This window comes from Cervus elaphus, chromosome 21 (assembly GCF_910594005.1).
Source record: "Cervus elaphus chromosome 21, mCerEla1.1, whole genome shotgun sequence".
NCBI lineage: Eukaryota > Metazoa > Chordata > Mammalia > Artiodactyla > Cervidae > Cervus > Cervus elaphus.
This window is the reverse complement of record NC_057835.1, coordinates 15,014,896-15,303,253: the sequence shown is the minus strand read 5'-3', so window position 1 is coordinate 15,303,253 and position 288,358 is coordinate 15,014,896. Positions and strand designations below refer to the sequence as shown.

At 44.9% G+C, this 288,358-nt stretch overlaps 2 protein-coding genes across 8 annotated transcripts; one reads left to right on the top strand and one right to left on the bottom strand.

Moving 5' to 3' along the window:
- The first annotated feature begins 100,084 nt into the window (after nt 1–100,084).
- Nucleotides 100,085–118,559, top strand: GSDMC (gasdermin C). Its single transcript, XM_043880121.1, has 14 exons — nt 100,085–100,173; nt 101,048–101,167; nt 101,242–101,411; nt 103,304–103,524; nt 104,580–104,763; nt 108,416–108,584; nt 110,418–110,529; nt 113,593–113,688; nt 114,028–114,057; nt 114,378–114,437; nt 115,996–116,135; nt 116,455–116,569; nt 117,232–117,305; nt 117,961–118,559. Exons 4-14 carry the CDS (start codon nt 103,308–103,310, stop codon nt 118,198–118,200), a joined length of 1,437 nt encoding a protein of 478 aa, XP_043736056.1. The 5' UTR covers nt 100,085–100,173; nt 101,048–101,167; nt 101,242–101,411; nt 103,304–103,307; the 3' UTR covers nt 118,201–118,559.
- Nucleotides 118,560–139,820: 21,261 nt separating this feature from the next.
- Nucleotides 139,821–282,912, bottom strand: CYRIB (CYFIP related Rac1 interactor B). Of its 7 annotated transcripts, none has more exons than XM_043880548.1 (13): nt 282,710–282,729; nt 244,807–244,859; nt 187,669–187,708; nt 168,781–168,863; nt 162,104–162,225; nt 157,706–157,811; nt 151,203–151,339; nt 150,035–150,112; nt 147,924–148,040; nt 146,852–146,931; nt 145,493–145,619; nt 143,938–144,008; nt 139,821–140,564 (listed from the first exon to the last, which is right to left on the bottom strand). In XM_043880548.1, exons 4-13 carry the CDS (start codon nt 168,851–168,853, stop codon nt 140,501–140,503), a joined length of 975 nt encoding a protein of 324 aa, XP_043736483.1. In that variant the 5' UTR covers nt 168,854–168,863; nt 187,669–187,708; nt 244,807–244,859; nt 282,710–282,729; the 3' UTR covers nt 139,821–140,500. The 7 variants fall into 7 exon arrangements, with proteins under 7 accessions (XP_043736483.1, XP_043736482.1, XP_043736485.1 ...); XM_043880547.1 differs by lacking the exon at nt 282,710–282,729 and adding an exon at nt 282,475–282,497; XM_043880550.1 differs by lacking the exon at nt 282,710–282,729 and adding an exon at nt 187,438–187,456.
- Between the last annotated feature and the right edge of the window lie 5,446 nt (nt 282,913–288,358).

The following is a 288,358-nucleotide window of genomic DNA, read 5'->3' as shown; positions in this document are numbered from 1 at the left end:
GGGGAAGCCTGTATAAGGTAAATGTCAACATTAAAAACATGCTGGTGGGGGGATGAATTGGGAGATTGGGATTGACATATACACATTACTATAAAAAAAATAGATAACTGATGAGCATATACTGTATCGCTCAGGGAACTCTACCCAGTGTTCCATGGTGACTCGAATGGTAAGGAAATCCAAAAAAGAGAGGACACACACACACACACACATGCCTGATTCACTTAGCTGGACAGCAGAGGCTAACACAGTTTTCATTCCAATCTAAAAGAAAGGCAATGCCAAAGAATGTTCAAACTACCACACAACTGTATTCATTCCACATGCTAGCAAAGGAAATCTCAAAATTCTCCAAGCTAGTCTTCAACAGGACGTGAATCAAGAACCTCCAGATGTGCAAGCTGGATTTTTAAAAGGCAGATGAACCAGAGAGCAAATTGCCAACATCTGTTCGATCATAGAAAAAGCAAGAGAATTCCAGAAGAACATCTTCTTCTGCTTTATTGACTATGCTAAAGCCTTTGACTGTGTGGATTACAACAATCTGTGGGAAAATTCTTCAAGAGATGGGAAGACCAGAATGCAGGTCAAGAAGCAACAGTTAGAATCAGACATGGAACAACAGACTGGTTCCAAGTCAGGAAAGGAGTACATCAAGGCTACATATTGTCACTCTGCTTATTTAACTTATATGCAGAATACATCACGGAAAATGCAGAGCTCGATGAAGCATAAGCTGGAATCAAGATTGCCAGGAGAAATACCAATAACCTCAGATATGCACATGACACCACCCTTATGGCAGAAAGTGAAGAGGAACTAAAGAGCCTCTTGATGAAAGTGAAAGAGGGGAGTGAAAAAACTGGCTTAAAACTCAACATTCAAAAAACTAAGGTCATGGCTTCTGGTCCCATCATTTCATGGCAAATAGATGGGGACACAATGGAAACAGTGACAGACTTCATTTTCTTGGGCTCCAAAATTACTGCAGATGGTGACAGCAGCCATGAAACTAAAAGGCACTTGTTCCTTGGAAGAAAAGCTATAACCAAACTAGGAAGCATATTAAAAAGCAGAGACATTACTTTGCCAACAAAGGTCCATCTAGTCAGCTATGGTTTTTCCAGTAGCCATGTATGGATGTGAGAGTTGGACTATAAAGAAAGCTGAGTGCCAAAGAAGCAATGCTTTTGAACTGAGGTATTGGAGAAGACTCTTGAGAGTCCCTTGGACTGCAAGGAGATCCAACCAGTCCGTCCTAAAGGAAATCAGTCCTGAATATTCATTGGAAGGACTGATGCTGAAGCTGAAGCTCCAATAGTTTAGCCACCTGATGCAAAGAACTGACTCGTTGGAAAAGTCCCAGATGCTGGGAAATATTGAAGGCGGGAGGAAAAGGGGACAACAGAGGATGAGATAGTTGGATGGCATCACCAACTCAATGGACATGGGTTTGAGTAAGCTCCAGGAGTTGGTGACGGACAGGGAAGCCTGGCATGCTGCAGTCCACGGGGTCGCAAAGAGACGGACATGACTGAATGACTAAACTGATATATGGATGTGAGAGTTCAGCCATAAAGAAGGCTGAGCGCAGAAGAATTGATTCTTTTGAACTGTGGTGTTGGAAAAGGCTCTTGAGAATCCCTTGGACTGCAAGGAGATCAAAGCAATCAAATCCTAAAGGAAATCAGTCCTGAATATTCATTGGAAGGACTGATGCTGAAGCTCCAATCCTTTGGCCACATGATTTGAAGAGCTGACTCATTAGAAAAGACCCTGATGCTGGGAAAGATTTAAGAAAGGAGGAGAAGGGAACAACAGAGGATGAGATAGTTGGATGGCATCACCAACTCAATGGACCTGAGTTTGAGCAAGCTCCTCAAAGAGTTGGTGAATGACAGGAAAGCCTGGCATGCTGCAGTCCATGGGGTCACAAAGAGTGGGACACGACTGAGCAACTGAACAACAGGAAACTAACACAACATTCTAAGACAACTATACTCCAACTAGTTTTTTTTTTAATGCTAAAAGTGCCCCCCGCAAAGCTTCCTCAGACCCATGACCCCCACGATCCTTTCTTATACAGACCGTAGACTGTTTTGGTCAAAAGAAAGAAAGAAATAGGAACAGAGCAATGAAGAGAGGAAGTAAACTACTACCAAGCTGACTACACCGTAAGTGCTGTGCTAAGCACTCCCCATACATCTGATGAGAAACTCCCCACTTTCTGTGCAGGAGGAATTGTGGTCCCATTTGACAGAACAAGAATCTTCAGCTCAAGGAGATTCAGAGTCCAGGTAGCAGTGCTAGTGAGCTAACAAATTTAGGTGTCTTTGCCTCCCTTTCCCCTGCACTGGTGTTCCTGTGTGACTCTTAAAACCCATAGAGCACAGAGAAAACATATCTTCTTGAGAAAGCAAGCAAAGAGCTTACCTTTAAAAACCTAAATTTGGATTAAAGAAAAGTATAGCTGTCACCTTCCTAGCAATAGTAGAATCAAAAACTCCTTGTTTAAGAAGTCTTTGCCACAGTGAAGTTGATAACTAACTGTATAGAAAGGATCAGAGTTCTTCTGGTCATCCACCATGTGTGTGCTATGGCAACCCCAGGTACACATGCAACTAGCTAGTTCTTTTTTATTTTTTTACTAATATTGTGGAGTCATAGGAGCAGAGTGTAAGTTGACCTTCACAAGTAAAAGAAACACAGGTTTAAATAGTGTGAGGAACAGCGACAAGTTGAGGACATTTATACAGGGAAAGTAGGTAGGAAATAGAAATTGACTCACAAGACACCAAGAAAGCACAATGATTTGGAGTTTAGGTAAATCAGTTCAGTTCAGTTGCTCAGTTGTGTCCAAATCTTTGCAACAGCTTCCCTATCCATTGCCAACTCCCGGAGCTTGCTCAAACTCATGTCCATTGAGTCAGTGATGACATCCAACCATCTCATCTTCTGTCATCCCCTTCTCCTCCTGCCTTCAATCTTTCCCAGCATCAGGGTCTTTTCTAATTAGTCAGTTCTTCACATCAGATGGCCAAATTTTTTCCCAATTTAGGTAAATAGTTGTTTTTAAATACTTCCTTGTCATTTTATAAATATTTTTATATATAAAATATATATATATATATTTTATGGCTGTTAATTGTTTACATGCCTATCTCTCTTACTTCATTTTGAACTCCTTGAGTTTAGCATGGTACTTATCCTTGTATCTTAGTACCCTACACAGTAACTGGCATATGGAGGATATTTAATATGTTTTTTGATGAGATGGATAGATAAATCAAAGAATAAAGATATACTAGAATAAATGAATGAATGGAGTGCATTTATGGATGCATTTGCATTGATAATATTTCTCTGAATGATAAGTGCTTATAAAAAAAAATGCTATGGTTTTTTCCAGTAGTCATATATGAATGTGAGAATTGGACCTTAAAGAAAGTTGAGCACCGAAGAACTGATGCTTTTGAACTGTGGTGTCAGATAAGACCCTTGAGAGCCCCTTTGACTGCAAGGAGATCAAATGAGTCAATCCTAAAAGAAATCAGTCCTGAAAATTCATTGGAAGGACTGATGCTGAAGCTAAGGCTTCAATACTTCCGCCAATTGATGTGAAGAACTGACTCATTGGAAAAGACCCTGATGCTGGGAAAGACTAAGGCAGGAGGAGAAGGGGACCACAGAGGAGGAGGTAGTTGGATGGCATCACTGACTCAATGGACATGAGTTTGAGCAGACTCTGGGAGTTGGTGCTACAGTCCATGGGGTCTCAAAGAGTTGGACATGACTGAGCGACTGAACTGAAGTGCTTTAAAGTTAAGATAGTTATCAAAATTCTATCACCATTTCTGCTCTGTTAAAAAGAATTAGGGCCAGATTTCTTTGGCCAGTGGCCATGCAGACAGTGGTAGTGAATGGGTTTCATAGAGTCAGAAATTTGGGAAAGGAGCCCCTCAAATAGAAAGGAAGAAAGTAGGTCAATCTATTATTTTAACAGATTGCTTGTATTCAAATACCAAGAAGACCAAGCATAAATCTCCTAATTGACATCAGTTGAATATCTCTTTGCTGTCCACTTCCCTAATGGTCAGACTTCCATCAGCTCTCTCAGGGCAGAGTTCATAACTTAGGCCAGGTCAGTCAGCTCATTCCAAGCCATAGCCAGAAAATTGACTCAGGGAAGTCCTGTAACCTTAGTCAGTTCAGAATGAATCTCAAGACTTATGCTGAGGGACTTCCCTGGTGGTCCAGTGGCTAAGACTCCATGCTCCCAGTGCAAGGGGCCCAGGTTCAATTCCTGGTCAGGGAACTAGATCCCATATGCTGCAACTGAGTTCAAATGCCTCAACTAAAGATCCCGCATGCTGCAATGAAGATCATATATCATGTGTGCCACAACTAAGACCTGGCCCAGCCAAATAAATAAATTTTAAAAAGACTTATGCTGAGAAATTTCAGGGAAAATAGTTTTCACACCTGCTAGATGAGATAAGATGACAGGTTACTCTAGGAGCCATCGGTATGCATCTTAATAAGCAGACTTAGTGTGAAGCTATCAGAAACAAAGATGGAAGGAAAAAAAACCAAATCTTTGGTGATTGCATTAGTGGAGGCTGAAACTTTGTCTCTGAACTTAAAAGTTGTTTGTTTTCTTGTTGTTTTAACCCTTGGACAGCAAGGAGAACAAACCAGTCAATTCTAAAGGAAATCAACCCTGGATATCCTTTAGAAGGACTGATGCTAAAGTTAAAGCTCCAATATTTTGGCCATCTGATGCAAAAAGCCAACTCATTGAAAAAGAAAGATGGAGGGCAGGAGGAGAAGGGGGCAACAGAGGATGAGATGGTTGGATGGCATCACCAATTCAATGGACATGAGTCTGAGCAAAGTTCGGGAAATGAAGGACAGGGAAACCTGGCTTGCTGTAGTCCATGGTGTTGCAAAGAGTCAGACACCACTGAGTGACTGAGCCACAATAGTGTAAGGCATCCTAACTGGTACCATCATCACGTATCAAGCAAAATCCCATCTGGAGCAATAGGTGGAAGAGGGTCTGAGGGGTTTCCCCAATTTCAGCTATTGCTCACACTTGTCTTTATGGGCCAGAAGATGTATGATGCACAATAGTGTCCAACAATTTAAAAGGATCACGATGGAAGGGAAGATGCAAGTGTGAGCAAGCTATAAGGACTCTCTATTCTCACTGGTTTGTGCTTGTGCACCTTTGGGGAATCTGGATGGATCAAACACAGTCCATCGCTACAGTCAGACTTTGGAGTCTGTTGGAGAAGCTAAGTCACCTCTCATCAAGATGCAGATCTGGCTCTTTTCTTTAAAAGACCCTATTCTAAAACAAGCCATGCAATCAGGTATTCCTCTCCCTAACCACAGCTGCACCAAAAGTAATTATGACAGAAAAGACCGAAAATGTGGAACTGGGGAAATGAACAGCGTTCTTAAGTGGTTATCTTTTTTTTTTAATCCCAGAGCATATCAGGGGCTGGCGGTAGGAGAACACTGAGCAACAGCTGTCAGCTGGAAATCTAACACAGGGTAATGTAATCAGGTTGGATTTGCAAAGCCCATGTGGTTTACAGTGTGGGAGAGAGCTTTCTGAGCCCACATCACCCGAGTTTAGGAATCTTTTGTCTTCTGGATAGGAACTGAGGTTTTCAGCCGCCACCACTTCATCCAGTGAGCTTTGCCATGGATCTGATTATTCGGGGAGATTCTCTGGTGGACCAGTACAGGCTGTGCACCCTCCAAACTGAATGCTAAGCCTGCCTGCTAGCCCATACCATGTAATCAAGCGAGAAAAGTACAGGGTGATGCAATGAATTCCAACAGGATGGGGTAGGAACAAGAAAGAAAAACACTCCAAAACCCCCAAATCTTTTCTAAGTCAGTACAGCAACTGGCGGAATTAAGATGAAATTCCTATCCGTGGGCTGATGGCCAAGCCAGGAGACAGCATAATTACAGGAGATAAGACTTGGAAGGGGATAAATTAGAAACATAGACCCAACGTTACAGAGTTGACAGGAAATAAAGATAACACACACAGTGAAATTTCTGTGATCAAGAGACAACCTCAGGATTAAAGCATGTATATTTTTAAGGAACTATATTCACATAAATTTAAATTTATATAAGTAAGAATGTATGTTCAGTAGTTTTATTTAATTTAACAAACACATATAGCGAGCCTCCTATGCACCAGGCACTAAGCTAGGCCTTGGGAATAGAGTAGAGTCTTTCAGCCTCAGCACTATTAACATCTGGGACTGGATAACTCTTTCTCGGAGGGTAGGTGGAGTAGAGACCATCTTCTGCATTGTGAGGATTTTTAGCAGCATCTCTGGCCTCTACCCACTAAATACTGGTAGCAACCTCCACTCCAGCTGAAACAACAAGACCATCTAAGGAAACTGCTGCATGTCTCCCCTGGGTGGGGGGCACAAAATTGTTTCTATCTAAGAACCACAAGAATAGAGAAATACTAAACAGAGAATCATCCCAGGGTCAATGCCTCATGCATCAGGGCTCTGGGATTCAACTCTCTGTTGTTAGAGCTAAATCTGCCACTTACTGGCTGTGCAACCTTGGGGAAGTTTTTTTAATATATTTCTAACTTCAGGATCCTCATCCATAAAATGGAAATGACTCTGTGGAAATGTTGTGAGGATTAATGAGAAGATATATGTAAAATATTTGACATAGTACCTCATCCAGATTAAGAATGCAAGTCTTTCCCCAAGGTACTCATGGCATAATGCAGAACAATTACAGCAAGTAAATAATTAAGTTTCATAGATTCCCCTTGAGCACCATTCAATATTTCTCCCATATTGCTGGAATTCCAACTCCATTTCTGATATGTGAATATATTTGATCAAGTCCCATATCCAACAGATATGGGACTTAGTCAAATATATTCATATTTGATTCATATTCATATCTGATTCATATTTATCCATGAATCAGACTAGACTTTGCACTAACCTTCTAGTTTCTATTATCCTTCTCCAATGTATCTTCCATCTTGCTGCCAAAGTTCATTTACTGAAAGATCAACTCTAAAAATCATGTTATGCGGCCAACTGAGAAATGGAATATTTCCTACCATGTTGATAAACAAGGATGTCAGAGTCATCAGCAATTGCAGCCCTCCAATGTGAGCTAGTATGCCCTAAGGACCTTTAGGAAGGAGAAAAATACTTGTGATCTAGCAGCCATCAGACTGCAGCTGCTCCCTACGGTGAGCCTCAAGGAAGCTCAGAATGTAAAAATCACAATACCAGCCCAGATAGGTGAGACGCATATCAGAGGATTGATTTCAGTGTGCCCAGACTCTTACATCTTTCTGTACATAGAAAAGCACTAAATTTCTTAACTTGGGATATCTGGTCTTCTTTAATTAACAATAATCTTTTGATGTTCAGACCACCTGCACTTTGTTGCAAAACTTTTATTTAACCTGTCTCCCTCCCTCGCCTCCTTGGAGCAGTTCTCTCAGGATTACTTGAGATGCTGTCTCCCAGACTTGAAGTCCTAAAAATTTCTACCAAGTAAAATATAACTCTCAACTTTTAGGTAGTGAATATTTTCTAAGTTGACACAACATTGGCTCCATATGGCTTTGTCTGGCATTCAAAGTCATAGACAATTTGGTTTCACCATAGTTTTCCAGCCCACCTGTCTTTCAAGAGTTTAACTCCAAACTCCTTCAAAAAGTTTTCTCAGATCCTCCCAGGTAGAAGTCCTTTCTTCCCCTGCCACAAGCTCCCTTGTTTCACACATCTGTAAATTCATAATACTCTCCATTTAAGAATTCTTCATGCGTGTCTGTCTCCTTCATTCATGTGAGAACCACAAGGGAACTGAAACTAATCTTTCCATCATTTCTGTATCCTCGAGACCCAAAATGCAATGGTACCCTACAGGCAAAGGAAACAGAACGTGTACAACACAAGAAAAAATAGACTCCAGAAAAGAACCGGACAGAATAGACACAATTTGGTCAGCCAGTGGTTCTTGGCCTATTAGAATCACTAATTAATCAGAATCTCTAGGAGAGGACCCCAAGTATCAGTATATTTTTAATTCTGCAGGTGATTTCAGTTGCAGAAAACTAGTTGTACAGTTATTTATAATGCCTGAGAATGGTTTCCTCACCTGACCTGACCATTTTTTAGACCAAGTCTAATTAATTGAAGGCGGCTGCCTGAGCACTGCCTTGAGGAGGATTTTGAGGATCCCGTGTCTCTGCAGAAGAGACAATGATGATTGGTTTGTCATGTCTGCCAAGGGCAACTAATCAGGGAGCTGCAACAATCATGCTGCTAATTGACGGCTGTGACTGATGCATTAATGAGGAGAAACTGGATAGACTTGATAGCTATAATTTGTATATGTATACGCCCATATGTAACACTATCATTTATATATAAGCATACATAGAGACATGTTTGTTATATATATTTGTTATATTCAATATATTTGTTATATATATAGTAATAGCTACCATCTTTAGCTATGGGCTAAGCACTGTGTTAAACACTGGACGTATTACTGAGCACCACTAATGTGGGCTCTGGCCTCAGAGTATGGACCATTAAGGGCAAGGCAAGTATTTATAAAATAATCACACAAATAGATAACTAAAAAGTAGGAAAGAAAATTAAAGGATGACCTAAGAAATGTCCAAAGCGGGGGTACTGAACTAGTTTGGAGGGCAGCAAAGCCACCCTAAACAGGTGGCACTTGAGCTGAGATGTGAGTTATGAGAAAGATTTAGCAAGAGAAGTGTGGAAGAGTTTTCCAGACTGGAGGCCAACACATGAAGAGAGGATTAGAACCCAGACTCCCACACATAGAGCTCTGTGTTCTTAGCAAGTTATTTCAACTCTGTTGAACTCATCTGTAAATGGGAAACTAATGAATCATAGCACATTGAATCATTTCAAGGGCACAACCAGCTATTCTGTGTTACGTATGTGGCACTGTATTTAGCACCAGACAGCAGTGGGGAACTGCTCCTCAGCAAAAAGTATGAACACTGGAGCCAGAGAGACTTGGGATCAGGTGTTGGCTCCACCATTTCCTAGCTGTGTGGCTTGGTCAAGTAATTTCACCCTGTTGAGCCTCAGTTCTCACACCTGTAATTTTAAGGTAGTAATGAGTTAAACTGAGAAGCCTGCAATGGTGAAAAGTCTGCTCTGCAGTCTGACTGCCCCTATTTAAACTCTGGCTCCACTTCTTTGTAGCTATGTAGCTTGAGCACATTAGCTTCCCTGTGCTTCAGTGGCCTTATCCATAAAATGGGATGTAATTGGGTCATTTGTGAAAAATCAATAAAGCACTGTAAGCAAAGAGTTTAACACATAACCTCTCAGGACTTCTCTAGTGGTCCAGTGGCTAAGACTCCACGCTCCCAACACAGGGGGCCCAGGTTCCATTTCTGGTCAGAGAAGCAGATCCCAAGTGCAGGAACTAAGACCCAGAACAGTCAAATAAATAAATATTTTTTAAAAATACACAAAACCTCTCGCCAAGAATGTAATTGGCAAAACTGACTCTGCTGGTAATTCCTTACCTGGTGGGATTTTGCTCTGCATTATGATTCAGAGCATTAAATTACTCACGGGAGATAATTCTGATTACGCCAAAATGAAAGCTACCAAAAGTCTTGAGCTTTCAAGAACTTTCAAGCTAAGAGACCCACAGCAGAGGTGCCCCTCAATATGTTTCTGTTTGTGACCAAGGAGACCTGTCATTGGATGATGCTGCGGGTTCACCTGGCTCCTTGCTTCTGTGGTCCCAGCTACATCTCTAGAAGTTTTGAGTTTCACTCTCCACAAAGCCAGGGGTCTGCTCAGAGCCTACACGCTTTATGAGAGACAGCAAGCCTGACTTCCCATGGCCAGCACAAAGTCAAGGGAGGCCTTGGAATCACTTGTCATTGTTTTTGAAAGCACGGTTATGAGGAAAAGAGTTACAAGAGGTATATTTTGAGCTTTTCCAAGTATTGAAGGCCAAAGCCCAGCTCACAGCAGCAAGAAAAACAAGAAACTCAGGCTATTTCCAACCAGCACAATTTGTATATTTCGGCACTCAATAAATATGTACCGAGTTTCTGAATAAATGACTGAATGAATGAAAGGACAGGGTGAAGAAACAAAAATAGAATCATACTGTGTTGACCCTTTATGTGGATTCTCTTACTGGATCCTCAAAACAGCATTCTAGATAGTGACTAATCACCTCATTTTACAAATGAGAAAGCTTAAATTTGCCAGGTAAGAAGCAGAGACTGTCTGACTTCAGGGCTTTGCTTTAAAAACACAAAATCAGCATCTCTCACCACATGCTTCATGGATATTAATAGATGTTAGTCAACAAAGGGCTGCAGAATTAAATCCCAACCTTGTAAAATGCCTGCTCGGATAACTTTAGACAAGTTTCTCTCCTGCAGTACTTCTCAGAGTCTTTAACATAAAAGTGCATACTACAAATTTGCAATGAGGCATTTATATCCTATAGGACCTCAGAGCCCATGCATCACAGAATACCTTTCAGGACTAGTATTTAGCAGAACACATGCTGGGAAATTTCACAGTATGTTAGACTACCTTTCTGATTGATAAGTAAATATAATGAAAGGACAAGTAAAGGAATGAATGAAAATTCTAGCAGTAAACTCCAGGTATCAGCTCTGGAATATAAAGCATGATCTGTACATTAATGAATAGTTTACTAGGGCTTGACAAGGTACCTCTGAGCATGGTTTCTTCATCTGAAAAATACACATCATAAAAAGACCTCTCTCTTCAAAGCTTCACAAGTATTCCAAGAGATCATGCAAGAGCTGGCCATTGCCAATTTTATGAGTGGTTCTATTAATGTATATATTAATTAATGGCTGTATTAATAATCATTGTACTGAAGAAAAGTCTCTGATGTCCTCAGACTGAGCAAAGTATCTGACTCATTACAAAGAATGTCAGAACCCCTGCCCCAAATCAAACCAGCCAAGAATTCAATTAAAGAAACCATATCGAATTCATTTCTAATCGCAACAGAGATCCTTAAAAAAAAAAAAAAAAAGGAGATCCTTAACTTTGGTGGCCCGAGGCTCCACGAACAGACAGCTCCTTCCTAGCTATCATTCAAGTTTTCTTCCCATTCCTTTTTTTTTCCCTCAGAAAAAGAACTAGTCTCTAACCATGCTCCATGCTCAAGCAGTAACAATTACCCAGCATGTCAGCTCTTGGGTTAAAAACTTATGGTTTTTCATTTCTGCTCCAAAGAAGACACCATCCAGAAATATGATCACAATATTCCAAAGGGAATGTATAATCATTTTTTGTCTCTCTCAGATGCCTGTGACACTATATCCCAATTTGTGCATGTCACAAACCCAGCTTTCAACATAAAGATGGACTTTGATTACAGACCTCCTCCAATACCACTTTGATTTTATTGAGTAAAGTGTTGTCATCTTAGCTTTGCTATTAATTTGCAGTGCAACCTTCACCGTGTCGCTTCCCCTTGCTGGAACTCACTTTTCTTCATTCAGGAAATGAGGGATTAGGCACTTCCTTGGTGGTCCAGTGGCTAAGACTCCACACTTCCAATGCAGGGGGCCCAGGTTTGATCCCTGGTCAGGAAACTAAATCCCACATGCTGCAACTAAAGATCCCACCTGCTGCAGGGAAAACTCGGCATAGCCAACTTAATAAATGAAGACTAATTGTTTACTTGGATTCATTCTAGTAGCACCATTGGCAATTTTTAGCTCAAATTCTCACTACAAACTCAGGTTTGTAGCCTCAGTAAGATGACATCTGGGTTTGAAGCCCAGAGTGACGGTATACTGCTCCTTCAGACATTATGATATGACCTCAAAAGTCTGCTCTTTTCTATTTTATCATGTTTTAATTTTTCTAAGTAAGTCACTGACCCCTTCTTGGTCTGGATTATGATCTCGAGCCATGTGACAGGCTGCAGAATTTAAGTGTCACTTCCAATAGCTTCCTGCAAAGGAAGAGCCCAGGGTGAAAGAGTGGGGGTGTCCTAAAGGGATGCAGAGTGGAAAACTCCCGGAACACTGAGGCCTCTCTAGGCAACCATCTTCTTGATGGGCAGCAGTCATCCAGCTGACTCCTTGCCCCACCTACTCACTAGAAGCAACCCAAGCCCCTCTGAGAACTAAGGTGAGGAGGGCAGCCCCTTCCCCGAGCCCACTTCCCTTCATCAGCTTCACAAAGACTCTAACACAGGTCATTCCAAGGGATTAAGCCTCAGAGCTCAGGGGGCCCCGAGGCGGGGTCACCTCCAGCAAAGCCTTCCTTTACGTCCTTTCCCAAGTGCAGTGGGCTAGCGCCTTCTCCCCTCCTGGCCTGAATGCCTGCCACAAAGAGTGCGATGGAAGGAAGGGGAAGAGAGAGGTGATGCCCATTCTCAAGTCAGACAAAGATGAAATGAAATGATTCAAAGGAAAGTCCCTCCAAGTTGTTGAGGGGGTCTCAGTGCAATTAATGTACTTCCCTAGGCCTTCGGAGAAAGCCGCTGCCTCTCTAAATCCATATGCATGAGAATGTCAGCCCAGGAACCTGGTTTGAGATTGGCTTAATGTCGGGAAGAGAAAGAGTTTCAGGACGGGATCCAAGGTCTTTGTCTTTCTCAAGTCATCTCTGGGACTTCCGTTGGAACACAGGTACTCAGCAAAGACACTGATTTCACCATTCTTAACACTCTTCAGAATGCAAGCAATAATCTGGGAATCTGGATTCTAGCTTTGTGAGTTCTCTCAAAAACAAAAACACCACTACTTGGCCACTGTGTGACATTCAGCAAGTTGCTTAACCTCTCTGATCTCAGGTTCTTCAACAGTATCTCTCTTACCCAGTTGTTGGAAGGAATAAGCATGAGACAAGATATGGATGAGATAAGGTATCCATTTCTTCTAAGCTTAGAAGAAATGGAGTAGTCCTCATCGTCAACAAAAGAGTCCGAAATGGACTACTTGTGTGCAATCTCAAAAGTGACAGAATGATCTCTGTTCATTTCCAAGGCAAAACATTCAATATCACAGTAATCCAAGTCTATGCCCCAACCAGTAATGCCAAAGAAGCTGAAGTTGAACAGTTCTGTGAAGACCTACAAGACCTTCTGGAACTAACACACACACAAAAAAGATGTCCTTTTCATCATAGGGGCTGGAATGCAAAAGTAGAAAGTCAAGAGAGACAATAACAAGCAAGTTTGGCCTTGAAGTACAAAATGAAGTAGGGCAAAGGCTAAGAGAGTTTTGCCAAGAGAACCCACTGGTCATAGCAAACACCCTCTTCCAGCAAAACAAGAGACAACTCTACACATGGACATCACCTGGTGGTCAATACCGAAATCAGATTCATTATTTTCTTTGCAGCTGAAGACGGAGAAGCTCTACACAGTCCACAAAAACAAGATTGGGAGCTAACTGTGGCTCAGATCATAAACTCCTTATTGCAAAATTCAGGCTTGAATTGAAGAAACAGGGGAAAACACTAGATCATTCAGGTATGACCTAAATCAAATCCCTTACAGTGGAAGTGACAAATAGTCAGTTCAGTTCAGTTCAGTCACACAGTCATGTCCGACTCTTGATGTCACCATGGACTGCAGCACAACAGGCTTCCCTGTCCATCACCAACTCCCAGAGCTTACTCAAACTCATGTCCATTGAGTCAGTGATGCCATCCAACCATCTCATCCTCTGTCATCGCCTTCTCCGCCCGCCTTCAATCTTTCCCAGCATCGGGATCTTTTCAATTGAGTCGGTTCTTTGCATCAGGTGGCCAAAGTATTGGAGTTTCAGCTTCAGCATCAGTCCTTCCAATGAATATTCAGGACTGATTTCCTTTAGGATGGACTGGTTGGACCTCCTTGCAGTCCCAGGGGAGCTCAGTCCAAGTCTCAAGAGTCTTCTCCAACACCACACTTCAAAAGCATCAATTCTTCAGTGCTCAGCTTTCTTTATAGTCTAACTCTCACATCCACACATGACTACTGGAAAAACCATAGCCTTGACTAGATGGACCTTTGTTGGCAAAGTATTCTCTCTGCTTTTTAATATGCTGTCTAGGGTGGTTATAACTTTTCTTCCAAGTAACAAGTGTCTTTTATTTTCATGGCTGCAATCACCATCTGCAGTGATTTTGGAGCCCCAAAAAATAAAGTCTCTCACTGCTTCCATTGTTTCCCCATCTATTTGCCATGAAGTGATGGGACTGGATACCATGATCTTAGTTTTCTGAATGTTGAGTTTTAAGCCAACTTTTCCACTCTTCTCTTCCACTTTCATTAAGAGGCTCTTTAGTTCCTCTTCATTTTCTGTCATAATGATGGTGTCATCTGCATATCTGAGGTTATTGATATTTCTCCCGGCAATCCTGATTCTGGCTTGTGATTCATCCAGTTCGGCATTTCACATGATGTACTCTGCATATAAGTTAAATAAGCAGGGTGACAATATACAGCCTTGATGTATCCTTTCCCGATTTGAAACAGTGAAAGTGACAAATAGATTTAAGGGATTAGATGCAATAGAGTGCCTGAAGAACTATGGACAGAGGTTCACAACATTGTACAGGAGGCAGTGATCAAGACCATCCCCAAGAAAAAGAAAGGTAAAAAGGCAAAATGGTTGTCTGAGGAGGCCTTACAAATAGCTGAGAAACAAAGAGAAGCTAAAGGCAAAGGAGAAAAGGAAAGATATACTCATCTGAATGCAGAGTTCCAAAGAATAGCACGGAGAGATAAGAAAGCCTTCCTCAGTGATCAAAGCAAAGAAATAGAGGGAAACAATGGAATGGGAAAGACGAGAAATCTCTTCAAGAAAATTAGAGATATCAAGGGGGCACTTCATGATAAAATGGGCACAGTAAGAACAGAAACAGTACAGACCTAACAGAAGCAGAAGATATTAAGAAGAGGTGGCAAGAATATACAGAAGAAATAGACAAAAAGATGTTCATGACCCAGATAACCATGATGGTGTGATCACTCACCTAGAGCCAGACATCCTGGAATGCAAAGTCAAGTGGGCCTTAGAAAATATCACTATGAACAAAGCTAGTGGAGGTGATGGAATTCCAGTTGAGCTATTTCAAATCCTAGAAGATGATGCTGTGAATGTGCTGCATTCAATATGCCAGAAAATTTGGAAAATTCAGCAGTGATCACAGGACTGGAAAAGATCTGTTTTCATTCCAATCCCAAAGAAAGGCAATGCCAAAGAACGTTCAAACAACCGCACGATTGCACTCATCTCACACGCTAGCAAAGTAATGCTTAAAATTCTCCAAGTGAGGTTTCAACAGTATGTGAACCGTGAACTTCCAGATGTTCAAACTGGATTTAGAAAAGACAAAGGATCCAGAGATCCAATTGCTAACATCTGTTGGATCATCGAAAAAGCAAGAGAATTCCAGAAAAACATCTACTTCTTCTTCATTGACTATGCTAAACCTTTGACGGTGTGGATCACAACAAACTGTGGGAAATTCTTCAAGAGATGGGAATACCAGACCACCTTACCTGCCTCCTGAGAAATGTGTTAAAAAAACAACAGTTAGAACCAGACATGGAACAACAGACTGGTTCCAAATTGGGAAAGGAGTACATCAAAGCTATATATTGTCACCCTGCTTATTTAACTTATATGCAGAGTACATCATAAGAAACACTGGGCTGGATGAAGCACAAGCTGGAATCAAGACTGCCAGGAGAAATATCAATAATCTTAGATACTCAGATGACACCACCCTTATGGCAGAAAGTGAAGAGGAACTAAAGAGTCTCTTGAAGAAAGTGAAAGAGAATGAAAAAGTTGGCTTAAAATTCAACATTCAAAAAAACGAAGATCATGGCATCTGGTCCCATCACTTCATGGCAAATAAATGGGGACACAATGAAAACAGTGGCAGACTTTATTTTCTTGGGCTTCAAAATCACCACAGATGGTGACTATAGCCATGAAATTAAAAGACACTTGTTCCCTGAAAGAAAAAATATGACCAACCTAGACAGCATATTAAAAAGCAGAGACATTATTTTGCCAACAAAGGTCCATCTAGTCAAAGCTATGGTTTTTCCATAGTCATGTGTGGATGTGAGAGTTGGACTATAAAGAAACCTGAGCACTGAAGAATCTGTTTTTGAACTGTGGTGTTGGAGAAGACTCTTGAGATCTCCTTGGACTGCAAGGAGATCCAACCAGTCCATCCTAAAGGAGATCAGTCCTGGGTGTTCATTGGAAGGACTGATGCTGAAGCTGAAACTCCAACACTTTGGCCACCTGATGTGAAGAACTGACTCATTGGAAAAGACCCTGATGCTGGGAAAGATTGAAGGTGGGAGAAGGGGATAACAGAGGATGAGATGGTTGGATGGCATCACTGACTCAATGGACATGAGTTTGAGTAAGCTCCGAGAGTTGATGATGGACAGGGAGGCCTGGCGTGCTGCAGTCCATGGGGTCGCAAAGAGTCAGACACAACTGATCGACTGAACTGAACAGAAGATATGGAAAGCAAATAACTGGTCACTAGGGTGCTGTTTCCTCCCTTCCTCCCTTCCTTTCTTCTTTCTTTCAACTGAACACAAATTTCAGTACTCTCACAGCTTGGGAGAGTGATTTTTCAAAGAGCCAAGGTTACCAAGGTAAGGGTTACACCACATCTGCCTTATTGTCCAATGAGGAGACAATTTCAATTGTGTGATAAGAGTGACAGAAATTATTCCCTGAATAGAATGTAAAAATATTAAGTCCCTTCATCCTAAGAGTTTTAGGTGATGTTTCTCAGGCTCCCCTAAGCAGTTGCTAAGTCTGTAATTCACCGAGTGATTACTCATATGACTCCCACATGCTACCAAGGTGCAGTCAGGACCAGGACTCACATCTGGAAACTGCTGGTCCAAGTTTTTTTGATGTAAGCCCAATGACAATAAATTTAAAAGGCCATAAGCCATGATTTTAAAATCTACCATTGAATTCATGGTCAAACAGGAACTGTACTCCTTTTTGTTTCTATTCTTCTGTCTCAAAAGAATAAAAGATATATTGATTATTTTAAAAGTAAGATCCCTTTGGTGATAACAGAAGTCTATACACAATGTAGCTTTGAAAAACAGCTCATGGAAATGTAGATCCAGAGGAAAAAGATCATTGGCAGAAGAAAATATCACACTTACCCCACCCTTTCTGAAACCAAACCACATAGCACCTTCAGTGGGTAGCTCAAATTCTGACATCACAGACTGAGAGAGGTGCTTAAAAAAACAAAACAAAAATTCGTACACACAGCTGGCCTTTGTAATGGTGGTGACTGTATCTAGAAGGGCAGTGTGGGAAGGGCGATATGCATGATGTCATCAGGGACCTCTTTAACTGCTAGCTGGGGGACCTGGGCTAGCCTTCATCTCACATCTGTGATGTTCATTTCCTCACGTGTAAGATACTGAGACACGCACACGCACAAAGTATTGAGAGGATCCATGTCAGCAGGTAAGAAAGTACTTCAAAAACATACAACTGTGTCGTCCAACACGGTGGCCACTAGCCACATACACCTCTTCAGTTCAGTTCAGTTCAGTTGCTCAGTCGTGTCCGACTCTTTGCCACCCCATGAACTGCAGCACTCCAGGCCTCCCTGTCCATCACCACCTCCCAGAGTTTACCCAAACTCATGCCCATCGAGTCAGTGATGCCATCCAACCGTCTCATCCTCTGTCGTCCCCTTCTCCTCCTGCCCCCAATCCCTCCCAGCATCAGGGTCTTTTCCAATGAGTCAGCTCTTCGCATCAGGCGGCCAAAGTACTGGAGTTTCAACTTTAACATCAGTCCTTCCAATGCATGCACCTACTAAACCTTAAATTCAGATGAAATAAAATTTTAAATTCAGTTCTTCAATCACACCAGCCACATCTCAAATGTCCATTATTTAACACATGCCTCACTCTTACTGCATAAAACAGTGCTGAAATGGAACACCCCTTCATTGCAGAAAGTTCTATTGACTTCTATGACCTGAAAGGATGTACTATACCACCCTGTTAATAGCTGCTACCCCTGAGAAGAGGATGGGAGCTGAGGGAAATTTTACATGGTCACTTGGTAAATATCCATATTGTTTATCTTGCCGTGAGCAGGCATTTTATTTATAACTTTAAAAATAAAGGGCCACAAGGATGTGATTAACATTAAAGACAGAATAGTTACCTCCAGGGAAAGAAGAGATGATAATCTGGAAGGGATTCAGGGTAGACTTCTAGGATGCTGGCAGTAGAATATGTGGACACAAACAGCACAAGAAATTGATTTTCCCATTCCTAATAACCATTGGTATGGATAAAGTTTTAAATATATAATACATTTGTGTGTATATGTGTGTATATATATACGTCCACTTTTAAATTTTTTATAGTATCTTTGTTTTGTGCATCTTTTTCTATGTGTTTTATTTTGCAACATATTTTAATAAGATTTTTAAAATTATACATAACTGGTGGGGCTGTCATTCTTGATTAGGAGGTACCACCTTGAGCCTTAATTAAAGATCTCAGGCTTGGTAAATGAGGAACAGGGGTCAGCATCCCCTTCAGCTCGTCTCTTTCAAGCTGCCCTTAAGAAGGGCAGTCCAACACACATCTGCTCCCCACAGTCTCCCTACCTGGCCCCCATCAAGCATGCTCAGGAGAAATCAGCAGCACGAAGCAGGTAATGGTGACAGAACTTTTCTAGGGGGCATTTTGACAATATATAGCCCTGAATTTTAAAACATGCATATGCTTTGATACATCTATTTTAATTAGATGGGTTTTTTTTAATTTATTTTTATTAGTTGGAGGCTAATTACTTTACAATATTGTAGTGGTTTTTGCCATACATTGACATGAATCAGCCATGGATTTACATGTGTTCCCCATCCCCATCCCCATCTCGCCTCCCTCTCCATCCCATCCCTCTGGGTCTTCCCAGTGCACCAGCCCTGAGCACTTGTCTCATGCATCCAACCTGGGCTGGCAATCTGTTTCACCCTTGATAGTATACTTGTTTCAATGCTAGTTTCTCAGAACATCCCACCCTTGCCTTCTCCCACAGAGTCCAAAAGTTTACCTAGAAAAACATAACCATACAAAGATTTAGCTAGAAGAATGTTGATAGCAGTGATTTTCATAATATCCAGGAAAAATAACGACACACTTTAAAATGGCCAACCTAACAAATGGATTAAATTCTGCTATATGCAGACAACTTGATACTGAACTATTGAAAGTCATGCTATGGAGGACTATTCAACGTGAAAAATCCTTTCAGGCTATATTACTAAGAGGAAAATGGCAGATTGCAGAAAATCATACACACAAAAAATCATGTGTATGATTCCTTTTTGGTGAAGAAAAATTTGCACTAGAAACTACCTTTGCTAATATATTAATATGTAGGTCATCCCCACTTTAGGAGGTGGGGCTTACTTGTTCTTTCTTTGAGCTTGGGCTGGGCTTAGGGGCTCACTTCCAAATAGTATATGGACAGAGAGAGAGCAACTTACAGTGAAGAAATTTTTGATCAAGATTAAGTCATGTCACTTGTCATCTTGTAAAGGATTAACAAAGTAGACCCTAAAGAACAAATGGAGATGGGGAGAAACTAGAAAAGTAAAACAAGCTGATAGTGATCAACAGTGGACATGCCTTCAGCGAACTCAGCAACAAAGTCTCTGAAGGTAGGAATGGGTGGATGGAATCCAAAGGACCGATACTTCTTCCATTATGACAGAAAGAAAAGGGTAGATGAGAAAGTCAAGTCTGAAGGCTGGTAGCCAGAAAATGGTGAGTTATCTGGCTAAGACAATAAAAGTCTTTTATCTTCAAAAAAACAAAAAGAATAAGTCTTGTTGATTGCATATAACCCTGAAATGACATAATGACAAGGGCACTTCACCTCTGTGGCATTCTTTCCCAAAACCTATAACCCCAACTAATCATGAGAAGAAAACATCAGACAAACCCACGCCAAGGGACAGTCTACGAAATACTTGATTCATACTCCTCAAATCTGTTATGGTCATGAAAAACAAGGAAAAACTAAGAAGCTGTCATAGATAGAGAGAGACTAAGATGTGATGACTATAGACAATGTAGTATCCTGGGTTAGAATCTGAGGCAGAAAAAGTGCACTCATGGAAAAAAAATGTTGAAATTCAGAAAAATATCTTGAGTTAATAGTATTGAACTATTTTAACTTCTTAGTGTAACAAGTGCACCATGATTATATAAGACACTAACATTAGAGTAAGTCAGGTGAAGGGTCTAAAAAAATTCATTTTACTTTTACAATTTGTTTATAAATCTGAAATTAGTCCAAAATAAAAAGTGTTTTTTTTTTTTTTTTAAAAACTACCTTTGTGGTTGTTTCTGGATAGCATACATCTTTGTATTGGGTTGGCCAAAAAGCTTGGATTTTTTTAAGGAAAAATCTGAATGATCTTTTTGGCCAACCAATACTGTGTATCTGGAGGAGGAAATGGCAACCGACTCCAGTATTCTGCCCTGGATAACCCCATGGACAGAGGAGCCTGGCAGGCTACAGTCCAGGGGGTCAAGACTGAGGAACAGAGCACGCACAAACTTTTGAAATTCCATTTTCTAATTTGTCTAGAGTGAACATGCATTGTTTTTTTAATCAGATAAGCAATTCATTACATTGGGAACCTCTCCTCTTCCGCATTTGAATGTGACATATGAGTTGAACAGGAGTCTACAGGTTAATTTTTAAAAGCAGGTCAATTGACTCATCTTCTGAAATGGATAGTTGGCTGCAGTTGACCTAAGCTGGGCCAGTCAGAGCATTTTCCTGGGATTTGACAACTAGAAAACCAGGAGACAGAGCCTCGGCGGCTCTACAGTGATGGAAAGCGGGACTTTGGTGCCCAGTTCCTTTACCAGGAGGAAGAGCCAGGCTGGAGCAAGAGATGATGAACTCATCGAGACAGAGAGATAAAACATGGACAGCAAAGCCTAGTGACATTTCATTTCTCTTTGGCCTTAATACACACGGTCCTGTTACATGTGCCATCCTGAAACTAACTTTCCAGCCCAAAATTGTTAGAGTTGGGTTTCTATCTCTTGCAACCCAAAGTGTTTGGTCTTGGCTTTTACACAGAGAAAAGAAAACTCCTCCTCCTGATTCAAGCCCCTGGAAAGCCCCCAAAGGCACATTTGTCCAGCCTTTAACGAGACCAAAGTGGATCAGATTATGCTATCAAGAAAAAATGAAGGGACTTCCCTGGCAGTTCAATGGTTAAGACCTCACCTTCCAGTGCAGGGGCTTTGGGTTCCATCCCTGGGCAGGGAGCTAAGATCCCACATGCCTTGCTGCCCCCAAAAAAACAAAACATATCGGGATGGGGAATACATGTAAATCCATGGCTAATTCATGTCAATGTATTAAAAAAACCACTACAATATTGTAAAGTAATTAGTCTTCAACTAATAAAAATAAATGAAAAAAAAAAATATCAAACATTTGCAAAAAAAAAAAAAAAACAAACAGCAGCAATATTGTAACAAACTCAATAAAGACTTTTAAAATGGTCTACATCGGAAAACGTCTTAAAAATTAAAACAAGTAAAATTAATTCAGAGGAACATGGAAATTATCTAAAGAAAAAAGACCAACAGTCGTGCAGGCCTCTCTGTCAGAATCTAAAAATAAACCTGATGTGGCCCTAGCCCCTTCTGTAACCTTCTTTGGTGTTTGTGTATCTCCTGTAGTTCTAAGAACCTTCCACTGCTAAGGTGTGGTAGGGGACCTCCTCTGATCTCTTCTACAAGGTTAGAAGGCCTGCAAGGGTGAGACCGTGCCATGTTGGTCTCTGCATTCCCCAGCATGTAGCTCTTGGCCTTGTGCATGCTAGGCACCCATGAATTTGAGGGCTGTTACGCTTCCCTGGTGGCTCAGATGATAAAGAATCTGCCTGCAATGCAGGAGACTTGGGTTCAATCCCTGTGTCGGGAAGATCCCCTGGCAAAGGGCAAGGCACCCACCTCCAGTATTCTTGCCTGGAGAATCCCATGGACAGAGGAGCCTGGCGGGCTACAGTCCATGGGGTCACACAGAGTCGGACATGAGTAAGTGACTAACGCACACACACAAGCTCTTCTTGAAGAGTGTCTACATTCCCAAAACACAGCACAGTGCCTGGAAGGCAGGAGGCACTTAATCAGCATCCACTGGGTCCACTGAGAAGGGAACTGAACTGCCACAATGTCACTGTTGTGCTTTGACTCCCCACTACTGAAATTCTTTCAAACACCTTCAAGAAAGCTAAGCACAGTCTGCTACGAACTCCACAGACTTGGCTGTGCATCTAAAGCCAGCCAGTGTTATCTCTAAACTGCTCACTAGAACCAGAAAAGGTAGGCATCCCTTTCTCCTCTTCCATGATGAAGAGACTGGAGCATAAGGAGTTGAATACTTCTTCTGAAGTCATGCAGAAACTAAACGACAGAACCAGGTTTGGGATGATGATCTGTGCGAATGCAAAAGCTCCCTCGTGTCCATTTTGCCTCCCAGACACTCAGATATGTTTGTGTGTGCGTGTGTTCAGTCACTAAGTCATGTCTGACTCTTGTGACCCCATGGACTGCAGCCCGCCAGGCTCCTCTGTCCATGGGCTTTCCCAAGCACGAATACGGTAGTGGGTTGCCATTTCCTCCTCCAGAGGATCCTCCCGACCCAGGGATCAAACCCACATCTCCTGTGTCTCCCGTATTGACACGCGGGTTCTTTACCACCGAGCCACCTGGGAAGCCATGCGTGTGCACCTGTGTGCACACAGAAGTGGTTCTAGTTTGCCTGAAAGATGTATGGATTCAACAGACACACACACTCAGAGTCAAAACCAGTCACAACCACCTGTATTCCCTCACTGATTAAATTCATTTGATGAATATTTACTGAGCACCACCATATACTTGGAACATCCCAGGAATCAGCAGTGAACAAGGCAGGTAGGGGGAAAGAGCAGGGGTCCACAAATGCTTTCTGTGGAGGGCCGGAAAGTAAATACTTTAGTCTTTGGGGCCAACAAGTTTGTCACAACTCCAGCTCTGCACTTACAGAGCCAAAGCAGCCACTAGAAATATGTAAACAAATGGGCATGGCTGCATTCCAATAAAACTTAATTTACAAAAAATGGGCAGGATTGATTTGAGCCACAGTACTTTGCCAGCCCTTGAGAAAGACAATAAACATGGAAATACATGGAGAGGAACAAAAAGTCTGGAGATAAAGGTAGATTCTCTGAATGGACTAAAACAGTAAAATTAATAAGAGAGACAGAGTGTGCTGTAGATTATGTAGCATGGGAGAAGACATTTGCGGGAAGGCCAGCATGCTGATGAACCAGCCATGCCAGGATCCTGAGGAGTTTTCCAAGCAGTAAAGCTTGAACAAAGAGCCTGAGACAAAGTGTATCTGGGGAACAGAAAGTCCGATATGTCTAGAACAAGGTGGCAGCAGATAATGTCAAAGGGTGAACAGGATCAGGCCTCAGGCACATTAAGGGTATGTGGAGGAGGTGGGATCTTCTAACTGGGATGGAAAGGTTTTGGAGGAATCTTTGCAGCATTAAGGGGCTTCTTGGTAACTCAAATGGTAAAGAATCTACCTGCAATGCAGGAGGCCCAGGTTCAATCCCTGGGCTGGGAAGATCCACTGGAAAAGGAAATGGCAACCCACTCCAGTATTCTTGCCTGGAGAATCCCATGGACAAGAGGAACCTGGCAGGCTACAGTCCATGGGGTTGCAAAGAGTCAGACACGACTTAGCGACTAACAGTTTCACTTTAGCAGCATTATGGCATGCTTTAATTTCCAAGTTTGAAAATATTAACTCCAGCTGCTGCTTGGTAAATCAACACTAGAGACACAAATGTGAAAGCAGGAAAACCAGGGAGGTGGCTGGCAGATGGAGGCAGCAGGGAAGGGTGGAAGATAGGGTTGGATTCCACAGAGATGGTAAAGATGGTGGAGCCACTGAAAGTTGCTGGAGGCTTGCACAAAGGGGAAAGACATTGAAGGATTCCAGCCTGGGTTCTTCTGGCTTGGTGTATCCACACAGAACAACTGCGGGGCAATGAACAGAGTCTGCATAGGTCAAAAGTTTAGTTCAGTCGCTCAGTCACTCAATCGTGTCCAACTCTCTGCAACCCCACGGACTGCAGCACGCCAGGTCTCCCCGTCCATCACCAACTCCCGGAGTGTACTCAAATTCAAGTCCATTGAGTCGGTGATGCCATCCAACCATCTCATCCTCTGTCGTCCCCTTCTCCTCCCACCTCAATCTCTCCCAGCATCAGGGTCTTTTCCAATGAGTCAGTTCTTTGCCTCAGGTGGCCAGAGTATTGGAGCTTCAGCTTCAGCATAGGTCAAAAGGGAGCCGTGCCAACACAAGGCACGATAGGCTGAGTGCCCTGAAGATTGACCCTAACTGACTTCAAGGTGGCTCAACTCAGAGCCATCGGCTAAGAGGCCACAGCAGAGCTCCCAAGTACACCCTCTTGTATCACACGGCATTATGAAACACGCAGACCAGATGAGTAGGAACTATTTGAAGACTGTTCCTATTTCTTATCATCAAAACACCAAACTGAGGAAACAACTCTCCATGGCCCAGTTGAGCCAGGGCCAATTTGACCCAGGGAAAAAACTCAAACATTCAAGTGTATTCTCCACTAGAAGTCCCTTTTTGGGTTTCTACAGGACCACATGTTTAGAAGATCTTAAGAGTGATTGTAAGGAATGTGAATATAACACATTTCCTGGGGAGGGGGGGTGCAGAAACATGGGGCCAGGGAGACAGCCTGAGGAAATCAGTGGCTTCTCTAACGCTCTAAACGGCTCAAGACCAGACTAATTCCATTTCAAGGAGCTTGAAAGCCTTTCCCTCGGAGAGAGGCATACTTTCTGTTCTCTCATTATCAGAAACACTGTCAGGCACAGAGTAAGAGTTATGTAATAGGAAGCAATACTTTCCGGCCTTTCTCCATCCTCCTGTTATATAATAGTCATGCCAAGATGAAGTGCCCAACGTCTAACCACAGAGATGCAACCCTGTCAATTAAATTTATAGTTTACACTTCCTTTTCTCTTTTTTAGCAAGAGCTCCCTCCCCTTCCCTTCACCCTCCCTCACGCCTTGCCAACAGGCCAGGTTCCAAGCTGATTTTTTTTCTCATTAGGTGGACCTGCTCCATTCATGAAAAAAAGAAGGGAAAGTTACTTTCATTCATTCATTCATTCATTTACTCATTCTGCCAATCAACCAACAATCATTTAATAGCCTATCAAGTAAGAGATTCTGCAACAAGGAGGAAAGAGAACAAGCGTCAAATTATGGATCTGTGCCCACCAGCTACGTGACCTGGGATCTCTTAAATGGGCAAAGAAGGGCAAGCTAGTAGGGTTTGGGGGGAATTAGAAGTAATAGAGGCAACACACTTCTTCATAGCTATTATTCCTCTCCATATTATCATGATTTTGCATCAAAATGAGAAAGATAAAGTATCAGCTCTTAGAAAATTTAAATCTAGTGAAGGAAGATACTAAGATAGGACAGGAAAGGAACCACTGCAATCTGTTATAAAATTTACAGGCTAAAAAATAATAGGGTGCTGTGGGGATGATGAGAAAACTGAGTTAACTCAACCTGGTCTCTTTCGTATCAAGTGGTATCATTTCAGATCATGTGTGCAATTTTAGGATATAAAAAAAAAAAAAAGTCTTATAACTTAAAAAGGGGGTCAAGACCATGGTAGGAATTTAAAACAGGAGGTACCAATCAGCCAATCCTAAGAATTCTAAGCTCCTTTAAGATTCAAAATTAACCAGTGCAATTCACCATATCAATAAAGGGCAAAAATAAAAAGAAAAGCATAGCCAACTCAATCCATACAGGAAAAAAACATCTGACAAAAGTCAAAACTCATTTGTAATAAGAAAAAAAGAAACTCAACAAACTAAGATTAGAAGGAAATTCCTCAAGCAAAGAGCACCTATGAAAAACCTACTTTAACATCATCCGTAATAATAATGATTGAATGTTTCTCTCTACATTTGAGAACAAGGCGAAAATATCTACTCTCAACATTTTCAACCAAAATTTACTAGAGGCCACAGCAGTGTTATAAGGCTAAGAAACAAAAGGCAAAAATATTGGGAAGGGAGAAGTAAATGTCTTTAGTTATAGGTGGCTGGTCATACATAAGAAAAAAGTAAGCCAGAAAGAAAAACACCAATACAGTATACTAATGCGTATATACGGAATTTAGAAAGATGGGAACGGTAGCCCTGTATGCGAGACAGCAAGAGAGACACAGATGTACTGAACAGTCTTTTGGACTCTGTGGGAGAGCGCGAGGGTGGGATGATATGGGAGAATGGCATTGAAACATGTAAATTATCACATGTGAAACGGATCGCCAGTCCAGGTTCGATGTATGAGACAGGGTGCTCGGGGCTGGTGCACTGGGGTGACCCAGAGGGATGGGATGGGGAGGGAGGTGGGAGGGGGTTCAGGATGGGGAGCACGTGTACACCCACGGCGGATTCAAGTCAATGTATGACAAAACCAGTACAATGTTGTAAAGTAAAATAAATAAATAATTTAAAAATTTTTTTTAAATATAAAAAAGAAAAAGAAAAATCTTGAAAGTTGGAGTCTAGCACTATCTAAGTTCAATAATTATTAAAAACTTATATTAATCAAAACCCATATGAAACTGGCATTAGGACAGACTTAAAAATAAAAGGAGAAGAAAAGGGAATTAATAAATGAATACTTGAGCTGGTTAATTAGTGTTTGACCAAGAAGCCAAGGTTATTCAATGGCAAGACTGTAAGTAGCCTTCACAACAAATGGTGTTAGAAAAACTGAATATTCAACTGCAGGAAAAATTACCCTCAACATTTACCATACATCATTCACAAAAATTAATTTGAAATAGATTATAGGTCTAAACATAACACTAAAATTACAAAACTTTCACAAGAACACACAAGAGAAAATCTTTGTAGTACTGAGTTACGCAAAGATTTCTTAGGGGAAAAAAATAAGATATAAGGAAAACAGTTGATAAATTAAACTCCATCAAAATTTAAGACTGCTGATTTTTAAAGACACCATTGGAAAAAAATGAAAAGGCAATCCTAGAAAATAAAATTGATAACACATTTATCTGACAATCGATTTGTACTCAGAAATACATAAAGAACTTTGCAACTCAATAATAAGCAAAACAGGGACTTCCCTTGTGGTCCTGTGGCTAAAACTCTACGCTCCCAGTGCAGGGGTCCCAGGTTCAATCCCTGGTCAGGGAAACAGATCCCACAAACCAGAACTAGAGTTCGCATGCCGCAGCCAAATAAAGAAGGTAAATTTTTTAAAACTAAGCAAAACAGTCAAACTTGGAAGGAAAAGGCAAAGCATTTGAACAGATGTGCATCACGAAAGATATCAAAATGACCAATAAGTACATGAAAACAATGCTCAAAATTATGACTTATCATGCAAGTGCAAATTAAGATCACCATGGACACACTATTACACACTCATGAGAATGTCTAAAAATCAACAAAACAGACAACGCTAAGTGCAGAGAAGGAAGTAACCGCTATTCTCCATGACTTCACCTCTCTTAAAATCTGCAACCTCTTCTTCCACTAGGCTTCCCGGAACCTACATGAAACCGTAACTCAACATTCAAGGCGGCTTATACCTAATAGAGCCTTTCTTTCCCTTTCTTGCACTCACTGCCTTCTCAGGCTCTCTAGACTCTCGACACACAGTTGAGTTCCAGTTGGCCCCTTGATATTAGCTGCCTTTTGAGATAGCAGTCCTCCTTTAACCTAGTTTTATCAAGAGAGAGGAATTTCAAATAAGTAGCTTTTCCAAATTATATAATCTTTTAAATTTTTTAAATATGAATTCAATATCTTAGCTATATTGAAAGGAAAAGTGTCTCACCTCTCTTGGCTTTGTAAATTGGGGGTATTAAACGTAATTTTAGTCCTGTTCAGTGACCAAGGGTTATTACTCATTGCACTGCAACAGCCAAGGGAATTTACTGACTAAGAGCTCACTGCTCGCACTAGTAAGGAACCCACCTCACAATGAGGGAGACATAAGAGATGCGGGTTCGATCCCTGGGTCAGGAAGATCTCCTGGAAGAGGGCATGGCAACCCACTCCAGTATTCTTGCCTGGAGATTCCCATGGACAGAGAAGCCTGGCAGGCTACAGTCCACAAGGTCGCACAGAGTCAGACATGATTGAAGAGACTTAAGCACGCATAGCTCACTGTTGTCTTTGCAGGAAATGCCAGAAGATGGCCACTCACTGAGTTTTCTCTGCTGTTTCCTGGTTGGTCAAGGTCAAGGTCTCTGGATTTTATGCAGCTTGCTTGAGCTGAATCTTACAGACCTCTCCTCTTCACACTTTTATTTTTCTGTATCTAATCAGCTATGTCTTGGGAAACCAGGTTGCCACGTTAGAACTGTTCCTTAAGAAAAAAAGTTCTGCACCAAAATCAGAAAGTGCTTTACTCCGTGGCCTTTATAATGCTGTTTGCTTTGACATCACCAAGTCTTTTTTTTTTTTTTTTTTTGCCCGTTTCCTGGTTCTCAGATGTTTGTCCCATACTCAATGTGGCCAGATAAGTGACCTCTGAATGAGATAGTTTTCATTCACAGCCTAATAAATTAGTAAGTGGCTCCCCTAGCCTTGGCTCATGAAACTGTTCAGGCTAATATTCACATCAGTTCCCTCATTTCAGCGGCATTTTCCAGAAAGTTTCTGTCTCCCCTTCTGTCCCCTTTGCAAAACTGAATTATTACAGGAAACAAATATGCTACAGAAAGAGCAACCCTGCCATCCTGCAAGAAGGGCATTCTTAATTGTCCCAGTTTCTGAGATTTACCTGGGTTTACGCTCATGGACCAAGCCAAAAAAGGCCTCCACTAGTCTGTCTTTACTCTCAGGCCAGCACATTAATGTGATGAGTAGGAAAGTGTCCTTCCTGGAAACAGCATAACTGGATCTTCAGCAAAAATTATACAGGGAGTGCTTGGCACTAATAACGAAGAGCAAAAAAGTTTTTAATTTTTCAGCATCTTTCAAGATTCAGCTGAAACTTCACTGAATCTCTTCCTGAATCTTCTCTTCTCTCATCTGCAATTAATAGCAAGGGCAAATAGGAGGAAAAATTATCTGTAAGCCCAACAAAACAACCATGATTCTTTATTGAACGGGTGTATTTACCACAATACTTTGGCCACCTGATGCGAAAAGCCAACTCATTAGAAAAGACCCTGACGCTGGGAAAGATGGAGGGCAGGAGGAGAAGGGGGTGACAGAGGATGGGATGGTTGGATGGCATCACCGACTCCATGGACGTGAGTTTGAGCAAACACGGGGAGATGGTGAATGATAGGAAGCCTGGTATGCTGTAGTCCATGGGGTAGCAAAGAGTCAGATATGTCTTAGTGACTGAACCACAACAACAGTTTACCACAAGGCAGGCACTCAAAAAAATATATACCTTTGGAATTAATGAATGAATAATGAATGTAACTTGGGCTTCAGCTGTTGCGGTCACTCACTGTCTTTATGCTCTTCCTCTCTCATGTTTTTAAGAAAACTTCTCTTTGAGAGGATTTTCATTGACTACTCCACTTCAGTGAACACATAAGAGATTCTCGAAACTTTAGAGAGCTAGGAAATAAGAAAGTCTTCCCTGGTGGCTCCGCGGTGAAGAATCCACCTGCAACATGTGTGACGTGGAGACACAGATTTGACCCCTGGGTCAGGAAGATCCCCTGGAGGAGGAAATGGCAATGCACTCCAGTACTCTTGCCTGGAAAACCCCATGGACAGAGGAGCCTGGCAGACTACAGTCCACGGGGTCGCAAAAGAGTCAGACACAACTGAGCAACTAAACAAGAAGCTGAATTTTTATTCCATCTTTGCTGTTTACTAGCTTTGTGACCTCAGACAAATGACTTGAAGTCTCAAAATCTTGGGGGGCGGGGAGGTGTCTGTAAAATGAGATAATTGTATCTTCCCTGACCTTACAGAATTGAGAGAATCATATGAGCTAAAAAGTGTTAAAGCCCTGGGGGATATCTAAAATTCTGCAAAGCTACTAGAGGCTATCACTTTATAAATCATGGAGGAAACTAAAAAGAATCAACCATTTACCCAAGAATGTGGCAAAATGAGACTCTCGTTCCAAGTCCTTCTCTCTGTCCATAGAACGTACTCTCAGCTGGAGCTCTCTGTCGGTGGGGAAAGAGGGGGAAGGCGTTGCCCAGAGACAGGTTCCGAATCTCCCTGCCTGGTCTGATACCTGTCCTCCTGTGTTCTCATCTCCAGCTGACCTCTCAGGAAGCCATGCAGCCAAGGGGTCACAAAACTCCTCACAAGTGCCATTTCCTCCTCCAGCATAATAGTCACCAGGACCCCGTACATGGAGAACAGCCAGACGAGGCTCGGGAGACCAGAGCCAACACAGGTTTGCATGTCCATTCACCCTTCATGATGATTAACTCTTCCATCACAGGCCAAGACGTGAGCATTTATCTTCGGGGGTTCTTCAGCTATTAGTGCTCAGGCCTCTTCCCAGGCCATACATCATGGCCCTGGAAGCAGGAGGTGCAGACAAAAGTCATCCCTCGTGCTGACGTGGTGTGAAGAGGGTGATTAATGACAGTCACACACGGCCACCCGGCTTCTGACTCACTCAAGCTACTCAGACGCCAACTTCGCTGACTTTGCTATTTTCCATGGGCCATCTTTCGCACCTCTTCCCCACTGCTGCTTTCAGCGATAGCTTCAGATTTGGGGGTCTTATTTCAAAAGGGATGGAGGGAAAACATGTGCTGTCATCACCGCAATCACACATCTCTGACAAGATGGCATGCTCGACTTGGGGTTCTCGCTGCTCTTACAGAATTTGAAATTCAATCACACGTTCAATAAACATGGTTGAGCATCTCCACTAGGTGCTGGGGACACATCAGGAAGGAAAAACAGACTAACAATTCTTGCCCTGGTGAAGCTTCCATTCAGGACATGAAGATAGGTATTTATAAGTAAACTGTGAAGGATGCTAGAAAGTGGCAAGTGTCATAGGAACCAAATAGCAGAGAATGGGAGGTAAGTACTGGGGTGTGGGATGGGAAGCAGTTTTGATTAGAGAGTCAAAGTAAACCTCATAGATAAGATGATGTTTGAGCAAAACCTGAAACAGACAAAGGGGTGAGCCAAACAGATAACTGAGGGAAGAGGGTTCCAAGGAATAGCAACAGCCACTGCAAAAGCCCAAAGGTGGAACTGTGTCTGAATTTCTTGAGCAGCAGTGAAGCTAGCCTGGCCTGGGGAACACATGTGAGGAATGGATGGAGTGAGGATGCTGTCGATATGAAAGAGGGGTAGGATGTTGTGGGGACACTAGTTTGATTTCCCTTCACAAGACAACAAGTCATCAGAAGATTTTAAATTTGTGTTTTAAAGGAATCAAACTAAGCCTTCAATTAGAACAGACAATGGATTGCCAAGTGAGACAGAAGGGGACCACTCCAGAAGCTGCAACAGTCATCCAGGTGAGACATGATGGTGACCCTGACCTGAGCAGTAACAGCAGAGAGCTGAGAAATGGCCAAATCCTTGCTACACCACATCTCATGAAATTTAAGATGCCAGTTCCTGGGGCACCTTCCCAATCTGGAGATATTAAAAGGTGACATAATCTGAAACTTGATATCAAGGAAATGAGATGTTTTAAAACTGAACTAAAGGGTTTCTGGCAGATTAGAGGTGGGGATGAGAGAGAAAGAGGAGCAAAGGATGTCTCCAAGGCTCGTGGTCTAAGCAACAGGAAGGATGGGGCTACCCACAGGTGAGATGGGGAAGGCCACAAGAGACCCAGGTTGGGTGGGGTGGGTAAGGGGTGGGATCAGGAGTGCAGTTCAGGGCATGTTGCCTTTAGATGTCTATTAAAAATACAAGTAAAGAAGGCTAAGAGACAAAGAACTGATGCTTTCAAATTGTGGTGCTAGAAAAGACTCTTGAGCGTCCCTTGGACTGCAAGGAGATCAAACCAGTCAATTCTACAGGAAATCAACCCTGAATATTCATTGGAAGGACTGATGCTGAAGCTCCAATACTTTGGCCACCAGATGGGAACAGCCAACACACTGGAAAAGATTCTGATGCTGGGAAAGATTGAAGGTAGGAAGAGAAGGGGGCGACAGAAGATGAGATGGCTGGATGGCATCATCGACTCAATGGACATGAGTTTGAGCAAACTCCAGGAGATAGTGAAGGACAGGGAAGCCTGGCGTGCTGCAGTTCATGGTATTGCAAAGAGTCAGACACGACTTAGCAACTGAACAACAATAACAAATATAAGTGAGAATGCCCTGCAGGCAGTTGAATATATGAGTTCCGGAAAGAGGCTTGGACCAGAAATACAAATGTGAACATCATGGGACATAAATAATAATTGAAGCCAAAAGACTTAATGAGATCACCAAGAGAAGGAGTGCAGATAGAGAAAAGATATCCCAAGCAGGGTCTTTCTAATTTAAGACGGGTGGGCAGAAAAAAGAAACCAGCAATGGAGACTTAGAAGTAACCAGTGAGATCAGAGGAAATAACAGAAATAATTGAAAATGGCCATTCTCTGGACTGGTTGGGTCAGGGGGTTGGGGGGGGGGGGGGGGGGGAAAAATCTGCTTAGAGGCTGCTAAAATAGGTACCATAAAAATGGCTCATGTCTGTGCTTAGATGATGCCAAGAAGAATGGGGTTACGGTGGGAATGGCCATAGCAGGGGGCGAAAACAACTAGAGCAGGGGATAAAAGTAAAGTGAAAGGATTACACTTCTTATTTAATATATATCTTCACAAGCCAACTTGTTCTAGAAAGATGTAAGGTGTTTGTGAGGGATCAGCTTGTTAGTTGCACTGATTACTTTTAGCCTCACAAAGCCATTTTACGTCCCATTTCTAAGGTCCTCCCCATCTCTTACTGTCACTCACTGATTCACTCACTGATTCACTCATGCCACAAATACTTATTGACAACACTGCGGGCCAGTGTTCCCAGGGCTGGGTCTGGATGGCTGACTGGAAGATGCACGGTTCCAACCTCCTTTTCAACTTAAAACCAGTCTAGATGCAAGACTAAGCACTGAACAAACCAATTTCTCAGACATTCACAAAATCCTGTCTTTAAATCCACAAAATGCACAGAAGAAACCCAAAACACACAAGCCACGGGTCGCCAGGCCAGTAGACCCCAAAACCTCCCAGGCCTGGAGAGTCCACACTGCACTGAACTCAGGTGTCCTCCCCAAGGAGCGAGGAGGGGGAGAAGTCGGGAGTCAGCAGCAATAACAACAGCCAATATACACAGTGCCTTTCAAGTTCAAGCTCAATTTCATATCCTGCATTGAAGTTCAACTGTATGACCATGTCTGGAGATGAGGACAGTTGCCATCCTGTCTTGAATGAGAGAGCAAAGGCTCCAGGGATCCGGGGGGTCCCAGGCAGAAGGGGGCGCAGCTGGAACTCAAGTCCAAGTCTTCAGCTGGTTTGTAAGCAGCGGCGGGGGAAGCTCCAAACAGATGAACCCTGGAGGGGCAGACCCAAAACAAGAGCAAGCGGGCCACAGAAACAGCTGCGGGGGGACAAGGCCCGGGGCAGTAGAGGAGCCGGCTCTTGGGACAGATAAGGAAGAAGAGCACGTCCTGAAGGGGCTGTCAAGGGAGAGCCCAAACCACGCGCCACTGGCGGTCAAGGGGGAGCCAAGGACACGTCTTGGCACCGACGTGGCCCAGCAGACAGAACCCGACAGGCAGCCAGGACCCAGGCAGTCACTGGGACGAGGGGCCTTTAGCCCTTTGTTTTTTAACTGGAGCATGATTGCCTTACAATGCTGTGTTATGTCATTTCTGCTGCACAACAGAGAATCGGCCATAAGTATATACATTATATATATGTATATACCCCCTCCCTCTCACCCCCATCCCCCATCCCCGGCTTTTTATCTTAAAACCAGGCAAGTCTTGCAACTTCGCTGGCGGTCCAGTAGTTAAGACTCCAAGGACTCAATGCAGAGGACCGGGGTTCAATCTCTGGTCAGGGAACTAAATCCCACAGGCCGCAGCTAAGACCTAGTACAGCCAAATTTTTTAAAAAATTGTTTTAATTCTTTTGAGTGGGAAAGTCCTGAGCAATCTGGGCTGAGCTGGGCACCCTGGTTAGAAGTCCAGCCCGGCTGCTCTCCGGCCGTGGAAACCAAGGCAAATGCCTTCCCCATCTCCCTGTCCTCCTCTCCACTAACGCAGGTATAAAACAGGACCCTGCAGGCTTGCCATGAGATTTCAGGGCAATAAGTGAAAACTCCCTAACATACCGTCTGGCACTTGGAAGGCATTCAATTAATGGTGGCTATGATTATAACCACGATGCTACGAACATGAGATTTTCAACTTACTTTCTCGCCGTTCTGGGAGCTGACACGCAGTCTCCGGAGCCCTCCCGGGAATGGTGCTTCTGGGGGCCCAGCTTGGAACCAGCTGTTTTGGATCTTCATTAAAACCGTAAATGTGGAGAAGCTGAGGCAGCATTCTACAAGGAGCCAGGGAAAACCCAGCCGGCTGCTCTTTGGAAGTTTCTGTAACTTCCAAGATAAAGCGTATCCTAGATAAACTTGACCGCTGGAAAAAGTTTATCACACCAGATTGACCCTAGGGATTACGGAGAAGCCAACCAAGGGGCCTCGTGAAAGCTTAAATACCAGGCACTCAGGGTTCTTTTTTTTTTTCTTTCATTTATTTATTTGTTTTGCCTGGGCTGGGTCTTCGTTGCTACACGGGCTTTTCTCTAGTTGTGATGTGCAGGCTTCTCACTGCAGTGGCTTCTCTTGCTGGGAGCACAGGCTCTGGGGCTCCCGGGATCTAGAACAGAGGCTCAGTAGTTGTGGCGCATGGGCTTAGCTGTTCTGTGGCATGTGGGATCTTCCTGAACCAGAGTTTGAACTCGTGTCTCCTGTATTAGCAGGCAGATTCTTTACCCCAGAGCCACCAGGAAAGCCCACTCAGGGCTGTTAATCTGAGTCTGTTTATCCCAGACTTTCCCCCCCTCCTCTGGCCCTCCCAGCACACTCCCCCAAAGACTGAAAGGGGTCTTTGGTTCATCTGATAACATCCTAGTAACCACCCCTAGCACACACGTTTCTAAGTACCGCCTCTATGAATATCACTTTCATTTCCAGGAGCATTAGCTGCAATACTCCACAGCTCTTGTTATTAACAGAAAACTCAGGTCCTGTACAAAAACAATCCTTTCTCTCAGTAAAAGTCCTTGCTTTTAAATCTGTATTACATTGTAGGTCATTTGTTCTTTGGGCCTCAAACACCGTGTTTCTTGCATTGCAATGAAATACTCTACCTTGGCGCCAGCAGAATTCTTGGAATGTACAAGATATCTCCATGCTTCATTCATTCATGGAGCTGGACTGCAGTTCATCCACATTCATGTCCCTCCCAGAAATGGGTTTTCCTTTTTAAAAATGGCCCAGGTTTTTCTCTGAACCCAGAAGTTCTATTAAGCACACCCAGGATCCCGCACTGATTCGTCACTGCAGGAACATCTACCAAGCATCAGACTCAGGTGAGGTCTTACCCCGGTAAGAGAGGGAAGATGGAACTGGGCTCCAAGCACCAAATTGGTTCCAGTGTGCTGTGCCCTCCTGGGGCTGGGAACTGCAAAGAAATGCTTTTCCTTTACATGTTGCCCCTTTGTGGCTCATAAACGAGTAAGTTCAGACAGCAGCTGTCAAGCCCAGCAACAGAAAAGCCTGCCAGGGCAGCATTCCCAGGACTGCCAGTGGGGGAGATGAATCAGGTGAACCAAGAGCCCTAAAAGCCCATTTCAAAGGTCTCTAGCGCCACCTACTGACCCACTGTGTATTCTGTTGGCAAAAAGCCCAGAAACCACTGTTGGGTGGGAGGTGGGGTGTGGAGCATGGAAAACTGTAGCAATTCTTCCCAGGCATAATTGAAGGGAATTTATAAACCACTGGGTCCACCCCTCGTCTTCCTGATACAGTGTGTTCAGTCGCTCAGTCGTGCCCAACTATGTGACCCTCTGGACTGTAGCCCACCAGGCTCCTCTGTCCATGGGATTCTCCAGGCAAGAAGACTGGAGTGGGTTGCCATTGCCTTCTCCAGGGGATCTTCCTGTCCCAGGGATCCAACCCGGGTCTCCTGCATCGCAGGCGGACTCTTTACCATCTGACCCACCAGGGAAGCCCCTGATAGATAAACTGAGGCCCAAAGTGATAAAGTGGCTTCTCTGAGGTCACAACTCTAGCCCACGGGAGCCTATACGTCTGAGACCCAGCTCTTATTGAGCTCTGCCCCAGACCACACTGTTCTGTCTGAAAACATGAGCTTGCAGCAACGAAGCTGGCTTAGAGAGAGGAGTTTCTGGGAGGCACGGGCCTCCTCTCCATATTCTGTTTCTCCTTCTTCCCTTTGTACCAACAGCCCCAGACAGGCCTGACATTCCCCTCGGCTTCTAGAACTCTGATGTCTTCTACTGTCCCGCAGTCCCTTTCAGGGAGAAAGTGTTGAACTATTCACTTGAAGGTGTTTGCTTGTGTCTTTAAGAATGTGAAGGGCAGGGCAGAGACCCTGCTTAGTAGACACCCAATACCCCCATGAGATAAAGAAGGAAACAAAGGCTCTGGGAGATCAAAGAATTCGCTTGGGGCAGTGGTTCCCAACACACCTGACATTAGGATCACCTGGGGCTCTTTTACAAACTCCAACACACTGGCTGTGCCTTAGGTCTGCTCCATCAGAATCTCTGAAGATGAAAAAACATACAGCTGGAGTTTCTGAAGCCCGCCCATCCTCCAGGTGACTCCAATGTTCAGCCAACCTTGGGAGCCACTGACTTATGCACACGCAGTTAGTAGGTAAGACAGGAAAGCCCCTGTCTTTCAACTCCCAGCCCAGGAGGAATGGTGTTGCCTACCTTTCAGTGGTTTGTTTGCATCACTTTAAAGATTTTTGCCAATGACACATTCTAACTACATTATTAATAACATTACAAATGATCCTATTTAACTTACATCAATGTACTCTTAAAAGAATACTGTTACTAGAGAAAGGCAAATATCCTATGGTATCGCTTATATGCGGAATCTTTTATAAACATGATATAAATGAATGTGTTTATGAAACAGAAGTAGACTAACAGACCTAGAGAACAAACTTACCATTACCAGTGGAGAAGGGTGAAGGGGAGGGACAGAGCAGGTGTTTGGGATTGACATGTACACAAATGTTATATTTAAAATAGATAACCAACAAGGACGTACTGTATAGCACAGTGAACTCTACTCAATACTCTGTAATAACCTAAATGGGAAAAGAATTTGAAAGAGAACAGATACATGGACAGGTATAACTGAGCCACCTTGCTGTCCGCCTGAAACTGACCTACAATATTGTTATTCAATTCCACTTCAGTAGAAAATATAATAAAGAATACTATTGCTTTAAGAAATGGAAAAACAATCTCACTCGCCATGAAACAAAATGCAACCAGAAAAAGAAAGACACTTAAATACAAAAAAAATTTTTAATCACATTTGGTGCATATATATATATATATATGCATAACTGAATCAATTTGCTGTGCAGTAGAAACTAACACAACATTGCAAATCAACTACAGTTTTTTTAATTACCTTCCAATAGGCAATTAAGTGACTTCAGTTTCCAGTTTTGGAGCCATTGCTTCCTAAGAGCAAAGGAAGGTAGCCCCTCTGCTCCTGAAAAGACTGAAAACGATGGGACAGAAATACACCGCAGCAGTGAATCTGTGTGTTCTGTTGACGCCTTTAGGTGTGCAACTGACGCCTCCACTTGTGTGCATGCCCTGGTTTCATTCTGTCTCCCTCCAATTCTACTAGCGAGCTGAGGGGAAACACCCCTTCAGGATCCTCTGTGTTGCAAGTCCTGAGCCCAGGGACTGTGGGTTCTCAGCCAAATTGCAACGACATCCTGACCACGGTCTTATCCAACAGCTGAGGCACTCTGGCTTGCTACTCAGAGCAACAGACATGCTTTTCCCATGGCTCTAGACCTTGCTTAATTGGCCGGCCCACCTGTTGGAGGGGGACCGTCTGCTCTTTGTCCCCTAGCCTGCAGACCAAGCTCACCACCCACATTTCCTGCAGGTGAGTGTTATCCTGCTGCTGGCTCCGAGCACAGCTGTTTGGCAAAGGCGAGCGGCAGATGCAGCCCCCGAGCCCCCATGCGCTTGGCAGCAGCATCCCACTGACCCAGGGGCAGCTGAAAGCGGCTGTCTTCGCTGAACAAAAAGAGGGTTAATCAGCGATTACTGGGGATGAGATACAATCTGTGTCTGTTTGGAAAAATTGGGGGACTCAGTCTCATTCAAGCACCACCTAGAAGCGAACTGGTTATCCAATTTTTCCCCCCAATCAGAGTCCTCACCTGCACACCTTTAAAACAAAAGTTTCTTAAAAAATAAATTACCACATAACATATAGTCAGCTTACACATTTAAGGAAAATTGGGGGCTTCCCAGATGGCAGGAGTGGTGAAGAACCCGCCTGCCAGTGCAAGAGACACAGGAGATGCGGGTTTGATCCCTGGGTTGGGAAGATCCCCGGAGGAAGGCATGGCAACCCACTCCAGTATTCTAGCCTGGAGAATTCCATGAACAGAGGAGCCTGGCAGGCTACAGTCCATAGCATCACAAAGAGTCAAACATGACTGAAGTGACCTAGCATGCAGAAAGAAAAGCAACAAAGAAGTGAAAAGCACTGGTTGTACCAGGAACACCCCAAACCACAACTAGCCTGTGGTGATCCTTCTTTCTTCCTTGTATACCTTTCTTTACATTTTTATACAGAAAGAGTTCCTACAAAACATGCTACTTTGTACCGTTTGTTTCCCATAGCAACATACCACAACCACCTTTCCAGCACTCCAAGCACCGACATGGCATCATTTGTAATGAATGCTGAATATTCCATTTACAAACAATTCAGACAAAATGAAGAAAGCAAGAGAACTCATGTACAAGTATCCTCAGATATGGTATCAAATATCAGATATGATATCACCCATTTTAAAGATGGAAAAATGAAGGTAAAGGAGCAGTGTTAATGGTGGACTGAGCGAGTGGGCAGGCACGTACTGAAGGCCAAGCGCAGTGGGAATCTGTCTCTGGCAGAGACCAGCCACGGTTAGCTACGGCTTCTTGCTCTGTCAACACTTTAAGTGGCAAGACTGGAAGAACTCTGGTAGATATCTGAACTAGATATCATGAGATCTGGGGTTTTGTCTCACCTTGTCTGTCCACCAGCCAGAATGTTCTGGCTTTGACACTCAGCTGACCTGAGCCCCGGCTCCCTAATCTGTATGCTGGAGGAACACACAGCCCTCCTGCCACGCTCTGAAGCGTCTCAACAACAAACGAGAATAGGAAGAACTCTACAGACATCGGAGATCCTGACAAATTCTGTGATGGATCTATCAGTGGTGATGTATTTTAGTTAGTTCATCTAACACTTGAAAATACATCAGAGAATTTTAAATAGCGAAGAAAACTCTGAAGCCAACTAATTTTAGAAATAGGGAAGCTGACTTCCTGAGAAGTAAGGAGGTTTACTTACTGTTTCAGAGTGAGTAAGAGACCCAGCTAGTGCTAGAAGCTGGGGTTAGGATTCACAGGGCAATATGCCGCTTACGAGGCCAGCTTTAGAGTGACGAATATTCCAAACATGCTTACAAAAATGTGCTGAAGGCAATTCAGTTTATTTTCATTGATTTGAGTTCCCAAAATATAAACATGGGCCACTTACCGAAAGGTCATTGAGTTGTACTTCTGATTCTTTTTTTTAACTGAATGCCTTTTGACGTTAAGGGTTGTATATTCCTTCCCTAAAAAGAGCTGCCTGAAAAGAATATGGACATTCATAAAGCAACTCAGGGCTTGAGTTTTTCACATGCTCTCACACTAGATTCCAGAGACAGCTTTCTCCTGAAGCTGACCTGAAGTTGTTTGGTCACTTGATCATGTCCAGGAATTTGGAAAATCTCCACGACGGGGAGAATTAGTTACAGTGTCACAGGGCAGAGCAGACCCATCACGTGAGAGTCCCTTTCAGCGTGGAACGGACCACAAATTTCTGCCTCCCAAGGGGTGTTTCGGATGACTGGGAGCTGGCTTGTTGGTGGGCCATTCCCAAAGCAGCAGAAGGAAATCCAGGGGAGCCAGGCTCCTTTGACACCCCAGGCCCGAGACCTACCATCACAGAAAACAATGACCTTCTAATGCTCCACCCAGCCGAGCCTTGACTTCAAGTTTTTTATGAACAAAAATATCAAACTTCAATCTGCTTTCATCCTGAAACACAGAAAGCATTTGCTTTTCAGCCACATCAGGACTCTCCTACCAAAACCTGGAGCTTTTCCATACTCTCCGTGCCGCATACACAAGGATCACAGGCTTTCCCATCTGTGTGTCAGAACCTCTAAATGCTTCCTGGGTGCCAAGCACTGTGAAAGTGTTAGCATTAGTCACTCAGTCGTGTCTGACTCTGCAACCCCATGAACTGCAGCCTGCCAGGCTCCTCTGTCCATGGGATTCTCAAGGCAAGAATACTGGAGTGGGTTGCCATTTCCTTCTACGGGATCTTCCTGACCCAGGGATCGAACCCAGGTCTCCTGCACTGCAGGCAGATTCTTTACCATCTGTGCCACCAGGGAACCAGGCAGAAAGACCGCCAAATCCACTGGTGACTGTTGAGGATCCAGCCTCCATCTTGTTGGTTCTGGGGCCGTTTCGGGTTCCCAAGTCAATCACTGCAAAGTTTTACAGGCGTAACTTTCGAAAAGCCTTCCTGATGTCAAAAGATGTCATCACCCTTCATTCCCGTCCCAGGCACCCCCACCCCCATCCTCCTGGTTCCCAAACTACCCTCCTGAGAAGTTGGTCTCAGGCACCTTTCCCATGAAACAGAACCCCTGACATCACAAAGGAACTGTTGTCTAGCTTCCATCCTTCCAACTGAAGTGTAAGCAGTGCTCTTCACTCTAACCTAAGGAAAAGAGCATGCCTCCCCCTATTTCACATTGCCCTTGCAGTTACAATATGTGTTACATCTGGTGCTGTAAAACATGATTACATTTTTCCTAAAACCTTAGGCTTGAACGGGCTTCAAATTTTTATCTTTTCCTTCCTCCTGGCTTCAATAGGACCCCCTAAATCAACAAAACCTAGAAACACTCTGAGATCTGCAGGAAGAGCATCATTAACCTCACTTCACATCCTTGGGACGCTCAGCAGCGTGACTGATCTGAAGTCCGTTAAGAAGGAAAGAAGGAGGCAGGAAGAGACTGAGGAAGCCTTCCCAAAAAGCCCTTTTCCATGGCATCGGTGCACTGCTGCTAATGACAAGCTGTGGACACCAGAAAGACAGGTGGGCATATGGATACAGTATCTTCTTATAGGCATGAAATTTCACTTGTCTGACATTTTTTGCACTGTGCTCCAGATATAGAGGAAGGTAGGTCAGTTAGGTAGTGCAGAGGTCAAGAATCCACCTGCCAATGCAGGAGACCCAGATTCGATCCCTGGGTCAGGAAGATCCCCTGGAGAAGGAAATGGCAACCCACTCCAGTATTCTTGCCTAGAGAATCCCATGGGCAGAGGAGCCTAGCGGGCTCCAGTCCATGGGGTCGCAAAGAGTCGGACACGACTGAGCAACTGAACTGAACTGAACTGAACTGATCATGTTTATAGTAGTCATGGACCATAAAAAAGGCTGAGTTCCAAAAAGTGATGCTTTCAAACTGTGGTGCTGGAGAAGACATTTGAAAGTCCCTTGGACTGCAAGAAGATCAAACCAGTCAATCCTAAAGGAAATCAACCCTGAATAGTCTTTGGAAGGACTGATGCTGAAGCTGAAGCTCCAATAGTTTGGCCATCTGATGTGAAGAGCTGACTCACTAGAAAAGACCCTGATGCTGGGAAAGATTGAAGGCAGGAGCAGAAGGGGGTGACAGAGGATGAGATAGGTAGATGGCATCACTGACTCAATAGACACGCATTTGAGCACACTCCGGGAGATAGGGAAGGACAGGGAAGCCTGGTATGGTACAGTCCATGGAGTTGTAAAGACTCAGACACTACTGACTGCCTGAATGACAACAACAGTATATACAATGGAATAATAGCCCAAAAAAATAATGAAATAATGCCATTTGCTGCAACATGGCTGGACCTAGAGATTGGCATATTGGCATACTACACGAAGTCATAAAGAAAGAGACAAACACCATATGATATCACTTACGTGTGGAATCTGAAATATGACACAAATGAACATATCTGTAAAATAGAAACAGACTCACAGACATAAAGAGCAGACTTGTGGTTGCCAAGTGGAAGGGAGGGTGGGGAAGAGAAGGACTGGGAGTTCGGGGCTAGCAGATGCAAACTATTATATCTAGGACAGATAAACCGCAAGGCCCTACTGTATAGCACAGGGAACTGTATTCAACATCAATATCCTATGATATACCGTAATGAAAAAGCATATGTGAAAGAGTATATGTCTAACTGAGTCATTTTGCTATAGAGCAGAAATTAACACAACACTGTAAACATCAACGATATTTAATAAAAAAATTTTTAAGTAAAAAAAAAAAAAACAATTTAAAATATCCATAATAGCCCCCCAAATTTTTATTCAAAGGAATCTGAATGAGACTCAAAGAATGTATTTTGAAAACACCTCCCATATGATTCTAACACAAAAAAACATGACTGACATCCAACCAGTTAACTAACCAGCATCCTTTCTATTCAGTTTGTGACTGGGTCATAATGGGTAAATTTTTTGACCCTTGTCCCTGTACAGAATCCTGCTCCGCCATCTCTGTTGACAGGGAGCATCACTGAAGCGGCCTGGGAGACCCAGAAGAGACAGCTGAGAGTATCTAGCCCGTGGAGTTTCCATCTTGTCTGGGGAAGCCAGTTTTATACACATGCGCCTTGGGTACATGCCACACAGTAGCTCTGAAGGGCAGGAAAGAGCTTCTCTTTTTATCTGACTTATAAACTTGGAATATGTATACAATTTCTTTTTGTTAAAAAAAAAAAAAAAACCTTTAAAGCATTCTGATTTTTTTTTTTTTTTGGAAGATGTTTAAACACGGACATGACACATTTTTTTAGGCAGGAAAGTGAGATGCAGAGAGTTTGAGTGATGCAACCTGGATCATACTTTGTCCAGGGCCCCTCTGCACCAGCCGTCACAGCCCCAGCCACCCAGCTCCACGGCTGAGGCCCTGGAGAGCTGTCATCACGGGCCCTGGTGCTTCCGTTTTGGGTGCAAGAGCCCCCACACCCCTCCAGAGGCACGTGCCTGGGATGGCAAAGGAGCCAGCAGCCCCTCCTCTGGGGCCAGCCTGGTCTTCATGTGCCCCCGGGCAGACCAGGCTCCCGCCCATCACAGGCTCCCAGCCATTGTTGCCAGAGGCGGTTGTTTCCCTGCCTGAAGAATCTTCCCACTGATGAGACGTTTTCTGTTGTAGCTTTTCCTTCCTTAGAGCCCACCCCCAGGCCTTATCTCAGGTGAGGCCACGTCCAGGGCTCAGGGCCGTTGCAATGTTTCCTGGAACACAGTTGCAAGGCTCCTGTTTTCACAGAGGAGAAAAAGAGAAGGAGGCATCCAACGATCAGTGAGCTGGTTCTGAGAACAAGCCCTTATCTGCTCTGGCCCAGCTCTGGACCCAGAGCCAGGCATCAGCCTCACCGCTGGTGACTGGGGCAGCCAGGAGAGTCCACAGCCAGGGAGGGAGCGTGCCCTGTGCCAAGCTAGAGATGCAACAAAACCCAACTCGTGAGAGAACGGGGACCGTGGAGCTCTAGCTGTGCCAGGGCAAGGTACCGCCATGGAAAGGCAAGGAGGTGCTGGAAAATCCAAGCCCCGCACGAGGCTCCTGGAACAGAGAAGGCTCTGGATTGCTCGGCAAACTGTAGTCAAGTGGAGGGTCTCCCCCAAGGACGCCCCACTGCAGTGAGGAGGTTACTTAGTGTTTAATCGCCTAAGTCGTGTCTGACTCTTTGTGACACCATGGACTGTAGCCCACGAGGCTCCTCTGTCCATGGGATTTTCCAGGCGAGAACACTGGAATGGGTTGCAATCTCCTTCTCCAGGGGATCTTCCCAACCCAGGGATCAAACCCACATCTCCTACGTGGCAGGCAGATTCTTTACCACTGAGCTAAGAAAAGGAGGATGCTAGGTGTGTTCAAAAAGCTAAGGGTCCATAAGATTCCAATAGTAGTTCCAAGCAAGTAGTGAGGAAAGGTGATACAAATTACTACATGGTCTACATGTGGTCAACAACTAACCAGATAAACATTAAAATCAATAATTACTAGAGTCCAGGGGGAAGTTCAGGCAGGAAGGACTGGCAAGATTTGGCTTAAGAATATCTATCATTTATTAAGCACTGAATACCTGCCGGACTTTGAGGATTTCACTTTTAAGAACTCTACCAGGTCTGTATAAATACCTCCACTTCCCTGTCTTGGCTATTGTAAATAGTGCTGCTATGAACACTGGGTTGCCCATCAACAGATGACTCATTTTATATATATGTATATACACACATATATATGTATAGTAATATATACAGTGGAATATTACTCAGCCATGAAAAAGAATGAAATCTTGCCATTTGCAGCAACATTGATGAACTTGAGTATCACCCTAAGTGAAATAAGTCAGACAGAAAAAGACATATAATATCACTCATATGGGAGATGTAAAACATCATACATATGAATCTATACATAAAACAGAACCAACTCATAGACATAGAAAACAAATGTATGGTTACCAAAGAGGTAAGCAGGGAGGGATAAGTTATAAGTATGGGATTAACAGATACAAACTATTATACACAAAATAGATAAGCAGCAAGGGTTTACTGCATAGCACAGGAAACTATATTCAACATTTTATAATAACATAATGGAAAATAATCTGGAAAAAATGTATATACATATAACTGAGTCACTTTCCTGTACACCTAAAACTAACACAATATTGTAAATCAATTATATATATGATGTATGTATGTATTCACTTCAGAGAACAGGGAACTAAAACCCAGAGGCCAAGCGATGTCCTGAGAAACTCAGCTGCGGAACCAGAGTGGCAGAGAGGGTCTATCTGGGTCAAAGCCTTTGCCCGAGTTTCCTCGGCTTCAAACAATAAGGAGGATTTGGATATGGGCAAAAAGAAGTCATTCCAGGCTGGTGAAAGGAGCTTTTGAAAACAGAAGTAGTAAAGTTGAAAAACACACACACAAGGCCATTAACAGAGATAGATTTAGGTGGGATGGAGATTTCTGGAATGAGTAATATTGATGGAGTACTCGTTATACCAAGTGAAGTTCTAAGAGTTTCATCATCAATGAAATGTATCATCTCATTTAACCCTCACAACAACCCTGGGAGGAATGAAGTATAATGATTCCCAGTGTATGGACGATGCTATAGAGGCACAGAGAGGTTAAGTAACTCACCCAAGATCACACAGCTGGTAAGTGGGAGAGGTAGAATTTGAACACCATCTAGATTGAAAGTCCACACTCTCCATCACCTTGTTATATTGAAAGAGTTCCATCCTGACATCCCCAGAGTGCCCAGCACCAAGGATGGCACCTGAAAACACGAAGCATGTATTGCTGGCTTGTTGCATGAACTGACTGCTATAAATCATCTCTTTGGTGCAAACATTTCACTTTTTCAATCCAGCCTTCATGCTGCCTCTAGAGGTGTAATGCTAAAGTATTTGTTTTCTTCAAAAATGCAATCTTCTTCCTTCTTTGAGGCAGGTCTGTTCTCCCTGCTCTGCCCTCCACCCTGGCTCAGAGGCAGAGGTGCTTATTTGACCCCTCCTCCTGATACATCTGTATGAAGCTCAAAAGCCATCTTGCCCATGGGTGCTTTGGCATCCTTACTGTGACAATCCCCTCCTACGCTGTTTGGCTGGTCCCACTGCCCTGCGCTCCTGGATGTCTACTCTTCGAAGAGCTGTAATGGCCTTCCTTGTGTCCTTAATAAATGGTGGTGTGTGTACACATAAAAGAATGCATGAATCAATAGATGGGTTGATCTATGAATGAATAAATGTGCACAGAGACAACAGAAGGGAAGGATGAAGGATTGGGATGCAGGGCTTATGTGGTACCCTGCACAGAGTGGAAAAAGCGGTGGATTCTATGTCAGAGGTTCTGAAGGCTACACAGAGCTCTATCTGACTTGCCGGGTAATCTAAGAAAAGTCGCGTCCCCTCTCTTAGGCACTTTTTCCTTGTGCTTAAGAAAAAAATGTCTCAAAAGTCTAGAACTGGTGCAACTCCGCATTCTCCAGTTCTGTGAATGAAAAGTTCACTCTCGGACAAACTCATTAATGGATGTTTTGCGCCTCCACTCATGAAAAACAGCCACTCTGCTCCACCAGCGTCTTATCTGAAGCCACCCTTCCCCACCTCATCTCCACCAGGAGCGTTGCTATCTCACCCGGGACCTCCTCTGGGTGTTTGTGAACGAAAGCCAGGGTCTTATCTGGCCACTGTCTTGTGCACCATCCTTGGAAAATGTGAATGGATGCGCAGGGGCCTCTCAGAGTCTTTCCATCCCAGGAAAGGCGAGTAAGGCAGCCTTGGCTTTCTCAGAAAGATTGTGCAATTTCTTGCCGCTATCGGGGCTGACACGGAGGTAACTCAGAGCCCCGGACCCTCTGGCTAAGTTCAGCTTCAGGTCAAGTCAGGGGCCCCCAGCAGCTCAGGGGCACAGGATCCACAAGGAAGACATTCCAGGATGTGGCCAGAAGCAACAACAGTTCCCAGCTGTTCCCAGCCGCCTCCTGCCAGCTAAGGAGTTTGGGGTCGGGGTCTTCACACAGATGCGGCAGAAGGAGCGGTCAAATGAGCGGCTGTGCCTCTGGGCCAGGGTGGAGGGCAGGCCAGGGAGAACAGATCTGGCTTTGTTATTGGCGGCTCCCGCACATCACCCCGAGGCCCTCTGCGGAGCCCTCCCTCTCTCTGGTCCCCGGGGGAACCCTGACATCAGTTGTTCTGATGTGCTGTCCTTGGGCAATGACTTCAAAACCTTCACTTCCAGCTTGCCTGAGCCTGGGAGCCTGACTCCACAATGCATTTTGGAGCCCATGCTTTGAAACTCTCTTAATAAAAAATAGTTCTAGAGCCCTCCCTCGAGTGGAATTGAACCAACACCTACCTTAGAGTGAGTTCTGCTTGTAACCCTCACCCACCCCACCTTCTCAATCTTTGGCCAGCTCCTTCTCAGCCTCCAGGTCTCACCTGTGACATCCCCAACCTCAGAGACACCTGTCTTGGGACTTCCCTCGTGGCCCAGTGGCTAAGACTCCACACTCTCAATGCAGGGGCCCAATGCCTCTCAATACAGAGGTTCAACCCCTGGTCAGGGAACTGGATCCTGACTGCCATAACTAAGACCCAGTGCTGTTAAACAAATAAGTAAACAAATATTTTAGAGAAGGATGTCTGTCTTGCCCACTCCCCCAACACCTACTCATGCCCCTCCTCCTTTCCAACACATTCATCCATTTTTCCTGTGGTTTTTTATTTTTTTCCTTCTTGGAACTCAAATTGCACTTGTGCACGTGTGTCTGTGTAGTGATTATACCCCATGAGTACTTCCATCTCAGAATAGGGAAGGATATGTTGGCTTTTTCATCCTCATCTACCAAAAAACCTACACGTTGCCTAGTACACAGTAAGTGATTGATAAATCATTGACCAAATGAATAGAATCATGAATTCATTAACATAGAAGAGTATTATAATCAAAGTCCTAAAAGAAAACTTTTGTAAGAGCTATAAAGCCTTTAATATCTATATCTTAACTGTTTGCTTTTATGTAAAAGGATTATGGAGATGAAGAAGGCAGTTGTATGTCTTCATGGAGTTCACAGGTGACTGGGGGACCAGACATGTGATTTGTAGATTTCAACCGTGAGTCTCAATAAAAAATCCTCATGAGTGGCCGTAAGCGTTAAGATCCACATTTAACCAGAGGGGCTCTGAGGCTCAGAGACACCAAGTTCTTGGCTCAAACCACAGAGCGCCTGAGTTATCAGAGTTGGAACCCAGATCTCCTGAATCTCGGCACAGAAGGTTTTCTGCTTCCGGTCCTCTTGCCCTCAACTTGGATGGTTTGTTAATTCTTGCACTTGAGAGCAGATGGGGCCAGTGTTCTCAGAACCCACATCATTTGCCAAGAGTGCTTCTGATAAGACCGGGATATGGTCTTGCTTCTGGACCTGTTCCTCTGCTCCCTCCTGCAAGCCGGGGACTGGATCAGCCTGAGCAGGAGGCTTGGGGGAGTGCGGTCATCCCTCAGATATGCAGCTGATACCCCTTTAATGGCAGAAAATGAAGAGGAACTAAAAAGCCTCTTGATGAGGGTGAAAGAGGAGAGTGAAAAAGCTGGCTTAAAACTCAATATTCAAAAAAATAAGGTCATGGCATCCTGTCCCATCACTTCATGGCAAATAGCAGGGGCAAAAGAGGAAGCAGTGACAGATTTTACTTTCCTGGGCTCCAAAATCACTGCAGATGGTGACTGCAGCCAGTAAATAAAAAGATGCTTGCTCCTTGAAAGGAAAGCTTTGACAAACCTAGACAGAGTATTAAAAAGCAGAGACATCGTTTTGTCAGCAAAGGTCCATATAATCAAAGCTTTGGTTTTTCACAGCCTTCCCAGATCTAGGAATTTTTACCAGGATTGTGCTCAAGAGACTTCCTTTGGGTGCCAGCAATCATGGAGATGCAAACCATTAGCAAATGACTGCTTGGTCTGCTCTGCTTGATTCTCTGGATGTCAGGAAGGAAAGATATGCTCTGACTTAGAAAGTGCTCCCTCCACACCAAGGAACCAGAATTGAAAGAGACACATGTACTCCAATGTTCATCGCAGCACTGTTTATAATAGCCAGGACATGGAAGCAACCTAGATGTCCATCGGCAGACAAATGGATAAGAAAGCTGTGGTACATATACACAATGGAATATTACTCAGCCATTAAAAAGAATGCATTTGAATCAGTTCTAATGAGGTGGATGAAACTGGAGTCTATTATACAGAGTGAAGTAAGTCAGAAAGAAAAACACCAATACAGTATATTAACACATATATATGGAATTTAGAAAGACGGTAACGATGACCCTATATGCGAGACAGCAAAAGAGACACAGATATAAGGAACAGACTTTTGGACTCTGTGGGAGAAGGCGAGGGTGGGATTATTTGAGAGAATAGCATTGAAACATGTATATTATCATATGTGAAATAGATCGCCAGTCCAGGTTTGATGCATGAGACGGGGTGCTCGGGGCTGGTGCACTGGGATGACCCAGAGGGATTGGGATGGGGAGGGAGGTGGGAGGGGGGTTCAGGAGGGGGGACACATGCACACCCATGACTGATTCATGTCAATGTATGGCAAAAACCACTACAATATTGTAAAGTAATTAGCCTCCAATTAAAATAAATAAATACATTTTTTAAAAAAAGAAAGTGCTCCCTCCAGAGGTAAGTCAAGGAGCACAATTCCTTCACGGGGAAGTGCAAGGTTTCAGACTCACCCCAAAGTGACTACCTGGTGGTCCAGTGGCTAAGACTTCATGCTCCCAATGCAGAGGGCCCCAGGTTTGATTCCCGGTCAGGGAACTAGATCCCACACGCCAGAACTAAGACCTGGTGCAGCCAGATAAATAAGTAAATATATATTTAAAGAAAAAAAAAGTGACTCTGACACCAACTATGTCACTTGGGGCAAGTTACTACAATTTTTTGAACTTCATCTTTCTAATATGAAACATAGATCCTCGTGGTTATTGTGAAGACTACCTAAGACAAATCATACAAATCTGTGGGCACTTAAGTGCTCATTCTGTAATGGTGCTCACTGCCTTCCCCCTGGTTTCTAAACCTTTATTTCCTTCCCTACTCCCTAGTCCATGTCTCGTTTGGTCTTGATCTCCTTTTGCTATTTTCTGACTATTCCTCGTACAATCAAGGTCCTTTGGGTTCTGACCACCTCTTCTGGGGAGGAAGTTCCACTGCTCAATGGTCAGCATGCAGAAGACCCCAAAAGAAGGAGTTCTGCTTTCCTGAGAGCCAAGAAAATGGCACAGAGGAGGTGATTACAACCTAATCATTGAGTATATAAGGTTACCAGGTGGAGGAATGTGCAAGGGCTCTCGGAGCCTGGCGTGGCTGGCACATCCCAGTGCCTATCATGAAGCTGAAGCTCGGAGCTGGGCCAGGGCGGCAGAGGAAGCAGAGAGTGACCAGGTCTTGTGGAGCCCTTGTGAAAGCCCGAGATGTCACCCTAAACCTTTGAAGACCATCCTGAGGCTCTGGGTGGGTTTTGAATATGGGAGAGACATGATCACATCTGTTTTTAGCTCCAGCCCACACTAGAAATGGGGAGAGTAGACAGGAGAGAAGGGAAACTAAAGAGTTAGAGACCAGTTAGGAGGTTTTCCAGGCTTCGCTGGTGGCTCAGACAGTAAGGAGCCACAATACAGGAGACACAGGTTCAATCCCTGGGTCGGGAAGATCCCCCGCAGAGGGAAATGGCAACCCACTCCAGTATTCTTGCCTGGAGAATCCCATGGACAAAGGAGCTTGGCAGGCTACAGTCCATAGGGGTCTCAAAGATCAGACACAACTAAGCAACTAATACTTTGACTTCTTAGGAGGTTTTCTAGGTGAACACAGGCAAGACACAAAAGGAGCCCCAGTTAGAGTAAACAGGGATGAAGACAAGAGAGTGGATCAAGGGACACGCCTAAAATACAACTCGTGGGGTCCGGTCATTGCTTGACTGGGGAAGCAATGGAAAGACAGCATAGACACGAGGTTCTAGCCTGCGAGCCAGGTTTCCGGTGTCAGCATTAACAGAGATTTGGGGGCAAGAGAGGCACACCCCAGACAGGGAGAGAGATGAGATTGGTTTGTGACACGCAATATTGGATTTCGCTCTGGGACATACAGCTGAGTCCCAAAGAGATTCAAGCAAACGGATCTGGAGTGAAACCAAGACGTCTGGACTGGGTTATAGTCCAGGGGCCACTTGTCATAAAGATGATTGATAGCATTCAGGGGACTAGATGGGGCTTCCCTGAGAGCTCAGTTGGTAAAGAATCTGCCTGCAATGCAGGAGATCTGGGTTTGATCCCTGGGTTGGGAAGATCTCCTGGAGAAGGGAAAGGCTACCTACTCCAGTATTCTGGCCTGGAGAATTCCATGGATGGTATAGATGAGTTCACCATGGATAGAGATCCTGTTTAAAAAACAAAAAAAAATGCTGAAATACCAGCATTTCAGAGGCATTTAGAGAAGGAGAAACAAGCTAGGGAAAGCATGAAGGAATGGACAGAAAGGGAGGAGGAGGAAAGGCTGAGAGGGGCTGGTGAGGGTGAATGGAGGAGAGAAAGCAGCCATACAGAGGTTACACAAATGCACACACAGGCTACAACTCACAGAACTGTGCACCAACATATGTCAATTTTGCTCTAGAATGATTGAAAAACTAAAATCAGTGAAATACAAATACTGAAAAAAACAAAATAAAAAAAAATACACAAGTGTCTTCTAACCACAAAGGAAACCCATCTTAACATTTTGGCATATTTCTTTCTTTTTTTTTTTCTCATGCATTTCTTTGACATCGAATTCCCAGGTGGCACAGTGGTAAAGAATCCGCTTACAATTCTGGAGATGTGGGTCTGACCCCTGGGTCGGGAAGATCCCCTGGAGAAGGGAATGGAAACCCACTCCAGTATTCTTGCCTGGAGAATCCCATGGACAGAGGAGCCTGGCGGGCTAGTCCATAGAGTTGCAGAGTCAGACACAACTGAGTGCATGCACATACATTCTGTTTGTGCAATTAACGAGTCCAAGTTTAACCTTTCCTAATTTACATTACATTGCTTAAAAACTTACATGTGTTAAATAAATAACGCGCTGCTGACACAGGGAGGAAGGACGGAAGGACTAAGGAAGGGAAGAGAACGGGACCGTTGATACTGTTGAATCCAACCAAAGGGAAACACAGAAGAAGCCTGAGAAGAGGATATGATTTCTTTCAAATTCATTTTAAATCCTACCTAAAGCTTAGACGTATACATCCTTTTAGAAAGCTCCCTCCCCAATTTTCAAAGAAGGGGGAAAAAAGGCTTGCTTATTTTTTTTCTGAAAAGGAAGGAGGCGGCAGTTTCAAGCCACGGGTTTCATCTCCCTGGCGTGCAGTACCATCGCCATCTGCTGGACGTGGATGACATCACCACAGGGCATAAGTTGGGGAGCCGAGACCCTCTGCCTAACCCAGGAGTCCGTGCCTCCCACCCACTCCCCCGTTAAACACTCTAGCAACCCCATGGTCACAAAGAGGTAAGCATCCAGCAGTACCAGGGAGTAACCGGGAGAATCCCACTGCGTGCAAGAGGCGCTGGATGTGACTTAAGACATCTTATGGCCAAAAGGCAAGTGGATAGCTTGGTTTGGAAATTGAGACTCCCACGTCCCAAGTCCGGTATGCTGCTGGCATGGTGAGATTCCAGAACTCCGAACCAGATCACAGCTTTGCCACCAATGGAGACGCGCTTGCGGCTCACATCACAGCAGCACTCTCAGTTGTGCGGGGTTAGCCAAAATTTCATTTGAGATTTTTTGCAACAGCGTATTAAAAAAAAAAAAAAACCTGAACCTTTTGTCCAACCCAATAATTGACTGTTATGCCTCCAGTCGCCAGCTCCTTTTCTCCATTTCTTAGTAAGTTCTAGACTCAGAGTTATGAAAGAGGTATGATTAAATAGCCTCCTCTAACTTCATCAGTTCACAGAGAACATCTTTGCAATAAAGGATGCTTGGCCAGGCAAAGCCTGTCGTGGAAGACAAAGGGGTCCTCAAGAGCCCATTGGGAGAAGTGATTTGAGGTGAGGGACCTCTCCTTACCCCCTCTGTGACCCTCACATATGAGACCACCTGTCTGCTCACACACAATGAAGCCCTGTGCCATCACCACACGTGAGCCTCTGACTGTAGCTCAGAGACAGGACATGTCCTAGTCTCTCTTCAGGTAGATGACCCACCGAGAGCCCCGATACATGAGGCTGGGAGGTTCTCAAACAAACAAAAAAAATGAGCTTAGAGCGCAGCTCCTGGGGTTGGACTTACATGAGCACCGAGATTAAAACGCTTCTTGGGCTCAGACTGCAGCCAAGAAGACAGACGTGGGCCTGACCGCTGTGTCCAGCACGGGAGGAGGGCAGCGGGAAGCAAGCAGCTGGCAAAGGCAGGGATGAGGAAGAGAAGAGACCGGGGGACCCGGGGTGCCCACCAAGTCTTCAGTGCAGACCCACAAGGCCTGACCACGACCTCATCCTCCGGGGAGCTTCATACTAGGCTCTCTATTCACTGCAATGCTTAGATGATAGAAACTCCTGGCAAAAGCGAAAAGGCTGCACTTCCTGCTTACTGGCAAGGTAAGCGAAAACACAGTTAATTTAATTCTCAGAATGGACACTCAGTCTCTCTACCACGTCTGATTCCTCTTCTCTTGCTTAAGGACACCATGCAGAGAGGCAATCAAGTCATGGGGGTTTGGATGTGTTACGCTTTCGTTCACAGAGCATGTTTATTTAGTGCCAAACTTGGCCAGGCACCATACGGACACACATGGGGGATACGACATTCAGTACGACAGACTCAGGCAGCATCCTCCTGGAGCTCACAGCCACGGGAGACTCTGGGACGAGACTCCGCTCCAGCATGCTGAGATCCCGCTCGAGGGCTCTGGGACGAGATGGCAGGACTCCAGCCCATGACTTCCTACCTGTGTGATCTGGGGCGGGTTGCTAAACCTCTCTGTGTCATAACTGTCCTCATCTGGAAAATGCAGACCATAATACCATAATAGTACTGGCCTCCTAAGGCTGGTGAGCATTAAGTGAGGCTGCAGCTAAGAGTTTAAAGCTGGGCCAGAGAACACAGGAAGCATCTAATGCAAGTGCTAGTCACTCAGTCATGCTTGACTCTTTGCGACCCCGTGGACTATAGCCCGCCAGGCTCCTCCATCCCTGGACTTCTCCAGGCTAGAATACTGGAGTAGGTGGCCACTCCCTTCTCCAGGGGATCTTCCCAACCCAGGGGTCAAACCCAGGTCTCCTGCATTACAGGCAGATTCTTTACCATCTGCGCCACCAGGGAAGCCCAAGCAATCAATAAAAATAGGCAATTATTATCACATAACAAGTCCTAAGGGTTTTCATTCTAATGTAATAACTGTACTGAACCGTGCAGATGTCAGGGTTTGAAAGGGAAGCAATTACCAAGAGATCGTACTGACTTAAAATCTTACTCAGATATCATGGTAAGCAGAATGATGGTCCCAAAGATGCCCATGACCTCAGCCCTGGAGCTTGTAACTTTATGTGGCAAAAGAGACTCTGAAGATGCGACTCAGTTAAGGATCCTGAGGAGAGGAGATCACCCTGGATTATTCAGGCAGGTCCACTATCGTCACACAGGTCCTTATAAAAGGAAGGCAGGTGGGTTGGATGCAGAAATAGAAAAAGGTGGGCTTCCCTGATGGCTCAGTGGTAAAGAATCCGCCTGCCAATGCAGGAGACACTGGTTCGATCCCTGATCCAGGAAGATCCTACATGCCACGGAGCCACTAAGTCCATGTACCACAGCCACCAAGCCTGTGCTCTGGAGGCAAGGAGCAAAACTGCTAAAGACCAGGTGTGCCCTGGAGCCCCTGCGCCGCAACAAGAGAAGCCACCGCAATGAGAAGCCTGCACATCGCAACTGGAGAGGAGCCCACGCACGAGCAAAGATCCAGCACAGCCAAAAACAAACACATAAAATCATTTTTTTTTTAAGAGAGAAATAGAAGAAGGCGGTATGATCATGGGAACACGAGGGAGAAACGGGGATGGGATGAGATTCCTTGGCCACAAGTCAAGGAGTGCGGAAAGCCGCTAGAAGCTGGAAAAAGCAAGGAAGTCTTCAGAAGGAAGAGAAGTGTGCTGACACTTGACTTCAGCCACTTAAGATTCATTTCCGACTTCTGACCTCCAGAACAATAAGAGAACAAATTTACGATCTTACTCGCCACTAAGTGTGTGGCAATTTTTCACAGCAAGAATAGAAAACTGACACATATTTGAATAAGAACACCGGTTTATTTCCTTACCACGTGTACTTGAAACACAGCGCCACAGAGCAGACAAAGCCCCGGACTCTGGTTGGAACCCTGCCTCCAAACATTACTGTATGTTTTCAGATAAGTTTCCTAACCTCTCTGAGCCTCATTGTTCCATCACTAAAATAAACACAACTAGTTCCAGGTCAGGTTGCAAACATACATAGGAGGGCAGTCAACAGTTGCATCAGTCTTTCCATTAAAAATACAGAGCCCTCTCCCCTTCCCCCCAAAAGCTGGTAATTTAAAGGCTTCCACTTTAGCTCAACCCAGTGTTCTGTGACAAGCTAGAGGGGTGGGATGGGGTGGAAGGGAGGTTCAGAGGGCAGGGACATATGTACACTCAGGGCTAATTCGAGTTGTTATATGGCAGAAGCCAGCACAACATTCGTGTAAAGCAATTATCCTCCAGTTAAAAATAAATTTTAAAAAAAAAAAAGCTCTAGCTTTTCTGCACTTTAATCAAGGATATTCATTTGAACACAAGCCACTGTCCATTTCTGAGTACTCAACTTCTCGGTGCTCCTAGAGGTTGAGACTGACAACCTAGATAACGTGTGTTTGCCAGAGATAGTATTTTGGTTTCTGTTACCCTGGCCTGCAGATAACCTGAGCCCCACCCAGCCCCACTCCCACCCCTACTGGTGACAGTCAGACCCCCTGGCTGACAGTCTGTTCTCTGCTCTGACAAGCAGCACGTTGTCATCAGCACACCAGCTCACCACCTCATTTTGGAGTGGCCAGAGAAACATCACGGAGAAGGCAATGGCACCCCACTCCAGTACTCTTGTCTGGAAAATCCCATGGACGGAGGAGCCTGGTAGGCTCCAGTCCACGGGGTTGCTAAAAGTCGGACACGACTGAGCAACGTCACTTTCACTTTTCACTGTCATGCACTGGAGAAGGAAATGGCAACCCACTCCAGTGTTCTTGCCTGGAGAATCCCAGGGACGGGGGAGCCTGGTGGGCTGCTGCCTACCGGGTCGCACAGAGTCGGACATGACTGAAGCGACTTAGCAGCGGCAGCAGAGAAACATCATCAGAATCTTCACAGGCCCATTGGAAATACCAGTGCTACTATTACTGCTACCAACAATAACGACGGCCAGCACCGGTTACTGCCAGGGCACTGGAGACTTTGTATAACACCCCGAGGGGGTTGGTTTCATCTATCCCAATTTTGGGAGGTTTTGGTAAGAAGGAAACGTAGCTTTGATTAACAGAAGAGCATGCTGGCATAATGCAACAAAGGTAGTCCAGATTGGCAAACAAGAAACTCGGTCTTGTAGACGTTTCACTCCAAGAGAAAGTCTCCACCCACTTCCCCACCCCACCCCAGCCCCCACCTCCAGCTACAAAAGGAGTTAAGGCGTTCCTTCCACCCTAAATACAGTCAAAGAAGAACAAGAGGGTACCGGTGGAACCAGAGCGTGAATTCTTGGTGGGGACTGAGATGAAGGCAGTGACTGCCAGCCTGTGGGGACCCTGAAGAGAAGGATGGGGCTGTCGGGGAGGAGGGATGCACAGAAGGAAAGATCCCTCTTGCCCTTTGCCCCCGATTCTCTCACTGAAGGGTCATCCAATCGCGTGGTTCTCAGCCTGCTAGTAACCTGAACCTCTCCATCTTTCCCCAGGTGGCAGGCAGAGCTAGGAAACTCCCTCATGGACCTCATTTCATTGAATCCTCATGATAACCTGTTAGACGGGTGATATCGTCCCCAGAGGGTAGGTGAAGGGGCAATGCCCAAGGGAACGTCTCATCGCAGCCTGGATCCAATGCCCCACACCCAGGGCCCGCACTCTCCCCAGGCCTGGCCCTGCCACCGCCACCAGCCTTCACATCCTCTCCCCAGGACGGCCCCCGGAGCCAAGAACATTTCCAGGGCCTCTTCCAGGGAGGCCCAAAGGCCTGGGTGGTCTAGAAACCTTGAAGCAAGCTCCATGCTTTATCCCGGAACAAATGAGAAATGGGAAGGGAAGGTCCGTCCCGGGCTGCAAACAGCTGGGCCCAGCTGAGGGGCGGGATAAAATCACCTCTCGGCTCCGCACCATCCTGCAAACGGAGGCCCATCGCCCGGGGGGGCTTGGAGGGAGGCCAGGGGTGTTTGCAGAGAACGGCACGGCCGGGCCGGGCCGCAGAGCCTGAGGAAGGGGTGGCCAGGGATGTGGGCCAGCTGCTGGGATGCGGGGCCCTGAGCCCGGAAGAAACGCCCCCTGCAGCTCTGGGCACAGCTGGAATCAGGCTACACCGCCAGGGTCCCCCTGCCCATCGGGAGGCCCACACTTTCCCGGAGCACCCACTGTGCATGGCAGGCACTGCGCCGTGTGCTTTCAGGGATGCGATCAGAGACAGAGAACTTCTCAGGGTCAAAAACCCTCCACTGCCAGTCTGTAGAGGGCTCTCCTCCATTTACCGCTCAGCCTGAAGTCAAGTTCAACCCTGTACGCCGCGCTAAGTCACTTCAGTCGTGTCCGCTCTATGCGGCCCCACGGACTGTAGCCCACCGGGCTCCTCTGTCCATGGGATTCTCCAGGCAAGAGTACTGGAGTGGGTTGCCGTGCCCTCCCCCAGGGGATCTTCCTGATGCGGGGTTCGAACCCACGTCTCTGACGTCTCCCGCATTCACAGGCAGGTTCTTCACCACTAGCGCCACCTGGCAAACCCATGTTCAACCAACGCTATGCGGGGCCTCTTTCTTTGAACTGAACTGGCACACACAGTCCTGCTCCTCCTAGCTTCACGGCTGGTTCTGAATCTTCCGTGTAGGTAATAATCACTGGTTTCGGGGGTCTAGTTAGGAGCCCGGGAACTTATATGTTTAACAAGCCTCTCCAGGTGACTTTTTCTTTTTCCTCCTGCCATAACACAAGGTTTGTGGGGTCTCAGTTCCCCAACCAGGAGTCAAACCTGGACCACGGCAGTGGAAACCTGGAATCCTAACCTCTAGGCCACCAGGGAACTCCCCTCCAGGTGACCTTTTTTTTTTAAGATTTTTTTATGTGGACCATTTTTAATGTCTTTATTGAATTTGTTACAATATTACCTCTGTTTTATGTTCTGGACTTTTGGCTGTGAAGCATGTTGGATCTTAGCTCCCCAACCAAGGATTGAACTTGCACCCCGCTGCAGGAGAAGGCAAAGTCTTAACCACTGGACCACCAGGAAACTCCTCTCCAAATGACAAGGTTTCTAGGTAGACTGGCCCCAGACTGCAGTTGGAAGACACTGCTCTTTCTCTAGACCGTGGCCTCCAAGCCCTCCTTTTTCAGACCCCACACTAGCATGTGGTACAACATCCCCGCTCTCAGAAGGCCTGGCTTCTTCCTGGACACCCAGGCCAGCTTCCTGCATCTTCAGCACCTCAATGGTACAGCCAGCCCTTCCTGGATTGAGCTTTGAACCGCCCCAGGCAGCTGACTGAGACAGTCGGCCCTGGGTCACACCAGTGGAGCTGGGCCCACAGCTTGGGTCTGCCTGCAGGAGGACGTGCCTTGAAACATGTCTTGCCTGGTGGGTTCCTCTCTTTGGTTTGTGGGACCCCCCAGCCTCCCTCCCTTGACTCAAGAATGTCTTCCCCAGGGTCAGTGCCTTTTTCCAAGCCCACCCCGGCCCCCTCCCAATCCAGCCTTGGCCCTACAATCTTCACCAACAGAGACTGCCCTTTGCCCACCAAGGCTCCACGGCAGGGGAGAGGATTCCAGTTCTGAGGATTCCAGAACTCATGGGCGTCATGAAAATATGCGATCTAACAGGAAAGAAAGCAAAGAAGTGCTTCTCAGAGTTCATAAAGGAGGGAGGCCAAATGGCAGGAGAGGAGGAATAGGTCATTGCAGAAGCCTGACACGGGAGCCCAAGTGCGCCCCCTGGGAGAGGGACACGTCTTTGAAGTTTCTGGTCTCAGCTTAAAGTTTTAAATGCCTGTGCATTCAGCCCCAGCACAGAGCTGTGTTGGTTTGAAGGTACGATTAATGTTTGAAATCAATTGTGACTGAGAGGGGTGCAGGGGATGAAGAAATCTGCCTCACACCGCATGACATGAGAGAAGAGCATTGAAACATACACATTACCATGTGCAGAACAGAGAGCTGGTGGGATGGGAGTGTGATGTGTGATGCAGGGAACACAAAGTCAGTGTGCTCTGGGACAACCTACAGGGGTGGGATGGGGAAGGAGGTGGGAGGGGAATTCAGGAGGGAGGGGACGTATGTATACCTAATGCCAATTCAAGTCAATGTATGGCTAAAACCATCCCAGTATTGTAATTATTCTCTAATTTTAAAAAATTATATATATATATATGTATAAATAAATCGTTCTCATGGTTAATCCCTGTCTTTGTCTACTGTATAACAGGATTTTAGAAGTTAGGTTTTAACACTCCAAGGCGGTAGAAAGAGTCTGATTCATTTCTGAGTGGTGCCCAGAACAGGTGAGGAAAATACACATGATGCAGGAAGAAAGAACTGGAGCATGAAATGAGCCAGGTCTCAAGGCTGCGTGACAGGCTCAGGATTTAAAGTGGAGGGCAGTTAGGACTTCCCTGGAGGTCCAGTGGTTAGGACTCTGTGCTTCCAACGCAGGGGGCGGAGGTTCAATCCCTGATCAGGGAACTAAGATTGGCAGGCTGCAAAGAGCAGCTAAAAAAACGGGGGGAGGAAAATTAAAGAGAGCAAGGAAGGTGGCACAGACCAGGGGTCCCCAGTCTCTTGGATCGAATGCCTGAAGATTTGAGGTGGAGCCGATGTAGTAACAGTAGAAATAAAGTACACAATAAATACCGTGTGCTCGAATCATCCTGAAACCATCCCCCCACCAAGCCCAAGTCCATGGGAGGATTGTCTTCCACGAAACCTGTCCCTGATCCCAAAAAAAGGCTAGGGACCTCTGGTGTAGACAACGTGACCTGCATCATTGGTCCTGCTAAGAGACACGGATGCAGAAGAATATGAGAATATTGTTCCCGGTGATGAGCACAGAAAGAACTGACCTTCCCACCACCAGAACAAAGAAAACCTTCTTGCTCAGCCCCCTCATTTTACAGATAGGAAACTAAGGCCCAGAGAGAAGCAATTTAGCCAAGGACCTCATGGCTCATCTCATAAAGAATCGCCTGCAGTACGGGAGACCTGGGTTCAATCCCTGGGTTGGGAAGATCCCCTGGAGAAGGGAAGGGCTACCCACTCCAGTATTCTGGCCTGGAGGATTCCATGGGCTGTATAGTCCATGGGGTCGCAAAGAGTCGGACACACCCAAGCAAGGTTCACTCCACTTCACTTCAGCTGGGGGTCTCGATGAGCTCAGACCGGGCTGTGCCCCAGACCTGGGCTCCGTCCCCCGCGGCATTCTGCTCCCAGCCCGAGCATCCCCCCTTCCGGTACCCTGTTCTCATTCATCACCAGGCTTCAAGGGCCTCTGTGATGGGCACCGCCGTGCGGTGCTCTGACCTGAAATAAATCACCGCAGCTAATGGGCTTCTTGCTCCCCATGACCGACGGCAGACAGCCCTGCTCTCACTCACTGGTGCAATAAAACAGCTGAGGCCACGGCGCGCCTTGAGGGGAGTGTGGGAACCAGGGGATGGGGGAGGCCCCCGGCGGGATCTCATCCCCCTCCCCCATGCCTCCTCCCTCCCTCTCTCCTCCCCTGCCTTCCCTCTTTCTTCCCTCCTCCTGGCGTCACACACATAGGGCTCTATAAGCTAACAATTTCTCTGTGAAGACCCCACCACCTCAGTCATTGGGAAGACCCCCCTAACACAATAGGGTCACTTTATGATTAGGAGGGTCTTACTCCATGTGGAAGCTGGTGGAGGGCAGCCGTAGTGATGACCACCCACCCACACAGGAGGCTGCAAAGATGCCTGGACCCCTGCCCCCAAGTGCTCCAGACTGGGCAGCTCTCTGCTGCTTCTGCGCCAAGCTCCAGCCTCAAGAATCCCTGACCCGCTGCCTCGGGTGGCAGCTCGTCAGACGACCGGCTCCCTCTCCCTCACTTGGATCTTGGATCTCCAGGCCTCCCTGCAGTGCTACACGGGCCAGCACCGCTCTGAAGCCCAAAGAGTCCTCTCTGCTTCCCCAACCTGGGAGAATCTCCTCCAGGCCCTGGGGGCTCAGCCAAAGACTTGCCCTGCCCAGAAGTGTCCATTCTTGAGATGCTGCTTTTCCAAAGGACACAGGCCTAAGCCATTTACCTTCATGGGTCTCAGTTTCCTCTGCTAGAGCAGTACCTTCTCAAAGGATTCTGAGAGATTCCATGAGCTGGTACTATCATAGAAGAGGAGGCTGAGATGTAATGTATTTAGAACTCTGGCCGCCATACAGTAATAGCATATGAGCAATTACTAGGTTATCACTGGTGTACAACAGCTGCCCCCTCTCAAGAAAATGAATGGTTCCTATGATGTATTAATGAGACTATAATAAGCAGATTGGTGGAGGTGATAGTACTTATGCCAAATCCAAATATCAGACCAACACGGAGTGTATCTCAATTTCAGGGGGAATATTTTAAGAGAAACTTAGATAAACAGAAGGACATTCAGAGGAGATGGATCCAAATGGTATAGAAACTTAAGAAAAGTGTTAGTCACTCAGTTGTGTCCAACTCTTTGCCACTCCATGGACTGTAGCCCACCAGGCTGCTCTGTCCATGGAATTCTCCAGGCAAGAGTACTGGAGAGGGTTGCCCTTCCCTTCTCCAGGGGATCTTCCCGACCCGAGGATGGAACCCAGGTCTCCTGCACTGCAGGCAGATTGTTTAGTGTCTGAGCCACCAGGGAAGCACCCTCCCCCCGCAGAAACGTAAGACTTTCTCCTTTGGAAAGGGTCTGAAAACTAGAGATGGTTAATCAGAAGTAGAGATAGTTAGAGGAATAAAGTGATGGAGTACAGGGCGGTGCATGTTTCATCCTCAAATATATGGAAGGGCTATTTTGCCATCTTCATCTTTGTGTCCCCAGCTCCTGGCAGGAGGCATGGCATTTTGGTCATGTTTAATCAATGTTAGCTACCAGCTGAGAAGGCAACCAGGTAATCCACCCGCCAATGAATACTCTTATGGACAACACATGAACAGCCCTCATAGGCAGAGACTGATATGAGAAGTGACAGGAAACTAAAGCAGACATAAAGAAATTCACAAAAAGACATTGCAAAAATAATTTGCACAAAGAGTCAGGGAGTCTCTCTGCCCTTGGAGGAATCTCTATCAGTGTTCTTTTCAGGATGACGTGCAGGATGGTGATGCTGCAGAATGAGGCACACCGACACCTCCCAGATTTTGTAGGTGTGGTCCTAGTTCCCTAACCAGGAATTGAACCTGCACCCTCATCAGTGAAAGTGTGGAGCCCTAACCACTGAATCACCAGGGAATCCCTCAGATTTTATATTCCACGGACCAGAAAAAGTTTTCCCCACCCAAACGTCAGAGGACTGACAGAGGGTTGCCCACATTTTGCCAACAATGAATACGAAAACAAATTCAACTATCATCTGCTACTGTAGTCATTCTGCTTTAAAAAAAAAAAAAAAGGCATATTTACATTTTAATGATTGCAGAGTAAAGGAAATCCTTTAAATTCACAAATTTAGCTCTCTGGAGGCTCGTCTCACCGTTCCTCTGCCCTCACCGTGACCCAGTGAAACCATCACTCAGCAGGACCGGATTGAGGGTCCCCGTTTGGGAACACGTGTGTGCAGTGAATCCTAGGTCTTTTCTTTATCTGGGTGTTTATGGTTCTGACCCATACCTGGAGCCAGTACCCTGATAGATGCTCAAAGTATATTTGTGGGAGAAAAGACCAAATTTTGTTCAGTCATTTGAAATCAGGTGGCACCCCTCACCCCAAGATAGAAATCTCATCTGGATGGACACAGAAGCAAGACACCTGTCCATCACCCCAAAAGTGCGCGCTGTGTTAGCCACTTGGTCATGTCTGACTCTTTGCAACCCCATGGGCTGTAGCCCACCAGGCTTCTCTGTCCATGGAATTTTTCAGGCGAGAATACTGCAGTGGGTTGCCAATTCCTTCTCCGGGGGATCTTCTCCACCCAGGGACTGAACCCAGGTCTCCGGCACTGTGGGCAGATTCTTTACATCCGAGCCACCAGCGGAGACAAAGATCTCCTGAGCCAGGGATCAAACCAGCGTCTCCTGCATTGGCAGGTGGATCCTCTACACTGAGCTACCAAAGCGCATGGAGGAAACCAAATGGACCAAAATTCATGAGGGCAGGGAGAAGAACATCTTGCTCTGCTCTGGCTGAACCCTGGAAAGCTATATTCTCTGCAGTATCTATATTTCCCCTGCCACTAGGGATAACCCTCCTATTTCCACAGTGTTAGGCAGTTAACAAGACACTTTCATGTTCATTACATCACATATTCATTCATCAAACATATATGGAGCCCTCACCATGTACCAGGCACTGTGCTAGGTTCTGGGAAACAGTGGGGTAGGTGAGCCTCACCAGACATGGCCTTCCCCACCTCCCCAACACAGGGGTGCCCCTGCCCTCGGCTCCCCTCACTGGACTGGAAACTCCTGACAGGGCAGGCGGTGCACCCTTTGTATCTGTGGATGGCCAGCACCTGGACAGATGACATGACCAGAGAATGAAGGAACCAAGGCAAACTCAGCTGTCTCTCAGCTAAGTACTGTAGCTGTCCAGGTCAGGCATATCAAAAATATTTGATGGGATAAGCCCTGAATGCAGGGAGAGCCACATCATTTTCGAGGCCTAGAGCAAAATAAAAAATATAGGACCCCTTGTCCAAGAGGAAAGACATAAAAGCCCTCAGAGGAGCCGAACTTTCTCCTCTTTCATGGTCTCATGTTCAACTAGGGATGGTGTGTTTGTATGTGCTATTTAACATGACTGTAAGGAATGAATCATCAGCGTGAATTGTAGTGTTCATCTTTATATTCCTCTGAGGCTGGGTTCAGGAACCTCTTTGAGCCTAGAAAGGGAGAAAGGACCAAGACAACATTCCCAAGCTCAGCAGGACTCAAATTCCCAGAGAATTCCAGTCCCAGTTCCACAAGAAGCGTGTCGTGCATACCCACTGATGACAGAGGTCATCGGCTCCGAAACAGGAGGGCACGGGGGGTCGCGGGGACCAGCCCTGGCCACTGGCAGTGCAGCCAGCTGGGCTCCCTTTCAGGACACGGCCCACCCGCAGCCCCGACTCGAGCGCCGCCACATGGACACCTGGGCCTCCACCCTCCACTTGTGTGCCTCAGGCAAACCCGACTCTGTGACCCCTTGGGCTGCAAGCCCGCCAGGCTCCTCTGTCCCTGGGATCCTCCAGGCAAGAATACCGGAGTGGGTTGCCTTTCCTCCTGCAGGGGATCTTCCCAACCCAGGGATCAAACACACATCTGCTGCATCTCCTGCCCCGGCAGGCGGATTCTTTACCCCTGAGCCACCCGGGGAAAGCCCACCCTTCACCTATGACAGACAAAATGACTGAAATCTCTCTTCAAACACGGAGTAGAACCATTTCTTATGTTCTTCCCTCTGCCCCCATGTTCAGCATAACCATCTCTTCCTCTTAATAGAGATCTCATTAATTTTGATGTTCTTTGATCACCAGGTCTAAGGAGGTCTCCCAAGGCTCCCGGATGAATGTATCTGCTGCTTCTCTCTGGGTACCAGCATCTGACATAGTGCATGACACACAGTGAGCTTGTGAGTGTTAAATGAATGTGAAGTGAAGTAAATATTTTTTTCTTCTGCCCTATGCATGTAATTCTTTTCTGGGTGTTTTGCAAATGCAAATCGTATCTCCCATGAGGATGCAGGCAAGGTAAGCATTATAGATTTCTTTTGTCTGCAGTACAGTATAGCACTTGTATACAACACTCAAGAAATGTTTGATGAATGAATGGCTGGATCACTGAATAAACAAGCAGCCGGGCACTTGCCCAAAACTCACTGGACTGAATCAAGCAGACCTGCGTGTGCAACGAGGTGCCCAGCCTCACGACAGCCAACATGTGTTCTGCATTTGTCAGCCGGGCTTTCTTACACTCGGGCCCCTCACGTGGTCCTCACCCATCAGCCTGCTAATGGGACCAAAAAGGGAAAGGATCCAGGTCCTGGGCTTTCTCAGAGTCATCCGCTCCAAGCCCTCTTAATGTGAGTTCCTGACTCGACTGGGTGTGGAGAGAAGAGAAAAGGTGATGAATGGCCCCGAGACAGGGGAAACTCGGATACCTGATTTTGTTCTTATCTCGGGAAGAAGGCGGCAGCTGAAAGAGTCGGCAGCAGGCACACTGAGTCCTGATGAACTAAGAAACTCAAGAATGTCCCTTGATAAATGCTTGCTGGATAAATGAATGGGTGCTTCTGTTGCTTATTACCTTTTAAGTGAATAGGGTCAAAGGTTGGTATGAACCCAAGGCTCATGGGGTAAGAGATTCTTTGTCATCTGGCAGGAATTATTACGGAGGGCAGACTGGGCCAGCCAGTTCACATGGCTAATGAAGGCAAGGTCACAGGTTTGAGGCCCCCTGGAGACTAGTTATCTGCAGGCAGAGGAAAAATCTGCTTCGCAGCCACACTCGGTGCACTAAGTCTGGGCAACCATCTCACAGATTCTTGTGTTTGTCCAGCAGGGGAGGACAGCACATGAGTGGCTTAGCTGAAAGCCTCCATCAGAGGAAAACAAGCGAATTCTTATTTGCACAGGATGTCTTAAGGATGATGACAACGACCATCCCAGCAGCGTCAATTGAGAAGTTGCTCTGTGCCAGACAGTGTGCGTGGATTTTCTCACTTAATCCTTACAAGCAGGTATCACTGTCCCACTTTCCAAAGGAGAAATCTGAAGCATAAAGAGGTTAACAAGACGCTTTCACACCCACTTATTCGCATCATCTAATTGAATCCCCTGCAGCCCTGTGAGGGAAATTTCATTCTCCTGCTTTTACAGATGACAAAACAACAGCAGAAGAGATTGGCGGACTTGCCCAAGGTCACCCAACTGCGGAATGGCAGAGGCTGGTCCCAAACACAAGGGTTCCCAAAACCAGTTTTGTTCTCTGAACCATGAGACCAAGAGGCACTGTTTTTCTCTTGACAAGCAGTTTAATAACATGGTCTTTACCAATGGAAAGGGACTAGTTCAAAATCATTGAAAGCAAGGACTTTGACTGCTGCAAAGAAATGCCACCTAAGGCATCACCCAGGCTAATCTCTTGGCCCCAAGGCTGAGAAAGGGGGCAGGGAGATGCAGAGAGAGAGGTGACCCTAGAGCCAGAGGGCCTTTCTCCAAGTCCCAACTTGACCATTTACTGTTACTATGCATGTGGCTCAACATCTCTGGGCCCAGCGAGACACTGTTCTAAATCACAACCCTTGGAACTGGCATTAGTAGTTTTATTCTTTGAGTAAGAAAAAAAAAACTGAGTCAAAAAGAAGCTAAGCAGCTTTTCCAAGGTGATGGTGGTTTAGTCGCTAAGTCGTGTCCGACTCTTTGCAACCCCATGGACCATAGACTGCCAGGCTCCTCTGTCGGTGGAATTCTCCAGGCAAGAATACAGGAGTGGGTTGCCATTCCCTTCTCCAGGGGATCTTCCCGACCCAAGAATCGAACCTGGGTCTCCTACATTGAAGACAGGCTCTTTACCATCTGAGCCTCCAGGGAAGCCCCAGTTAGAAAACAGCACAGTTGGCATTTCATTCGGGTACTCTGGCTCTAGTGCCTGTGCTGTGAACACAGGACTAAAATAATAATAATAATTGTAATAATAATAATAATACCACCCACCTCATAGGCTTTGGGGAGCATTACATGCAAAGTGTCTGGCCTGTAGTACTTATTCAATACAGGATACATTTTATCCTTAGACAAATTTCCCACCTCAGAAGATTCATTGATTTTGCCGTAGGTGTGTAGGACTATCTTGAGAAGCTACAGCTGGATGATACACAGATGGTCCCAGGCAACCCAGGATTTGAAATTAAACATTCTATGCATGGGCTGAGCTGCAAGTCCTAGGAAGATGACTAGCCCAGCAGCCTGACTCCGGTGCAGGGTGCATTCACTGGTGAGGGGAGCTAGCTCAGGGTTTCCAGCGGCCACAGAAGACAGCACAGCAACAAGAAACTGGGAGACATGTATGCTCAAGGTACAGGTCTACGTTGAGGAGGAGGGGGAGGAAGCAAGACCAGCTAGCAAGACCTCCAACAGTGGGCTGGGCCCAGGGACAAGGCTATAAGCCCTGGGGAGATGATCTTCCCAGGACAAAGCTGGGCCGGGAAGTAGCTACACCATCAAAACCGAGGAGGAGGGGAGGGTAGCTGCTGTCAGGATGGCTTCATCCCAGTTGCTAGGTAACTGGGCAAAGATGGGGAATAGGGGAGCAGCCCAAGGGAGACCTAAGTGTTAGTTTCACTAACTCCTCGAGGGTTTCTAGAAACGCTCCAGCCTTGGGATAGCTGGGGTCCTGAGAGCTCCAGCCGACAGCAGAAGGTGCTGCAAGGGCTGGGCACCAGGCAGGACCCCACCAACTGAGCCTCCAATGGGCGCTTGTCTCGAAGGTCAGAGTAGGATTCCTGTATTCCATACAGTGTTGGACCAGACAACCTCTCATATGCCTTCCAAGTCCGCAGTCCCACGACTGTAACAGGCTCACTCCCCCGTGGTCCCCCCATCCCCTCCTGGAACATCACACGGTATCTTCAGGCTGGACCGAGGCATCTTAGGACTGCTTACATGATAACTGCTGTTGCTCCAAATACGGAGGCAGCATCAGTTCTCTGAAACCTGACCCTGACAGAGACATCTACCGAGGACCATCTTCCTACAAGGTCAAGGCTCATCCTGAGATCTAGGACTTCACAGTCGTGCATCTGTTCCCCCAGGGGATGCGATGGGGAGGTCGGAGCCCCTAGCGTGGCGCCAGGTCTCTCGAGGAGCAGGGATGGGATGGCCCTGGGCGTCAATGAAGCTCTGTGGCCTCCCAGCAAAGGGAGGAACGCCCTGTCTGAGGAATGCAAACCTCCAGAGAGCTGAAGACAGCCGCTCTTTGCCATTATGAAACCCCAAACACTCTGGGTGTGGTGGGGTTTTTAAAAGCGGATTCTGCCGCCACTGAGGAGCCTTGGAAATGTGGACGGCATACCAACCCAAGCCATTAAATGCCCAGACGGCTCAGGACAGAGTCGCGAACAAGGAGCCAATGAGTTTGGGGCAGAGTGTCTCAAAGAAATAAACATGCGGTGAAGGTGTTTCCATAGCTGGTAAATACTGTCTTTCAGGGGGTTCAGAAGGAGACCAGACAGCCTGCCCCCACGATCCCCCCGATAAAAGAGTGAGACTGTGTATCGAAGGAGCAGGCAGCCAGGCACAGAAGCCAGCTTTGCCAGCCACCCTTTAATTTATAGGCCGTAAATGATGGCGCTCATGATCTACTGCCCCTGACTCGGGGGGGATTTATCCTGGCTACGAGCACACACAGAGCCACTGATATAAGTAACGGCCTTGGGTGGAAAGAGGTCGGGCTCTCGCTAAATGCTAAGTAAAGACGTTTGGAACAGACAGTTATATTACTGAGCAATGGCTCTGAATATATCACAGGAAGCAGCTCACACCACCCGTCCTGGCTGAGGTCAAGCTGGAGGGCAGGAAAAGCTGGGAGGCTGCATCCCGGGGAGGGGCGGGGGCAGCGGTCTGCAGCCGCTGCCAGCCAGCCTTGATCCCTAACAACCTTTCTCCCCACCGGGCATCATCTTTTCAAGTCATCCACTCACCCCAGCTCTGGCCTCATCGAAACTTGCTCTCAGGTAAAGGCTGGTTCCTCTACTTCATGTGGGTTGCAGGATCACTGAACCTTGAGATCCGAAACTTCATCTGTTCCATGATCACTGTGATGCCAGAGACACTTCAGTGCTGTCCCAGCAGAGAGGCTCAGGAAGTCTTCTTTGAGTGAATGGACAGGAAGTTTGCTTCTAGCCATTCATTTATCCATCCATCCATTGGTCTATCCATCTAACCATCCAATCAGTATTTCCCAAAGGGCATGACTGTTATGGAGACAGAACATGCTCAATGCCAGGCCAGCAAGAGAGAATTTACTCATGTTTCATTTTCACTGTGTGTGTGTATATATGTGTGTACATATGTGTATGTCTGTGTGTGTGTGTGTGCATGCTAAGTAACTCATTTGTATCTGACTCTCTGTGACCCTATGGATGGTAGCCCACCACACTCCTCTGCCCATGGGATTCTCAACACCAGAATACTGCAGTGGGTTGCCACGCCCTCCTCCTACAGGGGATCTTCCCAACCCAGGGATCAAACTTCCATTTCTTATGCCTCCTGCCCTGGCAGGTGGGTTCTTTATACCACTAGCACCACTTATAACTAAACACTACTAAACTAAAACTCTGAGAAGTAAAACCTGATTGAGAAACAGGCATTTCCATGCTGAGATTTCAATACCCATGGGTATCTCTCAAAAGTTGCTAGAACAGTAAGGATATAGAAGATAGGAACAACACTCTCAACCAACAAGACCCAACTGACATTTATAGAACACCACGCAATACCAGCATAATACATGTTCTTCCCAAAGGTACGTGAAATACTTAGCAAGATAGATTGGATCCTGGGCGGTAAAAGACCTCAATACATTTAAAAGGATTCAAGTCACACAAAGTGTGTTCCCTGACCACATGGATCATGTAAATTCTCTGAGATGCAGTGTTCTCATCTGAAAATGGAAATAATAATGGGAACTCCTTTCGAGGGTTCATGTGAAGCTGAGACACAGTAATAGGTAAAAGAGCTTCAACATAAAAGGCACTCAACAACGTAACTATTAAAATACACTATGATAATGCAATGTAACTATTATAAGATACCAAAACTAGTATGTTGGCAGGAGCCAGAATAGAAACCTGAGTTTGACAAACGTCAAAACATGTGCTTCTCCCAACATACAAATCAGGAGCCCTCATGAGGATGTGGTGAGAACAAATAGGAGGTGCTCACGACCACATTTTATAGGCTAAAAACCACAAATTTATTAAAAGTGAAGTTTAATAACTATTATTATTAACACCCAAGACTGTGAATGTATTTATGTTCTGATACCAGGACATGCCACAATGTTTTCTTTTTTTGCTTAAATTCCTCTTTAATAGAGTACATTTTAAAAGTCAGTAACATGATTGCTTTCTGAGCAAGATAAAAACACACACACTCACCCCAGTATACATACATCATACATGCCACATATATATCATGCATGAACACACTTATGAAAATTCTAAACTCATAAAATATTAATGCTATCCTGCATTCATATATACATGATTTATTATATATTAATGAACATACACAGACATTGCAGCCATTTGTAATAATGCCACCTTAACACATATACAAACATAAATTATTAAGGCTTATAATAGGAATGTCAGTTTATAGTCACATGTTAACTTACCATTTACAAAGCCATTTCATATTCATTGCTTCATTTTAGGGTCTCAATTGTCTTACACTGGAGTCAGGCTAGAAATCATTCAAACAAATCACAGCAGGAAAAGCATGCATTCTAGAATCAGGAGGATTTGGTCTGGAATCCTAGCTAAGTCTGTTGCAGAAGCAAACTCATAGGCATAATGATAACAAACTGTGTTTAAATCCAGAGGGAAACTGAAATAGGTATTAGGAAGGCAACCTCAGGTGCATGTGAGCGACAGGCAGGGAGGTCTGCCTGGAAGAGGTGCCATATGTCTTACAAAGTAACTGACAGACCGTTGGTGCCAGGGGATCTGGAATACACACACTTGTCTGCAAACAAACACACACAGTAAGAAATCACCTTCACTGGTTCCGCTTCCTCCTCTCAAGTCCTAAACTTGGGTCCTCTCCCTGGGTCTACCCACGGCCCATCTTTCTTATACACGTGCTATGGACTGAAGTGTCTCCCCCTAAAGTTCGTCATGTTGAAGCCCTAGCACCTTTGTGACCATATTTGGAGATAACACTTTTAGGAGATAATTAAGATTAAAATGGGGCTTCCCTGGTAGCTCAACTGGTAAAGAATCCGCCTGCAACACAGGAGATCCTGGTTTGATTCCTGGGTCGGGAAGATCCCCTGGAGAAGGGATAGGCTACCGACTCCAGTATTCTTGAACTTCCCTCGTGCCTCAGATAGTAAAGAATCTGCCTGTAATGAGGGAGACCTGGGTTCATAGCTCAAATGATAAAGAATCTGCCTGCAATGCAGGAAACCTGGGTTCAATCCCTGGATTAGGAAGATCCCCTGGAGAAGAGCATGGCAACCCACTCCAGTATTCTTGCCTGGAGAATCCCATGGACAGAGGAGGCTGGCGGGCTACAGTCCATGGGGTCACAAAGAGTCGGACACAACTTAGTGACTAACACTTTCAATTTTCACTTTCTTTCAAGATTAAAATGAGGTCATAGAGAGAATCATACCGAGTGAAGTCAGACGGAGAAGGAGTACTATCCCAGTGAAGTTAGGCAGAGAAGGAGTAATATGATGTCCCTTACATGTGGAATCGAAAAAGAAATGATACAAATGAACTTACTTACAAAACAGACTTAGAAGACAAACATGGTTGCCAGGGGGAAGGGATAGGTAGGGACTTTGGGAAGGTCATGTACACACTGCTATATTTAAAATGGATAACCAACAAGGACCTACTGTATAGCACATGAACTCTGCTCAATGTTATGTGCTAGTCTGGATGGGAGAGAGGTTTGGGGGAGAATGGATACATGTATTACATATGACTGAATCCCTTCACAGTTCACCTGAAACTACCACAACATTGTTAATCAGCTATACCAAAAAAACTAAAGATTTTTGGTGTTAAAAAAATTAAAATTCAGTTCAGTTCAGTCGCTCAGTTGTGTCCGACTCTTTGCAACCCCATGGACTGCAGCACACCAGGCCTCCCTGTCCATCACCAACTCCTGCAGCTTGCTCAAACTCATGTCCATCGAGTCGGTGATGCCATCCAACCATCTCATCCTCTGTCATCCCCTTCGCCTCTTGCCTTCAATCTTTCCCAGCATCAGGGTCTTTTCAAATGAGTCAGTTCTTAGCATCAGGTGGCCAAAGTATTAGAGTTTCAACTTCAGCATCAGTCCTTCCAATGAATATTCAGGACTGATTTCCTTTAGGATGGACTGGTTGGATCTCCTTGCAGTCCAAGGGACTCTCAAGAGTCTTCTCCAACACCACAGTTCAAAAGCATCAATCCTTCGGCCCTCAGATTTCTTTATAGTCCAACTCTCACATCCATATGTGACTACTAGAAAAACCATAGCTTTGGCTATACAGACCTTTGTTGGCAAAGTAATGTCTCTCTTTTTAAGATGCTGTCTAGGCTGGTCATAGCTTTTCTTCCAAGGAGTAAGCATCTTTTAATTTCATGGCTACAGTCACCATCTGCAGTGATTTTGGAGCCCAAAAAAATAAAGTCTGTCACTGTTTCAGTGTTTCCCCATCTATTTGCCATGAAGTGATGGGACCAGATGCCATGATGATAAAACTGGTGTCCTTGTAAGAAAAGGAAGATTCACCCATTCTCTGCCTCCCTCCCCCTCTCCCTCCATACACACACACCTAGGGGAAGCAAGAAGATGCTGCCTGGAAACCAGAGGCCTGAGCGTGCTGGCAACCTAAACCTGACTTCCAGCCTTCAGACAGAACCATGAGAAAACAACTCTGTGTTGTTAAATCACTCAGTCTCTGCTGTTCTGTTACAGCAGCGGAGAGATTAACACATCCACCCCTATCCTCTCGTCTGGTGATTTTACCCACTGCGTTTTTGTCTTTAACGATTTCCTCACATTTTAAAAATAGTCTCACTCCTTAGCTGCAGTCCCAAGTTTCCCACGACCAGCTTGGATGCCCAGCCAGAACTGGCAACTCAATACACCCGCAATGGGTGTCATGCCTTTGCCCTACTCCAGATCCTTCTCCTGACTTCCTTACTTCAGTTAGGATACCACCAACCTAATCATCAGGCTCAAGATGACATATCTGGCTTCTCTGGTGATTCAGTGGTTGGGAGTCCGCCTGCCAGTGCAGAGCCACAGGTTCCATCCCTGGCCCAGGAGGATTCCACATGATGTGGGGCAACCAAGCCCAAGCGTACCAGCGCTACTGCGACCACATGCCCTCGAGTCTGTGCTCTGCAACGAGGGAAGCCACTGCAATGAGCCCACGCCTCGCAACAGAGAGTGGTCCCCGCTCACCGCAGCCAGAGAGAGCCCACGTGCGGCAATGAAGACGCAGCGCAGCCAGAACCAAAAAGACGCCAGATTTTATTGGCTTCCTCCTTCTCTCCTTCAGCTGCCGTATTCTTTTGCAGTTTTTCTCAAAATTTTCCCTAATGTCAGTTACTGTCATTGGCAGCAACTTGGCTGCAACTGGAGATTCTCATACTAACTGAGATAAGTCAGAACGAGAACGACAACGATCGTGTCACTGAAACGTGGAATCTAAAACACGGCACAAACGAGCCTCTCTTTGAAACAGAAAGGGACTCACAGACACAGAGAACAGGCTTGTGGTGGCCGAGGGTGGGGGGGAAGGACGGACTGGGAGCCTGGGGATGGTAAGTGAAAACTATCGCATTTAGAACAGATAAACAACAAGGTCCTACTGTATAGCATGGGGAACCGTGTCCAGTCTCCTGGGATAAACCCTAACGGAAAAGAGTATCTTTAAAAAAGAAAGTGAGAGTGTGTGTGTGTGTGTGTGTATGGGGTGGGGGGAAGGTGGGTATAACTGAGTCACTCTGCTGTCTAACAGAGATTTGCACAACATTGTAAATCAACTATACTTCATTTTTAAGAAAAATAACCCACACCTCAAGGACGGTTCACAGCAAAACATCTAGAAATGCCGATTTGGGGATTTCTGTGTAGCTGTCAAAATTCTCATGCACGCCCACAGAAATCTACTTTCCTTCTCATTCACCAGGAGAGCTACATGAGTTTTTCTCTTTCCCATTGTGTCATGAGCCCCACTAGAATGTAATACTATGAGGACAAGAAATATATCAGTTTTATTTGTGTCTATATTACCAATGTTGTGCAGAGTACCTGGCAGATTGTATCCTCAATAAATCTTCATTGATTGAACGAATGAATGAGCGAGGTCAAACATCATTATTTTTGCAGTTCAAGAGCATTTAATCCAGAGACTTGCATATCGCGTGTGCTCATGAGATGTTTACTGGATTTCATTTACTTCAAAACATGTAAGAAAAGGAAAGTAAGATTTTCTGGTTTGGGGCTAATGCAAATTTTGGGAAGTAGCTGGCTTTGCATTATCTATGTACCAACATCTCCAAAATGTGTAGCTTTTAATCCTGAAACTGTAGACTATTTCACTGGCAAATAAGCCGGGTTGTATTTTCCGTGTCATTCCCATTTCAATACAAGTGTTGCTGAAGCAAGTGTCAAGGACATTAGAAAACAAGTGCTATCCTTTCTTGGATGTGAATGATGTCATTCTCAGCCATCCGTAAGAAGACACGCCAGCCTTGTATGCACACCCCTCCCCTGACCCTAGGTAAACTTCCCTCCCTGAAGCGTCTCCCCACCTTGCTGTCCCCACTGTGCATGGCCAGGTGACCCTCAGGGGTCAACCTCCAGAGTTTCTCTGCTGCTCTAGAAACGCAGTGAATTTTAATACCGTTGAGCAACTCTGTTCCAACACTCCTGGTGTGAATTGAGAACAAAGCTCTGGTTGCTAGGCGACCGTTACAAAAGCAGAAGGATTTCCAAAATAAAAAGCAGCCCAGAATACACTTGACTGGAGTACATTTGCACTCTTAATTTGCCATTGGTTGGCGTGCACCCTTACCTTGGTCAGATGGTTTACTTCTTGGTCACTCTATAAGATTTGTTGCTGCCGCTGTTGTTGTTCAGTCACTAATTCATGTCTGCCTCTTGGCAACCCCACGAACTGCCACATGCGAGGCTTCCCTGGCCATCATCTCCCGGAGTTTGCTCAAACTCATGTCCATTGAGTGGGTGATGCTCTCCGACCATCTTACCCTCTGTTGCCTGTTTCTCCTCCTGCACTCTGTAAGATAGCTCTTCAAATTTTTAACTAAGCTGAGAATTTTCTTAATTCTCTTCAGAGTCCAGTGAAGAAACAAAGAGTTATGTTTCACTGTTGGGATCGCGGGCAAGTAGTGAGTGCTCAATGACTATTTGTTAAATGAATGAATGAATATGTGGGCACAGGGGCCTGCTTCTGCATCCTGAGGGAATGACATTGGCAGGTAGATAAAAACATACTTATACATCTATGTGATGGTTTTAAAAGAGTCCACAAACTCTTTGGTACCCCCTCACTTCAAGAGATGGAGCGTGAATGGGAACTGGGCTTAGGGGCTAGCTTTTCTTTCTTTCTTGAATCATTTATTTTATGTCTTTCTAAGGTCAGGCCGTGAAAGGCATGTGGGATCCTAGCTCCCCAACCAGGGATCCCACACACCGCCTGCATTGGGAGCAGAGTCCCAACCACCGGACCACCAGGGAAGTCCCATGGACTAACTTCTAACAAATACAATATGGAGAATTCACAGTGTGTAAGTAGATTGTATGAGGCGTGGAAACTTTCTTCTCTCTCTCTCATCATTCATTCTAGGGGAAGCTACCTGCCATATTGTAAGGACACTCAAGCCAGCTGTGGATTGGCCCACACGGTAAGGAACCAAGCCTCCTGTCAACAGCCACGTGAAAGAACCATCTTCAAATCAGATTCTCCAGCCTCAGGTAAGCCTTCTGATGAGCACGGCCTCAGCCAACATCAGACTCCAATCACACGAAAGACCACAAGTCCAAAACATCCAGCTAAGGTCACTTCCAATCTCCTGACCCATGGGAACAGGGAACCATACATTAAATGTTTGTAATTTGAAGCCACTATGTTTTGGAGTGATTTGTTACACAGCAGTAGATAATACAATCTTCTTTCCCCTTTTCTGAGATGAAAGCTTATAAAATATAAATTCCTTGAACCTGTCTTATTCTCTCTGTGTCCTCAACAACCAGCATCTTGTGTGTGGTCAGTCAACCACAGGTAGCAGCTCATTTAATGACAAGCTTGCCCTTAATCTTTTATGGAAACCTATACATACATGAGGCAGGCATGGCAACCCACTCCAGTATTCTTGCCTGGAGAATCCCCATGGACAGAGGAGGCTGACAGGCTGCAGTCCACAGGGTTGCAGAGAGTCAGACACTGAAGCAACTTAGCATGCATGCAATACATGTGAAAGGGCGTCCCTGGTGGCTCAGTGGTAAAGAATTTGCCTGCCAATGCAGGAGATGCAGGTTCAATCTGTGGGTTGGGAAGATCCCCTGGAAAAGGAAATGGCAACCCACTCCAGTATTCTTGTCTGGAGAATTCCACGGACAGAAGAGCCTGGCAGGCTACAGCCCAGGGGGTCACAAAAGAGTCAGACACGACTTAATGACTAAACAATGACCTCCGCTAATTGGAGTGAGAGGGTCCTACGTCTAGACGGAATATTGGGCCTTGGTGTGTCCAAGGTAAAAACAGTGAACAACAGGCACAGCCTGAGAAGTCCACGAGAAGGAAAGGGAATTGATGGTCTCAGGCCTTAGATCCCACTTGGGGATTTTCTTGAAGTCCTCCTGATGCAAAGTCATCAGGGGCACTCAAGCTTACACAGACCAGTTGGATGGCTCTTAAAGATTGTTGAAAATGAATATGAATGAATCTAAAATATCTATAATCTAAAATAAACACCAGCATTTACTTCTTGAAAAAAACAAAGAAACAACAAGAAGAAAGGGCCAGAGGGAGGAGATAACCCTTCAGTGCCTTGCTGACTTGAGCTGCCACAACCGGAAGACCCCCTCCTGCCTCTGCCCCTACCCACCTGGGAGGCAGGTAGGGTGTGCAAAGTAAACCAAAGAGGAGGGCAGGACACCTGCATTGCCCATATTCGGGTTCACACGCTCTCTCTCACCATCATGGGATGAGACTATCAACTTGCAAACAGGTTCCACACCTCCATAGATATAGGGTTTCCTTGATGGATCAGCGAGTAAAGAATCTGCCTGCAATGCAGAGACACAGGAGATATGGGTTCAATTCCTGGGTCAGGAAGATCCCCTGGAGGAGGATGATCAAGACCGGAGACAAGATCATTCCAGTATTTTTGCCTGAAAAATCCCAGGGACAGAGGAGCCTGGCGGGTTACAGCCCAAAGAGTCACAAAGAGTCAGACACGACTGAGTGACTAAGCACATAAACACATAAACACATAGAGATAAGAGAGGGTGAATGATGGCAGCCAATCACTGTCTTGCTTCCTCCGTGATGATAAGCATGATGCAGATTAAAAGCTGGACTTGCCCTCCGGGACCCAATGAACTATATATACAGTCCATGGAATTCTCCATACTGGAGTGGGTAGCCTTTTCCTTCTCCAGAGGATCTTCCCAACCCAGGGATTGAACCCAGGTCTCCCGCATTGCAGGCAGATTCTTTACCAGCTAAGCCACCAGGGAAGCCCAAGAATACTGAAGTGGGTAGCCTTTGCCTTCTCCAGGGGACCTTCCCAACCCAGAGATTGAACCCAGGTCTCCTGCATTGCAGGCAGATTTTTTACCAACTGAGCCACAGGGGAAGCCCCCATGGAGGGCTAACTGTACTCTAATGAAAAGACCCTGTGATGCCTGCCCTTCTTTTTAACAACTGGTATGTGCTCTACACATGTGACGTGTGTGAAACGTGCAAGGAAAGTAGCATCCAGCCTCTGATTCCAGTTACTTATGGCCCCACTCCGGAGGGAGGGGACATTTTAAAATATGCTCAATTATCCAAGAATACCTACAAACTTTAAACAGCAGTTTAAACGTCCCAAAACAGAGAATCACATTTTTCTCTTCTTTCCATCCACTGCTTTTGAGTTTTCCTCACTCTGGCGGCTGAAATGGTAAAGAATCAGCCTCCAATGCAGGAGACCCAGGTTCGATCCCTGGGTCAGGAAGATCCCCTGGAGGAGCGCATGGCAACCTACTCCAGTATCCTTGCCCAGAGAATCGCATGGACAGAGGAGACTGGCGGGCTATAGGCCACAGGGCCGCAAAGAGTCAGGCACGACTGAGCTACTAAACACAACACAGGCCATAAGACCAAGGATACAGCCTTTAACACTTCATGTTACTCTGCCCTTATTTCCATCCATTCAAGGAAATCTTATTGAATAGCTGCTATGTGCTAGATGCAAGGTAGGACCCTATACAACTTATTTAATTAGATCCAACAGCAATTCCCTAAGATGAGAAAACTGAAGTTCAGAGAGTTTGAATTCTCCACCAGAGGTCACAAAGCTAGTGGTCTGTCCAACTCCAAACCCAGATTCTTGCGTCTGACCCGCCAACCAGTCACAATCGCCCTCTAAGTACATGAAGACAATCTTTGTTTCCACCAAGACAGTGAATCCCAAGATTTTCACCACCCCTGTTTTCCCATGTGTTAACCAAGGTTCCAAGAGTTTGAAAAAGTTTAATTGCCTGGCTGAATTTCTCTAGAAATAATATTTCCCTGCTCTTTGAAAAGCATATAAAACTCTCAAGCTGGGCTTTTGCTCAGCCTGAAAACAATCAGATTTACCACAGAATCCATAGTAATCCCAGCATAAGCAGCTGCATTTTACAAGTCACAGTTTCCCTGAAACACTGAAAAGAGCTCTAAGTTCCCCGTGTAATTCAGGTCTTACTCCCCGCCCAGAGATTTTTAAGAGAGCCGTTTCCAATCAACGTTGTGTTTAAGAGGGAGATTCTATTCTCAGGATATGAAAAGAAACCAGTGTTAATGTCCTCTGCCACTGTCCCATTTCTCCCAGCAGAGAGGAAACTGGAAGAGGGAAGAGAGGGAAGTGGGGGAGGGCAGGGAGGGAGCATAGATGAGACTGAGAAGATAGAGGCCTGATACAGTCGGTCCCCCCTCCGCAAGTGAAGGCATAGCAAGCAGCCCGAGCAAGCTTCCAGCTGCTTGACAATGCTGCCACCTTCTGGCATAAATGGAAATTTGTGAGAAAATACTGCCAGTCACTGTCTTTCATTGGATAAGCTACAAAGATGAGATCCTATATAAAATAGTTTATAAAAACAAAGTTATGCTCCAAGGTCTCCCTGGCATCTGTTTAAACTATAATTCAGTATAATTCTTTTTTAAAGCTCCCACCATCTCGTGCCTGGACAATTAGAGAAACTACTTCAACAGTCTCCCTATTTCCTTCCATGCATGGTGGCCCCCCTTCCAAGCTATTACCCAACAGCAGCCAAAGCTTCCACTGACTCTTAACTTGGAAATGAATTTTTCTTGGAACAAAAGTGTTACTCTGACCCAGGAGAGATCCCCAGCTGGCAGTCTGCAAGCCCAATTTGCAGCAGCTCAGATGTGTGCGTGCATGTCCAGTGTTTGAAATGACTTTATGGGGAGGCCACCTCCTACATCCTCAGGCTGCTGCTAATCCCCTGTGCATACCTGAAACAGACATGCACACACCCCCTTCACAGGTTAACTTACCCACGTGGTCCCTGAACTCAAGAAAGCTAGGAAGAAATTCACATCCACATGGACCCCCCAGATGTGACATTACTGAGGAAATAGAATCTTTGCAGATGTAATTAGTTAAGCTAAGAAGAGGTCATCCTGGATGAGAGTGGACCTATAAACCCAGTCTTTATAAGAAAGCACACAGAGGGACTTCCCTCTTCCATTGCAGGAAGGCGTGGGTTCAATCCCTGGTCAGGGAACTAAGCCATGAAAAGAAAAAGAGACAGACAGACAGACACAGGCCAAAAGACTGTGCGAAGAGGGAGGCAGAGACTAGAATGATGCAACCACAAGCCAAGGAATTTCAAAGATTGTTGGCGACCACCAGAAGCTAGAAGAGGTGAGTTAGGATTCCCCCCTAGAGTGTTCGGAGAGAGCACGTCCCTGCTGAGTCCTTGGAATGCATTTGAGGAGACAGAGAGAGAGAGAGAGAGCTAACAGAATATAAGAAGTCTGACTTTAACACAAGGAAGTTCCCAAAGATTTGAGAGTCCAAAGCAAGCATGAGAGTTTAGCTAAAAATACAGTGGATAATCAGAATAGGAGCATCTTAGAAATAACTGGAAAGCATTGTTTTTTAAAAAATCTCACTTTACAAAAAAGAAAGAAAAAATCACAAAGTAACTCGCCTGTATCCCTTACCTCTCCTGTGTCTTCAACCTCTCCCTCTGCACTGATGCGTCCCATCGGTGTTTTATTTATTTATTTATTTTGGCCGTACTGTCTTCGTTGCCGCACAGGCTTTTCTCTAGTTGCAGGGAGTGGGGGCTACTCTCTAGCTGCGGTGCGTGGGCTTCTCATGGCAATGCCTTCCCTTATTGCGGAGCACAGGCTCTAGGGCGTGAGGGTGTCTAGTTGCTGCTCCCCAGCTCTAGAACACAGGCTCAGCAGTTGTGGTCCACAGGCTTAGCTGCTCCGTGGCACGTGGGATCCGCCTGGATCAGGGATCGAACCCGTGTCTCCTGCATTGGCAGGCGGATGCTTTACCACAGGGCCACCAGGGAAGCCCTCCCCCCACCCCCATCAGTTTTTAATCAAACTCAAATGAAGAAGTTCTCACCTCACCCTCCAACCCCCTCGAGTTCCTTACTGCCTTATAACAATCTTCTTTTGCCATTAACAGAAGGGAATTTAAGCAATGCCTACACTTGCCTCGCTTCCCTGATACCTCAGTTGGTAAAGAATCTGCCTGCCAGGCAGGAGACCCCGGGTTGATTACTGGGTCGGGAAGATCCGCTGCAGAAGGGATAGGCTCCCCACTCCAATAATCTTGGTCTTCCCCTGTGGCTCAGCTGGTAAAGAATCCGCCTGCAATGTGGGAGACCTGGGTTCGATCCCTGGATTGGGAAGATCCCCTGGAAAAGGGAAAGGCTACCCACTCCAGTGTTCTAGCCTGGAGAATTCCATGGATACAGTCCATGGGGTCACAAAGACTCAGTTACAACTGAGCGACTTTCACTTCACTTCACACTTGCCTCATTTCTCAACCCACGGCCATGAGACTTCAGGGCCCATCAGTCCACACAAATAGATCTTGCTAACCTCCCCAAATGACATCCATGGAGCTAAATCTCATGTGAATGTTTAACCCATTTTTAAAAATTTCTCAGCAGCATCCCAATCTTTCGGCCATTTTCTCCTCAGAGAACACTCCTTCCATAATGTCAGTGATTCCTCACTAGGGTTTCCTCCTCACTCTAGCCACCTGCATTTATTTTCTGTTGTTTTTCAACAAATTACCACCAGTTTAGCAGCTTAAGCACCATTTATTTAATGACCTCCTGGTCTCTAGATCAGAATTCCAGACAAGTTTGCCTGGGCTCTCTGCTGAAGGTCTCACGAGGTCGAAGTCAAGGTCCTTGGGGGGTCTCTGGGAAGAATTTGCTTCCAAGCTCATTCAGGTGGTTGGCAGAACCCAGTTCCTTGAGGCTAGAGGACTGCAGTCCCCATTTCTTTGCCAACCATCTGCTGAGGGCCTCATTCTCTGCTCCTTAAGGCTGCCAATACTGCTTCTCACATGACCCCTCCCTCATCAAGGTTAGCAACAGCATGTGGAATCCGTCTCACACTTGGAATTTCACCAAATTGTTCTAACACCAGGAAATGCTGTTGGAAATGCATGAAGGAAGTGCTCCGCTTTCAAGGATGTCTTTGGTTAGCTTAGATCCATCAGGATAGCTCCGTGTTTTAAGACCAGTTGTGCCATATAATCACATGAGTGAAGTCATAGGATCTGGGGACCAGGGCATGGAACCTTGGGAACCATTGCTAAAAGTTCTGCCCACTATACCACCTCATTTTCAGTTCCCTTTGCTGGTTCAACCTTCTCCAACCAACCACCTTTACATGTTAGGAAACCTCAGACTTGGTCTTGGGTACACTTCTCTTCCCTCATAGCTCCCCTCATAGCTCAGTTGGTAAAGAATCTGCCTGCAATGCAGGAGACCTGGGTTCAATTCATGGGTTGGGAAGATCCCCTGGAGAAGAAAATGGCAACCCACTCCAGTATTCTTGCTGGAGAATCCCATGGACAGAGGAGCCTGGCGGGCTACAGTCTGTGGGGTCACAAAGAGTCGAACACAACTTAGCAACCCCACCACCACCACACTTCTCTTCTTACATATGCGACCTTTAAAGTCAGCCTTATCTGTTCTCATGCCTTTAATGGCCACTTACAGAGCAGTCTGTCCCAAATTCACATCATCAATCCCAGTTCTCAACTCCAAGACCACTATTTCAAGCTACCTATTTGACACTTTCACTGGGAGATCTCACAGACTTTTCCAATTCAATATGCCCCCAAATTAACAAGGCTTCCCTGATAGCTCAATTGGTAAAGAATTCGCCTACAAAAAAAAAAAGAAGAATTTGCCTACAATGCGGGAGACCTGGGTTCGATCCCTGGGTTGGGAAGATCTCCTGGAGCAGGGAAAGGCTACCCACTTCAGTATTCTGGCCTGGAGAATTCGTCCATGGGGTCACAAAGAGTCGGACACAACTGAGCAGCTTTCACTTTCACCAAATTGATAAAAGAACTTCTCCTGCCGCCTGACTGTCAACCATTGCTTCTAAAAGCACAGCCAGACCCCAGGGCACAAGCCAGAAACTCAAACCCAGTTGGGTCAGATCCCTTATCCACTCTTGCTCTGCTCTAAATATTCATTCCATCATCAAACTGTTAAACAATTAAATAGACATTTATCCAAAGGACACTACTTATCTGAGCAAGAACCCTCATAGAAGTGCCTGCACATCCTGTGTTGACCACTAGGTGGGGGGGCTTGCTTATTTACACAGTTTAGGCCTCTGTGAAGAGAAGAAACATTACAATGGGTCCAATGCAGCAAACACTGGACCTACCTGAATTAATTTCATCCTCATAACAAACTAAAAACGAAAATAATGGGAAGATGGCAGAGGAATAGGACGGGGAGGCCACTTCCTTCCCTACAAATTCATCAAAAGAACATTTGAACGCCGAGCAAATTCCACAGAACAACTTCTGATTGCTGGCAAAGGACATCAGGCACCCAGAAAGGCAGCCCATTATCTTCGAAAGGAGGTAGGACAAACTGGTCAACCACTTGTATAAGAATGAAACTAGAACACTTTCTAACACCATACACAAAAAATAAACTCAAAATGGATTAAAGATCTAAATGTAAGACCAAAAACTATAAAACTCCTAGAGGAGAACATAGGCAAAACACTCTCCGACATAAATCACAGCAAGATCCTCTATGACCCACCTCCCAGAATATTGGAAATAAAAGCAAAAATAAACAAATGGGACCTAATTAAACTTAAAAGCTTTTGCACAACAAAGGAAACTATAAGCAAGGTGAAAAGACAGCCCTCAGATTGGGAGAAAATAATAGCAAATGAAGAAACAGACAAAGGATTAATCTCAAAAATATACAAGCAACTCCTGAAGCTCAATTCCAGAAAAACAAATGACCCAATCAAAAAATGGGCCAAAGAACTAAACAGACATTTCTCCAAAGAACACATACAGATGGCTAACAAACACATGAAAAGATGCTCAACGTCACTCATCATCAGAGAAATGCAAATCAAAACCACAATGAGGTACCATTACACGCCAGTCAGGATGGCTGCTATCCAAAAGTCTACAAGCAATAAATGCTGGAGAGGGTGTGGAAAAAAGGCAACTCTCTTACACTGTTGGTGGGAATGCAAATTAGTACAGCCACTATGGAGAACAGTGTGGAGATTTCTTAAAAAACCAGAAATAGAACTGCCATATGACCCAGCAATCCCACTTCTGGGCATACACATTGAGGAAACTAGATCTGAAAGAGACACATGCACCCCAATGTTCATCGCAGCACTGTTTATAATAGCCAGGACATGGAAGCAACCTAGATGCCCATCAGCAGACGAATGGATAAGGAAGCTGTGGTACATATACACCATGGAATATTACTCAGCAGTTAAAAAGAACTCATTTGAATCAGTTCTAATGAGATGGATGAAACTGGAGCCCATTATACAGAGTGAAGTAAGCCAGAAAGATAAAGAACATTACAGCATACTAACACATATATATGGAATTTAGAAAGATGGTAATGATAACCCTATATGCAAAACAGAAAAAGAGACACAGATGTACAGAATAGACTTTTGGACTCTGTGGGAGAAGGCGAGGGTGGGATGTTTCGAGAGAACAGCATCGAAACATGTATATTATCTATAGTGAAACAGATCACCAGCCCAGATTGGATGCATGAGACAAGTTCTCAGGCCTGGTGCACTGGGAAGACCCAGAGGAATCGGGTGGAGAGGGAGGTGGGAGGGGGGATTGGGATGGGTAACACATGTGACTCCATGGCTGATTCATGTCGATGTATAACAAAACCCACTTCAATATTGTAAAGTAATTAGCCTCCAACTAATAAAAATAAATGAAAAAAAAAAAAAAGGAGGTAGGACAAAATATAAAAGATAAAAAGAGAGACAAAAGAGGTAGGGATGGAGATCCGTCCTGGGAAGGGGGTCTTAAAAAAGAGAGAAGTTTCCAAACACCAGGAAACTCTCTCTCCAGCGGGTCTGTGGCAAGCCTTGGAATCTCAGAGGGCAAAATAACCAGGAGGAAAAATAAATAAATAATTAAAACCCACAGATTACGTGCCTAACAGCAACTCCCAGCGGAGCAGCAGCCCAGACGCTCGCATCTCCCACTAGCAAGGGGGGAGGGACAGGGAGGAGCAGGCTGCATTGCTTAGGGTAAGATCCAGGCCTGAATGCCCTGAGGGCAATCTGAGGGACCTAGCTTGAGATAGCAACCCAGAACTGTGGGATAGCTATCCCGCAAAAAGCCTTAACCTAAGACACCGCCAGGCCCACTCACAGAACAAAGGACTGAGCAGAGCTAGCCGGCTGTGGACCGGCCCATCCCCTGCTGGAGACAGGCAGGTGAGGGCAGCCAGAGCCGGATGGGGGCAATCGCAGCCCCAGAGAGGCATCCTCTACCAAACTGCAAGCAGGCTTCATTCCTAACCAAGACTTCTTGGGATTCTGGACGGTTGACATCCGCCGGAAGTGTCGCAGCCAGAGATCAGCTCCCCAGAAGAGACACACGGCACACCTGAGAAGGGGCGTCCGTTGTACACCCAGAAAACCGAGCGGCTGGGACACGGGAGGGGGTAAGCCGCAGACTCCAACTGGGGGCGACCCCGGCCGCCAAGCACCTGGTCACCTGAGCTGCCCAGACCTGGAACGGGTGCAAAACGCAGGCCCAGCCAAGTCTGCGCCTTTGTGGAGTACCCGAGAGCCTGAACCTGAGCGGCTTAGACCTGGGGAGTGCACGCAAACCAGGGCCCGCATCAGACAGTTCCCGGCAGAGCAACCTAGAGCCTGAGCAGTGCAGACTGAGAAAGCACCCATGCCGTGAGTGGGGGCAAATCCAGTGTGGCTGAATCACTGTGAGCACACGCCAGTGATATCTGTTCACAGTGTCCCCCCCTCCCCACAGCACGACTGAACAAGCGAGCCTTTAAAAAGTGACCGCCGCTGCCCCCCTTGTGTCAGGGCGGAAATTAGACACGGAAGAGGCCAGCAAACAGAAGCAGCTAAAATGAACAGAGGGAACCGCTTTGGAAGTGACAGGTGCAATAGAGTAAAACCCTGTAGCTAGCACCGACTACATAGGAAGGGGCCTATAAACCTTGAGAAGCACGAGCCAGACCAAGAACTATCTGAAAACGAACTGACCCCACACTGTCCACAACAGCTCCAGAGAAAGTCCTAGATATTTAATATTATCACTTTTTAAATTAAAAAAATTTTTTTATTTTTAACTCCCCTATTACTCCTTTTAATTTTCATTTTTATAATCTACTACTACCTTACCAAAAAAAAACCTATTTTTTAAAGCAAACTTCATATATATATATTTTATAATTTTTGTGACTTTGTTGGTTTTTTTTTTAATATTGTATTTTTGAGAATCTAACCTCTACTCTAGATTTTTAATCTTTGCTTTTGGGCATTTGCTATCAACTTTATACCTTTAAGAACCCAATCTTCAGTACCCATTTTTACTTGGGAGTGAGATCAATGGCCTGATTGCTCTCTCCCACTTTTGACTCTACTTTTTCTCCACCAGGTCGCCTCTATCTCCCCCTTCCCCCTTTTCTTCTCTACCTAACTCTGTGAATCTCTTTGTGTGTTCCAGGCTGTGGAGAACACTTAGGGAACTGATTACTGGCTGGATCTGTCTCTTTCCTTTTGATTCCCCCCTGTATCCTCCTGGCCACTTCTGTCTCCTTCCTCACTCTCCTCTCCTCTGTGTAACTCCATGAACATCTCTGAGGGATCCAGACTGTGGAGAGCACATAGGGAATTGATTACCGGCTAGCTTGCTCTCTCCCCTTTTGATTCCCCCTCTTCTCCTCCTGGTCACCTCTATCTCCTTCCTCCCTCTTCTCTTCTCCATGTAACTCTGTGTACCTCTCTGGATGTCACTCGCTGTGGAGAAACTTTTCATCATTAACCTAGATGATTAGTCACCAGTGCTGTATAGATGGAGACGTCTTGAGGCTACTGTAAGAATAAGACTGAAAACCAGAGGCAGGAGGCTTAAGTCCAAATTCTGAGAACACCAGAGAACTCCTGACTCCAGGGAACATTAATCAATAGGAGCTCATCAAACTCCTCCATACCTACACTGAAACCTAGCACCACCCAAGGGCTGACAAGTTCCAGAGCAAGACATACCACACAAATTCTCCAGCAACACAGAACATAGCCCTGGGCTTCAATATACAGGCTGCTCAAAGTCACACCAAACCCACCGACATCTCAAAACTCACTACTGGACACTTCATTGCACTCCAGAGAGAAGAAATACAGCTCCACCCACCAGAACACCGACACAAGCTTCCCTAACCAGGAAACCTTGACAAGCCACCCGTCCAACCCCACCCACAGTGAGGAACCTCCACAATAAAGAGGAACCACAAACTGCCAGAATACGGAAAGGCCACCCAAACACAGCAATCTAAACAAGATGAAAAGGCAGAGAAATACTCAGCAGGCAAAGGAATAGGATAAATGCCCACCAAACCAAACCAAAGAGGAGGAGATAGGGAATCTACCTGATAAAGAATTCCAAATAAAGATAGTGAAAATGATCCAAAATCTTGAAAGCAAATTGGAATTACAGATAAACAGCCTGGAGACAAGGATCGAGAAGATGCAAGAAAGGTTTAACAAGGACCTAGAAGAAATAAAAAAGAGTCAATACATAATGAATAATGCAATAAATGAGATCAAAAACACTCTGGAGGGAACCAACAGTAGAATAATGGAGGCAGAAGATAGGATAAGTGAGGTAGAAGATAAGAATGGTAGAAATAAATGAAGCAGAGAGGAAAAAAGAATTACAAGAAATGAGGACAACCTCAGAGACCTCTGGGACAATGTTAAATACCCCAACATTCGAATCATAGGAGTCCTAGAAGAAGAAGAGAAAAAGAAAGACCATGAGAAAATACTTGAGGAGATAATAGTTGAAAACTTCCCTAAAATGGGGAAGGAAATAATCACCCAAGTCCAAGAAACCCAGAGAGTCCCAAACAGGATAAACTCAAGGTGAAACACCCCAAGATACATATTAATCAAATTAACAAAGATCAAACACAAAGAACAAATATTAAAAGCAGCAAGGGAAAAACAACAAATAACACACAAGGGGATTCCCATAAGGATAACAGCTGATCTTTCAATAGAAACTCTTCAGGCCAGAAGGGAACAGCAGGACATACAGAAAATGATGGAAGAAAATAACCTATAGCCCAGATTACTGTATCCAGCAAGGATCTTATTCAAATATGAAGGAGAAATCAAAAGCTTTACAGACAAGCAAAAGCAGAGAGAATTCAGCACCACCAAACCAGCTCTCCAACAAATGCTAAAGGATCTTCTCTAGACAGGAAACACAGAAAGGGTGTATAAACTTGAACCCAAAACAATAAAGTAAATGGCAACAGAATCATACTTATCAATAATTACCTTAAATGTAAATGGGTTGAATGCCCCAACCAAAAGACAAAGACTGGCTGAATGGATACAAAAACAAGATCCCTATATATGCTGTCTACAAGAGACCCACCTCGAAACAAGGGACACATACAGACTGAAAGTGAAGGGCTGGAAAAAGATATTCCATGCAAATAGAGACTAAAAGAAAGCAGGAGTAGCAATATTCATATCAGATAAAATTGACTTTAAAACAAAGGCTGTGAAAAGAGACAAAAATGGACACTACATAATGATCAAAGGATCAATCCAAGAAGAAGATTTCACAATTATAAATATATATGCACCCAACATAGGAGCACCACAATATGTAAGACAAATGCTAACAAGTATGAAAGGGGAAATTAATAATAACATAATAATAGTGGGAGACTTTAATACCCCACTCACACCTATGGATAGATCAACTAAACAGAAAAGGAACAAGGAAACACAAACTTTAAATGATACAATAGACCAGTTAGACCTAACTGATATCTATAGGACATTTCACCCCAAAACAATGAATTTCACCTTTTTCTCAAGGGCACACAGAACCTTCTCCATGATAGATCACATCCTGGGCCATAAATCTAGGCTTTCTAAATTCAAAAAAATTGAAATCATTCCAAACATCTTTCCTGACCACAAAGCAGTAAGATTAGATGTAAATTACAGGAGAAAAACTATTAAAAATTCCAACATATGAAGGCTGAACAACACGCTGCTGAATAACCAACAAATCATAGAAGAAATCAAAAACAAAATCAAAATATGCATAGAAATGAATGAAAATGAAAACACAACAACCCAAAACCTATGGGACACTATAAAAGCAGTGCTAAGGGGAAGGTTCATAGCAATACAGGCTTACCTCAAGAAACAAGAAAAAACTCAAATAAATAACCTAACTCTACACCTAAAGCAACTAGAAAAGGAAGAAATGAAGAACCCCAGGGTTAGTAGAAGGAAAGAAATCTTAAAAAATTAGGGCAGAAATAAATGCAAAAGAAACAAAAGAGACCATAGCAAAAATCAACCAAGCCAAAAGCTAGTTCTTTGAGAAAATAAATAAAATTGACAAACCATTAGCCAGACTCATCAAGAAACAAAGGGAGAAAAATCAAATCAACAAAATTAGAAATGAAAATGGAGAGATCACAACAGACAACACAGAAACACAAAGGATCATAAGAGACTATTATCAGCAACTATATGCAAATAAAATGGACAACTTGGAAGAAATGGACAAATTCTTAGAAAAGTACAACTTTCCAAAACTGAACCAGGAAGAAATAGAAAATCTTAACAGACCCACCATAAGCACGGAAATTGACACTGTAATCAGAAATCTTCCAACAAACAAAAGCCAAGTACACAGTACTACATAGCCGATTGTGTTAGTTGCATACCTAGGCTAACTTTGCTGGACTTACAAATAAATTGAACTTAAGAATGTACTCCCAGGAAACAAAAGCCCAGGACCAGATGGCTTCACAGCTGAATTCTACCAAAAATTTAGATAAGAGCTAACACCTATCTTACTCAAACTCTTCCAGAAAATTGCAGAAGAAGGTAAACTTCCAAACTCATTCTATGAGGCCACCATCACTCTAATTCCAAAACCAGACAAAGATGCCACAAAAAAAGAAAACTACAGGCCAATATCACTGATGAACATAGATGCAAAAATCCTTAACAAAATTCTAGCAAACAGAATCCAACAACATATTAAAAAGATCATACATCATGACCAAGTGGGCTTTATCCCAGGGATATAAGGATTCTTCAATATCTGCAAATCAATCAATATAATACACCACATTAACAAATTGAAAAATAAAAACCATATGATTATCTCAATAGATGTAGAGAAAGCCTTTGACAAAATTCAACATCCATTTATGATAAAAACCCTCCAGAAAGCAGGAATAGAAGGAACATACTTCAACATAATAAAAGCTATATATGACAAACCCACAGCAAACATTATCCTCAATGGTGAAAAATTGAAAACATTTCCCCTAAAGTCAGGAACAAGACAAGGGCGCCCACTCTCACCACTACTATTCAACATAGTTTTGGAAGTTTGGGCCACAGCAATCAGAGCAGAAAAAGAAATAAAAGGAATCCAGATTGGAAAAGAAGAAGTAAAACTCTCACTGTTTGCAGATAACATGATCCTCTACATAGAAAACCCTAAAGACTCCACCAGAAAATTACTAGAGCTAATCAATGAATATAGTAAAATTGCAGGATATAAAATCAACACACAGAAATCCCTTGCATTCCTATACACTAGCAATGAGGAAAGAGAAATTAAGGAAACAATTCCATTCACCATTGCAACGAAAAGAATAAAATACTTAGGACTATATCTACCTAAAGAAACAAAAGACCTATATATAGAAAACTATAAAACACTGGGGAAAGAAATCAAAGAGGACACAAATAGATGGAGAAATATACCGTGTTCATGGATCAGAAGAATCAATATAGTGAAAATGAATATAATATCCAACACAATCTATAGATTCAATGCAATCCCTATCAAGCTACCAATGGTATTTTTCAGAGAACTAGAACAAATAATTTCACAATTTGTATGGAAATACAAAAAACCTCAAATAGCCAAAGCAATCTTGAGGAAGAAGAATGGAACTGGAGGAATCAACCTGCCTGACTTCAGTCTCTACTACAAAGCCACAGTCATCAAGACAGTATGGTACTGGCACAAAGACAGAAATATAGATCAATGGAACAAAACAGAAAGCCCAAAGATAAATCCATGCTCCTATGGACACCTTATCTTTGACAAAGGAGGCAAGAATATACAATGGAGAAAAGACAAGTGGCGCTGGGAAAACTGGTCAACCACTTGTAAAAGAATGAAACTAGAACACTTTCTAACACCATACACAAAAATAAACTCAAAATAGATTAAAGATCTAAACATAAGACTAGAAACTATAAAACTCCTAGAGGAAAACATAGGCAAAACACTCTCCAACATAAACCACAGCAGGACCCTCTATGACCCACCTCCCAGAATATTGGAAATAAAAGCAAAAATAAACAAATGGGACCTAATTAAAAGCTTCTGCACAACAAAGGAAACTATAAGCAAGGTGAAAAGACAGCACTCAGAATGGGAGAAAATAATACCAAACAAAGCAACTGACAAAGAATTAATCTCAAAAATATACAAGCAACACCTGCAGCTCAATTCCAGAAAAACAAATGACCCAATCAAAAAATGGGCCAAAGAACTAAACAGACATTTCTCCAAAGAACACATACAGATGGCTAACAAACACATGAAAAGATGCTCAACGTCACTCATTATCAGAGAAATGCAAATCAAAACCACAATGAGGTACCATTTCACGCCAGTCAGAATGGCTCCTATCCAAAAGTCTACAAGCAATAAATGCTGGAGAGGGTGTGGAGAAAAGGGAACCCTCTTACACTGTTGGTGGGAATGCAAACTAGTACAGCCACTATGGAGAACAGCGTGGAGATTCCTTTAAAAACTGGAAATGGAATGATAACCCTATATGCAAAACAGAAAAAGAGACACAGAAATACAGAACAGACTTTTGAACTCTGTGGGAGAATGTGAGGGTGGGATGTTTCAAAAGAACAGCATGTATACTATCTATGGTGAAACAGATCACCAGCCCAGGTGGGATGCATGAGACAAGTGCTCGGGCCTGGTGCACTGGGAAGACCCAGAGGAGTCGGGTGAAGAGGGAGGTGGGAGGGGGGATCGGGATGGGGAATAAGTGTAAATCTATGGCTGATTCATATCAATGTATGACAAAACCCACTGAAATGTTGTGAAGTAATTAGCCTCCAACTAATAAAAAAATTAAAAAAAAAAAAAAAAAAACTGGAAATGGAACTGCCATATGACCCAGCAATCCCATTGCTGGGCATACACACCAAGGAAACCAGAATTGAAAGAGACATGTGTACCCCAATGTTCATTGCAGCACTGTTTATAATAGCCAGGACATGGAAGCAACCTAGATGTCCATCAGCAAATCAACGGATAAGAAAGCTGTGGTACATATACACAATGGAATATTACTCAGCCATTAAAAAAAAAAAAACATTTGAATCAGTTCTAATGAGGTGGATGAAACTGGAGCCTATTATACAGAGTGAAGTAAACCAGAAAGAAAAACACCAATACAGTATACTAACACATATATATGGAATTTAGAAAGATGGTAACCATAACCCTGTATGCGAGACAGCAAAAGAGACAAAAATGTATAGAACAGTCTTCAGACTCTGTGGGAGAGGGCGAGGGCAGGATGATAAGGGAGAATGGCATTGAAACAAGTAAATTATCATATGTGAAATGAATCGCCAGTCCAGGATCAATGCATGAGACAGGGTGCTCGGAGCTTGTGCACTGGGATGACCCAGAGGGATGGGATGGGGAGGGAGGTGGGAGAGGGGTTCAGGATGGGGAACACATGTACACCATGCAGATTCATGTCAATGTAGGGCAAAGCCAATACAATATTGTAAAGTACAATAAATAAATAAAACTGAAAAAAAAGAAAGAAAGGAATGGGGAGAAAAGATCAATCATTTGCCATAGCACTTGCTGTGTTTCAGTTGTGGGAGAAATATAATTAAAATCTCCCAACCTAGAAAATCTGTCTACAAAGGTAGTAAAAAAAAAAATAATATTATCATTGAATAAGCACTAAACCAGAATATGGTGCATGTCATCAGCAATCCACTAAGAGACTGCAAAGACAGAAAGAAAGAAAAAAAACTCACCCTTTTATTTACATATAAAAGGGTGTCCTGCAGTTACAACCAATTGTGTGTGTATGCATGCTCAGTCATGTCTCTTTGTGACTCCATTGACTACAGCCCACCAGGCTCCAATGTCCATGGGATTTCCCAGGCAAGAATACAGGAGTGGGTTGCCATTTCCTCCTCCAGGGGATCTTCCCGACCCAGGGATCAAACCCAGGACTCTTGTATCTCCTGCACTGGCAGGTGGATTCTTTACCACTAGCGCCACCCGGGAAACCATGTAACCAGTTACATGGTACTTATTTTCAAGATTGTTCAGTCACTAAGTTATGTCCAACTCTTTGCAACCCCATGAACTGCATGCAGCACCCCAGCCTTCCCTATCCTCCACTGTCTCCTTGAGTTCGCTCAAACTCATCTCAACTGAGTCAGTGATGCTATCCAACTATCTCAACCTCTGTTGACCCCTTCTCCTCTTACCCTCAATCTTTTCTAGCATCAGGGTCTTTTCCAATGAGTTGGCTCTTTGCATCAGATTTTTTTTTTTTTTTTTTTTTTTTGAGCTTCAGCTTCAGCATCAGTCCTTCAGTGAATATTCAGGGTTGATTTCATTTAGGATGGACTAGCTGGATCTCCTTGCAGTCCAAGGGACTCTCAAGAGTCTTCTCCAACACCACAGTTCGAAAGCATCAATTCTTCAACACTCAGCCTTCTTTATGGTCCAACTCTCACATCTGCACATGACTACTGGAAGAAAACGATAACTTTGACTAGATGGACCTCTCTCAGCAAAGTGATGTCTCTGCTTATTAATGTACTATCTAGGTTTGTCATAACTTTCCTTCCAAGGAGCAAGTGTCTTTTAATTTCATGGCTTCAGTCACTGTCAGCGGTGATTTTGGATCCTAAAAAAATAAAATCTGCCACTTTCCATTTTTTTCCCATGTATTTGCCATGAAGTGATGGGACAGGATGTGATGATTTTCTTTTTTTTAAATGTTGAGTTTCAAGCCAACTTTTTTAATCTCCTCTTTAACCTTCATCAAGCAGCTCTTTAGTTTCTCTTCACTTTCTGCCATAAGGGTAATGTCATCTGCATATCTGAGGTTGTTGATATTTCTCCCAGAAAGATAAACAGTAACTTCAGTTCAGTCACTCAGTCGTGTCCGACTCTTTGCGACCCCATGAATCACAGCACGCCAGGCCTCCCTGTCCATCACCAACTCCCGGAGTTTACTCAAACTCAAGTTAATTGAGTTGGTGATGCCATCCAGCCATCTCATCCTCTGTTGTCCCCTTCTCTTCTGCTCCCAATCCCTCCCAGCATCAGGGTCTTTTCCAATGAGTCAACTCTTCGCATGAGGCGGCCAAAGTACTGGAGTTTCAGCTTCAGCATCAGTCCTTCCAATGAACACCCAGGACTGATCTCCTTTAGGATGGACTAGTTGGATCTCCTTACAGTCCAAGGGACTCTCAAGAGTCGTCTCCAATACCACAGTTCAAAAGCATCCATTTTTTGGTGCTCAGCTTTCCTCACAGTCCAACTCTCATATCTATACATGACTACTGGAAAAACCATAGCCTTGACTAGATGGACCTTTGTTGGCAAATAATGTCTCTGCTTTTTAATATGCTATCTGGGTTTGTCATAACTTTCCTTCCAAGGAGTAAGCGTCGTTTCATTTCATGGCTGCAATCACCATCTGCAGTGATTTTGGAGCCCAAAAAACAGTCCTCCAATAAAAAGATTTGACCATTTATCACATGTAGTTTATCCTGACTTTACCAGGTCATGGTGTGACCACCTGTTAGTTAATTGACTTTGATCCAAAAGAAAAACAAACCTTTTACAACAGGGAATAAGTTTGTACCCTAGAGCAGGTAGGCAGGGAATTTAGGTCCTGCCCTTCCACAGAAACTGGAAGGGATGATACCAGGCGTTTACATTTCAAAGAGCAGTTCTCAAGTGCCAAAGAAAGACATTCCTGGGATCTAAAGCTAAGTTTTCAAAACAATTTATATACATTTCCAAGACAGGAGAGAGTGCAGACTTTTTATTTTCTCCCAAGTTTTCTACAACATTCTATTGTTGTAGGGGAGGGAAATCTCTCTCCTGACTGTCAACTGGGAGAAATAAGCTTATTTTTAATTTGTATTAAATTCCCATCTGTAAAGGGGAGAAGGCAGTGGCACCCCACTCCAGTACTCTTGCCTGGAAAATCCCATGGATGGAGGAACCTGGTGGGCTGCAGCCCAGGGGGTTGCGAAGAGTCGGACATGACTGAGCGACTTCACTTTCCCTTTTCACTTTCATGCATTGGAGAAGGAAATGGCAACCCACCCTAGTATTCTTACCTGGAGAATCCCAGGGACAGCAGAGCCTGGTGGGCTGCCACCTATGGGGTTGCACAGAGTCAGCCACGACTGAAGTGACTTAGCAGCAGCAGCAGCATCTGTAAAGTGGAAGAGACCTTCTCTTCAGAGTTGATGTGATGATTAGAGAAAGGTGTCCAGCAAAGTGATGGACACAAGCTTATCTTCACCCTCTCCAGGTCACCCGAGTGCTTCCCCAGGACCTGATGACCAAATCAGGTCTCTGCCAGCTCATAAACCCCTTCACCCAGGAGCCCTCCTCCAGTGATTCCCCTCATCCCACCCACTTGCCCCTCATAGAAACTTCCTTAAGAATCTCCTACACCAAGACTTCCCTGGTGGCTCAGATGGTAAAGAATCTCCTACACCCTGTGTCCTCACCCTCTCGCCGGCACCCACACCTCAACCCACTGCAGTCTGTCCTTTGGTGAATGTATTCTGCATGCACCACCACGGAACACATACTTGATCATTCCGTCCTAGAACTCTCTTCTCCCCAGACACTGCCACACCATGTTCTATGGGGTCTCCGTTTATGGGATCATTTCCACTCTGCTTCCTTGATGGGCTCTCGTCCTCTGACAAACACTTAATGCTTGGTCTTAGGCAAGACTCGGGCCTCTGTATATTTCTTACATGAAATTGGAAATCACCCGGGATGACGGCAGAATTAGATACAGAGAGGTGAGGGAGGAGCTTCGAGGAGAGTAAAATAACAGGGAACAGGAAGACAACCCTAGAGGAAGGAGGGAAGAAGCCGATTTCCTTTCCTTTTAAAGGCAGTGTAATGTATACATTAGATTGAATGATGTTACAATCTAATATCATGTTTTCAGTCATGTCTGACTCTGCGATCTTATGGACTGTAGCCCACCAAGTTCCGCTGTTCATGGGATTCTTCAGGCAAGAATACTGGAGTGGGTTGCCATTTTGTCCTCCAGGAAATCATCCTGACCCAGAGATCGAACCTGCATCTCTTCTGTCTCCTGCATTGGCAGACAGATGTTTCACCACTAGCGCCACATGGGAAGCCCAATATAACGTTAGATTGTATATAATTGCCCTGGAAGTGCTTAATTAACATGTAAACTCCAAGCCACTTTTGTGGAACACTGGATGGAGCTCAAGGACATTATTCTATGCGAGACAAATCAGCAGAGAAAGGCAAATAGTGTGTCATCTCACTTATAAGTGGACGATAAAAACACCAAAGTCATACAAACAAAGAATAGAATGATGGCTGCCAGGGCCTGGGGGGTGGACGGAATGGGAAGACGTTGGTCAAAGGGTACAAACTTCTAGTTATAAGACGAATGTGTCTAGGGGATCTAATGTCAACTGTCATTAACTGTTGGGGTCCTTTAATGGACCGGAACCTGGTGGTACAGAGTCAACGATAAGAAAGTAAAAGAGAGAAAGAGGCTGATATTCCCTGGTTTACGCAGAGGACCAATAAAGCCCTTGACACAGGACTTGCATCACTCACGAAGGCACCAGGCACCCTCTCGAGGCGGTGAAGGCACAAAGTGCCTTCTTGAGAGGGTCTTAGAAACCCGGGCAGGAAAGTGAGCACGACGGGTCTCCATGCTCCAGAGAATCAGCCAGAAAGAGAGAGAGAGAGAGAAAGAGAAACAAAAAAGACACGGGGACCTAAGCTCTGATGGAGCAAAGGTGTTTAATGATTTTTTTATGAGTATAAGTAGGCTGTGGTACAAAAAACTTCTTTCAGGAATGATAGAGTTCAGAAAACCAAACGTACAGCAACTGTTACCAAGGGAACAAGGGGTAATGCTAGTCACAAGGTCAGGAGACAATCCATATCTCAAGAAAGGGGAGCGAGACTAAGCACTTTTGTCATAAAGAGAATGTTTACTAAAGGAGACCCAAACCTGCCTCACACAATGACCTCAGTCCCTGGGAGCAGCGTGCTGTTCTGCTTGAAGAGGAACAAAGGACTCATGAGAGGCAGCACGTAGGAATCCTCCCGTCAAACATTCCCTGACAATTAACAATACTGGATTGGACTTCCCTGGCAGCCCCGTGGTTAAAAATTTGCCTGCCAACACAGAGGACACAGGTTTGATCCTTGGTCTGGGACAATTCCACGTGTCACAAAGCGCTAAGCCCACGTGCCCCCACTACTGAGCCTGCACTCTAGAGCCCACGTGCCCCACCACGAGAAGCCACTGCAATGAGAAGCCTGCACACGGCAACTACAAAGTAGCCGCCGCTCGCTGCAGCTAAAGAAAAAGCCCATGCAGCAACGAAGACCCAGCAGAGCCAAAAATAAATAAGCAAATAAAAATCTAAAAAACAATTGCATATTATATACTCGAACTTGTTAAGAGTGTAGATCTTAAACGTTACCACAAAAAAATGGCAATTATATGAGGGGATGAAAGTGTGAACTAACCTAATTGTGGTAACCATTTTGCAATATATACATGCATCAAATCATCACACTGGACACCTTAACCTTGTATACGTTATAGGTCAATATCTCAATAAAGCTAGGGAAAAAATCACAGGTGAACTAAAATAGAGGCCCCAGCTTCCTCTTCAGAAAGTCTGATTCAATGAAAAGTGTTAGTCGCTCAGTTGTGTCTGACTCTTTTGCAACTCCATGGACTGTAGTTTGCCAGGCTTCTCTATCCGTGGGACTTCCCAGGAAAGAATACTGGAGTGGGTGGCCATTTCCTTCTCCAGGGGAATCTTCCCAACCCACAGGTCAAACCTGGGTCTCCTGCATTGCAGGCAGATTCTTTACCATCTGAGCCACCAGGGAAGCCAGTGTAAGGTCAGTGATTCTGAGTTTGAATGATCATTCCAGGTGATTCTGATGCCAGGGGTTCCCAGGCCACACTGAGAAAAGCTTTTGCATCTGGCCTGGGGTGGAGTTGGGGGCGGGGCGTGAGTGGGAAGGGGGGCACCAAGGTATAGGGACATGAAAGGATCCAGCAGGAGTAACCTGGCTTCTTCGCCATCCAGCCATTCTTCTCATCTCAGATTATGATAGGTAGAAAACCTTTGTAGAGAGGCGAGTTTCAGGGCTGGGGGGTTCTCTGCCCAGACCTTGGGCCCTGCTGAACGCTGACTTCCATTTGGGGCCAACTGGACAGGCTGTGTATCTCCTGAACTCTCACCCATGGATGCTCTGAAGACCCAAGGGAGGCTCGGAACTATCATCAACTACAGGGCCAGATAGAGGGCTAGGAATGGTAAAAATCCATGAGCAGCGGGAGAGGTAATGGTGGTCTTGGCAATTTGACCGGGAAGGCCTCACTGAGAAGGGACTTTTGAACAGAGACTTAAACGGTTATAAGATGGGAAGTGGACAGAACAGCCACTGCGGGGTGGGGTGGGGGGGGGGGGAGTCCAGGCAGAGGAATAAGGAAGTGCAAAGACTCTAAAGAAAGAAATACTTGGCATGAAAGCAGAAGGAACAAGTGTGAGAATTCATCAGAGTGAGGATATGTTGGTGCAGTCTACGCTTAGTCATTCTTAAGATGTGGTTTGGACTTGAAGTAGAATTGGCGGCTATGGAAGGGCTTGAGTTCAAGAGTGAAATAAAAAAATCGCTGCATCTTTTAAGAAGATGCCTGTGGTTGCTATGTTGACAACAGACACAGTAAGGGCCAAAGTATAAAGCCTGGTTGGGAGAGGATTACAGGGATGCAGGTGAGAGGTGATGGTCACTGGGCCAGAATTCAGCACAGAAGCTGATACAAAGAGAGCAGATCAGAACCCGTGTGTCCCAGACGAGGACTTGAACCTGTGGTCTTTTAACTGAGACCACACGTCTGGCCTCAGGACTCAATGAAGCTCAGGTTCTTGGTGAAGAATTCAGGGAGAAACAAATGACAGGTAAGACGTGGATTTATTAGGAGAGAAGCATGCTCCACACACAGAGTGTGGGCCATCTCATAAGTCGGTGGGTAATTTCGTAGGCTAATGAGTGGCAGAAGTAGTCCAACTGTTTGGGGGGAAAGGGTGGGGATTTCCAGAAACTGTCCACCGCCCACTGGTTGACCTTTTTTGGTCGGACTTAGCACTGTCATGGCCCCTGTGGGTGTGTCATTTAGCTTGCTGCTCCGCTGCAAGGAGCATATACTGAGGCTAGCGGCAGTCTCTTCCACCTCCTTGGACCTCGTTGGTTCTAACTGGCCATGTCATGTCCTATGGCTATGTCATTCTTTTAACAGTTGTGCCCTGCCCTCTTCCCTCCTGTTTCAGACCCAGGTCTACTGTGAAGGCAGAACCAACAGTGACAAAGAAAGGGGTTTGACTAAGTGCCCACCCTGGCTTCTTAAATGTGACACTCGGAAAGAATCGGGAAATGCAACGTATACATCAGAAAGGTAATTCCAAGATGGATTGTTTGGGCAATCCTGGCAAAGGAGTGAAGTGAGCACAGGACATTAAGGAAAAGTAGATTGAAGAGGCAAGAAGGCGAGATGGAGGAACCATGAATCCCAGCAAACAGAGGGGAGCCAGCTGAAAACTCAGCACAAACTACACACACACCTGTCCACAAATGTGATTTCTGTGCATTTGTGAGGACATGCTTGTCCTCTATCTTCTTTACTTCGCCAGTCTTAAAATGGGCATTGTCTGTCTCCCCCACAGTAAAGGTAAGCATTTGGAATCAGGCACTCTGTCTTACTAACCTCTGAACCCCTGACACTGGAGTCCAGACAGTATGTAGGAAAATGTAGACCCAGAGACTAGAAATTGCAGCTGGCTGCTGACTGAGTAGGTCAGTGAGGGAGGGCTTTGAGAAGCTCAGGTTGCCCTGGAAAAGAAAGGGAAGAGAGAATGTGCGACAGAACAGAAACCAAGAAGCGAAATGGCAGAAATATGCAAGCCCTTGACCAGGAGAGCAGAAACAGGAATGGAGAGACAGAGACACAGGCGTGAGTCAGGGGGAGGAAGGAGGTGCTGAGAGGAAAGACCTACATGAAAACCTCTGAAAAGGCTTAGCTGAAAAGATGCCTAGTGGAGACTTGTCAAGAAACTAACCTGTGTTGTACAATGCCCCTACCGCACCTCGCCCCCCTCTGAAATCTTCATTAAATCAGCATTGCTTACTCTTGGCCCTTCCTTGCTGATCCAGGATTGCATTTTACATACAGCACACTTGAGATAAAATGTAAGCCAGGTGTGTTATTACAGTCACAATGACTAATAAATGCATAAATACAAGACCTGTTCAGCCAGTTCTCTTTGTGCCAGGGAAAGAGCACCACTTCCCAGGATCTCTGTCCAGTCTGCTCCAAGACAGCGTAGTACATACAGAACCAAGCACTGCCTGATTCTACTCCACAGACTTTTGGCTGATAAGGAATTAAGAAGGTAAGATTCCATGATCCAGAATTCACCTAGTCTCCTGGAAGAAAAGAGAGCCAGTCGTATGCTTGTTTTTCTAGGATTTTGCATTGGAAATTCAGTCAGAGACTTACTGGTGGAGAGAAAACAGTGAGTAGAGTCACGTGTATCTACTCTCTGAAGTTTGTCAAACTCTGCTTGACATCATAAGGTCTGAAGGGACCCTACTCAACTGGAATCTTTTCTACAAGGCAAAACAATACACAGCCTGGTAAGTTCTAACTGGAGACTCAGGGGATGAACAATAAGAGGAGAGATTACACTCTGGCCAGAGACAGAAATGTTCAGGGTAGATTTGTGAAATGAACAGAGGTGCATTTGTTTGGGTTTTTCAGATGGTAAGGAATCCTCCTGCAATGCAAGAGATGTGGGTTCGATTGCTGGGTCGGGAAGATCCCCTGGGGGAGGGCATGGCAACCCCCCTCCAGTATTCTTGCCTGGAGAATCCCATGGACAGAGGAACCTGGCAGGTTACAGTCCATGGGGTCGCAAAGAGTCGGACACGACTGAGTGACTCAGCACAGCACAATGTGACCCCCAGAGAAGGTACTGCTTCCTCCAAAGTTCCCATTAGTAAAAGAGAATTCCTGCTAACAATCTGCAAGCATGTAAGGCTCAGGGATGTATCTTTGATATATCTTTATCCAGGCCCAGGCTGAGAAAACCCTTTTTTGTTCTTGTGTCTCTCTGTTGTCCATTGAGGCCTTCCAGGGCCCACACTAGACAAAACTGAAAGTCACATCAGGGATTTTATTTGAATTGTTGAAAATTCTGTCTTTATTCAACACTCAATGAATGTGCAAAAAGTGAATTCTATATAACTGGAAAATCTTGTTCCTATTTCCCCAAGAGACAGCAATGAATTGCTCTCGCTCGATGTGGTCTGAAAAATGCACTTCACATTTTTGCCTACCCAACTATTAACTATTTATTCATGTCTGCATCATTACTGGGCTTCCCTAGTGGCTGAGCAGTGAAGAATCTGCAGGAGGTTCAGCCTCTAGGTCAGGAAGATACCCTGGAGGAGGGCATGGCAACCCACTCCAGTATTCTTGCCTGGAGAATTCCATGGACAGAGGAGCCTGGTGGGCTACAGTCCGTGGGGTCACAAAGAGTCAGACAAAGCTGAGCATGCATACACACATCCTTACTACACTGGCAGTACGTGGTAAGTGCTACACCAGGAAGTGGTAACTGGTTTCAGTTACACACAGATAATTCAAACACTTGGATCTCCAGGGCAGTTCTTGGCTCTGAGCTCCAATCTACATAACTGCCTGGGATTTACTTCCTTTTTGTGCTTTTTTATAAATCTGTTTAGTCCTCTTTTCAGATTTATTGAGCTATAAATGATAAAAATTCTATATACTTAAGGTTTATAACTTGATATTTTAATATACATATATACATTGTAAAATGGTCACCATAATAAAGCTAATAAACATACCCACCACCTCACATGGGCTTCCTTGGTGGCTCAGACAGTAAAGGATCTGCCTGCAATGCGGGAGATGTAAGAACCATGGGTTCGATGCCTGGATCAGGAAGATCCCCTGGAGAAGGGAATGGCACCCCACTCCAGTACTCTTGCCTGGAGAATTCCATGGACAGAGGAGCCCGGTGGGCTACAAGCCATGGGGCTACAAGCAAAGAGTCAAACACGACTGAGCACCTAATACTTTCTACTTTCACCACCTCACATACTCCCTGTTGTGCGCGTGTGATGAGAACACTTAAGATACGTCCTCAGCATATTTCAAGTATACAATACAATAGTGTTAACTATATAGTCACCATTCTGTACATTAGATCTCCATGGTTTTTTTCATCTAGTATAACTGAAACTTTGAGCACTTTGACCAATATCACTCCATTTCCCCCCTAAACCCCTGGACACCATCATACTCTCTGCTTCTTCCACAAGTTTAGCTATTTAAAATTTGCATACAAATAAGATTTTGTAGTATTTGCCCTTCTGTGTCTGGTTTAAGACCTAAATTCATCTCTTATCATGTCGATTCCTTTGGGGAAAAACATCAAGGATCTATCAGATGTTGCCCCCTTTCTCCCAAATGAACTTTGTATCCCCCTCTACGCTCCCAGCATCATGACCTCCCTGTTTGAGCATACCAACAAGAATTTGGTCAAAGAGCTTGGAGGCAAAGACCTGAAGCCCATCCAAAACCCGCAGAGTGCCAACAAATTCTGTCTCCTGAGTCTACTGCGGCAGAAGAGGAGGATCCTCTCTCAGTTCTGGAAACAACCTGATGTTCCAGTTGACTGCATCCTCACGGACATCCTGGAGCCAAGTTCTTCAGTCCCAGATAGTGTCAACGAGGGGTGAAGGTGGTAAGGAGTAAAACACAAGGGCGCTCACAGTCGAGCACCCAAGAAACCCCTAAGACACCTGCACAGGTAGATGCCAAACCAGCCTTGCCTCAAGGCACAGGGCAAGGAGCCAGGCTTCTTTGAGAATCTAACTAATTAGCTGGACCCAGACACATTTTAGCACACTGAATCCTTACAGCAGCCTCTGAAGTGGGGGTTAATAGCTCCATTTGCATAAGAATAAATTGAAATTTATCTCCCTGGTGGCTCAGGCGGTAAAAGCAGTTGCCTGCAATGCAGGAGACCCGGGTTCGATCCCTGGGTGGGGAAGATCCCCTGGAGAAGGAAATGGCAACCCACACCAGTACTCTTGCCATGGAAAATCTCATGGACGGAGGAGCCAGGTAGGCTACAGTCCATGGGGTCTCAAAGAGTTGGACAGGACTGAGCAACTTCACTTTCACTTTCAAATTGAAACTGAACAAAATACCTTGTTCAGTTACACACCTGGGAACTGGTAGAACTGGAATCCAAATCAGGTCTGCCTGGCTCTAAACCCCAAACATTTTCTGCTAGGTATGCTGCCCCATGGGGCTGACGCAGTGCCTGGAGAGATGACGCTCAGGCTCTCCTGGATCTGCGTGCAAGTGATATCATCCCTTCTTGGAATCAGGACATCATCCCTTGCTATACAACCCCTGGAGAAATGTATTGCTTGTCCTCAGCAGTAATTTACATTTAAAACTTTAAATGATCAGCTGGTTTCTCCACTAAGATTTACATGATTAAGAGGGATGGGGTAGGGACTTCCCTGGTGGTCCAATGGTCAAGACTCTGCACTTCCACTGCAGAGAACTTGAGTTCAATCCCTGATGGGGAAAGTAAGATCCCATGGGGAGTGGCTAAGTAAATAAAAATTCACAAATATATATATATTTTTTTTTTTAAAGAGGGTTAGGATAAAAAGAGGACTCAGTTATTCTATTTCCCACACCAGCTGTTCCAGAGTGAATTCTTGGCTAAACCTAAGGTCATTTTTTTCTATCCCCAGAGCCTGTAGTGACAGGAAAATTCCTCTTCAGTGACAAAATGGTCCAGACGGAGGCAGCTGAGGTGGATGTGACTGCTGGGTTAGAAGTGAGTGCGTCGGGGAAGGCTTCCCAGTCCTATGAATGCTCCCTGGAGGTTCAGTCTGTTACCATCTCACCACGCGACTGGGAAGACCTCCAGGAGAGGTGAGGCCAGGGGAGAGGAAAAACGGGTCAGGGAGCCCCAAGGGCTCTCCTTGTGGGCAAGGAGGCATCCAGCAGAGCTTGTTGCTGAGGTTCAGAATGAAGAAAATGACATCCCATATCATGCTGCTCTTCTTAGATATTCATGCATTCATTCATTCACGCAACTAATAGTCATTATCTTACACACACTTACTAAAACAGTGGTTACCCATCACTGCGCTATTATGTGCTGGGCACTGAATAATACCAAGACATAAACATCTCTGCCCTGTCTTGAGAAACCTGTGTGTAGCTCAGGAAGCAACAGTTAGAACCGGACATGGGACAACGGACTGGTTCCAAACAGGAAAAGGAGTACGTCAAGGCTGCATATTGTCACCCTGCTTATTTAACTTATATGCAGAGTACATCATGCGAAATGCTAGGCTGGATGAAGCACAAGCTGTAATCAAGATTGCCGGGAGAAATATCAATAACCTCAGATATGCAGATGACACCACCCTAATGGCAGAAAGTGAAGAAGAACTAAAGAGCCTCTTGATGAAAGAGCAGAGTGAAAAAGTTGGCTTAAAGCTCAACATTCAGAAAACTAAGATCATGGCATCTGGTCCCATCACTTAATGGCATATAGATGGGGAAACAGTGGAAACAGTAGCTGACTTTATTTTGGGGGCTCCAAAATCACCGCAGATGGTGATTGCAGCCATGAAATTAAAAGACACTTACTCCTTGGAAGGGAAGTTATGACCAACCTAGACAGAATATTAAAAAGCAGAGACATTACTTTGTCAACAGAGGTCCGTCTAGTCAAGGCTATGGTTTTTCCAGTAGTCATGTATGGATGTGAGAGTTGGACTATAAAGAAAGCTGAGCACTGAAGAATTGACGCTTTTGAACTGTGGTGTTGTAGAAGACTCTTGCGAGTCTGTTGGACTGCATGAAGATCCAACCAATCCATCCTAAAGGAAATCAGTCCTGGGTGTTCATTGGAAGGACTGATGTTGAAGCTGAAACTCCAATACTTTGGCCACCTGATGTGAAGAGTTGACTCATTGGAAAAGACCCTGATGCTGGGAAAGATTGAAGGCAAGAGGAGAAGGGGACAACAGAAGATGAGATGGTTAGATGGCATCACCGACTCAATGGACATGAGTTTGGGTAAACTCCGGGAGTTGGTGATGGACAGTGAGGCCTGGCATGCTGCGGTTCATGGGGTCACAAAGAGTCCGACACGACTGAGTGACTGAACTGAACTGAAAGCCACTTTTACTTAGGGTATACAGGCAAAGTACAGCGAGTGAGGAAATAATCAATAAAAAATAAATTAATAAAATATTAATTTAAAGGAGACAAAGACTCTGAGATTGTTTAAACTCTGCAAGTGTCCAGTGATTTAATTTACCTCCATGCATACAGGCAAAGATGGACAGCCAATGAATCTCTAAGAACTTAAGTCTTTACGCCTTTTAAAAACCGAGATGCCAGTTTAAATAGATTTTTATGAAGGCAACAAAGGTGGAAGCCCATGTTAAGGAAGCAACTAGAAACTCAACAGAAGTTACTCTGACAGGGCATTGCCCAATTTCTGTCTTCCTTGTGTCTTGCCAGCCCTTATTGGAAATAGCATCTGCAAAGACTGTCTTGCAGGAAAATATCTGGGTTTCTGGAGCTAAGAAAATAAAAACCATTTTTCTCCTTGATGAATAAAGAGAAAATTTCTAGAATAAACTGTATCAGCTAGTTTCAAGTAAGATAAGTAAAGTCTGAGATCAAAGCTTTAAATATAAAAAGGCAGTTAGATTTTTAATAAATGCGATGTGGAGGCTATAATGTGTTTCAGCTACAAAGGTAATCACAGTTTGTGATGAGGGCTCTGAATGTAAGACAGAAAGAAGTAACAGAGAATGCCTGGAGGGAGGGTAGTCAGTTTAGGTCTCTGAGGGGCTGAGTTGAGTTCAGACCTAAAGAATAAAAGAAGCAAGCAAGAGTGGGATGAAAGGGATCCAGAGGAGGGGTTAAAGGCAATGATGCAGGGCAGAGGTGGGTATTGTCGAGATGTTGGAGGGGGGAGACTGCAGCTTAGCCAACCAAGATGAAGGTAATGCAAAATGAGGCTCAGGAAATGAGTAGATATCAGATAACACAGCCCTTAGACACCAGATAAGCAGCTTGAGAGCAGAGAGAAAAAAGCTGACTTGAAATTCAACATTAAAAAAACCCAAAACTAAGATCATGGCATCCGATCCTATCACTTCATGGCAAAAAGAAGGGAGAGAAGTAGAAACGGTGACAGATTCTATTTTCTTGGGCTCCAAAATCACTGAGGACAGTGACTGTAGCCATGAAATTAAAAGATGACTGCTTCTTAGAAGGAAAGCTATGACAAACCTAGACAGTGTATTAGGTGTAAAAAGCAGAGACATCACTTTGCCGACAAAGATTCATCTAGTCAAAGCTATGGTTTTTCCAGTAGTCACATATGGATCTAAGAGTTGGACCATAAAGAAGGTTGAGTGCCGAAGAATTGATGCTTTTGAATTGTCTTGCTAGTGAAGACACATGAGAGTCTCTACAACTACAAGGAGACCAAACCAGTCAATCCTAAAGGAAATCAACCATGAATATTCATCAGAAGGACTCTTGCTGAAGCTCCAACACTTTGGCCACCTGATGTGAAGAGCCAGCTCATTGGAAAAGACCCTGATGCTGGGAAAGATTGAAGGCAGAGGAGAAGGGGGCGGCAGAGGATGAGATGGTTAGACAGCATCACCGACTCAATGGACAAGAATTTGAGCAAACTCTGGGAGACAGCAGAGGACAGAAGAGCCTGGCATGCTGCAGATCATGGGATCTCAAAGAGTCAGACATGATTTAGCAACTGAAAAATAAGTGACTTGAAATTCACTCCAAGGGCAATGGGAAAGCTCAGCCCTGGATCCTCTGTGACCCCCTCCACTGAAAAGCAATCTAAGAGTTTCTCAGGCTTTCACACAGCTGTTATCCAGGGCACCAATCCCAGCAGGGACCTTGAGTGGAATCAGAGATGAGTCTCAGAAATGAAATGGAGATGAAATTTGTCTTCAGGACTTCACATCACTCACATCTCCCACTCAAACTTACATCTTCAAGCCAGTCCTACCCACCTACCAAGGATGTTTAATCCATAAACACTCACCTATAATAGTCAAGAAAAAAAATCATCCAAAATCCTCCCAGTGTCATCATACTTTATCTGTATGCTCCACATCCCACCCTGATTATGTGTCTGGACAAGGATGGGTGTGGAGGTCCCCAGGTTTGACAGCAGGATCTCCTAAGGACTGTTCTCTACCATCTAGACTTATCTACTTCTGGATCTTCTGGTCAGAGGCCCTAGAGCTGGAGAACTATAAACTGCCCTCTAAAAGAACTAACATAATTTTGGAAAAGCCTTAAGAAGATGGCTTGCATACTCTCACACCCATCCCTCCATAAGTGAAGGGGGCCTCTCCATCATGCATACCAGGGACATCCTTCTTAGCCTATAAGCCAGTACCTTGCCACTATTTAGGGCTCCACACAGACTCTGCACCCTTCAGGTCCTAAGGAGAGGAGTAACCTGAGAAGCCATCTCCTTCGCACTCTGACCCTCCTCCTCCTTTATGCCCCCTAGGAAAGTGTTGGATCAAGAGCCGCCATTTCGGAAGGAGTGCCGGACCAGAGGGGACAACCTGTATGTGGTGACAGAGGTTGTGCAACTGATCAACACAACCGTCTTGCAGGACAGCAGCAGTGTGAAAGGCACGGGCAAATTATCTATCCCTTGGAGTTTTTATGTCAAGGTATTGTGTTGTCCTGAAGTGGGACAGCCAGCCCAGCGTCCCTTTCCAGGGACTCTGGACCCTCTTAGGACCTGGTTTCAGGGGGTGGGGTGAGTGGGGTCATTACTCCCACTTCTCATGTGCTGAGGAAGCCTGACCCCTGACCTGAGAGTCTGTCTAACATCCTCTCTTAATTTCAGTACATGGGATTATTCCATATTGATAAAATGGGCAATAGATTTAATTATTTGAGATTATATTTTGCTTTGGGCAAATGATAGATCCTTGAAATTACTAAAGTGTAGTTGCTGTACTACATTCTTGTGTGGTTTGCTAGAGGAAACAAGAAATTGTTGTTTAGTTGCTAACTCATGTCCAGCTCTGAGACCCATGGACTGTAGCCCGCCAGGCTCCTCTGTCCATAAGATGACTCAGGCAAGAATACTGGAGTGGGTCACCATTTCCTTCTCCAGGGGATCTTCCCAATCCAGTCAGGGATCGAATTTGTGTTTCTTGCATTGCAGGTGGGTTCTGAACCACCTGAGGAGCCCAAGGAATCATTAACACAAAACAAAACTTTGGCAGTTAAAACACCCTAAATACTGTGATACCTGAAGCAGAAAGTTTATAGATTCAGATTTAAATACATTCAAGCACATGTGATGTATACAACGCACTCACGATGGCCAATTATAATCTTTTAAATTGATTTAAACAATATATTAAAGTATATGCAATATCAGCTAAGATTCACGGAGATAAAGAAATTTTGTGTTATAACATGTTTTCTATGCAACATACTTTGTGTAAGTTGTCCTCATTTAAGAGATTTAGGAACTAAAAAGTGGGGAAAAATAGCCTGAAATATGAACTAACTTTCCCCAAATTGGTTAACTTGTCCTAGGGGAGGCCAGATTCCACCTGCATGATTTGATTCCAAAGAAACCTGAAATAAATAAAACATGACTCCAGTCTGAAGGACATTTTGATGTTCAGCTTTGGGTTTCCATCTGCTTGGGCTGGGCATCTGGACTTCGCGAGAACAGGAGGAGAAAATCCAGTATCCTCTCACGTAGGACGACTGCTCGCAGCGTCCAGCAAGGTTCCGATATCAGCTCCCGGGCTGAGGTGTTGTGAAAACAGCTTGCTTCTCACCCTGGTTCACGGCCGCCTCAGTTTTGCCTGGTACCCCTGTGTTTCAATACGTCAGAGCTCCCCGTGGCACTGGTCTACAGTGGATTCTCTCAGCAACTGGAGGGTAGGAGGCATCCTGGGGGGTCAAAGCACAGAGCTGATTCTGGAGAGCCAGTGACTCATGAGGTTGCCTGAGGACACTGTGTGTGTTTCTGGGGAACAGTTCCCAGATCCAAAATAATTAAAATAATAGCATCTACAAAGAGCTTACGATGACACATTTTTTTTTTTTTACTGGCGTGTAATGGCTTTACAATGCTGTTAGTTTCTGCTGTACAATGAAGTGGAGCGCCCATACGTACACGTATATCCCCTGCCTCATGAACCTCCCTCCCAGCCCCCCACCATCCCACTCATCTAGATCATATGATGATATATGTTAATCGTCGTTCGGGTCTCCTAGAATACAGGAATAACTCCATGTGACGGTTAGTGTCATGTGTTAGCTTGACTGGTCCACAGGGCGCCCATATACGTGCAATAAAAGCATGACATTGACAGACGTGAAGGTAAATACTGGACCAAAGAAGAAAAAAAAACGGGTAACTGGAAATCAGGACCAGGATGGGGAATGGGAGGGCAGGAGGCTGCTGGGTCCTGGCTCATGAGCTTCTAGAAACTCATGCACACATGACCGTGTTGCCTGGCTTCTCCACCCAGAGCACAGGAGACAGATCGGGTCTGAAAGTGAGACAGAGGACGCTGACTCTGCCCCAGGGCACCGTGATGGCCTATAAGAGGAAGCAGCTGGTGTTCCAGGAGAACGGTCGAGGTGAGCAGAGCCTGAAAGGGGTAGGGGGAGTGGGAGACCACCCAGAGGCCACCCTGGCTTCCCTCCCTGCTGGGGGAGGGGAGGAGCACAATTTCTCAGCCTCCCACAGCCACCTCCAAGCCCGCAGGACCGAACCATGGCCACACGGAGACCCAGACGCAGTGTCCCACATGGAGACAGACACAAGGGGGGGCCGACGTGGGGTGTCCTTAGCACCAGGCAAAGAGCAGCCCTGATCCCGACCGTGTCTATGCATTCAAGGCCCTGCCACTCTCGGCAGCTCACCTGGGGGAGCCACAGAGCCCCATAAGCCCAGGTAAAGCTCATAAGACAGTGGCTCGTCATAAACAGAACTGCAGATGTAAGGCCATTTCCTCCTCCAGGGGGTCTTCGCAACCCAGGGATCGAACCCGGGTCTCCCGCACTACAGGCAGATTCTCTACCATCTGAGCGACCAGGGAAGCTCCAACAACAGAACACAGGAATGTATCTGTTAATCCGTCTTTCCCTCACTAGCCTCAGAATGCACAGCCCCCAGTACACACACCCTCGCTTTGGGTTCTGACTTCACATCAGTGAACCAGTGTCATCAAACAGCAACCACACACCCGGGAGGAACGGTGAGCACTGGGAACACAGCTCAGCGTCCTTGGCGTCCCCCCTCTCCCCTCCCAAATGATGACCCAGCTAGAGGCCATCCTGACACAGCTGAGGTCCAAGGGAAGAAGGTGCCCTCAACACACACACACACACACACACACACAGGCCGTCCTGACACAGCCTGAGAGGATGCCCTCAACACTTGCACACACACACACACCTATAGCACCCTCTCTGTAACATCTCATCAAGGCCAGGTCCTGGCATCACTTGCCACCTGTCAACAGCAGTAGAAAAGAACTGAGCTCTCCAGTCTCATGGGGTCAAAGGACCTCAGCTTCTGGAAAAGGGCCAGTTCTACTGAGAGTAGAGACAAAGATGGGATCCACGGCTAATTTAGAGAGAGACCAGAGACTGTGCAGAGGGCATCAGGAGATGGTAGTGTTATTAAAGAGTGTGGGGAATGACAAAGTGTTATTTATTTAGGAGGGGATGAGAAGGAGCCTCATTTTCAAAAATACGTTTTCTAAGTGTTCAGTTCAGTCGCTCAGTCATGTCCGACTCTTTGCGACCCCATGAACCGCAGCACACCAGGCCTCCCTGTCCATCACCAACTCCCGGAGTCCACCCAAACCCATGTCCATTGAGTCAATGATGCCATCCAACCATCTCATCCTCTGTCGTCCCCTTCTCCTCCTGCCCTCAATCTTTCCCAGCATCAGGGTCTGCTCAAATGAGTCAGCTCTTCCCATCAGGTGGCCAAAGTATTGGAGTTTCAGCTTCAACATCAGTCCTTCCAATGAACACCCAGGACTAATCCCCTTTAGGATGGACTGGTTGGATCTCCTTGCAGTCCAAGGGTCTCTCAAGAGTCTTCTCCAACACCACAGTTCAAAAGCATCAATTCTTCGCCACTCAGCTTTCTTTATAGTCCAACGCTCATATCCATATATGAATACTGGAAAAACCATAGCCTTGACTAGACGGACCTTTGTTGACAAAGTAATGTCTCTGCTTTTTAATATGCTGTCTAGGTTGGTCATAACTTTCCTTCCAAGGAGTTAGCATCTTTTAATTTCATGGCTGCAATCACCATCTGCGGTGATTTTGGAGCCCCCAAAAATAAAGTCAGCCACTGTTTCCACTGTCTCCCCATCTATTTCCCATGAAGTGATGGGACCAGATGCCATGATCTTAGTTTTCTGAATGTTGAGCTTTAAGCCATCTTTTTCACTCTCCTCTTTCACCTTCATCAAGAGGCTCTTTAGTTCTTCTTCACTTTCTGCCATTAGGGTGGTGTCATCTGCATATCTGAGGTTATTGATATTTCTCCCAGCAATCTTAATTCCAGCTTGTGCTTCCTCCAGCCCAGTGTTTCTCATGATGTACTCTGCATATAAGTTAAATAACCAGGGTGACAATATACAGCCTTGACATACTCCTTTTCCTGTTTGGAACCAGTCTGTTGTTCCATGTCCAGTTCCAACTGTTGCTTCCTGACCTACATGCAGAATTCTCAAGAGGCAGGTCAGGTGGTCTGGTACTCCCATCTCTTTCAGAATTTTCCACAGTTTATTGTGATCCACATAGTCAAAGGCTTTGGCATAGTCAATAAAGCAGAAGAAGATGTTCTTCTGGAATTCTCTTGCTTTTTCTATGATCCAGCGGATGTTGGCAATTTGATCTCTGGTTCCTCTGCCTTTTCTAAAACCAGCTTGAACATCTGGAAGTTCATGGTTCACGTACTGTTGAAGCCTGGCTTGGAGAATTTTGAGCATTACTTTACCAGCGTGTGAGATGAGTGCAATTGTGAGGTAGTTTGAGCATTCTTTGGCATTGCCTTTCTTTGGGACTGGAATGAAAACTGACCTTTTCCAGTCCTGTGGCCACTGCTGAGTTTTCCAAATTTGCTGGCATATTGAGTGCAGCACTTTCACAGCATCATCTTTCAGGATTTGAAATAGCTTAACTGGAATTCCATCACCTCCACTAGCTTTGTTCATAGTGATGCTTTCTAAGGCCCACTTGACTTCACATTCCAGGATGTCTGGCTCTAGGTGAGTGATCACACCATCGTGATTATCTGGGTCGTGAAGATCTTTTTTGTACAGTTCTTCTGTGTATTCTTGCCATGTCTTCTTAATATCTTCTGCTTCTGTTAGGTCCACACCAGTTCTGTCCTTTATTGAGCCCATCTTTGCATAAAATACTCCTTTAGTATCTCTAATTTTCTTGAAGAGATCTCTAGGTGTTAGCCAGTGGGAACCGAAGACAGCGGGACTCAGGAGAAAGAGCATCATCACAGCCCTGCCTGCAAGTCGTGCCTTACCAGGAAGGGGTGTGCGGGGCCTCTCTGCACCATTCAGGCCGGAGGGTGAAGGGAAAGGGCTGTGGGTGCAGGCGTGTGAAAGGATCCAGCAGGAATAACCTGGGCACTCCTGACCTGGCTTCTTCCCCTTGCAGCCATTCTTCTCATCTCACATGATGACAAGCGGAAAACCTTCCCAGAAGATGAGTTCCTGTGTTGCGCAGTGTCTCTGCCTAGACCTCAGTTTCAAGGTTACAGCAGCCCCACAAGGCACTCAGTCCTACAGGGAATACTCCTCCAGCAAGGTCCTCCACCACCTCCTAGTTCCTTCCCCTGCCCTTGACCCAGGCACAGGCCCCTTGGCCCCGGAGACAGCCACTTTCTCTTCTGAATCCTGAAGTAGAGTCCTGGGGGTGGGTGGGGGAGGGAGGGAGGTACTTGCCAAGGCTCCCTGTCTTCAGGCAGCGTGTCAGCTGAGAGATGAGAAATAAGGGGGAACAGGGAGGAGTTAGAGAGGCTAGGAGGAGGAGGGACAGGAGACGGGAGGGGTGAAAAAGCGCCTAAGTGAGCATGTCTGTTTCTCCTTCCAGGGAAACTGCAGGAGCTGCAGATGTCACCAGGTAAGCGAGTCATTTCAGAGCCAGGAAAGTGGGATTGGACCCCTCCACCAGGAATAACCTGGGCTCTCCTGACCTGCCTTCTTCCCCATCCAGAAATTCTTTCCATCTCAGATGATGACAAGCAGAAAGCCTTTTCAGAACTTGAGTTCCTCAGCAGGGCAGGTTCTCTGCCAAGCCCCCAGGCCCTGCTGAGCCCTGACCGTCTCTGGATGCTAATAAAAGCGGTGCAAACTGCTTAGCCCAGGTGTTAGTCTGCAAGGCAGACCCAGAGGAAAACTACCCTGCTTCCTCCATAGCCTGCTATCTTTTCTGTCTTTCAGAAGCCATAGACCTTTGTGGCCACAGAGAAAGCCAGTTTTCTCCTTTGAATACCAGGACAGGTAATGAAGGTGTGTGTTTGTGTGCATGTTTTGGGGGAGGAGAGGTTAACACTTGGCGAATGAGCCCTTCTGCTTATCTCTCCGGAGAAATTGCAGATGCAATCAGCGATGGGTGAGTGGGTGATCTTACAGCCAGGAAAGTGGGCTCCGATTCCTTCCCAAAGCCTCCCGTCACAACCCAAGTCCCATGTGCTTGCCTTTGCTGTCCTTACCCATGGCGCTGGCTCTGGTGCCCTGGGCAAGGGGAAGGGATGGACAGAAAGTGGGGAGTTCGGGGAAGTAGGCAGAAGTTCAGAGAAACCGAGTGTCGTCACAGACTAACTGTTGGATGGGGAATTTAATTTCCCTTCTAAGCACCATAAGACGTCCCATCCTCCCAATTGGTGAGTGTGTGTTTGCTGGGATTGGGGTGGGGTCCTAATGGCAAATACACGTCTGGAGAGCAGAGCAGATGGCCCTGCCTTTGCCACCACTGCCCTGGGGCCTGGCCCTAGTTTCTGTGGAATGGGAAGGGTCTGGGAGGGCCAAGGAGGTGGAGGGAGGGGCTGGAATGGGGGGAGGAAGAGGTTAAACAAAAGGGAGGAGGTGTTAGGAGGGCAGGACCCTCCAAAACGTCTCAAGAGTAAACCTGGGGGATGAGAAAGGGAAATGATCCCTTGTGACTCTTTCCAGGAAGAGGACAGGAACCCATTTGCTGAGGTCAGTATTTATGAAGAAAGCTGGGGCTTCCTGGGTGGAAAACTGCAAAGCTAGGTACCCAAAAGGTGATGTGCTTGCAACTTACAAAACTGAGCTCCACTTCCCAGCTGATACTTTGTACAGCCCCACTCATTCATTCATTCATTCATTCACGGATGCATGCATGCACACAACAAACCATTGCTGAAAACTATTTGAGCAACAGGCATTATTCTGAGCAGTGGGGATACAGCCATGGACCAAACAGAAATTCCTGCCTCAGTGGACTGCTCCCTCTTAGCAGACCATCTGGAGGCCACCTGAAGTCTCCTAGGAGAAGCAGAGAGCCCCCAACACCATGCCTTGGTTGTGTCTGTGGTCACAGATGATACAGGCAGTTACACAATGAGATGGATAATCTATGCATGTCAGGTGCTACCCACCCCCCAAGCATTTTACTTAGTAAACTCATGTAATCCACATAACATTCCACTCAATACATGTAGAAACTGGGCCCAGAGCACCTAGAATTCTCATCTCTAGAGCCCATCATGAGAATCCACATTGTTCTAGACATGACCCAGAACCGAGCGCTTGGTCATTTTCTTCCACTTCTTGTGATCTCTTTCCAGAATCTCCTTCTCGCCTCCCAGACTTGTACCCTCTCTGCCTGTTACCCCCTGGCCCCTTCTCAGCACTAGGACTGCCCACCTTTCCAGCCTATTATGATAGCTTCATCCTCAGAGTTCAAACATGCCGTCCGCAGAAATGCTTTTGGTTGGCAGATAAATGGGATGGAGGTGCCCAGCTTATCACACCACAAACCTTCTAATCAAAGAATTGTCCCCCATTTCCTGGCTGATGTTGATGTTGAGGACAGATTTCAAGTCCCTACAAAATGAGGTTTCCAGGGAAATGGAGGCAGTGGCTGAGCTCCCCAGGGACATTCGAGATGCTCTTTTTCATACCATCCTGGCCAAGCTCAAGGACCAAGGGGCTCTGCAGGACTTCACAGACATGGTGAGAAGGGGGTCCCACTCTTCCTAAGGCCAATTAGAGTTGTGAAGGGGCAGGTTTAGGAGGTCGACAACAGATACCCGGGGAAGGAGGGCTGAGGAGGGGACCCCAGACACAGGCCCAGCAGTGACCAGGTCCAGGGTTTGCAGCCCACGTGCTGCAGCTGCTTGGAATCTCCTGGGGGAGGTGAAGAGCCCTCCCCCTCCTACCTGAGTTAATCACTTGTAAACTCAAAAGATACTGGCAGAATTGTACCACAATATCTACTGCTATTACTATTATTGTTGTTGTTGTCTTAACTACTAATACGGGTCTCCTCTAGCTGGATGGGAACATTTGGATTCATACAGGCAGCTTCCTAAGTGAGATGCAGGAAAACTCAAGAAATGTGTGGCTTGAGTCAAGACACATTATTTACCTCCTTGAAGCCTTACTGGGTAAGAATGACTTGAGGGAAATGTGGGAACATCACAAATTTGGCCTCTAGACCCGAAAGGAAGGGATTAGATGCCATCTGCCACCTCTCTAATGGGGGCTTCCCACGTGGTGCTCGTGGTAAAGAACCTGCCTGCCAATGCAGGAGACATAAGAGATGTAGGTTCGAACCCTGGGTGGGGAAGATCCCCTGGAGGAGGGCATGGCAACCCCCTCCAGTATTCTTGTCTGGAGAATCCCATGGACAGAGGAGCAGGGAAGGCTACAGTCCATAGGGTCACAAAGAGTTGGATATGACTGAAGCAACTTAGCACGCATGCACACACCTCTCTAAAATCTTTCTAATGACCTTCATCTCACATCACTTGTCTCTGCAAGGTCAGGACGGCTCAGTGAGATAAATTTGCCATAGGATATAGAACCAGCCCAGGACCCAGAAAGACCAGCCCAAGTCCATCCAACCTATCACTAGGTGTGGATGATTCCAGGCTCCAGTCTGGACAGTGTTACAGAGCATCCTGGAAACCATCCCAAGAGCATGAGGGAACTTGACCTTCATACCTAACGGGTTTTATTCCTCTGCCTCAGGGTTCCCCTCTCTTGGGGTCCCCTAGTTCACAGTGGGGCCTCACTGCTCTCTCCCCAAATGTCCCCTTGTCCCCAGTGCTGAGTGACATCCAACATGAGCTGCTGGCCTGGTCCATGGAGAAGAGGATCCTGCCCCAGCAGCAGGAGCTGGTGAGAAATCAACCCCCAGGGGCCAGCGTCCTGGGACGAGGGTGAGGGAACCAGGATAAGAATGATCCTGAGGAAAGAGAGGTGACATAAGGTCCTGCTGGCACTGGGGACTGAGCCATGTGGCCGCTGGGAACTCCCTGGCTGCCTCTCCCTCTGGGGAGCAGGCCCAGGGGATGGGGTCCACCTCAGGAGGGTCTCCACCTCCATAGCAACCCCAGCAGGGGGTGCCCACAGTTCTAAAAGAGCCACACAGGAATGCGTATGTGGGGGCTCATGCTTTTCTCATACGGTTACCATTTGCAAATTGTCTTCCTCCACATATATGTATACATAAGTACATATGTGTACAGATGTATGCACATACACGCACACATTGCACAGATACACATGTACACATGTAAGTGCAGATAACACTATTTAGCAAGGTCGATGTTAGTATCACCATGTGGCAGCTGAGGAACCAAAGCTCAACAATTTTCAGAAACGTATCCAAGCTCACCCTGACCACAGGTCAGAATAGGATGAGAGTTCTGGGTCCCTTGACTCCATCGCTCTCCTTCTCCCATGACCCCGAGAGGCCCTGGCTCTCTGGATAGAAGGTCTTGATTCCCAACCTCAAAGGCTGGCCTGCAACAGCTGACCCTGTTTCCTCCAGGTGAAGAGCATCCTGGAGCCCAACTTCCTGCACCCCTGCAACAATCCCTTCACCCTGGATCCCAAGCTCCTCGCCTCACTGGAGGAAGAGGGGTTGGCTATCACCTTCGGCCTGCTGCAGGAGTGCGGTCTGAGTGTGGCACCCGACAACCCCAAGGGGACTTGGGACCTGGAGGCCAAGGAGCCCCTGTCTACCCTGTACGGGTCCCTCTTGATGCTGCAGCAACTGGCTGAGTCCTGAGCCCTCGCTGGGGGCACTGAGTCCAGAGAGGCCTGGCTGCACCCTGGTCCAGCTGTGAGCGTCCTCTGTGCTCAGGGTACATGGAGCCCCACCTTCTGCCACTCCAGTTTGGGTGGAGAGAGATCGATAAAGACCGGAGGGAACATTCTAGGGTGATGGAAATACTCTGTAACTCTGTATCTCGCTAAAGGTTTATGCATTTGTCCAAACTCAACAAATAGTATCTAAAGATCTGAACATTTCATTGCATGTTAATTTTACTTCAAAGCAATGTACACAAAGATTGAACTCTCATGAATAAGCATTCTGAATTGCATTGGGTAAAGTGTACTGACATCTGTAACTTACTTGGAAATATATCAGAAAATAAGGTGAACTGATGGATGGATAGAGAAGCATGTGATCTAGGAAATGTGATAAAATATTTAAAACAAGAGTTCTTTTTCATTCTGAAGTGTTCTTGTATGCCTGGAATTGTTTCAAACTTAAAACTACCCCCCACCAACACACACACACACATAATTATACCTGTGCGTCTGTCAGTCAGCCTGGGAGTTTTCAGACAGTGCCTTCTGAGCTGTGGGTTCAGTTCTTCCTTCATTTAAGGAAGATTCACTCATATCGCTAAACACATTACACATTCTGTTTGTTGAATTCTCTATTTCTCAGTCACCAAAGGTCCTTGTGCTGTGCTAAGTCCCCTCATTTGTGTCTGACTCTTTGCGACCCCATGGACTGTAGCCCACCAGGCTCCTCCGTCCATGGGATTCTCCATGCAAGAATACTGAAGTGGGTTGCCATGCGCTCCTCCAGGGTATCTTCCCCACCCAGGGATCGAACCCATGTCTCTTACGTGTCCTGCATTGACAGGTGGGTTCTTTACCACTAGCGCCACCTGGGAAGCCCACAAATATCCTCTGGGTCCTCTAAATACATTTTACCTTGTCTATTCGCTATAATCTCTCCTTTTCCCTTTTGCATTCTCTAAGATCATGGCAGGTCTTTCCTCAATGTCTGTGAGTCAACCCTCAACTGCAATCATCATTCTATTGCTTTTCTAATTTCTTAGCTCAGAAACTGTCATTCTGATATTCAATTTGGTCTCTTAGCTTTGCAGTCTCCCTTTTGGCTTAAGTCTTGTTGTTTCTTCTTCTCATCTTTAAGGTCTTGTTTTACTGAGATTATTTCACTTCAATACAAAATAATTAAGGACACTGTGGGCTCTTCTTTAACTTCCCTACCCGAATGAATTCTGCCACTGTCTTTCTTTCCTCTAGTGTTTGCATAGATGCCATGTAACCCTTTTTTTATTCATATTGCTCATCCCCAGGCAGGATGTGAAAACATAGGATATTGGTCTCAAATAGCCGAGATGCATATGAAAGGAAAGATTTCATTGAGCCCGGACTACATCTTCCCATGCATAGAAAAAGCGCTAAATTCCTTAACATGACATATCTGGTCTCTTTAATTAACGGTGATCTTCTGATGTTCAGACTACCTGCACTTGGTTGCAAAACTCCTATATATCCTAGCTCCTCCCTCACCTCCTCGGAGCATTTTCTCAGAGCTATCTGAAACATGTCTCCTGGGCTGCAGTCCTCATTTTGCCCCCAAATAAAACCCAAATTGCAACTCTCACCTTGTGCAAATTGTTTTCAACACCAGCATGAGTGCCTCTGTCCAAACCCCCTCTCTGCACAACGCTGGAGGGTAGGAAGTTTTTCTTTCTTCCACTCCATCTGAAATGAGACCTGTGTGTCTTCCAACACAAAAAACTGTTTGGAGCCTGTTTCTATTGGTGTGAAAAAAAGAAAGGACTTACCTGGGCTCTGAGAAGTCCTGCGCGGTTGGCCTGAACTCTGTCTTGTCTTGCAGGGATTTGTAAATGGCCAGAGCTTGGGTTCCCGCTCCCAGGAGAGGCATTTGCCTGTCTCTCCACACAGAACACCCGGACTCTTCAGAGAGGTCAGCGTGTGGTGGGGAGGGGTTCAGGAGTCTTCGCTTCCTTTAGAGAGTTCACCCGGCTTGTCTGGGGAAGAGGCGAGCTGGCTACAGGTGTGGTTATTCTTCTCATTAATATGGCTTCGCTTCCCCCCAAACACTTCCTTGTGTTCAGGGTCAGCCCCTCTGCCCAGAAGCGATGCCTAGTCTTCTCCTCCCCAATCCCATCTCCCCTCTTTACAAGGTCTCAACCAAGCAGATGAGAACGAAAGATGTATTTTTTTTAAAACTCCGGGTCTTCCCTGGTGGCTCAGTGGTAAGGAATCCGCCTGACAATGCAGCAGGCATGGGTTTGATTCCCTGGTCCGGGAAGATCCCACATGTTGTGGGGTAACAAAGCCCAAGCGTCACAACCACTAAGCCTGAGCTCTAAGGTCCACAACTACTGAAGCCCGCGGGCCCTGGAGCCCGTGCGGCACAAGAGACGCCCCTGCAATGAGAAGCCTGAGCGCCACAACTGGAGAGGCGCCAGCGCAGCCCCGAAGACCCAGCACGGACAAAGATAAACAAGTAAACCTGTGGCCTTGGGCTCAGAGCCCGTGAAGTGGTGCAAGGCACCTCAGCCTCCCCCTCTTCCCCAGAAGATCTTGTTTGACTCCAACTGTTTTCCTGTGTTGAAAAGTTCTTGGGTTTTTTTGTTGTTGTTAATTTCATGATGATTAACTCTAGGTGCCTGTTGCTCTCTTTTCTCTTTCCACCCAGCAAAAAGACAACAGAAGGATACATTCCAGAAGCCGCTCCTGTCACTAGAGGGGCATACAAGTGGCCAGAGAGAGCCTCTTTATCGTGGAAAGTTCCAGGGCAACCCTTGCCTCACCTTCTCTCCCAGCTGGGAGTTGTGAGCGCAGTCTTTCCCAGCTGACTCCCTTCTCCCAGTGCCTCACTGGGAGACTGGAGGGTTAGTCTAGCAGGAAGGAGACTGGAGGATTCTTCCTGGGGACCTGGCACTAAAAAAGTCCTACTGATGGAGATGCCCAGTTTCCACAAAGAAAGGCACAGCAGAGGTCCTCAGCGCTGGGCACACACAGAAACCAACTGGGGTGCTTTAAAAAAATACTAACGCCGGCTCGCACCCCGACAAGTCTGATTTAGTTGTTTTGCAGTGAGAGCAGGTACCCGAGTGGTTCAAGAGCTCCCCAGCTGATTCTAATACGCAACGAAGCAGAGCACATTGCTGCCCGCCAGTGAAGCGCAGTCACCACGCTCCACCCACCGCTCAGAGCTTCCGGTCTGATTTGTGATGCCCCGCCCCCAAAATGGGAGCCGACAAGCATCATCAGGTACCTGAGAAACAGTTGAGGCCAAAACTAACAAAAAGCAACCGGGAGGGCCATAGCCTGGTGGCTCAGTGGTAAAGGATCCACTTGCCAATGCAGGAGACACGAGTTCAGTTCCCAGGTTGGGAAGATCCCCTGGTGGAAGGAAAGATGGACGCAGGCCCCGCCTGGAGCTGACAGGTGCGTCACAGCTGTACCTAGTTAGGGCCAAGCAGGAATGTGAGCTTCCGCACCGGTTTTGGTTTTTTTGTTTCTTTGTTTTTGAGAAAAGCTAAAACTTGGGTTTTGATGGCTCATTCGGTAAAGTATTCACCTGCTAATGCAGGAGACCTGGGTTTGATCCCTCGGATGGGAAGATGCCCTGGAGAAGAAGATGGCAACCCATGCCCGTTTTCTTGCCTGGGAAATCCCATGAACAGAGGAGCCTGGCAGGTTACCGACAGCAGCATCGCAAAACAGTTGGACACGACTTAGCAACCAGAGGGATGGGATGGGGAGGGAGGTGGGAGGGGGGTTCAGGATGGGGAACACATGTAAATCCATGGCTGATTCATGTCAATGTATGGCAACAACCACTACAATATTGTAAAGTAATTAGCCTCCAACTAATAAAAATAAATGAAAAAATTTTAAAAAACCAAAATTTTAAAAGGAACATTGAGAAAATAGAGCTCTTAAAAATTAAAACTATTATCACAGAAAAGAAATTCAAGATTAGAGGATAACGTTAAGGAGATTTCCCTGAAATCTCAGGTACCTGATGATGCTTGTCCCAATTTCCCAAAATTTCCCAAAAAGTAGAGCCAAAAGCCACAGGATAAAAATGAGAAAAGAAATTTACAAGGGCAGTTTAGGAAGGCGAACATTTGAATAAATCAGGCCCCTTCTCCCAAAAGAGAACACACAGGGAATCATCAAGAAAACAATTCAAGAAAATGCCCCATAATTAGGACACATATTTCAAGATTTAAAGAGCCCATTGAGTGCCTAACACAAATATTGATACATGAAAATGAGCTCATACCAAAACATTTCAGGGACATTTCAGAACCTGTGGGACAAAGTGAAAATCCAGGAGGAAAACAGGCTATTTACAGAAGATCAGACATGGGAATGCCTTTAAAATACAACCACTGCTGACTAGAGGCAATGCAGCAAGGTCTTCCTAAATCTTGATGGAAAATTATTTCCAATTTAGAAGTCTATATCATCAAGGTAGAATAAGGATATTTTCAACCAAAGCTTTTGTTTTTTTTTTTTAATTACTGACTGCCCATGTTCCCTTTTCCAGAAAGTTGTAAGAGGATGTGATACACCTAAGTGATAGGAAGCCTTGGGGAGAGATTTCTCCAGGAGTATGAAATTGATAAAATACCTGGAATCGGGGTGTAAGAGGAAGAGATTTAAACATTTGGTGGAGTTTGGATTTAATTAGATGTAAGTACATAGAGAATAGAAAGAAAAGGGAAAAAGGACAAGAAACCATCAAAATCCTCCTGGAAATAAAATATAATTACAGTTTATTAATAGCTGAGTAGAGTTTACATAGTCACAGTAACAGTAAAGAACAAAGAGAATTATAACTGGAGAGGAGGGATGGGACTCGTGTGGGTCCCAAGAGGGAGGGGGGCCCTAAATTCTCATTTTCCCTGGTGTAGGTCCATGTTTAATGCCTACAACTGAGCAAGCTTATTGTTTAAGTGACGACAGATACAAAAGACCACGTCTTGTATTATCTCATTTATATGAAATATCTAGAATAGGCAAATCCATAAAGCACATAGGTGGTTGGTACGGGGTTCTTGGTGTGGGGGGTGGTGATAAAAAAATATTCTAAGATTGCAGTGATGGCTCCACAATTTTGTAAATGTACTCATAGTCACTGAATCGGACATTGAAGTGTGTGTGAATTACAGTGAACTGTGTGTGAATTACATCTCAATACAGTCCTTAAAAAGAGAGAGAAAACAACAAAAAGAGTTCAAAGTGATGTCTCTGGGGAGGAGCTGGGAGGGGTGGGTGGGGGGCTGGCGGAGATGGGGGCATCCGAGGTTTTTAAAAAAAAATTACAAACCTGGGAACAATTTGATTCTTTACATGAAAGAAAAACAGCAGGCATATTAATATTCGTGTACATCCACGGCACCCTTGTTGAAAGCCGGAGACTCACCCCATGGGTCGGGGTCAGGGGTCAGAGGGAGAGGTGGGAGACTCCGCGCCCCCTGGGGGCCACGAGCCCGGGTGGAAACCCCGGTGGTCCGGGCGGGCGTCCGAGAGGGCTCCTGCATGGGGCGCAGCCTGGGGTTCAGGACAGTCACCCCCGTCACTCGGAGCCTCGGGTAGGGACTGGGGGGCCGGGACCCGGGTCCTGGGGGACAACGGAGTTGAACCGCGAGGGGGTCCCCCAGCGGCCTCCGCCGGGGAGGTCGGCCGCCGGCGCCCCCCTCCCTCCCCGGACCCCTTTTCTTCGGAGGGTCTCTCTCGCAGTCTCCCCATGAGGCCGAGTCCCTGGCTGGGGCGGCCCGTGTGGCACACTGTCCCCCCGGGGTCCCCTCAACCGTCGCGGCCAGAATTCTCAGGTCCCCTCGGGGCCCGACGGCGCCCCTCCCAGCGCTCCGGCGGTGCCCCGCTGCAGGCCCGGAGCGGACCGTCTGCAGCCGCCCCGCACCAGCCACGTGGTCACCCTCCTCCCTAAAAATACTAAAATTGGGAGCAGTTTTCCCCCACTCCAGTATTCTTGCCTGGAGAATCCCATGGGCAGAGGAGCCTGGCGGGCTACATATGGTCCATGGGGTCGAAAGAGTGGGACAAGACTTCAGTTCAGTTCAGTCGCTCAATCCTGTCCGACTCTTTGCGACCTGTGGACCGCAGCACGCCAGGCCTCCCTGTCCATCACCAACTCCCAGAGCTTGCTCAGACTCATGTCCACGGAGTCGGTGATGCCAGTCAACCATCTCATCCTCTGTCATCCCCCTCTCCTCCTGCCTTCAATCTTTCCCAGCTTCAGGGTCTTTTCCAATGAGTCAGTTCTTCCCATCAGGTGGCCAGAGTATTGGAGTTTCAGCTTCAGCGTCAGTCCTTCCAATGAATATTCAGGACTGATTTCCTTTAGGATGGACTGGTTGGATCTCCTTGCAGTCCAAGGGACTCTCAAGAGTCTTCTCCAGCACCACAGTTCAAAAGCATCAATTCTTCTGTGGTCAGCTTTCTTTATAGTCCAACTCTCACATCCATACATGGCTATTGAAAAACCAAAGCTTTGAGTAGATGGACCTTTGTTGGCAATGTCTCTGCTTTTTAATATGCTGTCTAGGTTGGTCGTAACTTTTCTCCCAAGGAGCAAGCGTCTTTTAATTTCATAGTGACTGAGATGCTACCTCCCAGACTCAAGAGTCCTTAACAATCCCACCAAAAAATACCCCCCAAAAACCCCCTAAAATTACCATCTAAGACTGTGTTGGCCCACTCCCAACCATATGTTACATTTCTCTTTGGCCGTAAGTGTATTTGTATATAGATGAATATTCTAATATTAAGTATTATGACATTCTTTGAGAGTTAAAAATTTCTTTCTTCTGATTTTACATAAATTAAAAATATTTTTGTAGGGCCCTGGACACCATGCCTAATGGAGGAGTTAGCCCCTCACTTCCCTCTACCTGTTACACTCTGTCCCCCAGCCCCCAGCAGGGAACAAATCTGTCTTGCTGGTTTGGAGCCCACGGTCACATCCCTTGGATGTAGTTATAAGCTCTTCAAGTCTCCCCTTTCCACTGGGTTGTGCTCCCGGCTGTCCAGGCACTCTTCCTGAAACTCACACGCTGGTATGCAGTGGCGCTGTCCTGCTTAGAGCCCTCTGTGGCTCCCTGGTGCCCTCCGAGGTAAGGTGCCCACCGCCATGGCAAGTGCTATCAAAGACTGAGCAAAATGCTGCTGCCCCCACCCGCTCACCCCCCAACCATCCTGCACCCCAGCTTTGGACCCTGCCTGGGACCCTCCCAACTAGGAGGGTGGGCCAGACCCCCGAGGGGACAGCTTATCAACGTGTGCCAGCACTGTTCTAAGTGCTTTACAAGCAACTTGTTAGTCCTGGCCACAATCCCCAAGAGGAAGTATTGTTATAGATAATAACCTATAAATATGCGCTTCCTGGTGGCTCACATGGTAGAGAATCCGCCTGCAACGTGGAAGACCTGAGTTCGATCCCTGGGTGGAGAAGATCCCCTGGAGGAGGGCATGGCAACCCACTCCAGTATTCTTGCTTGGGAAATCCCCACGGACAGAGGAGAGTCTGGTGGGATACAGTCCATGGGGTCACAAAGAGTTGGACACAACCAAACGACTAAGCACAGCACGCATAAATATTTTATGTAAATATGTATATACTTCTACTTAACAGATGAGGAGACCAAGGCACAGAGCAACATTCCCAAGGGCACAGCTGTTCAGACTGAGGCATCCTTGGTCCTGGAGTTTCTTGGGGTCCCATGCAGGCAGGTAGGGGGTGATTGGAAGGATGGTTCCAGGGGGTTTTGACCACCTGTGATTTCCACCTACATGCTAACTTTAGCACCCAGGCATGGGGGTGGGGGGACCCTCTGCTCAGGGCCCTCCCCCGTGTTAGAAACTCAGCAGGCTGACAGCTTCACCAGGGCCCCCCACATCCACAGCCCTGGGTGACACCCGACCTTCTCACCTCTCAAGGAACATGTCTTCGCTGGTCTCGAGGGACACCATGAGCCTGGTCAGAGAGCTGGGCCGGAAGGGTGAGCTGGTGCCCGAGGACAGCCTGGCCAGCACCCTGCCCCTGCGCCCCTTCTGCCTGGTGAGGAAGAAGCACAGATGCCCCCGCTGGCCTTGGGACACCCCCTTCGTCCCCGAGGACTTCTCCCTCGTGGACGCCCTGGAGCCCGGCTCCCCCATCCCAGGTACCTCCCGGTGGGGCTGGCGGGCAGCAGAGTGGAGGGAACTGCAGGGCGGCTCGAGAAAGGGTCCACCTGGGGGGGAAAGCCGACGCCCCCTCCACCCAGGCTCACGCCAGGGGCACCCCCGGGCAGCACGTGCCTGCCGTGGGGAGCAGGGCGCACCGCTTCCTCCCTCCTGTCCCGGCTCTCTGATGAGTACTCATCATCATCACCTTAATCGCCATCGTGACTGACTTGCACCAAGTGCTTGCTGGGTGGCAGGGACCCTGTCGGCAATTTCCTCGGTAAACGCTGACCACCACTCTCGGAGGGAAAACCCTGTCATTCCTCTGCCCCCTTTAGAGATGGGGAAACTGAGCCTCCGGGAGTCAAGGGCTTCTTGCCCCGGGGTCACACCAAGCCGGTAAGACGTGGAGGCCAAACTGGGGCCTGAGGCAGAGGCCTAGTGCCCCCCAGCCCCCTGGCCCATGCCTGGACCCCTCTCCCCATAGAGCTGAGCCGCAGCGAGCCCATCCGCTTCCAGGAGACGGTGGCGGGAGCCGTGACGCCTGGCCCTGGGCAGCAGGGGAGCGCGACGGGCAGCGGCCTGGTGAACCATGGCTCCGTGCTGGCTGTGTGGCTGCTCTGGGTGCCCCCCACGCCTAGGAGACCCTGGTGGAGGAGAGGTGGGAACATCAGCCAGGCAGGCTGGGCTCTGCTCTCCATGGGCCCAGGTCCCCGGGGCCGGGGGCAGAAGGGAAAAGCCCCAAGGTCCCGGCCATTCGAGGGCCTGGCGAGAAGCCTTCTGAGAAGTAGCTTGGGATGGGGGAAGTCCACTATTAGCAGCAAACTCAGGGGCAGGGCCCCCCTGCCCCCGGGCAAGGGAGAGCAGGCAGTGAGAGGGACTCGTGTTAAGTCAGAGATTTCAAACCCCTGGTTGTTTTTAAGGCCAGAAAAACAGAAGTGTGGTAGCTGCCAAGGGTAAGGCAACAGGGCATGGTGGGGACTCTGGCAAACTGGGGGATGCAGGCCTGCTGAAGCTGACAGCTGCACCTGCTTATTGCCAGGCGGGAATAGGAGCTCCGTGGCACTGTTTTGGTTTTGCTTGAGAGAAGCCAAAACTGGGGTTTTGCTGGCTCAGTCAGTAAAGAATCTGCCTGCAATGCAGGAGACTGCGGTTCGATCCCTGGCTCAGGAAGATCCTCTGCAGAAGGAAATAGCAACCCACTCCAGTATCTCTTGCCTGGGAAATTCCATGGACAGAGGAGCCTGGCGAGCTACAGTCCAAGGGGCCGCAACAGTTAGACACAACTGAGTGACTACATCACCACTACCACCAATTTTAATATTATCTCAACATTTTTAAACACCACATAAACTAAGTAACATATGCCTTTTGCTCGATTCAGCTGGCAGGAAGCCCAGTGGTAGCCTCTGGGCTGGTCATTTTAAGTCCTGCAGAAGACAGATGTCTGAGAGTCCTCTGTTTCTCCCCTTTCCGACCACCCCCACCTGACCTTGAATTCTAGTCCTGAGTACAGGCCAGGCACCCGCTGTAACCCCCCACCCCCCGCCTGTATCAGCACAGAGTCCAAGCTGCCCACTGCAGAAGGCCCCAAGGTGGGGGAGCCCTGGAGAGAGCCTCCTAGCTCTGTCTCTTCTCCTGCCCCCACCGGCACCCCCGGCAGGAAACAGGACTCCGAGACCCTCGTTCCTCCAGGAGTTGCAGAGCCGGAAGGAGGAGGAGAGCCTGTACGTGGTGACCAAGGCCTTGGAGGCCACGCAGCACGCCACATTTCAGAGGCGAGCAGAGGGAGCCGGGCAGCTGACTCTCCTCCAGCTGGGCCACGTCCGGATGCAGGGGGCTCCCTGGGGGTGCAGACGTGGTGTGCCGGGTGCTGGAAGCCACCAAGGAGACCCCCCCCCGACTCCTGGCAGACCACCCCCTCTCACCCAGGAGTGTGGAGTCCCTGGGCACGTGTGTCAACTCTGCATTTTAGAATCACCTGGAGAGGTGTCTTGTTGGTTTTTGACTTTTTAAAAATACCAGTTCATACAGACACACGCACACAGTTTTCACTGGGGTGGACTAGGACCCAGCTGCTGGTGTTCTGACTCTCCCAGGTGAGTCTTACCTGCTGCTGGGGAGCAGGATCACAGTGCAGGGGGTTTCGCAGCAACTTTGCAATTGGGTGTGTCTGGCTGCGAACCCCAGCTCGGCCCCTGGCTGGCTGTATGACCTTGGGTAAGTCACTTTGGCCCTCTGAGCTTGACTTCTCTGGTCCCTGAAGCTGGGCTGGAATCAGGGTGAGACTCTGCAGCGATGTGAGAAGAGTGCCCCGGACGTGCCAAGGGTAGGGACGAGCAGGGTTCCTACGACCTGCCTTCAAGACCCAGACCTGCTCCTCACCAGCTCTGTTCTCCTGCCACACAGCGTCCGTGGGCTGCCTCTGGTCCCCACTGTGACGGGGGAGGCGGGGCCCCACACTAGCATTCCAGGGCTCAGGGGGATCTCGACTCCCACAAATCAAGTTGCACTCACAGCATCACCTCCAGGCCCCACCTCTCACCATCCCCATGAGTGCAGGTGGGGGCCGGTCACCTGGAGGTCAGTCTCCAGGCCACCAAACTGAATACTGTCCAGGAGCTCGGACGTTGTACAGAACGGTCTCCATACCCTTGTCTCATCCGTTCCTCAGGATAGTCTCTTGCTTCTCAGTAGCACTTCTCTGGTGGGATCCGGTGCTGACGGTGGCACCCCTGGCCCCACCTCGGGAGTCCCAGCTTCCCGAGAGCCCCCTCCATCAGCTGCCCCTGACAGAGGACGACTTATGGAATTTCTCAAACTGCCACGCCCCAGGCTTCCAGCTCAGCCCTTCCTGAAGTGAACCCTCCAAACTCTGAACGACACATGATGAGGCAAAACAAAACTCATTTCTTTGCAGTGGGATCTTTGAGCGCTTTTGCCATGCCACTGTGGATTGCTTTGACCCCAGCAAGCCTTGGGATTTTTGGAAATGTCTCACCTGCAACCTATTTTGCAGAGTGCCTTCCTGCTGTGCCCGAGTGACCCCTGCCTTTGCACCTTCCGATCCTCCAACTTCAGCGGCCCCTGGTCATCATGTCGGCCTCCTGCAGCCCCTCCCCCTGTGCCCGCCATCCCCCGCTCCTATCTAGCCCTGAGACCCCTTCCTGCAGGTCCTAGAATCTCCCCGCCCGCTCCCAGCTGCAGGGTCAGAGCACCGTGGCCAAGGAGAAGGCAGCGGGCATCCCACAGGGCGCTGACTTGGCCTACAGGGTGCTGCAGCTGGTGATGGAGGCGGATCGCTGGGGTATGTGGAGGCCGAGCTGGTGGAGGGGGGCAGCTGCTGAGTATGGGGCAGGAAGACAGAGGGAGAGGCTCTTTCCTCATGGGCCTGAGCACTCAGGTGCCTTTTGTAGCGGGCTTCCAGGCCAGATCTCAGGGAGGCCTCACCACCCCACCTGTGCCCGGCTTGCCCCGGGGGGTGGGGATGGAGCCAGGGCATTGGTCCTGGGGAAGGGAGAGACAAGAGAATCACGTGGACCAGGGGTGGGCCTGCTTGTTGGTGGTCCAGGGACTTTTCTCTTTTCCCTACCCCTGCTCCCACGGAGCTGTTCTGTACCTGCCTGAAGGGAAGCTCTGTAGAAATGCCAGTGGAGGTGAGTGACCCCTGCCGGGAGCTCAGGAACCCAGCCAGAAATCACCGCCTCTCTGGAGAAGGCCCTGACCCCGTCGTCGGGGCCCCCCTCCCACCCCACGCAGTCGCCCCGTGTCACTTGGGGGCAGGGAGGGCCCTGTGTCCTCTCCCCGGGGGGATGGAGATGCACTCGAAACCCCAGGACCAGGCTGTGGGGAGGACGGTGAACACGGGGCTCGTGGGCCGGCTCCAGGTGCCAGCTCTAGCCTTGGTCTCCCCACCGCACAAGGGGAGGTCGGGGCTTTCTACCAAAGTCGGGAAGATTGGTGATGATGTCTGGGCAGCACTGGGTACCTGGAAGGCTCTCTGGAGGCAGCCCGTATGGTTAACAAAACAGAAGGGAGAAGGCAGGGCCCTCTGGCCACTCTGCCAGATCCACCCACCCGCCCGCCTCTGCAGGGGCACTGAGACCCTGAGAAGCCCTGCCTTAGCCATCCCGGAGGGGCGATGGGGTGGAGGGGTCTCAGTCCGGGGGTCCGAGGAACAGACAAAACAGGGCAGAGAAGTGGCCTCTCCTTGAGCTGAAGCATCAGCCCCGGGCAGGGTGAGCAACTGAGGAGGAGGAGAGGGAGGTGGTGGAAGGCGGAAGGTGAGGATAAGCCCCATGGGTGTGCAGCGCCTGGCATGCAGTAGGTGCTCAGAACATGCTGAGTGCCTCCTGTGTACCAGAGAAGGCAGGAGGGGTGAGCACATAAAGGCGCGCTCTGCCTGACACGGAGCTTCCCCGGGGCTGATCAGGTTGGGGCTGGCGCCGGGCAGGAGCCTGGGCACAGAACGCAGTGGTGCCAACACCTGCCCCACAGGCAGGGCCCCCGGCGAGGAGCCCAACTTCCAGGGCCCAAGGAGGCAGGCGGGGGCTCATCGGGAGGCCCTGGCCAGGCTGCCCTCAGAGCCGCGGCTATGCCTGCTGGGCGCCCTCCGGGAGCTGCTCCAGAGCCCCTGCGGGCCCTGCAGGAGCTCGAAGACAAGGTGAGGGGCCCGGTGGTCAGGGCAGGGAGGGGGTAGGGGGATGAGCGGCAGGAATGGGAGATGCTCTGGGTCCTGGTGGCGCACGACCTCCCGGGGCCCTGCTGACTGGGTGCCACTCAGCGCCCACTGTTGGGCGAGGCTCTCCCCGAAGCCCAAGGAGGGACGGTGGTTCAGCGCTGCTGGCGCTGAGCCCAGGCTTGTCCCAGCCTCCCTGGCACCGTGAGGGGCTGGGGCCCCAGGGCGTGGGGACGAGAGCTTGGGTGGCAGGGCGCGTGGACGCAGGACAGAGGGGCACCCACGGTTGCCTCTTCTTGCTCTTCCTCGCCACCCCCCAGCAGCTGGAGCAGGCCTTGGACACCGGGATGCTGGGACAGCTGGGTGGCCCCGGGGGCCTCATCATAAGCGCCCTCCAGGACCCCTCGGGCGGCCTGTCGCCCTCGAGAAGCAGGGCCGTCCTCTGCGTTCTCGGAGCACTGGTCGGTAAGAGGACGCTGTGGGCTGGGGCCGGAGGAAGGGCCGGGTTCCCGTGCTGGCTCGGCACGGGGAGCCCGGGCCAGTCTCTCCATCTCCCGGTTAGTAACCACCTCGCAAAGCCACCAGTCCCGGAGGTGAGCTACTACCCACGAATGCCCTTAGTCAGTGAAGCTCCCCCCACACCCTTGACAGATTGTGATTTAGGAAAACTGAGGGGCATGGAGTGGTCTTACCAAAGGCTATACAGCACTTCCAGGGCAGGCACAGATCCCACCTTCTAGAACCTTCTGGGGAAAGATGGCCCCACAGATCCCAAGTGGGGCATGTCCCCACCTCAAGGCCCCAGTATCCCAGCCTGTCCTCCCGGGAGCCGCAGGCCCATGGTGGCCCTCACCCTCATCTGCCCGCAGCACTGAGTGCCACCCAACACTGCTTGCTGGCCCAGTGCCTGGAGAGGGGGGTCCTGCCCCAGCAGCTGGAGCTGGTGAGAACCGGGGCGGGGGCATGGGGGCGCGCTGGGCTCCGACCCCTGTGGACCCAGACCACCACAGCAGCCACACGCAGACTCATTCAGGGGTTAGGCTGGGTTCCTGCCTTGTGCCGGGTCTTTTCCTTGGGCCTGAGAACACAGGCTGGTCAAGTGGAGACTCCAACAGGTGATCACAGACAGTGCCCGGAGCGGGAGACACGCTGGGTCTTGTGTAGCTTATGTTGGCAGCTGTCGGGGCCCAGGGGTGTTCCCGAAAGGGGGCCCCTCCATGCAATTCAGGAATTAATGGATGAAGAGATGGGGTGGGTTTCCAGCCAGAATGCATATGCATTCTGCTTATGCAGAATTCTGCGTATGCAGGGGCTGGAAGCCCTTGGGGTGCAGGAAACCACAGGCCCCAGGCAGCGCAGGGAAGGGCGCATTTGGGGAGCTCGGTCCTTGGAGCCCCAGTTCTGCAGGGAGCAAGGCCCCAGGCTCAGGTGTGGCGGCGGGGGTGGGTGGGGTGGGGCGTGGGCGCCAGTGATCAGAGGCCCCAGGCTCCCACCCTCAGGGCAAGTCCCGCTGCTTCCAGCCTTGGGAGACCTGTGTGCTCGCCCCGGGTGATTCCTGACTGGTGGCGAGCATCTTAGAGCCGAACTACAACCAGATGGAGGACACAGGCTTCTCGCCGCCCCCAGAAGTCCTTTCCTGGCTGCAGCGTGAGCATGCGGCCCTCACCCGGAGCCTGGTGGAGAGCTGTGGGCTGGAGCTGCGGGGCCCGGGCCACTCAGTCACCCGGGACCCTGAGGCGGTGCCGCAGCTGTCTGCGCTCTACGCGCCCCTCGCAGGGCTGCAGCTGCTGGCTGAGCCCAGCCCCGCAGCCCTCCAGGCCGATGCCTGAGGAGGGTGCCCCATGCTCCCCGAGGGGCCCCGCCGCCTCGACTCCAGGGAGCGGCTGGCCCAGAGCCTCCACGCAGGTGGCCCCAGGTGACGGTGGGGCTCCGCCCGGCTCAGCTCACACTCGTCTCTCCTTCTCAGGACCGGCCCTCAGACCTCAGTCGCCCATCCAGGTCTGGGGCAGCGGGGGCCCCAGTTAGGCTCAAGTCTTACCTTGGATCAGATTCTTCCAGGAGGGCCTGTAGAGGCTGGTTCCGGAACACCCTCCCCATTGCCGACAGTTGGGTAGCTCTGGGCATATCCTGCCCTCTTTGTGCTGCTTTCTCCTGTAAAATCATCACCCCCCCAAAAACAGGGTGATCAGAATTCCTAGCCTGTAGGATTGTAGTCAGAATTTTAAAATTTGTAAATAAAGCGTTCAGCACAGTGCCTGGGCGTCGGCTCTTCCTGTGGCATGTCGTTGTTAGAATGGTATCGCTGTTGAGGAAGAAGCTGCCCAACCTTCTCCAGGTTCACAGAGGACTTGGCCGGCCTCCCCTTCATCTCAGCACCCTGCGCTCTCCCTCAGCCCGTTTCCCCACCTGTAAAACGAGAGCGGTGGTCAAACTGCTCCGAAGTTACCCAGCGGCACCGTTCAGGGATTTCACTACGGACCGGGGTGCAGGCTCAGGGCTGTGAGTGTTTGCGTGCACAGTGGGCAGTGTGGGTGTGCACAGGTGTGTGTCAGGCCATGCGTGGGGGGCCGAGGAAGAGCCTGAGGCCAGGACCAGGTCTCCCCACTCCCAGCACCGTACTCTTCCTAGAAGAGCCCACCCAGACGGAAATGAGTAAGCGCTCAGAGGCAGGGAGATCACCCAGCAGGAGCACTTGATATGTTCTCTTCTACCAGTGAAACTTGTCTGACAATCAAAACAGTGGTCACTGTAAAAAAAAAAAAAAAGTTTCAGAAAGGAATGAAGAACATTTTAATCTCCTTAATTCCACTTCTCAGAAATAACCAATATTGACACTCTGATGTTTATCCTTTCAGTAATTTTTCCATCACTCATATAAATTATCTTGCAGAAAGATTCAGTAACTTAGTTTGATACACTTACTTTTAAAAAAGTGTAGTATATTGCATGCCATTAAACAGTCTCTGTAACCTGAGAAGTGAGGTTTCAGGCAAGAGGATCTTCACAGATCTCACACCAATCTCTGGAAGGCCCTCCTCTGGAACCAATGCACCAATGTCAGGCTTTCACCACATTTGAGCGTCCTCAGTTCTGTCTGGAGAGTGTGAACTGGGGCTCCTCCTTGTGGGGAAAACAAGAACACACACGCTTTTCACTCTGCACTGCCGGAATTGTCCAGCCCATCAAATAAATCAAGCCTCCTGCATTGTTGCTCTGTGGGCTCAGAGAGGCCCACGTTTTAATAAGTTAATGAGCCACATGTAATTTAAAAAGGGATTAATTTTTAACTCATGTGTGTCTTAAAGAACATTAAATGAGTCCATATACATGATCTTCATGAAAATCCTTTCTTTCCCTCTCTAAACTTCATCACACAAACTGGCCAGTCTTCTCTCCCAGCAAAAGTCTTCCCTTTGGCTGGGGAGGGAATGGATGTCCAGTGGCAACAAAAGCCTTCTCTCTTGTGGTCTGGTGAGCACATAATATTCTTCTGTAACACATGTATCTTTAAGTTAAACTTTCTTGAAAAGCAGCTTTTGCCTCAAATGAAAGGTGGTCATAAATGAACTAACACTGTACTAATTAAATCAAACTGGTTCTATTGTAGAAAGTGAGGATTCTGTCATCAAAGCTGGAGAAAAATAATATGTTGGGCAAGGGCTCTGAGGCCAGAGATTTCGACTGAAAATTGGCCCTGTCAGTAGCTGTGTGACCTCAGGCAAGCTTCTCCACCTCTCTGAACATGTCTTCTCATTTTTGCGCCCCTTGAATAGCAAGCTTACATATGGTGGTTGCCTCCCTTTGGAGGACCACTAGCGAGTCCACCCACCGGCCCTCATGGGATGATTCTTATCTGAACTCTCCTTTCAGCAGCTAAGTCCAGGGCTCCAGGAGCTGTTAGCTTGGGGCTGGCCACAGAGCTGGGACAGCTGAGCTGCGCCGTGGCCCTGGGGGCCTGGGCACAGGCGCCTCTGCCGCCGTTGACCCCTGGGAGCAGCTCTCCCCTCTCAGGACCCCAGAAGCCAGTGTTGCCTCAACAGCTACTCCAGGTCTGAGGTGGGACCATGGAGATTGACTTTTACAGATGGGGGAAGTGGGGCCCAGGGAAGTTGTAAAGCAAGAGAGGGGCAGAAAGGGATCGAACCTGCAGAGTGGAGACTCTCCCCTACACAGACTGTCCTGCGGTCCACCCTCCTCAGCCCTACCTCTCCTCCAAGCCCCTCACGGCCAAATGCTCCCTGGAGGAACCCCCCCACCCCGCTACCAGACCAATGGATGCCAGGTGCCCGCAGCAGAAGCCCTGCCTGGAGCAAGGAGCCGGTGCTTCCGGGACCTAGAAACCACCCCTCACTCTGCAGGGCACGCTCCTGGCACCCGGCCCCAGCCCCGTCCTCCCAGGTGCTCAGGCTCCAGGCCAGGATGGCCCTGGACTCTTCTGTCACACACCCACATCCGGTCTGTGGAGGGTCCCTGGGGGCTCTGCCTTCAAAACATATCCCAGCTCTGGTCCCTGCTCACCGCGTCCACTCAACGACCCGCCATCATTTCTGCCTCGGTGACTGCAGTGGCTCGCCCGGCCTCCCTGCCTCTGTCCCTGGCACAGCGGTTGGAGTGAGCCTTATCAAATACATCAGATCCGGTCACTCCTCCGCTCTGAGCCTGCTAATGCGTAGACCGAAAGCCAGCCTTCGGTGGCCTCTCCAGCTCTGCCCTCCCCACTGGCTGCCTCTGCTCCCCACATGCCCTCTTCTTACCCCCAGAAAACTGCTGCTCTCCTCCACGAAAGCCCCACCCGGCACTCATCTTCGGTCCTAGGACACTGTCTAGGTGGGCTATGAACAGGTACTACAGTTTCTGACACCAGAATGTGCTGTGAGCACTGCTGGAATTACCACTAAACCAGAGCGCTGTGTTTAAAACAATTACGCTGCTAGTTTTGGTTTCAAATAGGCAGTTAATCGCCTGCCCAGTTAAGAGAAATAGCACTACCTCACAGTAAGTTTCAGTAATCTTGCCTGGAGAATCCCGTGGACAGAAGGTCCCGGAAGGTTACAGTCTATGGCGTCCCAAATCGGACACGACTGAGCGACTAAGCATACACACACACACAGGAAGTTCTGGCTTCCCAGGTGATGCCAGTGGTAAAGAACCTGCCTGCCAGTGCAGGAGACCTAAGAGACGCGGGTTCAATCCTTACGTCTAGAAGATGCCCTGGAGGAGGAAACGGCGACCCACCCCAGTAATCCTGCCTGGAGAATTCCATGGACAGAGGAGCCTGGCGGGCTGCAGTCCATAGGGTCGCACAGAGTTGGACACAACTGAGCAACTTAGCACCGGCACACAGCACCACAGTAAGTGGTGAGTGATTACACACTAGTAGCAATCACAGTAAGTGATTACTATTCATCAGTTATAGGATCTCTAAAGATCATTAAAACTGGGCATCTTTGCCCAATAATACCCTCCTGGACTGAGGAAAGTAGTCAGAACTGGTGCTGGGGACAACTCTGGGGTAAGTGGAAAACCATACACGTTCACGGACATGACCTCTGAAATAGGCTACAATACAGACATCATGAGGTCACAACGAGATGGGCAGGCGGCACTCCTGGTGCACACAGACGGTACAGCACCAGCCAGCACAGCCCCCAGGGCCGCGGCAGAGGGGCGGGTACTTCAAGTATTCCATTTCATAAACGCGGACACACGAGACTCGTCCCAAGTTACGAGTTTTAAACGCAGCTCCACCACCTCGGGAGTCTGCGTTGTGACTGTTCACACGAATGCGGCAGCATCTGGCAGACAGTGTAGATAAGACATGTACTGCATGACATGGAATCAAGAGTTAGATACTGTCTTCACTCTCATTTTACGGACTGGGCAGACAGAGTTCCAAAGAAGCAATGTGGGTGGGGTTTCCTGAGTTTTAATCTACAGGTCTTTCCACCGCCGTCTTCTAGGATCACCATGTAAAGACTGTGAAATATGTGAAATAAGGGATAATTTTCTAAGAATTTATGGAGTAGCAATCACTGCCATCTCAAATGGAATCAGTATGGCATTTCAACTTCAAAGACCTGGGTTTGAGCACAAATGCCTTAAGTCTAAAATACTTGGAGCAATCTTAAAATAGTCCAGCATGCTTCTTAATCCAAATCTCTAAAGTGGGAAAACAGCCAAGTGAGAAGTTCTACTCATCCAGAGATAGGTTGAGGGCTGCAGAAACAGGATGAAGAACACATCATGAGGGGTGTCGCCGGTGTAAGACAGGAAGCAACTTTATCCTATGAAGAAGGGAGGCATAGGGGCTGGGCACCGGATGAGTAAAGCGGTACCAACTAGGCTGTTTTAGAGATTGAGGGGGTAAAAGGCTTAGAGCAGTAGGAGATTCACCTGCAGAGCGGAGTCACGCCTCCCTCCAGCACACCGGGCAGACCTGCTTACTAAGCCTGGTCTCTTTCCTGATGAGCCCGTGGCCAGTCCCACAATCCTTCATTCTGAGGATAGACATGAATAAAGATCAGATCTGGAGGACCTTCTTACTATCTGAACGGTAAATACTAAACCAAACTAAACCTACTTTCTGGAAGCAGAGATGGCTCCTTATAACTATGCAGCACCGTGCTTCCCACACACGGAAACTGTTGTTCCGTGGTTCCAACAACCTCAACCTCTTTGAGGTTCTCAAAGACACCTGTTGTTGGAACTAGAGATCGGTCAACTTTCTGAGGGCCATATGGCCTGTCACAAGAATTCCATTCTGCTGTTGTAACGCAAAAGCAGCCAAAAGTAACATGTAAACAAATGAATGAGGCTGTGTTCCAGTAACATTTTATTTATGGACACTGGAATTTGAATGTCATGTATTTTACACATGCCACAAAATACAGTTTTGACTTCTGCCAACCTTTTAAAAATGTAGAAACTATTCTTAGTTCTCAGGCTGTACAGAAATAGGTGGCAGGAGGACTGGCTCGCAGAGGAGTTTGCTGAGGCCTGGTCGGAGGTTGAAAGAAACTTCTACTTGTTCTCTGATGTGGAGACCACAAAATACATTAACTGCAAAGGCCACAGCAGTATTACTGCATCTACTTCAGCCGCGACATCATTTTTAATTTATATCCATTCAAGCACTTCCACTTGGCACCTCCTTAGATCCAGGTACTGGGAAAAATCCTTGGGACGCTGAAGGGACATCAGATGAGGCTCTTAAGTTCTCACGGGATGAGGAAAGCAGGCCGGTGAGACGGCAGCACTGTTGGATGAGACACTTGTATGAGGTCTTAGGGCTGCCATGATGAACTAGCCTCAACTGCATGGTTTAAAGCAAGGCGTTTCTTCTCTCCCAGTCCTGGAGGTCAAAATTCTGAAACCAAGGTGTTGGCAGGGTTGGTTTCTTTGGCGAGGCTCTCTGGGAGAAAGCTCCCCCGCTTCCAGTGCTGCCGGCGACTCTGGACCCTCAGTGTGCAGACACACAGCTTCCTCCACCTTCACACGGTTCCTCTTACATTCGGTTTAGGACCCCATGTAATCCAGGATGGTCTTATCTCCGGATCCTTGACTTAATGTCAGCTGCAAATACCCTTTTTTTCCAAATGACGGGGCATCTCCAGGTTCCAGGTGGACTTACCTTCGGGGAAGGGGGCCTATTTAACCTTACATCTTTCTTTATTGGAAGGTGGCTCGTGTTATCCCCAAGGCTTTGTCAAGGAGGCGACACAAGCTGATCCTCCAAAGACGAGAGCTGCCATTCCTCAGACGAACGTGAGGGAGGAAGGGGATGACAGGCTCACGGACCAGTGGGACCCAAGTTACGAAGTGTCATACCGAGTAGAACAATCTGAGCAGCACACAGTTGAGCCTGGCTGGTTGCAGGCTGTGGGTGGCAGAGAGGGAGGCTGAGGCCAGAGAGGTGACAGAGCAAAGATTCTACCACGACAGGCTGTGGGCATGGTCATTTGGTACTAGTGAGCCAGAGACATGGATGGAATTCTCTGGCATTTTCTCCCATAGATAACCCTTAACCCAGCATGGGTGGACTAGACAAACTTTAAGCAGCTTCTCCCCATTAGGACACTTTATGGTTAAGATTTATGATCTTAAAGTAATAAGCACACGAAGTTTCCTACCACTAGTGACACTGCGGCCTTCAGTTTCTCCTCAGAAGTCCCTCATATACTCACTCTCCTCCCAGTACTCAGGACTGTTCTTCCCTCCACATACTATTTCAAATTGCAACCTTTCAGTTCCTGAGAACTGCCCTTTGAGCAAAGGTGTAGTTTCCCTTCTGTTGCTACATCCATGCAAGAGTAAATCAAGGATAAAAGTCAAGTATGACAAGATTACTAGGTCTTATCTTTTCTGGTGGCTCAGTTTCGGTCAAGAATCCGCCTGCAACGCAGGGTTCAATCCCTGGGTCAGGAAGATTCCCTGGAGAAGGAAATAGCTACCCACTCCAGTATATAGCCTGGAGAAACCCATGGACAGAGAAGCCTGGTGGGCTACAGTCCAAAGGGTCACAAAGAGTTGGAAAAGGACTTGGTGGCTAAACCACCACCACCACTAGTCTTGTTGTACTCAGCAAGATTTTTAAAGCAATTAAAGTAATAAAAAAGACCCAGCTCTCCCCTAAAAGAAGAGGGGAAAATGTACTGTACACATACGTTCCAAAAAATACACACAGGGAAAACTCTAGAGACCCAGAAACAAAATATCAGTAAACCAAACCACACTTAGAAAAATGAAAGCTGATTTTTATTTTATCATCAACAGCCATTCTTTAAACATGAACATGCATACGTAATATTCTACGCACACATCACAGTTTTTTAACGTTAGTTAATAAAGGTTAAACACACAACATACATCCTTACAAAAAAAGTCAAAATGCAAACTTAAAACTTTAAACAAAAGTCTTACTAATTTAAAAAAAGTGTGTGTTGGGTACCATTTGTACAACACAGTTAATTTAAACATTTTTATTTTGGCTGCACATGAAAAAAGCGGCAGTAGAAAATAAAGTCATTGAGGGTTTTTAAATAGCAGAATAGGCAGTTTTGCCATGCAGGAGAAGCAATATTAAATATTAGTTTTCAAAAAAAATCCACATTTAAAAATATTTAGTTCAAGTCACAGAATTTTTCTCAGTAGAGACCCCAATGCGATGCATAATTAGCTGCCTTAGATGGCCTGTTTGAAAGGACAATATCCCTTCAGAGTATAACTTTACTGATTTTGGCACAGAAAAGAAGTCTTAAGATCAAGAACATGATTAAAAAAGAGGGAGAGGAACAGAGGAAAGAAATAAAAAGCAAGAGTAAATGAGATAGTAATTGCAATCACTAAAAACTGTGCATTCTCAGTCACTGCAGAATACTGTCTTCTGTCTACAGCAGGTGCTTGTCCAGAACTGTTATTGCAGCATGGATTTAATCTGCTTGGAGGTAGTCTCATCATTCAAATGTTTTGTTGTGTACCTATGAGGGGAAAAACATCCATTTTAGGGGGTTAAAAAAACAACCACAACCTGCATCAGGTTCTGTAATTACGGTAAGAGCAACAACTAGCCAGGAGATCTTGTCTTACAAAAGAAGGCCTCTTCCGTCCCGCTTTACCCCATTTCAGTCCCTGCTGGTTGATGTGCCTCCTACCTTTAAACAGAACATCCAACGGCGGCTTTACTTATTTAGAACTACCTCCCTCATTGAAAAGGTTTGGTTAGATTCTACAGTAAACAATTATCTATAACTTCCCTCTCAAAGGAAAATAGCTGTCCAGTATCAAAGGCTGGCAAATTATAGCCCATGGATCAAATCCAACCTATCATCTATTTTTGTATGGCCTATGAGCTAAGCATATTTTTACATTTTTAAATGGTTGAGAGAAAAAGTAAAAAAAAAAAATAGTACTTCACGTTAATGTGGAAATTCCATCAAATTCAAATTTCAGTGCTTATAACAGTTTACTGAAACAGAGCCATGCTGATTCACTTAAGTATCGTCTATGGTCACCTTCCTGCTACAAGTGAAAGTGAAGTCGCTCAGTCAATCCGACCGACTCTTTGCGACCCCATGGACTGTAGCCCACCAGGCTCCTCCATCCACGGGACTCTCCAGGCAAGAATACTGGAATGGGTTGCCATTTCCTTCTCCAGGGCAGAGTTGAATAGCTTGACAGATGCCACAGGGCCTATAAAGCCTAAAATATTTGCTTTTTCTCTGGTCCTTTACAAAAACAGTTTACAAACTCCTGTTCTCCTTTGTATTTAAGACAGTTCATCCTCACATTTTCATCAAGAAAAGGCTAACGGCATCTAATACAAGTGAAAATAACGCAACGTATATGTGAAGATGAACGGCATTATTTCACTTTACAAAATGCTTTCTTAACAGTATCTGCTTCACTCTGAGTGAAGCATGTTAAGAGCTAGGTTGGTTTAGTTTAAGCAGTGTTCTCAAAGTACCAACATTATCTACAACACACAGGGTGCTTGTTTATAAAATGAGGTGCCTACGCCACATCCCCTCCCCAGACCTAACGGAGAGACTAGACTCTCTGGTAATCTGCATTTCCCTTCCATCCAGATGATTCCGGAGTGCAATGACTAATCTCAGAGTAAACCTGCAGCTTGATAATGCAGTATCAAGTATATGGGATTTTAAGAATAAAACCCTGAATCTGAAGATAGACTCCAACATTTATTAGTTGTACCATCTTTAAGTCTCTCAAGAGCTTCAGGTATCTACTGTAGGATGGAGACACCCCCACTGGCCCATACCACCAGCTACCTCACTAAGCTGTGGTGAAGAGGCAATATAGCCTCAGACATGAAACTGCATGGTAAATGTACGGTGATATAAAACTGTTACTAATTATAACCACTACTACTTCACAACAGGTATGCTGGTTAACCTCACAAAATCTCCCGGGGGGGAAATAACAAGCGGACATAGCATATGTGCTTCACTATGAGTGAGAACAGCTCAGGAGTTATCTCTGCAGTGAAGTTTTATTTTCTGACTTCTACGGTATTATTTAGAAAGGAAACCTACAGCTACGCTCTCGCCTCACCCGGCAGAGAGTGCGTCTTCTCCCCCTTTCTCTCAAACACAGCGTGTGTGGGGGGGACATCAACACCTCTGTACTCACTGCCACTGCCCTCCTCTGTCCCACACCACATTACTTTTACACTGTGAAAAACAGAAGTGAACTCTGTGTTTTAAATTACTGTTGGAAGCACAGTCTCTTCAGGGTAAATAAATGTTACACTAAAACTTCCTAGACCTCTGTTATTTCTTACTTTAGGGAAAAAAGAGTTCCTGTCACTTGCTGGCTTTTGAAGAGCCTAGCCAATCAGAAAGGAAAGGGCTTGGGAGACAGCTCAGGCTGACTGCGACATGGGGAATCCTCGGAAAGGGATCAAGCAGCAAGAATCACAATACCGTAAATATTGATACAATCAGTGAGACGTCTCCAGAGTAAAAAATTCAAAGAACTTAAGGTTTTTGATAGGCTTATGGTTGAAACAGTTTGACATAAGGATTTTTTTTTGGTTGTTATTTTATGTTCCTTAATCATTCTGGTTTTCACTTAGAATACATCTTCTTTTTATTTTAATTGAAGGATAATTGTTTTACTACACTGTGCTGGTTTCTTCCAAACAACGAGAATCAGTTGTTAATTATACATACATATATATATATATATATATACATATATATATATCTCCCCTCCCTTTTGAGCCTTCTTCAAACCCCCACCCCCAGAATAGACCATCTTTATGTAGACAGTCACTGCTTATAGAATACTTTTCATCATCTTAATAAAATAATTTCACGGTTCCACGCAGCTGAAATGACACAGCCTAGATTCTGCTTAATGATGCACCAGATGTGACTAAGTGTCCAAAAAGAATAAACTATCTATTTTGCTCATGAAACATGTGAAGAAGGTAATACTATATTGGAAATCAGTTTATTCTGTGAATTACAATGCACTACAATGGCCTATGACTTCAAAAAGTCACTGAATAAATATCTGCGTTCACACAGTTTTTGTGTTCAAAACATAAAACAATCGAGTAACAAGCAAATCATCTTTTACATTATGGAAATGATAACTAACAATTAAATCTCTGTAGTCAAGACTCTATAATGGGTTGAGATTTTCACTTAAAAATAGTCCAGGATTCGAAGGAGCTTTAGTAACTAAATCAAGTAAGTCTAAACTGAGAAGACAGACATCAACTAATGACTGCTTTATTTTCATTATAAAAAATGCACAAAAGTAATAAAGATCTGTAGTATAAACACAGAAATATAATTATACTATACTAAGGGAAAAGTTCAGCTATAAAAGTTTTTATAATATTATTTTGTAAAAGCTAACTTTTATATAAAGCTCTGACTATATACAAGTATTTTAAGAAGAAACTGGAAGGATATGCATCAAAATGTTTAAAAAAAAACAAAACTGGAAGGGTATATACCAAAATGTTAATAGCAGTTTATTTCAAAATAGTGAGGGTTCCATATTTTCTTCTTAAACTTTTCCTGTTTTCTGAGTTTTATACAATTGCTTTTATTAAAACAACAAATAAGCAGTCCTTCCTTTGAGGTGGGCAGAAAAGTGAAAGTCACACTCCACGGCAAAGAAATGAAACTTCTATTTTCAGTGGGACACATACACACATACATTCTTCATTATAAAAAATACTGTGACCAATATTTGAAAGCAAGACTACCAATAAGCAACATGAGATCTTCACATTTCTAACATTTATGTGTTATTCACACACTGAAACATCTTAACATGTTCATCCTATCCATGTGTACCTGTGCGTGTACTCACCTGAGAGCATTGAGAAGACCTTCTACACTGTTCGGAGGTTGGTCCTTAAGAACCTTGATACAGCCTTTCATCTAAGTAGAAAACAAAACAGAAAACATGAAACACTGATTTTTCATCTAACATTCATTCTCAAAACAGTTAATAGTGTTAATATTTCTCAAAACAGTCATTCTCAAAACAATTAATAACAGTTAAACCAGCTCCATAACTATGGCACTCATGAGAAATTATACACTAGAAATGTCAAAACAATTATTCTTAGAATAGGGGGGAAAAATCTACCCAAGTGTTATTTTCAATTTGTCAATCAGGCAAAACTTTCTGGAAACCAAATCAGACGAACAGAAGTGCCAAACACACTAACGAGAAAACGAAGGGTTTACTAATACAGGACTTTCTGGAAAAGCTGCTGAGAAGCCTTTTAAAGGACAGAACGGACACACTGGTAAGAAAAAGAAGCACCTTCCAGGTAGATGAACCCAATAAAAAAAGTAAGGAAGCTCATCACATGCAGAGGGCTAAAGTGAATCACACAGGGCAGTTCACAGAAGGCCTCAAAAGCCAGGAGGACTCATGGGGAACTGATGGGGATGGCAGCAGAGACTTGTCACAGGCTTCACAGAAAGGGAACAACTTGATGAAAATGATCCGCAAGGAAGATGAGCCTGATTACTGTGAGAAAGCAGAGCATGGCAGAAACACTACAGGCTTTGGAAGCCATGGAGACGAGGGTTCAAAATCCAGGTACCATTCACTAGCAGTTACATTAAGAAATCTCCCTAAACTTTATTTCTCTATTAATACAGGGGAAATAACACCTACATCCTAAGAGTATTTTCAAAGTTAAATGAGAGAACAAATGTTAAAATTCCCAGGACACAGTAATGGTTCAAAAAATGTTGATTTATTTCTCTTTACATAGGATAGATGAAGATAAGAAGACTGACTAATCATCAGTCCTCTATACACGAAATGCCAAGAGTCTGTCAAAGGGTAACTGGAAGACAATTCTCAGTAAATACTGGTTAAAATTCTCATGAACCAGATATGAGAGTGAGGCGAGAAATTACAAAGTAGAAAAACTCAGGCTACAACCACAAATTATGATGACTGGGAGGAGAAGGGACAGTATATAGTCTTCAGCTTTCTTCACTGGGGCACCTCTACTGGCTTTTAATACATACTTGAAAGTAAAGCTTTTGTTTAAAAATGGCCTTCGGTCAAAGGAATGAAAGGATACAATAAAAAGATTTTTTTATGTTTCATTATTTATTCACACATACTGCCAAGTATGTGGAGGTGCCACTTGATGAATGAGGCTTCCCCACAAGGAGATACTCTAAAACTGCCGTTACCTTCCCTCATTCTACTCCACCTGTATCTGGGTTATAAGAAATAACATGAGAGGAGAGAAAACCAAAACCTACCATTATCACAAACTATAAAACTAAATTCTGAGACAGAGTGTAGCTGGCCAGCTCCTTAAATAAAAGTCTATGGTTTCCACTTATGTTTGAAATTACTGGGAATTACATAAAAAACAAATATAACTTACATCAATTTTTGAAGTTTTGGCAAATGCTCCCACTGGATGCACGTGGTCATAGAGTATTATGACGCCCACCATTACCCTCAAGCAGAATGACACTGTCTCTTCATTTGTAAATCTGCTTCTGTATTCCCTGGAGGGTAGGAAACATAAAAGTGGATGAGGCCCATCACAGACTCAAGAGCTGGCTGATGCTCAAAAGTTCTATCCTGCTGATATATAAAAGGGATGCTGAGACTATACCCTCACCTTCTCTGCAACGAGATTCCCAGAGAAATGAGGGGGTGGAACAGTTATCACTTCCACATTCTGGTCTCTATATGCATGTTGGTATATCTCGCCCCTTCTGCTCAGTGGAGATCAGACAATTTTAGAGAGATTAAAAGTAGCCCCAAAGTAAAAGTTTGGGGAGGGGTGCTTTGAAAGGCTGTCATCATCAATGTGATGAGAAAAGCCACTAGCTTAATAGAGAAAGTATTGGCATTTATAGATGCTAACTTGATCTAAACATATTACTGTATTGCAGGATTTTAATATTCTAAAATTCAATCATAGTCTTCTCTCAAATGGGAAAAAGGAAACAGCACTTTTAGTCTACAAGGAAGGCAATGGCATAGCAGAAAGAGTCCAGACCACAATGGAGACACCCAAGCAGGTGTGTGAGGTCAGTCACCGTGCACAAGACCCTTCACTCCCCAGGACCCTGCTCCCCTAGATGAGAATGACGACGTTATGATGATAAGCAGTTGCTCTCTTACTTCAAAAGGTTTCCCAATAAGATGAGCATACAATATTGTTTTGGGAAAAAAAAGCTCCACAAAACTAAAGTTATATAATAAAATCATACTATTCAGGAATATAGGAAAAATTCCTTCTGCCTGCTGACAGGAAAATCCAGACAGAAAACATTGTGGTATATGTTACAAATGGTTTGACAGAGAGGAGAAACCCAGAAAGAATTTAGGTTAGTGTCAGGGAGAAAAAAGAAGACTGAGAACTAATAACTAATGTTGAGAGGAAGGGATAGCATTTAAGAATATTTCTAGCCCTCTAGCAAAAAGGCAAAGTGCTCTTTGAAAAGGAAAGAGAATATCTGAGAGGCAAAACCAGACGAGCTTTAAAGTTCTTCCCCCATCCCCTCAAAAGCACGCAGAAACCCTATTCCGAAGCATGACGGTCTGATGAACCTGAAAACCAAATGTACTTTATACATTTAACCAGAACCTACATTAAGCTGTGTAATTATTTTAATTTTATTATATACTTGGGATATATTTAATTCCACCTCCCAAATATGACATATTCATAACTTTGTCAATCATTTCAACAGGACTGTTCAAGTGAAAAACATCAGCAAATACTCACGGTGTTTCAAGCATGACTCTGCACACACTAGCCATGGTGCTTAGACAATCTGTGGTATTTTCTATTGGTAAATTTTTATTCTGCAAAAGTGTACAGAGAACAAAAGAGAGATGAAGAGCTGTTACTTAAGAAAAATTTAAAACCTAGCATAACATGAAAAATTATCAACTTTAAAATCTGATTCCTCCTCTAAATTTTGTTTTAAAAAATGCACTAGAAAAAGAAATGCACTAGATTCCAGGTATTGTTCTAAGCTCTGAGGACACAGCTAGGAGCAAGACAGCTGAGATCCTCCCATCTCTCAAGAAGTCCTTACATTTGAGAGCTGGGCAGGAATAGCCACAACATGCAGACAAGGCCCCAAGAGACACACGACACGTGGATTTGATCCTAAGGGCCCTGGGAAGTCGCTTGGAGACCTTTCCCCCCATCAAAACTTATTTTTAATTGAAGGAAAACTGCTTCACAATATTTTTGGCCTCTGCCATATATTAACGTGAGTCAGCCATAGGTATACATGCGACCCCCTCCCTCAACTTCCCAAGCTGGAAACCTTTACGCCAAGAACGAAGGGAATGTGGTCTGGGTCTTGAGACTACTTGGCTACACTCAGGAGACAGGCCCACAGTGGGTCAGAGCATGAATGCAGAAATCCAGGCAAGAAGAGGTGGGGTGCTCCAGAGAGGCAGCTTGAGGTAGTAAAGGGTCAAGTTCTCAGACTCAGGGTACACTTTAATAAGGAGAACCAATAACACTGCCTTGTCTGAGGGAGTGGACGTAGGGATGAGATAAAGAAAGGAACCGGGGATGAAAGACCTTAAGTCATCTGCTTGTACAGTGTGAAGACTTCACTGTGGTCAGCAGACCATGGAGGTATCGCCTATCCATCCCAAGGGTGACTGCCGACAGGAGGCAGGCGTGTACACGTGGGTCTCAGGGGACAGGACCAGACGCAGCGCACAAGGTGCCTCTATCAGCTTAGAGGACCTGAGGCGGACTCACTGAGCCCATCCTATCTGGACACAGGCTGAAGAGGAATGACACAAAGAGTAACTTCCTAGGCAATGCCTACCTCTGACACAAACTTCGTTGTAGCATCACTTAAGGTTTTCAGCATTGGGGTTGCCTCAGCATAAAACAAAGACATTCGATTTGCCAATTCATTATTTACTTCATTTTCTCCTTCTGCCTGTGAGGAAAATAAGGGCACTTAATATCAGCTCCTAAGTTATTAAAATAATATTATAAAAGGATCTAGGCAAGGTGCCTATCTAATGCTTCTTAATCTATTAATAATAAATATGCTTACATTTTAGAGCCTCAAATGTACACAACACTTACATTACCTTTAACAAGAAAAAGATTAAAATATAAAGAAATTTTTTTAAAGTTTAACTTTTTAAAAAATATTTTAAATGATATTAAACCATGAAATGAAACTTGAATGGGCTGCCTGCTGTATACAAGAGACCATCTCAATGCCACAGAGGACAGAAATATGACTATGACATCAAACGCTATTAGGAGCAAGCAAGTATCCACATACCTTATCTTAGTAACATGCTAAGAGACGAGGAATGAAGTGGGGGATGAGGGGAGGACCAAGACTGGAAGGAACTAAACAGATGCATGGAAGGGCTAGGCTTTGGCAGATGTTGATGAGCAGGTACACGGGACATTTCAACCAGTCAGGGGGCAGAACATGCTTTCAAATGACTTGGCAGAGTGTAAATTCAAATAGGTCAGTTGTAGTAAGGGACAGCAACCAGTGAAAGAAAGCTGGAAGGGAAAGCTGGGGTCAGACTAAATCTTAGCTTCAGGTCATATTTTTCTTCTGTAGGTAATGGGAAGCCACTTAGCATTAGAAGAAAGGAGTAACAATTTAGCCAATCTTCAAAATAAAGTTAACTATTGACGGCAGACTGTACCAAAAAGAAAGAGACAGTATGCCAGAAAATAAGTTCTGCAGCTACAGAACAGTTGCCAAAAACAGTGGGAATTAGGCTCTTAACTTGGACAGAAGTACTAAGAGATGGGAAGGGGGGCAGTGAAGAAATCTGAGAAAAATGGCACTTGACAGCGACTGAACTGACCTATAATTAATTACTGAGAGCAAAGGGCACTACAAAGATGATCTCAGTGCCTCTGGTCTTGAATGATGGCAGGATGGCTACAAAGAAAACTGGGTCATTTTACTTTACATAGTGAGTATGAAAAAGACAGACAATAAGGTCAGCCTCACAGAATAAAGTGGCTTATGCAAAACCAGACTAATACATCTAACAGACGCTTCATTAAAAGAAATCTTTCTGATCCAGGCCTGTCTTAAGAACGATGACTTCATAAAATACTTACTCAATGGCCTCCTTTGGTTTTGTTTTTTAACTGGAGGACAACTGCTCTACAGTATTGTGTTGGTCTCTGATGATCCTTTGGCTTTTTTTTACCTTTTATGCCACTTGACACTCCTTACAAACTTACACAGTATTTTTTCACTAAACTATCTACTTGAGGCCAGGGATGATCCTAGAAATTTTCTGTTTTTCATACAGATTAGCACACTATAGGTCCTAAAAATATCTGGAGAAAAAGATAGTATTTTTCTCACACTTAACGTGGCATTTGATGTCTAGGAGAAAAGAGTATTAAACAGCTTAAAATGAGACGTCAAGAGGCTAACAAGCCAGAAGAGATGCTACGCTAGCCGAGCAACAGGCTCAGAGCCATCTTCTCACACGGCAGTGTCAGACACAGACGTGCTTGAGGTCCAAGACCCCGCTCCCCTTCCTGCCAGGGTTAGTGCTGTTCCTATCCCGGGTCAGCCTCTCCCCAAGAGTCTTCCAATCTAAGAACATGGGGACAAATAACTCATAGCCACTAATTCACGAAATTTTTCTGCAGTTAAAATGAGAAAACAAGGAGAAATAGATCTGTATCAATGTTATACAGACAAAAAGCAGTTTTACTGAAGTAGCTGTGGAACAAAGAACCAAGTGGTAAATCCCATATGGTTTGTTACATTTTGCTCTTTCTTCCCACAGCTGTGGATGACCATAATTATTAACTTTACTACTATCTTTAGCTTTATCTGAATGAGTTAATAAATGAATGAATCAAAGATTAAACTGAACAAATCGAGATATGAATTATTATTATCACACCATAATTCAAACTTTAACTTACTGGAACATTATTAATCCTCATGCGACTCAATGTTCTTCTGTAATAGCTGAAGTCATTCTGTATGGCAGGATTTGTCATCTAAAGAAAACATTTATGAAATAAAAAGTTATTTACTAAAGGGTAGTATAAAAATTAAATGAAGTATCTACTAGAGTTGTAATTAGTTAATTTACATTCTCGAATTTGTAATACCACTTTAAGAACTAAAACCGTTATCATCCAAGATGACAATCTGCACTTAAATTATGTAACACTGTGCTTACTACACTGATTTGCTAACTGTCTCATGATGGACACAGAAGACTGTGCACACTGGTTTTCAGTCACAGTCAGTACACTGTCCTTCTTTCTTCTCATTAATTTCAGGTAACATATGAAAAGGCTGCTCACCAAAAATGGTATTACCAAACAGACAAAAACAAAAAGGAATGTGTAGCCACTTATTGTGGATTATTACAATTAATATACAGGGCAGTTGTCAAACAAACTAAAATTTTATAAACAAACCATTTGTGTTCAAAGTATGAATAAAGGAGAATAGCTGTCTATGATATAATGTTTATAAAATGCTGGAATTAGGAATCCAGCTCTTCCATTTTCTAAACAAGGTACGTGAGGTGCTGGAAAGTCAGAGGACCCACCTCATCATTAGTTACTATGATAGAGCCTAAAGTGGAATTAAGGTCTCCTGATATGGAATTTAATGCTTCTTTCTTTAAATGCACTCCTTCTAGCAAAAAAGATGTTTATAAGTAGATGGGGGGAAGGGGAGGGTGTGAGAAAGAAGACAGAAGAAGGGAAGAAGGTAAAGAAGGAGAGGGGTAGGAGAGAGAAAGAAAAATCAACATTTTTATATATTAATAGAAGAATGCTGGAAAAAAAAACTGGGGATGAGCAGAAAAGAAAAAATATTAGAAGATGTCAATATTGTTGTTTCAGAGATGCTTTTTAAAATGAAGTTAAATGAAAACTGAATACTGAGCAATTTGCTGTTTGCTATGCTACACCAAAAAGCCTTCATAACTTTTAAATCCAGCTTTCCATTTTTGCTGCGGAAGAGCAGACATCATTCCACCACATTTTAATAAGGGCTCCAGGCATTTCCTCCCAGTACTCATTGAAAGACGCATGATTTTCATAACAAGGAGGACCAGCAGGACAATCCTACCTTGAGTTCATCAAACCGGAGTGTAAAATGAAGAATTTCTGCGAACTGTTTAGCAAGAGCCTGCTCTCGCTCTAGATGCTGGGTGGGAGAATACGGGGTACTTGTCAAGGCTCCCAGAAGACCTCTTAACGCTGCTTCTAAAGAACGAAACGTTAAGATGTTGTTTCTATCTATTTATTAAAAAGTGAGCATTTTAAAAATGTTTTGATTTCAATTTCCATAAAAATAAGTTTTCTTTAAAAGCTAGATTATCTAAACATACACTCAAACTGAGTACTGTTTACTAGAATAGAAACCCTGAAGTGACTAACTCGATTTCTGTAAACCCAAATTCAGAATCATGAAGAATCTGAATCTGAATGAAATATCAGGATCAAAGGACATATCTTACAACATTATTTTCACATTCTACACAGTGTTGATTTTTATGAAATGGTAACTGTGACTCTGTCTTTTTTGGTGAAACTATGGTCAGTCATGTCTATATGTGGGCATGAACGAATTACCAACTTCACATACTTTGTGCTGTTTATTTATAACCACAAACTACGTTCTTTCAGCTATGAAAAGAAACCAAATACGTGGTTTAATAATTAACTTCCTAAGTGTTGCACAGCTTGCTATCTCAGGGCCATAATATAAATATTCTAATTCATTACACAAATAAAATTGTCCCTTGAAACAACTGCTACTTTTGGAATGCCAGGCTAATATTGTGTTTAAAAATGGAAATACTAAAAAAAAAACAAAAAAACAGAAATACTGATTTCGATTCAAAGAAATCCCAGAAATCAAACTAATACTCTTACATACTACACAATCATACAAGAAGCCTAGATTCTATTCAGAGAAAACAAAGTTTATAAAGTTAGATGGTGGTCTGCTATTTATGAAAATATGTTAGATTAATAAAAGATATTTATTAAGGAAAACAAATTTATGTCATCAGCTTTTAAAAAGCTGAAAAAATTAGCAACTTTTACCATTTATTTATGAGACGGGATTATGAACTAACACCCATACTTGTGCACTTAACCTAGTCTGTCATTTAACTTTCACTGTCAACTATGACATGGGCATTACAGATGGATAAACTGAGTTTCAAAGAGGTCAGACCCCCAAGGGTATATTTCATAAATGCCAAGTGCTTCTGACTTCACAGCCCCATTATTTCCACCATAATAAGCTGTTTCTCATATAAAATGACATTCTAACTAGCCTTCCATAACCTTATAAAAGATTAAATTACTGATTAGTACCAAGAGTAAGTACTCTTTATGCGTCTATTATGTGCCAGGTACTGAGCTAGACACTATTTGTAATCCACACAGTAACTTCAAATGACAGTTATCATCCTTTTTTAATAGTAAGTTAAAAAAACGTATTGATGGTCTCATATGTGTCAGGCAGTGGGTAAACAGATGAAGACGGACACACCCTCTGCTCACTCAGAGACTAATCACACAGAGAGCAGACAGACAACTTACTACAGCTGGGATATGTACTTAGAAGGGTATGGTACCGTGGAAAAGTATAAAAATGGAGCTTCACCCAGTTGCAGACTCAGGGAAAGACCTGCCTGAATACATGACACCTGAACCGAGACTGGACTGTGCACTAAGAATGAGCAAGAGTCTGCAAATAGACAGGGCAGGGAGCCCAATCCTGAACTGAGAGGAGCAAGACCAAGGAGACAAACTGCAAGACAGCAACGCAGGTGGAACAGAGGCAAGAAGGAGAGGAGCCTGAGACTAAAACCACACGCCTATCATCTGTGTCCCACACAAAGCACGCTGGCCTTGTCACCTTAGTGTCCCTACAGAGACTAAGCAGGGTGGTGACACCATCAGATTAGCATTTAAACTCCACTTCGGACTTCCCTAGTGGTCCAATGGTTAAGAACCTGCCTGCCAATGCGAGGGACTCCAGTTCAATCCCTGGTCCAGGAAGATTACACATGCCGCAGGCAACGAAGCCTGCAAACCACAGGCTTTGAGCCTGGGCACACACAGCCTGTGTTCCACAAGAGAAGCCACTGCAATGAGAAGCCCATGGCACCGCAATCAGAGAAAGCTCTCAAGCAGGACCAAAGGCCCAGCCAAAAATTAACAAATGATAAAAAATTAAACTCCACTTCATCTGCAGCATGGAGAACGGACTGTGGGAGTATGGATGGCTTATCGAGTGGAGAAATAATGACAGATCAGGCCACAAAGTAGATCCAGAAGGGGGAACAAGGCATGATGGAAGAGGAGGCTCCTTCAGAGACCAGAGCCATATATTCTCTTACCGACCGCCAGCCATCGACCAGTCTGAATCCTCAGGAGAGAACCCAAAGGATATGGACTGCAGGGGATTTGAAACACCCAAGAGAGATGACCACCATTACTGTGGGCACTTCAGAACCTTGTGAATAGGTTTTGGTGAATTAAGCCCACTGAGGAGGAGTCACCATGTTGGACAGACTCACTCACTACTACGATCCCTGGAGGTGGCCGCTCTAAGCCCCTGGGACAGGATGAAGACTAAGGAGACACAAAGCAGCTTGTGTACTATCTGGACACACAACGTTTCCTTAGACAGCTGCCTCAACTGGGAAGGCCTCTGATTGAAACAAGCAAGTACAGGATGTTTCTTAGGTCAGCAAGGTTAAACCATGTTGGCAAAGCTCAGTATCTTCTGAATTAGTCAAGTGGTCCCTCTCCTGGAGTCCACCCCATGGCTGATCCGTAGTGCTCGAGCCAAGCGACCTCCTCTTTGAAATTCTGAAGGATCACGAGCATCTTCACAGTTTGTGTGGTGCTCCGTGTTCTGTGTGCAGTGTTCATCCTCATCTCTGGCCCAAAGAGAGGCAATGCCCAAACTACCGCACAACTGCACTCATCTCACACACTAGTAGAGTAATGCTCAAAATTCTCCAAGCCAGGCTTTAGCAATACGTGAACTGTGAACTTCCAGATGTTCAAGCTGGTTTTAGAAAAGGCAGAGGAACCAGAGATCAAATTGCCAACATCCGCTGGATCATCGAAAAAGCAAGAGAGTTCCAGAAGAACATCTTCTTCTGCTTTATTGACTATGCCAAAGCCTTTGACTGTGTGGATCACAACAAACTGTGGAAAATTCTGAAAGAGATGGGAATACCAGACCACCTGACCTGCCACTTGAGAAACCTATATGCAGGTCGGGAAGAAACAGTTAAACTGGACATGGAACAACAGACTGGTTCCAAATAGGAAAAGGACTACATCAAGGCTGTATATTGTCACCCTGCTTATTTAACTTATACACAGAGTACATCATGAGAAACGCTGGGCTGGAGGAAGCACAAGTTAGAATCAAGATTGCTGGGGAAAATATCAATAACCTCAGATATGCAGATGACACCACCCTTATAAAGTGGAGAGGAACTAAAAAGCCTCTTGATGAAAGTGAAAAAGGAGAGTGAAAAAGTTGGCTTAAAGCTCAACATTCAGAAAACTAAGATCATGGCATCCGGTCCCATCACTTTATGGCAAATAGATGGGGAAACAGTGGAAACAGTGTCAGACTTTATTTTTCTGGGCTCCAAAATCACCACAGATGGTGACTGCAGTCATGAAATTAAAAGACGCTTACTCCTTGGAAGGAAAGTTATGACCAACCCAGATAGCATATTAAAAAGCAGAGACATTACTTTGCCAACAAAGGTCCGTCTAGTCAAGACTATGGTTTTCCCAGTGGTCATGTATGGATGTGAGAGTTGGACTATAAAGAAAGCTGAGTGCAGAAGAATTGATGCTTTTGAACTGTGGTGTTGGAGAAGACTCTTGAGAGCCCCTTGGACTGCAAGGAGATCCAATTAGTCCATCCTAAAGGAGATCAGTCCTGGGTGTTCATTGGAAGGACTGATGCTGAAACTCCAATACTTTGGCCACCTCATGAGAAGAGTTGACTCATTGGAAAAGACACTGATGCTGGGAGGGATTGGGTGCAGGAGGAGAAGGGGACGACAGAGGATAAGATGGCTGGGTGGCATCACCCACTTGATGGACATGAGTTTGAGTAAACTCCGGGAGTTGGTGATGGACAGGGAAGCCTGGCGTGCTGCGATTCATGGGGTCGCAAAGAGTGGGATACGACTGAGCAACTGAACTGAACTGGCTCAACAGCGAGGAGGAAAAGAGACAACAGAGGTTAAGTGCACTTAAAGCAGAGGGCTCAACTCACTGGTGGTCCAAGTAGGACACTGAAGCTCACAGAATTTAAATGATGGAGCCAAGAGCACACAGCTAATAACCACCAACACCAGAATTCAAACACAGGCTATTAGGCCTTAAAAGCCTAAAATCTATTATTATTGCTTCCCCTAAATATTTGATATATCAGATGCATGTATTCATTAATCCATCACTCGCTCACTCGTTCAACACTGAGTTCCTATCACACGCAAGCAAGGCTATGCATCCTGTCAGCAAGGAAACTGGAAACATGAACCACATTACCAGCCAGGAGACGAGGAGTAAACCACCAGCTCTTAAATGTGTACTTTGTTCACACCGTTACAGAAGTCCTAGCCTATACAAAGAAGGCTCAAGGCTTCCACATGACAGAATGAAAACCCGAGAGCTTTTTGCTACTACCTGTGTTACTACAACCTCTGGTGAGACGGAACACAGCACTTGTGCCAAAACACACACCACCCACCTGATGTAATTCCAGTAGTTAAAATATGAACGTGTAAGCCTGCCCGGTTTGACCTATTTTATAATTATTCTTTTTTTTTTAATTGGCAAATGCTGAGAGACCAATATGAATGTGAGAAGGATCTATGCAGCATCGAAAGCATTTTAACTTCAAAACCAGCTGGGAACTAGCAACACAGAAAAAACTCTTATTTAAAGTAGTAGTGATACTACTACTAAGTAGAACTACTTATTTAAAGTAGTAGTGAAGATAACCAAGAGAAAAACATCTAGGCCCCCTGAGGTTACAAAGCTATGGATTACATAAGATACTTGACTAAAAGAACTGACTGCTATGCTTGAGGAAAATAATTTATAATTCTTACTTCTAGTAAGAAAAGGACAATTTAAACAAAACACTTCTATCTCAACTATTATTTGTTTTTGCATTTGACAGCGTGTTGCATCTAAGGAAAAACAGCGATTCTTGCACTTTTTAAAAAATACGAACATTAAAAAAAAACAAAAAAAAAAACAGAATTTCAACTTTGAAGCAGAGGTTGACACAAATGGCCAAGTAGTTTACTTAAAGACACAAAGAGAGCAAGATATAAAAAACCAGGATGCAGTAGGGACCCACTGCAACCAGAAAACACACTCCTTAACTAATGGACACAGCTGGTTTGCCACTCAGCTTCGCCAACTGAGAGGAAAGATCAATTGATTAACTGCTGCCTAAGCTACTGATTTTTCCAAAGCAACCAAAGACTTAAGACACATACACACAAAACACAACAACTACCAATTTTAAAACGTGGCAACTAATTAGGAATTTTTAAAAAACCACGTGAGCAAAACAAATCATATCTCAGGTCTAAATTTAGCTTATAAGCCCCCAAGTGGTATCACCAACTCAATGGAGGTGATTCTGAGCAAACTCCAGGAGATGGTGATGTACAGGGAAGCCTGGCGTGCTGCAGTCCATGAGGTCACAAAGAGTGGGACACAACTGAGCAACTGAACATCCGGCTTCTATCTTACAGTACTAGTTTTCTTATTAAATTGTATGTACTCATTTAGGATATATAGCATATTTATATGATTCAAAAAGTTAAACTATATAAACACGTCAAAAACTTAAACTGAAATGTTTCAAACTTATGACACAATCTATACCAGTTCCCACCCCATGCTCCCAACTTCACAAAGTAAAAGCTCTTCCAATGTACACAAGCAGCTAAATGGCTAAATCTTACCTGGTGTCTCTTCCTTTTTCAAGAAAAAGAACTCCAATTCTACTTATCCACTGTATTAAAGGCACAATTCTGATCTTAAAATAAATTTTCCCATACAAGGGAAAAACCATACGGTTCCGAATTCTTTTTACTTAATAACTCCCTTGGTAATTTCACATATACCATTAGCTTCCTTGTTCTCATCGTGTACAGTTTTAGGTATGTGGATTTGATTGATCTTAGGAACACAAAAATCTAAATCACCAAGGAGACTGAGGATTAGTTCCTACACATGGGAAAGGATTTGCTCCACAGCTGGAAAGGAATTCTACCAGCAGTTCTCACAATAGGACACTTTAGGCTGCAATAAATCAGAAATCTTCTTATAGAAGTTTCAATTTGTTGAGAAAAATGGTCTCAATAACTTAAAAGACCTAGCTGAACAGGAAGACAGCAACATTAAGCTATAATCTTATAGTCTACAAGCTGCTTTACCTATGAGACATATACATTTAGCAGTGTGAACATGAAATCTTGTAAATAGCTTCCAGTATCAATAACTTCCTTTTTCACTGAGGAAGTCATAATGATAAAACTTTCCACTTACCTAACCTCTGAGAAAATTCATAAAATTTCTTTAATTTGCCTACTAGTGGAACAACTGCACCCCATGCCTTCTCTTGTAACTTCTCGTCTGCTGGATGCTGGATTGCCTTCAAAATCCAAAGAATAAAAATAATCAAGATTTATTAAAAAATCATAACAGTATTATTTTTACATTAAAATATAGGTTTTGGCAAACACAGGGAATTCTGGTATAGTCTATGAAACTCAGTATAATGGATCCAGGAGAGCTGAAACTGGCCTTCTCAACTCCAGGGGTACTTTAAACCTAGTGTAATAGTTTTCATCACCCTTGCAATGGATATGGATAGAAGAGAATAAGAAATGACACAATGTATGTTTGTCAGGTATATTATGCCTTGATACCTGTTAGAATCTAAAATTTAGACTCTCAAATCTAGAACCAAATAAAGATACCATTTTATATTGTTTCCCATATCACAGACAAGCTTTCTTAGAAATTCTTTAAGAACTGTTTTAGTGGAATAAAAGGAACAAAAAAGGCAGGTGATAAATAAGACCCATTCTGGGGAAAAGGCTAATAAATGCTCAATAATTCAAATTCTAAGGCCCAACCTAGCTTTAAAAAAGCTATCAAATACCGAAGAACCTAAACCAACCTGAAAATGTGATTTAGAAATTGTCACTTATCCCTTCCCTATAATTAAAACCCTATTCTGGAATCTAAATTTTTTTAGGTTTTCTTGAAGAAGGTGAAAAAGTTTCTAATGTTAAAGGGGAGAAAATAAAACATAATCTGGAGACTCTATTGTAAATATGAATATGCTCTTTCTCTGCCCAGTCTTCCAAGTCATTAGGCAATCATTTGTAAGCACAGAGGGCTAGTCCCAAAGAAATGTATATTATTGATTTCATCTTCCTTTCGCTTACAGATGCTTTTCTTCACTTTTTGTCCATAAAAGTCTGGTCTGCTTTTTCTAACATCTTCACATGAGCTAAACATTCCCTCTGAAAGGTGAAGCACCTGTTCACAACATCATCAGAAGATAATGGCACATTCAGATTTCCCCAAGACACTAGTACTCTGACTCCATCCATACAAAACCAGAAGGAAACAAATAAAACTGAAACAAGATAGATTTAGAAGATGCTTCAGGGCTTCCCTGGTGGCTCAGAGGTTAAAGCGTCTGCCTGCAATGCAGGAGGACCTGGATTCGATCCCTGGGCGGGGAAGATCCCCTGGAGAAGGAAATGGCAACCCACTCCAGTATTCTTGCCTGGAGAATCCCATGGACGGAGGAGCCTGGTGGGCTACAGTCCACGGGGTTGCAAAGAATCGGACATGACTGAGCGACTTCACTTTCACTTTCAGATAAATTAGCAACAAGCTAAATTAGTGGGCTATATACATTGTTTAAGCAAACTGCCTTATAAGCTTTTTTACAGAAACAAATAGGAGTCTGAAATGAATCTCACTTATACGACTATTTAGAAATAATGTTATGTTAAAGAAAACTGGACTTTACAACATCTAACAATCCTTATTTCACATTATGTTAATATGACTATTTCAAAGGGACTGTGGTATTATTCTGATGTGCATGAAACAATCCTTTTAGTCTTTAAGCCAAATCTCAACGGTTTTATATCTAGTAGTAAAAATTTGTTCATTTTATTATTTGGGAAATAAGCAAACAGATAAAAATTTTAAATGCATTTTCTTCTCTTCAGAAGCCTATCCAATCTCTCTTGCAAGAATTTAAACACAATTTTCTAAATACCAACTCATTCTCATAATATTAAAATGCTCCAGCAAATGTCACTCACTGTTAAGAGTGAACAGAGTTAACTATTTCCCTGGGTGTGCCTTGCCTGGATTTAGAACCGAAGACACTGGTTGCTCTTCTACGACAACTGTTTATGGTTCTCCTTATACTTGTGACTCTCCTCTCAGATCAGTTCCACTGCTGTCAGAGAACACTTTTGACATAGCACCTATATCATAGTCCAATGTGAAAAAGGGCACTCAGTGAGATGTCAAGCCTTTTTAAAAAAAAAAGCGATGGCCTCCATTAAAAAAAATAACATGCAAAGTGCTATGGCAAAAGAGTACAGGGAAATAGATTATTGGGATTTGAAGGAAGGCTAGGAACTGAGCAGGAAAAGAAAAAAAGAAGTGCAATGTTCCAGACAAAAACAAAGGCAAGGAACTGTACATGTGCAAGACATTCAGAAACGAGCAGTCCAGTGTAGGAGAGGTGAGAAGCACAGAAGCAGGGGAGGCTGTCATGGAGCAGGCATTGTAACTTATTTTCAAAAATGTTAAAATGTTTGATATACCAAAACATTAGCAGAAAGTTCTTATTTCCCTCTCTAGTGGTTTATTCCAGAGAATAAGCTTTGTTTATTTAATAGATTCTTTCTTAAAAAAATTATCTTATTTATTTATTTGACTGTGTTGGGTGTTAGTTGCAGCACACGGGATCTTTGCTCTTAGCTGTGGCATGTGGGATCCAGTTCCCTGACCAGGGATCATACCCAGGCCCCCTGCTACTGGAAGCACAGAGTCTTAGCCACTGGACCGCCAGGAAGTCAGTAGATTCTATCTTAAATCAAATTTTATTCTCCTTTAGAGTCGTGTTTAATAAAGCACTATTTAAACAAATATATATATATATATAATTCACATCATTAGCATGGTAATAACAGTAAACTCTCAGTCTATCTTCTCTGTGTCAGCTTCTATGTGTCTCTTCTGATAGATTATCTAACTCTATCCTCAAAACAACTCTATGAATTGCTTCCAAATTTTTGCTATGATGAATAAGGCAGCCATAAAGATTTTTACATTCACCTCCCCCTTGAATGACAGCCTTCTGGAGAGTGTTTTCTAAAATTAATATCTGACAGAAGAGTACATATAATTTTATAGATCTGATTTTACACCTTGTCAAACTGACCTCCAAAAAGACAATGATTCTATAATGCCACTTGCATTGATTAAGACCATTTCTTTAAAAAAAAAAAAAAACCTGTTTCTTCATAAACCAACCTCCATTAAACTTTAACCACTTTGTTATTCTATCATGTGCCTTCTCAAAAGGTAGAATGGTTGTTCTACTAAGTCAATTAAGTCTTCACACTGACCTATGACAGTCTCAGTAGTCACATTTGTTCTTTTTACATTTGATTTATACTCAGCTTGGTATGTTTAGAAAACTTGAAATTCACAGAAATGGTTACATGCCTTCATTTACTGAAATTGTAAGGTTTTACCTAAAGCCAATGCTAATGGCAAGATTAGTCTTCTTGCATTTATTCAACAGTCACTAACTGCTTACCAAGCACTATACTAGGTGCTGACAGCACAAAAGTAAGAAAGAAACCTTCCTCAAGCTAGAAGGCTCAAGAAATAGACATCATATCTCAGTGATTTAAAAAAAAAAAAGTGGTGGCTACCATAAAAAAAAAAAAAGTGCCAAGTGCTATGGCAAAAGAGTATAGGGAAGTAGAAGATTACTGGGATTTGAAGGAAGGATAGGAACTGAGCAGGAAAAGAAAAAAAGAAGTGCCATGTTCCAGACAAAAACAAAGGCAAGGAACTGTACATGGGCAAGACGTTCGGGAAACGAGCAGTCCAGTGTAGGAGAGGTGAGAAACACAGGAGCAGAAGGTCAGGAGAAACTGAAACGACAAAGTGTAAGCTATGCCTTCAAAAAATACAATGAGAAAAGAGACCAGAGGCCAGGAAGTTTCTTTGGGTAGTACTGGACACCTGAGTGTATGTGTGCACGTGTGGGGAAGAACTCAGTAAAAGAAAAAGATGCAATTAAGAGAAGGAAATTAAAAGAGTAAAGTTTCAGAGGAGGGTAGAGAACAACAGTAGAGAAGTTAGTCTTGGTAAGAAGTAGGCACATGGCTTCTTCTGGGAGGAAAAAAAAAAATAAAACAGAAGAAATAGAAAAACAGATGGATGATAACCTGGATAAGTTCAGAGGTTTGAGAGAAGAAAGCTGAGGGATACCACACCATACACTTGCTCTCTGGTGGCATCAGACACAGTTGAGGGGGTCCAGACCACAAAGATGGTTTTGGCTTTCTCCTAGGAAGCTTAGGAGGAGCAGAATGACAGACTGGCAGAACAGAAAATCCATAGAATGCTCGACGTTCTCCCCTCCAAAAACAGTATGAACAGCACCCCCATGGATACTGTAAATTTCAGGTATGAGAGTAAGCCAAAAGAATTCTCTTTTTAATATATATAAATTACGTAGTTATAGAATCCTGTTTTCTGTTTACCCTTCTATCACTGCAACCACTTCTGAAATAATGCAAGTGATCTTCCTTTAAATAACTCTGACTATGCAAATAGACAATACAGGAAACAAGAGAGATTAAAAACAGGGACAGTAATTTTCACCTCCCGTATTTCATGGCCAGCTCCTCTATACGACTGCAAGTCCTCCAGGATGCCTTCTGCATCTTTTAGAACCACATTCACCTGGTTATAAATTTCCTTCTCAGACTCTGTCGGCTGGGCATCTAAATAGCAGGAAAGCACAAGAAAATTTACAGTCACATGATTTTTTTAAGTACATGTATAATAACTCAAGTATTAAATAATCCAAAAATAAATAGTCTAAAAAGTTGGTTTGACTTAACATTTTTCCCAATGCTAACTTCACACTTCTTATAAAAGACTGACCATTTTTACAGAGTTCTGTATTTGAATAACTAGCCTCAAGTTGGTAAATATCATAGAGAAGCAAGGGAACATCAAACATCACTATTCGAGTTACAAATCATGATGTGTTATATTAAACAAATGAGAGTTATAAGTCAAAAATTTTAATTGTCAGTGTATACTCACTGTTTCTGCTATACTCACCACTAACAGTAATGACTGAAAATGCATGGGTAACCATCTATTTAACTTAACAGAAATGAAAGACTAACTAATGTAGCTGGCTCATCTACAGTTTAAGACAAACTACTTTCCTTTAAAATAAAGTTCACTTTAATGACTGAGTTTTGATATAAAAAATTAGAAACTAAGAAAAAAGACTTTAGTGGTTCTAAAAACCACTTTATACACTGACCAGTGAACTTCTCTGCTGATGAACAAAAGGTGCAGATTACTATGCAGAGGAGTTTGAGTTATGAAAGGACTCCAGAATTACCAGGCTACTAAAAACTAGATACTTAAAGACACAATATTATCACTGAAATTTTGAAATACTAATGCAAAAACTGAGTTTCTATATACTTGGGACTGAGTGAGAAGAAAAATGAAGGGGGAATTATAAAAAGCATAGTTAGGAACACAAACATATGGGCACTTCCACCATGTGTGGCATTAGCCACAAAACAGAAGTGTTGATAGATGAGTAATTCTGGATTTCTCTGTTAAGGCTTGAGGTGACAAAAATCCTGTTTTTAATACCCTGGTCATTTGTTTCGCTAAGGATAAGTCTTTTTTATTTAATACATTTGATTTTTGGTGGGGGAAAATGAAGGAAAAAGATGTTCTGTGAGGAATCTGAGTTTTTCATAAATCTTTCCAACTAGACTATATTCAAGACTACAGACAAGGCAAAAAGCACTTAAAATAATAAACATTATGATTACCATAATGTTTTAGAGAGCAATTGTGGTGTCAGAATTCCTCCATGTTAAAATTTTCTCTTACACTCTGGAGGGTAGGGGAGGCAGACCAAATTTATAATATGAATTAAGAACATTTCTCATAAATATCATTTACCAATCATATAATACTAGAACCTAGACTTTTCTGCACATACTTCACCTCCCCATAAATATACAAAGATCTATTTATTCCTTTCCTTAAAATTTTTTTAAAAACTTAGCTCACACACGAAACTGGGAGTCCAGGTGCCTAAAACCTGGAACTTCACTTTGTGCTTAAGGCAAGTCATAATTCAATTCATCTATTAAACTCACCAACTAGTCAAAAATACATCTTTGATCAGCAATCACAGTACCAGACTTCAATTTCAACATACTTAACACAGTGCTACAGCAGCAGTAACGTTCACATGCAAAGCCAACCTAAGAGTTTGTCTTCTCAGGTCTGCTTCCTCATTTTAAGTCTCCTTTCAGAAATCATGCACTTTTTTTCAAAGAAACTGCTATGACAAATTACACAAGAGGAGTCAACTGAAAAATTTAAGACTCCGTGTCCAAAGCTATAAAGGTATTACTAGGAGCAAATACTGATATTATAGCTAAATGATTTTTTAAAAATCAAAGTTTGTCATTTAGCAGTAATATTTTTTCATTTAGCCAGACCATATTCTCCACTCATAATTAGACACACACTAAAAAAAAAGTACACCTCAGTTATAACTTTTTATACTTACACCAGATGCAGTAGAGAAAAATTTTACATGCAAAAAACAGCAGTTTTATACTTTCCATATGAAATTATGAAACTACAGACATAACATCAATAGTAGACACGTATCATAGTTTGAATTCATGAAGTGGGAATTCATGACAAAGGACAATATTTTGACTATTATATATTAAAAGATATTTGTGAAGTTTGAAAACACTAAGCTATGTATTTTGGGTATGGTAACTAGCTGTTAACAGAAAAATATGACAGAGAATTATATACAAAAGAAATATTATCAAGGAGATTTAAATAGACCTTGGAAGTGGTTAATCATTATTAAAGGTTTAATAAGTACCAAGAAATTTAAAAATAAAGGAGAAGATTCCAGTTTCCCTTAAGGGTGGAAAAAATACCCAGCACCGCACTGATTAAACATGTTTTAGACTGTCACAGGAAAGTCACATTTATAATTTTGAAAGCTGCTGAAGACTGCTGTAGAAATGAAGACAAACAGAAAAGAGCAGACAGGTAAGCACTACTTTACTGACAGCAAGTCATGCAAAAGGGTGAAATACTCAGGAGGGGAAAGGACTGTATAAAATAAAGCATTTTTCCCCAAAATGGGATCAACCAAGACTTGTCACTTTGATTTCTCATAGCAAAAAATGAAAAATTTAATTACTTGAGGAAAAACATATCATAAGCTTAGCCAATAACAAAAGGACATTCATTTGATTGCAAAATGTTATCTACTACTGAGAGTAGGCATAGTGATTACTCATCAAGCTTAGTTTTAAAAGCTGTTCAAGGGAAATTAAAGCATGTTTCAGTTGCTCTTACTATTTGAAGGTAAAATTAATTATTTTAATAATTTCACACCAGTTTCCTACTGAAGAGTCACTGAAAGTAACTGCTAAAATTGAAGTTGTTATGGTACAGAGGCAAAGATAAGCTACAAAAGGAAAAAAAATTTGTAACATAAAAATTGTAACTGTGATAAGAGGTCTTTCTGCTTTAATCTCATTCATTCATACAGTAAATGTTTATAATCCCACTGAGGCAGAGTATGTACAGTACATACCACTGTTCAGTATATAAACTTAGTACCTAGTAGATTTTTAATAATAAATAATTGTTGAATGAATGATAAGGTATAGATTCATAAATATGCTCTAGCATGTGTTAAAGCATTTTTACATCTAAACAAATATAACCCTACATCATTTTAGAAAAATAAATATAACAAAATGCCATCAGAAATTTCAAAGTACAGGGCAAAAGCAACTGAAAATATATAAAAGGTAAAATGGAAAAACCAAAGACTAAGAGAGTGGGTACTATCAAATTTTTTTTTGACTGGGGGGAGAGGAGAACAGGAAACACAAAAGACACAAGAATTCGAAGAAAAGTATGACTAAGTGGAAAGGCTCTATAACAAAGAATTAGAGAAAGTAAGAGTCTATTTCTCACAAATAACCACCTACATTTACTCTCCTATTTGGTCTACCTGGAGTTACACGAATCAAGGTTAACTAATGAACACTGAGCTTCTGTGACGATGAAGCACCTTGCTAAGGTTGGGAAGGGACATAAAAGTCCCTCTTCTCGCAAGAGACAACTGCGTGAACTAGTACACAAAGTAGTTACTCAGGCTAAAGATCTGTCATTAGAAGGAGCTATCAATTAACAGCGTCATCATAAAATAAGAAATTTCAAGAACTAGAAGAGACTGTACAGGCCCCAATTCAGTGCTTTTAATATGCTGTCATTAGCATAACTGCCACCAAATTTTACGGGGCAACTCTACATATTAATTAAACCACTATTCTTAAAATAAAATCATATAGGGATAATTTGTTTTAAGAAAAAGACCCTCTTTCTAGTACCTCGAGTAGATAATACACTTCACTGAACACAGAATGTCATTTCATGCCTCAAGGCTTTTTTTAAAAAAACATGTTGTTCCTTTTTCTCCACAACATCCTGCACTAAATTAGCATGAAACATTCTTATCACCCTTCACAACCCAACTCTAATATCACTGTCAGGAATTCTTCCATCGTGTCCAATCCACTCACAGGTAAAGTTAATCCCTTTCCTGACCTATATACTTTGAATGATGTAAATAATTAGCTTGCATTTCTATCTATTCTACTGGATTGAGAACTCCCCAAAGGTGAGGGTTGTTTGTTAGTTATCTTGGCATCCCCAGTATCTACTGGCTGGCACACACGAGGCAAGCTGAAGTGAAAAACTGTGTGTGTGCAAGCACATATATTAAGGGATAATGATGTACTTTAAAGACAGTCTTCATTTTGTAAAATATAGGGGTCCATTAAATCATAGTTCAAAATTACTAGAATAGTTAATTTTTATACAGTTTGATGCAAAATGCCAATATATCTGTCTGTATGGTATTGTTTCTATAGCTGCCCGACCATGGAGATGCATGGAGATGGTAGGCTTAACCAATTAGAATGATGATGAGTAAAGCTAAATTATTCTGGTAACCTAAATATTACAGTTTATCTAGAAATAAATAATGTATTAAACACTGTTTAATAACAGAATATGACTTTATTCTCATCAACCTATGAACTGGCAAATCAACTGTGTTGGCAATTTTGAATCTGGTATAAAACAGTTAAAAAGGAAGGAAGTTTCAAGGGGTCACTATAGTAGCTGAATGATAAAATACACTTTTACAAATGCACATTTCCAAAAAGAAGATAAATATGCAAATAGATGAGAGATAAAACTGAATAAGACAACTCTGATATTAGATTCAAAAGAAAACATATTTACAAAATGTAACAGAATTAACAGGACAAACTCTGAAGTAGTTTGCAGTCTGTTTTCACTACATTTCATTTATAGGTTACCAGTAAGTGTCAAAAGTTTTACATTGGCTGATATAAGCAACAAATACTTAATTTATATCTGCCTTTAGGAAGTTAACACTTTATATGTAGTTCTTCATTGTTGGTTATTCTTGTTATTAATCTTAACCTCCTCCTGCTACTACATTAGCTATTTAAAACTTAAGGATAATGATCCAAACCCCCACAGATTAGAAAACCAAGATCAAATAATATTTTGAAAACTACAGTAAATTCATGCTTCTCACTTGACCACAACATAATGCTAGGTTTATAAAAAGATCAAGTGCCAAGTCTTGAACAAGATCTTGACTGTATCAAAGCCAAGATTCTGCAAATGTAAGGAACTTGAGACAAAGATAAAAAGGAGACAGAATAGCAGAAAAATATACAACAGCAAGTTTGAAACAGATGCAAGTAAACTAAAATACAGCTCTAATGTAAGCTGCCTCATCTGAAAGAATAATCCTCAAATCAGCAAACTGCTCAATATCCCCAAGCTGATTAAAATTCATGCTAAACATGCATTTAAAATAGCATTGTTAAATTGTTGAGAAGGGTCAAGAAAACTAACATTCAATAACATCGTTCCCTAAAAACCAAACAATATGGTCCTGATGTTGACATTACTACTCTTCACTGGCCTGCAGAGTATGCAAACTGTCAGTATGAAACATCAATAGGAATGTAGTAAAAGTGGAAAAATATCAGAGACCACAGACTGCCCCATCAAATGGAGACAAACTATAAATTAATGTGCTCATATGATCTGTCCTTATTTAAAGAAAAAAAATACAAATTATTCATAAAATAGGATGAACTGTATAATATCACATAAACTGAAGTTGATGGAAAAAATGCAACATCTCTGGGGGGATTTATTTTAAGGGATTTGTTTTAAAACTCATAAAATATCTTAAATATGTAAAAATCTGTTCAAATGTTTTAATCTCAGATGAAAATGCAAGTGGTAACGTGATTTATAACCTAAAGGCTCTTCACCCTTTCCTAACAATTTTCTAATGATCAGTTAAAATAGCAACATTCACACTAAAACACCAATTGAATATCATTGTTCCCAATTTGACAACCAGACAAGCTAAAGCAATACTGCCAGCCAAAAAAGCAAAAGCTTTTCAACATGCACAGAGGTCAATGACACTTACCTGCCACTCTTAGACCATATTACAATAGGTCATGCAACATAAAACAAACAGAAGGCAAATTACTTAAAGGTCTGTGAACCCATTATTTTTCTTTTTATTTAGAGTTAGAAAAAAAGTGAATTCCTGAAATAAATACATATAATAAATTTAACTTTTAAAATCAGTTATCTGCAAAGATTAAATAATTAAGGTTCACACTTACCTTTTAATATTATGCCCAAACTACTGAGCTTTGAATGGCCTTCATGAACAGATTTTGTATTCAAATTATTTCAATAGGTACATAGAGTAATTGAAACCTAATCAATTTTTCTCAACTACAGTAAAATTTTCCCAAAATATTGCTTCTAATTAACAAATCTTGAAGCAGCATATCCTTTCCACCAAAATCTCTTCATAAAAATGTTTTCAGAGCATCTCAAATGTTTTTACTAGAGATCTCAAATTATAAATTAATGTCCAACTAAGAGATATAAATCTCTTATAAAAATTCAAGTAAAAACATTATCACAATTTAATCTATAAAATATGACTTCCAGTTCTAGAAGGCACAAGAAGTTTTACTCAAACAATTCATAGCTCAGTCATGCAAAGCAAAAGTTAAAAAGATGGCAAAGTGGAAACATTCATTTAGTGCAAGACAAACGCAGTCTACTGCAGGCAAAGAAAAATAGATATAAAATCATCTTCTCACTTTCAAAATCAAGGAAAAAATTTGGCCCCTGCTCAAGGTCTGTGCATGTCAAAACTTTAAGAAGATTCCCCATGTTAAGGTACCTGTCAAGACAAGAATGAGAAAAGAGAAAATATCCCTTTATAAAGAAGAACATCTGAAATTTAACTTAAAAAAAAAATCGTAACAGGGAAAATGTTCATTAGGCCATGAATTCGTCCTTCAGGTTACCCAGACTGTGCTCGGGCAGACAGCAAAGCGGGGTCTCCAGGTGCTGACATGGAGGACCTAGAGGTGAAATGTAGTTTTCCTGTACACAATGGCACAACTGTTGCTCTACTTCTTCTTAAAATTCTCCCAAGTTTCATTAATGGCCTTATAATGAAAAATTCTTTAAGTATTCCAATAGTGCTAGTATTCTGAAAAAGAAATTTCTGATCAAGAATTATTCACAGGTAATCTTGTTTAATATTGCACTGAAACAACAATTTATTTTAAAGCCAAATATTAAGAATTTTGGCCACAGCTCACCTTTGCTTTCATCTTAAGAGTAGCAGAATATCAGACTACTTCCTGTATGCCATTCAACAAAGCACGTATTTCTAATCAAATTTGGATTCTCAATAATTTGTGGAAGTTATTTAAAGAATTGATTCTGGATATGCAGCACAACTCTGATCCTTCATATGAACAGAATTACTATAGGGTTATAAGCAACCAGATTGCTGGGCAGTCACTGAGGCATACTATTAGAATGTTCATCATAAGGCTAGCTGCTTCATGGACTAATGAAAGGACAGCACTGGCTACACACTCAACATGATTCGGCAAATGAAAAACTAAATTATACATATGATGGTGATGTTTGCCTACGATTAAGAAAAAAAGTCATGCAAATTTTGTGTGATCCCCGTGATTTTATTAACAAAGCTGGCCTTCACTGTGGTGTGAGTATTAATTTATCTTTCACCTTTACCATTATGCACCAGCCGTGAGGGGCTATGAGACTTACTTTCAAAGTCCAAGAAAAAATGTGCTGCATTGTGGTCTATGTCCCTGGTTAGCACCTTAATGAGATTACCCATGCCAGCAAACCTAAAAATAAAAATGGCAACATTGTTTAGTTCCAGTAAAAAAGTTTTAAGCAGAGGCCTGGGATTCGGCAAAGGCTGGCTTGCTCATAATTACCAACAGGTGCAGGTTTATATGCTTCTGGCATTGAAAATTTGGAACAACAAAAGCACATTTGGCTCTGAGTTTATAGCTCTTGTCCCTCTTTCCCATATATCCAAAAATTTACATAAAGCAAAACTGGAAAGAAAGATTAGATTTTTACGTTTAACTTACAATAGTTACATTTCATTAACATCTATGCTAAGTGTTACTCCTTTAAAATGCTTAAGGCATATATTCTCAATTTAAATTAACATTAAGAATAGATTTCTCACCTAAGGAAATACTGAGACCATTATTTTTAAATATTGGGGATATTTTACCTCTTGTAGAAGCAAATCCTATTAGGAGTATAAGGAAGACAGTATTCAAACCACACTTAACCATTAAAGACTGAAGGGAGATATCAATTAATGACTCATTTTTAAAATTTTACCATACATAAACCAGTATTTCTACATTTTCTATATTTCTAAGATTAATCAAACTTTTTATTATTTAACTCATAGGTTGATTATTCAACAATATCAACTGTACACAAAGTATGTAACTTAGAAGTTAACACAGCAAACCAACACAAAGGGAGCCAGTAAATATTACAATTCTTTAACTTTGCAGAGGAAAAATAATGCACTGATGTAAACCTTGCCCAAGAATTTGCCATGACTCAGTGGGGATGAAGGTGTAAGGAGGGGTCAGGATCCTCCAGGAAATCAGATTCACACCTTGAAGATGTAGCAGCTATAGGGAAGGCAGTCTAAGGCACCACCAACAGACCATCCCCTCCCCTCCTCTAAGCTCCATACTTTCTCTCCAAATATGGAAGCTCTGGTAAAGGTAAATGAAGTGAAATACAAAGTAACTATTTCTATCGATGAAAGAAAACACCTTATTGCTTGAGCCCTGTTACAAAAAAGTCTGGAAAGAGTCAGCACCAGTGTCCTGCGCGGTGCTCCCTTCCTCCACCTACTCTCTGGGCACTGGCACACGTTCCTAACTCTAAGCTTCCCAAAGAGGAAATCAGAGTCTGCGTGTGATGGCTACTCACTTTACAGACCAAAGTCCGATGAACTGGAATACACTTCTTAGAAATGTTAAAAGCAGCCTAGTTTATTCACAACAATGGTTAACAATGAAGGGACCCGTCTCTTAAAATAATGCCCCGTATGGCAGCAATAGGGATCTATGTTATTTTTGACACTAAAATTCCTATTACACAGAATTTCACTGAAAGGATTTTGTACAATGTATGACACAGATGGACTGTCTGAGATTAAAACTAAAAGAGAAAAATTTCATCTTAATTATCTTCTACACTGTGAAAAGTTTAATAATACCAAGCTTTTATATACAAGAAAAAATAAAACATCCAAAGAATGACCTCAGAGTATTACTAAATCTATGCAATAAATTTTTTAGGAACATTTGGGAAAAAACTATTTCACAGCTTCAACTTTCAAAACCTTTCAAATATATATGGAGTATCTGTTTCCAAACATGTATAAATTCTGTCACTAATAAGAACTAAGACCAAATATACAAAGAATTACCTACAGGTATCAAAACTTAAACCATAGATGGAAAATCTGCATGTGAAAGGACGGTAACTGTCTTTAAGAGGAAAAGGCAGCACGCCATTCGTTGTTAAAAGAGCTTAATCTATGGAATCAAATAAAAAGTTTAACTACCTAAAGAGCTGTTTGCCTTGAGGATAGTAGTCAACTTTTCTGGGACTCATTTTCCCCAGTAAAATACACATGTCACAGTAACCATCTTAAAAGGCCATCATGAGAGCTCAATGAGATTAAACACCAATTTCCTAGCACAGTGTATGGCCCACAGAAAGCATCCAATTAAAACGTTCCCTGTGGTAAAAACCAAAATTCACAAAGTAACTTAAAAAAAAAAAAAAGGCTCTGTTTCTTTTAATACAAACTACATTTTTTAAATCACAAAACCCATGGCCCACTTCTGTCAAGAGTATTGCTAAAATGCTGCCCTATAATTAGTCCTGTGAGACCACCACCAGGTAGAGGAAAGAGGGAGAAGACAGAGATCTAAGTGTCCTCACCTTAGCACTTGGATGCACACAGTGATCCTCAGGGAAAATACTGAAACTAGCCAAGTTTATCTGCTCCATTTTTCTACATCTCCTTCAGTGCATTTCTTCCACTACTTAGTCCTTCTTTCGAGGCACCCCAGCCTAACGTGCCACTAACACCCGTCACCCAGCATCATACTTGGTCTTGACCTATTCACTCTTCCCAAGTACACAAAGATTCAGAATCCTTTTCACGTCTTCATCCCAAAAAGTGACTCTTAGTTAGAAAATGGCCCAGTTTATCTAATACAGGTTTCTCAACCTCAGGACTACTAACATTTGGGGCCGAGTCTGGTGGCTCAGCTGGTAAAGAATCGGCCTGCAATGCAGGAGACCTGGGTTCGATCCCTGCATTGGGAAGATCCCCTGGAGAAGGGAACCCACTCCGGTATCCTGGCCTGGACAATTCCATGGACTGTATGTATGGTCCACAGGGTCACAGAGAGTCACACACAACTGAGAGACTTTCACGTTCATGCCGCTGTTGAGAGGGGTCGGTCTCACACTGGAAGGTCTTCAGCAGCACCTCGGGCCTCTATACACCAGATGCAGTACTAACTAACCCACCACACAAGCTGTGACAGACAGAAACGACCTGGAGAGCAGCAAATGTCTCCTGGGGGCAAACTGCACAGCACACAGACAATCTACATCATGTGTTTCTTTGAACAAAAACCCATGGAATTTTTCAAAGGTCTGAAAATGGTTCATTATAATACTATCAGTTGTCCTCTCTCTTAACGGTCTTCCCTGTAGCTCAAACGGTAAAGAATCTGCCTACAACGTAGGAGACCCAGGTTTGATCCCTGGATCAGGAAGATCCTCTGGAGAAGGGAATGGCAATCCACTCCAGTATTCTTGCCTAGAGAGTCCCATGGACAGTGGAGCCTGGTGGGCTACAATCCATGGAACTGCCAAGAGTCAGACTTGGGATGTAGGGATGTAGTGACTTAACACTACACTACATACTATCTTTTAATAAAGTCAAAGTTTTACTCACTCAGTCCTGTCCGACTCTTTGGGACCCCATGGACTGGAGCCCGCTAGGCTCCTCTGTCCATGGGACTCTCCAGGCAAGAATACTGAAGCAGGTAGCCAATCCCTTCTTCAGGGGATCTTCCCAACTCAGAGAACCTGGGTTCTCCTGCACTGCAGGCAGATTCTTTATCCTATGAGCCACCAGAAGCTTATTATTTTTAAATAATAAGCAAAAAAATTAAAACCATATTCCTGCTGTCTCACATAGTTTACAGTTAAAAGAAAAAAACTCTCTCCATCTCCAATGTGACTGATTTCAATACCTATGAGTATGCTGCTGCTCAGTCGCATCCGACGTGAGGTAACCCCGTGGACAGGCTCCTCTGTCTGTGTGATGCTTCAGACAAGAATCCTGGAGTCAGTGCCATTTCCCTCTCCATCTCCTCAGTGTGACTGATTTCAGTGACTATGACATAACAGTATTTGTCAGTTCTGTTGGGTACCAGACTGCCAGGGTTTTACCCCCACCCCACCCCCTGACAACTCTGCCACTTCTAAGCTTTGTGACTTTAGTCAAGCTTCCTCACTTCTCCAAGCCTCAGTTCACTCATCAGTGTGTGCTCAGGCATAACCGACTCTTTGTGACCCCATGAACTGTAGCCCGCCAGGCTCCTCTGTCCGTGGGACTTTCCAGGCAAGGATACTGGAGTGGACTGCTATTTCCTTCTCCATCTCATCTGTGAAATATATACAATAACCACCTCCACTGCAGAGGGTTCATAAAATCATTAAACAGGTTAATGCAGTGGAAGCAAAACCTTCAGGACCTCACCTGGCAGAGCAGCAACTGCCCTTGCTCCGGCTGCTGTCAGAACAATCTGACTGACCCACAGGGTCTGTTCCCAGCGGCAGAACCTGTGCACGTGAGACTCTGGAACCCGTGTGCTTCCTGCCCTTGAGGAAGCCACTCTGTCACAAGCCAACATGTTGCTGAGAGTCACGCGACATGTTCTCAAGTCCTTCATTTCTCATTCTCTTTGTTCCCAAGTTCCGGCTGCTGCCATTTGCCTCAGTTCAGTTGCGAGATTTTCCTCTGGTTTTAAGACATCCTAGTTTCTTTCAATCAATGTCCCTTTTACCTTTTTAGTTGAGCAGGGCCTCTGTCATTTGCATCTAAAAGAGTTCTAATATGATCTCTGAATTTCAGATGAATAAATGAACCTGACACAAAATATATAAAAGATTTTTCACATTACATAAAACTTGGTCCAAAATTCTGATAGACTTGAGAGGCACTATTTCAAAGTTAAATAATAAAAGTTACTATTTACAATGCTAAACTTTAAGTCTGACAATCTGAATTCAGGAGGAAAAAGTAAAGAATTTCCTTTTGATTTGCTTTTTATTGTGATTCTTGGATTTAAACTAAATATTATAAATATTTACTAAATAAGCTAAGAAGAAATTTAATATGCAGAAGTCACATATAATTTACTTCAAGTGTTTGCAAGATTTCTGGTGGAATTCTGTGACCAAGAGCTCTTATTTATATGTTTGTTTCAAAACTGGCAGCTTATCTGGAAAGGAACGTGTTCTTCCTGGCCGGTGGTCTGTCACATGTGTTTCTGAGCTCACAAAAGGCATTTAATAAATACACTGGAGCATTTTCCCATACAACATTTGAAAAGAAGTGTCCTTACCTAGAGTAACAGAAGCCCCTGGAAACACAACTACATGGCACAGTTAATGTGCTATTTCATCTTTCTTTCCAGAAAATTCCTAAGAGATGCTGCTGCTTCATTTACCCTTTTGAGCTCAGGGTGGGTCTTATAATGCTGTCTCCTCTGCCCAGAATGCTACTTTCAAGGGTTTTTCCCACAGCTGGCTTCTGTTCATCCCTCAGCATGTGTGTGTGCGTGGTCGCTTCAGGTGTGTCTGACTCTCTGCGGCCCTGTGGACTGTAGCCTGCCAGCTCCTCTGTCCATGGGATTCTCCAGGCAGGAATACTGGAGTGGGCTGCCATGCCCTCCTCCAGGGGATCTTCTTGACCCAGGGATCTACCTCTGTCTCCTACAGCTACTGTACTGCATGCGGATTCTCTACCACTGAGCTACTGGGGAAGCCCCTCGCCCTTCAGGCCTCCCCTCAAACGACCCCTCTTCAGAGAGGCCTTTGTCCCTAACCGTACCAATAGCAGCTGTACCCCTGGCCAGTTATCTCCCATCACAGTGCCACTCTCTCCTTCAGCATACCTAGCACATTCTGAGTGACTCTGGTTAGTGTCAGGTTTGTTCACATCCAGTTTATAAATTTAATAAATGCTTCTTGCTGGGGGAAGAAAGAAGGAAAACTCAAACATACTGACAAGAGTCACTGTAAATCAGTTTCTTAAACTTGACACTATTAACATGTGAACCACGTCATTCTTTGTTTGAGGGCTGTTCCCTACATTGTAGGATGTTTAGCAGCATCCCAGGCCGCTACCCACTAGACACCTGGTATCATCCCAACATCCAGCTGTGACCACCAACACGGTCTCCAGATATCATCAACTATTCCCCAGGGAGCAAAACTGCCCCCAGTCAAGAGCCACTGCATTAAACGTGTGACCACGGACAGGAAGCGCGCTCTCAGGTTAGCTGAGCAATCCTACTCTCCTCTCCCCACCGCTACCAGCTGACTATTCCACAGGCTTTTAACAAAGATCGCCTCAAACCTCAACCAATGTATATTCCATCCTCACACGAAGAAATGACCTCCTTATATTTTTACCCCCCAAATAAACAAGAAAAGGAAACACCTACTGTCCTTTCTACCCCCTTATTTCACTAACAATCACTTGCTTTCCTCTGCACCTGTTCCTGACAGACGCCCTTCCCTCAGGGGCCTGTTGTCCTCGCTTTAGGAAAAGCAGCCCTTCACACCCTCTCTACAACCGTGTCATCCTGCCCATCCTCCCCTAAAGCAACCTGTCAAACGAGCTGTCTGTAACTATGTCTTCCTATTTTTTACCTTTCATTCTCTCAGTTCATTCCAGTCTGGCTTTTACGCCCACTACTACTATGAGGAAGCTGGTTCTCTGTTAAGCTCACTGAGACCTGCATCTGGTAAAGTCCAAAGGCCAATTCTCACAGCTCAACTCACTGGACCTCTTAATAGCCTCTGACCCAATTTATTATTTGCTCCTTCCTGAAACATTTTCTTCATGTGACATTTAGGGTAATACATTCACCTGAGTTTCCTTCCTGCTTTACGGCTATTCTTCTTCTATATGCTCCTCTTTGGCATACATGCAGCTATTTCTCCCATCTTAATACAAAGCAAAAACTCATCTTGAAACTATTTCCCTCCCCAGCTCCCACTCTATTCCCAGCTTCTCTGTGCAGGAAAATTCGTTAAGAAGAGCTGCCTGCACTCAGTGTCTTTTATTTCTCTGTTAAGTCCACTCCAACCTCGCTTGTTGCCCATTCCTATACCACCAAAATTGCTCTGGCAAGGTCATCAAGTAACACCCATTGCTAATTCCAATGATCAGCTCTCAAGTCCACACCTTATTTCACCTGTCAGGCGCATCTGACATAACTGACACTCCCTAATACACTTTCACCATTAGCTTAAAGGATGCCCGTCTCACCTCCTTCACTGCTCAGCAGCCTGCTTCTTGCCACCATCACCTCCTGCCAGGAGGCCTTTAAAAGCCTCCTAACTGCTTCTACCTTTGCCTCCTACTACAATCTCTGAGGCAAAGCAATCTTTCAAAAATACAAATGGACATCTCTACTTCACTCAAAAACATGCAATGGCTTACTACTACACTCAGAATAAAATCCAAACTCCTTACCAGGTTGTACAAAATCCGACATGACTTTTCCCTGACTCACTCCAGCCTCACCTCCCATCATTCTCCACAACAGCCTGCTGCAGTTTCTCTAACACAGCAAGACTTCTCTCTCCTTGGAGTCTCTGAACTTGCTTTGCCCTGGCCTGGGATGCTCTGCCCACAGACCTTTCTTTAAGTGACAAGCTACTGCACTTCCTGCGGTTGTCGCTTCAATTAGACCACCTCAGAGAGTGCTTCCTTCACCAATCTGTCCCTTATACCTCTTCTCTCTTTCTCCTCTCTGTCCCCTTCCCAAATTGATGGTTATCACCACCTAACACATTCTCATTCCTTTGAATATCTGTTTAGTCTGTCTTCATCTGCAAGGTGAACTCTAAGAAGACAGGAGTTTTGCTTTGTATATTACCCTATCCCCCATATCTAGAATAAAGCCTGGGATGTTGCAGGTAGTGATAAATATTTGATGAATAACTGCATGATTAAAAATACACAAAGAATGTTCCCGGTGGTCCAGTGGATAAGAGCCCGCCTGCCAAGGTAGGGGACACGGGTTCAATCCCTGATCTGGGAAGGTCCCACGTGCTGAGAAGCAACTCAGCCCCAGAGCCACAAGGACTGAAGGCCCTGCTCCACAACCAGAGAAGCCGCCGCAGTTGCAACAGAGTAGCCCCTGCTCTCTGCAAGGAGAGCTGTGAGCAGCAACGCCCCAGCGCAGTGGTTCTGGCGGGGGGATGGCGGGGTGCAAGAAATAAAAATGTGTCTGTAAAATTATAAGAGTATTCCAAAGAGGAGAAAACAAATACCAAAATAAACACTGACAACTGAAAACTCTGGAGTTGAAAAGAGAAAAGAAAAAAAAAAACACCTGAGAATTTAGGAAAAGCTTACTTCCTTCTCAGTCAAATATTATGAACATCAAGAAAATTACAATTTGCCAAGATAACTTACAAAGAACCTAATATCCTCCCACAGCCATAAATATGGCTCCAAAATACAAATAAGGATGAAGACTGGCCAATACCGGAATTCTGATCTTTGTAAACCTGAACTTCATTCATAACATTAAACAGTAATAACCTTTAAGGTGTGGGTTAAAATGCTAATTCCCTTTAGATGATACATCCTCCAAAGAAACTCCTATTTGGGAATTCATATCTTCTGATAAAAACTTAAAATTAAAAAAAAAAAAAACTTAAAATCAGAGTGTTAACTGTGCCCCCTCAAAATTTTACGAGGAGGACAAACTCCAAAATCAAGCCAATATCCATTATCATCTTCAACTCAATAAATGAATAAAGAACACAAAGAAATATGAAGTGTTAAGAGAAAAAGGAGATACTGAAAAAATAGTTCATTCTTTATAACAAAAAACAATCGATTTCATAAGACTGCTTTAATATCATCCCATTTCTTTTAATTTATGACTAAAAATGCATAGATGTGAGAAAAATTTGTCAAAATGATCACTAGAGATGACCATTTTTAGTGTTAGACTAATTTCTTCTATTTACCCAAGCTCTGAATTCTAGGCAAAAAGGTCTTCTTTTGCCTAGGATTACATATTATCATACAATGTTCCTGAAATATATTGTTACATACAAAATTTTACTTAATATTAAATATGCTATTTCTCGATCTTACAGCTATTCAGACCTCTGAAAATCTTTAAAATCAACAAAATGGTGGGTATGGAACTCAGCTAAGCATAGTCTTTACTCGTCTTTACTTGTCTACCAAGACATTTCTGATTCTCATATAACCTGTACGATGACTCTGAAGCAGTATTAACTGGATGGAAAATCAGTAATGAAAAATATGACACCATGTTCAATGACAATGGTACATACATGATGAAGGCCAGGAATGATTAAAGAGTCACAAGCTTACATTTTGTTCACACTCTTCAGTTGTGTATTCAGAAACTATTACACAATGTAATGTAACAAACTGTAGCTTGTACAAGCAAAACAATAAAAAATTCCTTTAATAATTCTCCTTCTGAAGACAAACTACCAGAGATACAAGAGTCCAGAATTGCTTTGTGACTATATTCAACCAAGTAGTTATCACATGTTTAAAAGTCTGCCTTACTGTAAAAAGTATCAATATTGTACTCTGAAGATAATTAACATCTTCAGCAAAAAAATTACTAATAACTTCCACCTGCTGGAGCCTGTTGAAGAAACAACCAAATTCATGTGCTCTATCTAACAGACTAATTACAGAAATGACACACACTGAAAAAAGCCTTCCCATCCATCTACTACACAGAAAATGTTGCAATCTGGTGAATAAAATAGAGAAAGGCAGGTAGAAACTCATAGGGCTTTGCTATCTTGAAAGCCGTTACATAACTGCAGTGCAATATTTCTAGGTCTAAGGTTTAAGGATAAACATTTTTCAAGAGATTACACAAAGCAGCAAGTACAGGCTAAAATAGTAGAAACTTGAAAATAATTCAAGTGATATCAACAATCTCACTTGGCATGTTTGCTTCTGAAATAATTTCAGGCACCATCTTCTTCAAACAGTGCACAAAGTTCTATTTGTAGACCTGCTTCTAGACTGCAACATCACCAACCATTTGAAAGCTAATGCCAATTCAATATTGCAAATGAACAGCAGAAGTGATTCCAGGAGTAAGCTAGCAGCTGGCAACAGTACAACAATAAAAAGTTTTCAATAGGTCAAACTTTTAAATCTATTACAATTAATTACATTATAATAATTTTGATAGATTTTCAGGTTTATTCATCTATCTCAGAAGTTTATTCTACACTGATTTTCAGCTTTGGCCTTAGGTGAATAGTGAAAAGTGAAAGTGTCAGTCGCTCAGTCATGTCCGACTCTTTGCAACACCATGGACTATAGCTCGCCAGGGTCCTCTATCCATGGAATTCTCCAGGCAAGAACACTGGAGTGGGTAACCACTCCCTTCTCTAGGGGATCTTCCCAATAAAGATATTCAGTTTTGCCCATAGCTGAATATTAATTATTCACCAAATGTATATTCAGCATGGTGGCGGTTTAGTCATTAAGTCGTGTCCAACTCTTACGATCCTGTGGACTGTAGCCTGCCAGGCTCCTCTGTCCATGGGATTCTCCAGGCAAGAATACTGGAGTGGGTTGCCATTTCCTTCTCCAGGGGATCTTCCCAACCCAGGAATCAAACCCGGGTCTCTTGCATTGCAGGCAGATGATTTACCAACTGAGCTATGAGGAAAGCCAAAGGAAATACTCGATACAGGGCAGGGTTCATATTCACTAAATTGCTAATGAATTAACTTAATGACTGTAGACAGGTGAGTCCAATGATATTTCTTTAAAGGATCAGTTAGGTGCACAGTAGTTTAAAGGAGAGGTATAATCACAATTCTTCCTTAGCTTCTGATATAGCTGCAATTCACACTAGGAACACAGCAGTTAATTGTATTAAACACACTAGTTTTGTGTAAGAAGCTGAAAACCCCCAGTAGGTGAGCAACAGTATGCTGCTGCTGCTGCTAAGTCGCTTCAGTCGTGTCCGACTCTGTGCGACCCCAGAGACGGCAGCCCACCAGGCTTCCCTGTCCCTGGGATTCTCCAGGCAAGAACACTGGAGTGGGTTGCCATTTCCTTCTCCAATGCATGAAAGTGAAAAGTGAAAAGTGAAAGTGAAGCTGCCCAGTCATGCCCGACCCCTAGCAACCCCATCGACTGCAGTCCACCAGGCTCCTCCGTCCATGGGAGCAACAGTATTATGGAGAGAAATAACCAACTCAAGCAAGTCTGCCAATAAAACATCTGCAATAATTAACATGACATTACACTGTCTGCTCTCCTGATGGTACTGCAAATGTACATCACACACTCACCTTCCTGTTCCTACTTCTCCCCTTTCCTCCCCACCTTCTTCCCAACAAGAGAAGCTGCTCAACAGAATCATTCTTACACAATGACAATGACAGTGACAAATACCTGCTCGTTACATGGTACAACCAATATTTCCCTTCTGCTCCTGACCTTGCTGTTTTCTGATCTTTTTTGTGGTAAATGTGCTTAAGCAAAACCTGAGCTCCCAGGACTGCAAGTCTCTCTCCATGTCTGGTTCCACTAAACTTAGAAAATAAGGAGACTCCTCCTTCTCTCTGTGTTTCTAGATTCATAGAAACTTTCCCCCTCCCACCTGAACCCTTAGAGCATGAGCTATCCAAGAACAAACATTCGGAGAGGAAGCATGAAACTGCTGTTACTGTTGTCCTTAATTCAACACGGAGGCGAGTGCTGAGGAGTCAAGAGGTGGGCCGTGATGGTTACTCACCTATTTCTCTCTCCCCACGCCAATCTTTCCATAATCTGCTTTGTGATGTTGGGACAAGGAAGCTGTAAAGTTCATGTCCTAGACTAATTGTCAGCTGAATGCTCAGTATATTCTGTCTGGGGGAGCCATGAAAAAAAAAAACTGGAAGGTGGGGAGAAAGAAGATCCTTCTTTCTGTTTTTCAAGTTCTGTTAGTACTTCCTGTGAGCAAAAGGCAGCTGTGGTTCCAAGTTCTCGTTTCTGTGGCACTCCTGGAAGCAGGGAAAGGCCTGGCCGCCCCCTTCAGAGGTCTAAGCATCCAGTCTTCCTCCTCCAAGCATCTAAATTCTTCCTAATCCACCTCTTGCCTTTTGCTTTAGAAGTGATGGCTACTTCCTGTGGGTACCATTAATATCTAAGTTACCTTGTGTGATATAACACATATGTAACTTGGTCTTTATCACCAGTTCCTTACACAGAGCTCCTAAATCCCTTGAATTTCCAGGGTGGCAGGAGCCTCTTTTGTTTTTGTAGCTGACTCTTGGCAAGCCTCTAGTTAGCTTCAAGATGGGGACCGGTTGCCACGAAGACCAAGGCATGACCAGAGAGCTGCAACTTTCAGCCCTATCTCCTGACCTCTTAACATTCAGGCCGGGGCGGCCCACCTCCAAGTGCCCTTAGCCACTCCGCTCTACTGAAGTCCGGGTTGATGTTGAATCAGAGAGAGCCTTGGATGTTAGGTTAAGGAATTTTATTCTTTGCAATGAATATATTATCTATTCTCTGTAAAGGAACAGTCATGGGTGGCATTAAACATTTTTTAATTGTAAAAAAAGAATTGAGTTTGATCAACGACCAATGACTTATCATCAGTCAGGCTTGCATAATGAAGCTTCCAGGCTGGTAAATGCAGTTACCCACTGGAAGAGAGGCACAGCCCAACTCCACGGGGACAGAAATGTCCGTGCTCAGGATACTTCCAGACCTCTCACCTTATGCACCTCTTCATCTGGTAGTTCATTTGTATCCTTTATAAAATCCTTTATAATAAACTGAAACAAGTAAAGTGTTCCCCTGAGTTCTATGAGTCACTGATCAAAGCAGGTCACTAAATGTGAGGATGGGGTTGTGGGAAGCCTTGATTCATGGGGGCAGTGAGAGGTAGAGGAGGCCAAAGACTTGCGCCTGACATCTGGAGTGGGGACGGTCTCCAGGGACGGAGCCCTTAACCTGTGAGGTGTATACTCACTTCACACAGTTAACGTCAGAATCAAAATAGAGTGCAGGACACCTAGATGGTGCCTGGAGAGGTGGGGAACTGGTTGGTGTGAGGGAGAAACTCCACACATTTGGTGTCAGAGGTGGTATTGGAAAACAGTCCAGAATTGGTGACAGAAGTGTTGTACGTAAAAACACAGACCCCAGCATCATTCTGCTCGGGCTTCCAACACTTGTGTAAATAAATCCATATATTAAATTTCCTGTTTTCAAATACTTAGCAAGATTTCTGCCTTCCTGGTTGAAATCTGACTTATACAGAGGAACTCAAAGAGAATAACTTAATTCTTCACCTTACCAATACTATCTAATCTAGCATCACCAGGTATTAGTGTAGCTCCTAATAAGGTAACACTTTGATTCTCCTTACTCTGAAAAATATAAAGAGCAAGAAGCAGGATCTAGGTGTTTCTGGGTGCCCAGCTAAAGTATCATTATAGTAGCACTAAAATCTCACAAGCACATGTCAAGATCAATATATTTTATTAGTCTAGCGATTACAGGGAGTTAAGTTATTGGCCTTAAACAAAAGGCCAATAACTTCGTTTATGTGACATAAAGAATGGAATGAAAATTGGGGGATTTTGATGTCTAGTTCTGATTCTATCACAAAATATGTGACTTTACACAGGTCAGTTTACTACTCAGACTGAACCTCTCACATTTCTTCTGGCTGTGATTCTACACACGGTATGATACACCTTTCCTAATGCTGACATCTAGTGGATAGACTTAAATTCAGTATTTAAAAATGAATGAGCTTAGTTAAGCTATTTTAAGTAAAAGACTCACTAGGATGCCTGGTTACGTGCAATAAGTACAATAAATTAGGAGACCAATATTGCTCCTTAAATGAAAGTAAACCATGATAAAATAGTATTACATCAGATTGTCCTGGCATCTTTGAATTTGATTCAGAGATTATGGGTACTCTTCCATACACCCAGCCATTAAAAATTAAGCCACCAGGCAAATTAGCTGCCTGAGTTGCAAATTTAGAAGAAAGCAAAGAAATGCTTCCTGCTCGAGTGTGCTGCATTCAGGGACAGACACGGGATATGACAAGGGCGAGCACAAAGTTCTAAGTAAGTGACTTGGGAGTGTATAAGACGGTGTATGATGGAAACATGAAAAAAAAAATTCTGAAACTCAAAATTACCTGTTTCATAAGGATTTATTATGAAGGTTTTTCTTTAAAAACTATGACCACTGAACAAAAGCAGTATTCTGAATTCACTTTCTTAAAACCTACCACTATTTTGAAATCATGAAAAAATTACATGTATCAATAGCTGTATGTTATAAAAATACATACATTAAAAGGCAAGGGAATGATAAACACAAAATCTAGGATACTGGTTATCTCTGGGAAGGCACAGGGCCACAGGACTGGGAAACTTCAAAGGTTTAGGGAATACTTTAGTCCCTCAATGGCTGGTAGATCCATGGGATTCTTTTTAAGCTTTTAAATTCCTAAATAAACTCTAGCCTCCATCAGACATTCTATTATATAGTCACTACTCAATAAACATTAGCTCAATTAATGAATGAATTAAAATTCAAGTGAAAAAAGCTTGTTCATCAAAGAAGAGCGTATCTAAACCAAGGGCATCTGTAAAAGGTGCAGCTTTAGGTCAAATGAAACAAACTGCAACTTTACAAAGTAGGCGGTAAGCTTATGGAATGTGCTACCTACAAAGGAATAATTAAACTATAAGTTCCACAAAAGCTGCTGTTGCTGCTAAGTCACTTCAGTCGTGTCTGACTCTGTGCGGCCCCATAGACCGCAGCCCACCAGGCTCCCCTGTCCCTGGGATTCTCCAGGCAAGAACACTGGAGCGGGTTCCCATTTCCTTTTCCAATGCATGAAAGTGGAAAGTGAAAGTGAAGTCGCTCAGTCGTGTCCGACTCTTAGCGACCCCATGGACTGCAGCCTACCAGGCTCCTCCGTCCATGGGATTTTCCAGACAAGAGTACTGGAGTGGGGTGCCATTGCCTTCTCCACCACAGAAGCTGAGAAACTTAATTAAGGGCAAGGCTAACAGGCAAAGGTTTACTGCTAACACGTTAAAGCTGGTCTAGACAGCAATGTTATCTTCCCACAACACTCTTTATCACCTCTGAACAGATATGCATTGGTATTTCTCATGTTCTTATGCATTACAGCAGTGAGAGCCAAAATTCTTAAAATCTTGATCCTAAAACCTAACATTCATCCTCAGAAAAATCAAATTGCCTTTTAACATATCTTGGCGGGGAGGGTAAGGGCTACAGAGACGTTTTCGTTCACTACATATACACATTCTGCCTCATTCTCAAGGAACTCGGGCCTCACACCCAGGTAAGGAGGTCTCAAGGTGGTGAAAAGGAGGAAATAAGAACCCACCATCATTCTTTTCCCTCAGAAATTTCAGAGCAGGAAGGAAAGGGGGAAAGCAGGAGTCCTCCAAGCTCAAAGAAATCTGCCAGTATTTGATATACACAAGTAAGAATTTCTAGTTATTACATTATGACTGTAATGGTTAAAAGGCTCTTAAAAACTGTCCTTCAGGGACTTCTCTGGTGGTCCAGTGGTTAAGACTCAATGCTTTCACTGCAGGGCGCACAGGTTTGACTCCTGGTTGGGGAACTAAGATCTTGAATGCCACAAAGCACAGCTAGAAAAAAATTTTTTTTAATTAAAAAAAAAATTTGTCCACTTTCCCTCATAATTTGAATTAAAAGGTATTCTCTGAAGCAAGAATTCCATTTTTTTTTTTTCTGATGGACTGTGGTTTCTTCTTTTTTTTTTTGGCTGTACCATGTAGCAAATTCGGATCTTAATTCCCCCACCAGGGATCAAATTTTTGCCCCCTGCACTTGAAGCACTCTTCCTAACGACTGGACCGTCAGGGACATCCCTGTGGTTTCTCCATAACGTTAACAGTCACCGTGAGGAGTGAAAGATACCAGACAGAAAGGCTTAATATCCAATCATCAACGAGTAAGAAAATCTTAGACCAGGAAGGGACCATCCACACTGGCCTTGGGCTGATTTTGAGCTTCCAAAGCAGTGAGGAATAAATTTCTGTTGTTTATGAACCACCTAGTTGGTGGTGCTCTGTTAAAGCAGCCCAAACTAAGACATGCATTAAAATGGAAGACTCAAGCTTGACCATCTAACCTTAGTAAGAATGTATTCTACAACATCTGTTTATGCCAAGCTGTAATCGAGTCTCTGCTTAAATACTTTTATTCTGCATGAATACATCCAAAGAGGAAGTCATTCTGTTTTCAAATGACACCTTTCTAGACTTGAGTCAATTTTTTAAAACTTTTTAGAAACTTCAGCCAATAATCAAATGACACACTAAATCTGACATGAAGCCCATTCTCAACCACCACACAAAACTTGCATGAAGCTGAAACTTGCTAATTTCTCCTCCTTGGTCCCAGTTCTCACCGGCCTCCTGGAACCAAACTAACCAAACAATCCCTGTGCTGCTTGACAGCGCGGCTTTTAAGAACATCTTTAAAATATGGTATCAGAGTCAGATTACAATGATAGAAAGAATCAAAGGACCACAACCAAAAAAGAAAAAAAAACCAAAACAAAAACCCCACACATGTTCTATTCAAAAAAAGCAACTGGCAGACACTTGGTGACATTTTACAAGTCTTGACCTTTTTTTGTGCTTCGGTAACACAAACCTCAGAGCACTTACTATTTGCATCCTCCCTATGACAATTATGACATTTCTTGTGTTAAACTTTAAGTATCTCAAACTGATATGTTATTTTTTATATGTTTATTTCATATTCCTTGAACTAGAATGTGAGTTCTCTGAAGGCAGGGTCTCTCCAAGGTATAACTCCTCTTCTACTCCCTTTTCTACAGACTATGTTGCTGTTTCTGTGATTACTAATTAGTAAATAGAAGTTTTTTCAAAGCTATTTCTGTTAGGATATTTCCTAAGGAATGGATGTGTAACTCTACTTCTTTAAGATTAGTTATACAGACATAAAAAACTCTACACTTACTCAAACATGATGGAGAAAGAAAGGTCTAATGGATTTTTCACTAATAGGAGTTCTTTATCTGAGGTTCAGAGAGAGAATTCGGTGATCTGTGAACCTGAATGGGAAACTTCTTACTAACCTTTATGTGAAATTTAGCAATTCCTTCAGTTAGGATTATAGGCAACAAGCCACAGTAGGATTAGAAATATCTATTGAATGTGTCATTGATAAAAATCACAGATATTTTCATATTACAATTACTACAAATTCATCATTATTTATTTTTTATCATTATTTAAAATTACAGTACTTAACTAAATTGTCACTAAAGCTTATTCTCTAATGTGAGAAGCATATATAATGATCAAAAATTTGTATTTTTAGTATTTGTTAACTGTATTTCAATGATAACGGGTTTCTTTTTTAATTCTATGCATTTTACTTCACAAAATTATGGCTCATTATTAGAATTCATGAAACAACAACAAAATAAAAGGGGGGTAACCCCTGCCCTATAACAGAGAGTGTGGGTGATGTGATTACAATTTCAAAGAATGACCATAACTGTCATAATCATATCCATTATAATAAAATGACAGGTGAGTTTTAAAATATAAATACCTGCTTATGATTAGAAAAAACAGAAAGGGACTTTAAGCTGATCATTTTCACCTAGACAAGACAAAGTATATCTATAGAAAAATTAGTTTCCAAATACCTATTAACTTGCTATAATTGAAACAATCCCAGGATTGTAAATGGTTGGGTTCTCAGGACCCTTTACCAGCGACTATTTACTGTTGCTGTTGCGTTCTTTACTTTCACCATCTTATAAAAGGACCAGAATCCATTGTAGGTAGAATTCTTGTATTAAGAAAGTATGTAAAAGTGTCTTTCCTTCTAGCTAGCTTCAAAATATACACATACATTTTATTTCTAACCACTAGAACTATGGCTTGGACTTTTCCTGCTCAACTATACTGGTGATAGCGAAAATGACTTAGAAAGGAATTCAAGGAAAAACACATACCTCTCCTATTGAAAGGAAGCTGTAAAAAAAAAGTTCCAATTAATCTACATTACTTCCCATTCTAAGCCAGAAACTAAACAATATAGGGTATTTCCTAGAGACATTTTTAGCAGTTCAATAATATGCACAGAACATTTTTCCTTAAATTATGTTTAGCAGATATCATTTTTCATTTAAACCATAACTTTTCACGTGTATTTGAATAATCATTTCCCCCAAAGACATATTTACCTTCAGCCAGTGCTGGTGATTCTGTTCGTGTCCCTCTTATCTGTTTAAAGAAAGGAAAAAGGAAGACAGTCTAAAACATTATTATAATTTAAAACAAAGTTTAATTTTATTAAAACTAACTTTAACCACAAAGTTCATCAATGCTATCATATATCACATGTATAAGCCATATCCTTCCCCTCTTGAGTTAACTCAACAACTATTTATGGAGGACTTACTAAGGCGTTATCTTAAGCCCTGAGAAATATCAGTAAGTGATATACCCTAGTTGTCAACATCAAGATATTCAAAGACAAACAGGTGTACCAAGTACTCAGTTCTCATCATAGCTTATGAAGCAGGAGGTTAACAAGAGAAAAAAAATAAATTCTTTACTCAGATGATAAGAGAAAAAACTAGCAATTCCTCCTTATTCTTGTAAAATTATCAAAAGAGGCATGTTTCTATATTCTTATCAAAGTTTAAGTTCAGCTTCAATGTATTAGAAAATCAGTTTTACTATAAGTACTAAGATCCTTATATTCCATGACAATAATGACAGAGGCACATCTGGCTAAACTCAGTGAACCACAAAGTCCTCTCAAGGACTGGTTTTACTATTTCAAAGCCTTATTAAATAATTTTAGGTGAAATAAAGTTTTCAGAATGAATTTAACTTTGCAACTACGAACAACTATAGCCATATGACTAGCTGAATTCACATAGAATGAGGGGAAACATTTGACTAATGTAACTAACCACTTTTATGAGAAGATTTCTTTCCCTATTTATCTGGTACAACCCAAGAGTCCAAGATTAACAAATATAACAAAACTTCCTATGTATAAAAAATTGGTAGCATCTTGAGGGAATCGGGCACAGTTTTCCCAGTGGTACATGATCTGACACACTCTTCCCTAGGTAGAAATGTGATGCTATCTCTGACAGAGTAAAAAAAAAAAAAGGAAGAAATAAAATTATACATATATAGGAACCAAAAGATGAACAGTAGATTGGCAACCTTAGGGTCCACTGAATTAAAAGTTCTGATTCTAGGGGAGAAGGGAAGGCACTTCTGTCAGGAGATATAAGAAGAATTCTGAAGCAATAACCAACAGGAGAATAATGGGAGAGGGTCCTGTAAACTGACCCCTCACCATGAGGACTCATGGCAGCTCCTACACAACAGACAATGTACAGAGAACCCAGGGGATGGGACTGAGGCTGCCAAGCCCACTGACAACTGTAAATGGACAACTATCACAACACAGCCCAGAAAGCATAAAGTAACCACAGGCGCTGATCCCTCGGGGAAGAAAGTCTGGGTCACTCCACCAGGAAAATGCCTCAGCCTGTTGAAGGGTGCTGGCTGAAGGTGAGGACAATCTAAACTTAGTAGTTGACTGAACTAAAGAACGTCATTCCACTAAGCCTGCTGTCATAAGTCTAAGGTAGAAACTGTGGTCAGCCACCATCTTGAAAGCTTAGTAGTAGGTGGAACTAAATAGCAAGCACCTAATGGTGGGCTGCACAGGACACCCTCCCGCCCCGCCTCTCGTTTTTACTCCAGCTGAGGCGCCTCCCCTTAGCGGCTTGCTGCACTGGTGGGGCTCACTTCCTGCTCAGAGGCTTTGCAATAACAGACGCCTACAGGAACTCTTAGGCCATCCTGAGTCATAATGAACCTGGAAGTATGAAGGTGTTAATACCAAGAGCCTGGGCAATCACTGGCCATTGGTGAGATGAAGTCTGGTAGACAAACACCCTCCTCCTCCCACCAATAGGCGTATTCTTCATATCTTCTCAGGGGGCTTCTTCAAGATCAAGCCCAAATGCTCACAGAAGTGACCAAGTCAATAATACTCCCTTAGACTGACTTTCCTTTTCTGTTTCACTTGCCCCAGTTCTCCAACTTATGTTTCTCATTAACACTTCCCCTAAGAAATCAACTGTCTGAAGAGTCCCTGTCTTGGGCTCTGCTTTAGGAGGTGAAAACAGGTCTAGACACTTGTCCTTCAGGACACCACACCTCCTTTCCTTTCTGTCCCACCTCACTGGATGCTCCCTCTTCATCTCCTGTGCTGAACTTTTTTGAAATCCCTGGATGCTGACATGTCCCAGGACTCAGTTGCAAGTCCTCTGCTCTCCTTGTGACCTCATCCTATCTCATAACTTTCTGAATCTAAATTTAGCAAAATCTAAAACTTGCTCAAATTTATTTATCCAGTCCAGACACTTCTCCATCTCTGCACTTTCATAGCATTCCCTACTCAGTATCTCCACTAGGATGTCTTAACAGATAGCTCAAACTTAACATGTTCAAAACTGAACTCCTCATCTCACTCCCCATGCCTGACCTACCCGCAGTCTCCCCCATCATTTGATGACACTTCTATCCTTACAGTTGCTCAGTTAAAAACCTTGGATTTCTCTGCAATTACTCTTTCTCACATATCCCTTTTCAACTGAAACTCTCACTACCTAAAATCTGCCTCCTATCTACTCCCTGTTGAAGGTTGAGCTGCATTAACAGTATTAGATCTACTATTACTTCTGTATTCAAGAACCTCCAGAACAGGTGACGCAAAGTGAGATGCTGAGATCGTGTTGGAAGTCCTAACTGGGGCTTCGTCTATAGATTGCCACAGCTACTAACATGTCAGGCTAAAAATGCAGGTGATCCACTGCTAGGTACTCATATAAAACCATTTTGAGATGTTATGAAGTAATTGAGTAAGTTTTGGAAACATTCAGTAGGCCAAAATAAAGAGTCTGAGGGCTGTATTTGGTTGATGAACCATCAGTTTGCAACTTCTGCTTCAGAACTTTGTACTGTTTCTAATTGCTGCTATACTATTAATCCTTAATCTGCTGTTATACTTTCCTCGATCAGATAAGAGATGAACGGGAGCTACTTATGTTCAAAGCCTAACCACTCTGGTTTTTCTCACAAGCTCCTCGTGGATCAATGCTACTACAAATGGAATGAATAAACACATTTTTGCTTTTCCTGCCAAACGAAAACTTCCTTCCCTAAGACCTATTGCAGCCACCCAGAAATAAAACAAGTGGTTTGGCTGGCCACTTGCATAAACCACAGAAGAAAAACCAGTGCCACTTACATAACACCATGGGGGAAAAGCTCTATTGATTCTGTTTAATTCTTAGTAAATCATGAAATAATAAAACACCTGTAATTGTTTTCACCCTTCGAAATCAAACGTCAAGTCATAAGTAGTGAATATTAGATAATATGTAAATTAGACAATCTTTTATCTATAAACCTAGAGGTTCTTCAAATAAGTGTTAAAATTTCTTTGCCTCCAACAAAACATAAAATAGAAGAGTTATGACTTCAGAGCATTGTCAGCCACATTTACAGCTTTGCAGTATTTCAAATGATGGTACATAAATCTAACTGCATTAATAAATGGTGTTGAAATAATCCCATGGAAAAGTCCAACCTTTTCCACCTAGGTTGCAGTTCTCCTCCACTTGGGTATATGATAAAACATAACTGAATTCAACTTTTTTAAGTTCCCCTTAATATACACAGAGCAATTTAAAAAGCTATCTTAGAAAAGAGCACTTGAAATAAAGGGCCTACTGATTATACTCACAGATCAGACAATATTACAAAAAGTGCATTATTACATAATTCCAACAAATATCTGACAAGTTTGAAAACTGAGAACTTGACAAGGTATTCTGTGTCTATTTGAGAAAAAGGAAACATGGTAGTCTATAAAAATTTTCTAAGAGACAGAATAACAGGTGAGATGGATCCATCCTACTCATCAGAAATTAAAATTTTTTGGCCCTGGGTTAGATATACAGTGAGGGGAAGAAATCAGAAATTAGAATAAGTCCAACTGTATATACATGTTTAAAAAAGAAAAAAGCCAACACCAAGTATTTATCACAAAGTCTTTCTATGTATATACCACTAAAAGAGATACCCTAGGAGATACTATGATGAAAAAAATTGTGCACTCTAAAAATGTCTAGTCTGAGTATAGCAATTAAAATATTTAAGGTGAAAATGAGTATCATGAGAAACAGCTACACAGAGTGCTGCAGCAATCACGGAATTCCAGCTAGGAGTAGAGCCTGGAAATCAGGTAATAGGAAAGATTTTATGACGCTATGGAGCTCTGGTAGCTGAAGCAGATTTTGGAAAATGAACACAATCTGGGCAAGAAGGAAAAGAAGGTATAAGGTATAAAAAGAACATTCCATGGGAGGAATGTATAATCATCACAGGGCAGTGAAGAAAGAAAACTTAATAAACTGTGATGAAGTAGTTCCACACTAAACTAAGATACAACCTTCCCAGCCTACACAGACTAGACAGAGACGAGTTTAAGCTCTTCCAGAACGAGACACTGCTGCGCGCACTGGTGTGGCCGCGGGGTCTCAGCACCCGACTCCAGGCACGCCTCTGGCGCTGCTGTGCTTACACACCAGGGGGCGCTGTTCCAGTGCGGCGGGGAGACCCCGATCCCCAAACCCACCCATGGCCCCAAAGGTGGCATTCCTGTGCTGCGCCTGACATACAGATGTGGCCCTCTCTGCAGAGGACAATCTGAGGGGACCGCTGCTCCAGTGTGGCGGGAAGACCCCGATCCCCAAACCCACCCACGGCCCCAAAGGTGGCATTCCCGTGCTGTGCCTGACATACAGATGTGGCCCTCTCTGCAGAGGACAATCTGAGGGGACCGCTGCTCCAGCGTGGCGAGAAGACCCTGATCCCCAAACCCACCCATGACCCCAAAGGTGGCATTCCTGTGCTGCGCCTGACATACAGATGTGGCCCCTCTCTGTAGAGGACAATCTGAGGGGACCGCTGCTCCAGTGCGGCGGGGAAACCCCGATCCCCAAACCCACCCACGGCCCCAAAGGTGGCATTCCTGTGCTGCGCCTGACATACAGATGTGGCCCTCTCTGCAGAGGACAATCTGAGGGGACCGCTGCTCCAGTGTGGCGGGAAGACCCCGATCCCCAAACCCACCCACGGCCCCAAAGGTGGCATTCCCGTGCTGTGCCTGACATACAGATGTGGCCCTCTCTGCAGAGGACAATCTGAGGGGACCACTGCTCCAGCGTGGTGAGAAGACCCCGATCCCCAAACCCACCCATGGCCCCAAAGGTGGCATTCCTGTGCTGTGCCTGACATACAGATGTGGCCCCTCTCTGCAGAGGACAATCTGAAGAATTACCCTGGCTACACCCAACACAAATCTTTGTTGATATAAATTAAAATGTTTTATGATATGTAGAGGTCTTGATACCTAATGCCAAACTGCTTTACAAAGATACATCTCAATCTATAATGCCATCAGAACCATGCCTCCTGGACATGAACTTCATTGTTTGAAAAGTAAAAGGTGTGCACCACAGTGTGTTTCTGCACATGCACATACAATATGGTGCCTTCTTTCACAGTGTTTTTGTTGAGCCACTAAATAACATTGACTCTTTTTACTCTGCATTTGTAAAACTAGTCCTTTCTCGTTTTTCTATCAAGGCCTTACTTATTTTTAAGAGGATCACTGTCACTTTTGAATTCCTAGTTCAGACACTGTATATAATAAATGCATATGATAAAGTTAGACACTGTCTTCAAAAACGATCTACTAGGCTGCCATTTCATACGCACTTACTGTGTTTGAGACACACCGTGCATGATTTATTTCACTGAAGACTAACAATCTAATCAGATTAAAATTATTTGCCTCTTTTCCTTGATGAGGATTTAAAGGGTGAAGTAGCTTGCCCAGAGTCACAAGAGAGGGAGACGGGAAGGGAGGCAGGGAATGAGCGGGAAAATTATTTTTCAGGAAACTGTTCAAGCAGTAAGTTATAATATTCCTCTGTGTAATTGTGACTTTTTGTAAAGTAAATATTGGGTTGGCCAAAAAGTTCATTCGAGTTTTCCTGTAACACCGTATAGAAAAACCTGAACAAACTTTCTGGGCAACCCAATGTTACTTTCCCATTAACATCCTCTGTAAAATTACGACGATTCCTTAAATAATAAACCACAGCAGCATAACTGGAAAGCCTGAGGCAGTAGCTTCATAAAGATGATCACTAGGCTTTGGGAATGTTGTCCAGAAGCTTCTCACTGATCTCCTGGCTGCTGTCATCACCAAGCCCTGATTACTGGACTTTCTACAATGGGATTTCTCTAAGACCAAAACTCAGCTATGTTTTGGAACACACAGCAATAAACATACTGTAAGATGCATTTGTGGACAACAGGTACTGTGATCATGCCAACCTAAAGAGTCTACAGGCTTAAGTACATTCTGTAAAACAAATACATAACCTATTTTGCAGTTGCAAAAACTCAAATTCTTTAAAATAAATGCTTGTTTCAAAGAAAAGATAGGAATTTTTACTGTGGTTCACTTACTCTACTTCATATATTCAAAATTCATCATAAAATTTACACATATGATTAAACTTTAAAGAAATTATAATTAAGAAGAGTGATAATAACAGGCAAAATAAAAAAATTACAACTCTATATATAAAGAAAATACCATTTTCCCCATGGACAATTTTGGAAAAGATCAAATAAATATCTATTCATTTAATTACACAGCCTCCTAAGAATATACAGGCTCCAAAATAATCAGTCATTGTATTAGCACTGAAATGACCATCCTTTCCAGCTTCTTCCCTGCTTCGTCACCTCCCACTACCACCCCTCCTTCCACTCCTAGCCCTACTCTGAACTAAAAAAAAAAAAATTGGCTCATCTCAGAAAAGCAAAGCTGGGTCAGAAAACCTAGAACTGTTTTTCACCACATTAACAGATGTAAGCAAAAAGGACTGACATATGATCACGTCAAAGATGCAGAAAGAGCTTTTCATGAAGCTATACTTGCAATTAAAAAAAAAAAACAAACCTTAGCAAAGTAAGAATAGAAAGAATAAAAGATATCTACCCTTACCAAAGCCTATAATAAATAGTCCTTAATGAAGAACTGTTAAAACATTCCCTTTAGAATCAAAATGAGACAAACATGTCCACGATCAATACTTCTACTCAACACTGTATGCAGGGCCTAGCCAACTTTATAAGAGAAAGAGATTAAAGGTTAAAAAAATTTTAAGGAAAAAACAATTCATGAGTTTGGCAAGGTAACAGTATTTTTATCAACATGAAAATCTCAACTGCATTTCTATTTTCCAGTAAAAAGAACAAAAGAGAATTTTCCCCACAGACACAGTTCACAATAGCAAAAAGCAATCAGTAACTAGGAATAAACCTAACAAAAGCTTTGTAATTTCTGCATGGAAAACAATCATAAAACTTTAAGAAAGCCATAAAAAAATGTAAAGACATGTTTATAAATAAGAAGACAATACTGTAAGAAATGTCAATCCTTTCTAAAATCCACGTTAATATTCAATGCATTTCCAACCCAAATCCCCAAAGTATTCTTTTTACATAAAAAAGCAAAAATCAAAAAACAGTCAAAATGCTCAAGGACTCAAAACAAGACAACCTGCTCAATCAGATATCAAGATATAAAATGAAACAACAGTAATTAAGACAGAATGGAATTAACACAAAGACAAACTGGCAAATGAAAGCATAGTCAAAAAGCAGAATGCACAGTCCAGGAATACATATGGACCTTTATGAAGAGGAAGCAAATCCTGAGGGACTGCACTGCAGATCACTGGGGAGAGACTGCTGCATAAATGGAGCTAGGGTAATTAACTGTTCATAAAGAAAGTAAAATCCCTATCCTATACCACAGATAAATCAATTCTCATGGGATTAAACACTTTAATTTGAAAGGAAAAACCTCAAATTTTAAAAGAAAATACAAAAGTGGTTCTTTATAATCCCAAAGTAAGAAGTGAAGTGAAGTCGCTCAGTCGTGTCTGACTCTTTGCGATCCCATGGACTCTAGCCTACCAGGCTCCTCTGTCCATGGAATTCTCCAGGCAAGAATACTGGAGTGGGCTGCCATTTCCTCCTCCAGGGGATCTTCCTGACCCAGGGACCGAGCCCGGGTCTCCCGCACGGCAGGCAGACGCTCTACCGCCTGAGCAAGCAGGGAAGCCCCGAGTTACGGAAGGAGAGCACAATGTAGATAAAATATTGGAAGTATTAACCACAAATGAAAAGGCTGATAAATTTTATTCTATTAGCATCAAAAAATTCTGCTTATTGACACTTTAAAGAAATTGAATATACAAACCACTAAGCTACAGAAAGCTATTGATGACATATATAACAGATAAAGGATCAGTATCTAATATGTAAAGAACTGCTAAACTCAGTTAAGAGCAAGACAAATAAATCAATGAAACAATGGACCACAGTCATAAAGTGGCGTTTCAATAAAAAGAAACACAAAAGTTAAATCCTCAGTCTTGATGTTTATAAGCTAAAACCACATGAAATATCATTTTACACCCATGTGATTAGTAAAAATAAAGAGCTTTAACAAGAGTGTTGACAAAAATGTTTATCAACAGGTACTCTCAGATACCCAGAATGTGGGATTATCAATTGATAACCACTTTAGGTGATAATTAAGTGATTATCAATCACTTTAGGAAACATTTGGCATTATCTTGTTAAAGTGAACAATCCTACTCTCAGATATATACCTAGAGAAACTCTTGTATAGAGAAGCACTATTTGTTACAAAGGAAAAAAAATAACAAAACACTGCAAACAACCTACATGTTCAATGATAGGAAAATGAATACACTGTAGTTTTTTCACACAATGAAAATTTACAGAGCAGTACAAAGGAGCTATAGTCACCAAGAAGGATATGGATGAAATTTCAGAAACGATGAACTCATCAGAAGTCTTAAGAAGAGTACATAGTGATTTTCACACAGCTCAAAAAAGGCATAATTAAAATACATATATTTAGAGAAACAGACAATTGTGATTTTTTTAAGCTATAAAAGTGATAAACACATAATTCAGGAAAAATATTTTCCTTTAGGGGGCAGCAGGGAGACTGTACAGAGAAGGAACAAAGCAGCTTCCTAGACCTTAATCAGAGGTGACTTCATGAACTTTCACTTTATGCTTATTAACAACTTATAACTTATTTATCTTTCATATATGAAGTGTTGAAGCACATTATAAGATGGTTCAGGTAAAATGATTCTGTAAATTCTTGGTCTGCATGTCACGCTTATGCTGATAGGAAACAAGCATGTTTTCTCCTATCAGTGTTAAAACAACGAATCTACACGCAGAGCACAAAGGTGAATGGTACAATTTACTACTCTTTCAGGAACCTGCGCCACTTTCAAAATAGCAGAAGTTTTTGAGATAAGCCTTGTCTCCTTCTAAGGTGTTTACAGTAAAAACCCCTCTTTTCTCCATTAGAATAATCAGAATCAGAAGTTGTTCAATTCAAAAAAATTCTTCAGATAGATAGATATAATATACATGCACATTCATCAGCTAATCCTGTTATGAAGACCAAGACATTCTTTGAATACAGGTCATTTCTAGAGTACTGAAAGTGATTTCCTGCATAGCCTACTGAGATTTTTCAAGCTCTCTGTGGTGAAGGACAGCTGTTTCATTTTTAAATTTTCCACCCATCATGATGGAAAGGGAAAAAATCCAGAATACTAACATGCTAGAGTTAAAAAAAATAAAGAAAAAAAAAGTTTTAAAAAGACTTACAAAATACAAATCCCAATTCTCTGCAGATTGGCAACAGTTTATGAACTAGAGCTGGTTTACAAAGCATAACATATAAAGCATGAACTCTGGAGCCAGACTGTCAGGCTTAGCTCCAGACAAGTTAATCTCTCTCTGACTGTTTACCTCTAGAGGGGATAACAAACAGTAATACCTACTTCAATGGGTTATTGTGAGGAGTAAATGAATATATGCTTAGCACTGAGAACAGTCCCTGACATACAAGTAGCATGTAAGTGTAAGCTGATGCTGTTGTTATTATTGTATAAACCATACCCACAAATACATGTTTTCTAAAACATCTGGCTGCCTCTTTAAAATGTAATGAGAAATGAAGACAGTAAAAACAGAATGTTTTATATGTTTAGTTTCATAACTTTGTACCCACTTTTACATCATTAGTGCCCGATGACAACCCCTCTCACAGCCCGTCAGTGATCAGTCACTGTGAGCGTCTGCTGTCCAGGTCACACACAGACAGTCACTGTGAACGTCTGCTGTCCAGGTCACACACAGACAGTCACTGTGAACGTCTGCTGTCCAGGTCACACACAGACAGTCACTGTGAACGTCTGCTGTCCAGGTCACACACAGACAGTCACTGAACGTCTGCCGTCCAGGTCACACACAGACCGTAAAGCACAGAGGTGGGTTTCCTCCTTGTCTCCCAGCGACAAACCGGTGGGACATTTTACAAAAATGGACAGCCAAACAAGAGAACTTGCCAACAAAGATAAAATTACAGTGAAGAAACAGAAGTGGTAATATCGGAAGTCAAACTGTAATAGAACATAAGTGGGGTTATAGAAAAAAATAGCTGACTCCAAGAATGCTGACACTTGTCGCCATGAAGGAGACTAAATATGTAGTCAGAGGAACTCTGTGCAGACAAACTTATCAACGTGAGTGAGGAAAGTGGTCGTGAAGAAAAGGACAAAGATGTCCCACAGGAAGTGATGCCAGCAAAAAAAAATTCTCATTGAAAGAACTCATGGGTGTGTCTTATGACACTGAGAAGGCAATGGGTGAAATGCTGGAAGCTGACCCAGACCTACAAGTATGACAATTTGGCCAAGGCATAAAAATGATACTCCATATTGCAAGCTATACCACAAGGGGGAGGGAGGCCTGGGATTTCACACTTTCAACTGCAGCAAACACTATAGATCTAACCCATGTAAAAACACACAAACACCAAAAGGGCTGACCCACACTAACAAAAGAAAATAGCCTTTCAGAAGCAAAGAACACAACGTCCATCCACTCATGTCCCTTTCTACAACTGGCTGTTCACTGAGTACCTCTGAAAACCACACTTCACAGTAACAGAATCAGAGACAAGTCCACCATTGGAAAATCCAAAGTCCCAAGGCTAAGTCCACTTCTTAATTTTCTCTAGCCATTTTTCCTACTGTTGGAAATATACAACATAATCAACTGTTTAGCAGCAATATCCCCAGAGTGCCAAATATTGAGATAATGCTCTACAAAAGTATGTATTTAAGTACAGCGTGTTCTCAAACTTCTGGGTCTGAACTGCAATACCACAAATTTCAAAATACAGAGTTATACTGAGTCATCTATGCAATTTTTTAAAAAAGCTTTATTCCACAGAATGAAAAAAAAAAAACAATCTATGCAAAATAAAACTAGGAACCACTAATAAAATCAAATGTACACAACTCACTCTTGAAATTGCTTAATCCTTACATAACATTAAAGATTAAATGAAGTAACTGACAAATTCTGGCTGTTGTAAAAGGTACTTTGTGTTGCTTACAAACAACATAAGCCAGTGCGCCATTCAGCGTGGGCTGCTGCAGCATGCCGTGAACCAAGCCAGGACTAAAGACCTGATCATGCTGGGCCTGTGAGCTTCAGAGAGAAGGTCTGTGCCTGGGACGTCACACTGTGCTCTCCTAATTCCAGAGAGTTCTATGACCAAAACAAACATTTAATCATCTTCCCAACAAAAATACAGATCCACATGTAAGGTAATTTGACAGAAAGAAAATCTCAGCTTTTAAACTTGAAGCAAGAATCTTAAATCTCCCAAAGTTTCAATTTCTTCATCTATAGAAAGGACTATAATGTGTATTCATGAAATTGAGCAACCCAGAAATAAAGTTCGAGGGGCACTTATTCCACTGTCTGGCTCTTTTCCCCAATCTTAACCTGTCAGCATTAGGCCAAGAGCACTCCCGCTGCAGAGATGCTGTCACTGCCCTTCTTGCAGTTTTCAAGGTCCAAAGACTTTAAGCAGCAACAGAGGTTAGAGTTTCTGTTTGTCGATTCAATCTTTATTGTGTCCCCAGCGGTGCTTGAGATATGAAGAAATAAGCCAGTCTTTATCCTGAAAGAGGCTAATGACTTCCTGTGGAAATGATACCTGCATATGTGCAAAGTAACAAGTCCTTAACAATTCTGCCCATACTACATCACTGTTACAGATCACAATTGCAATAGAAATTTAGAGACAATTCCACAAGAATCCTTTTTCATGGGCCCCATGACACGTCACATCACTAGTGGTAATGTCTGGCTCTCTTCCAGGAGTGGACGCCTGTTCACTGTTCTTGTATCTCTGCACTAAGCACGATGCCTGGCACACTGCAGCCTCCAACGCGTAAATGCTGGCCGAGTGAGTGAATTAAGCAAGCATGATACATGATTTAAGGGGACCTGAGTAAATGCGACTTATTTAGAGTTATGGCCTCATAAGATTGGCTGTTCTGCCAAAAAGATTTCTTTAGGAAAATGAGAGATAAGGAGAGACCATTAAAAAAAAAAAAGTAATGGGCTAACTAGTAAAATTTAGAAAAACCTGTTATTTCCCCTATTTAAATTAATAAAAAAGATGTTAAATAGAACACTCTCAAGTGGCCATCATGGTTTTATAGATATTGGTTCTTCCAAGCTAACAGAATAATTCAATTGCAGCAAGCAGATAACCACTCAGAAGAGATACTGTATGCCTGACATGTAATATTACTTCACAACTATCTGTCTAAGAAGCCATCAAACCGTAGATTTTTTCAAAATCATTAAAAAATGCTTTGTCACACAATCTTCTTTAAAAAAATAATGCTAACCTGTTTAGCAATGGCAATTTGACAAAGATTAGAAAAGGACTTCCAACACCAGATTGTCACATGCAAGGCAGAGTATATACTGAGTAATATAAGACCTGTCCTCAAGAAGCTCACAGTCTGTGAAGGCAGGTAAATAAATTACGACCATACAGTGTAATTAAGTACAATGCTACACTATAGAGCTCTGTGGATAAAATACTTTAGGAAAACAGATGAAGTAATTGAATTATGCCTAGAGGAAAGTGTTAGAGAAAGCTAGAGAAGTGATGACCTTTGATTTTGCCTTTTATGTTTAGAAACACTACCACCACTAACAACTTCCAAAGATATTTTTTAGATGCCCTGAGCGCCCTGTCTCATGCATCAAACCTGGACTGGCAATCTATTTCACATATGGTAATATACATGTTTCAATGCTATTCTCTCAAATCATCCCACCCTCACCTTCTCCCACAGAGTCCAAAAGACTGTTCTATACATCTGTGTCTAAAAGAAGCATTTTAAATGCTATCCACCTGATTCCTAATAAGGGGCACAGAATAGATTCATGTAAAAGTCCTTAAGAAAAAGCTTTGTTAAACTGAGACTGAGGCAACATCAAGAATCCCACAGAACAATAGATAAGATTTTTCAGTCACACTAAATAACAAACACTACGCCAATTTTTTCAACAATTATTATCCTATTTGCTATGCATGTTTAAACTTTAATGTTATTTCCACTTATTGCAGAGTTTAGTTAATTTCAGATATTGACTATTCAAGTCTGAACTTACAACAAGGGGGAACATATCAAAAAAGGACACATACCTTTTATTGTAATTATTTCACAATATATGGAAATCAAATCATCATGGAGTATGCTTTAAACTTATGCAGTGATGTCTGACAACTATTTCTCAATAAAACTGGAATAAACAAAGAATAAGGGGAAAAAATGCACTACTCTAAAAATTAGTCTTTAATGACCAAAGTGTGCGTGTGTGTGTGTGTGTGTGTGTGTGTCTTAAAGCTTTATGTTTAAAACACTGTCCAAACATGCTACACATCCTAAGATAAAACTGATTTTTTTTTTCTGTATCTTCTCTTTAAAAAAAACAAAACAAAACCTTACATATCTTACAGCTTTTCTCTTAGGAATGAAAGAAGCCATATGATATCTAACGGATTTAACAGATACAAAACATCAATACACACAAATACAAAAGCATCACATCATACAGCTTAATTTCTCAAAACAGCTGGTAATTTCTTAATGGAATTCTGTTTTTCCTAATTTCAAGAGGCTTTGCAGAGATATATAAGTGGAAAATAATCAATATTTCCACATTTTGGCATACATAGTGTATTACTCGTGTTGCCTATTACGCAGTAAAGAGGAACTGCCATAGCCTGAAATGAGTCAACATATACACACACCATTTTGTGGTACATGCTCAGAGTGCTCACAGCACTGTATCTGCGTGTTACTCTCAAACATTCGTATAAACACAAGAAGACAAATCAATAAAATAAAACTTCTCCAACCTATGCAGAGAAAAAAAAAGCTAGTACTGTGCTATCTTTATTTTCTAAACTCCTTAAATGATTTAACAGGTTAATATCCACAAACCAAATGAATGCATCATTGCAACACAATAATTAATTGCTGTAATTAATACTTTCATATCATCAGTAATTTTTATGTACGTATTTTAGACTGAAAAAACAAACAGAAAAAGCTGGTAAGCACCACTTCAAATGAGGGATCAAACTCAGTATCATCGAGAAATGTGACAATCACTGTATGCCTTCTGATGTGACACATGGGGACATTCTCAATACAACCCTCTATAAAATACTTGTCAAATATGCTGTACCTCAATCTATCTATAAGGAGACATAAAACAGAAAAATCCAAACTACAGAACAACTTCTCAGACCGCCTGCCTGGGTGGGAAGGAGCAGGTGCGTGCATGCCCAGCTGCCCAGTCATGTCCGACTCTTTGGGACCCCATGCACTGTAGCCCACCAGGCTCCTCTATCCATGGGATTTCCCAGGCAAGAATACTGGAATGGGTTGCCATTTCCTCCTCCAGGGGATCTTCCCAAATCAGGGATCAAACCTGTGTCTCCTGCATTGGCAGGCGGATTCTTTACCACTGGGGTCAACAAAAAAAAGCAAGAGTTCCATTCATGTTAAATGCGCCAGGTCAAGGGCCTCCAAATGGAAACTCAGAGAGTCACATGAGCACAAGTGTGTAGGTCACGGAAGGCCAGCCCACAAACACTGCACCTCCACCCCCATGGCTTCCGACCGATCGATCCAGAGAGGGGCACCTGAGGGATCACTGGCAGCAGCAAGAGCCCAGAGCCGGCGTCCCAACCAGACGATCGCCTGGGCCGGGCTTTCCTGGGGCTCGCCCTCCTTTGACGACTGCTCAGGCTTTTTGAGGCTGCATTCCTAGTCTCTCTGCCAGTTTTGTCAGTTACTTGCCAGCCTCCCAATACATTCCTTTTCCATCCAAATTACCCTGTCAGTTTCTGCAAGCTGCAACCTAAGATGCTTGAATGAATTATAAAGAATATTCTGGACTCAAATACAATCCTAACTATAACTTCCTTCCTAATTTAAAGCCATTCCTATAAATAAACACATCTTAACTATGTTACAAATGTAACTCTGAGATGCAGACTGTAAAGATCTTATGAAATTAAAAGTGACATAAATCAGCTTTTTGAGACATTTAAGAGGTGCCTGTATTACTAAAAATAACTAAAAAAACTTTAAGTTTCAAAGTACAAAATTTGAATGCTAAAGTATAAGAACATCCAGAAAGAAGAAATGACAACATCCAGAAAGAAGAAATGACAAAACACCAAGAACATTTTAAACTGTATCAATCAAATAAAAAACTAAAATAGCTTTCCAGAAAAAGAAAACTGATGCATGTTTTGAGAAAACAGGAACACTAGAATGGTACTGGTTTTTACAAAGTGTTTTCCCTGGGGTAAGAAGGCTTCTTTCTCCTTTATGAAAACCAAACCGTGGGCTTCCCTGGTGGTTCAGTGGTAAAGAATCTGCCTGCCAACACAGGAGACATGGGTTCAACACCTGACCTGGGAAGATCCCACATGCCAAGGAGCAACTAAGTCAGTGCACCCCCCAGCCAAAGAAAGCTCCAAGAACAGTAATGAAAACAATTCTCCACCTGCGTCTACCTTTTCTCTAGATCCCTACTTCATGCTTCCTCACTAAAAACTAACACATAAGTAAAACTACTTTTCACTGTTTCTGAAAAGTTTTCACAATTCAATTCAAAACTGAATTTTTAGCTATATTAAAAGCTCACACTTCTTACATTCTTGATAGTAGTATCCAGTAGTCATTTAAATCCTCTAATCCATTTGGTATGCTAAAGAAGTACATTTAGAGGAAGTAAAACATATGTGAAGGGGAGTAAGAACATTTAAAGCTATAGGAAACATCTGCTTCAGAGGAGGAAAGAGCACTAGTAATATTTGTGAGTACCTATGTGTACCATGAATTTTGCTATAGACCAAAATCTCTTTGGAAAACACTAGAAAGCAGATGATGCTACCCCTTTTATGAAAAGTAAATGACAGAAATTAACCTAAAAAACTGGTTTACTTACCTCATGTCAGTGCTAACAAGGTTTTGGTTTGACTCAAGTACAGATCTGCCTGGCCCTAAAGGCAGTGTTTTACCCCCAACAAATGTCTCAATGGGCACATTCTTCTTATAAAAATTTGTTTTCACTGATATTTTTCTTATTAGAAAAACAACAGCAACCATTACCCCGAACAAGCAGAACCTGTGGGATGTAACCATAAAGTAACTTTCTGTTCATTGCTGTCCTTTAAAGTTATTCTTTGGAAAAAAAAATAATAATAAAGTTATTCTTTGGTGATAGTGCCCCGAACCTTTATTATGATTTTAGTCATTTTCAAGTTATAAAAACTGAGCTTAGAAACTGATAGACCCTGTTTAGTACCGTATAATTGTCAAAATTGTCATTCAAGGTTACAGCTTCTCCCCTATGCCCGGCTCTGCCTAAGGCAGGCTGCTGTTTAGTCGCTAAGTCGTGTCTTACTCTCTGAGACCCAATGGACTATATACCCTGCCAGGCTCCTTTGTCCAAGGATTTCCCAGGCAAGAATACTGGAGTGGGCTGTCAATTCCTTCTCCAAAAGCAGGCTAGCAGGCATTATTAGAGGACTGCACTTTACCCCTCTTCCTTCCACCTTAGTAACCCTGGGTGAGGCAATTAAGGGTCCCTGTAGGACATGGGCACTCTCTTAGCTCACAAGGGCATAAAGCCAACCTGTGAGGAACTGCTTCCAGGATCCTGGGACGCTCTCAGCCACTCCAGCCCTTTGAGATCTCTCACTGCATTTCCTTGATGGAGAACATGCAGCATGCTCGTCTAGTCCCTGCTCCACTCCACACCACTTTGTTCCAGCGGGCTTTCTCTCACTGGTGGCCCTCACAGGATCCACAGGAACCACGTAACCCTCGCCCCAGAGAACAAGGACCCACACAGGTCCTTTTCGTGTGCTGCCAGAGCAAACAGCCTCTCCTTCACCCAGGCATGCGAGAGACAGACATCAACCCGCTGTGTCCACGAACCGAATCAATCGCTGAGTAAGCTCTCCAAGTCACCCCAGACTTGGGGTGGGGGGAACACTGAGATGGGAGCGGGAGTCAGAAGAAACTCACATCAACCACTTGGTTCAAAAACTCTTCCAATTTCCAACTTCCTGAATCTTTATATACCGACAGATGGGATAGGTGTTAGAAGTTACAAGATCCGTTTTCTGGCTCTTTCTCTTGTGGGACCTGCATTGTGTTCTTACAACTCATTTCAGAAATGTGCATCTACTGACTTAGAGCTCAACTCAGAACAAAAGAGCTTCATTGTAACATCTTATTACATAATATAGTTAATATTTTTTTCTAAAATTTCCACGAAAAGCAGGAAGAAAAATCTATAATCCCACCAGTTAGTCACTGCTAACTGGTTTTCATTCTGTAGAGTCTAGTTGTCATCTGAAAGTTTCTTATTTCAAGTTTTAACTTTTAAAAATCATGAAAAAAGCACTCATTTATATAATTTCATTGAGCGATCCAGTTTCCCACATAACCTAAGCATGACATTCTCAGACGAGATTGGGCACATTCAGGGTGATACGGCCATGGACTAAGCATGACATTTTCAAACACCAAATTTACACTGAACCAACCAATGTGCGCGGTGGCTTTTTGAAACTTGTCTGTCTATGTCACTCTCCAAAGTCAAAACCTCTTTAATGGCTCCCTATTTCCAAAATTAAACTTCAATCTTTTTAAATGAAGCATAATCTATATGGTCTCCTACATCTGTAACATCTCTAAATGTGACTTTAAAACATGTATTCATCATAGAAAAATCATACTGCAAGAAAAAATGTGAATGTCAGAGGAGTTTCTGATCATGGAAGTGGACCTACACTCAGACGAATTTGGTCAGCTCCAATTTGGCTACTGAAAGTAGCGAAGGACCCAGCTTCATCAAGTCTACGAGGCTGAAATCACCAAGGACAAAAGCGCAAATATGCTACTCCTCTATAACTCAGTAAAAACCAAGCCTGCAGCAGGGACCAGCCCCCACATGACTGCAAACACAACTAGCACTGCACAGACACATGTAATTTATTGGCTCCACACTGTCACAACTGCCAAAAAGTTTACCTAATACTTAACAGGAGATTTCTGCAAACTAAATTTATTTAAAGCTGGATCTGGGGATTAATTTCTCAAAGTTTCACACATAATTTGCCATCCATTCACAGAGCACACATTTAAAATTTTGTTTGAAGGCCATCCTTCAGCAGATGAGTGAGAAATACATTCCATTTAACATGAGACCAAGAAAACAACACTCATAGTTCTTAGCCCAAAGCATCTTCACTCTTCTCAGAAGTTTATGTCAGTAAAAACTCACAGAATTTAAAAAGTGCCTGAAGGAAGAAAAATAATCATTTCTCTCCTGAAGTTGACAATAGAGGCATTCACTCAGAAAGTACACAAGAACAAGGAGTGTGGGCAAATACTGACACGTCTCTATGTATAATTGCAGAGGGTGTGTGTGCACTCATACAACATGCATGTATGTGCAGAGGTGTCTGGAGACACGTTCACCAAAACAGTGACCACTCAGATGATGATTTCTACATTCTTCTTTTACTTTTCTATATAGTTTCAATATTTAACAGTGTTTATTTTTTTACAAGAAGAATGCTATATTATTATGGCATGAAAAGCTACAGTAATCAAAATATGTGGTACTGGCAGAAGGAGAGACATGCAGACCGATGAAACAGAAATGAGAGTCCAGAAATAAAGCCATATATCTATGGCCAATTAATAACCAACAAAAACACCAAGGCAATTCAACAGGGGGAAAGGATAGTCTCATCAACAAATAGTGCTGAGACAACTGGATAGTGATATACAAAAAGATGAATTTAGACATCTTCCTCACACTATACACAAAAGTTAATTTAAAATGGATCAAAGACCTAAATCTAAGAGCTAAAACTATTAAAAAAAAAAAAAAAACTTTTAGAAGAAAACAGAGTAAATCTCATGACCCTGGATTGGGCAAAGATTTCTTGGGCGCAGCACCAAAAACACAAATCTAAAAAGAAAAGAGAAAATGACTCTGTTAAAACTCATAACCCTTGCAACTCAAAAGAGACAATGAAAAAAATAAAAAGACAATTTTTCTTTGTTTTTTTGTCCCATTGACTGGGAGAAAATACTTACAAATCATGTATTCAATAAAGAACTGGGATCCAGACTATGTAAAGAATCCTTACAACTCAGACAATCAAATTAAAAAATGGGCAAAAGATGTGATAAACATCTCACATAAAAGATAAAAAATGGTTTTAAAAAGATGTTCAACATTAGTCATTAAGGAAATGGAAATCCAAACCACTGTAAAGTATCACTTCACACTAACTAATAAAATTGTTATAATCCAAAAAGACAATGAAAAGTGCTGGGAGGATTTGGAGAAACTGAAACTCTCATGTGGTAGTCTAGATAGAAGTTTCAAAAAAAAAAAATTAAACACAAATTTACCATGACCCAGCAATTCCATTCCTAGGCATCTACCCAAAAGACGTGAACACATACAGTCACACAGATGTTCATAGCAGCATTATTCACAGTGACCAAAAAGTAGAAACAATCCAAATGTCCATCAACTTGTAAATGGATTAAAAAAAGTAGTGTATCCATATAATGGAATACTACACAGCAACAAAAAGGAATGAATTCTTGGTGCATGCAGCTGACACTTGAATGAGTCTGAACTGCATGGATCCACTTACACATGGATTTTTTTCTAATAAATATGCAATACAGTAAGTACTACACAATGAGGTTGGCTGAACCTAAGAATGCAGAACTGAAGATACAGAGGGCAGACTATAAAGTTACAGATTCTCAATTGTGCAGAGGGTCAGCTACATAGTTCAAAAGTTAGCTGTACTCAAAAACACAAACGGTCTTCAAAAGCATCATGTTAAGCGAAGAAAGTCAGACAAACAGAAAAGCATGTATTATATGGTTTCACTTACAAGAAATGTCCAGAAGAGGAAAATCTATAGAGATAAAAAGTAGGTAGAGCAGTCTCCCCTTATCGAAGGGGGAGATGCTCCAAGACTCCCAAGAGAGGCCTGAAACCTCATATATACATAAAATCTCATACATAAAAAACCATCCATACATAAACCTCATACATAAAACCTACATACACCCATGTTTTTCCCTATATACACATACCTATGATAAAGTTTAATTTATAAATTAGGCACAGTAAGAGATCAACAATAACAATTAATCATAAAACAATCACAACGACATACTGTAATAAAAGTTACAGGCATGTTGTCTCTCTCACAGTATCTTACTGTATAAATTTAACCCTTTTCCCATCTTCCCTAAGAACTTATACACCGTGGTCGTAACTTTTGCAGTTTGAGGTGTGACAGCAAAACAGCATAAACTTCTTTTTCCTTCTTCACAATTTCACAGGCAGATTTGCTCTTATCTTAGATCTCAGCAACCTCAGAAGACGAGTTTTTCTTTCTTTCCTTATTAAGTCAAGAACTTTCACCAAATAGTTCCAAGCAGTCTTTTCCAGTATCCTCAACTAACTCATGACAAGGTCACTTAAGAGTTCCCATTTTACAGAAGGTGAGGGAAAAGAGTGTGTATAAAGATTAGGCACAGTGAATTAGTTAAGAAGCCCTGATGTACAAAAAATGTGACCTTGCTTCAAGGGGGTAACAAGTGCCTGGGATAGACTGTCTTAGGGCACCTGTTTAACCCATATTTTATAACTTGAGGACAGTTTCCTGTAATACTATAAACCAGTCACACTTCTTGGAAAACTGTTTTTCCGTCTCTCACTTGTTAGGCCCAAATAAGATCTCAGAAGGGGTCTGAGAGACCAGAGGCCGTAAAAGGACTTCACAAAAAGCTTTGCTTGTATACCTAAACTAGGAATAAATTTTGAAGTGCTTAAATATTTTTAAAAACTATTTAAATGCATAAGCTGTCTACCTACCCAAGCTAGACAAATTGAGAATGGTTCAAAAAGCTAAATTTTATTTTAATAAAACTAAGGTAACACTATCGTGTTTTTTTTAAAGTTGCTTGTAAAGAAAGAACACTGACCATCAGCTAAAATGAAGTTCTTAAAAAACACACATGAAGCATGCTAACAGCCGACTAAGAAGGGCCAGGGACACGCATCAGAGCCCGAGCGCTGGCCAGCTGTCACCACGACACACACTGCAATGGACTGAGGCGCACCCACCTCAGAGGCTGCCAACCCCAGGCCACATACTGTGACTATCGCTTCAACACACTGCTCTATAAACAAAAAGAAGCAGCTTTAGTTTAACTACACTCACATTTTAATACAGGAAGTCCCGCTAACCGAAGACTATTTCCAAAACACTTCAGCCTCTCAGTTTTAGGCATCAACCTACTTGTACCCAGTAGGAACTCAGAACTAGTGCCAACATAACTAGCAGATTATTTTACATTTCCAAGTCTAAATTCATGTATACTTTAAGGCAAACGAATGGAATACATGAAGCTGATTTCTCTGTACTTTCAAAAACAACTTGGTAAATATACTTACTTAATATCAGAACATATTAAATATTTAAATCAGAAGAAGTTCAAATGTAACAATCTTCAGCAAGGAAAATCAGCTTTCAGTACTCCACAAGAATGCTTGTTTACAGAAAATAACTGAAAAGGACAATTTACAAATTCCAAGTTGATAAAATGGAGCCCTACTACTTAACAACAAAACAAATATGAAAACTGTAAGTTTAAGCCTCTCTCCAACTAACTAACTAGCCTCTCACTCTCCTATAACTACACTATCTCAAAATCTAAAGAAAAGGAAGCCTCACTTACAAACACTGTGTTTGCGACCCAACCTGGCAGGGAGTAAGAACATAATTACAGGGCTGCGCTTCAAGCCAAACTTCAACTTTTTCTGGCTGTGTGTTCTTAAGCAATCATATCTACCTCTCAGATCCTCCGTTTCTTCATCCGTGATAGTGAAGATCACCTACGACTCGGTTTTGGGGGAGGTTTTTAAAATTAAGTTTAATAATATTTGGGCTTCCCTTGTGGCTCAGCTGGTAAAGAATCTGCCTGCAATGCGGGAGATCTGGGTTCAATCCCTGGGTTGGGAAGATCCCCTGGAGAAGGGAAAGGCTACCCACTCCAGTATTCTGGCCTAGAGAATTCCATACAGTCCTTGGGGTCGCAAAGAGTTGGACACGACTGAGCAACTTTCACTTTCACTTAATAATATTTGTGACTGTGTGTGCAAGTTGCTCAGTCGTGTCTGACTCTTTGCAACCCCATGGACTATATAGTCCATGGAATTCTCCAGGCCAGGATACTGGAGTGGGTAACCTTTCCCTTCTCCAGGGGATCTTCCCAACCCAGCAAATGAACCCAGGTCTCCCCCACTGTGGACAGATTCTTTGGGCTCCAAATATTTTGTGAAGCTCTTAGCAAACATTCTGTCACACTAGAAGCACAAAACAAGTACATAAAATAACATCAGTGCTAGTGATACCACTTTGTCTAACCCTATCAGTGATGGAAATGTCATCAGAATTTGTCACACATAGGATATTCAGGGGGTGGAAGTAGCATATACAGTTGGGGGGCGTAGGGAAGGTTTCACTTTTCAAAAATCGAACATATTAACAAAAACAAACAAAAAATAAATACACCACCCTTGCAGCAGAAAGCGAAGAAGAACTAAAGAGCCTCTTGATGAAAGTGAAAGAGGAGAGTGAAAAAGCTGGCTTAGAACTCAACATTCAAAAAACTAAGATTATCGTATCCCATCACTTCATGGCAAATAGATAGGAAAACAATGGAAACAGTGACAGACTTTATTTTCTCAGGCTCCAAAATCACCGCAGATGGTGACTGCAGCCATGAAATTAAAAGACCTTACACCTTGAAAGAAAAGCTATGACCAACCTATACAGCATATTAAAAAGCAGAGACATTACTTTGCTGACAAAGGTCCATCTAGTCACAGCTATGGTTTTTCCAGTAGTCATGTATGGATGTGAGAGTTGGGCCATAAAGAAAGCTGAGCCCCGAAGAATTGATGCTTTTGAACTGTAGAGTTGGAGAAGACTCTTGAGAGTCCCTTGGACTGCAAGGAGATCCAAACAGTCCATCCTAAAGGAAATCAGTCCTGAATATTCATTGGAAGGACTGATGCTGAAGCTCTGATACTTTGGCCACCTGATACAAAGAACTGGCTCACTGCAAAAGATCTTGATGCTGGGAAAGATTGAAGGCAGGAGGAGAAGAGGATAACAGAGGATGAGATGGTTGGATGGCATCACTGACTCAATGGACATGAGTTCGAGCAAGCTCTGGGAGTTTGTAATGGACAGGAAGGCCTGGTGTGCTGCAGTCCATGGAGTCGCCAAGAGTTAGACACAACTGAGTGACTGAACTGAACTGTAATACAATTTGATATAAACAAAAGCCAAGTAACCCCACTTCCTGCATCAATCTACAACAGTTTTCTCACATTTCACTTTAACATTCCTGAAATCCTTAAAGATCACAAGTAATTTTTTCCCCCAAATCAAAAGGTATCTGAACATGTTACACATTACTTTTAAGTAAATGTTATTGGTTAGCAACTTACCTTGGGGGAAATTAACCATGAAAGTCATTGCATAGCGGTTTGCCCTCAAAAACAGGTCAAGCAAATGAACAGCAACAAATATACATATTGTGTTCTTACTACATGTCAGCTACCTCTCTAAAGTCAGATTTACTGAAATGCAATTTACATATATTGGGAAACAATTTTCTATAGGCCTGTGTTTTCAACGTGCTGCAAGCAGAGGTACTGACTGTCTTTTTGCTCTGGACCATATTTTTAAGGACATCTGTGGAGCAAACAGCCTTGAGAGATAAAGACAGTGACTGCCTCTAGAGCAAAGGACAGGCATGCTTACTGCTCACGACAAAAGATGTGGGTTCCCTAGATGAAGGGCTTCTCTCCATTAACACGGGCCACTATTGGTACCCGAGGATCACGAAATTATGAGATTACAAATGCTGACGCTCTGGCTACTGCTAGCAGTATTCCTGAGAGGAATCAACCAGCCTTCAGCTCGTACACAGGAGACTCCCGTCTTCTACCAGCATCCATGAAGATGTGGCAGGGAAACTTACGAGCCTGCAAACAGGATAAGATCTCAGGTCGTCATGGTTCCGGACAGTCTTGGCAACATGAATGGGATACTGACAGAGCCAGGACTCAGAGAGAGGATAAAGGTCCCTGAGGGCAGAGTTCTGGGAAATGAGAAGACACACTGGAATCTGAGAGTGATTCTAGTGGTGGGTGGAGAGAAGGCAGGAGTGAGAATCCACTGTCCTGTTAACGAAAGGAGTTGGATTCATGTTTAGAACTGGGCAGTGAGCAGCGGGATCGAAATCGGGCACTGAAATGATGACTTGGTTGTTGCTCACTCTCCCCTGGGCTGGCAGAGGAAGGGATGTCATGACAATGGGCAAACAAGTCCTGTGTCTCCAGGTGAATAGCTGTGACTGCTGAGTCAGAGTCCCCAAAGCTAAAACAGACTGTGTAAGTAAAGACTACCTTGCTGAAAATAAAGAGCTTTGGATGATGGACCGAAAAGAAGTTCCTTTGGCAGAATTACAAGGAAATGACCAAAAGTGAACGCAAAGCCTTGACTACTGGTACAGAGTTGCTCTCTGCTACATGCCCCCTTCTCTCTCCTCTCTATTCCTCCTCCCAAACTCCTCTGCTTTACAGAGGAAAATAACAAGGGATAGGGCTGAGGTCTCCCTGACCCCAGAAAACCACACATACCCCTCAGAAGCTGGCGGCTCTCTTGGATACAGACACCGACGTGGTCACTCTCCGATCTCACCCCACACCCAGATTCAGTGAGTAGGGGTGTGGGCAGCATTTACAGTAGGGAAGGGAAATGCAGTGACTTGTGGCTGAGGCTCTCTGGGCCCAATTCAAAGTCCTCCTGTTGTTGCCTCTACATCCATCCTACGGTACAGAAGAACTTCCCCATCCTGTAAGTCCCAGAGGGGACTCTCCCCATCAGGAAGGGTTGCATGCAGCAAAGTGCTAGCACCTTTGGGGCTCCACAGCCCTAAGAACCATTTCTGGTGACAAGTCTCTGTGACTCATGATTTTACTGACTGGAGCCTCTGATAAAGGTGCCACCTGGAGTGCCCCTGGGCGGAAGGACTCTTCCGCCTCCCTGAACAGCTATCAGGCCCACTGCTTTTGTTGAGCAGCTGGCTGCTGGGCTCCTGTGGAAACTGACAGCCTGACTCAGGGAGGCCTCGTAAGCTCCAGTCTGATGCTTCTACTCTGGCGTGGGTCAGCTCGTACTCAACGACTACGAATATGCAGAGTCAACTGAAAATGTGTATTTGAGAATATATCTGGATTGCCTTAGCTCCACAACATCTCAACTTTACCTGAAAAAGAGGTGGAGAGCCCTCTGGGGAAACTCATCCTCTACTTTACCACTGGACACAAAGTTATGGGCCCAAGGGAGCCCACATCCATAAACCCTGTATTGCCAGACCATCCCCTGTCAGTACTTGAGCACTGATCACTATCAGTTCTTTCATGGACTTTAGCAAAACCCTCTGAACTTGCTCAACTATATTCAGTCTTACTTTACCTTCATTCCATTCTCCAAAAGTTTTGAGAACAATCTTTTGATAAGATAAATGAGTATTTCTCACCCCCTTTAAAGTCCTATAATGGCTTACCGTGGCCTTTGGTCCAAACTGCCCTGAACCTGTTAACATGACCCAGTCAGCCAGCCTCACAGCACACTTCCTGTCCACCCCTTTCCCACATCTCCTTCATGCCCTGCAGTACTGCCACACAGAACCAGCAGCTGTTTCTGAGACACACAGGATTCTTCTCATCTCCAGGCTTTGGCCTCTCCTCCTTCCTGTGTCCATGCGTTTCTCCTCTTGCCAGACTGACTAATGGTCCACTCTTCAGATCTCAGTTTAGATGGCATTACAAGATGGGTGTTTATCCTAGCTCATAAGATTAGGTACCTACTAAATTCATACTGTCTATTCTCCTCCGTCTTTGCTTCTCCTGTTAAAAAGGGACCACTAACATTTTATTCACTGTAGTATAACCCTGCTTATGTGCTCAATAACTATTTGAGTAATCAATAGCAATAATATACCATGTACTGTCCCAGGTGTCAAAGAAATAAAACAAAACAAAACAAAAAAATATTAATGATCATTCAACTTAAAAATGCATCACTTCAATAAAATTACATTCTTCCTCCCCTATTATGCTGCACTGAAATAAATACAAAAATCTCACAACAGTGTTGGGAGGCAAGTAGCAAGGATAGTATTATTCATATCTTACAGATGATCCAAGAATATTAACACTATCAGGAAAAAGCAAATCAGCACTTAAATGAAATGTTTTTGTCCATACATACTAAAATTTTACATGGAGACCCTACCAATAAGAGAACAAGTCAAGAACTCCCTGGCATCCAGTGGTTAGGACTCCAGGCTTTCACTGCTGATGGCCTGGGTTTGATCCCCAGTTGGGGAACTCAGATCCCACAAGCCCTGTGGCGTAGCCAAAAAAAGAGCCCAAGTCAACAAACTACAAAAGTCCACCTCAAGATGGAGCCGATCTCCGTTTCCATTTAAATTAGTGCCTTTAATTCTCCATTACCCACATTAAGAACAGAAAAATGTCATGAACAATCCCAAATATAGAAATACAGCAAGCATTGCTATAAACAAAACTAGTGGAAGTGATGGAATTCCAGCTGAGCTCTTTCAAATCCTAGAAGATATGTTATTAAAGTGCTGCACTCAATATGCCAGCAAATTTGGAAAACTCAGCAGTGGCCACAGGACTGAAAAAGGTCAGTTAACATTCCAATCCCAAAGAAGGGCAATGCCAAAGCATGTTCAGACTAACGTACAACTGTGCTCATTTCACACTGCTAGCAAGGCGATGCTCAAAATCCTTCAAGTTAGGCTTTAGCAGTACGTGAACCAAGAACTTCCAAATGTTCAAGGTGGATTTAGAAAAGGCAAAGAAACCAGAGATCAAATTGCCAACATTCACTGGATCACAGAAAAAGCAAGAGCGTTCCAGAAAAACATCTACTTCTGCTTCACTAACTATACTAAAGCCTTTGACTGTGTGAATCACAACAAACTGTGGAAATTCTTAGAGACGGGAATACTAGACCACCTTACCTGTCTCCTGAGAAATGTGTATGCAGGCCAAATAGTAACAGAACCAGACATGGAACAACGGACTGGTTCCAAATTGGGAAAGGAGTATGTCAAGGCTGTATACTGTCACCCTGCTTATTTAACCTATATGCAGAGTACATCACATGACATGCTGGGCTGGATGAATCACAAGCTGGAGTCCAGACTGCAGAGAAATATATTAACAATCTCAGACATGCAGATGATACCATTCTAATGACAAAAAGCAAAGAGGAACTAAAGAGCATCTTGATAATGGTGAAAGAGAAGAGTGAAAAAGCTGGCTTAAAACTCAAAATTCAAAAAACTAAGATCACAGCATCCAGTCCCATCACTTTATGGCAAATAGGGGGAAAAGTGCAAACAGTGACAGATATTTTCTTTTTCTGGGCTCCAAAATCACTGCAGATGGTAACTGCAGGCATGAAATTAAAGACACTTGTTCTTTGAAAGGAAAACTATGACAAACCTAGACAGCATGTTAAAAAGCAGAGATATCACTTTGCCAGCAAAGGTCCATACAGTCAAAGTTATGGTTTTTCCAACAGCCATTGCACAGATGTGAGAGATGGACCATAAAGAAAGCTGAGTGCTGGAGAATGGATGCTTTGGAATTCTGGTGCTGGAGAAGACTCTTGAGAGTCCCTTGGAAAGCAAGGAGATCAAATCAGTTCATCTTAAAGGAAATCAACCATGAATATTCACTGGAATGACTGAAGCTTAACAGGGTTAGGGTTAACCTATTGGAAGCTCCAATGCGTTGGCCACCTGATGCGAAGAGCTGGTTCACTGGAAAAGACGCTGATGCTGGAAAGACTGAGTCCACAGGCAGAAGGGGACAGCAGAGCGTGAGGCGGCTGGACAGCATCACCGACCCAGTGGACAGCCGTCTACGCCAACTCCAGGAGAGACGGGAAGGGCAGGGAAGCCTGGCGAGCTGCAGTCCCAGGGGCCACAGAGTCACACACAACTCAGCGACTGAACAGCAACAACAATCCCAAGTAATAATATCTGGGAATATTCTTTTCTGGTGTTTTCTGAAACTGACCTCAGTATTCAGTGCAATTTGGATTATCTGAGAACATGCCAATTTATGACTAAGACAAGGATTTGGGGGCACAGTGTAGACAGACACAGTGAAAGGTGTCTATCAGTTTAGACTTAGCACAGAGCTGACATAATGCACTGACTAGAACACATCCGGTAGAGATCACTCACAGGCAGAAAGTGACTGTTAGAGGACCGAAAGCTTCAGAGCGCTGTACACAACAGCACCGGGGCATCACCTTTCCAAAACAAACTAAAACAGCTACTAAAATACATCTCTGCATTAGGTCTTCTACTGAAATAAAATCGCCCAGTGTCTTTGAAAACAGTCATTCTCACCCATGGTAGGTACCACAATCAGGATGTGGGGCATGTCACAAGAAATGGCTTACAGTTAGAGGATCAAAATTCTAAGAATGATTTCCTTGTTTATAAAATTTTACAAATGTCACTCATTTGCATTCCAGTATACTTGTGTGAATGGGAGAGGGGTGAAGCTACAGCCAGTGGACAGGAAATTATAATCCTGTATATGCCCACAGTAACTCAGACCATAAACAATCTGCCTGCAGTGCAGGGGACCTGGGTTGGATCCCTGAGTCGGGAAGATCCCCTGGAGAAGGGAATGGCAACCCACACCAGTATTCTTGCCTGGAGAATCCCATGGACAGAGAAGCCTGGTGGGCTGGAGAATCCCATGGATAGAGGAGCCTGGTGGGCTATAGTCCATGAGGTTGAAAAGAGTCAGACACGACTGAGCAACTGACATGTAACATATATGCTCACAGACAGTAGAGAAGAGTGAACATTATCCATCCTGTGTGGCAGGTGAAAAACGTTTGGAGACTTGCTGTTTTAAGTATGCCTTCTAAATATATAACGTAAAATACAGGACCTCAAATCAGTACTTTGAAATAATTTTAGTGAAGACTACAAGTCACAAAGGCCTGCATTGAAATGCCAGCCTTCTTGATCCTACTTGGGCAAGTACTTGGACAAGTAACCTAAGCAGCTTGAGCCTTACTTTGCTAATGCTACTTAAGAATTAACTAGGAATTAACCTACACCTTGCACAGTTGTATAGAGAACGTGGCACAGAGGTGTTCACTATTACAGAGTAACAATTAGGAGCGGAGACCCAGTCCTCTGTCTCTGTGTCCCTTCAGTTACCTAACCTTAGCTTCCTAGTCTATAATACCATCACCTATTAGAATTAGGGTGCTGTAGAGATTAAATGTCTTACAACACTGCCTGGCAAGTAGCACACACTAGCTACGTGTTAGTTACTATTAACATCATTATCATCACCACCACTGAAACATTAAGTAAACATTGCCACATTATCAGATTCATTATTTTCTACTATATGAAAAAATGCTCCTTGAAAATTAACCTTATTTAGTGAACTGATTATAATATAGGATGAACTTACACACTCAAGAATTTTTACACTGATTTTTAGAAACTTTAAATATACAAGAAATTATCTGAATTACCATTGGTCATGAATGTTGACAAGATACATACATCAAATATCCATTTTCAGTGAACATATCCCTTCAGGGAACTAAAGCATATCACAAACTGACATGTCTATTGTAGTTTCTCCCGAAAGATTTCAAAGCAGTTTAAAATAATTATATATAGCAATTCTCAAAACTTATAAGTTACCCGAGAAAATTGCATCTGAGAGCAATCAACATCTTTCTCTAAAACTTTTGCTACATAATTACAAAATGTTACAGTCTAACTGTTGCAAACCTGCCATTCATTCAATTAGTCAGAACACTGACTGCATATCAGCTGTGCAGGGGCAGGCACTGTGCTAAACCCTGTTACATAGTAACAGAAAGGCAAGACCACAGTAACAGTGGGGCCACCAACACTGTGATTAAATGTTTGTGAAATTTTGTTTTCCTTAAACAGTGAAAAGAGTAAATTATATGTTCTAACCGTGGAGTGCATCAATAGTTAATGAGTTAAGTAACCTCATAAAAGTGACAGCACAGTATTTTCCCCGAGGAGACTAGGATTAAATGAAATAGGCATCCGTCTCTACTGCTCAATTACTAAGTAAAGGTAAATGACCACTTTAAATGAGTCAAATAACCTCAAGAATGACACTATTTTTCACCCATTTGAAAGAGAAAGTTTAGAGAAAATCTTAAGTTAGCTGTTACATGTCACTTGTAATCTATCAGAAATAAAGTACATTCACTCAGTTTCACTCAGCATCTGAAACTGAATTTTTGCTGGGGTGACTAGGGTCAATTTACTAATCATGCCTTCCTTTGATCAACCATTTTTTCTTAGGAGAGAAAAATCTAGCCTTAATGCAATTATCAAACAATCTAGAATTCATACTTGTTATCCTACATTTTACAAAACAAGTTTTTTCTCAAGTAGGTACCTGTTAAAGTTTTAAAGAATTTAACATATATATTACCCAGCAAATTTGCTCTGCCAAAAAAAAAATGCAATCTTGACTCCAAGTTAAGTAATCTTAGTGCTTCAAGTGATTATCCAAAACCTGAAAGTGGACAAACAGCCAACCACCTTTTTAGTACCTACCTCTCCAGAAGAAAGGGCTGTTAAGACAAATGCTTTTAATATTGACAGCAATTGTATCAAACTGACACGCAGGAAGGTGCACTTCAGGATTAAGTACCTTCCTTGGAGTTCATTATTATGAACTATGAATGTCACATTAGAAAAACCGCTGTCATTTCATTTTATGAATGCTGAATCAGGCAGTTTTAGTTAACTGCAACACTTTACAAACAGGCTATCAAATAAGCCCCAATTACCAAGTTGTTCCAGACACAGAGCTTCTGTTTCTATTATTAAGTGTAATTAAAGAATTAAAAGGATCCGTTTATTTTTCTTGATACATTAGTCTAAAACGATCTGCAATAAGTCTCTGAACACCCAAGTGACTGAAATTCCTTGAGCAGTACAAAACACTCCTCTGGAATGTCAGTCTTCCAAATGGCAACTATAAGAACACACAACTGATACACATTCTCCACATTACACATGAAGGAGTAAAAAGATTTCAAACTCAGTACATTTACAGGAGGGAGGGGAGAAAAAGTGAAAACAAATGCCCCAAATCTTTGTCTTCTCCAGAATGGCATTTTGTAGCACTGCAAGAATTCAGGCATTTCATCAGTATTCTTTCTGCACACTGGGGGACATTCAGTAACTGCTGGTGACAGATGAGCCGAGAAGAAGCTTCACCAACAAACAGTATTAACAGGTAATGTTGCAAATCAGTCATGGAACAGCGGGAGAAGGAATGTGGAGGAGTTGAAGAGTAACAATCTTCGGCCAAATTTTACATTCAGAGCAAATCAATCACACACTCCTCCAGGAAAAAAAAAAAAGAGAGATATTTGGTGTGACCCAGAATAACCATGAGGACAACACACACACACACACACACACAGAGCAAGTGCCAAGTCCACTACAGTTTGACAGTCATGCATTTGGATAATTATAGTAGAAACGTGTGTTTTGGAAACACAGCTTAAGACCACACCCTAGGACCGAGAACCGGGACTTTAAATGCTAAGGATCTGCGGTCCATGCAGCACCTGAATCGGACGGTATCGTGGCACAGGTGGAAGCGGTCGGGGCACCAAGTTCAAGGCAGGGGACCAGGAGGGCCGCGTGTCCGGGCGAGGCATGGCGGAGTCCGAGAGAGAAGGGGGTGTGGATCCGGGGATCGGCACCGGGAGGGAAGGCGGCCGCTGGGAGGGAAGGACGTGGGAGCTCCGGGTCGGGGGGCGACCGTAGACGCGGGAGGGGAAGCGCCCGGAGCCAAAGGCCACGGGCGGAGGCAGGACTGGGCACGGGAGGGGGCGGCGAGCACGCGCGGGGAGACGCGAGGGGAAGGAGGCAGGGGCGGAGAAAGGCAGAGCCGAATGAATGAGCGCCGGGGCGGCCCGGGGCGCGGAGGAAGGGCCCGGAGCGCCAGCGGAGATGCCGCCGCAGCGCCAGGGGTGGGCGCCAGGGCGGGCCCCCGGCGACGGTGGGGGGGGGGGGGAACTGAGGAAGCCCCGCGCCGGGCCCACCGCGCCCGCCTCTCCGCCAAAATGGGGTCGCGGAGAGACGAGCCAGGGGTGTGAGAGAAGCGGGGAAAAGAGGAAAAAAATAAACCACTCACCCTCCGCGCGAGCCTCCAGGCGCTCTCTCTCAGCCCCGTTCCTCCGCCCTCCTTGAGCCGCGGCGGCGGCTCCTCAGCGGCGCTAGGGGGAGCCCCGGGCCCGGAGCAGGGCAGCGACGGCGGCTGCGGCCGGACCGGGAAGCCCTCCGCACCTGCCCCTGTGGCGGAGCCGCGACGAGCCAGGCGGCGGCGGCAGCGGCGGCAGTGGCTCCTCCGAGCGGGGAGGGCAAATGACCCGGATGTACAGGGTAACGGCGAGGAGGGGGAGGGGGGAATGCCAGGAAGTGAGCGCCGCGGACCTGTCCGGCCGTGCGCATGCGCCGCGCGCCCGCCCCGCAAGGTAAACCCAGTCTTCCTTCCCCGCCCCCTTTGCTCCCGCCCCTCCCCTAGGGGGCGGGGCGAGGCCGGAGACAGGTGGTCTGGAGGGCTCCGCGAGGAGAGGAAGGGGGCGCGGCTACCTTCTCCGCTACCCCGCCCTCCTTAAAGGGGCAGCACCTTAAAGGCCGAGATGGCTTCTGAGTGGACCCGCGTCTTGCAGCCTTCTCATTTTACAGATGGAAAAACTGAGGCTCAGAGGTGACAGTGACCTGCCTCAGGTCAATAAGCTCAGAAAAGGCAGAAACTGGAACTCGAGACTCGCAGATCTGGACTCTGCTGAACCCATCAAAGCCGCCACATCCCATCACCGCCCCCCTACACGTGGGTGGGTGGGCACGCCTTTCCTCCAGGTGCTGACTGAGACTCAAACTCCCGGATACTACAGATGAGCTTGGCAGGCTCCCCAGGGCCAAGAGGTACACCGTTACCTCCTGCGATGGTATCGTGGAGACGCCCTTGGGAGGTGTTAAATAATCAGTCTGAGAACAGAAATCAGGCGCCACTTGAGACTTGCATGGTGCTACACATAGCACTTTCAGATAAATGAGACTCTGTTCTGGGGTCTGGTCTGGGTAACGTTATCTGATGGACAGAGAAGTTGGATGTGGTAGAGGGCACAGCTTCTTCATTTTCCCCAAATTCCCCTTTCACTCTGAACATAAATGTTCCCTCTTTACTTACAAAACAAGAACATCCCATCTAGCTAGCTCATCCTAATCCTGTTATGAAACTCTCACATTTTTTTTCATTAATGCCAGAGTGTAAATGATCACATCTCCCAGGGATATTTTCAATTTGACTGCTAAGCAGATAGTAACTATGAAGGTAAATGGTTCTAAGTATTTTGAGGTCAAGATCCCTACTGAAGATCCCATAAAAGTATGCACTTTTCTCTCCAGGGAAATGCGTACAGGCACACAAACTTGAACACAGTTTCAGATTTTTGGATCCAGGAAGCCTATCTATGAAACCCTGATTATGAAACCTTGTTCTAGTCAAATAGGTAAGATCCCAGTAGTGATCTGGGCCTTACCACAGGTAGCCAAGCAAACACTCCTTGCCCCAGATATAGAAGGCAGCCCTTAACCTTATGTAGGTTTCTGTCTTCCTCTTGGGTTACATGGAGACCAAGTGATATTGGCCATATTACAAAGAAATGTGGCAAGAGCGTCATGGAGAGAGTAGGTGCCTTTATCAAGGCACATACTAAGGGCAAGAGTCCTAGGCCTCCGACTTTTACCCTGATTATCACACTTAAGGGTGATTTGGGGGTCTTACACTGTATCCATCATAACCTTCATCAATTTCAATGGAACACAGGGCGCTGATGTTTTGCAAACACTGATGCTAACAGAACAGTCTCCACAATCCAAGAACTCTGACCCATTTGTCTGATACATGAACACCTACTCTTAAATAACTCTGACCCATGTCAACCCACCGTCCTCTATTTGAACCAGAGAAAGAGTTCTTAGACCTGCTCAGTCCCTTAGATACAAGCTGCCAGCAACCACACACCTGGAACCAAGTCTCCCCTGGAGAGCAGAAGGAATCTCATCTGTAATATCCTCAACACGTGAACATCAACTTTAGCTTGAGTATCTCCAATTATGTGGAGCTCATTATCCTCTAATTGAGAGGAGCCTCCTTTTTTAATTAATTATTTTGGCCTCACTCCACAGCATGTGGAATTTTCTCAAATGGGGACTGAACCCTCACCTCTGCAGTGGAAGCAGGGACCACTGGACCACAAAGGAGGTCCTAGGAGCCTCTTCTTTTACACTGATCAGAAATCTGATGTCCATCAACTGTCATTCATTGGTCCGAATTTTATTTCTGGAAAGAGACATAGACATGATGCTGGCCTGGAGGAGCTTACAGGCCAGCAAAGAAAACAATCCATTTGATGAGTGGTAACTGTAAAATAGAGGATGAGTCCCATGAGGAGGATAAATTGCTTTTTTCAGAGACACCTTTCTCCTTATCAGCCGTACACCTGTTCCTGACCTGTGTAAGCTCTGCCACTATCCCATGTGAGAGGTCCTGGAAGAGGGGACAGAAAACAAAAGCCTAGGAGAAATAATGAATTTACTCTTCCATGACCCCTTCTTCATCCTTCTGCATAAATGTAATCACATTCCAGCTGTGGTCAAAGTCTCAGGTTGGGGAAAAAAAAAAGGATGCAAAAAAAAAAGATGTTTACATAAAAGCACTAGGCTCTAATGATGATTTAACCATGGTGGCTTGTTAGCATTTTTTTTTTTTTTTTTGAATTCTTAGTATATGTGTCAGGCACCGTACTAAAAGCCCTTGGCTTGCATTTCCGCTTTTGCTTTTCACAAATTCAGTCACTGAGTCATTCAATCAACACAGTTTTGCCCCTCTGCTGTGTCCCAGGCACCATGCTAAGGGTTTAGGGTGAAGTCAGTAAGTCACGTGGTTCCTGTCCTGGAAGGGCTCAACGCTCACTAAAGGGAAGGGCTGTAACCCCACAATTACAACACGGCATGATTCGTTGTAATTTTGGAGGGTGGAGCAACTAACCCTCCCTGTGAAGGCTTCAGAGAGGATGAGCTTGGTCTTGAAGAGACAGGGGAAGGGCCAAGAAGAAAAGTCACATGGGCAGAGGAAGGGGAGCTCATGACATGCTTGGGGGGAGAAGACTGGGTGGTTGGAAAGGACCTCCTCAAACACCATCCTAAAGAGTCTGAACTTGCCTCCTGAAGGCAACCACCAGTAAATAAAAGCTTCTAAGCAAGGGAGAGACAAAATCAGATGTGTTTTATATCACGATCACTCTGACCACAGTGTCCAATGTGGACTACAGTGGGAGAGAGAGTGGAGACCAGCAGACCACAGAAGCTGCTGCGAGGTCCAGGTGAGACATAATAAGAGCCTGTTCTGGGAAACTGGCAGTGGAGAGAAACAGTGGACACCAGAATTGAGATATTTACTGATGTATTATAGAATCTACACATGTTTGTGACTAGTAGAATTTAGGGGAAGAAAAAGCAGGAGCTGTGGGTCATGACCCTGCAGTTCCTAGCTTCAGAGATTAATCTGACAGTGACGCCATCCAATCCCAAAACCTTTCCAGGTTTCATTCCTATTCTCTTCCACCTTTATCCATGTAAATGAACACTGCTTCAGTTGGTATCTTCAGATATGTGCAACTACCTCCTAATATCTTTTCCTATTTTTCCAGGCACATTTATCACTTTAAGGCTGCAGAATATTTCATCATGTTGAAATAGCTCTGTTTCCTTTCAGTCGCTGAAGGTCCACACCCTGCACGCCTGGTTCACCCTGGACTCATTTAACTCTGGGCATTTTGCAAAGGATGAGTTGGGCGAGGAAAGGGAGCCTTTAGGTGAAGAGTATTGGAAAAGCATAGCCTCAAGGGCCAGGAAAGCTGCAAATCTCATGGGAGACGCTTGGGCAACCCTATCGCTTGTGGAAATTACAGAGCTGTCGAAAAGAATCTATCGACCATGGGAATCCTAATGTCTACTCTCTATGGCAAACCTAGACAGTGTATTAAAAAGCAGAGACATGTAAAAAAAAAAAAAATTAAAAATTAAAAAAAAAAAAAAAGCAGAGACATTACTTTGTTGACAAAGTCTGTATAGTCAAAGCTATGATTTTACCAGTAGTCGCGTACAGATGTGAGAGTTGGACCATAAAGAAGGCTGGGCATCAAAGAATTGATGTTTTCGAACTGTGGTGTGGAGAAGACTCTTGAGAGTCCCTTGGACAACAAGGAAGTGAAACCAGTCAATCCTAAAGGAAATCAACCCTGAATATTCATTGGAAGGACTGATGCTGAAGCTGAAGCTCCAATACTTTGGCCACCTGATGCAAAGAGCAGACTCACTGGAAAAGACCCTGATGCTGGGAAGGATTGAGGACAGGAGGAGAAGGAGGTGACAGAGGATGAGATGGTTGGATGGCATCACGGACTCAATGGACATAAGTCTGAGCAAATTCCAGCAGACAGTGAAGGACAGGGAAGCCTGGTGTGCGGCAATTCCATGGAGTCGCAAAGAGTCGGACATGACTTGGTGACTAAACAACAACAAGAGTTCTCTATGGCCTAATCCATCTCATCCATCCACTCCTTCATTCATTATTCCCTCTTGGAGCAATGCATTCTTGTGAACCACTAGGCACTAAAGCAGAGCTAAAAGCACCAGAGAGCTGTGGATTTAGCCCTGCCAGGGTTTGAAGCCTGTCCTACAACCTTCACAAGTTAATCTCAGAACCTCAGTTTCCCCACAATTTGTTCTAAAAATTAGATAAAATTTGTTCAGTACTTGGGACAGAATTAAGCCCACACTAAGTTCAATAATTATTTTCAGTCTTGGTTCCTTCCCTCTGCCTCCTGGGCTCCCAGCAATTTCCTCCGTTTCTGAGCATACCTACAGGTGACAGGGCACATGCTCGAGTTCAGAGCCTGAATCTCCCAGGGTGAAGCAGGGCACTCACCTCCTCTCTCTAACCTTCCATTTCCCTTCTGTGAAATGGACATAAAAACGTACTCACGGGAATGTTTCGATGCTCTTATAAATGCTGTATAGGAAAATCTCCTTGGACTTAAAGACCAAACCAGTCCATCCTAGAGGAAATCAACCCTGAATATTCATTGGAAGGACTGATGCTGAAGCTGAAGTTCCAATACTTTGGCCACCTGATGCCAAGAGCCAACTCATTGGAAGAGACCCTGATGCTGGGAAAGATTGAAGGCAAGAGGAGAAGGGGATGACAGAGAACAAGATGGCTGGATGGCATCACTGACTCAATGGACATGAATCTGAGCAAGCTCCAGCAGATGGTGAAGGGCAGGGAAGCCTGGCGTGCTGCAGTCCATGGGGTCACAAAGAGTCAGGCACGACTGAGGGACTGATCAAAAACAGGAAAATGAGTTCAAAAAACCCGAAAGTACTCTGTCATTACTACTACTGCTGTTATAGAATAGCCATCACTGTTTTCTTGGCTTCTCCCCACTAAAAAAAAATGATGACCTTAGCATAAGTTCCATGGATTTTAATCGATGAGTCAAAGGATCTGAACCCTGCTATGGTTCTTGATTTGTGTGCTCCAGTGGCTCTTAGAGAGGATTCCGTGAATAGCTGCTGCCACTGTTAACTCAAATACACCATCCAGTATGTTTAAGCACCAAGATTATAGCTTTTGTTGACTCTGTATCGAGTCTTTGTCCTTAATCTAACTTTCAGGGACTTCTCTCAACTGCTCTCCTCCTCCTCTTTGAGGAATCAGTGAATACTGAATCCCTGAACAAAGAGCCACCTTCCCAGATATTCCCACCACGACCCAGGCTGAGGATGAAGACTCAAGGGTCCTGCCGTACAGAGACGAGAGTCCACCCAATGGGTGGGTTTAATGAATACAGAAGAGGACGGGGAAGGCAGCCTGGGAATTCCTGAGCAGGGCTCAAAGCCTGTCCAGCATGAAGGATGACATCAGAGCTGCTCCTCAAAAAGAACCAAAGAACAGACTCAACAGTTCAAACCCATTACGTTCCTATGATTTAGCAAAACATTAACCGATCTCTCAGAGGCCATAAAGTTGTCCGTACGGCCACATGCCCCCAGAGTTACAAGGTGTATCCCTGGGCCTCCTCACATTTCCAAGTGTAACACAGTGTCATACGTGGGCAGCTGCAGTTCAAGTTTCACCAGCCCTCTGAGTGACCCGCAGGAAGGCAGCATCTGCTGGCCCCTCCCTACGCCCTGAATACACTTGCCACGTAGCTGCGTCTCAGCCTCCTCTAGGGTCACTCCTCAAAGTGGTCCTTCCATTCCTTCCTAAAGTCGACCTTCCCTTCCATATTCCCTCGTATGTCACTGGCTTTTTTTCCCCCCTTCTAGCACTTACTACAACTGCAATTTTTTTTAATTTTTGAGCTTAAAAATATATTTTAAATTAAAAAAAAAAGACTTTCAACACAATGTCAGCTCAGTGAAGGCAGAGGCCAAGGCTACCCTGCCCACTCCTACACCTGTCACTGTGCCCACCTAGCTCCTAAAGATCTCGATAAATATGTTAAATGATTTCAGGGGTTAAAATCTGGGTAAAAACAAAAGAGGTTTCTGGCTCCCTCTACCTCTCTTTCACTCTGACTATATGAATAATATTTACATGTTGATTGCAGAAAAAATTTGAAAATTCAGAGGAGCAAAAGGAAGAAAACATAAACAGCCCATGAGCTCACCTCCTATGCCATGCAGACATGCTTCCAAGTGTTTTTACAGTGTCTACATCTATGTAAAGACAATGCAGTGATTTATACAAAGATGGTTCATATTAATTGTCATCGGCTATGTTTCATCTCATGATCTACCTTGGTCATCTTTCCTTAACAAAGGTACTTCAGCACTTGTTGTTAAAGCCTCTATAATACATATAGGCGGTACCCTGTGCCACACCACAAAGCATTTAACAAGCTTCCCGGTGTGAAGGTAAAGGGTTGGTTTCTTCAATGTCAACAAATGTAACATGCTGTAATGCAGCCCTCCCCTCTTCACCAGCCTCCCCTTTTCCGCTCTGTGTTTGTATCGCTTTTGAGCTATATTTCTACAGAACTCTACTCCCCACCGCCCATTCACCACCTGGAGTCATGAGAGTCCCCATCAACTAGAAGCAAAATTGTTTGCAGCCGGAAAAGCTCGACTATGACGAAGCCAGGACCATGTCGAGGAGTTCATTTTGGGAATGTGCTGCTGATACAGGCGACAGAAATAAAGAGCGTGTCTTCGTGCCAAGACTTGAACGCAAAAAGAAGAAAGCAGAGATTTTGTATGTCTTCATGTCTCCTTCCCAAACCCTGTTCTATGGCCAAGTTTTTCCCAAGAGGGATGGGCTGGTCCACAGAGTTGACTGATGTCGTAAGCAGTCTGCGGGCCAAAGCCTGTGCCCCACTTAGAGAAGAGCTGGCTGCAGGAAAGTCTACGAGGACACGGAAGGGGGTGCTGGCTTTTCCCACAAACAGTTCTCTCAGTCCCCTTGTGTGGTTCAAGAACCTCTTGGCATTTTCAGCTCAAAAGTCACACCCTCCATGAGAAAAGATCTCCCCCTGCCAGAAGCAGACCCCCCTCCAGAAGGAACCCCTGGTGTTCCAGGGAGCCCACAGCCTGACCCACCTGCCCAGCCCCACAGTGGCCGGGTCACCTTGTCAAGATGCAGAGGCATAGGAAGGGGTCACAGAAGATGGGGCTGTGATGTTTTAAAGTCAGAGATAGCACCGGGGATGGAAGGGAGAGGAAGGGCTGGGTGAGCCACCCATTCCCGGGCCTCACCCCGCTATGACCCAGAAACCCAAAGAGAGGTTGATCTGCCGTTCCCCCACCTTATATGGCACCCCACCAGAGGCAGAGGAAACCATAAAGGAAGAGATTCCCTTGTTGGTTATGACCATCACAACACTGTTAATCCGCTATACTCCAATACAAAATAAAAAGGTTTTAAAAATTAAAAAAAAGAAAATCCCTAATTGTGTCAAGGGTCACTAATTTATTGGTGCCATTTAAATAAGATTTTGTGTGAACTTACAGTTACCAAAAGAGAAGGCGGGTGGGATAAATTAGGAGTTTGGGATTAACAGATATGCACTACTACAGATACAATATATAAACAACAAAGACCTACCTGCAAGTAGGAACTATAAGGAACTATGGGCTTCCCTGATAGCTCAGTTGGTAAAGAATCCACCTGCAATGCAGGAGACCCCAGTTCGATCACTGGGTTGGGAAGATCTGCTGGAGAAGGGATAGGCTACCCTCTCCAGTATTCTTGGGCTTCCCTGGTGGCTCAGCTGGTAAAGAATCCACCTGCAATGCGGGAGACCTGGGTTCAATCCCTGGGTTGGGAAGATCCCTTGGAGTAAAGGAAAGGCTACCCACTCCAGTATTCTGGCCTGGGGAATTCCATGGACTGTATATAGTCCATGGGGTTACAAAGAGTTGGACATGACTGAGCGACTTTCACTTTCACAAGGAACTATATTCACTATCTTGTAATAACCTATAATGGAAAAGAATCTAAAAAACAATACACACGCATAACTGAATCACTGTACTATACACCTGAAACTAACACAACATTGGAAATCAATTACTGGACATGCGCATGTTCAGTCGTGTCCGACTCTTTGCAACCCCAAGACTAACCAGCCAGGCTCCTCTGTCCATGGAATTTTCCAGGCAAGAACACCTCAGTTTAAAAAAAAAAGAGAGAGATTTTTGTATGTGTTTTCCAGAAATATCACGGTTAGAGGAAAGAAAGGAGTTTGGATTGAAATATGGTAATGACAGAAGCAACGATTACCACCAATACCTCTGATCAATGGTTTCATTTTAGCTGATTTCCACTCATTTTCTAATTCAATCCTTATAACGACATCAAGAGAAAGATTTTATTGCTTCCAGTTTCCAGATAACAAAATTCCAGTGAGGTACAAAAAAAAGTGAAGTATTTTGCTGGAGGTCACAAAGTTACTAAGAGATGGAGCCAAGATTAGACCCCAGGTCTTAGAGCTCTTGACATGCATGAGTCACTCAAACTTCTTGCTTCCTACTTGCCCCTTTCTACAAATATTAATCTCTCAATGTCCAAGTTTCATCTAAAATACTAGATGACTCAACTATTTTTTTAAGATTTCTTCTTTAATGTGGACCGTTTTTTCTTTAAAGTCTTTACGGAATTTGTCACAACATTGCTTCTGTGTTTTTGTTTTTTGGCCATGAGGCACGTGAGATCTTAGCTGCTTGACCAGAGATCAAGCCTGCACCTCCTGCACTGGAAGGTAAAGGCTTAACCACTGGACAACCAAGGAAGCGCCTGAACTACTCATCCTTAATAGGCACAATAACCACCTGACTCACTGCTATTGTCAGGGTTAACTAAAATAACAGATGGAACAGGAAATCCTCCATAGTCAACCACCTTTTACTCTAAAAACAGCAGTGACATACAACTAACTCTAAGACATCCCTGGTCTTGGCAAACTCTTTAGTTAAAACAATCATATGTTACAGATTATTTATTTTGGGTTTTGAAATTTGCGGTTTTAGTATTCAGACTCAGAAGGCTGTATGTCACAGTGGCTGAGAGCTCAGATCCTGTACTCAGAATCTGAATTCCTCCCTTCATTCTCTCATCTGTAAAAACTAGAAAAGTAATGGTATCCACCATCAGAATGATGTTATCTCAAGTAAAGCAGTTAGGGCAGTGCCTGGCAAAGGTGGTGATGGTTTAGTTGTTAAGTCATGTCTGGCTTTGCAACCCGATGAACTATAGCCCACCAGGTTCCTCTGTCCATGGGATTTCCCAGGCAAGAATACTGGAGCAGGCTGCCATGTCCTTCTCCAGGGGATCTTTCCAACCCAGGGATTGAACCCACGTCTCCTGCATTGCAGGCAGATTCTTTACTGATTGAGTCACCAAGGAAGTCCTTGTTTGTTATTATTTTTAATTATTAATTAACCTACTACCTTCATTAAGGTAGTATTTGCATAAAGCTGCCCATAATAGCATTATGTATAATAAAAACCAGAAATAAATTTCCCACAACAGGGAAACAGCATAGTTGAATTTGAAATAACTGTCTTTAGAATTAATGAAAACCAATTTAATTACGATTTAAAAGCTTCTGCATTGCCACTCAGGGGCTGGACAATTTTGAACAAGTCATTTCATTTCTCTGGATTTGTTTCCTCACTTTGAAAATGAAGGGCCTGCTCTCAATGACTTATAAGTCCTCTCCAGATTTAAAGTTTATATTTCTAAGGTTTTCAATAAATTATAATCCATCGATATCAAGGATAATAAGCAACCCCTAGGTACATAGAGTGATAGTGATAAAGAACACACCTGCCAACGCAGGAAATGTGAGAGATGTGGGTTCAATTCCTGGGTCAGGAAGATCTCCTGCAGAAGGGCATGGCAACCCACTCCAGTATTCTTGACTGGAAAATCCCATGGACAGAGGAGCCTGGTGGGCTTTGGTCCATGGGGTCTCAAAGAGTCGAACATGACTGAAGAGACTTAGTACACAGCACATATGTACATAGAAAGATGGTAGCAACATGAGACGATATTTTATAAATTAATAATCCCAACCTTCTTTAACCCTACTTTTGTTCTATGACATTAGTTACCTCCTAACAGAATTTATACTGTGTTTATTGTGAATCTCTATGAATAAGGCAGAAGCACCAGGACAACAGGGATGTAGATCTGGTCTCTTCACTGATCTGTTTATCCCCAGCCACTAGAGCAACACCTGGCACATACTAGGAGCTCATTAACATCTGTTGACTGAAAAACTGTGAGTACTAAGTTTAAAGAGCAAAGTACAGAGACTTCCCTGATGGTCCAGTGGTTAAGACCCCGTGCTTCCAATGCAGGGGGAGCAGGTTCCATCCCTGATAGAGAAACTAAGATCCAGCAACCTGTGTAGAGTCACCAAAAAAATTAAAAGAAAAAAAAAGAGCAAAGCACAGAAGTATATACATAAAATAGAATGCCATTCATATAAAATATCTACCCTCATGGGGAAACGGCAGATGGGATCAAAGAAATTAAAACTCAATGACAACATGAGAGTAGGGATGAAAGAATTTTATTTTCCTTCAATGTTCTGAATAAATTTATCTGTTCAAAAAGATGGCATCAGAACAGAGAAGCACGTAAAGAGGAGAAAGGTGAAAGAGCAATGGAAGACATGCCCAAGGAAGATGGCAGCAGACCTGAAGGAAGGGGCCAGAAGGGCTTACGCAAATAGGAGGCTCTTGGAGGTTAGTTATTCTGTGAATGGAAACAATCACAGGGGTAGAAAGAAAACTAGGTAATATGACACAGAAAAGAAAAGCCAATTTATTTTGAACTTTTAATTACAAGCTAATTTCTATTAAACTATTCCCAAGTTGATAGTATTTCCCCATTCACTGCCTCAATCAACAGAAGCTTCAGTGAATCTCATATTCAGAGGCCTTTGGAGGGGCGACCTGTTACTCCTCTTGATCTGCTGCTGTGGATGCAAGAAGCAAGCAAAAGGCCCAAAGACCGAAGTGACATGGTACAATGTAGGTCTTTTCATGACCCAACTGATCAACCAGGGTCACACAGGGGAAAACACAAAGAGTACAGGAAACAGCCTTCCCTTCCAGGGGATGAAAGACACACAACCTTTGATCATACAAAGCAACACACACTTGCCAAAGAAACCGATACAGACAAACAGCCCGGAAAGTAAAGGCAAAGGATCATGCCTTTTGATTTGGGGGCGTCAGCATTGAGGGCATGGGAAGAGACAGGGAGGAGACGTCCAGTCCGTAAGCTGAACTTGCCCGTATGCTGAACTTGATCAAATCACCAGACCCTAGTGCTGTCTGTGGGCTTCATCTTGAAACACTCACCTGGTCCTACCTTGCTTTTGGGATCCCAAGCTACTCTGAATGCCTCCAGCCTCCAAATGCTCGCCTGAGCTCTTCATCACCGCCAGGCATCTGAACTCTGAGCCAAGCAGGTCAGAGCCCCTGCCGTGAGAGTTCTCAGGACCGGTGTTATTATTTCAAGGACATATCATAATTGCAGCTGCATGGTGATTTGGGTACTTCCTTGAACATTGTGAGGTTCACCGGGGCAGGAGACTTGCCTGTCATGTTAACCTTGCATCCGCAGTGCTAGCACAGAGGTGGACACCACGCCTGGCACATGCGCTCAAACCATGGCAGCTGGTCAAACAGAAGACGGGGTGCAGCCTGAGTTACCCAGTCCTAGGGCCTTTACCCTACCCTGAACCCCCGGCATGGCCACAGCCCTGGACCCAGGGAATGGACCAGCAGCACAAGGAGGTGAGATGTAAACTGCCCCCTCCTCTCAAATTAGCCAAAGTGATGAGGTCACCTGCTTCGTGACACAACAGGTGAAATACAGAGCTTTAGCCAGCATGATGTGAATATGCCAAACAGGAGCTAAGAGCATGGAATGAGTTTAGATTCTCACAGTTTCAAGGCCACAGAAGAAGAGATACTCTATAAGGTTAAAAAAGGAAGGAAAAAAAAAAAAGAAATCTTTCCAGGAGAGAACCAGTATAGTCCAAATTAAAAAGAAGCTTAACTGGTTTAGCTAGCTTCCTCTCTAAACTCCTGGGGCTGATTTCACATTAGAACACAGGTTGGGGAGTGGGAGGGAGGCCCCGCAGGGAGGGGCTGTGTGTATACTCACAGCCGGTTCATGGTGGTTGTACAGCAGAGACCAACACAACATTGTAAAGCAATTATTCTCCAGTTAAAAAAAAAAAATAAATTTAAAAATAAAATTTAGTATTCACTGGACAAAAAAAGAACACAGGTTTAATGAGAAAGCATCCATCCTTAGTTTTAATGCAGAGAAGAAGAGGGGAATGGAACCTTGCCTGAACTCTGGTCTTGTTTGAACCCACAGACTCGAAGAAATGTATGTGGTTCTCATATTGTTATTTAATAGGCCACTTGTTATTCATGAGGGCCTGCATCAGAATTTCTGAATGAATCACCTAATTTTAGACAAGGACAGAACCTTGAAATTCATTTTTAATCCAACATCGTACTCTTTAACTAAATGGTGGAGTCCAAGACAGGTCCAGGGGGGCTCACAGAGCACAATCCCCTAGGCCTGGACTCTGGGCCCAGAGTGAGGATCACACAGGTCCCCATCTACACTATTAGAGAACTGCTGAGTTGGTTTCCAAAGGTTAGACTGGATCATTGAGGTGTCAACAGAGTCCTGCAAAAAATCTCTACTAATGAGCAGTGTGCAACATTTGATGTGGTGTCTGGTGTGATCTTCCAGGGTAGATGAGATCAACTGAAACATTATCCTTTGACTTTCCTAGTGGTCCAGTGGTTAAGAATCCACCTGCCAATGCAGGGGACATGGGTTTTCAATCCCTGGTCTGGAAAGATCCCACGTGCCATGGGGCAACGAAGCCCATGTGCTGCAACCACGAGCCTGGAGCCTGAGTTCCACAAGAGAAGCCATAGCAATGAGAAGCCCACACACCACAACGAAGAGTAGCCCCCACTCGACACAACTAGAGAGAGCCCACGTGTAGCAATGAAGACCTAGCACAACCAAGAATAACTGGATAAAAATTTAAAAAACCAACAACATTATCCTTATTTGACCCTTCATTACTCATAAATCTCTTCCAAGGGAGGGGGGAAAAAATGTTAAGAGATGTGTACTGAAGGATGAAGAAGTGGAAATGAAGATTTCATAGGACTTCCCAATTTCCCTTGAGTAAGGCAATGGTATGGCTCCTGGTAGTAATACTGAACTTCTAACTCACAGACTTCCTGTAAGTACTGTTCCTTGTGCCTTTGCCCATGCTGTTCCCTCTGCTACAAACATCCTTCCCACCCCTCTCATGCTTCCTGTCCAAACTACTCACCAAGACTCCGGTCAGGCATCTCTATGGACATTGGATACGGATTCCCACATGAATTAGTTTCTGTTTTTACCTCACAGTAACACATGGTGTTGGAGAAGACTCTTGAGAGTCCCTTGGACTGCAAGGAGATCCAACCAGTCCATCCTAAAGGAGATCAGTCCTGGGTGTTCATTGGAAGGACTGATGCTGAAGCTGAAACTCCAATACTTTGGCCACCTCATCCGAAGAGTTGACTCATTGGAAAACACCCTGATGCTGGGAGGGATTTGGGGCAGGAGGAGAAGGGAATGACAGAGGATGAGACGGCTGAATGGCATCACCGACTCGATGGCCATGAGTTTGGGTAAACTCCAGGCGTTGGTGATGGACAGGGAGGCCTGGCGTGCTGCGATTCATGGGGTCGCAAGGAGTCGGACACGACTGAGCGACTGAACTGAACACACAACCCTACCTAACCTGACAGAGTCCTAGAATGTGTCAAAAAGACCAGCTATGGCATGAGGTTTGTATTAGCACCATGTATTCCATTGAGAAAAGTGCTGTGCAAACACAAGGTTATGTTTTATTAATTTATTACACCTGATTCCTTGGATTGATTTTGATGGATGAATCAACCAGCCCAATATTAATAGCCTGGTTTACTACACTCATTTCTCTTTCCAAGCCACAAGCCAAAATAAACTCACCCTCAGTTTATAACCTTGCAACGTGTTCTTTTGCATATCGACTTCTAAATCCACTGTGGTTATTAAAAAGGATGGTTGCATCCATCAGGACGGGCCATGTTATGCTGCGGTAACAAACAAGCCCTAAATCTCAGCCCCAACAATGACCACAGTGGTCCCTCTGGGATCAACAAAAGGAGCCCAACAACTCCATCTTTCTAGACTTCACCTGACATTTTGGATTAAGCAACTCTGTAGCTGACATCAGTTACAAACACATGACCTCCTCCTTTCCTTATTCAACCACCTATAAAGCTATCTTGCAGGGTTGCCATGCAGATTAGATGTGATCCTGCTTTTTAGATACTCAGGACACTGCCTGCCTTATAGGCAGCAGTTGGTAAATGATAAATGGTGGCTAGTAACACTGTCATTACCATTATCTCTTCTTCTTCTTGTTCAGTCGCTAAGTCTGATCCAATTCTTTTGTGACCCCATGAACTGTAGCCTGCCAGGCTCCTTGCCTCTCTGTCCATGGGATTTTCCAGGCAAGAATACTGGATGGGTTGCCATTTCCTTCTCCAGGGGATCTTCCTGATCCAGGGGTCAAACCTGTGTCTCCTACATTGACAGACAGACTCTTTACCACTGAGCCACCAGGGAAGCCCACCATTATCCCTACTCATCTTCAAATGATAATCATGATATTGTTATTATAATTCGCATATGCCAAGGGTTCCTAAACTTGTCTACAAATTGGAATCACCTGGAGATCTTTATAACTACCAGTGCTTGTGTCCCAGCCCAGAATCAGTGAATTAACTCATCTTGTGTGTAGCCCTGGCTTTGAAATTTTAAAAGATCCCCAGGTGATTCTACTGTACAGACAAGTGTGAGAACCATTGTCACAGAGGCAGCAAAATGCACATCTATACAGACACATACAGGTGCACACACACTCACCCACACACATACAAGCTGGTCTACTCCCAGGTTCCATGAATCCTGCCACTTTTATGACAATGGTGTTCATATCATTTGGGTGAGCGAGGTTATATGAGGCAACAAACAACCCCTAAATATCAGCCCTAATAACAACCACAGTGGGCCCCCTCCAGGGTCAACTAGATGAGCCCAGCAATCTGGTTTTTCTGGTCTTTACCTGATGCTAAAGGCTATGCATTTTACCCTCAGACCTCACTTCCTCTTTCATAAGTTTGCCAGGCCCACAGTAAATCAGAACCAAAAATATGATACTAGTGTGAACAGACTGGGAGGAGATTCGGTCAGAGGAGAGCCACCAAAGGCTACTAGTAACTGAGACTATTTCTTTGTTCAGCTCTCCATCCCCAAGATCCAAAACACAGTAGCCAACTTCATAGAAATGTGAATAGGCATTAATAAATGAACTATCATCACTAATAATCTGAAAAAGAAGTGAAAAGCAGACACAGGATCTCAAAAACACAGCATCTCAGTTGAAAACTTTATGGGTCAGGTTGTCACCAATCATCATGTTGATTTCTCTCTTTTCGTTCATTTCTCTCAGGTTGAAATTACACCTGCAGAGGTGGAAATAAATGAGATCAGGAGATCTATGAACAAAAACAAGGACCTTGAGTAGTAAAGAATCTGCCTTGCAATGCAGGGGAATCAGGTATGATCCCTGGTCAGGGAACTAAGATCCCACATGCGGCGGAGCAACTAAGCCCGCGTGCCTCAACTACTGAGCTCACACACTAATTAGAGAATCCATGTGAACCACGGAAAAGATCCCACATGATGCAACAAAGATCCTGCATGCCACAGTCAAGACCCTGAGGTGGCCACATCCATAATCAATTAATTTAAAAGAATATACACAAATTTAAAAAAAAAAAAAAAAAAGGACCTTTCTCCTGGCAGCAAAGCACCTGTACACTAGGTGCAGGCAACAGAATGAAAACATACATCTTACCACCAGCACACAAGTGATTTTCAGCAAATCATCTCTTGCTCCGTTGGATGCTAAGTCTCGGCAGAGTCCGGAGAAAACCAGAAAATCCAGCTTGTTTGCCCTAGTTTTGGCAGCTTAATTTAGGAATCACACTGGGCTTTCCATAAACACTTTACCAAACAAATGTATCCTGTGCTGTGAACATGAGAGTTAACTTGGGGCCCAGGGGGAGGAAGCATTGTGTATGATTCCATAATAGTTACTCTACTATTTTAAAACCAAATGGAAGCCTCAGGCAGCAAAGTCAAACAGAGAGAAATCATTTTCGTAAAAGTATCTGAATGCAACCATCTCTCCTGAAGCATTGTGAGCTGTCAATGGTTCTGCTTTTCTCAGAAGCTCATTCAATTATCTCTTACTTATCTGGACCAGGGAGAGGCATTTTCCTCCCATCTAGAGTTAAAGGAAAAAAAGGAGGCATGATCTTCTAAAAAAAGCCTGAAATGAAAAGCAGTAACTACTTCCAAGGCCCTGCTTATTGTGGAGGAGTCGTTAGGCAAAACTTTGAAGGGTCTCTGTTAGCGATCTATTTTCTCCATGACTATCCCACATTGTGGAAATATGTGATCCACAGCATCAAAACACCTTGCTCCTCTCCTAGGTGTGCAACTGCGGCAAGCCACTTAATCTCTCTGAACTTGTTTCCTCTCTGTAAAACAGAAACGCCTATGTGACAAGGACACTCTAAGAACGAAAAAAATTATGTAATGCATTTATACACTCAACAACGTAAATACCCTTTCCTCTGACTGTCAAACTCTCAGGAACGCACTAGAACGTGAACTTTTAAAAAGCAGGTACAATGCCTTACTTATCTTCCTATGGCCAGATCCTAAACACTTAGAGATAGCAGTTTCCTCTTCAGCATCTAGTCCATTTCTCTCCGGCTAAGCAGCATCCCTCATTCATTCAGACCGCATCTACAATTCCAGGGGTGGGTCCAGAATGGTCTAAGCCAATCAGTGTTAGCCTATTTCCTCTGTCACCATGATTGGTTGAGAGACAGAGGTGTGTCCTGTGAAGATCCAATCCGAGGGAAGCTCCGAAATTTTGTTCAATGTCTCTGGGAAGAGATAGGAGCTCATTCTTCCCTGAATGTGAATGCTATCCACTGGGCTACCTCCAGCACCCACAAAGCACCCAATGAAATATTTCCCGAGTATATGAATAAAGATGAGTCTGTGGATAAACAAAGAATGATGAAATCAAGATTCTCAGAACAGAACTGTAGTAAAACCCTATTAGGACACAGACTGCTGGTTATGCAGCAGGTAAATCAAAGACCAGGGAATGAGAGAGGGCTTCTGAGGCTGACAGATGTGGACCAAATTCTGGTCCTAGAATTCTAGTGCCTATGCCTGGGACCTCAGGCAACTGCCTAAGCCACAATTTCTGTCCAAGCCACAATTTCTCTCTAACAAACACAACTATCACAATTAAATAAGAATTTTTTAATGCAACTATAAATAGGGAGAAAAGATTGAGAGAATATACCCCAAAATATTAATAGCAATTAGTCCTAAGTAGCTAATGGAAGGACTTTTATTTTTCTCTTTTTTTGTGTGTACATTGTTGGATTTTCTATAATGAACATAAATTGGTGGTCTAATAAAAATAAAATGAAAATAAAAGCAGGATGATGGCAATTAAAGCATCTAGCCCAGCACCCATGACACAGAGTAGGAAGCCAGCAAATGTTCTGTCCCTATGAACACCCTTCAAACGTTTGGGAACGGCTATCATATGTCTATTTCTTGTTAAATATCTCAGCTAATTTAATGTCATCCTTACATGACTTGATTTCAAGGCTCTCTGCAAAGGCTCCATCTGTTAAAACCCCACTCCAGATATCATAGAACCCACTCACAGAATCAGCCGCAGAACTTGTTTGCTCATTCATCTGTTAATTCATTCACTGAGTAAACACTGATGAAAAACTTACTATATTGGACATCTTGCTTCTGCCTACCCCCCATTCACAAATGGTTTCCAGGTTTCCCCGGGGAACATCTGCCTGCCTTCATTCTCAGTTCCTGGGCTCTAGGGAGAGCAGACCCTACCCCAGCTCCTTCTGGGGCTGGCATTTAATGCAAGGTGGCCAAACAGAGCATCGCATTCACCTGGCCACCGTGATGGGTTAGGAACAGGCATGTTACCCAGAGAAGACCAATCAGAGACATTGAAGAAGAAATCTCTCTTTCCTGAGATTTCTGCTGAACTGTTGGAAAGGGGCATTATTTTTTCCCTGCTGCTAAAACTGCTGACATATTTTGCCACCACAATCCAAAAAGAAATCAGAGGCAGTGCTGAGAGATGAGGAAAACCTGTGTAAGCCTTAGCAACACAGTCTAAGGCTCCATGCCTTCAGTTCCACCCCTGCACTTTGCAGCTACATAAACCAGCGAATCCCTTTTCTGTGGAAGGCAGTTCAACTTGGGGCTCAAAAGAAACCTAACTCGTGAAATTTGAAGTGCTCTGACATCAGCTGCATGCCAGCTATGCACAGATGAAGCAAGATGATCCACACCATCTTTCTTGGCACTTGGTCTGATGTGGAGATAGCTACAAACAACTACAATTATTTAAAGCCAGTAAGGTAATTGCTTTAATTAAACACAGAGCAAGAGGAGCAAAGGGAGGTGGGGTCAGGACAGGCGTCAGCTAAGAAATAGCATTTCAGCCTCCTCTGTATCTGCATTCAGGCAGTGAAGATAGAATTACTGGTTGAGGGAGTCAAGATAACACTGTTGACATACAGTCACCTCACAGTAAACTAAAACCTCTACAGCCCACGTTGCACAACCGGAAATGATACTTACAAGCTCTAAAGTGCTCTCTGGTTGAGCCCACAAAATAGAAACAGCTACCAGCAAACAGCCCTCCCTTGCAAGAATTTCACCCCAATGTTACAGATGATGCTACACTCTTAAATAATACCCAGCTTGGTTTTTTTTTTTTATTTTGAGTCCATGAACTTAAGTCTTCACTCCAGTTTTCCTGCCCATTTGGATTATGTTGATATAATCACAAAAACATCATGACAGCCCGCTGAAGATGAATAACCTATTTACTATCAAATGATAAAAGAGAGAGAGCAAGAGTAAACCTCTGGTTCCATAAGACATTTCATGACGAGTTAGAAATGTGACTGATCTCAGAAAACAACAAGGGCAACAACAGAAGCACCTCTGGGAACATCTACTTTGCTAAGAAAGGCCCTGAAGGTCGCTCTTTTTAAGTGAACAGAGCTAGTGTCTCTTAGATCTTTGATGATGCAAAACTCAACAGGAGAGTTGTGCAGATAAGTCAGAAAAGGAGGACACCGCAGGACAAATTCTCCTTGCCTTTGTGGTTTCCAAACACATCAGCGATTCATCTGGTCCGGGAACACAGCTCCAACTTTCCAGAGCAAAGAATCTTAGAGGTGGAAAAATTAATACCAATGGAACACATCCACGTGGTCTCAAGAGAGGTGCTGGGGATGGGGCAGGAGGGACAGATGCCTACCAGATAACGGGGACTGCTAAGAAGCAGCTGGGTTCTCTCTGTTCCCAAAGCACTTTTAAGAGTTCTTCAAGTGCCACGTGAATTTCACTTCCGCTTCTTGCCTGACACGTGACTTCCCACAAAGACTTTGCCGCCCTTCTTCCTGAAAATGGGATTATTATTTTTCACACACTGACCAGGCCACTACTGGAGTCCAGGCAGAGTCAGGCAATGGAGAGACCCACAGTATACGATACCGCAGGCAAGTGCCTGGTGCTGGGCAGGTGCTCGGTAAATGCTGGGGATCAGCAACCCCAGCAAAGTCTATGCAAAATCATCAAGCTTTTGTATGTGTGTGGGTGGGTTTGCATAAGCACTAATCCATCCTCTTTTTTTTTTCCCCCAAACATGGGAGGGAACATACCACACACACTTTTCTGCACACAGCTGTTTTGTTTTGTTTTTTTTAACCTAAGAATGTATCCTGCAAAGACTGGATAAAGAAAGTGTGATCTATTATATATATATTATTATATACATTATATATATAATGGACTAATAACATATATATTATATATATAATGGACTATTACTCAGCAGTAAAAAAGAAGGAAATCTTGCCATCTGCCACAACAGAGATGGACCCTGAGAGCATTATGATAAGTGAAATAAGTCAGAGAAAGAAAAAACACTGCATTATCTCACTTTTACGTGGAATCTAAAAAACACCAACAAAAAAATCCCTAGGCATAGGTGCAGAGAATAGACTGGGGGTTGCCAGAGTTGTTGGGGGTTGGGAAATACAGATAAAGTGAGTAAAATGTACATACTTCCAGTTCTAGAATAAATAAGTCATGAGAATGTAATGTACAGCATGGTGACTATAATACTGCATTCTGGGACTTCCTTGGTGGTCCCGTGGTTAAGAATGCACCTGCCCATGCAGGGGACATGGGTTCGATCCCTGGTCCGGGAAGATTCCACATGCCACAGGGTAACTAAGCCTGTGAGTCACAGCTACTGAGCCAGGCTCTGCAACGAGAAGCCACCGCAGCGAGAAGCCCAGGCACGGAAACAAAAGAGCAGCTCCCACTGGCCACAGCTGGAAAAAGCCTGTGCACTGCAGTGAGACTCAGCACAGCCATTAAATAAATACCTAAATCTTTAAAAAAAAAATACGGAATTCCGTATTTGAAAGTTGCTAAGAGAGTGGATCTTCAAAGTTTGTATCACAAGAAAAAATTATGTAGCTATGCATAGCAACGCATATTGACCAGATTTAGTGTGGTGACCATGTCACAATATACCCAAATATGGAATCATTATATTGTACCCCTGAAGCTCATAATGTAATATGCGAACTATAAAAAGAAAAACAATTAAAAGAAAAAAAAGGAATGCATCCTGGAGCTGATTCCTTCTTGGTATCTATGACATATATATGACGTATATATACGGTGGCCCCGTAGTCTCCTGTAAGGATATACCATAATCTCTTCCGTCAATCCTTTTCTGACATACATTTATTTCAGTTGCTTCCAGGGTCTTGCTATTTCAAACAACGCTGCAAGGAACTTACATTACACACATCTTCACACTATAGGTAAGGTATGTTACTATAGGAAAGGTGGGATTTATAAGATAAAATCCTTGGAAACTATATATATATATATGTGTATATATATATACACACCCATGGGCTTCCCTTGTGGCTCAGTTGGTAAGAATCTGCCTGTAGTGCAGGAGACCCCGGTTCAATCCCTGGGTTGGGAAGATCCCCTGGAGAAAGGAAAGGCTACCCACTCCAGTATTCTGACCTGGAGAATTCCATGGACTATATAGTCCACGGGGTCGCAAAGAGCGGGACACGACTGAGCAACTTTCACTTTCATATATATATATATATGTGTGTGTGTGTGTGTGTGTGTGTGCATTTATATATATGAAAGATGGGATTTATAAGATAAAATCCTTGAAGCTGCAAGAGTCAAAAGGTGCAAGCACTTAAAATGCTGGAATGGCCTTCAAAGAGTTTGGACTCACTTTTACTCTCACGAACAGGGTCATAAGGATGCCAGTCTGTCCAACTACATTCACAGAATGGTTTGTTTATCAAAGTCAAGGGAAGAAAGGGGGGCAGAGCTTCACTCTTGTCCCACGGTTTCTTCCCGCCCCCGTGATACCACACATGATCCTACTGCTGCCTGAAAATTCTGCCCCTTGGACGCACAACCCAGAGATTAGAGCTTAAAACAGAATGAACGTCAGCACTGGTGTGCTGAGCTGGCTCGGGCTGGCTCGAAAGAGCCGACTGAGCACATCTCTTCCCAAACCCGTGTTCAGTGACATCATGTCGGTAGCTTGAAATTGTTCATGGTGTAAGTATTGATACCATAGAGATGGGCAAATGCTAGTCAGGGCTTCTCTTTTTTCCCCCAGAGACCTCTGTCTAACACCAGCCCACTGATACATACTACAGTAGAAAGTGAGGCTCTGCTGCCCTTTTTTGCAATATGCCTGCTCTCAGTAGGGTCGCAAATTCTTGGAACCTAAGAACCGGAGGAGATCTGAAGGGACAGCTGATCATTCTGTCTTCTCATGCTGCCTCTCCCCTATTCCCTGTGCTGAGACATAAGCAGACCCTCTCCTCCGCTCCTCTGTGCCTCTCCACCGCATTCCCATCTCTTTATTGCTTAGTGCTTATTCTTAGTGATCCTCTACAGTGCAGTAATTGCACACACAGACTCTAGGCTACACTAGAAGACAGCCAGGGGTCAAATCCCAACTCCGTCATTAGCAGCTCTGTGACCTTGGGCAAGTGGTTTAAACTACTACACCTTAGTTTCTTTGTAAAGCACAGATGATAATGATAATGCCTTCCTTAGATGTTTGTTCTGAGGATTAAATGAGTTAGTACAAGGACACAGAACAGTGGCTGGCACATACTAAGGACTAAACAGACATAAACTGTTATTACTGTCTTCCAGTTCACTAAGTATCTTTCACGACATCTAGTCTGTCAGTTAACGCTTTTGTTGGATTTTAGTTTCAATGACTATTTTTCACTTCTATGTGGCAGCTTTTCGAATCAACTTATTCTTTTTCCACCTTTCATTGCATTTTTGTATCCTCTTTTGTTTTTAATCATTTAAAAATATACTGTCTATAGTCTCTTTTAGATGGCTTTTTACTTTCAACTCAAAGTCACTCCTTTCCTGAATAGTCCATATGATTTATTTACGCACTCATCTTCAGAGTTCTTTCTGCAGGAGTCTGTCAGGTCTGGGTTGCTGAAATAACCCAGTGGAGTAACTGTGTAAACACACGACACAATCCCTAGTGTTGTGCTAGAAAGTCCCACAGTAGACAGTTTTTCTGTTAATTTCCCAACTCAAGTTCTCACATCTTGTGATAATAACAATATAGATTTCACAACCACATATGGTATAGCCCCAGATTTTTCGTTTCTTCCTGGTGACTTTCTTTCCACTCAAAAAAAGCTTCCTCTCTGTTTCTCCAGACAGTGGGGCTTTTCCAGTCCTTTCTCATGAAGACGTGTAATGTTTAAGGCTCCTGGAAATTCATGTCTACCTTGGGCCCAAGTCTCATTTCTAGGCCCATTGTGGTCTCAAAACCTTAACCCCCAGACTCTACAGTGGCTTTGTGGGTGCAAAAGCCCCATAAGTTATTGTGCCTTCAGCTCATACGACCATTTGGCTTGGAGTTCTCTCCATTTTTGACAGTTGGGGACTTCCCTTTCTGATGAGCTCCCCTAGATATAGTTATTATTTTTCAGTCAACTCTGAAAGGGCCTGTCGGCATCCCCTTTCCAGATTCGTATGTTGTAACCTAACCCCCAACAGGAGTGATTAGGTCACGAGGGTAGGGCCTTCATGGATGGGATTAGTGCCCGTAGAAAAGAGGCCTCAGAAAGTTCTCTTGCCTCTTCCACCACGTGAGGGTATAGCACAAAGAAACAGGAAGTGGGCCTTCACCAGACACTGAATCTGCCAGCATCTTGATCTTGAACTTGCCAACCTCCAGAACTGTGAGAATTAAATTTCTGTTGTTTACATGCAACCCCGTCTATGGCACCCTGCTCCAGCGGCCTGAACAGACTCAGACAACCCCTTACCAGGGAAGAGAACCTGGGAAAGTCACTTCTCTGAACCTCAGCTCTTGAGGGCTATTGTGAGGCTCAAGACAATTCAAATGAAGCGCTTAGTTCTGAAGCCAGGTGGCCACAGTCAAATCCGGTTCTGTCACTTACCAACTTGGTAACCTTGAACGAATCACTCAAACTCCAGGGTTCAGTTTCTTCTCCTGCAAAACAGAGATATAGCAAGGATTAGGCAAGTCACAAGTCCCCAGCACACAAAAAGCCTCCAGTAAATCCTAATCACTACTGTTTTTCTCCTGTACCAAGAGTAACAACCCAATAAAACATTTCTGTCCAGTAGTATTTCAAGCCAAATAATATTCCTCCAGACCATTATATTTTATAGACGATGTTTTACAAATGTTTTTCTCATGTAACATTCAAAACAGTCTGGTATATGACAAATGAAGAAATGAAGACATTTTTAAAAAAAGGAAATGGAGATTCAGAGATGTCAAATTGTAAGAGTTCTTTATATATTCAAGTCAAGTAAACTGCTGAAGGTTGCAGAGCAAATAAAGAGCAAGCCCAAGTCAAACTCCTCTGATGGAGGGGCACAGTTTGGCTGGACTGCATTGTCCCCGGGACATAGACGGTGGAGTGTGGCTGTCCTTTCAGACTCATAATTCTATGATAAAGGATGCTGGGACTCTGGGCTACCTCAGCAAGTCCAGGTCTCAGAAAAACACTCAGCTCAACTTGAATTTGAACTGGTCTCGGACATTCCATCCCTGACTCGCTTCTTGCTTTAGGTTTCTACACCACAGAGAAAGGAAAACAAACGTACATTACACCATCGTTGTCACCCTCAAAATCTCCTACAAAAGAGATTCACAAAAACTTGTGAATCAAAGGGAGTTTTCATAAAACCCAAGTTAAACAATATCCCATTCGAACCCATTCACCAGCATCAAGTGTGAAGATCAGAGCAAGGTCTGCAGTGTCTAGACACTCATTACTGCCTGCAAGAGAAAGAGAATGCTTTTTTTCTGGCTTTCATTTTGATTAAATCTTTAGCTGCCTGAGGTGTCTTCTTTTTCCTTGTCATCGGGGACTGAGACTACCGGAAGCCACTTAACCAGCCTCCCTTTATTCACAAAAGATTTGGGGGCCCTGCCTGATTGTCGTGGGGGAACGTTATCAGCTGATCACGTCAACCACTCTGGCTGCGTTGCCAGCAATCCTCTCGTTCGCCAGTACCGGTTTCCTTTCTGCTGTCTCCTGAATGTGGTTTAAAACTCCCTTTTCAAGAATAATCACAAAACTAATCAGTGGCCAAAGAAAAGAGCCATTCCATTTAGAACAACATAGGCATACCAAGGACAGAGGAGCCTGGTGGGCTGCAGTCCACTGGGCCGCAAAAGAGGCAGACATGACTTACCGATTAAGCAACAACCAAGCATACTCACAAGTTCAGACCTCACAGGTAAGCACGAGGTCCACACTCTGTGTGTGTGTGTTGGGGGTATGCACTTGCCAGATTTACAAAGCAGAAAATAAGACAAGCTGTTTACTTGGGAACAATTTTTTTAAGGTCCTGGGCGAAAGTCCTAGAAATTAGAAAAAAGTATACTAACTTGCTCTCACAAAAGTCTTTAAGAACATGAAGATGAAGCTGGTCTTCCCATCACTTAGAGACAAACCAAGAAAGAGAGTATGTCTCCCGTAGAAGGAAAGTCATCTCAAAACAAGAGTGACTTTCCCTCACTTCCTCTCTGTGGACAGAGAAAAGCTGGACTGTGACTCTAGAAACCAGTCTACCGCCATACCACTCTGAACACGCCTGGTCTCATCTGTCTCAGAAACTAAGCAGCGTCAGGCCGGTTAGTACTTGGATGGGAGACTCTAGAAACTGGACCTGATCTTTTTTCCTCTTTAGACTCACAGCATGGGCTCCAGCCCTTCTTGGTCTTTCAGAGCTGTGTGACTTTGGGTAAGTCATTGAACCTTTCTGAGCTTCTGTAGCCACTGCGGTCAAGTGAGGACACTCATTCACTCACGATCCATCTGCTGAGCACCTACAACGTGCCAAGCATGTGGCCATGGGATTAATTCCAGGAATTAAACTGTCCCAGCCACAAAGGGCTCTCATTGATTAGTGGAATAAAGACTTCCCTGGCAGTTCAATGGTTAAGATGCTGTTCTTCCGATGAGTACAGGTGCTGGGCAACCACAGAAGAGGGTATTTAATTAATTCCACAGGGGAGGGAAAGTGCTGGGTGCAAGGAAGACTTCCCCCAAGGAGGTGTTATCTAAGCTGCGAACAAAAAGACAAGTTAGAATTTGCCCGACTGAGAGGGATCCAAGCAAAACTGGCAGCATATGGGAAGGCCCATAGTCAGGATGGCTGGTTCACAATGTCAAGCACAAGAGGCAAGAAGAAGGACATCAGGTATGGAGACCTGGACTCACAAGCAGGTGGGCTTGCCAGGGCAACTTGCCTGGACTAGGAGACCTCTCAGGGTCAAGCATTCACAGAAGCCCAGCCACATCAATCATAAGACCCTTGGACCAAATTCCAGGACCTTGACCTAGGGTTTGGAGATGGAAATGGCAACCCAATCCAGTATTTGTGCCCAGAAAATCCCACGGACACAGGAGCCTGGTGGGTTACAGTCCATGGGATGGCAAAGAGTCAGACACGACTGAGCAACTAACACTTTCAAACATGTCCAGGGTCCCTGCCAGTCCTAAGGGCTGACCCTGTGGTCTTCTGAGACCCCAGATCCTCCCCTTGGCCTGACAGCCCTTGCACCAGCACAGATACGTCCCTGAGTCCACTCAGGGAAATGCCAAGCCTCCCACGTGGGTCCTGTCCTTCCTCTTTCCTTTCCCTTCGGGAGTGACTAGCCAGTGACTCAAGGAGGGAGCTGTCCCCTACTTGTCATTTGTTTCTTAAAAAAAAAAAAAAAAAGCACCCAGAACTCACTCACATAGTCATTTGCCCAATCTCCTTCTCCCACCCAGCCCCTGACCTAACTGAAGAAATGCTGAATTATCCATGTAGACTGTCGCCACCAGGACACTTGAAGCTACCTGAGGGCGTACACTTGTTTTGGTCATTCTGCTGTCCCCCGCCCTGGTATTGACGACCCCTGATTCATACCAGGTCCTCAAAAATGCATGCAGACATGAATGGGTTTAATGTCTCTGCAAAGAAGCACCCATTCAGAGCTGCCCTCAGACAAAAACCCAGAGAGGTGTCAGCTCAACACCCCTCCCCCAGGGCTCCCTAAGCCACTGTAGACGCTCAGCAAAGCCCCACTGGAAAACTAACGCACCCGCCACTCATGATACCAGCAAAGAGCCTCAGGTCCGAAAGGATGATATGACTTGCCCAAGGTCTCTTAGCTAACGCAATAAAACATTTTTAAAAGGGGGACAACAGGGACTTTCCTGGTGGTCCAGTGGATAAGACTCTGAGCTCCCAATGCAGGCGGCCTGGGTTCGATCCCTGATCAGGGAACTAGATCCTGCATGCCACTACTAAAGATCCCACATGCTATATCTAAGACCCAGCACAGCCAAATAAATAAATATTAAAAAAAAAAAAAAAGTGGGACAACGGTCTTAAACGGAAGGCGATCTAGTTGCCTCTACCAGAAACATTGCTTGTTTTAGGGGAAAATACTTGGCAAGTCTAATGAAATCTTCCCTTTACCTGACCACCAATTATGTCACACTTTCACGACCCCTGGGATTCTCTAGGCAGGACTAGAGCTCCCATTGAAGCACACCTATTTTGGAAGATGACTAAAAAAACTTTTTTAGGGACTGGGTATGTTCTTGGATTATGGATCACTTTTTAATTCTCTATACTGTGATCTCAGGCTATGACAATTTTTAAAGGAAAGCTGAGCTCCCTGAACACTCTTGTTTTTTTTAATGTTTTGATATTAACTTTACTGTGACAGCAAACACAATTTTTAAGGAGGGCATTTTGACCTATATAACCCTTCCACCAAACGAATTCCTTATAATTCCTATGTCCTCTTATTAAAGCTTTTATTCACAGATCAATACTCTGTACCAAAGTATATATTTCACTTAAAGGAGCCCAGGTGGCACTAGTGGGAAGGGGTCCGCTTGCCAATGCAGGGGACATAAGAGACGTGGGTTTGATCCTGGATTGGGAAGACCCCCTGGAGGAGGGCATGGCAACCCACTCCACTATGCTCGCCTGGAGAATCCCATGGACAGAGGAGCCTAGTGAGCTACAGTCCATGGGGTCACAACTGACACCACTGAAGTGACTTAACATGCACGCACCTTTTAGAGTAGAAGTTACTTAAACAAAACAAAAACAAAACCAACAAACTTATTATGCAAGTCACTGGCATGATGTTTCTGAAACCACCACAGAGCAAAACGCAGGTGACACATTAAGTGCACCTGGAAATTCTGGGTCTGAGACATTGAGGGTGACATCTTCCAGCCTGCTTCACTCAATCATTATTCTGACACTTTCCATATCCCATTTCATAGGAAACAGACAAAGGAAAACAGATGTTTTACTTACACCCAGCTAGCACAGCAAACCCCCAAGCTTGCAATGGCTGCTCATCACTGAGGAGTTTAAAGCAATACTTTTGTGCCAATGAAATAACATCTCAAATGGCCTAGCACAGAGGTTCTCACTCCGGCTCAACCAAAATTCACAAGGGCAGGAGGAAAATCTTTAAAAATACCACTGCTGGGTCCCCAGCCTGCACAATTAAAACAGAATCTCTAAGGACGAAACCTCAGCACTATAGCTTTCCCAAGATCCCTAGGTGACTGTACGGCCCAAACAGGACTGCAAACCACGGGCCAGGTTAACTCATCAGTCAGAGAAAGCCCATGGGAGAGCTTATCTGCGAGTGATGAAGGCACTGTAATTAAATAAAACAGCAGATGTGAAAGTACCTAACAGGGCCTGTTACCCAGAAGACACTTAATAAATGTTAATTAGCCAAAAAAATAATAATTCAAGCAATTACTCCTCCTCAGTGAATTCACCTTGTAATTTTATTGGTTTGTTTATCACTTGCTGTTTTTTCTTAGCCTTGATTCATTCTATCCCTAGGTTAATAATAATAAAAATATCTATGTTAATAAAATTATAAACATATACCCATAATCCTATTCAATTACAAGAGCTCTGTACTATTTCCAACAACTCCTAATCACTTATTTAATAAAACTTTTCCCTAGAAGTGGCTAATATGTACTAAATACTCAACAAATGTTATTTATAATAAGTATTATTATTCAGGATTCATGATAATCTGCATAACTTAGGCTGAAATTTTATTGAAAGGACTTAGTGAGAATGTAAAAATATTAGCAAGGCAATATTTTTTTAACTTTTTATTTTATATTGGAGAATAGCCAATTAACAATGTTATGATAGTTTCAGGTGGACAGAAAAGGGATTCAGCCATATATATATACATATCTATCTCTTTCTCTCCATTCTCTCCCAAACTCCCCTCCCATCCAGGACACCACATAACACCGAGCAGAGCTCCTGTGCTATATAACAGGACTTTGTTGGTTATCCATTTTAAATACAGCAGTATATACATACGGATTCCAAATTCCCCACAGCAATATTTAACAAACTTAAAAAAAAATTTTTTAAGCATATTCATTCTTTTTATAAATTTGTGAAAAAATATTAAATGTGGTCACTGCACAGGTAGCTAGCTTATCTTGCACATTCAAGGGGGCCCGACAAAAGCTACTTGTGAACACTCAGCAGTTTCCACAGTCACTTGGAAAAGCTAACACTGCAATTAGTTCAAAGTGCTCTCTTAATCCAACTTTTCCCTACCACTGCCTCCCTGAGCCTGTATTAGGAAGGCGATTTTTCTATATGTTCACATTACCCCTCAGTTCTAACTGAGAACAAAAACCTGTGTAAAAAAATATATCTATATATAATTTATTAATCAAGATGAGAAAGTTTTACTAAGAACATTTCCAAACCTCCTGTTGCCCTGCTTGGATGAATTAAGCCAGTGGGCATCTGTCTCCCGTTGCGCTAAGCAGAGGAGGCATTCAACAGCCAGACTGGAAGATCTACTCTATTTGGTTCAGGATCACATTGTGAGCAGGAGACCCTTCCATGGTTCACACCTGAGCATGCCACTGTTTGCTTCCTTTCTCCTTCGAACTCCAAACAGCTGCCATTTCATGTTTCAAATCAACAGACACGCAAAAATAATCATGATGTGCACTTTTCTAGATGTGCTGTTGTTGTTCAGTCACTAAAACGTGTCTGATTCGTTGCGACCCCATGGACTGCAGCATGCCAGGCTGCCCTGTCCACCACTACCTCCTGGAGTTTGCTCAAATTCATGTCCATTGAGTCGGTGACACCATCCAACCATCTCATCCTTTGTTGTCTCCTTCTCCTCCTGCCTTCAATCTTTCCATCATCAGGGAGTTTTCCAATGAGTCGGCTCTTGGCATCAGGGGGTCAAAGTACTGGAGCTTCAGCATCATTTATATGCATATTATACATATTATAATTATTATACATATCATAACAAGTATTACTGGTCTGAATGTTTGTGTCCCCCCCTTCCAAATTCCCATGTTGAAATCCTAACTCCCCAGTGTGATGGTTGTAGGAGGTCGGGCCTTTGAGAGGTCATGAGGGTGGAGCCCTCGTGAATGGGATTAGTGCCCTCATAAGTGAGGCCCCAGACAGCTCCCTCACTCCTCCCATCACATGAGCACACAATGAGAGAAGAGCCCTGCCCAAGCATGCTGGTGCCTGGATCTCAGATGTTCAGCCTCCGGAACAGTGAGAACTATACGGCTATTGTTTATAAGCTCCCATTCTGTAGCATTTTATAACAGTAGCCCTGACAACCACAACAAAGTCAAAAGTGACCACGCATGGGCCTTTGGCAAGTAATAGCTTGGGTTACTCAATAAGAATATCTTGATTGACTATCACATGCCAGACAGCTCCAGAGGTAGAGGGAGGGAGATGGAGAGGAGGACAGAGTGCCCATCTTCAAGGATGTCAGGCTCCAAGGACAGTGTGCAGATTGGCTACTGTGACGCAGTGTGACTCTGACCAGGGCTGACAAGGAAATGCAAAGGATAGGGTCACAGGGGCAACCCTAAATCAGAAATTAGGAAATGAAAATAAATAAGCGCACAGGAGATAAATGGTTGTGGATAACAATGTTAAGACAACTACTGCAGCTTTCATCAATTGCACTGCCCTCTCGACTCCCATCACCTAATCTTGACAGTCATATGCCACTTCGGGGGCCTCCCTGGCGGTCCAGTGGCTAAGTAAGTCTCCATGCTTCTAAAGCACGGGGTGCATGTCTGACCCCTGGTCAGGGAACTAGATTCCACATGCCGCAGCTAAAGATCCTGTGTGCTGCAGCTAAGACCCAGCACAGCTAAATAAATAAACATTAAATATATATATACCTATCCTGTGATAAACCACAATAGAAAAAGAATATATGTATGTATAACGAACCACTTTGCTGTAGAGCAGAAATTAACACAACATTGTAAACCCACTATACTTCAATTAAAAACATAAATTAAGAAGGAGGTGAAGGAGGAAGAGAAGACTTCCTGGAGACTGAACAGCCAGACTCAGTACCATCTCAGCAAAACCGCAACCCTGTGGGTCAGCCCTAGTCCTACCCTTTTCAAACTGTGCCACCATTAAAGACATATCACGATTTACTTGAAAGTGTGACACAGGTGAAGGTAGAGAATGTTATTGGGGGTGTCTGGTCTAAATGCCTGGTTTTATAGACGGGAGAATCTGACACGTAGAAGGAAAGGAACTTGCCTGCAGTGAAGACAGCAGGATCACAGTGGAGTCAGAACCAGCTCCCAAGATTTCCGACTCCTAACTACCCAGGGCTGACTACTCAGCTTCCAAACTCCTTCACCTGATTAACTGCGTCTAGGTGTCTGCTCTCAGCTCAGCCGCATCCCCTTTAGGGGAAGGCTTCTGAGGACATCCTACCTGATACTCCCCTTTCTCAGAGCACTCCTCCCAGATTATGCTGCTATTTCATCAGCTAGCTTCCCCCGACCCTTGACCTTGGAGCAACTCTGTTCAACTCTTGTGTCCTGGACCTGAGTACAAGCAGAAGGTCTACGTGGACACAGTGCAGTGAACTGAGTGACCGAGGTCTCAGGTTCCTGGGAATTTCCTAGCATTAGCCAAGCAAGTCCCAAGTCCCTGAAAATCCCTCGGCAAACCAGGACAGCTGGTCGCTCTATTAGCAGACACCGACAAAGTGACGTGGGGCTTCCCAGGTGGCGCTAGAGGTAAAGAGCCTGCCTGCCAATGGAGGAGACGGATGTTTGATCCTTGTGTCGGGAAGATCCCCTGGAGGAGGGCATGGCAACCCACTCCAGTATTCTTGCCTGGAGAATCCCACGGACAGAGGAGCCTGGTGGGCTACAGTCCACAGGGTCGCAAAGGGTTGGATACAGGTGAAGCGACTTAGCACGCACACAACAAAGTGAGACAGCTGGCTCACCATGTCCCCGCCTCTAACCGTCCTCAGCCACTGTGCAAGCCGGGCCCAGAGCCGTGTCTCCGCCATGTGGTCACTCTAGCCCAGCACTGACAGAACTTTCTGCACTGCTGGAGACGTTCCTTATCTACACTGTCCAAAACAGAAGCACCAGACCCAGGTGACTACGGAGCAGCTGAACTCTGGCTGGTGTAACCCAGTTTTTAATTATATTTAATTTTTATTAATTTCTATTTAAATAGCCCCGTGTGGCTAGTAGACACCACATAGAACAGTTTGTCTCTGGTTTTACATAATTGGAACTACGGTCCACCTCTGTGCACGGGATGAGCTTTGGAGTCAGAATGACCATGGTTCGAATCCTAACTCAGTCATGTGCAAACATGTCACAAGTCCCTGGGGAAGCTTGTTTCTCCCTCTGTGATCTTGACAAGGTTGACTAAGAGACAGCGTTCAGAAAGTGGTTGGTTACTGGGAGAACTCATGCAAAAGGATTTCTCTGGAAGCCAATGAACCATGTAAAATGTAAAAAATGTAAAATGCTATGTAAAAATGCTAGAAAAATACGATTCTGAACCCAAAAGAGTGCAAAGGCATCATCTCAACCAGACTTCCAGCATCCCTGGCAGGATCAAGTTCAGATTCTAAACTGCCAGGGCTGGGCTGCTCGCTGGTCCCAGGCCTGTGACTGGTTGTCTCCGAGTCCCACTGGGGCAGCGGGCACTGGGTCCTGGGAGATGCTGAGACTCTGAGGCCATCTGAGGATGGCCCTACACGGTCCAGGGGCAGGGACCCAGGCCCTGCCCAGAGCAGTGAGGAGGCAGCACCCAGAGGAAGCCCAGGTGCCCCACAGGGCTCAGGCACACCCCGGGCCGGCCACCTCGTGCCCCGGGGTACAGGACACGGGGCCCAGCCCACGTCTGGCGCATGTAAGGAGAACACCACCCCCGTTGCCTCTCCCAAGGGCCGGGGACACAGTAATGAGCTGGCAACCAGGAGCAGCTGGACGCCCCAGAGGCATCTGGTCTCTGGAACCTGTCCCTGGCCCTAATGAATCCACCCCCTCGGCAGGAATGGGCGGCAGGTCCCCGGAGGGGCAGGCTGCGGATCACAATCACCTGGGGAGCTTTTTAGCAACACTGTTCCCCAGACTGGGCACCGGTGTTTGCAGAAACTCCCAGGTGACTGCAGCACGGCTGGGACCCGGTGTCTGTCATCTGAGGGCTTGGGAAGCTGGTTCTGATGAGGACTATCTAGGCAGCGCTAGGGGGTTTCCCAGGTGGTTCAGTGGCAAAGAATCCGCCTGCCAAGCAGGAGACATGGGTTTGATCCCTGGGTCAGGAAGATCCCCTGGAGAAGGGAACGGCAACCCACTCCAGTATTCCTGTCTGGAGAATCCCACGGACAGAGGAGCCTGGCGGGCTACAGACCATGGGGTTGCAAAGAGTCGGACGTGACTGAACACATGTGAGCAGGAGGCAGAACCAGGGCTGGGGAGAGAAGCCCCCTTGTTAACAAGTCCCTCCCTCTGGCTGCAGGGACAACAGTCAGATGGTCGGAGGACCCTGACACCAGAGCCAGGCCGCAAGTTGCTCGCTTCCCTCCCGCCCCAACTGGCAGAGACCCTTCCGGTTCTCCAGGCCTGACCCGTCCCGTGTCTCATGTGCAGCCTCGGTGGGGAGGGTCCTCCTTCCCTGCTATCCCCAAGCACCCCAAGCAGAAGCCCTAATCTGTACACCTCCCCATCCTGGTGTCCCACGGCTGCACCCAGCACCGAGGAAGCCCACGACAGATGCTATTATTGTGGTTGTTACTCTCATTTCACTGAAAAGGAAACCAGAAGCTAGCAACAGTATGACTCACCCAAGGCCCCATGATGCTGGGGCAGGGCTGGGACAGGAACTCTGGGTGCCTGGGTTCACTCCCTCCCTGATACCCCAGGCTGAGGCTCACTGCCTCTGTGTCTACGCTCACCCTTACGTTTTCTCCTCCCTCTTACAAGTCAGTATGCAGGCTCTGACCATCAGAATAAATGCTTATTCGTAACCTCAGGCTCTGATTTATAGGATGCCACTTATCCTCAAAGGTTTCCCTGGTGGCTCAGTGGTAAAGAATCCGCCTGCCAAGGCAGGAGATGTGGGTTCTCCTGGGTTGAGAAGATTCCCCTGGAGAAGCAAATGGCAACCCACTCCAGAATTCTTGCCTGGAGAATCCATGGACAGAGGAGCCTGGCAGGCTACAGTCCATGGCGTCGCAGAGTTGGACATGACTTACCTACAAAACAACAAGTTATCCCCCAAACAGCCCATGGCGTCTATGAACACCCCTTGGGCAGTATACAGGGGCAGAGCCTTGGAGCCTGACATACTCGAATTACCACTGAGTCGCTGGGTGATCCTGGACACATTTCTTAACCTCTTGGGGCTCGGCTTCCTCAGCTATAAATGGGGATGATAGTATCCACCACCCAGGTTTGTGGAGAAGATTCCTGAGATCAGTCAAAGGAATCAGATGGGCTCCATGGCTGGCCAGCAGGAAGTACCAACAGCTGGTAGCTAGTATTCAGGTGGCAGGCACCACCCTTCTTATCTTCGGCTCCACGCTCCGTTTCAGACCCACAGAAGCCTCCAAACTATGTACCCTCTTGTGTCCCTTCTCTTCACACAGGTCACCCCGGGCCGGCGGACCCAGCCCACTGCCCCGGGCTTGGCCTGTCCTCTTGGGAGCACTGCCTTGCAGGACCAGGTGGTTGGAGTCCTCACATCATCCCCACCCCATCCCCCCCGAGTCCCCCAGAAGAAAACAAACGAGAAGTAACTCTTTCTATTCCTCATTCCAGACTTCCTGAATTTAAATCAAATATTTGCACACTCTCCAAAGCCTATAAACCTGAATTGCTCACAGGAAAAAAAAAGAAAACTTAGGTGCAAAAAGAGAGTAAGTGTGGGCGGTAGTGGCTTCAACGAACCTCACAGGAAGGGGCATTTGATCTGAATAACCACACAGCCCAGCTGAGGGAGCAGGGTGAACAGGAGAAAGCTGCCACTTACAGGGCCATCTCCCTGGCCTCTCTCCATCGACCTGCACAAAAATCAACAGTGCATTCCCTCTGCAGGCCTTCCGCGGAAGACCTGGGGTGGGGGCCAGGGGGCGGTGAGTGTGCGGAGGGCTGGGGGAGATGGGCAAGTGAGCACCAGCTCCCCAGTGCCATCCTGAGAGCGCTCAAACAGGAAGTTGGGCTGCTTCACACCAACATGGCTGCCCAGTTGTTAAAATCCCGAAGGACTTGACACAGGCTGGGAAGGAGGTGCTGTCCGGAGCCCCTCTCCCCAGCTGCCACACCCCCCACCCAGAGCCCCCAGACGGGTCCCGGCTAGGAAAGGAATGTCAAGCACTGTGGAAACTTCCAGAAAGGACTCTGGTGGCTGCCCAGTGTTAAACGTTCAGAGCATCCACCCTGGGCACAGTTCAGAGGCATGAAGAATGAAATGACACTCTGAGGGATTCAGAAGAACAGGCCTTCAATACACATTTGCGGGAGGAAGAGAAGGAACGACTGACTCACGGGGCAGCGGCCACGGACCCACAGCGCCTCCCTCCCTCTGGGCCACTCACTCCACCCAAGCTCAGGCGCCAGAGCCTCAGAAGCCTCCCTGGCCAAACGAAAGGAAAGTCTGCCCTGACCTCCCACCCTAACCCACCCTAACCCTCACCAGGCAAAAGGAACTTTGGGGCTCCTCCCTGCCCAGCCTCCAGCCCCTCTGGGGCACCCCCTGACCCTCCCACATGTCACCCAGGGGAGGGCTGTCAAAGCAGGGAATCTTCCAGAACCGATGCTGCTTCAAGAACAAGCATGTGGCCAAAACTGGCCAGTAAGAGTCCTCTCAAGGCTCAAGAATGGTCATGTGACCCTAACTGGCCAATGAGGACCTTCCCGAGCACTTTGGCTGAAGTCACCAGGAAAGCGTATTCCTCTCCCGTCACCCAGGGCGGTTCACATGAAAGGCTGAAAGCCTGAGTCTATCTCACAGGGAGAGACCCCTGAGAAACAAGGTGGGAGGAAGGCAAGGCCAAGAGACAGCGGGAGACAAAGCCCGGCCAGCGTGGCCTGGGCCCGTATCAGCCACCCCTGACCGTTTCACAACTGATGATCTTTTTCAAACCTAAGCCAGCTTGAGTTTGGTTTCTGTCACTTGGAACCCAGAGAATGGACTGATACATTTCTCAGTGGGTGTAGGAGAAGATGCTGGTTGCTACCAGACCCCGCTTACTGCCTTGGCTGCCAGTTCATGTGACTTGGTGGCTTACTGATGGCATCTGGGAGGCTGGCTCTGAGCCCCACGCCCTCTGCTTCATGCAAAGAGGGCATCTCTCTCCCACTGAACCCCCAGACTCTGGTCTCTTGCCCTCCATCTCACAAGCTATGAACACCACCTGTTACCTGTTCTAATACATGAATCTTTCAGTGGCCCCATATGGCCCGAAGATCACAGTGCAAGTCCCTCTAATGCAGCTCATAAACCTGCCACCCCAGGACCTGACGACATGAGTTCTCCACACAAACCCTCCAGTCCAACCATGCACACCTACGCCGAGATCGCTCTCAACTCCAGGTTCCCAACCCCAAGACAGGAAGTGTTTCCAACCCGTGCCAGCTGATGCCAAAAGCTCTTGCAGTACAAGGGTGACCCCTCATGTTCTGAAACCCACATCCTGCCCACTGAGGTCACAGCCCCACTCCTCACAGGGGTGAAGGCAATGTTGAAAGAAACTCATCAACACAGCCTCGTCCCCACAAAACACCTATGAGGACTCTCCCAAGAGCTTTCTAACACCCACCAAAGCCATAAAGTGGCTCTGAGTCAAGCCTCCATCATGTAAATTAAAGCTCCCCACCACCACCCCAAGTTTTCATTGAAAAATCGGCCAGCTGTGTACATTTCATCCAAAGTCACAGGAAAAAATCTACAGATAAAGCTTCTCTTGGCATGGAACACAAACTGACAGCATTTATAATTACAGAGAGGTCACTGCAAGAAAGATTTCAGAGGACTTCTGGTGCAATCTTCCCATTTTACAGAAGTGGAAACTGAGATTCCAAGAAGTGAAATGACACCCCGGGGTCACACAGGCAGGAAGCAGAGGAGCCAGGACAAAACACCAGGTCCTCTGCTTTTCTCCCCTCCAACAGTTTATAGATAATAACCTTACCTCCATTTACTCTATTACAATACTAATTCATACACACTCACTTAAAACTGTGAGCCATGCAGAAGTGCTGTATGTTTTGATATTTTCTGCTCTTTGCATTGCATCTCACTGAGTGTCTGAAAACGGGGTCTCTGCTTCCTGGCAGAGGGGCTGGAGCCCTCCAGGCCTGAGACTTGGTGCGGTTTCTCACCCTCTCCGCTGCCCGTAAACAACACCAACAGGGGCAACACAGACAGTAACAGCTGCTGGTTGTGCAATGAGAGGCGACCTCTACTTCCTAATGTGGGCCTGGGTGGGGAGGTAGGGGTGGGCTCTGTAAAAGTGTCTCCCCTCCCCTGGACCCAGCAACTTGGCCGAGGACCTCTGTTCATCACTCAGTGAGGCTTGTTTTCTTTGTACATCCCATTCATCGCCTCTTGCAGGGTAACAAAGATTTCAGAAACAGCCTGGAGCTCGAATTTCTGGCAGCTCCTTTCACTCACTGTGTGGCCTTAGGCAGGTCGCTTCACCTCTCTGGGCCTCAGCTGACTTGTCTTCAAAAAACGGCAGAAACATCATCCACGGAACAGAGTTGGTGGAATCCCTGGAGCTCTACTTGAGGCCGTGGCCAATCAGCGGACCCAGGTCATCACCCTGAATTCCCAGGGCCTTTCTCCTCCTGCTGCCCATCAACTGCTCAACACACAGGCCACAATCATGCTCTAACTCAGCCCCGCCAACGTCACGGCATCCACACCTGCCTCTCACGCAGGGTCAGGCCCTAGGTGTCTGCCTTCCTGTCTGGGGACTAACCACTCCTTGGTCCAACTCCCCTAACGTCCTGCTGGCTCCAGGGCCCAAACTCGACAACCTGCTCACCCCGGGCTGGCCAAGAAGCCCCAGTGTCAAATTTCTCCTCAAAGGCCTGAAAACCTCTCCCAGTTGCCATAAAACTACTCAATTTTTCCCTTGTGGGATCAGATGGAATTTAAAGTAAGTCACTAAAGTCTATACAGCCCTTCCCGCACAGAACATGTAATGCCTGCGAGATTTCCTCCCCATCTCTGCCCCCAAATCAAGCCGGTGTTCTATTCACTGATGTCACTGAGGAAGCAAGAGGGGTCCACCCGCCCAGCAAGCCCAGACTGAATGATCAGGCTTTCCATCTGGCTCTCATCGGTCAGTCCTGCCCTCCCCCACGACAGGGTCAGGGCCTCTCACCCCCCAACTCCCTCTGGGCAGACATTTATCTATAGACGGAACCCTGTGTCTGCTCCCCAGCCCCCAATTCCATCCACCGAGTCTGGGGAGTCTAGACAGGCTCCGATGAGAAGCGGGGAAGCAGAACTTCCAAGCAGAAGCTGGAACGGAGTGGGTGGGGGTGCCGGGGCAAGTATGTGCTACGGTGTGGCCAATCTGCTTGGGGTGACACAGAAAGGCAGGGAGCCACCTGCCAGTGCAGGGGACACAGGTTCGATCCCTGGCCCGGGAATATCACACTTGCTGCAGGGCAGCTGAGCCCAGGTGCCACCACTATTTGAGGCCATGCTCGAGAGCCCGGGAGCCACAACTACTGAAGCCCACGCGCCCGAGAGCCCGCGCGCCGCAACGGGAGAAGCCACTGGGACGAGAAGCCCGTGCGTGGCAACGAAGAGCAGCCCCCCTTGCCACAATTAGAGAAAGCACGTGTGAAGACCCAGCACAGCCAAAAATAAACAAGTAAAAGAGAGACAGGGACCTGCAGCAACCTGACGGACCCAGCGATTATCATACTAAGTGAAAGAGGCCAGAGAGAGAAACACAAATATCACACGATATTGCTTATATACGGACTCCAAGACAGTGATACAGAAATAGACGCCCACACACAGAAAACAAACTACGGTTACCAAAGGGGAAAGCAGGGGAGGAACAAATTAGGTGTTTGAGATTAACATAGATACACTGCTACATGCAAAATAGATAACCAACAAGGACCCACTATATTGCGCAGGGAACTGGATTCAACATTTTGTAATAACCCATAAGGAGGAAGAGTCTGAAAACGAATACATATAACTGAACCACCCCTGTATCCTTGAAACTAACACAACACTGTAAATCAACTGTACTTCAATTTAAAAAATAATGATAAAAGAAGAAGAAAGGATATCGAGTTAACCCTTCAATTTACTCAGGGTCTCAATGACCTGAACTTTCTGCCTCACTGTTTATATTAAAATATAAATATCATCAGGTCTCATCCAATGCCAAATCCCCAAATTTTTACAAATGGCCAAAACAAACCTTGATACGAGAATGTAGGAGGGATCAAGGATCAGGAATCTAGAACCTCAACAGACCGTTAATAATAATTTCTTGAGTAGTGGGGCTTATACTGGGAGTGGGTGGAGGGGAGCCATCATGAACTGTCGGTGGGAATGAAAGACAGTGAAATCCCTTTGGAAACCTGTTTGTCAGCTTCTCAAAAAGCTAAATACAGAAATCCACACAACCCAGCAAATTCCACTCCTAGGCATCTACCCAGGAGAAACGAAAACCCACGTTCACAGAGGCTAGCACACGAATGTTCACAGCAGCATTAATCCTAACAGCCCCAAACTGAAAACAACACAGATGTTCATCCACTGGTGAGCGGAGAAGTGATGTGATATAATGCACAACAAAATAGTTTTTCTACAATCAAGAGGACCGAAGTACTAGCATCAACAACGTGGATGAACCTCAAAAACTTCATACCCAGTAAAAGAAGCCAGACACAAGACATTACATCTTCCACTTACACTTGCTGTTTGTTCACTCACTAAATCATGTCTGACTCTTTGCAACCCCATGGAAGGCAGCACGCCAGGCTTCCCTGTCCTTCACTATCTCTTGGAGCTTGCTCACATTCATGTCCATTGAGTTGGTGGTGCTATCTAACCATCTCATCCTCTGCCGCTCCCTTCTTCTTTTGCCATCAATCTTTCCCTGCATCATGGTCTTCTCTAATGAGTCAGCTCTTCTACTTTTATTAAGTGACCCAAAGGCAAGTTTATAGACATTTATCCAGAAGTACAGATACAGAATCTGCCTGCAATGCAGGAGACCCCAGTTCGATTCCTGGGTCGGGAAGATCTGCTGGAGAAGGGATAGGCTTCCCACTCCAGTATTCTTGGGTTTCCCTGGTGGCTCAGACGGTAAAGAATCCCTGCAATGTGGGAGACCTGGGTTCAATCCCTAGATTGGGAAGATCCCCTGGAGAAGGGAACGGATACCCACTCCAGTATTCTGGCCTGGAGAATTCCATGGACTGTATAGTCCACGGGGTCACAAGGAGTCAGACACAATTGAATGACTTTCACAGGTACAAAAGTAGATCAGTGGTTACCTGGGGCTGAGGATAAAGATTGTTTGTAAAGGGACATGAAGGATCTCATCAGGGTGATGAAAATGTTTTAAAAGCTATATTATGGCCATGGCTGCACCCTTCAGTAAAATAACTAAAAAAATCACTGCAATGGGTAGACTTTAGATACATAAAATAACCAAGCATTGGCTTCCTATGGCTGCTCTAACAAATTATCACAAATGTAGTGGCTTAAAATACAAACGTAGTCTTATAATTCTGGAGACCAGAAATCCAGAATGGGCTTCACCAGGCTGAAATCAGAACCAGGCTCTCTCCAAAAGTTCCAGAGGATTGTTTGTTCTCCCTATCCTGGTGGCTGCAGGTACCCCATGGTTTGTAGCTTCAAACTGGCTTCAAAGCCAGCAGTGTCAGTATCTTCAAATCTCTGATTCTGACCCTCTGGTTCCATCATCAAACCTCCTTCTCTGACCCTCACCCTCCACTTTCCTCTTATTAAGCCCCACCTGGATAATCCGGAAAGAGCTTCCCATCTTGAGATCCTTGGCCCCATCAGCAAAGTCCCTTTGTAAGGTAAGTATTCACAGGTCCTGGAGATGAGGACCTGGGCATCTCTGGGAGGACATGATTCTGTCTACCACATACCTCAGTAAAGCTGTCACGAAAACAAATAAAAATAGCCCATGCAGGATGTGGCCAGCACGTAGGCCTCGTACAGGTGACCTTCCTAGAAACCCCACTGGTGAAGAAGCCCTCAAGAGCCCTGTCCTAAGGCAGCTCATAGGAACTGAAAGGGTCCTCGCTTTGGCCTCAAATCTAAGAGGGAACGGGGCAAGAGAACAATAAAGCCTGGCGAGAGGACCCGGATTCACTGGTCAAGTTCTAGATGAACGAGAGGATGAAGAGGGGAGAGTAGGAGAAACGCCTGGAGTTTCCACTGACCTGACCCCTGCGCTGGTCCTCCCCCGTCACTGTTGATTCTAAAGAAAAAGTTTCATGTCTGCACAGATGTGAGCGTCTTGGTGTTCTGAAATTTCCATCTCACTGATTATTTTAAGAGAACCTAAATTAAGTTAGTCTCCGACAATCTCTGATTTTGACAAGCACTTAAATCAATACGTATGGAGCCACTGGAGTTGCGCCCTCAGCAAATAAATGGACCAGACCGTCCTTATCAAGCTAACAGAGGGCAGCGAGCAGCACGGACCCTGTGGAAGCAGGTGGCAGCCTGACGCCTCCTCTCCCCTCACGCCTTATGGCGGCCACCTCTCTGCCCAGTCTTCGTCAAGGTTATGGCCCTTCCCGGCATCTGAAAACGGCTTTTTCTCCCCTGTCTCTTCTACTAGGCTGTGTGCTGCAGTGAGTCCGGCAGTGTGGGCGCACGCGCGCACACACACACATGAATGAAAAAACAGGCAAATTAGACATGCTTAAGAAATGACAGGCTCAAGAGCTGAAATGAAAACTCCAGAAGCACAAACATTGCCTCTTTTGGTTCTGCACCCCTCCGCCCTAGCACAGTGCCTGCTGGCACTCAGCAAGTGCTCACTAAATACCAGTTGAAGGGATGAACAGCCAGGAAGCCCCTGGTGCCAGGGTTAGGGACTCTTGGTCTCTGCACTCCTGTGTCTGTGAGCACAATGCCTGACACACAGCAGGTGCCCAATGTTTACACACCTGAACTGCAGCAGACTGGGTCTTCGAGGAATGGGATCGGGCTGGGTGGTGTCCACACCACAAAAAGGGAGGCAGGAGATGGGGAGCCTCCAGAGCAAGCTCACCCACCTCCCATAATAGGGGTGAGGTGCCCCACTCGGCCTCGGTGGTACCTGTCAGTCAGGGTTACTGGTTAGAGACAACAGAAAAGAAAAAAAGGAATTTGATGAGAAAATTAGGGGAAGCCACCAGAATTCCAGGTAGGCTGGAGAACCAGTCTGGGATAAAGGAGCAGGGGGGACTGGGCCAAGGACATGCCAAGGGGTGTCTACTGAAGGTATTCCTGACCTTGAGGAACTTCTAACTCACCTGCATCACTGCCACACTCAACCTAGAATCTAAGCCACGTGGCCACTCGGAGGCCACATGCCACAGCCCAAGCAGCTAGATGTGGGAAAAAAGAACACCTAGTCCACCTTGGTTTCTGTACTGGGAGTCAAAGCTCCACACCCCTGCAACATTTACATCCTGGGGGTTCCCCCAGACAGGAAGGTGGGAAGGATGCTGAGATATAGAAAATACAGAAAATGCCCATAAGACACACCAATTCACCGAACTACTGCAGACCCACGAGCCCTGTCTCACCATAACTGGTCCACAGAGTGGACCCAGGGGCTCCCAGGGTGGAGGAAGTGAGAGAGGCCGCTGACTGTCTACCCAGCCCCAAAGCCAAGTGTGAACAAAGGAAGTGTTTCTTCATCTCTCACCACAGAGAGCAAGTGTCAAGCAGAATTTCAAGCATCTGCTATTGCAAAACACCTAACAGAGCAGCATAAGGTCACTTCCAGAAACACCCCTCTCTACCCCGTAAAGACGTTCAGCTTCAGCGACATCCTGGGTAACTTCATTGGCATAAACTGAGATTCATTCGTTCATTTGTTTGTTTGCTTATTCAGCAAACTGTTTCAAGATCCAGATGTGCCAGGCCTCCTGCTGGGTTCTAGGATTACAGAGATGAATCAGTTATCATCCTTGGCTTCCAGAAGTTCAGCTGGCTAAAGGAAAGGATAAAAAGCAAGCAAGTTCTGCACTGGGGAAGGCAAATATAGTGCAGAGTTAGTGATCTGAATATAAGCTGCAGACATTTTTTTTTTTAGAAATTGCTGGTCATCACTCCATTTATAAACACACACACACACAAAACGAGCTACCTCCTGAGTCAGCCACTAGCCCTAGGACCTAGCCCAAGAACAAGGTCTGTATGTCCAACTTTAGATCCCATTAGGAAGGGCTGCTGGCCACTGAGTTGGCTTTGAATGTCCAGCCTCAGACAGTCTCCATCCCTGAGTCGTGGGACAAAAGACAGAGGCTGACACCATTACCCAGACGGCTATGCTCTAAGGGAGATCCTAGCTCTTGGCGACAGGTGGGTCTCAGGAAGCTGGGAGATAAAGGTTGCCCTAAGTGCCCCTGCTCAACCCTCCACAAATCATAACACCAACACCTGCCCCATGTTCTACACTTTCTGGTTATAAAATACTGTTGCATTTATTTGCTCATCCATCATTCATTCTCCAAATACCTATTATATGTGAGCTACTCTGCTTAGAGCTAGGAATCTAAACAGTAAGAAAACACAGCCCCTGCCCTTTAGGATGCCACTTCCTCCAGGAAGCCCTCCTTGATCTCTTCAGCTGGGTTGCACGTCCCCCACCCCAGCTCCCTGTATCACTGCTGGCTCTCTCTCTATTTCAATTCCCCGGCTTAGATGAAAAAAGGACTCATTCACCTCCGACACCACCGTCCCCTGCCCCCCTCCAGGGCCTCGTATGGTGTCTGACACAGTGGAAGCAGAATAAACACCTTGAGGAAGCCCCAGTGGGAACAGCTAAGAAGACAGAGGAGAAACCGAAACCCAGGGGACAGGGCAAGTAAGACTCTTTAGGTAAGAGTCTGGCATTATCCTTCCGCCCTTTGGTTTCTAGATCAGGAAGTCTGTCTCAGAGGGCCTGGGTGACCTGCCCAAGATTCCTGTTCATACAACTAGCAGAGCCTCTGATCCCACTCTTCATATCAGCTTCCAGAACGACTGTATACCCCAGCCAGCTGCTGGCTCACTTTCTCCCCAGCAGTCACAGAGTTTCATCTGCCCTCCTGTGACCAGCTTGTTGTTGGCACCTACTGTATTCTTCACCCTCCCCCAGAGCACTGTTCTAAGATACAAGGAGATAGAAGCCTGTGATTAAAACAAAGAAACGGATTCGGGTACTCATTTATTCATTACACAAATATTTACTGAACACCCACGGGATGTTCTATTCTAGAGATAAAGAAGCAGGAGTGAACAGAGGCAAAAATCGCTGCTGCCCGCTAAGGTCCGATCATCAGATGGTGTTACAGAAAGGTGGTGTCCCTCTGGTGAATAAATGAATGAATCAAAGGTAACCTCAGGCGAACTACTGCAGGTAATGTCGATGTGATTAAGCTGATTCAGAGCACCTGATCTGCTGGGGGGCAGGGAGACCACATAATTCTTCATCCCCAGGTCTTTTTCTACTAGCTTCTAGGGGATCCCCTGTCTTACTCTTTCAACAGTTACAGTACAAGAGAAATAGAATGAGCCCCCTTTTCTGGCCATTGCTGGCTTCCTAATTAAAGTCAAGGATGTGTGTTTACTCAAGGTCTATAAACACAGACCCCAAAGAAGTGTTTAAGAGAAAGCAGATGAAATGTGGGTAAGGACTAGCTAATAAAATCAGAGGGAAAAATGCTGGGAGTTTTCAACCATGACCATGATTAAACAAAACTTGCGGGGAGGATGCTCTGAGGGCCAATGTCCAGAAATGTGTGCAGAGCCTGAGTTTCCAGGGCAAAATGTAAACCATAACTTCCTGCTGAATTAATTGGTCTCCGGTGGGAGAGTCAGGCTAAGTTGCTCTGGACCACGCAGCTCTTCCTGCCTCACCCCTCCCCGCCTTCTGCCACTAGGTTGTCACACAGCTCGTCAAGACTGCATTTAAAATCCCGTGAACCTGCAGCTTCGCTGGGGACTGTGTGTGCTCAATCGTGTCTGACTCTCCGCGACCCCATGGACTGCAGCCCATCAGGCTTCTCTGTCCATGGAATTCTCCAGGCAATACTGGAGTGGGTGCCATTTCCTTCTCCAGGGGATCTTCCAGACCCAGGAATCAAACCTGCGTCTCTTGAGTCTCCAGCATTGGGAGGAGGATTCTTTTATCACCGAGTCACCTGGGAAGCCCCAGTCTCTGGTAAATTAAAAGAGGCACCTAATGAAGCTCTGGAGAAGGAAATGGCAACCCACTCCAGTACTCTTGCCTGGAGAATCCCAGGGACAGAGGAGCCTGGTGGGCTGCCATCTTTGGGGTCGCACAGAGTCAGACACGACTGAAGCGACTTAGCAGCAGCAGTGAAGCTCTGCAAGGAGATCCAACCAGTCCATCCTAAAGGAAATCAGTGCTGAATATTCATTGGAAGAACTGATGCTAAAGCTGAAACTCCAATACTTTGGCCACCTGAGGCGAAGAACTGATTCACTGGAAAAGACCCTGATGCTGGGAAAAACTGAAGGCAGGAGAAGGGGACAACAGAGGATGAGATGGTTGGATGGCACCACTGCCTTGATGGACATGAGTTTGAGCAACTTCTGGGAGCTTGTGATGGACAGGGGAGCCGGGCGTGCTGCAGTCCATGGGGTCACAGAGAGTTGGACAGAACTGAGCAACCGAACTGAATGAAGCTCAGAAGCCGAGACCATCATAACGTTCACTGTCATCAGGGGGCTTCAGTCTCCTCATCTAGTCACTGCACCAGACACTGGCTAAGTTCCCTTCCAATGACAGCTGCCCACAAACCATTCTCCTCAACCCAGGCAGGAACCAGAGGTGTGGAGAAGGACCTCTCTTCTGAAATTTGGGTGCAAGTCTGGCCTTAATTTGAACATGAGTGGCAGAGATGGCCAGGAGCCCCAAGGATCCCCCTACAAAGTCGATGACATCCCAGAGATCAAAGTGGGCAAACTAAGGCTGACACCCTGGGCCAGCCCGAATAAAATGCTAATGAACACATTTCCACAATTAAAGTCAACAATAGGAGAGTCACCAGTGAGGCCCAGAAAACAGTCAATGTCTTTGATTAAGCGCTGATGAAATTCCCCATCACTGCTTTAATCTGGTTCCCCAGGGAGTTTCCTTGGCTTTGCGATGTTTTCAAAGAAAACGATCTTGAATATATTAATACATGATTCCCCAAGCTACTCAACAGAAAGATGGGCCCTTCTGCCTCCACCCCTTCCCCAGGGCATGCAGCAGTTTCCCAGATGAGTCCTTAGCGGCAGACAATGGCAACCTTGGCTCTTTGTCTATAGAAGATGATCTTTCTCACCAGCGATTACTCTCTGCTGGTCCAGCTTCTCTATCAGAGTCTCCATTTACCAGTGACTTTCTGCATTTGAAGCTGAAGCCAATCTCCTTGGGCTGGGACCAACCTCTCTTAAAGCTAAGGTCCTGATAAACATCAAAGTGCTCTTAGCAAACTGACTTGGTTTCCATACCAGAGCAGAGTCCATCCCGAGTCAGCTCTACACCAACCTGGATTCTCAGCCATTCTGAGTATAAATTCACTGTTTAGTTGCTAAGTCATGTCTGATACTTTGTGACCTCATGAACTGCAGCACACCAGGCTTCCCTGCCCTTTACTATCTTCTGGAGTTTGCTCAAATTCACATCTCCTGAGTCAGTGATGCCATCCAAACATCTCATTCTCTGTTGTCCCCTTCTCCTCTTACCTTCTACCCTTCCCAGCATCAGGATTCTAAGCCACTCTGAGTATAAATGATCAAGAGGAAAACACACCGAAGGATGGCTCCTAAGCTGAGACAATCCACCCTTCTGCCTATAGTTCCTTGAGTGCTGCTGCCTTTTGCACATGCTGTTCCCTTTATCTGAAATGCTTTTCCCAGCAGAGGCCTTTAAAATTCAGACTGTCACCTTGTCTATAAAGCCTGGCTCAGACCATCCAGGTAGTTCAGTTCAGCATGTCCTGAGTGTGTGAGCCTGGTCCATATATGGCTAAATGCACAGAGAAGAGGAACTTCCCCTTAACTGGCTGCAGATCCTCCCAAGACAGTGTCTTCAAATCACCTCTGGCTTGAAACTTTACTTTATTTTTTTTATTTTTATTTTTTTTGTATTTTTTGACTTATTTTTTATTTTTTATTTTTTTAATTTTTTTATTAGTTGGAGGCTAATTACTTCACAACATTTCAGTGGGTTTTGTCATACATTGATATGAATCAGCCATAGATTTACACTTATTCCCCATCCCGATCCCCCCTCCCACCTCCCTCTCCACCCGATTCCTCTGGGTCTTCCCAGTGTACCAGGCCCGAGCACTTGTCTCATGCATCCCACCTGGGCTGGTGATCTGTTTCACCATAGATAGTATACATGCTGTTCTTTTGAAACATCCCACCCTCACCTTCTCCCACAGAGTTCAAAAGTCTGTTCTGTATTTCTGTGTCTCTTTTTCTGTTTTGCAAAACAGAAACTTTACTTTAAAAGCTTTAATCTGCATTATTTCAGATGTTAAAAAAAAAAAAAAGAATAAAACCTCTTGTGTCCATCACTCAGCTTAAGGAGCAAAATGTGTGTGTGTGTGGGTGCGCGCGCGCGCGTGCATGCACTCAGTCATGTCCGACTCTTTGCAACTCCATGGACTGTAGCCAGCCAGGCTCCTCTGTCCATGGGATTCTCCAGGCAAGAATACTGGAGTGGGTTGCCATTTCCTTCTCCAGGGGATCTTCCCCACCCAGGGTTTAGAGCCTGCATCTCTCGCATCTCCTGCCTTGGCAGGTGGGTTCTTTGCCACTGCACCACCTGGTAAGCCCTAAGGAACAAAACAGAGTGACTACAAGCTAAACCCCCAGGTACCCCACCCCCAAATTATTCATCTTCCCAGTTCCTCAGTGAAAGCGAAACTGTTAAGTCGCTCAGTCGTTTCTGATTCTTTGTGACCCTATGGACTGTAGCCCGCCAGTCTCCTCTGTCCACGGAATTCTTCAGGCAAGAATAGTGGAGCGGGTTGCCATTTCCTCCTTCAGGGGATCTTTCCGACCCAGGGATCAAACTCATGTCTCCTGTATCTCCTGAACTGTCAGGCGGATTCTTTACTACTCAGCCACGTGGGAAGCCCTAAGGGAGGGATGAGCCCTCAGTAAATGCTCTTTTCATTCATTAGGTGTGTCTTCCGACTTCTGAATTCCCTGCTAGCCTGAAGTGCATCTGTGAGGAGGCCACCAACTGGAGCTTGAGAAGAGCCAGGACTAAGGCTGAGTTCCAAACCTGGCCCTTCCCAGCTGTACAGCCCCAGGCAAATCACTCAACCTCTCTGGGCTTCGGTTCTCTGAAAAACAAAGTATGCACTCATTCTACAAACACTCTTGGATCGAGGGATACAGTGAAGCCTGACCCGCAGACCTCAAAGAGAAGAGGGCCCAGCTCTCAGGCTCAGCGATGCTCGGCGGCCACAATGTGGACTCAAAACACTGCACCGCCATAAGGCACTGCTATTAGCCTTTAGCCTTTATTTTGTCACAACAGCCCCTTTCTGACTTCTTTCCCTGCCTTGTTTTTTTTTTTCTTTTAAGGTTCAAGACACAGTGTCTGGTCAATGCAAAGTAGAACAGAGAGCCAGGAGGCTCATCTTTAATTCAGCGCCAACAGCACTCAGCTGGGCTCACACTTGGACAAAGGCTTTTCTTCCCAGTGCATCTACTCACAGAGGCCGGTTCCTCCAGTCAGCTCTCAACTATTCTCCCAGGGAGGGCTCGAACCAGGCTGGGAGGCTTGGGGGGGCGTGGGGTGTGGACGGGAAAGGGAGATGGGCGGGGAGAGCAGGCAGACCTGGGGCAGAGCCCGCCCCGTGGTCCGGAGAGCAGCCAGGGCCTCCTGGGAGGGAGGGGGGCCGGCACCCGAGTGCGGCCCTGCCGGCTCGCTCCTCCTGGGAGGACGCTCCGTGACACCTCCGCCACAGAGAAGGGGAGCGGCGGGAAGCGACGGGCAGGGCTGCTCACGCAGCGGAGGCAAAGCCCTGCGTCCGGCAGCGGCTTCCCCGTGCCTCCCGCCCTCTCGGCGGCAGACACCCTCAGGGAACGAAAACCTTGGCGTGGCCGTGAGCTTCAGCTTTGCCCAAGGACGAAACCTTCTACTAAACCTGAGTTTGGATAGACTCCGGGAGGAGGTGATGGACAGGGAGGGCTGGCGTGCTGCGGTCCATGGGGCCGCAAAGAGTCGGACATGACTGAGCGACTGAGCTGAACTAACACCCGATAGGCCCCCTGTTAGGAGTTGAACTACATCCCGTGGCTGATGAGGATTAAATGAGGTGACGGGCCCAGGCAGAAACCTCTCCCACCAGCAGCTTCTTAACTGCTATGTTCTAGTCCTGACCCTCGAAAGGGCGAGCATGAGGAACCGGCGTGACTCGGCTCTGCGGCTCAGGGCTCAGCCGGCAGCTGGAGCGCCTTCCCCCTGGCCAGAGCAGCGGAACTGCCCGGTTCACCTGTCGCTTCCTCCGGAAGGTGGACTGGGAGCAGAGGGCCTAGTACCGGGCCCAACAGGAGAAGAGAGGAAGACGGGAATGGAAAAAAACAAGGCCTTCTCTGGACACTCAACAAATAGCTGTTGGGCTTCCCTGGTGGCTCGGTGATAAAGAATCCGCCTGCCAAGACGGGGGACATGGGTTCGATCCCTGATCTGCGAAGATCCCACAGGCCGTGGGGCAGCTAAGCCCGTGAGCCACAAGAAGAGAAGCCACGACATTCAGAAGCCCAAGCACTGTACCTAGAGAATAGCCCCCAATCACCACAAGTAGAGAAAAGCCCGCGTAGCAACAAAGACTCAGCAAACCAATAAATAAAATTATGTAAAAAATTTAAAAATTGCCATGATGCCCAGAAAGGTTGATTAAAGGAAAGACCCAGCTAGCCACTAGCAAGAAGATACACCTGCCTTCCCAGGATGACACGACTCCCAGGCATCCAGGCAGGGAGACGGGACACCCACTGGGTTCTCCCCTGAGAACCAAGCTTTTAGGAACATTCCAGTCTCTGCACATCAGCAGGTGCATCTCAGGTGCTATTCAACCTGCCCACCCCCACTCTGATTGAGTGACAGCCCCGTAACACACAGGAGAATAAGCTCGAAGGTGGAATCAAACCCTCCCTCCCTCCTGCCCCACTTAATATGATCGGGAACAAGAGATCAGGTTCCTTTCCTTTGCGTTTTAAATGTCTGAGGTCTTGAGACGAAGATCAGTTTAGCTGGAGAGAAGCATTTTCCAATCCCATCCCCAGCCATGACCTGGAAGTGGGGGTGTCCCTGGGGGAAGGGGGTGGCGGGACATTCAAAAGGTCACACACCTCGACTATTCCTCATTTACTTCTGAGAGGGAGAGGGCAAGGGTGAAGTCAGAAGTATGCAAATTCGCTTTTCTACACTTCCTCTGCATTTCACCACTGAAACTTTGAGAAACACCGCTTGGGAAAGAGAGTTCCACTGGGGGGAGGGAGAAGGGCCTCAAGGTGGTGGGGTCATCTCTAAAGGTCGGAACCTCCTAGGGCCCAGGACACCCTGTCAGATCAACTCCGGGACGGGGCGCTCAACCAGAGACGTGGGCTTCCCCGGTGGCTCAGTGGATAAGAACTCACCTGCCAATGCAGGGGACACAGGTTCGATCCCTGCCCCGGGAAGATTCCACAAGCCGTGAAGCAACTAAACCTATGAGCCACAACTACTGAGCCCGAGTGTTGCAACTACTGAAGCCTGAGTGCCTAGAGCCTGTGCTCAGCAACAAGAGAAGTCACCGCAATGAGAAGTCCGTGCACCGCAAGTAGAAGAGTACCCCCTGCTCAATGCTAACAGAGAAAAGGCCTTGCAGTAACAAAATAACACTGATTCAGGCTCCACTAGGCCAGAAGTTGTGTCCTTCTCGTCTACTGGGTCTCCCACACTGCAGCTGGACCCCCTAAAACTCTCCAAAGTTAACAGCACTCAAGCAGGCGAGACCCCCCGGAATCATTAATTATTAACACATATACGTGTAACACGTGGAGTGCCACTGGGTCAGGACAACTACACATTCTCAAGACGTCCTCAGTCTATCACAAGGTACAATGGAAGTATATCTCATGTTCATTTAATTTAGCCATATTCAACTATACTCAACAGTATATCCAACTATGCTCAAGGAGCCACTTTTTTTTTTTTTTTTAAGAAACTTGAATGAAAGTGTGCTTTGCCTCTTGAATTTATGTGTATTTATTTTTTGGGATACTGAACACTGTGGTTTACTGTATAACTGTACACTACTGTTTGTGTGATACGTTTACACAGGCTACTGCACAGCATCACATATACAAAATCACACGTGTGCAAACAATCCTTCAGGGGCAAATTCTCCTGAGACTGTCTCCTAATCTACCACGCAATTCTGCCTGCTGGGTTGACTCCTGGACTTCATGGCTGAGATGTGACTCTTATGTTTTTTTCTCCTTTGGTGCTTTTGAGTCTTGAAGGGTGTGTCTGTCTGATAGGAACTAGCAGAAAATCAGTTTCGGGTTAGAACAGGAAACTGGGCCTCCAAGGCTGGTAAGCACTGGGAAGGCCACCGTGGCCCAGCACCGTGGCCACCTGCCAAGGACAGGCTGTCTGGTCACAAGAACGCCTTGCTGGGCCATGAGCTGGCCATGTGGGGCTTTCACCTTCCTGGTCTGATGGCTCATTCTTTCAGTGAGTGGTGTAGATGACTTCCAAGTTCCCGTGTGACTCTGGGAAAGTCATATCGTCTCTCTGGGCCTCCATGGGCAGTCTGAACAAGTTCCCACCTTGGATGAGAATCAGAGCTTCCTAGACGAGGTTACACTGTGTTGAGACAGTGACCTCCTCAGCATTTCAGGCGGGTGGCCCTGGGGTCAGCCACCTCCAGCCAAGAGATGCTTCCTCTTTCACTGCCCAACCCAGGCTTACAAATTCTGTTTTCCTGCATGGGTGGTGGCCTGAAAAAGCCTGAGAAGGATGGGACTAGGTGATCTCCAATGTCCTTTCCATTTTACACCAACTGCCCCACCCCCAGCAGTTAGAATCAGGTAGTATAAAGGCAAAAGATTCTGCTACGTGGGGGTTCCTCTAACTGGGTGACAAGGCATCGGAATTATCTGAGAGTGCTTGCTAAAAATGTGGATTCCTGGACTTCCCCGGTGGTACAGCGGATAAGAATCCGCCTGCCAATGCAGGAGACACAGGTTCGATCCCTGGTCCGGGAAGAGTCCACATGCCTCAGGGCAACTGAGCCCATGTACCACAAATACTGAGATCGCGTGCCACAAGTACTGAAGCCCGTGTGCCTAGAGCCTGCGCTTGCAACAAGAGAAGCCACCTCAACGAGAAGCCCAGGCACTGCATCGAAGAGTAGCCCTCACTCGCTGAAGCTAGAGAAAGCCCACGCACAGCAACAAAGACCCAGAACAGCCAAAAATAAGTAAATATAATTTAAAAAAAAAGAAAATGTGAACTCTTGATTCTCCCACCCAGGAAGCATAAACATACCCAATTTGTAGTTAGATAAAAGAAATACTGGGGAAGAGGAAACACAGGCATAGCATATTCTGGCAAATTCACACACTGAAAATGGATGGGAGGGTGGGATGACCATGGCAGGCAATTCATCCTGTATCCACCTTATTGTCTCAAGTCTACAAGGACCCAGGCTCCAAAACCGGGGCTTTCCTTTCCTATTCAATCATCCGACCCAAAGCCTGAACCCACAGCACACTTCCTTCACCCAGATCTTTGTCTTGTGGGGGGTGCGTGTGGGCAGAGGAATGTGCTACACATCCCAACAGCAAATGCAACAAGAGGTGTGTTAATAGCACAAGTCAGTTTCACACTGAAATTTACCAAAAACCTCACTACTCAAATTAGCCCAAGTAACCTACCTGCAGGAGTCATTTATAAATCCTCAACTTCCTGGGCTGACAAGTTCACGGAAGGTAGCTCTCACCAGTGATGGTTGGCGGGATGCCTAGCATAAGGGGACGTTCCCTTAGAAAACCACCTCTGTCTTCTAGCAACACCGAGCAGCATCCAGCCACATCAGTCTGCTCCCTAGAAGACAACTCCCTTCGTATGCCTTTCGTTATGCTCGAGGTACACTCAGAAGAGGTAGTAAAAACAGTAGGTGGGGACTTCCCTGGTGGTCCAGTGGTTAAGAATCCCCCTGCCAATGCAGGAGACACAGGTTCAATCCCAGGTCCGGGAAGATTTCACACGCCGAGCAACAACTAAGGCCGTGTGCCATGACTGCTGAGCCCACCCACTATAGCTACTGAAGCCTGCTCACCCTAGAGCCTGTGCCCCACAACAAGAGAAGCCAGCGCAATGAGAAGCCTGTGCACAGAGACTAAAGCATAGCCCCACTCGCTGGAACCAGAGAAAGCCCTCAAACAGCAATGAAGATCCACCACAGCCAAAAATAATAAACAAATAAAACTTAAAAAAAAAACAGTAGCTGACATTGAAGCTGGCAGAGATAGTACTTAGAATTCCAGCTCTGCTCTTATTAACCTCTAAGTGTTCCGTGTCCCCCTCTAGAAGGTGGCGATAATATGACCTAACTCGCAGAGTTACTGTGAAGGTAAGAAGCACCCGGAAAGTACACATTGTCCATGCTCGATAAGGGAAAGCTGTTGTCATTACAAGGGAGACCAAAAAAACCCCAAAAGCCCCAAATCACAAAACCCACCATGTGACATTTACGGGAGCCCTGTCATCAGGAAGGCCCTTTCCTGGGCCATAAATGCCACACAAAGTGTCGGAGATGCTGTCTCCCGCCCCACCTCCCGCTCCCCTCCCCGCCCCTGCAATCACCCCACTGCTCCGTCCTCTGACGCCCACCCCCAAGCCCAGCCAGAGAGCCTCTCCAGTTCCTGAAGGACAGCGTGGGCTTGGAGGGGCTGGGTTCTGGTGAGCCCAAGGAAACAATCCGAACCCTGCCTTCTTAAGCTGCTCAGGCCCTCAGGGACTTGTGTGGGGTGGCTGGGGGACACGGAGCATTTATTCCCCCGATGGACCCATCCCCGGGCCCACTGCATAGTAGGTACTCACTTAGTGACCCCTGAAGAAGAGCAGGATGGATCTGCTTTCGCCACAGTGAACTGAACACCTGATAGCTATGAAAGCATGTTTGGAAAAGACTATGAAATACCCCTCCGCTTTGGTTCACAACCTGCTGGATCTACATGCACCCGCTGGTTGTCCCTGGGGCCCCCGGAGCTCAGTGAAGTATGCAGAACTAGAGTTCAGGGGAGCAGGGCAGACATGTTAGGATGTTATTGGCCGGGTGTCACTTCCTTGCTGTCTTCTGTGTTTGACTTCACCTCTGGTTTTGAGCAAAGCGGGGGCCAGGCCAGCGCACACGCTGGCAGCGGAGGCCCCCGCCGGGCGGCTCGCTCCTCCTCCCTGAGGCTGAGCGCAGACAGGGGACTCGATTCCTGAGCACCTGTGAGGTGCCAGGCCCTACGCCAGGCAGAGGCAGCCAGGCCCCCACTGCGGAGCCGCGGCAAGCTGCACATCGGCACCGGGATGCCGGGGCACGAGAGGCAGTCTGCAAACGACCCCGCGCTCAGGGAGTCGTGACTGAGCCAAGAGGTACCAGGCCGTGAGGTCCACGGCTCTTCCCCCTTCCAAAGGAGAACCCCAGAGGCGCCAAGCCCCTCAGTTTTGCATGAAGGCACTAGAGCAGTTTGAAAGATCTTACAGAAATACCTGCCCTTGGGACTTCCCTGGCAAGTCCAGTGGCTAAGACTCCGTGCTTCCAGTGCAGGGGGTGAGGGTTCAATCCCTGGTCAGGGAGTAAGATGCCACATGCTGCACGGTACAGCCAAAAGAGTAAACAAAACAAAAAGAAATACTTGTCCTCCTATCAAATCCATATCCCGAGGATATGCAGAAAGACACAGCTCGGACCTGAAGTCAGCACTGGACAAAGCAGCTCCTGCCCAGCTGTGACTACGTCCTTGCGGGGAGGGGTGCCTTTTTGGAGTGTTTCTATTGATGCGAGGCGCTAGGCTAGCAGCTTGTCCCAGACATCATCATTCAGCCCTCCAAACAATCCAGAGGAGGTGTTATCAGCCCAGCTCTGTCCAGGGCAGCTCTGGCTCAGCAAGGTGCTCTGATTTGCCCAAGGTCACACAGCTACTGCGAGCAGGGCCAGGGCACGTCAGCTCCACAGTCCAACAGTATTTGCCGAGTGGGCACTGGGTTTAAATTCCAGAAAACTCCAAGTGGCCAGACAGGCCCGTCCCCGTAGACTCCTTGAGCAAGTGAGCCAAGGATGGAGCTTTCCTGCCTCTTGCTGCCCAAGCCTCTTCCCATCCTCACCTTCTCTGCAGGACTTCCCATCTTCACCTCCTCTGCATGCCTTCCCATCACCTCCTCTGCATGACTTCCCCTCACCTCCTCTGCAGGACTGTAGCACTGTCCCTCCCCATCCTCGTCTGAGGATGCTGACCAAGGAGGGGAGTGGGGGCCATGTGTCTCTGACACATGTGTGCGACTTCAAAGCCGTCACTTTTCCCGTGTTGGATCTTCTTTTCCACTGTGGGTTTAAGGGCTTGAAGGTCAGGGGCAGAGATATCTTTCGTGCCAGGGAAGGATGTCCAACCCCTAGCCCCTCCTTGGCCTCAGAGCCCAGCACTAAGGCAGCCCCAAGGTACTCACGGGAAGATGCTCGGGAGCCAGGAGACCTCGGTTCCAGTCCTGCATTTGCCTCTTGGGCAAGAGGCTTCCCCCTCCGAAACCCAGTTCCCTCATCGGTTTAATTAAGAGTACAGGACGCCTGCAACTCTGAGCATGCGGTCAGTCCTTCCCAACAGCATCACGTGTGAAGGCTGCCACACTCGCCCCGCCTCCCTCTGTTCCCTCCCCGACTCCCTGCTGGGCCGCAGAGCACCTCCGCTGGGTAGGGGAGGGCTCTTCTCCACCCTCCCTTCAGGTCCCCACCACCTTCTTATCCTGTGATTTGAGGCACATCTGCTTCCTCCACTAACTAAGCCGTCAGCTGCCGGGAGCCTCCAGGGTCATATTCCAATTCGCATCCTCAGTGTCAGCTGGGTCCCACGTGAATGAGAGGGCAGGGACCTCCAAGCTCACCCTACTGGACGCGTGGCCCACAACGCGGAGCACCACGGGGGGAAGCGTCAGAAATGCAGGCTCTCTGCCCATCCCAGCCTCTGCCTCTGCAAGGGACTCCTGAGTGGATTTGGGGGACTCATGCACTCCCGTATGGGACGTGTGACAAGGTTCCCCCCAGCTCTGACGTGCCCCTTCTCCACAGCCCTTGATTTGACCACCTAGACGCCTCCAGACTTGTGCGCCTTAGCAGGGCTCCCTAAAATGGAGCTCACTAAATGTACCAAGGGTTTCCCTGGTGGGGCCGGGGATAAACAACCTGCCTGCCAATACAGGAGATCCGGGTCGGGAAGGTCCCCTGGAGGAGGAAATGGCAACCCACTGCAGTGTTCTTGCCTGGAGAATCTCACGGACACAAAGGAGCCTGGCAGCCACAATCCAGAGGATCACAAAGAGGTGGACACGACTGAGCGACTGAGCACGCATGCAGTAACCAAAGGTCATTCACCTTAGGAGCCTTCGAGAAGCCTGCTGCTGACCCACAAGCAGGATCTGAACCGTGCAGCCCCCCAGTGTGACTCCGGCCAAGTGTGACCCACTGGCCTGCTGAGTCTCAAGGAAGCCCAGCGGCTTCAAAATGTTGCAGCCCCTCCCTCAGTTCTGTGGATGAGGCCACCCCCATGCTCCCCGCCCCCTCAACCCCCAAAAGCAGATGACTGCACAGCAGCCAATATTTAACAGCAGAGACAAACAGACCAGCACCCCCTGCCCCCTCATGGGCCCTGCGTCCACGCTCAGAAAACGCTCTTCCTTTATTTTCTACTCTTGACATTTACTCAACTTCAAAAGAAAAGGAATCCTTCCAAAACACGCTTTCAGGTTTTATTTTTAATAAACCCTGCCATTCCTCTAATGGCTTCACATTATCCTAAATATTTATAAAAAATCATTCTCAGCATCACTTCTTTAAACAAATCTCCCCGTCGACTTCGATTATTTATGAATTTATGAACACAATGTCTCCTTCCCCTGGGGCAGATGGTAACGTGTAAGCCTTTGGAAAGGAGTGGGGGTGGAGGGAGGAAAAATCAACAGGACAGAACGTAAACTCAGTGAGTCCTCAGTTTACCCTCCTTGACCAGCTCTGGTACAAGGATCTCTTCGTTCAGGGAAACACCATACTGTGGCCAGTCAACAAGTGGTTTGGGAATGCATGGAGACTTGAATCTAGAAGAAGCTGTAAGCCAAGGACTTGATCCCCAGTGGGAGCTGGAGCCCTGTTAACAGAGGGACAGGACAATGGGACTGGGGCCCAGATAGAAAGAGCCCAGGGATGGTGGGAAAGTAATGGATATTTGCTGAACACCTACTATGTGCTGGGAGACTCCCCAGACCACTTCTGCATTGATCGTCACAACAACCTTTCCAGGTGGCGATTATAATTCCTCATTTGAAAGATGAAGAAGGCCCAGGGAAAGAGGAAGTGTTGTGCCCAAGGTCACAAAGCTAGCAAGCAGCAGCAGAACCAGGATGGACAGCCAGACACTCAGGCCTCCAAACCCAAACCCACACTGCCTTTGAAGTAGAAAAGGATGAGAGAGAATAGAGAATGGAGTTAACCTCATCCATCCTTGGTTACAAAATTATTATCTTTCTTTCAACCTGATGAGGCCAATCACCCCTTTCAAGACCATCAAAGATTTAACTCCCAAAGTTCCACAATGCAACAGAACTTTGCCCATTGAGAATCCAGGGGGATCAAGTCTCAGATGAAATCTGGAAGGAGTGGATGCAAAGGTTATAACAAGATATGAAATGAGAGTCATAGACAACACAGAGAGCTCACTTTATGAGAAAGAGAGGACATTACCCTCAGGGATGGATGAAAAAGAGGAGCCTTTACCAAGTGCCCCAGAGGAGGAGAAAAAGAATAAAATCCACCCTTCCTCCACCCCTCCCTCAATTTACTTCTCTCCAGAAGCTCCAATTCAAGTGAAAAAAGAGAGACGGGTCTGACCTTTGTGATGCTTATGCTCTTTCTAGTGAAGGATCATTACTGCTGCTGTTGATAATAACAATCACTGATGCTGATGGCCATTTACTGGGGGCCTGGGCTGAGAGCTTCATGCACACGACTACAAGAAGCAAAACAACCCCATTTTACAAATGAGAACACTGAGGCTCTGAGCAGGGAAGAGATGTGATGAGGTGCACGGGGGCAGTAAGAGGGGACACCAAGGTGTGGCTCTGGATCCTGTTCAGGAGGCCAGTGAACGAGATGAGACGGGGCAGAGATGCGGAAAAGAAAGTTCCAAGAAGGTTGTGATCTGTCTAAGGCTGCAAGCCAGCGCCTAGCTAAAGTGGGTCAGTTTTAAAGCTGAATTTTTCACTGACACAACACCATCTCCACAATGCTAGTTGGAAGATGGTTTTGCTGGAGACGGCCAAGTCCCAGGACAGCGGTCTCTTCAGGTGTTCCTCCTGTCACAGGCTCTGGGTCCTGAAGTAAGAACAGAGACTGGGGTTCCATGATGGGGAACCAAGACGCACTGGGGAGGAAGGCCAAAGAACAATGTCAAGGTCACCTACAGGCCAGTGCGTTGACCTTAAGGTGGAGACAGACTGAACTTCCACAAAGAGCAAAGGGGAAACCATCACTCTTTTGTTCATTCTGTCAAAAACAAAAACAAAAAAATACTGGACATCAGCATATGCCAGGCAGCCTGCCAGGCACAAGGGGAACCACAAAGGCCCTTCAGGTGGGAGCACGGTCCACGGGAAAGAGAGGGAGAGCTCAGCGGATGGAAGACTGGAGTGATGACCTTGAATCTGTGGCTTCATTGGCTGAGGGTCTCGGGCCAAGTCCTATACTTTCTCTGAGTCGTAAGATGAGAATAAAATCTCCACTTCACAGGTAACTGTGGCCACTCTACATCTTCAAAATGAACCTGTGTGAGCTTAAACTGTAGCTGGCCACTGCACAGAGGTGCCTGCTCTTGACTCTTAAAATAATAGCCGCACTCGGGTTCATCTCCTGCCCTCCAGAAGTTGGGAAAAAGAAAAAAAAAAAAAAAGCACAGCTAAGGATCCTATGAGAGGTACACACAGGCCTCTGGGAGCTGAGAAACAAAGAGAAGGAATGGCTGTCAGAGAAAGCAAAATTATCTGAAAACCTCCCAAAGGACATGCAGAAACACATCCTGAGTCTTTATCTGAAGGCCATTTCCAAGTACCCCTGTGGATGAGAACAACCTAGCCCTCTTCAGCACACATGCTTTGCCCCTCCCCATGCCTGAAGTTTAGCAAGCATCCAGATAACGTAAATTACAACCTGCCTGGCCAAGAAAACTCAGGCCAGCTGACCACTTCTGCATGCTCCACCTAGGAGAAAACCCACCACGTTTACAGGAACCCCCAGGCCTGGGAAGTCAGCCCAGCTGTCAGCCCTGGCAGCCCGCCCCAGCCAGTCATCTGGCAGTGGCAATCAAAATGATGATTCCTTTTCATTTCCACCAAATGCAATCTTCCAAGAAGAGGAGAGGCTCAAAGTCAGAGTTTAAGCTCCTTCTCATAAAGAGTCAATATTTTCACAGGATAATCCTTCTTGGGAAGGGGGTGGATTACAAATATCCCAGGTGGCAAAACGTGGCTCTCTGGGGACTGTGGAGAGGCCCTTATAGGGCAAGAAGGCCAAAGCGTGGAACCACACCCGGCCACTTACTCACTCCTCAAAATTCACCATCCACCTATGCACGGCACAGACATCTATGTGCCCCAGGCCCCCCTTTCAGGCGGTGGGGATGCAAAAATGAAAGGTGACTGACAATGACACTTCCCATCCCTGCGCCCTCTCCAGGCCAAGAAATTCAGGCTCACGTGCTGGAGGCCCAACTCAGAGCAGCCCGTTTTAGAGACCGGCGCCTGAGGCTCAGAGAGGGCAAACGACTTGCCCAAGGTCACACAGCTAGCAAGTGGCCGAGCAAGAAATTAAACCCAGGTACAAAGTCCTCGTGACACTCCCCGGCGGGGCCTCCTTCCCGCTCAAGCCCTCCCCCACCAGCTCCATTTCTGCGGCAGGGTGAGGATCAAAGCCCGCCCCCCTGGGCTCCAGTAAGGGAAGTCCTCGGTTCCTCTTTCCTCCCCACCCCCCGCCCCCACCTCCCCACCACACAGGACATACAGGTTCGAGACCCACGGTGTGTGTGCGCAGCCCTAGGAAAGCCCTGTAGGCTGCAAGGGCATCCACCCGTTAACTTCCATTAAAAAAAAAAAGGGGGGGGGGTGATTAAAAGATACAGAGCACAGAAGAAGCCCTCTTTAAACACGGGCCGGTGGTTACCCCAGAAGGAAGTCTTGAAGCCAATGGAGATTTTGTTCACCACCTCCAGTTCCTCAATTCTAAAAGACTGGCCTTCCAAGCCTCCAGTGGAAGTTAGCTGGGGGAGGGGGTGCAAGGCGCCGGGGTCAGACCCTGCGCCCTCACCTGGCTTTCAAAAGGGGTCCGCCGGGGTCACCCCGGGTACCCCCTCCCTCCGGGCGCCGCCGCGCGCTCCCCGCAGCTGGGTGGACCCGGGCGGCGGCCCCGCGGCGTGCACTCCTCGCGTTTGCCCTCCGCAGCCCACCCGAAGCGCATCCTCTGGGCGCCCCGTCCCCGCCCCACGCCGAGCCCCCCACCCTCGCGGCGCCCCTACTCCAAACCGCAGGACGCCCGGCGCGGCCCGGACCGCATCCCTTCCCCTCCCCGCAGCCATCACGCGCGCGCCCCGCACCCCACGCCCTCCCCGGGGGCAGGTCGGCTCGCAGGGCGCGCGCGGACCAGCCGGGCGGCCCGGGCGGCGGCGCCGGCGGAGCCCAGGGCACGTACCTGGCGGCCCCGGCGAGCGGCGAGGGGAGCGCGGGCGCGGGCGCGCAGGAGCCTCGGGCGCCGCCGCCGCCGTTTCCGGGTTGGCGGGTCTCACGTCACCGCCGCAGGTTTGCGAGCGGCCCCCGCCGCGCCGGCACGGCAGCAGCAGCAGCAGCGGCGGCCCCGGCGAGCGCCAGGCGAGAAATAACTATAAAAGGAAGAGACGCGTCGAGGAGGAAGAGGAAACGCCGTTTACCTTCGAGAAGCCGAGCCGCCGGCGCTCGCACAAAAGGAGGACGCCCGCCGACGCCGCCCCGTCCCCGCCGCATCGCGGGGCCCGGCGTCAGCGCGCGCGGCGCCCCGGGACCGCCCCGCGCCGGCCCCCACCCCAAAACCCGGCGGCGGGGGCGGAGGTCCGGGCCGGGGCCCGGGGTGACCTTGGACATGTCGCGGCAGGCGGCCGAGCGGCCGCGTGGGGGGCGCTGGGGGGTGGGGGGGGGCGCTCGGCGCCCTCCCGGCGGCGTGGACGCGGAAACTCCTGCTCCGGGAGGCGCGGGGATGGCCCAAGGTCACAGCCCGTGCGACAGGGCTCCCGTTCGAACCCTGAGTGCCCCCGACTTGCAGGCCAGCCCGGTTCCTAGCCCAGGGTCCGCTCCCCGCTCACCTGTCCGTGGGGAAGGATGCTGGCCTGCCCGGCCCACCTGGCATTGGGGCGGTGAAAGCTGCTGCATTCAATACACTCATTCAGCCCACAAGGCATATTCACTGAGGGCCTACTATGTGCAGCCAGGAATCCAAACAGAATACCTGCCTTGGGGGGTGTCTGGCAATACATATCTGATGTGTCTGGTGCATATCTAAGTGCTAGGGGGAAAAATAAAGCGGGCCAGGGGCGAGAGAGTGGGCGCCTCTGGTGCTCTCCTAAGAGGCTCTTCAAGGACTAATGCACAGAAATTCCTAGAGAAAATTCTCTTCATTGAAATTCTAGTTTTGGGTATTATGAGAGACCCCGTCTTTTCCCTCCTCTGTAATGGCATAGAGTGATTTTTCTCCATGTAGCAGGACATGCCTAGGAAATTGAAATGCTTCTCTGTTCCCCCAGCCCTCAAACCCTATCACCGTCTTGAAATTCAGCCACATTTCCTGGGAATACAGACAATATTCGTCTCTTTCCTCTGACCTCTAGCAGGACACCAGGAGTCACTCCAAAAGCTTCCACCGTCTTTTCCACCTCCAGCTGTCTTGGAGGTGCTGCAGGCAGGGGGATGTGCCCAGTCACCAGATAGTAACAGTGAGAGCTGACTTACCTGATTATCACTGGTTTATTTACGGCACCCCTTTTAAAGCCCTGTGCAGGGAGCCGGGGGGTGCTGAGATGTTAGGACTTCAGCAGGACTTCCTAGAGGCTCCTGGTCCTGGGGTGAGATGGAGGACCATGTGCATCCACACCTGCAGGAAAGCATGACAGTGTATAGAGGAGACGGGGCCAGGGTGTTTACCCAGCTTGGAAGGGAGGGAACCAAAGAGGACAGCAGGGGGAGATCAGAAAGTCCTTCCTAGAAGTTGTGAGAGGCACTAGAAACCCCTGGAAGATTGCCTGAACACCCACACCCTCATCCTTACAAGAGGGGAACAGATGCCTCGCCCGTGGTGCTGGAGGGTGGCGTGGGGCGGGGTGGAACTCTGGGTCTTGAACTATGAAAGTGAGAAGCAGCAGGGGAAGGGTTTGGACTTAGACACAGCTGAGCTGAGTTTCTTTCTTGGCTGCCTACAAAGTGGGCGTCAATTATGCTGAACGTTTTGGAAATGCTGACCAGGTGCCAAAGGCTGTGCCCATCGAATTCTCACAAGAGACACCTGTGGTAGGTTCATCACGCTCAGTGTTTTGCAAGATACTGGAGCCGTGAGAGAGAGGGAATTTGCTCAAGGTCAGACTAATTGGATAGTGGTGGAGCTGGGCATGAATCCAGATTGCTTGGCTCAAAACCCACACTTAGCCACTCTGAGCCTGTTTGCTCATCTGTGAAATGGGATTGACCATAACTACTTCATTAGGGTTGGAGGGGGGGCGGGCAGTGGTGAAATTACATAGTACATGTGTACTATGAACCTAGCACATTAATAGGAGAGAGCTATACCATTGTAGTTGTCATCATAATTGTTAAAGGCATGGGGGTAGGAACTTTCTGGCACACTTGGGAACTGCAAAAAGCTTGGTGTGATTGTAACGTAGAATGTAAATGTGGTGGCCAAGGCAGGGTGGCGGCGGCGGGTGGCAGTTAGGAAACAGGCAAGAGTAGGTGAGGGCCTGGGCAGCGGCTGGATCACACTTAGCCTGCACTCAACTGAATTAAGAGATGCCTGAGATGAGGGATCCAACTTCTATGCATGTGTCACTGGATACAGGGAGGCTGAGGGGATGATTCTCGCCTTTGACCTTGGCTCATTCAATCAGGTCCTGATAGATATGACAAATTCAAGCAAATGGAAACCTGGGGATAATACCTGGGAAGAGCTCTGGCAACTCACACTGCAGTAACCCGCTGTGTCTCTGTGGGGTATCACCCCTGACAACGGCAGGTAGAAGCCTATGTCTGTCTGGGCTGCAGTAACCAAAAACCTCAGACTTCTCAGGGTTTCAGAGGCTGGGAAGTTCAAGATAAAGATGCTGACAGATTTGGTGTCTGGTGAGGGCCTGCTTCCTAGTTCGCAGGCGGCCTTCATTACTGTGTCCTCACATGACAGAAGAGGGGAGGGAGCTTTCTGGGGTCTCTTTTATAAGGACACTAATCCTATTTATGAAGGCTCTGTTCTCATGACTTAATTACTTCTCAAAGGCCCCACCTCCCAATGCCATCACATGAGGGGTTAGATTTCAACATAGGAATTTTGGAGGGACACAAACATTCAGCATCCTGAAAATAGTACTGATTTTGGAGCTGTGTAACCTAGGCAAGTCATTTAACTCAACTCCATTAACTTCCTTGTCTGTAAAATGGGAATAATGACATTCATTTTCTGTTGTTGAGAAGGTTACATGAGAATGAATTCTGAATGCTCTATAAGCTGTAAAACAGCACACACATTTTCATTTCAATTTTCGAATCCTGTCCTCCCATCGTGCATGCGGTCCACTCACCTTTCAAGCAAAGTATTAATAGCTTGCTCTTTCCTTCATGTATGGAAAAGCCCCTCAAAAATATGCTTCCCCACTGAGCATCTGCTTTTTCCCAAGAGTGAATGCTCTTATGTGTAGAAGGTAGCGGAAGGTAGAAGTCAGGAGGCACAGGGATTCCGTTTTTGTCCTGCTGTTTAGTATTTTACAATTAACAACTTAGTGACCAGAGACATATTAATACATCCTTTGTTACCCTAACGTCTTGACCGGGGTGTTTTGATATTCACTAGCATAACAAATCACGGGCCACAGGAGTTAGTTTCTGCAACCCGCCCCGCCACCCCAGGTCAGTACTATGTTAAGCAGATTCCACTTGCCATTTAATACCACTGGGCGTTAAAGCAAACTCAGTGACATAGTGCTTGCCTGGTTGTGAGCGTCCCCTCACTTGCAGCCACTCAGAACCAACAGACTTAAGGAGGATTCAAAGCCCGAACCCTCCAGAGGCTGCCTTCCTGGAAGGGTGAGAGGGTCACCTGGAAGGGGGCCTGCAGGTGGCTCAGGCTGCCACCTTCAGGCTGGACAGTCCCCCTCAGCAGGAGGAGGGAGAGCTGGCCTTCAGAATGGAACAGGGGTTCTACCCCCTGGCATGCAGATCCAGGGCTAGTGAGGAATGGTTTCCAGGGAGCAGAAGAATGGGGGTAACTGCTTAATAGGTACGGGGTTTCCTTTAGGAACAAACACATTCTGGATCTAAAACAAGGTGGTAGTTGTGCAAGGGTGAATGTGCTAAATACCACTGAATTGCTCACTTTAAAATGGTTAACTGTATGTTGTATGTCCAAACTGCATCTCAATAAAAAAATAATAAGAATCAAAACAGTAGAAGAGTTTTACCTGAATTAAAAAAAAAAAAAAGGATGGGAGGAAAACTTAGCTGGGGGATGGGGAAAGCTAGTGAGCAGCACCTTTAATATATTTTCAATATTTCAACATCGCCACAACAGAGCTGACAAATGAGCCAATATGTCAGAATCTGGGCAACTGGGCACTGAAACGCCTTGTGAGCCATAGAATGAAGTTTGGGTATTATTATTATTATTATACGTTAACTTGTGTTTCTAAGAAAAGAGCCTGGCATAGTGGGAAAGCTCAGAGTATTTCCCTGACTTTAGTTCTCATCAGTCATAGGGCCTTGGGCAAAGTACCCAGCCTCTCCTGTTTCTTTGTCTCTTAAAATGGCATGAAGATGGCATTTACCCCAAAGGGTGGTTGTGGGGACCAATGGGGAGCGCAGATATAATTTCACCTGGAAGATACTTAATATTGATAAATGGCTCTTACTATATAACATACTCATATTTTCCAGAGCACGAAGCTACGGAAAAACCAGACCAAAGAATTTCGCGGGGCGGGGCAGGGGGCTACTTTAGGATGCGCCGCCTAGGCTCTAGGCCTGGAACTGCACAAACCGAAGCACGCCTCCAAGAAGGATCTCACACATGCCCGGCACAGCACGTGGCAGGCGGCGACGAGTGACTGACGCATGCGCAGCTTGCTCTGCTCCCTCTGCGCCCCTCCCGGAATCCGCGGACACGCATAGCTTGTCACTGGTCCGTTGCAAAATGACAATTACTACCAAGCACAAGGGGGCAAAGTGAAAATACTGCCAACTCCTTGGGATCGTGTTGTGAGGGTGCTGGCCAGGGGAAGCTAGCCGTAACACTAGAAGAGCCTAAATCCTGGAGGAAGGCTGGGAGTGATCTAAGAGCCAGTGCTGTTCAACAGTTACTTACCAGGGAATTGCTATGTAAATAGGACAGCTTTCATTATGCAGAAAAACTCAATTACGTGGAGGTGTGATCTTATATCAGTGACATATTCCCTGGGAAATCAAATGGTCCTACGTGAGAGGAAACAGAGATCGTCCCCCCTGGTCACACTGAAATAAAACCACTCTCTAAATGACTCATTTCTCAGAGCATAAAATGTCTCTCTACTCTAGTCGACAAGCATAGGTGTGAGCACATACACGTGCACACACCTGGGCATGTACACCCGAAGGCAAAAGTGTATTTATATGAGTTATTTTTAAGTTATGAAAGTAATAGCTGTTCACTATAGAAAAATCGAGAGAGAAAAGTATAAGAAGGAAAGCCAAACTCATCCACAAACTTGTCCATTCTTCAACATTTTGATGTATTATCTTTCAGTCTTTGGAAAACACATTCTAATACAGTTGCAATCCCACTAAATGCACAATCTTTCCTTGTTCACTTCTACCTAAGCCTGTTCATCCCACACAGGTTTAAACAACAGCCCGGGTGGCCACTGCTGCCCTGAAACCCACGCAGGCGAGAAGGGAAGGAGCACGTAAGAGAGAAAGCACTGTTTTCCTTTCACTGCCATCTCCTCCAGGGCAGACACTATGTCTTGTTCAGCACTGAGGTCCCAGCCCTTAGAATGGTACCCGAAACATGGTGGGTGCTAAAGAAAGACACGCTGAATAATGAATGGATGGGTGCCTGGGGGAGATACCTTACCTGACAGGTCCAGCCACTGCTGCCTGCCCACCGAGCAGCAGGGAGTGGTGGGGACTGTGATAAGGGGGACGTTCCCCCATCCTCGGGCATTTGCATTCCAGTATTTACACAAAAAACCCTGTGCTCTGTCCGCAGTGGGCAACCTCTCGGAGCAGTGTTCTCCAAGGGCCGTCCTTCACCTGCGAACTGGTGAGGAGAAAAGTCTCCGCCCCTTCCATCCCTGAGTCACACACTCAGGAACCTG

Bases quoted from the DNA above. Each gene is read 5' to 3' on its own strand.
- CYRIB (XM_043880546.1), bottom strand. From the start codon at position 282,899: ATGTCCAAGGTCACCCCGGGCCCCGGCCCGGACCTCCGCCCCCGCCGC. The intron at 162,226-187,668 runs GTAAATATGTCT...CCTGCTATTTAG, and splicing joins ATCACCAGCACTGGCTGAAG to ATGCCCAGCCGACAGAGTCT. The intron at 151,340-157,705 runs GTAAGTGGAAAG...TTCGTTCTTTAG, and splicing joins TGAATTTTCTCAGAGGTTAG to AAGCAGCGTTAAGAGGTCTT.
- GSDMC (XM_043880121.1), top strand. From the start codon at position 103,308: ATGACCTCCCTGTTTGAGCATACCAACAAGAATTTGGTCAAAGAGCTT. The intron at 114,438-115,995 runs GTAATGAAGGTG...TGTTGAGGACAG, and splicing joins TCCTTTGAATACCAGGACAG to ATTTCAAGTCCCTACAAAAT. The intron at 117,306-117,960 runs GTGAGAAATCAA...TGTTTCCTCCAG, and splicing joins TGCCCCAGCAGCAGGAGCTG to GTGAAGAGCATCCTGGAGCC.